Genomic DNA, 260,776 nt, shown 5'->3' with positions numbered 1-260,776 from the left:
ATGTCCCACTAATTACTTTTGAAAGTCTTCAAAACCGGGTGAGTTGACCCTGCGGTTAGGGGTGCACAGTTGTGAGCTTGCATCTGGGAGATAGTGGGTTCGAACCTCCCTGTCGGCAGCCCTGAAGATGGTTTCCCATTTTTGCACTAGGCAAATGCTGGGGCTGTACCTTAATTAAGACCATGGTCACTTCCTTCCCACTCCTAGCTCTTTCCTATCCCATCGTCTCCATAAGACCTGTCTGTGTTGGTGCAACATAAAACAATTTGTAAAAAAAAAAAAAAAAACAGAAGAACCAAACCGTTTTTGGAGTTGCTGAGGTGCTGGAATCACTTACTTGAGAATTACACTTGACACAAATTCAGCATTTCCTCGGGCATCAGAATCATTAGATAGCGACAGCACCAAAAAAGTATGTGAATATTTCAACGTGCCCTTAAAGACTCATTTTATTACATTTGTATTGTATTCTTTTAAGTCCCAGTAAATCTACTGACATGAGGCTGATGTATTTGAGCACCTTCAAATACCACCGGACCGACCCAGGATCGAACTTGCCAAGTTGGGATCAGAAGATCAGTGCCTCAACTGCCTGAGCCACTCACCCCGACAAAGACATTTTGAGACAACTGAGGGAAGATGTGAGGTGAAAACAGCCTGACATGTGGAACAACAGGGACTGGTTACTACATCATAACAATGCACCCGCTCATTGTGAAGGATTTCCTGATAAGGACATCATTATCAATGTTTTACACGCCCCCTCTCCCATTCACTTGATTGCCCTTCCAGCGTGACTTCTATCTCTTCCCTAAAATGAAACTTTAGTTGAAAGGGCAGCATTTTTGACTCCATTGAAGAGATCCAAGCAAAATCACAGGAGGTGCTGAACACACCAAAACAGGAAGACTTCGTGTATGCTTCCAAAATGCGGAACATCACTTTATTCAAGCCCAGGATTACTAATTTGAAGGTGATGGTAGGAACGAAGCGTAAATGTGTGTTAATGTTATTATGAGCAAACTGTCGGAAGTTCTGGGTAGCACCTTATACCTCAAACTCTGACAAGTTGTTCCAAAGTTGTTAATAATTTTATATGGGAATAGCTAGTGAAAGCCTGATCACTCACTCCCCAGGTGTAGTGTAGTGTCTGTAACAATTTAAACATTTTAAAATACTTTTTCATCACCAACAAGCAAGGGGTTTGGATACAATCCCTACTACTGCCTTCTCTTTCGGTATTCCAGCAAAACCCTTGTCTGGATGGGGGTGGTACAGTAGCCTGACTTTCAACTTTCTTATCCAACTTCTCTTGGTCAACATTTGTTCTTTCCAAACTCCTACAGTATTAGGATTGCAAGGCCTAGGGAGTCTTTCACTTTCATGTCCTTCATGACCATTCTCTTTCTACCTTCATTCTATGAAGATTGGACCTCTTCCATTCTTTCCTCTGATTAGTGTTAAGAGAGGATGGTTGCCCAGTTGTTCTTTGTCTTAAAATAACAATTACCCCCCACTAATTCCATTGTGTGGCTTTTTATTGTCACAGCCTAGATCTTTCTTCACCTATTGTTGCTATCTTAGTTGAAAAGGATATGAGTAAGATGCTAAGAACATTCAATAATCCTTAGAAAAATCCTTAGAAAAAAATCATGATAGTAGACAAAAAGAAGCCTACAGGTAAAAAAATCTTAAAATTAAATAATACACCAATAGAACAACTCACAGAATTCTCCTATTTGGATAGTGTAATTACCTCTAATAACAGGTCCCTTTCGGAAACCAAGAAAAGAATAGCGGTAGCAAAACAAGCCTTCTAAAATAAGAAAAACTTATTGCTAAACAACCATCTCAGTTTGGAGACCAGAATATAATTTCTCAAGACCTTTGTTTGGAGTGTGCTACTGTATGGATGTGAAACCTGGACTTTAGGGAACAAGAAAGAAACAAAACTTGAGGCTGTAGAAATGTGGTTTTGGAAAATAATTACAAAAACAAGTTGGATGGATTTAAAAAAAATCTTGTTTTAAAGAACGTAAAGGAGGACCAATGTTTATTAAATACAATAAAGAAGAGGAAAACAAAGTTTCTTAGACACGTACTGAAACGTGACTCTCTTCTCCAAACCCTCCCTGAACATGAAGTACTGGGGACGACAAAGGATGTCATACATCAGGAACTCCATCAGTGAACTGGCATGTGGTTCATATAGCAACATGAAGAGGCTAGCAGAAGATTGCCAGATGTAAGGCATTGCCTTTAGTAGATGATGATGATGATTGTTGGTAGGTGGGAAGTGGCGCTTTGGAAATATGTTCGGAGATTTATGCTGGGAATTTTCTTTATTATCAAGATACTTCACAATATGACCAAAGTAGTAGACAAGATATCTGAATTAGTAAAACACATTCCTTTTTTTATGTTGTACATGAAGAAGTGTTTATTCATGTTCTTCGGTAGTCATTTACCGGCTTTACTCATCGTTATGTTGCAGAACTGTGTAGGTGGAGAGTACCTAATAGTGACACCGGATATCGGACTGTTCTACCCCAGTGTGGACTTTCTAAGGATAGAGGTGTGTAAGGCAGCCGTGTCACAGGGAGAGGGGGTCCTCCCTGTTGTCATCAACTGCTCCAACTTCAAAGGAGTTGACTACACTACAGCTAAGGTGAGGCCATGGCATCTCTGTTGCCTAAGAATTTATTTTGTTTATTACAACATTTTGAGTACATCTATACTGATTACTGAAGCTTCCTTTACCTTCTTTATTTGTTTTGCAAGAAGGACATAAAATATAGACTAATCCATATTAGGAATCAAGTGATGACATCCCAACTGACATCAATGCATAAGGATGAGGTGCAGGCTGTCAAGGATTGTAGTACATGGATAATTATGGAATATTATTAGATTTAAATTGGCAGAAAAGAGCAAAAAGTCCACAGATGTCTTCCCTTGATATTTCAGCAATTACAGGCAATTTTAATTTATGCTACCTTGTAGTGGAAAAATAATAATCCATTTCAGTAATTAGTTTTAACTACATTTCTATCATTTCAGTTAACGAGTTGAAATTAGGATGTACCTAAGTGCAGTTTAGAATTGTAGTGTAGTTATTACATGGTAGGTATCTTGCTTGCTTTATTGTCACATTAGCATATGGTATTTCATTCCTTTGTTTATTTTAAATTCTCATAACATATTATTATAATTATCTTTGTTGATTTGTCATAATATTTCATAGTTTTGTGAAGAAGATTCATGAGACTGGTTGAAGAATAAAAGTGTATGCATTATGGGTGTGATCAGCCAGTAAAGAGTGTGAGGGAAGAGTAGAGAGTTTGAGGAAGATAATTATGCTTCTAACAGAGGACAGGTAGATCTTTCTGAAACAATGTACAGAGTACAATAGGAAGGCAAGAGGAATGGAGGGGGGGGGGGAGGGGAGGAAGGGAGCAGTTGTGGAAGACAGGGGGGCTAATGTTTTAAGGGGGAGGAAATTAAAGGTCAAGGGCTCTAATAATGGGAAGAGTTCAGAAGAGATATTGGTGAGGAATTAGTAAAAGTCACTGATGGTAGAACGTACTTCCTCCTCCCTTTTCTTCCTCTCATGGTCGTGTTTGACTTCCCACTTTCTATTCTCTACTCTACATTTCCCTTTCCTACCTTTCCTCTCTTCTGTAACACCTCCCTGATCCTCATCTTCCCTAATTACATTATACACATTAGTAAAATTATGCAGTTGTTTAATAGAAGGCAGTTTGGGTATAGAAAAAGTTATTCCAGTGAGGTTCCACTTGTAGGATTGTAGTATGACACAGCAGATATTTCAGATTCAGGAGGCCAAATACACTGTATCTTTATTGACCTCTCCAAGGCTTTTGACACAGTAGATCATTTAAGAATATTGACAAATATGAGAGCTATTGGACAAGGCAAAAATTGACTGCATAAGTGGCAACATTTCTAGAAAATAGAGCTTAGAGAAGTAGAGTCGGTAAAGCATTATCTGATCCCGTAATGATTAATAGGGGGGTTCCACAAGACAGTATTATTGGACCTTTATGATTTCTTATATATAAACGATATGAGTAATGAACTAGAATTACTGATAAAGCTTTTTGTGGATGATGTTTTACTGTATAGAGTAATAAATTATTCTCTTACATGACAAGACATCTACAACAGGATCCCGGGATAATCCTGACACAGGAGAAAGTTTTAACATTTCACTTTCCTTCACCGTCATTCTTGTGTGCTCTCAACCCCTAATGTCAAACTTAGCACTGGCCAGTAACTTTCTCGACATCTATAAGTTGGGTGAGCTCCCTTCAGTTTCCATTGAAGTCACACAGTTATTCACATTCAGGGAGGAGATTAATTTTCTTGTAGTATTTGGAAAATTAAAACTGTTCTTCAAATAAGGTTCCAAAACAGCTCCAAGTAACAATTATTCACTAATTTCCACCATTAATCCTATTACTGTAATCCATCAGATTTGTTAGGGATGTGTTTTGGCTCATATTGCTGTCAGCCAGTCACCAAGAATACAAGTGGAGACATGAACATGTCTCCACTCTTAAAAATAAATTAACATCATGTCATACTGGCGGACTCAAGATTCTACATTCGTTATTGTACTATAATTATAATTGATAGGAGATTTTCCAGCTGGGTTTAGGACCCCTTTACTGCTAAAACCAGGAGCACTGACTCTGGGGGTGCTACAGTGCTCAAGCATTCCCAAAACTTTTGTGGGGGTGTTCAGCATCCCCCACAAACTGGGAGAACAAAGATAAAAAAAAAGGAGGTAATAACAGAAGAAAGAGAGAGACAGAAAGAAAGAAATAAAGGAAAGAAAAATAAGGGAATGTTAATTTTTCATTTTCGTTCTTAACCCTAGCAATACCAAAGTCTTTTTATCCTGTGCATTACCAACGGCGGGGTCTGCAGAGCCCACTAAGAAATTTGTGTTTGTACTTAATTCTCAATCATAAGTGAGGTATATGCATATTTTATTTACTTAATTAGATCTGATTCATCCAAAAACTCATCATTCCAGGGGTAGTTACTGCAGATCACTTCAACTATCTCCGTTCTTACATGTACATAAGAACATTCTTACTCCACCCTGAGAAGATTAAAAACTTACCTGCACAGTACCATGATGGAAGGAAATTGAACAACATTGCAATTATGCATGTTCATAATCAAGAAATAAAAAATAAACTGGACCTTGAAACTGTGGCAAAAATTTTTCCTCAAACGATCGACTGTTCATAAGAACACTCTTTATGAGTGGGAATTAAAGATTTTAAATTTTTCTTTATGAGTGGGAATTAAAGATTTTAAATTTCATATGTAAGACTGAAGACTTTCAGTTTCTCTTTTATTATTATTGTTATACTAACAATAACTGCCAGATTTGAGACCATTTACTTTTCTTAACTCAGCTTGGTATCATTCTATTAGAAAACTAGGCTATTACATTTTTATTGCCGTACAATTTTAGGTACAATTTGTATTTATCTTCCATTTAAATCACATATATAAAATGTAAAATCTGTTACCTTTTCATAAAACACACCTTAACCTTTTATGTGGATTTATGTGGACTTTTGTTTTTACCGGTAGTCATTCATTATTGTTGAAAAAGCACCTAATAAAACAATAGGCCAGGTCATGTTTGCCAACAAGTATTACTCATTCAAAAACATCTAAAACTGCATGTTCATGAGGGTTAAATTTTTACTTTTTCTGGGCCCTTCTCCCTCTATCCTTTTTCTTTTTTTTGGACTATGAGTTAGAGCAGGGATGGCGAACCTTTTCCAACTAGTGTGCCATTTTAGGTCTGGATTATTATTCTCAACTGTTTACTGTGCCACTTGTTATTTTCGTTTGTAATGGATACAACCTCCGCCCCTACTAACCACCGCCACCACCAACTTCCATCCCTAATTCCAAATTGTGTTTCATAATATGATATTACATATACAGTATATATTGTAAAATACCAAATACATGTGATTGCATGCTTCATGATCGTATTTTGCGAAAAATACTTAGTAGCTTTGTCATTTATGTTAGGTTCATAACTTGTCTTCACAACGTTCACTGTAGAAAATATCTGCTTGCAGGCGTATGATGACCCAAACAAAGTAAGTAGCGCTGTAGCGAGTTTCTTTTGTGGGAGACTGTTCCACTGTTCAAGTATTAAGTTCTCCGGCTTCTGGGGAGAGTATTCACCACCCACAGCACATCCGATTTTCACTAATGCTTCGTCAAGTTGTACGAACTTTTTCACCCATACATGCTTTCTTAAAATTCAGTCAACTCCATTTCTAAACTGTCAATATCTAACCACTCAAAAAAAAAAAAAAATCATTTGTGCAATATGAGGTTTTGAAATAAAGTGCGATACTTTCTCCATATCTCAATATTGGGATAATTTCTTGGCAACTATTTGTCTTACAAAATTCACAACAATAAACAGTTACTTACTAAGGAAAAACTACGCGATGCTGGCAACCACACACAAGCCAAACTTCACTAATTCACTTGATATGGGTGAGCGAATGGCTCGTCGGCTGCATCTGACATTTATTTCACTTGACTTCCGGACCTGTGGGTGTTGCAGTGTTGGCATAATGCACGTTCGAATGGAACTAGAATTTAGATATTCGGTATTTATTTCTTAAACCTGAAACACTATGACTATACGATGGATGAGATATGTATAGTCTAGAGTACAAAACGTACATAAAAATGTTAAGATGGTCATGTGGTGTGCCACCGAAATCGTGTTCGCGTGTCACCTAATGACACGCGTGGCATAGGTTCGCCATCCCTGAGTTAGAGCATTCCCACTAATTTTAAAAACCTGGCACCTCTGGTTAAAACCAAATACATTTAGACAGTTTAATGAGGATTTTTGTATGTATGTATGTTCAGTCCTCAGCCCTGAGGCTGGTTGGATCCTCCACAGCTCCGCCATAAGCTGTCATAGATGGCCTAGGCATCTCTGAATAGACGTACTAGGGAAACGAGGATTGAGGTTGTTTCCCGTTGCTTTCCTCACTGAGCCAGAAGTTGCCATTACATATCAGTCTGCCGAGCCCACTGAAATGCATGCACCAATCGACCCTATGAGCAACATTTTCACATCATTCATAGCAGGGACTGGTTGCATAAGGAATGGCATTACTAGCATCACTCATACCTCAGTCACTTTCATATTTTCAAAGCCAAGGGTAAGACAGAGACAGATCAATGAAAGTAACGAAATTGCTCTAGCCTATACCAGAAGACATATTGCAATGTAAACACTAGGTCTTGCCAGCAAAGGCATTGAAGATTTTTACATAACTTTAATCATAAATCATTAACTTAAGGAAACAAAATACTATATAATACAAAAGAACATCATCAGGAGGACATAGTATTCAACTGCATGAAGAAGAAGGAAGTTAATAATAGTAACACACAATGTCTTTAGAATTTTTTAAAAATGCTATTCATTTCATTTTTAATTATGTCTAACGTCATTTTATATATAATTTATCTTCCCAAGCTGAAGATACCCCATACTTAAAGGACAAAACATGTAGTTGTGAACAAATAAATGTTTTCTTGATAAGACAAAATAATATATGTATTGAAAGGTGGAATTCTCTCAATTTTAATTGGAAATTATATTGCCTGACAGTTTTCTGAGAAATGCTTTCCACTGGTAGAAAAATCTTTAACAAGTGGTTGAATCATACCGGTTGTTCCAGGAGGAATTCTCATAACTTCAACAGTTTTATCATCTTTCTGATAGACAGAACTGTCATTATGTACAGGCCAATAGCACTGAACAATTTTCTGAGAATGGCAAGAAGGAATTTCAAATGAAGTATTGAAAATTCTTTCCCATTTTGTCAGATTTTGATACATCTATTAAAATATTTTTTTCAGTTAAACAGTCCCTTCTCATCTTGTAGTCCTAATTTTCCCTGAGATTCCTGAAAACAAATATAAAGAAGAAGAAACAGCGATCCACTCATACTGGAATGAGACATAGAATTCACTGACTACACTACTGATTCCATGCACTTGGCACGTATCTCTCTCTCAAAACCTATCTGATAATCATTATACACAGCCATTGCAGGGATAACAGCATGATTTGTCTTCACATTAGCTACAAATTTCTTTGTAGCATCAAACTCGGTTATGCATAGAAATCTCTGATGTTCATCTCATGTTCACCTCTGTCAGTTGTGGTGCATCTCTCATGTGCGGTTCAAAATCTTTCACAGTATTTCATTTCTAAACTTTTCCAAGTTTCATTTTGATCCACATTTCTTTCAGTGTATAATTCTTTCCTCTATTTGTAGTACAATTCTTCTTCTGATTTTATGAATCGGAAGTGCTTGTTTTATATTGTTGAGCTTTAAGCATTTTTTCCTAACTTCATTTCAACAATATTTCACAACTTTTGCTTGTCACTGAAAACAATATCAGGAAATGGTTTTTCTTTTTTCTTTTACATGGGATGAGAAAGTATTCTTGTTCCGGAATCTTATCAGACACCATTCTTCACTCTGCTCTTGCATTGCTTTATTGACAGTGTTGTTTGCTATAACTTCTAATGTTTCTGTGGTTTCTATTGAAATGGTGACATCGTTCGAACGACAGTCCAAGAAATTAACTAGTAAATCATACATACATACATACATACATACATACATACATACATACATACATACATACATACATGAGTGTTCTGGAGAATTAGGTGATTTTGGTTTCACATCATGTTCTCCTTATTTCCTCTTTGCAAGAACCAAAATGTTAATAGATTTCCACATTACTGTAGAGAATAAAACTCTAAAATCTGTGCAAACATGCTACAAAATCTAGGCCTATGTAAAAAGAAATTATAAGATATCCTAAAGTGTATTAGTTAGACTATGTTGGGTTCATGCGGTGTTGCTTCTGTACCGATGTGCTGTAAACATTGCTGTAGGCATTGTTCATCTGCTCTGTCAGGAGTTGGCATTTCTCCAGTGACCTGGCAATCCAGAATGTTGGCCTTCTTCAGCAAATTACAAAAAAATTATTCCTGGGTATATAAGCAGCTAAAATTGTGGCAGTGCATTTCGTTAAACATTTTCTTATGGCAGGGCAGGTTTCAGTATATGGGATCTGACCATTCTCTCATAAGTTGAGAACTCTTAGGCTCCTTTTAGTTACCTCTTATGGGAAAGATACTACTGCAGAGGCAGCTCTATGTTAAGATGCAAAAGGCGCTGCCTAGGGCATGGCAAATTTGGTACATTTTGTTTCAAGCCTACATAAATTTTCGTTGTACATGCAGAGTGTAAAGATTGATTTGAATGCATTATTTTTCCAGTAACATTTGCATAGCAGCACAGAATTTATTTGGTGTAAGGAATGTTGGTGACATTGTATTACCAGTAACCCTTGTGCAGGATCAAAATTTAATTGGAGCAAGAACTGTTGGCTGTGTTATATATGGAATCACACCTCTTACTATATGACCTTTTAAGAGAAAAGTCTTGCAGGAAGAGAATTGAAACCTTGTACTCTTCTCTTTACAGGCGGTTCAGATGCTGCTCAATGACTTTGAGAAGAGAAGGCAGGTTCTTGTCTTCTACAACCTGAAGCCAAATGATGTTGCGATTTTCCATGGAGCTAAAGTTGAAAATCTTCAGTATTGTAACTCAGAAGAGGAGTTGATCGACTTGCTTTTTGGTAAGACCAGATTACAAGATATATTTTTAAAACATATTTATTCATCACTATCAGTAAGACTAGGTGGTAACAGACCAAAGTAATTTTACATGAAGAGAAGTAGTTGTAATTGTGATATGCCAACCCTGTGGTGTATAGGTGATGTGCCTGCCTCTTACCCAAAGTGCTTGGGTTCAATTCTCACTAGTCCAACAGTTTTAATCCTGAGCTGGGGGTTGGAAAGGTGTTCATGCTGTCTCATCACTTCAAATGAGAAGCTGTCTGATGTGATGAATGAAGCCAAACAATTTGGCAAAGAAGTTGTGATGATTATTGCTTGAAGAGGAAGTACAACTGAGAAACCATCCTCTGTTAACACAAACCAGAGAGAAAACGAAAAAGGTGTGGAGGTAATGCCAGGTTCAGCTATGGATCTTTGGTTGCAATGCACATTTCGAAGGTAAGAGCCCTAAGTGTTGCCCTTTCTGTTGCTTCTTACAACAGGCAGGGAATACCATAGTGCATTCTACCACCCCCACCTACAGGGGAAATCTGCACCTGGTCAGGAGGTTGATATGACAGTGTAATAAAGGCACAGAGATAAATATTATTTCATGGTTGATGGAGAAAACTTCACAATAGTCCATATGAATATACACTGACTGACAGAGCAAATGCAACACCAAGAAGGAGTGGTCAGAACTTTATGCCAATTGCAGGGTAGACTGACGTCACTGAGGTATGCTCATGATGTGAAATGCGCCGCTGTGCTGCGCACGTAGCGAACGATAAATGGGACACGGCGTTGGCGAATGGCCCACTTCGTACCGTGATTTCTCAGCCGACAGTCATTGTAGAACGTGTTCTCGTGTGCCACAGGACACGTGTATAGCTAAGAATGCCAGGCCGCCGTCAATGGAGGCATTTCCAGCAGACAGACGACTTTACGAGGGGTATGGTGATCGGGCTGAGAAGGGCAGGTTGGTCGCTTCGTCAAATCGCAGCCGATACCCATAGGGATGTGTCCACGGTGCAGCACCTGTGGCGAAGATGGTTGGCGCAGGGACATGTAGCACGTGCGAGGGGTCCAGGCGCAGCCCGAGTGACGTCAGCACGCAAGGATCGGCGCATCCGCCGCCAAGCGGTGGCAGCCCCGCACGCCACGTCAACCGCCATTCTTCAGCATGTGCAAGACACCCTGGCTGTTCCAATATCGACCAGAACAATTTCCCGTCAATTGGTTGAAGGAGGCCTGCACTCCCGGCGTCCGCTCAGAAGACTACCATTGACTCCACAGCATAGACGTGCACGCCTGGCATGGTGCCGGGCTAGAGCGACTTGGATGAGGGAATGGCGGAACGTCGTGTTCTCCGATGAGTCACGCTTCTGTTCTGTCAGTGATAGTCACCGCAGACGAGTGTGGCGTCGGCGTGGAGAAAGGTCAAATCCGGCAGTAACTGTGGAGCGCCCTACCGCTAGACAACGCGGCATCATGGTTTGGGGCGCTATTGCGTATGATTCCACGTCATCTCTAGTGCGTATTCAAGGCACGTTAAATGCCCACCGCTACGTGCAGCATGTGCTGCGGCCGGTGGCACTCCCGTACCTTCAGGGGCTGCCCAATGCTCTGTTTCAGCAGGATAATGCCCGCTCACACACTGCTCGCATCTCCGAACAGGCTCTACAAGGTGTACAGATGCTTCCGTGGCCAGCGTACTCTCCGGATCTCTCACCAATCGAACACGTGTGGGATCTCATTGGACGCCGTTTGCAAACTCTGCCCCAGCCTCATACGGACGACCAACTGTGGCAAATGGTTGACAGAGAATGGAGAACCATCCCTCAGGACACCATCCGCACTCTTATTGACTCTGTACCTCGACGTGTTTCTGCGTGCATCGCCGCTCGTGGTGGTCCTACATCCTACTGAGTCGATGCCGTGCGCATTGTGTAACCTGCATATCGGTTTGAAATAAACATCAATTATTCGTCCGTGCCGTCTCTGTTTTTTCCCCAACTTTCATCCCTTTCGAACCACTCCTCCTTGGTGTTGCATTTGCTCTGTCAGTCAGTGTAAAACTGAACAATCATTAGAAAGTACTCACAGTACCTATGTTATTGTAGAGGAGTGTAGACCACAGTGAGACAGAAAAATTTTATTTTAGTATACTGATTTATTTTTCTACATATGAAAACATCTTTGTATCTGAAATATTACTTGATTTTTGCTTATCAATTTCATAACCTTAGAATTTCTAAAGCATCCAAACTTTTCTGTAATTTTCTGTAAAACAAAAATACATTATGATTATGCTGCAGTCATCTCCACAGTGAGACAGATGATGGTCCACACTGAGACACAATGACAAAATTTATTTTAACTGGTACGGTACACAAATTAACACTGAAATAATTAATGCCAGAAACACTACAGCACATTCAGTTTCCTAAAATTTACACAAAATTTGAGATATGACTTTTGTCTTTTTGTTTTGCCTTACGCAGAAGGAACCGGCAACAGTGATGTGATGTCTTTCACGGGGACTGAAGCAATATCTGCAACATCTGTAAAAAAAAAATGCTTATCATTTTTGCACTTTTTCTTAGGAATTTTAGTTCATAATCTCCATCATCTAAAGCTCGTACTACTTTCCGCATCTCAAATCTTGAGTGTTTCTCTGAAAACTTGACCAAAACAAAGTCACTTTATTTAGGTTTATGAGCAAGTTGATGAAATTTTAGCTCTATTTCTCCATTTTCTGATGAGCTGTCTAAATCAGAATAATAATAATAATCGTCCTTCAAAATTTCTGTAGCTGGGGCTGCCTTCTTGGATTTCAAGTTCCTTTGGCTGAACAAACCTTACTTGCACCTCCTTTTATTTTGGAGGGCTGCCTGGCTGAGGTGGTAAAAGCATGCTCAGTTCACCCAGAAGGACGTAGGTTTGAATCCCCATCAGTAATCGCTGAATCCCCCTATGGGAATCAACATCTATATCATCCCTGTCAGGTAGTCATAAAATTCAAGAAACGAGATTCCCACTTCCGGAGGTGCAAATGGCCCTGAGGTTCATTCAGCCTACTCCAAAAATGAGTACTAGGTTAATTCCTGGAAACAAAGGCGGCTGGGCGTAGAGCTAATTTCTCTACCCCATCAAGTGCCAAGGTTATGGATAGTGGAAGCCTTTACCTTCCACCCCTCCAAGGACCTGCATGGCCTGTATGGAGATGACTTGGCTTTGCTTTTGCTTCCTTTTATTTTGGGACTGAAAAGCAAGTTTATTTTTTCCTAGGGTGTCTGTTGGAATGAAAGATCTCCCCTTTTCTTTCCTGGAAGTTGACTCTGCCTTCTCCTCAGCTTTCGGGTAGCTCCGTATGTCTTTTGGGCTGATATAAGCAGGTTCCAAGCAACTTGGTTTATAAATGCTCATGCTCATTGTCTCATTGGAACCTAGTGCTTTATCACCAATAATATGTCAGCTACTTCCTGTAGTAAGACCTCAAGAAACTCACTTCAGGCGACGATACAACTTTAGAAAGGCTAATTGGTCTAAGTTTTCCGAAATGTTGGATGAGAAAGTTCAGACTATCCCAGCTGTACCTTAAGGATATGAACGTTTTGTTGATGTTTGAGAATCTATGCTCTCGGACATGTATTCCAAGAGCAAAACCAAGAATGGTAAAGCTGCTGGCCTTGACGACATAAGAGTTGAGCAAATGAAGAACTTTGGTCCAGCCACAAAGCACTGGCTAATAGAGCTGATGAACAACTGCATCCAATCATGCAAGATCCCAAAATTATGCAGGAAAGCCAGAATTATAGCTATTCGCAAGCCAGGCAAGGATCCAAATGATCCAAAGAGTTATCAGCCTATCTCGCTCCTTTGTCATCTGTACAAGATCCTTGAGAGACTCATACTCCATAGGTTAATGGAGAAGTTAGAGGCAATCATCATACCTCAGCAAGCTGGATTCAGAACTGGGAAGAGCTGTACATCTCAAGTGTTGAAGCTAACGCAGCATATCGAAGATGGTTTAGAAAATAAACAGATCACTGGAGCTGTATTTGTTGACCTTGCAGCTGCATATGATACAGTCAACCATAAACGACTCCTTATAAAACTATACAATGCTACTAATGACTACCAGCTTACCTGCTTCATTAGGAACCTCCTTGAAAATAGAAGATTTTTTGTTGAATTTCAGGGGAAAAGAAGCAGGTAGAGATCACAGAGGAATGGATTACCTCAGGGAAGTGTGCTCTCTCTGTCATTGTTCAACATCAACACCAATGACCAGCCGCTACCCGAAGGAACACAGAGCTTTATCTATGCAGATGACTGTGCCATTACCACTCAAGACATCTGCTTTGACGCTATTGAGCAGAAATTATCTAATGCACTTTCTATGCTGTCTGCTTACTACAAGGAGAATCAGCTGAGACCGAACCCCAGTAAAACCCAGACTTGTGCCTTCTACCTCAAAAAGGCAAACAGAACTCTCAAAATCACTTGGGAAGGAACCACACTAGAACATTGCATCACACCAAAATATCTTGGAGTTACCCTGGATCGTGCTCTCACTTACAAGAAACACTGCTCGAACACCAAGCAAAAAGTGGCAGCCAGAAATAATATTATAAGGAAGATAACGGGTACTACCTGGGGGGTACATCCCAATACTGTGAGAACCTCTTCCATTGCTCTATGTTACTCTGCAGTGGAATATGCATCCCCAGTATGGTACAAGTCATATCACGTCAGGAAGGTAGATGTTGCTCTAAACGATACCTGTCGCATCATTACCGGCTGTCTAAAACCTACTCCATTGGACAAATTGTACAGTCTTGCTGGTATTGCCCCTCCTGATATCCGTCGAGAGGTTGCAGCAAAATACGAGAGGAAGAAGGCGGAAATATCTGAAGCTCACCCTCTGTATGGATACAGGCCAGTTACTCCAAGACTCAAATCAAGGAAAAGCTTCCTCAGAACAACAGAGGCTCTTAACAAGGCACCTCAGCAATCCCGAATTGATATGTGGCGCGCAAGTTTCACTCACTCCGAAGAATGGCTGACACCAAGTGAAGAATTACCACCTGTTCACATGGAGAAATGGAGTACCTGGAGATCACTGAACAAATTACGGGCAGGCATGACAAGATGTAAAAGCAACCTGCAGAAGTGGGGTTTCAACATCGAGTCCTCGTTGTGTGAGTGTGGTGCAATCCAGACGACGTCTCATTTGTTGCAGTGTAGTAGGTGCCCTAAAACATGCACAGTACAAGATCTACTTCAGGCAACAGAAAATGCACTGGATGTCACCAATTTCTGGGCAAAAGTAGTATAGACCTTTTCTTTTTGATAAGTGTGACTTTGCCTATAATGTATATAATTCAGTAAGAGTATATATGTATATGTATTTATAGTATTAATGCTCCTGACACGAAGGTTTGTTGCCTTCTTGAACACTGACTTCCCTATCTGTCACAGCACTCACCAGAAAATCTTGATCTGAAAATGCATGGGCATCAAAAGAAAAGATTCCTGTTTTGCAAAATCCAGACATGATGTTTGCTCATTGATGCACCTGGCCAATGAACCCTGAAACATCATTAATGGAAACAGTTTTTCCAGGATTTGTCTTCATCCACGAATCAACAGTGGCATTGTAGAATGACTTAAAGGACCCGAACACTGAAAGATCCAGTGGCTGGAGACAATTGCTGCAGTGAGGAGGGATTGTTAAAATGGTGACCCCATTTTCCTTGGTGATGTCAATTGCTTCAATTGTCCAATGGCAAACATGATTATCCATGTTTATAGGATTCAGAGGCTCATACTCTACCAATGATTCACAGAGGGAGTTTTCTTTTCTCACTCAATGTAACTTAAAAGCATTTCAGTCTGTCAAAAACACTAATTATAATATATATAACACTATTACACACTTGTAAAAAAACACTGTAAAACATAGAATGACATGTTTTGTTCTACAAGCACATCCTAGGATTCCATCAAATCACTTTAAATCATGCACATATATATCTGCAATATTGTTTAGGTTGCATAAACTTGTAAATAATTGTGAGTTGATGATAATGAACAGGAAATACCGTATTTCTCCAAATCCAAGACAACCCTGAATGCAAGACGACCCCAACTTATTCCTCCCAAAAAAAAAAAAAAAAAAAATCAGGCTTAAAATTTTGTGAAATCATAATTTTATGTATAACAAATTTCAATTTTTTTTTTTTGAGAAAATAATAAACACAAACAAGTATCATGTAAATCCTAATCTTACCTACTTCCTTAATCGTTTTCATTAGAGGAACCTGATATTGCCTTTGAAAGTTCAGGGAATTTCTCTTTGCGAACCCGCATTTGTATTGCATTCATGTTATGGCCATTCTAAACTTGCATTTTTCGCACACATATCTCACAATGTCTTTAAAGTGTCCTTCTTGTGGGCTACTGAATGCCTTTCTTGTACAGTACGCATTTTTTAACTACCTTTGTCTTCATGCTAACGCCGATCATTGGCTTTAGTTATGCCATATTTTCTTGCGGCTGCAGAATTATTCTTCATTTTTGCATGTTTAATAACTATTAACTTAAAACTGGCGTCATGGTATCGATGAGGACCCATTGAAAATTTGCCGGAAATATCTGTTCCACGTCTCGTCTCTATAATATGACGATCCATCACAAAAATATTCCTGTTGTCTATAAAACTGTTACTTTTACTAAGCATAAGGTACAACCGGCTACTGCTAGATGCACATCTTGCTTGCCGGCTTTGGTCGGCTTTAGTGGCCAGTGATCAACGAGCTTCAAGCAGACACTGAATGCCAACAAGTTTTGTGCGCCATAACACGGCCATTTCTCCCTTGAGTTTTTTTGCACACGTTCTTCACAATTTAATTTTCAGCTTCTTTAAATCTTCCTAGTTGTGGACCACTGATTGCATTTTTTGTATAGTATGAAATTTTCAGCTATCTTTGTCTTCACGCTAACGCTGAACATTGGCTTTAGTTTTGCCATACTTTCTTGGGGTTGTACAATTATTCTTAATTTCTGTGTGTTTAATAACCATTAACTTAAAGTTGACATCATAATATCAATGAGAACCCATTAAAAATTTGCCAGGAATACCTGTTCAACGTGTCTTTACAGTACAACAATTCATAACAAAAATATTCCTGCTGTCTGTAAATCTGTTACTTTTACTAAGCGTCAGGTACAGTAGATGCGTTATAACTCTGCCACTGAGTTGTCATGGCCTTTCTAGGAATTCGAAGGGTCGCATCCTTGCTATTCCAATTCAAATTGCATTTCCTGCGCAGCTGGGGCTCAGAAGTACATTATGGTCGACCTTGCAGTTAGCTCAAGAGAGTAATGTTTTGATTCCATTTTGTGGATTTGATAAACACTTTGTAGAGGCTAGTAGAATGTTATTCTCTTCACTATTTTCTGAGAACCAGTGATGTTACACGGAAGCACTATACAACTAGCTGCTGTGGCTAGCGATGTATAGGCTTAATAAAAGTGCAGGCGTTGAAAGTCAACGAGTTTTGTTCGCGCGGACGGGGTATGAAGGGAAGCAGCGTGGTTACCGTTGTAGCTGCCAGTGGTGTTCGTTACTCTTAGGTCGTGAATGCAAGATGACCCTTGATTTTTCACATGATATACTGAAAAAAGAAATGTTGTCTTGGACTCGGAGAAATACAGCAATAAAATATTATTATTATTATTATTATTATTATTATTATTATTATTATTATTATTATTATTATTATTATTATTATTATTATTATTATTAATATTATTATTGTATTGTATTGTATTTTATTTCGTCCAACTGATCATACAGTGATATGGGACACGTCAATAATCATATTTACAGTAACAAAGGATAAAACAGTAATATACATGCCATGATAAATAAAGAGAAATATACAATGTGGTAAAGAGGCACAGATTTAAAAAAAAAAAGTCATACATAAGTTAATTTTCAAGAGCTAAGTATTCTTCAATAGAATAAAAACAATGGTTAGAAACAAATTTGAATAATTCTTTCTTAAATTTTGAACATGGTTTTATCTGCTTAATGTAGTCTGGTGATTTATTAAATAAATGTACTCCTGCATAACTCAAACTTGATTCATATAGCTTAGTTTTGTGTGGTTCTATGTGCAGACTGTGTTTCTTTCTAGTATTATACCTATGTACATCAGAGTTTATGGTGTACCTGTTTACATTCTCCTTCATATATACAAGTGTATGGAAGATATAAAGGCTAGGCAATGGTAAAATAAAATAAAGTTTAAAGTATTTCTTGCAGCTTGTCCTACTGCCAACACCGGCCATTCCTCTAATTATTTTCTTTTGTAACTTAAAGATGAGTTCACTATATCGTGAATTCCCCCAGTAAATGATTCCATAGGTTAGTATGGGATGGACATATGCAAAATACATAATTTGGCAAGCCTTTAAATTAAAACTATTTTTCAAAGATATTATCATGAAATAAATTCTACTAAGCTTTTTCCCTATAAACTCTGTATGTTTACCCCAGGTTAATGATTCATCCATCCACAAGCCAAGAAACTTTGTTGATAATGAGTACTCAATTATGGTCTCTCCAAATGATATGGACTAACTTCCATATTTAAATTAATCTTATGGTGAAATCTAATCACAGAAGTTTTCTGTTTACTTAAAATTAATTTATTATCTTCAAGCCAGCTCAGGATATTACTCACTATATTGCCTGCCTTCAATTCTAACCCTTCAGAACTTTCATCAGCTACAAAAACAGTAATATCATCTGAAAACAAAGTTAATTGCACTCCTTGAATATCATCAACAATTTGGACGATATCATTAATAAAAACTAAAAATAATAATGGTCCTAAAACTGACCCCTGTGGAACACCATGATCTATGTTTCTGGCACAGGAATACACATTCTTAATTACATTTTTGCTCAAATCAGTACCGGTATATGATATTTCAACAATCTGTCTTCTATCCCCTAAAAATGATTTGAACCAGTCATAGGCCATTCCCCGAACTCCATACATGTATAACTTTTCTAAAAGCAAGCTGTGGTCAATTATATCAAAAGCTTTTGTTAAGTCCAAGAAAATACCTAAACATGCACCCTTCCCATCTAGTGTGTCATATATCCGTTCAATAAAGTTAATGAATGCTGTGGTAGTTGATCTATTTTTACGAAAGCCATTCTGGCAACCAGCTAATATATTATGCTTCTCTAAGAATGATAACAGTCTATCGTACATAATTCTTTCCAGTATTTTGGAGAATACAGAGGGGAGGCAGACAGGCCTATAGTTACCAGCATCTTCTTCACTACCCTTTTTATGTATCGGAACAACTTTGGTTACCTTGAATTTGTCTGGAAATTTACCAGTGGTTAGTGACAAATTTATCAAGTAACAGAGAGGCTTGATTATGTATTGGTAACAGCATTTAATAAGGTAGTTTGAATAACCATCTAAACCAGAAGACTTCTTTTTACCCATCTGTTTTATTATCTTATCTATCTCTTGCTCAGTCACAGCAGTAAGAAACATGGATGATACATTCCTGTGAACTGTATTCAAGTTTGTTCTTGTCACTGATGTTTGAAAATTTTCCGTTAACCTCAAAACTGCTTCTATAAAATAGTTACTAAATATTTCTGCAACTTCTTCTGGATCACTGACTTCTTTCCCTGCATTTGTAAGAGTAATATTATTTTTTAATGGAACTGGAGTACCTTTCTCCCTTTTTATAATGTTCCACATACATTTAGACCTGTTTTTAGAATTTTTTAGCTCATTCTCATTATGCAATCTTTTGGCAGCCTTCAAAACTTCTTGGTATATGTTCTTATATTTCTTATAATAATCCTTCAATTCAGATGAGGTGTTACTCCCTTTCACACATTTGCTTAAAAACCTTAATCGTCTACTTGAATTTCTAATTCCTGTTGTAATCCACCCATTCCTATAATTCTTTACAATTACCCTTTTGACTGGTATTGCCACTTGATAATAATAATCGAACAAACCCAAAAACTCACTGAAGGCCTCATTAGTTGAGTTATTTCTATATACACTCTCCCAACTTTCCTTGGCCAATAACTGGTTAAAATATGAAATATTTTCCTTGTTGCACATTCTAGTTTCCCTGTAAATTACATTGTTATTTTTTAAATTATGGTTTCCTATTACCCTAAAATTTAGATGCACAATTTGAGCAAAATGATCTGAAAAACCTGTATCATAAACTTCTATTTCATAGTTCCACATTTCCTCATTCAATACAACTTGATCTACTGCTGACTTTGTATCCCCAGATATTCTAGTTGGTTGATTTACAACTGCCTTTAGACCGTACAAGGAAAACAACATTTCTAGCCTTTGCTTATCTCGCCCACCATTATTCCCTAAAAAATCTACATTGAAGTCACCCATGATTATTACATTTTTGTTATGATTCTGTAGGTCATCTAAAATAATTTCAATATTATTATAAAAAGTTTCAACATTACTAGAAGGATTTCTATAAATGCATATAAGTATTAACTTATAATCCACTAGTTCAACAAAGTTATTATTATTATTATTATTATTATTATTATTATTATTATTATTATTATTATTATGTGTGTATGGACCCAATGGATCACGCAAAGCTCTAACGATTCTGTTTTCTGAGTTGCCAAACAGCTCTCATCCTTTCTCCGTGGATCCTTTTTCGTTCTTCTGTCCACTTTGCTCCAGTCTTCTTTTTCACTTCGTTCTCTGGTTGCACTTTCCATCCATTAATTTTTTTCCTATAAAGGTTTCTGTCCGCGGTGTCATTTGGGTTTATCTGGGCTTTTTCCAGATCCTTCTTCACTTCTAGTACCCATGGAATATTTTTTAGATGTTCTATGTAGGTGAGAATCTTGTGTGTCAGTCTACTTGCCGGCAATCTGTGGACGTGCCCATAGAATTTCAGACGTCTTTTGCGGATGTCTGCTGCAATGTTGGAATGCTCTTCTGTCTCTCTGCGTAACCTCAGTCTATATCCATCTTCTGTTTTTCGGGGACCGAGAATTTTCCTCAGGATTCTCCTTTCTTCTTTTAAAATATTTTCTAGGTCACCTTTCCCGTTTAGTGTAAGGGTCTCACTGGCATATAATACTTCGGGCTTTATTACTGTATTATAGTGTCTGATCTTTGCAAGGCGGGACAAGCACTTTTTATTGTATATGTTGTGAACCCTACCGTAGGCTTTCCGAAATTTTTGTAGGCGAATTTTCTGGGCAACCTTCTCGCCTCCCGTTGGTTCAAGTATTTCTCCCAAGTACTTGAAGTGTGGTACTCGGTTGATTTGCCCATGTGTCGTGTTCAAAGTTTGAATGTCAAGTTTTGAGCAGAAGAACTTGGTCTTTTCAAAGGAAATTTGTAGGCCAACCTTTCCAGCACATTCGCTAAGGGTTTCAATTTGTTTAACGGCTGTGAATACATCATCTGTAAGTATGGCCAGGTCATCTGCAAAAGCGAGGCATGATATCTCAATACCGTCTTTGGGTCGTCCTAGTCGTATGGGGCGCCAGTATCCCATGTCTTTCAATACCTTTTCCCACTCGCGGATGACTTTGTCTAGGACGAGGTTGAAAAGAAGCGGAGATAAGCCGTCACCTTGTCGGACGCCAGTTTTAATCGGGAATGGTTCAGAGATCTCCCCCATGAATTTAACTTTGGAGATAGTGTCAGTGAGTGTTGCCTTGATGAGGTTGAGGGTCTTGGAATCAAGCCCCAGTTCCTCAAGAATAACGAAGAGAGACTGTCGATCAACCGAGTCATACGCTTTCCTGAAGTCAACAAAAATGCAGATGACCGGTTTGTTCCTCAGTGCTTTGTATTTAAGTGTTGCCTTCAAGTTGAATATTTGTTCTGCACACGAGCGACCAGGGCGGAAGCCTGCTTGATATTCGCCAATACTTTGTTCAAGTTGTTCTTGCGTTCTCTTCAAAAGGCAAGCTGAAAGAATTCTGTAAGTCACTTGGAGAAGAGAAATGCCCCTGTAATTATTATTATTATTATTATTATTATTATTATTATTATTATTATTATTATTATTATTATTATTATTATTCTAAGCTGCTAATCAATCATCTGTGACCAACTCTCCAATAACAGAGTCATTATCTTCAACATTCGCCCTCATTCCCCTACTTCCCCTCCCCTCTCCACAGAACAGAGTTCACTACATACAGAACTTCCCCTCACCCCCTACTTAGCTACCAGTACCAAACAAGGACACTGACCGCAGTCCAAAACCAGTTGCTGAAGGTAACGGACGATTGATTAGCAGCTTAGATACGGTAAGTAGAAAAAAAATCTATAAGTTAATAAGGTGAGAGTTGAGGAACAGTACAATCAATATTTGTTATTTTTTGTTCAGAATATCACTAACTCACAATCATTGAAAAGTTTATGCAATGTAAAGAATGTCGTACATAGATATGCATGATTTAAAGTGATTTGATAGAATCTGAGGATGTTCTTGTAAAATGAAACATGTCATTCTTTGTTCAGTACTGTGTATTTTTTTGCAAGTATGTTATAATTAGAGCCTTGAAGTTCAGGAATTTATTTTGGCTAAAATAGGCAGGCAAATAAGCACTTAAAATTTAGGAAATAGGCAGTAAAATAATGAAAATAGACATTTATAATGACAAAAATGGGCACTAAAATAATAAAAATAATTCAATGCATTTTACTACTTAATCTTACATCCTCCTGTGGGTGGGGTTGATAGAATAACATCAATGGTATACCCTGCCTGTTGTAACAGGTGACTAAAAGGGGAACCAGGGGCTCTCAACTTGGGAGTATGGATTGGAGACCATGGTTCCCCTAGCTGAGTCTGGAGTTGCTTCCACTTACTTGTGTCAGGTTCCTCGCTCTTATTTTTCATACCCAAACTCCCTTGTTCAACCCCTGTTCTTTTTCAACCCCGAAGGTATTAAGTTTTCGAGGTTTACGGAGTTTTTCATTTTTACGCCCTCCATGGCCCTTCCCTTTCTTTTGCCGATATCTTAATTTCTTGAAATGTCAGACCTCTTCCATTTTCCTCTTGATTACTGTTAACAGAAGTTGGTTACCAAGTTGTTGTTCCTCTTAAAACAATAACCACCACCACTTAATCTTACGTAGCAGGAATGGGACCTGACAGCCCTCTCGACCATTTGGCTTGTGGAGTGAGTTTTCAGTATAGATTTGTTTAATATTAAAATATAGTTTGCTTAAATGTTATTTTTTATCTATTAAGTTAAAATGAAATTGTAATTGTCTTCTTTACAGTATATTGGAATCATATTTTTTTTCTTTCTATTGATTAATTTTGATATATAATATACCCTTTAAATTCTTAGGGTTATGGGTGCAAAAATAACAACAGAAAATATCCATAACAACTCAAAAGGAGGCAAGAAAGGCATTAAACTACCATATAGAAAACGGAAGCTAAAATAGGCACACACAAAAAAAAAAAGGCAAAATAACTGGTCCTACCATTCCCAAACGTATGGAAACATGTTTGTCTCTATTTGACACTTCAGTATAAACACCCAAATAAAAAAAAGCATTTCGCCTAACTTCCGGGCTTTAGTTATAATGTTATATGGTAGGAGTAGTGTGCTTGTATGTTACTTGGAGGACCCGTGTTGATTCCCAGCCAGGTCAGGGATTTTTACCTGGATATGAGGGCTGGTTCAAAGTCCACTCAGCCTACATGATCACAATTGAGGAGCTGTCTGATGGTGAGATGGCGACTCCAGTCTAGAAAGCCAAGAATAACGACTGAGAGGATTCGTTGTGCCGACCACAAGACACCTCATAATCTGCAGGCCTTTGGACTGAGCAGTGGTCGCTTGGTAGGCCGTGGCCCTTTAGGGCTGTTGTACTATGGTGTTTGGTTTAGGTTATAGTGTTATATGTGTTATACAGTAATTAGTGTTTTCGACAGACTGGAAAGCTTTCAAGTTACATTAACTAAGTCGACAGTGGAAGATATGGCTCCCTTCTTAACAAATTTACTCACTCAGTCAATTAGTACCACTACTTTTATTCATATCTAATAGGTATGCTCAGTCCCAGTTTTGCCTTTCCTTCTTTCTTCCTTGCTTTCTTATTAATAACTTCCTGTTATTGTCTTGATAAATAATTTTCATTTCCGTATTTATATTATCTGCTTCAGAACAATCTTAAAAGGATGTTCCACCAAATCAACACTTGTTATGTACTGAACTAGTTTTATTACACTACAGGACCAGTTTCCATATTTTTAAGGTAGTTCCTGCTATTGATTGCAATTGTCCTTACAGAGTGTCATGTTCATTTCTGGGATGGACCAGACACACATCATGCTTTTATATAGATTGGTTGCAAAAAGTACAGATATACAATTAAAGAAAGAAAGAAAGAAAGAAAGAAAGAAAGAAAGAAAGAAAGAAAGAAAGAAAGAAAAAGAAAACAAGAAAGAAGTATCATCCATAGAAAAAATGAAGAATTCTTTCTAGGGACTATAAACAGTCTCCAACAAACTAACTCTAATTTACTAAACATACACATTCCCATTTTTTTAAACATCTTGACTATCATTACATCACGAAAAAACACATTGTGGAAAAGGGGACTCAAGGAACTTCTTAGGTTGTGGACAAACATGCGTCTAAGGAAGTGAAGTTGCGTGATGCACTTGATGGCTATAGACAGTAGGCAAATGTTGAATAAATAAAATATGAACTTATTAACCATTGAAAAATTACCTGCAGCCAAGTTTGAAGAATAAGGATATGAATTTTCAATGTTTTCAGGAAAGGAAATACAAATAGTTGATGGAATGTGTGAAATTCTGAAAAATTATGTAGCAGACTCTATAAAAAGTGACATACCTCTAGATAATTGAACTAACCGAACCACAGCAAGATGATGGTCAGAGTGACTATTCAGAGGATGAATTATCAATAACAGAGAGAAGAATCCAGTATTCCACAGCAATCAGTATCTCTGTATGCTCCATTTCCAGTGAAAAAGCACAGAGATATCTACACGGTTAATAGGGGAACTATAGTTGTATAACATGAAGGAATTTTTTGGCCAGGAAAACACATTCCGAGACAAAATGAAGAAAGTGAACAAATGTAAATTTCAAGATTTCTTACAGCACAGCATGAGATTCAACCCCTTTCTGATATTAATTCCCTCTGTATAAAAACATGATGCATGAACTTTCACGTAACTTTGATAATGAACAGTTGGCTGATAATCTTCATCAGCAAAGTAACATCCTCAAACTACAATTGCTAGCATACCAACACTTCCTCTCATCACGATTTAAGCACTAACATCAGTATGCACGGGATTAGCAGCAAGAAACAACGCCAAAACCATCTTCTTATAGTCCATGAAGGCCCTTGGAGGAGTGGAAGGTAAAGGTGGTATAGAGTGGTCAGCTATATGCTGTAAGAACCAAGACCATTTTCAAAACACAACTGAATACTGCTTCAAGAATTTGGCCACAGTTATTGCATATGGATGGTGGAAAGAGATGTTATGCTTTACACACTTTTTTTTTTTGAAACTGCAGTCTATGTCCCTGATAAATCACATTTGCAGATGTCTAATCAACACAATGAAACATAAATCCAGGTAAGAACTTCCATTACTTTTCATTAGCAAAAATAGTTTTACTTCTGTCCAGTGAGTAAAAGTAATCTGATTACTCGTAACAATTACACTCTTAGTCATTTCTAGTTGTAAACGTTACTTATTTAGAAAAAGTACGTAATTTTTACTTGTAATTTGCTTCTTGAAATAAAACTGTAATCGTTACTTTTTAGTACTTTCTTACCTCTTCTGTACTTCCAAAGACTTTATTCTTATACTAACAATGTTCTTAAAATTAAACACAGGTATTCCTTCATGTGTCCTGTATGGCATTGCAGTAAATGCAGAGATGTTCTCCCTCTCAAAGAGATTGAGACTTAGCAAAGAGGTACCAATGATGTAGATGTTAGGCCCCTTCATATAACCAGCATCATCATTTAGCAATATAAATTTTAAGAACCAACTTTTTTTTTGTACAATTTGTTTTATGTCACACCAACACAGATAGGTCTTATGCTGACGATGGGATGGGAATGGCCTAGGAGTGGGAAGGAAACAGCCATGTTCTTAATTAAGGTACAGCCCCAGCATTATTTGCCTGGTGTGAAAATGGGAAACCATGGAAAACTATCTTCAGGGCTGCTGACATTGGGGATCGAACCCACTGTTTCCCGGATGCAAGCTCACAGCGGCGTGCCCCTAACTGCACGGCTATCTCGCCTGGTACCAAGTATTTTATTTGTAAAGTAAATGGCAAATTATTTGAAACCCTTCAAGTCATTAACTAAAATAAAAATTATGTGAAAAGATCCTTTTGAAAGTTCCAAGATATAATGTTTTGTCTCGCCTGTTGATGGTAGCCACTTAATGTCTCTACAATAAAAATCCACACAAAATGAATAATACATTTTCCTTGCCAATTATGGTACTGTTACAGCCCCATGCAAAAAACCAAAAGATATCAGTAAATTCCTTAAGAATAGCGTTCTGTAAAATAATTGTATTTTTACTGATTACTTGCTGAAAAACTAATTTATAGTTGCAATTGAGTAAATTATTTCTTAGGTAACCTACCATTCAGCCCAATTACTTTTTTTCTTGTACTCTTCTCATCACTGCTCCTGTCATACCATTATTTCATCATCATCATCATCATCATCATCATCATCGACCATCTCCAGTTGCCCAGGTATGGTATACGAGCCCCTCCATCTTTGTCCATGAACCACTGTTCTCTCATAATCTTCTCCCAATCGTGTCCTCTCTCCTTGACATCTTTCTTCACCAAATCAGTCCATTTTGCTCTGGGTCTGCCCACTGATCTTTTTCCTTTTACTTCTCTTCCATATTCTCTTCTTGCAGTCCTGGTTGCACTCATCATTCTAACATGGCCAAAACACTTCAGTCCTGCTTTCTGGATCCTCTGTAGTAGGGAGTCTCCTATTCTCAACTCCTCTCGGAGTTTTTCATTCCTGAACTTGTCCTTCCTGGTCTTCTGTATCATGGTGCGTATAGTCATTTCTGCAGCTTGTAGTTTTGAGTTGTCTTGTAAAATTGCTTGCAAAATATGAGGTGGGCAGTTAAATTTGAAGGTTGTCTTTTTATTCTATACTACCCAAGTACTTAAACATTCGAACACTGTCCAGTTTGGTGTCATTTATTCTGATTTGTGGTTTGTTATCTCCCCTCTGTAACTTCATCACCACCCTCTTAGCCTTGTTGATATTTAAATCATATCTCTTAAATTCTTGAATCAATTTCTGCAGCTTTTCCTCCACATCATTTTCAGTTTCATCCCTGATCACCGTGTCGTCTGCAAAGATGAAAGCTTGCAAGTCCTGCTGCTCCTTCCTTTTTAGTGCCTTTGTTATGGCACTGCCTTGCTGTACACCTCTCTTTGTTTCAAAAAATTTGGACAGCCTGCAACACACTTGCACACAGCTTCTGGTTTTATCATACAGCATCTTCACTTTTGCAATAAGACTGTCACAAACTATTTTATTTTTATATCCTAATTGCAGTGCAGTAAGTTTTTTAAAATCTGCCCAGTCATCAGATGAGAAATGGACTGAAAATGTGTATAATATAATATGGTACCTTGTTTGTTTGGTGGAGAAACGTAAAGAACTAATATTGCTCACATGACTATAAAGAATTCTGTCTTGATTTGTAACTTTTATCTCTCATATTATGTTTAATTATTTCAGGGGAGAAGCTAGACCTGGCAAGATCAGAGACATTACCTCTGCTAGGAAGGGCACTTCAGAGTCAGAAACCAGTGCTGGACACTAGTGAGAAGAAAACTCCTGCTGCTGTTGAGGAACATTCAGTCATTAGCATTGAGAAAACAGAGACATAAACTTAGTTTGCACTGTATAATATCATATCATGACATTTTATTTATTAAATAAATATCTGAGATCTAATTATTTCATTCTCATTTACTAGCATAAAAATGCCAATTGAATGTCAGTAGTAGTGACTTGTACAGCATTTGCTGACAAAGAAAAACTGGGAGAAAACTGCAGCCAGTATTTGTGATGTAGGTGTTGGCATTGAAACTCTCTTGGTTCTATTTCTGACACACAAGTCTATGCAGGATTTGCTGCATATAGGGACATCCTGTAGCAGATATATCAGTACACTGATTTTTATAATAAATTTTATTTGGTATAGGTAACTCCGCAAGTTTGTAACAACGAAAGCTTCAAACGACAACGTGTAGTTACTTCATGCCATTTTAACAGGGCGCTGACACGTACTGCTTGAAACTGGCAATTCTCCCACTCTAGTGCAAGCGGCATCAATACCAGCTGCCACACAGTACCTAGTGGAAGACCTCGGAAATTAGATGATCATTTAGGGAGGTCAGCAATCCTGTAAAAATTCTATTTTTCTGAGAACCTTCAGACTGTATACTTAAAAAGAAGGGGTGGCTCATTGAAATGAGTTCAGCCTTCTCACAATTTTTGTTCCAGTGAACAACTAATCAAATAACATACAGAAATTTGATCAGATAAAAGTTAAAATTGTCAAAGACCCAGGAGTGGGGGAGATGGGTGTGGTGTTCCTTGGCAAGAAGACTCTTTAACAATCTCAGAAAACAGAAGCCATGAGTTTCTGTGATGATGCAGTTTGTTTAAATTTGTGCAGTTCTTTTGGAAAGTTTGAATAATGTCATTCCAGTGACAGCCATTTTCTTTCAGGGTTTTGCACAAAACCGTTGTTTCATTTCCTGTAATGATTTGCTCAATGAACTCATTGCCATAATGTTAATAATGCTTCAAGAAAGTCAATGAAGGACCCATTCATTCACCTTTGTCATCTTGTTAGCATCTGTGGTACCGAGCTTGAACAGAGTTTGCAGTACTGCAAATGATCAGTGCTAATTTTGAACACCGAGCTCGATAGCTGCAGTGCGGCAGTATCCAGTAATCGGGAGAAGATAGTGGGTTCGAGCCCCACTGTCGGCAGCCCTGAAGATGGTTTTCCATGGTTTCCCATTTTCACACCAGGCAAATGCCGGGGCTGTACCTTAATCAAGGCCATGGCCGCTTCCTTCCAATTCCTAGGCCTTTCCTATACCATCATCGCCGTAAGACATATCTGTGTCGGTGCGACGTAAAACAAATAGCAAAAAAAAATTTTTTTAATTTGAACACAGTTGTAAGAGTTACTTCTGGACATTGTGCATGCAACTCACTAGTCATAAAGTGCAAATTGTTCTGAATGATGTGGTCAACCTTTCGTTCCAGTTAATCAGTGATGACACATCATGAACAATATTACTCTACCATTTTTTAACTCTGTTCACATTGGGTTCCTCCTTCTCCATAGACTGTAAGAAATCTCCAATAAATGTCAATAGGTCTAATGTTTTCAGCATTCAAAAAAAATCATAAAATGATCAAACTTCACAGTCGGCTCGATTATCAGTATATATGTTCATTTTTAAAGATTGCTACATTCAACAACTGAATACGTGTCAATAACTGCTGCACTAGGCAAATGTCTACATCATACTCAACACGGCTCATATGAAACAGGCTGCAACAATCCAACAGTGCAGTCCGTATGCATAAACGTTCTTTATTTTTCATTGCCCAGTTTTTTTTAACTTAACTGTTACGGAGTTTTCCGTGGTAGTTAGAGGTGAAAGAAGGTGCTGGGGTGAACAGGTCTCAACTTACGAAATTAAAGTTAAGATAAAATTTAACAAGGTTATATTTTCTTTGCAAAATCAAGAAATAACAAGAATGACCGGTACATAGTAGCATAGCAACCAATGAAAAATGTACAATTACCGAGGTTACAGGATTTGGGCATCGAGACCCAGACTTACAATCCTTGAGCAATAAGCCCAACTTTACTCGAATATACAAGATTCAACAAAAGGGGGGGAAAACCCCTATCATGCCCGGGAGCACTTACTCCCAATTACACCGTAAAGCCTCCTCGAGGCACACGGAAACAATTTTTTTTTGGAAGAGCAACCCGCTCTCAAAGTTCCAGCCTATCAAAGGCCACACCAAACTCCACATTCAAGCTGTCCTGCAAGGACATACACACAGGGGTAAAAAAATACCCAACCTACTGAGGCCTATCAAATGAAGAAACAGGACAATTACATGGCCTCCAAAATACCAACTTGAGAGGAGGCGAAACTGCACTCCAAATACACCTTATTAAAACCTACTTGGCACTAGACCGCTAATGCAAGGGCTAATCCCATACTAAAGAGGTGACTTATATAAGAAAACGATTTACATTACATTAGAAGGGAAAAAAACGGTTGTGAAAATAAGTTCACCTCAAAGCAATATGAGTGGGAGCTCAAGACGGTTAAGCACTCTCTATCCCAATATGTAGTTACAGAGGCAGAATTTAAATCGAGAGTCTTTTGCATTTTAGAGGAAAGTTACATGGTAAAAGGTTTCGAACCCGCCCCGATGGTTAAACTGCTGAGCTGGCAAGCAAATAAGTTATAAAACGGCCATTACCTGGTGGTTGAACTGCTGCCCGAAGAAAGAGACGCTTCCCGCCCCCTGCTACATAATTTACACAATGATAGGTGTTACTGAAGTGGCGCAGAGACCCGAAAATCAGCAGTTTATATACCCTCACAGAACATTCGAGACCTTTCATGAATGAGAACACCTGCCCACAAGCCTTTTATTGGACGACCAAAAGATTACATGTCAGAACTGAAGAAGAAAACCAGGATTGGTGGAAAATTAATTACATAAATTTGCTATTGGCCAATTTCAAAACTGGCGGAAAGAAAGGATTAACATTGCCAACTTAAACAATGGCTAAAAGAAATTTAATAAAGAACAAACTTATGCATACTAAAATTCTTCAAAGAAAAGTTCCTTCCCTTTGCACTAGGGTGCACAATAGTAGTTCTTAAGTGGTGCCATCTAGGAGAGAATGTTCACACTTCTTGCTACAGAGAAAACAAATATGAATCGAAAAAGACACAGTTCAGAACACTTCAAAATTTATAGTAATGACATCTTCTGATAAACTTGAGAATTAACCCAGTAGTTAAAGTTCAGGCTTCCTCCAGTAGAGGAGTTTCAACTGGCGCAAAGTTTGAATTAGCGGCGTGGAGGTGTACCACCCGGTACAGACCTCCCCCCCCCCCCCCCAAAAGTCCTTCCAAGGGGTGACACATAAGAACATCAAATTTGTTTGAAAACAAGGTCCAAGTTATGATGTTGATATAGACATTAATTGCAGAAGAGAAAAAAAAATTCTTAAATGATTGGATCCAGATTCAAAGTTCTTTGTAGTAACTTTTGAAGTAATGTCTTTACGCTTGTAGAAGTTGAATTCAGAAGGAAAAACTTTTAATTCTTGAAAGTGAAGAAAAATTTTCTAAGTCCACTAAATATTGCAGTTGAATTCAAAAATGTAGTAATTGTTGATATTAAATGTCCATGTAGCTGATTAAGTAAATTCAATGTTGATTAAGTTTGACGGCCAGACCAGCCGCCGCTGCTTGTGTCCAAAGGAGGCCGCTCGGACCCTTCAAGTACCCTGAGATACCGCTCGCCCGCACTATGAGAGGAGTAGTAGTGGTAGTGAAGCACGCCGCACCCGCGGCGAATGTTTACAGGCCGCGGGCAGGTCGCAGGTTGTGCGCCGCACATCAGCCTTGGCTGGGAGGAGGGCTCCGGCTCGCCGTACACTGGTTGGCCTCACTGGAGAGGGGCGGGCCCATACCCCACCTCAGTGGCGGTACGGCGCCGAGCTGCTGCGGGGGCACTGAAACATTAAGATCTCGGCGGCAGAATTTGTTGGACCATAATGATTTTAGGGTACAGGTTTTGTGGTAGAACTGAGGGGCCAGCGGTGTGGAAATATTTATTTCATTCCAATTAGCCACAGTTTTATGTGAGCAGGAGACGGGAGCATGGTAATGGCCATGGCAAGGACAGGATGGCAGTTTAACTGGTCGGGGAAGGTGTACAATAAATGCTTAAATACAAAGAACCTGACTCCAGGGGCAGAAGGCCTCAAAATGAAACCAAAAAAATATAACGTTCCGAATAAATGTTAAAGCAAATATAAAATCAGCTACATTAGCGCGGAAGTTACACAGGTTTCACCTGCGACAGGTGAACCCTAAATATCCTCTCGGTGGCTGGATTGCTTAACAATAAGGTAACGGGTGTAAGGAAATTGAGAATAATACACGGCCCCTGAAATCTGGGGGCAAGCTTGCCTGCGGGAACAAAATTCTTGACCATCACCTGGTCGCCTACCTTCAGATTGGTGGGTCTCCGTCCACGATCATATCTTTCCCTAACCTTTTCATGAGACACTTTAAGATTGGCTTTAGCCTTCTTCCAAAGATCTTTAATATTATCAGGATATATTGTCTCAGGTAGAATGTCACTCAGAGACCAAAGGTTAGAGAGCGGCGTGTTTGGAACAAATTTGAACATCAACGAAGCTGGAGTGAACTTGTGTGATTCATGAACAGCCGAATTCAAGGCGAAAGCTAACCAATGCAGGGACGTGTCCCACCTGGAATGATTTTCATGATGATAGGCAATCAGCGCCGACCTCAGATTACGATTGACTCTTTCGGCAAGAGATGGTTTGGGGATAATAAGCAGAAGTAGTCACATGAGATATGGACAGATCGAAACAGAATTTACAAAATAGATTGGATGTGAAAGCCTTAGCATTGTCAGACACAATATATTGACACGCACCAAAAGAAGCAAAGATAGAATTTAAACAAGTAATGGTGGACTGAGCGGTAGCCACCTTAGTCGAGAATAACCAAGCAAATCTTGTAAAACCATCTACGCATACAAGGATGAACTTGTTGGCATTCCCCTTTGACTGGGGGAAGGATCCTACGTAATCAATATACAGGCGTTCCATTGGGCGCGACGCTTGATGAGAAGACAAAAGGCCTACCTTAGTGGACATGGTTGGTTTACTAAGCAAACAAGATTTACAAGCCTTTACTAGTTCACGGATATCACCGTCCATGCCTTTCCAGATGAACATTTCACGAATCTTTTCACGGGATTTAAAGATGCCTAAATGCCCCCCCCCCCAGTGGGGTCTCATGATTGTACTTGAAAATCATAGGTACAAGAACAGCTGGAACGACAACTTTCATCATCTTATCATGCCTCGAAGGGCAACATAAAACACCATTCCTCAGTACATAAGGGACAATATGTTCCCGTTAAGATGGCATTAACCTCAGATAGCATGGACTCGGGAGGTGATGAACTATCGACCGATTCATGGGTCGCGACGTCATTGGAAAACATACGGCTGAGTCCGTCTGCGACAACATTTTCAGAACCTCTGATATGCCTAACGTCAAATTGGAAGGCAGAAATTCGGATGGCCCACCGGGCTATACGACCAGTACGACGCGGCCTACCTAAGACCCAGCTTAAGGCTTGGTTATCAGTCTGCAAGTCGAATTTGATGTGTTCCAAATAGAGACGGAACTTTTCTAAGGCAAATAAAACTGCCAAACCTTCAAGCTCATAGATGGAATACTTTGCTTCTTGAGCCGATAGGGTCCTAGAGGCATAGGCGATGGGTCGCCTCCCCAGTTCAGTCTCTTGAAGAAGGACTGCAGCTACCGCCGCCGACGACGCGTCGGTTTGGACGATGAATTTCTTTGAGAAATCTGGCATAGCAAGGACAGGGGCAATACAAAGAGCTAATTTCAGGTCTTCAAAAGCGGCTTGTTGAGAAGGTCCCCACTCGAATTTGATGCCTTTCCTACGAAGAAGGTTCAAGGGCGCCGCTCTATTAGTGAAATTAGGAATAAACTTCCTGAAGAAATTCACCATACCAATGAATCTGGCAATACCTTTGATGTCCTTGGGAGGCTTGAAATCACGGATGGCCTGTGTTCTAGAGTGATCGACTGCGACACCATCAGGCGAGACAATATGCCCTAGGAATGACATAGAGGGTTTAGCGAAGGCGACCTTGGACAATTTCACAGTTAACCCAGCTTTACGAAGGCGATTGAGAACTTCTCGCAGATGATCTAGGTGTTCTTCGAATGTTTCCGAAAATACGACGACATCATCCAGATAGTGGTACAAGTACTCAAATTTGATGTCGGAGAATACCCTATCTAGCAGCCTCGTAAGCACAGCTGCTCCGATGGGGAGCCCGAAAGGCACGCGGTTGTATTCATACAAATTCCAGTCCGTGGCAAACGCTGTAAGATGTTTGGATTCTTCAGCCAGAAGAATTTGATTATAGGCCTGATTTAGATCCAAGATGGTAAAGAACTTAGCTTTACGAAACCATGAAAAACAAGAATGAAGGTCAGGAAGGGGCACAGATTGTAACACCACCTTCCGATTGAGAGCCCTATAATCAATGACAGGCCTGAAGCCACCTTGGGGTTTCGGGACTAGAAAAATAGGCGAAGAACACGCCGACTTAGAGGGCCTAATAATACCATCCTTTAACATTTGATCGATGATTTCTTTCAATGCCTTCAGGAATCGGACAGGAATCGAATCGAATCCGTGACCTCAATTTTGTATTCAATAAGGTCAGTAACACCAAGAGTATCAGAGAACACCTCTGGAAACGACTGACATAACTTACGAATACTATCAGCCTGCTCCTCAGGTAGATGTCTAAGATCTAACAACATCTCATCCTGGGTAGGCGAAATAGATGAACATGATACAGAACTACACTTTAGCAAAGGGATTTTACTATTAGGAGCAAATTTGAATGTGCACGACCTGCACTGAAGATCGAGCACCAGACCAGTATGGGACATGAAGTCGGCTCCCAATATAATGGGGCAAGACAAGTGCTTTGCCACAAACAATCTAACTTTCCAAGTAAATTTAGAAATACGAATTTTGACATTTAAGGAGCCTAAAATTTCTAATGGAGATGAATTAGCCAAAACATATTGAACTGACGATGAGCAATAGTCAGGAAGTTTACACGCGGTTTTCAGTTTGGAATACCATTCAGCCGAAATAATAGAACAAACACTGCCTGAATCTAAAAGAGCAGTTATAGGCTCATTATTCACCTCAATTTTAAGAAAAGGTACAGGTGCGGGGGTATCCGCCGCAATCCTAAGACATTCTTTAGGGCCTTCAAATGATAGATTAGAAGACTGACATTTCCCCGATCTTTCGACATGTTTACTTGGTGCTGAGCCTCGGAAAGATGGGTTTACCAACTCAGCCGAAGCCCCTAGTCACTTATTATTATTGGCATTGGTGAAAGTTGCGCCCGAAGTTGAGCAGGAGGGGGTGCTATTCGAATTTGGGCAATTCTTGGCGATATGGGAAAATGCGCCGCATTTAAAGCAGCCTTGCGATGACCCTGTTCCATTCCTTGTTCCACTAGATTTAATTGATGGACACTTGTTCTGAAGATGGTCAGGGGACCCACAAGCATAACATTTACGGACAGTGATGGTTCGGCGAGATGGAGGCCGAAAACTACTAGAGGATGGAGGGGGTTCTTTCGCGACACGCAAGGTATCGGCGTATCTAACTCCTTACAAGTCAAACAAGCTCCAGTTTTAATATCACCCCTTCTCAAGAAAAAAGAAGATCCGTTTCATATTATTTTTAGTTTTGAACATTTTAAGTTAACCAGAACTGCCAAGTTAAAACACATTCAATTTAAATTTATATTTTCAATCTTGACCAACCTACAATCAGTTCAAATCTCCACTTATTGTTGACGACACATCCTGTCACCAGACACGATACGTCAAGCACTTAATATGATATAGGGGTCACATAAACCCCGATTTGCAATCCTCTTCACCGAAAAGAAGATCCATTTTAGTTTTGGACATTTTCCATATTAAATAGATTAGGACCAAAAAACTTTACTGTATTGACTTATGTTTGTATATATTGTATATAATGTATATGTTGTATATAGTGTATATATTAGTATGTTTATATTAGTTAAAAAGGTCCCAAACCTTGACCTAAAGGTTGTTTACAGGCTGAAGATGCCCAAAATAATGGGTGAAACATGTACCTGACCAAATGAGTCTACATAAAATCATGTAGATAATAACCACATTAAACGTGGAAAGTATTGAATAGGTGGTTTTTTATTTAATTATCCTTGATATCTATGCCATAGCCTCTAATTCGGCAAACATTTGAGGACACGACGCAAAGCACAAATATGACCTGTATGATGGAGAAGTACCTTCCACTATAGCCTGAACAATCTGGTCTTCAGGAAAATGAAGAGCAAACACCCTAGTATAGAACTTAATATCTTGGGTGAAATCTGCCAAGTTTTCATCCAACCGCTGTACTCGATAATAGTACTTCTGAATAAGTGAGGACCTTGCCCTAGCCGGAATGAAGTTAGCTAGCAAGTGGGCGTGGAAGTCTTCAATAGATGATTGTTCGGCAATGGCTCTTACTATTTTGTCTGAGAGGACACCAATGGAATTGGGGTAAATTATCTGCAAAATTTGACACGGAGAAAGAGAGAAAACGAGGGCATGATCCTGAAACTCAACCAAAAACCTTAAGAATGAAATTACGTCACTGGTAGAGTTAACCGAAAACTTAGAAATACCTCTGAGCAACATTGCTAATGGATGAGGCAAACTACTCAATCCTGGTGACATAGTAGGTAGAGGTTTAAGTGGCGAGGAAGCTAATTCAGAACGTGCGTTATTCAACGAGGTACGGCGTTCAGACTCGTTGTCCAATGGGGCAGAGATTTGTTGCGCTCCAACAGTTTTCCTATTGACTTCTCCCTTAGGAGACTTCCTCGCTACCTACATTCGCCGTAGAGGTTTGATCAGTTTTGGGAGGATCTTCCCCAGTTAACAATTGGGTCACCTTACTAGACAATTCGGAAAGATTTTCAAGAACAACACTAGCTTCCTTCCTTTGAATGTCATTCAACTTCAGAGACAATAGATCGTTAACTCTGTTAGAAAAATGAAATAACCTTGCTTGCACACGTTTAATTTGGTTAGGAGATGGGTCATTTTCTTCAAAAAAGATAATTACGGATGCCAGCTCAGTAGTGTTGTCAGTGATCGTGGAGAGAGAGTCGTCAATTTCTTTCTCTCCCAAAGTGGGGATGGAAATGGGCAAATCAAGGGACTCTCTAAGCTTATTGGTGTCTATCGCAACCGTGCCTCCAGATTGCACATTTCTAACTGTTAATTCATAGATCAACTCCTCCTTGCGCAAACAGTTGAGATGGAGGACATCGCGAGGGCCGGGCATGATGACCAAATTTTAACAATTTTGAAAAATGACAAGGAAAAGTCCAGCGACAGAGAAAATTGTTAGAGTTCAAGAGCAAAGCAATGTGTAGCCGTCAAAAGGGGCTAATTTGAGACCCATTCAACCACGCTCTGCTACCACTTGTTACGGAGTTTTCCGTGGTAGTTAGAGGTGAAAGAAGGTGCTGGGGTGAAAAGGTCTCAACTTACGAAATTAAAGTTAAGATAAAATTTAACAAGGTTATATTTTCTTTGCAAAATCAAGAAATAACAAGAATGACAGGTACATAGTAGCATAGCAACCAATGAAAAATGTACAATTACCGAGGTTACAGGATTTGGGCGTCGAGACCCAGACTTACAATCCTTGAGCAATAAGCCCAACTTTACTCGAATATACAAGATTCAACAAAAGGGGGGGAAAACCCCTATCATGCCCGGGAGCACTTACTCCCAATTACACCGTAAAGCCTCCTCGAGGCACACGGAAACAATTTTTTTTTGGAAGAGCAACCCGCTCTCAAAGTTCCAGCCTATCAAAGGCCACACCAAACTCCACATTCAAGCTGTCCTGCAAGGACATACACACAGGGGTAAAAAAATACCCAACCTACTGAGGCCTATTAAATGAAGAAACAGGACAATTACATGGCCTCCAAAATACCAACTTGAGAGGAGGCGAAACTGCACTCCAAATACACCTTATTAAAACCTACTTGGCACTAGGCCGCTAATGCAAGGGCTAATCCCATACTAAAAAGGTGACTTATATAAGAAAACGATTTACATTACATTAGAAGGGATAAGACAGTTGTGAAAATAAGTTCACCTCAAAGCAATATGAGTGGGAGCTCGAGAGGGTTAAGCACTCTCTATCCCAATATGTAGTTACAGAGGCAGAATTTAAATCGAGAGTCTTTTACATTTTAGAGGAAAGTTACATGGTAAAAGGTTTTGAACCCGCCCCGATGGTTAAACTGCTGAGCTGGCAAGCAAATAAGTTATAAAACGGCCATTACCTGGTGGTTGAACTGCTGCCCGAAGAAAGAGACGCTTCCCGCCCCCTGCTACATAATTTAGACAATGATAGGTGTTACTGTAGTGGCGTGGAGACCCGAAAATCAGCAGTTTATATACCCTCGCAGAACATTCGAGACCTTTCATGAATGAGAACACCCGCCCACAAGCCTTTTATTGGACGACCAAAAGATTACATGTCAGAACTGAAGAAGAAAACCAGGATTGGTGGAAAATTAATTACATAAATTTGCTATTGGCCAATTTCAAAACTGGCGGAAAGAAAGGATTAACATTGCCAACTTAAACAATGGCTAAAAGAAATTTAATAAAGAACAAACTTATGCATACTAAAATTCTTCAAAGAAAAGTTCCTTCCCTTTGCACTAGGGTGCACAATAGTAGTTCTTAAGTGGTGCCATCTAGGAGAGAATGTTCACACTTCTTGCTACAGAGAAAACAAATATGAATCGAAAAAGACACAGTTCAGAACACTTCAAAATTTATAGTAATGACATCTTCTGATAAACTTGAGAATTAACCCAGTAGTTAAAGTTCAGGCTTCCTCCAGTAGAGGAGTTTCAACTGGCGCAAAGTTTGAATTAGTGGCGTGGAGGTGTACCACCCGGTACATTAACAATAAAAGCTTGTGAGGCACCACATATTCAGCGGATAATGTTGTTACTGATAAGAACTTTGAAAATGATGTAATTTATGTGTTTGTTCATTTGTAATGTCTCCATCACATGTGATCCATATTACCTTGTCATTCATGGCAGCCTGTTAATACAGGAGGTTGGTTTTGGTTTTAAAAAATAATAAACCTGTATATAGAAGGGAGGTTTATACCAACACCCTACATTATTTGTATTTACTTTTCATTTACTGAGGGGAGCAATAGGTAATATGTGAGTGAGCTACTTTTAAAATCCTTATATACATCCCTTGAAGAATAATCAAAGAGCCCCCTCTGTGGATCAGCAGTCCAGTGTCAGCTTATGGATCCAAAGATCTAGCAGAGATTGTTGGTAGCAACAGTAGCAGTGATTGGGAGTTAAAAGTGTGGAGGCAAAAGAAAATGTACAGACAACAAACAGTACCAGGTTTGTGGGATATAGCGGACGTCAGGGAGGGGGGTTATATACCTAAAAGAAACCAGCTACAAAATGGTAACTTATTTGATGCTCTGTGAGTGAATTTTGAGAGAGAGGTAAAGGTTGACAGTTTACCAACTTAAGTGCGGTAATAAGAGCTTTTCGAGATTTTGATTCAATGCTACACAATAAAACTCATCAAAGGAACAGGAACAGTATTACACATTTATTACAATTAAAAAGAAGTATGGCAAGATTATACAATTAAAATCATTTAACATTTGACTAAGAAACTAACAGACACTAAAGAGACTACTAGACTGACGAAGGGTGGCAAGCGGGAGAATCATACCTCAAAGTCCCTGACCTTGGCAAAAAACATACCCCTGATACCCTTCATCAGAGTACATGCAAAATCTGGACTACTTGTTGTGGCACTATAGAAATCAGTTAGCCAGACAAACGACATTTTGTGTGTATTTTCGCTAATAATTTTGTTAATAATAATTAAAGAAAATAAAGAACAGAATTAGCTGATAAGACAACATGGCTTGTACAAGTTGCTTTTTTTTTTTTTTAATTAATCCTCAATTCCTAGTTTTATAAGGCTAAAAAGTAATGAAATTGTAATATTTTCTCCATAAAGTGGTGGTAGTGGTGGTGGGGGGAGCGACTGTGGATCCCAAGATCAGGGGTTCAAACCTGGCTGAGGTAATTGGAATTTTGAAGGGTGGGAAAAAAGTCCATGTAAAAGATTTTGGTGACACATTTGGTGTTTACCTGACAAAATTAATTAAAACTCTGTCTTAGATCACACAGTGGAGATCTGGTAGAGTGAAACGGAGCATCAAAATTGATCTGCAGGCAGCCTAGATGGTATCAAATTAAGATCCTTGCACAGAGTAGCTGAGGCCATACAGTTGTTGTGGTTGTTGTCAACAAAGATAGATTTATATACACACAATATTCTTATCAGGCCTCTTAAAACTATAAATTTATTTTCCATTGAATTAGCATATTCTACAACAGCAACAGTTCATTATAAGACAGAGTTTTTTGTTTAGAATTTGCTTTACATCGCACCGACACAGATAGATCTTATGGCGACGATGAGATTGGAAAGGCCTAAGAGTGGGAAGGAATCGGCCGTTGCCTTGATACGGTACAGCCCCAGCATTTGCTTGGTGTAAAAATGGGAAACCACGGAAAACCACCATCAGGGCTGCCGACAGTGAGGTTCGAGCCCACTATCTCCCGGATGCAAGCTCACAGCTGCGCACCCCTAACCGCACGGCCAACTCGCCCGGTACAAGATACAGTTAAGTAATCACACTGAATGTTTCTATTCTTACCTGAGCATTTGAGCAAGCAACAGAGGTAGGGAAGTTTTTGTCAGATGTATGGTGCATCAGTCTTAACAAAGGACAATCATTATAGCATGATATGGCTTTTGTGGTTTCTTGCTGCTGAAGCTATTTTTAAGTTGCAAAGTATTGTTTTGAAAGCACATATGCCATAGGTCACAATGTAATCTGTAATATATGAGTTGCAGTCAGCAAACAGTATGGCTAAACTTAGTTTTTTCATCACAGAATCAGTTCTCCTCTATGGCTAGGAAGCATTTTAAAAATAAATTCAACGAACTAAAATTCTATATTAATCAATGTTTGTGCTGCATTCTTAATATGCAGGGGCCAGATGTGATATATATATTGAAGAACTATGGAATGAAAAACCAATCAACAGCCAAGCATTGTACAGATCAAAGCAAGGAAATTGTGGTGATGATGGTGGTTGTTGTTGTGTTAAGAGAGGAAATACAGCTTCTAATATTACTAATCAGAGAGAAAATAGAAGAGTAACATCACTTCAAACAATGAAGATATCGGCAACATGAAGGGAAGGGCATGAAAATAAAAGATATCCTAGACCATACAAGCCTAATACTGATGGACCAGGTGAGTTGGCCGTGCGGTTAGGGGTGCGCAGCTGTGAGCTTACATCCAGGAGATAGTGGGTTCGAACCCCACTGTCGGCAGCTCTGAAGGTGGTTTTCTGTGATTTCCCATTTTCACACCAGGCAAATGGTAGGGGTGTAACTTAATTAAGGTGATGGCCATTTCCTTCCCACTCCTAGGCCTTTCCTATCCCATCATCGCCATAAGACCTATTTGTGTCGGTGCGACGTGAAATAAATTGTGAAATAATACTGTTTGGGTTGGAAGTGAACAAGTGTTGACCAAGGAAGGTTGGATAGGAAAGATGAAAGTGAGGAATCTGGCACAAGTAAGTGGAAGCAATGCCATGCTCAGCTAGGGTTTTGAGGTCACTGGCCCACGCTCCCAAGCTGACAAACCATGGGGTCCCCTTTCAGTTGCCTCATACAACAGACAGGGGATTGTGTGTATGAATTCTTCTACTGCCCCCACCCCCAGGGCAAAGAGAGATTGGTACTGGATCAGATACAAATAGAGGAAAATGGATGGAGTTGTTAAGAAGGTGTTGTTGAATTGGAACCGTTAGAATGCCAGGAAGAGGGATTTTTTTTTTCAAGAAGAAGAGCTAGGACAAAAGTATAGTGAAGAGAAGAGGCTGGTCAGGTACTGTGTCAGGTCCAGAGGAAATGATAGGAAGTGTAATCCTTTAAGCTCATATGTCAGGTATATTTTGACATCATGTTCTTCTGTTGTGCCCATATGTCAGAACTCTCCCGACATATTTATTCAATAAATCAATCAATCAATCAATCAATCAATCAATCAATCAATCAATCAATCAATCAATCAATCAATCAATCAATGATATGCATTTAAGGCTGTTGCCAAGGTGGCAAATTCTGCTTAGTCTTTTCTTAAATTATTTCCAGGAACTTGGAAATTTATTGAAAATTCCCTTTCATAAATTATTCCAATTCCTAATTCCTCTTCTTATAAATGAATATTTGCCCCAATTCGTCCTCTTAAATATTAATTTTATCTTTCCTACCTATGAAAACACAACTGAAGCTTATTTGCCTACTAATGTCATTCCACACCATCTTTCTACTGACAGGTTGAAACATACTGCTAATAATAATTTCATATGACTATTGCTAGCCGGGCGCCTTTTTGGAGGATCTTGTACCCATCACCTAAGTCTTTTTATTATGACCGTTTCCATTTTGTTTCCTGGACAGAGGTGAAATTGATTTGGCAGTTTCTCAGGGTCTCTACCAGCTTGTAGCTTCTTCCAGTGAATGTTCCAATATTAATGATGGTTGGTCCTAGACAGGGGACTCCCTTATTTAGCTCACTCCATCCCTGAGTGGGTAATCCTTTTAAAATATAGGATTTTTTATTGACAATGTGAATCGTGATTAGGACAATCAAAATATACCTATAAATATTTGTTCTATGGTCAATCGTTTAAGAGTTACAGATGCTCAAAAGTTGTACTGGAATTATTGGTAATAGCCCTATCTGGTAGTATTCTTGTTCTCTCGGATGAAACAGTGGGTCTTATCATGCAGATGCTTGTAAGTAATACCATTGATCACCATAAGATGCCGGCAATAGTGCTTAAAAACCCACCAAAAGTCCTGTGGCACACCCCACTTCGAGTAGCTACAGCCATGTTTATTTACCAGCAGTGATGCATTACTCTACAAAATGTGTCAGCTACCGAACAGCGTATTTTTGAGTGTTCTTGGTAATCGTGCACAACATTGTCAATGAGAGAACTTACATCATGAAAGACAGAATTCCCAACTCCAAAATTATTACAATAGTATCCACCTAAAAGTATAAACGTATAACACATAAACGATTAAACATAGGAAAGTTTTGTGTTGTTCTGCAGGCTCAAAAACTTTTCACATTTTTGGAAACACTGTACTTATTATATTGGTTTTTCAATTATGGTACGGCATGAAAAAATGGAAGATACTGTATCTAAGTATGATTTATATCAACATTTACAATTGTGAGCTATATGTATGTCTACTTCATTACATATTCCCTGTTTTTTAATAAATTGGGAGTGTCCAACTCATGTTCGGCTTGCTTGGTGTAGGTCTTTCTCTTTGAAGCAAGTGGGTGACCTGTACATCTTGGTATGAGATGATGATAATGATGATGAAGTAGGGAGAGTATGAAAGCCGATGTCAGTACATGGCCTGCTCCAGTAGAACAAAGGGTCTGCTCATATCTTAATCTGATGTACAAGTCTACAATAGCATCAGATGAACATTGTGGAGAGGTTTGGAATTGAATCCAGGCTTTTGGCACACAATCTAGTGATTAGAAATTGTATACCACTACTCCTTTTACCCTGCCGACCAACATTCTGATCGTGATTTTTTTTCGATAACATGACTCAAACCGGGTAACCATGGTTTCAGACCATAAAGACTTGACAACTTAATGATAATGTCCAACAAACAGGCCTCACAATTTGTTAATATGCAGGGATGAGCAAGTGACAAGACCGGAAAAAATGTGGTATGGTTCAGGGTATATCTCCTTCAGTTTGGCCGTTAAGGTCATTCATGCCAAGCAGTTTGATACTCACAACTTTGCACTGTTATAACAACAGGCAGACAAATAATTTGGTCACTGTGTTTAGTAGTAATCTCTTACTGATGGCACTGTTACATTAGATATGTTTATGACTAAGAAATCATGGTTTAACACTTTGGAAGCATTAAGTTATAAGATATTTAATATATGTTATCAAGAATTACTGCTTGTTTACATCTGGGGCTCTGTCACCACGTACAATAGTGTGCTAAATCTAACTGCTCAATCAGTCAGTCGGTCAGTCTTTTGTGATACAGTGATTCCTCTCATTCTAACGTGGAATGATCAGCACACATTCCATTCTGAATTCATGCTATTGCTTCTGCATTTGTAACAATCGCAAATTCTTCTCCAAAATTACTCTCGTCCTATTGGTAACACAAAACTTATGCGATGACTGTAATCTAGTCCAATGATATAGTTGCTCTGTCCTCTACCAACTGCAACAAAAAAAGGACTAGTGTTTTCACGCCCAGGTGCAATCTTAGTTTAACATTTCTTTTGATGTAGAATATGCATCTATAGTTTCGGAACTATACTTGAGCCAGTGAGCATTACAAAATTGTGAAAGTTTAAAAATTAAAACAATTTCTAGACAACATGGAAGATGAGAATATTCAATATCTCATTTTGTGTATCTAGCAACAAGAGTGTAACCTTGGTATGGTGTCATCAAGTGATGCAATATTTCTGCCATCTTGAGGTACAAAAATCACCATGGCATGCAGCTAATGATCACTGTAGCTCTGAACTCTAGCATAATAGCATGTTGTTCGAGGTGTCGCTAGATTCATCTCAATGGCTTCTACACTTATAGCAAAATAAAATAAAATAATAATAATAAAAACATAGTGAACAAATGAGAAAATTGTGGTTTGAGAAATGTATTTCTTCCATAAAATGTCACTATAAATGGATAATAAATGGTTCCTAAATGATCAAACACCCTTTAGATAGAATATAATGGCCTCTCAGAATTACAAGTCCAAAATCACCAACGTCGAGCCTCAAAAGACTTATCGAGAACCTGTGGCGTATGCTGGGATCAAGATGTGGGCTACCACTAGACTTAAGTTACCCCTTTTCGATGGTTGATTTAGTGAACATCAGGCCTTCAGCATTTTGAGCTGCAGCCGGTAGCCAATGGAGTAGCTTGCAGTGTTGTTAAGGCTGCTTCACAAGCTACTGCCCTGGCCTCTGCTAGTGCCAATGCTCAACGCCTGATTTGTGAAGATGGTAACCTAAGGTTTACCAAATTAAAGTCCAGCTTTGTGGCTAAATGGTTAGAATGCTTACCTTTGGTCCGATGGCCCCAGTTCAATTTTCAGAATCAACCCCCTCATACTGTTAATTGCCCTTGCTTGGGGATTGGGTGTTTATGACATCTTTGCCATTCATTTTATCCCCATTAGGACACCACCAAGCCTATACAGATGCCATGCACCATTTTTATAATAATAATAATAATAATAATAATAATAATAATAATAATAATAATAATAATAATAATAATAATAATAATAATAATAATAATAATAAAATGTTGAATTTTACAGCGGTCATACCTATCGTTCACTGGTTAATTAGCTTCCTCGGGAGATGTGTCCGACCCACGATCACAGGTTCTAATCCAACCAACAAGAGAGAACACTAAATCTGAAAGATCGCATTACATTTTAGCATATCTACCAATTTACCATGGGCGGTGCGTGATATTGTTACAGTGTTGCACAACACCCAATAATTATACACTTCGTCACCTTTTGCTAATTTTTAGTTTAATAAACCTAACATATATTCTAAAATGTGTTAAAATCAACTATCTTTGATCGTTCGGTGCACTAATGCTTCGTGATATACCAATAAACGCTGCTGGCTTCGAATCAAACTCAGGGGGTTTGCTTTCCTACGGCAACTCCCAAGCGGCAAATGCTGGGGCTGTACCTTAATTAAGGCCAGGGCCGCTTCCTTCCCACTCCTAGCCCTTTCCTGTCCCATTGTCGCTGTAAGACCTATCTGTGTCGGTGCGACGCAAAAAAAAAAAAAAAAAAAAAAGTGCAACACCTAGCTTCAGATACCACTAGCCGCCACTGCAATTTACCTATAAAAATAAAACTATATTACTCCTATAATAGCAGCCCTGCAGTGTCTTCCTGTAAGGATGTAGAAGTAAACAGGAATGGTATACCAGCACTCTTGTTATCTATGAGTATGAGGTGAGCAAGTATATACGATGAGTAATGCTGGGGCTGTACCTTAATTAAGGCCAGGGCAGCTTCCTTCCCACTCCTAGCCCTTTCCTGTCCCATCGCCCGTATCGGTTCTTGGGTGTTGCACAGGACCAGCAAACCCCCTATCGAGTAGCAACTCCAAATGTCCCTGTTAGATTACACCACCCTGCGGAGATTACTTCATGTCTGCTTTCTCTCCTCGTGCAACGGTAAATTCTTTCCCACGCTACTAGGGTACGCCATACCAGTTCACCCACAATATTACCAACATTTCGTATCAGTAAAAAACAGGGCAAATTTTCAATTCAAAACAAGTAAGAATAACTGTAGTTATATTTTATAATTAACCTTATGTCCTGTGTTTTAATTGCCGAATGTATTTCAGTTGTAATAGGAATGTAGTTCATTACTCAACAATAATAGAGTTTCTTGTTACTTCTGTAAGCTTCTCATATAAATATGTGACATTAAAAAATTTGGTGCACCGAGTTCGATAGCTGCAGTCGCTTAAGTGCGGCCAGTATCCAGTATTCGGGAGATAGTAGGTTCGAACCCCACCGTCGGCAGGCCTGAAAATGGTTTTCCGTAGTTTCCCATTTTCACACCAGGCAAATGCTGGGACTGTACCTTAATTAAGGCCAGGGCCGCTTCCTTCCCACTCCTAGCCCTTTCCTGTCCCATCGTCGCCGTAAGACTTATCTGTGTCGGTGCGACGTAAAACAACTAGCAAAAAAATAAAAATAAAAATAAAAATGGTGCAACACCTAGCTTCAGATACCACTAGCCGCCACTGCAATTTACCTATAAAAATAAAACTATATTACTCCTATAATAGCAGCCCTGCAGTGTCTTCCTGTAAGGATGTAGAAGTAAACAGGAATGGTATACCAGCACTCTTGTTATCTATGAGTATGAGATGAGCAAGTATATACGATGAGTAACGCATGGTTGATAGCAGTGGCGATCTGACAGACCGAAGCCTAGCACACGTATCCGTTTGGTCCCCGCTTCTATCCAATATACAGCAGCAAGCCGCGCGGGGCGAGTCTGTGGAGATGGTAACCTAAGGTTTAGCAAATTAAAGTCGGGCTTTGTGGCTAAATGGTTAAAATGCTTGCCTTTGGTCCGATGGCCCCGGTTCAATTTTCAGAATCTGGGCTGCAATATCAGTCTCCGATGCCTTACTCTCAGAAATACGTGCGGCTTTTTTTCTCGGTGCTTTTAAGTGTTATAAATGGAAGAATGTATCAGATGCTTACATGATAATGTGTTTTAGACTAGAGGTGGGGACGGAGCGAGTAATACCGATGAGTAATCCGGTTGTAGCGGTAGAGCGCACCACCGATCCCCTCCGTTTACAACTGCGAGTACTCGCGGAGGACCTGAGCACAGTGTAGCGCACAACACACGTACGAAAGAACCTGTATTCAATCTGTGTGTTTCGAATATACGTATATATTTCCTACACTTGTTATGTTTTGTAGATAATGTAAAGTCTGTTAGATTATATTTGTGGTGTTAGTGTGATATTTAAACATATTCGTAGATAGTAGTTATATTTTTAGAATATTTAAAGGAATTTAAAGAAATGTTTACAGAACGTTGTTCCACAAATGCCACGAAAACCGTCGGATGCCTGGAAGTTTTTTGACATCACTGATAATAGGAAACACGCAAAATGCAAGTTTTGTGGCCGCACATACGCGACGGGTGGTGGCACATCAAATATAATATAATATAATATAATATAATATAATATAATATAATATAATATAATATAATATAATATAATATAATATAATATAATATAATATAATATAATATAATAAGTGTATTTATAGAAGCATTCTACTGATAGCTGTTTGGCATTGGGACGTGTAGTAGTATGTTGTCAGATATGTTTTGTAATCACATTTGCAAAGAAGGACATTCCAGTCAACGTTCATTTACGTAATTACTTTTGTCATCCTGTACATGAAATTATGTCAGTGTTTTTCATTATATTCTGATAAGATTCTTTATATTCAGGTTATTCTTCTCATGAACAGTGTACCGTATCACATGAACTTACGAAATAATTGTTAATACATTACTTTTCTGTTAACTTCCAATCCCCTTGTATACAAACCCTTTCGGTAAGTGTGCGCTATACTTTGTTTCACTATTTGAATTAGTTAACTATACGAGTTACTAACATTTATTCCACATACTAGCTCCTACTCCCTAGCAGTTACGTATATAACAATTATAGTAAATATATATGCAGTTATTTACAGTTGTTACGTTGTGAGAGAAGGGGATTAATAGGGGGATGCAATATCTTCGCAGTGCCATACCTATAACGTGTTTAAACGTCCCGCGTCAGGACATTCACTCGGTAGTTCACTCGGTACTACCGGGTGATGACGTCACAACAACTGCTCCGCTCCGCTCCGCTCCGTCCCCAGCACTATTTTAGACTTCCATCATTCTCAATTGAGGTTTGGGCTTCACTGATAGCCTTGATAGCCCTCAGTAGAGGTGTGACAAATGGTTATTTTTGTGTAACCGCTACATCTGCCACTGCTATAATAAAGTAACTGTGAAAAGTAACAGTGAAAATAACGTCCACCGTCCACCTTTTACCGGTCACACATTGGTGTTCTGTGCGGTCACAGCCTGATCACGGCTTCAAGCTTGTCCCCGTTTAACGGCCAACGTTACTCACCTTTTACTGGTCGCAGCCGGGGCCTGTTCCACGAACGAACTTTGCAACTTTTCAACTTTGCACTTTTCACTTTTCAAATTTTGCAAAGTGCAAAGTCTTTCTGTTCCACCATGGTCTAGGTTGTACTTTTCAATTTTTTCGCAAAGTGAAAAGTCTTTGCGAATGAGTGATACGATCGAGTTTATTCCATGAGCAAACTGTATAAGTTAGGCCTAATACTCGACGATTTTAATGCTTTACTTTTCGCGGCGAATTTGACGGTATAATTGTCGTACAGTTTACGTTTTTATCATGGGAAAAAAGTTTATTACAAGTAGCTGGCTGTGCTGGAAGTTGTCAAGGAGAAACGTGACATACTTTTTCGACAACTTTAAAGATAACCTCTCAAATTATGACACATGAATATTAACGAGAGTAGGCTGCCGTCAACACATTCACACACAGAAGGAAATTCACCCTTCATTAGAAATGGATTATCAGGCCAACGTACTGTTAGGAAATATTACATTTACCTATAACATCTACGACTTTGGTAACAGTTCGCAAATAATTGTTTTGATGTCCCATGCATTGGTGTTACACCGTGCAGCTGGGCACCATTTACTAACCAATGTAAGCATATAAGAATTTGTTCTTTTCCGGAAAGGGATTGACTTCTTTTTGTTACATGTTTCAATAAATGTCCGATCATTTCAAGAATATAATGAGCCTGTGTTGGGGTAATACGAAATCACTCGCGAAAGTCCGTCGAAGTGAGGTTATGAAAATTAATCTCGTCTTTGTACGTTCTCTTATTGGATTCTTCATCACTGTCCTCACTTGATGCTAATAAAAGCTCACGTCGTAACGTGTTTATATCACTAAACCAAATTCTACGCCGAGAAACTAGTGTACATACTTGTTAATTAACATATGAAAAGGGAATCATCTCTTTGCAAGATTTATGAAAACTTTTCACTTCATTTCTTTGCACTTTGCATTTCTGTACCAATGGAGGAACATAACAGGCTTGAAAAGTGAAAAGATTCCTAACTTTTCACTTTTCACTTTTCACTTTGCAAGTTAAATCTGAAAAGTGATGGTGGAACAAAATCTGAACTGAAAAGTGCAAAGTGCAAAGTGAAAAGTTGCAAAGTTCGTTCGTGGAATAGGCCCCTCAGGTCACGGCTTCAAGCTTGTCCCCTTACAGCTGTGTTGCAAATTGCCATTCATTCACTCACACATGCGCTCACGCATCACTACACACACTGTTGAACAGCAAAACACGCATTCCTATTTGCTATAAAGTTATCAAGAGGCAGACAGTGGATGAATTGAGAAGACAACATAGCATCTTTTCCTGAAACCTAGAGGAGTGAGTTTGACATTGCCCCAGTTAAGGATAGAAGAAAAGAAAACATGATGATCTGTCTGCCAAACCTGGCACAAACCGGTACAAGAGGATCGTGTAAGTAAAATGACGAACCGGCAATGTGTTATTTTGTTATAATGAATTGTGTGAAACGAATTAATAAAAACTTCAGTGGGTGAAGAGACGTTATCACGTTCGTTTCGTTCATGACAAATCTGAAATTTTTATTATACTTGTTACGAATATTCAAACTGTTGCGCTTGTTGTGTTCAACGGTATAGTGGGCAACGCGCCCGCCTGTCACCCGGTGGTACCGGAATCGATTCCCGGCGGGGTCAGACTTTTTAATCATAATTATTAATATCCCTGGACTGGGGACTGGGTGTTTGTGTCGTCCTTAATGTTCATTTTCTTACATTCAACTAAATACAGTAGAGACAATACACGACACTTACGGATTTCGCCTTGCTAAAATGGGAGACAATTCGACGGTGGCGCTCCTAGTGACTTGACCTGAACAAATCGCGCTAAATTCAAATATCAATGGAAATGTATATACGGAAATGGATAAATAAATTACGTCTAGAAAGACAGTGGTATTGAAATATTAATTTCGAAGTTGCTAAAGCAATTCTGGATAAATGAATGAAGAATTATTTAAAAGGTTATTATTCAAAGACTGAAATTAGACATATAAACAAGGTGTGAAATGGACTGCTGTGACATGGCTTGATCTTTCATTTATGCATTACTTTTTCAGCTTTAGCATACCTGCCTGAAATCTTACGGTTGGATTTGTCTTTTTTCCTCATTTAAAAACAATGTATCATCGCATTAAGACATTTGTCACCGGGCGAGTTGGCCGTGCGCGTAGAGGCGCGCGGCTGTGAAGCTTGCATCCGGGAGATAGTAGGTTCGAATCCCACTATCGGCAGCCCTGAAAATGGTTTTCCGTGGTTTCCCATTTTCACACCAGGCAAATGCTGGGGCTGTACCTTAATTAAGGCCACGGCCGCTTCCTTCCAACTCCTAGGCCTTTCCTATCCCATCGTCGCCATAAGACCTATCTGTGTCGGTGCGACGTAAAGCCCATAACAAAAAAAAAAAAAGACATTTGTCAATAAAAATATCGGCACATTCCTTACACATATGATGCAATGAATTAACATTTTATAGCTGGACAATTTTTCCTCTTAACATGAAGCCTACTAACAGAAAGAAAATCTATAAAATCCCGGCTTTAATCTGAGAAGAGCGATAAAAGAAAGAAAAGTTTGAAAATGTTGTCGATAGTGATGCTTTGAGGAATATTTACGTACAATTAGAGTAAAAATGTAACATACCCTTGGCTGTATAGTCGAGGATTTTTAAAGTCGCTGGCCTGGAAATGATCTGAACAGATCTTATAATTCTTATACAAGCGTAACGTCCCTTCTTTCTTGTACACTTTATCCAAATCGCTTCTGTGACATTTCAAAACCCACAGATCACACCTACAACAACACATCGGTATTGAAGGTTAACTGCTGCACTATACAATAAAATATGCGTATTATATTTTAAGCCCGTTAAAACATGGGTCGAGCAGGTCAGAAGATTATGAAGTACTATAAAAATCTCTATCACTGGAAGAATATATATGCAAACACAATATTACTTACATGTTCTTGTCACGAGGGAACCTGAAGAACGACCGCGCATTTTTCTCTACTTCGTAATTACTGCAGCCAAACACAGCACATACCTTTCCCCTCATGTTGAGAGGAGATATCAAGGAATGACACACGCTACTATTTAATTATGTCAACTCACTGAAAACGCATAAATAACACCAAAAACTTCACACAAAAATACACGTGCTCTTATGACAGAATCAGTACCGTTCAGGTCTATCCGCTAGAGTGAGCTCCAATAGCTGTCCCTCGATATCTCGCTCAGTGTCGTGTATTGTCTCTACTGTATTTGATTCAACATATTACACTACCGCCATTACAAGTACACGCAGATTCCTCACATATGGCGCCAGTAGGGGCAAAAGATCTTAATAGGTCGACGCCCCGAATAAAAAGCATTTAAAAAATTGTAACTGTATTTGGGGGAACCTGTAATTGTCACAACAATGTGTAAATAAACAATGGATACTCTATATCTATCTAATTAATTACTGGATGAAAGAAAATACAAAGTACGTACACTAACCTAATATTAAGAAAAAGTGAGCGTCATATTTTTGATGCATATTCATAAAGGCGGGATTCCACTGATGCAACATTTGGGCGACATGGAGCATGCGGCTGGCAACAAATGTTGCCCTTTGTAGCATGCGGCTTGTTGTCAGTCGGGCACAAAAGATGTGGTACGCTACATGTGTTGCCGTGTGTAGCATGCGTCACTTGTGGAGACTTGTCGCCAACTACAAACGTTATTCCATCAAGGCAACCAAGACAACAGTTCCTCACTCGACTTTGACCGGCTGGTGACAGCTATATTTCCTTGTTTCGAATTTCTCAACCCATCATCTCACGAATCATCACGGAAATGTGCATGGCGCGGAGTGATCTAAGCTGATAAGGCATGGAGCCCTTGGCAAACAAACCACGTCGGAATTTTCAATATGCGAAAGCCATTAGTGATGATTTTTTTTAATATTGTCAGATGAAGGTCGTGTACCATTACAGAATCTGTATGCCTAGAGGTACGGGAAGATTTAGAAACTTATTGTTCACTGGAATTTAATGATATTTTAAAATTTAAAATGTATTAGTTTTAAGCAAATACAGTAGAGACAATACACGACACTTACGGATTTCGCCTTGCTAAAATGCGAGACAATTCGACGGTGTCGCTCCTAGTGACTTGACCTGAACAAATCGCGCTAAATTCAAATATCAATGGAAATGTATATACGGAAATGGATAAATAAATTGCGTCTAGAAAGAAAGTGGTATTGAGATATTAACTTCGAAGTTGCTAAGGCAATTCTGGATAAATGAATGAAGAATTATTTAAAAGGTTATTATTCAAAGACTGAAATTAGACATATAAACAAGGTGTGAAATGGACTGCTGTGAAATGGCTTGATCTTTCATTTATGCATTACTTTTTTAGCTTTAGCATACCTGCCTGAAATCTTACGGTTGGATTTGTCTTTTATCCTCATTTAAAAACAATGTATCATCACATTAAGACATTTGTCAATAAAAATACCGGCACATTCCTTACACATATGATGCAATGAATTAATATTTAATAGCTGGACAATTTTCCCCTTAACATGAAGCCTACTAACAGAAAGAAAATCTATAAAATCCCGGCTTTAATCTGAGAAGAGGGATAAAAGAAAGAAAAGTTTGAAAATATTGTCGATAGTGATGCTTTGAGGAATATTTATGTACAATTAGAGTAAAAATGTAACATACCCTTGGCTGTATAGTCGAGGATTTTTAAAGTCGCTGGCCTGGAAATGATCTGAACAGATCTTATAATTCTTATACAAGCGTAACGTCCCTTCTTTCTTGTACACTTTATCCAAATCGCTTCTGTGACATTTCAAAACCCACAGATCACACCTACAACAACACATCGGTATTGAAGGTTAACTGCTGCACTATACAATAAAATATGCGTGTTATATTTTAAGCCCGTTAAAACATGGGTCGAGCAGGTCAGAAGATTATGAAGTACTATAAAAATCTCTGTCACTGGAAGAATATATATGCAAACACAATATTACTTACATGTTCTTGTCACGAGGGAACCTGAAGAACGAGCGCGCATTTTTCTCTACTTCGTAATTACTGCAGCCAAACACAGCACATACCTTTCCCCTCATGTTGAGAGGAGATATCAAGGAATGACACACGCTACTATTTAATTATGTCAACTCACTGAAAACGCATAAATAACACCAAAAACTTCACACAAAAATACACGTGCTCTTATGACAGAATCAGTACCGTTCAGGTCTATCCGCTAGAGTGAGCTCCAATAGCTGTCCCTCGATATCTCGCTCAGTGTCGTGTATTGTCTCTACTGTATTTGTTTTAAGCAGAATATCCTAACCCTATTTTGATTATTTTACCCCCTTATAGTTCACATTTCTAATACAGTTATACTAGGCTAATGAAAGATAACTCGTAGCAACTATGACAATAAGTAGACAAAAATACCATGGCACTACAGCCCTTGAAGGACCTTGGCCTACCAAGCGACCGCTGCTCAGCCCGAAGGCCTGCCGATTACGAGGTGTCGTGTGGTCAGCACGACGAATCCTCTCGGTCGTTATTCTTGAATTTCTAGACCGGGGCCGCTACCCGGTATCTCACCGTCAGATAGCTCCTCAATTCTAATCACGCAGGCTGAGTGGACCTCGAACCAGCCCTCAGGCCCAAGTAAAAAACCCCTGACCTGGCCGGGAATCGAGCCCGTGGCCTCCGGGTAAGAGGCAGGCACGCTACCCCTGCACCACGGGGCCAGCAATAAGTAGACATAGTGAGAAAGAAAAAGACTATGATGAAACAATGTTGGAAGACTGCGTAATTAGAGTAGCGACGAAGAATATCCGAATAAAAAGTAGATTAATTGTTGTGTGTTAACAGTGTAGAAAAGGGAACCATTTGTTGTTATGCTATTAAACGACGTGTTTACGAGAAATCCATAGGCATGGAAATGCCATGATGTACTGATATGTAGAATTTATTATTATTATTATTATTATTATTATTATTATTATTATTATTATTATTATTATTATTATTATTATTATTATTATTATTATTATTATTATTATTATTGTACAATAATGTTATTGGCTTCAAGTCCCACTAACTACTTTTACGGGTTTCTGAGTCGCCGAGGTGCCGGAATTTAGTGCAGCAGGCGTTATTTTACGTGCCAGTAAATCTACCGACACGAGGCTGACGTAGGTCTACTAGAACACCTTCAAATACCACCGGACTGAGTTAGAATCGAACCTGCCAAGTTTATTATTGTTGTTGTTGTAGTTAGTACTATGATGTCATTAAATTCTATTTTAATAGTTATCTCTAATTTATTTATTTCTAATGCAAACTATTGCCAGTACTAATAAGGATAAAACCAGGAACTGAATAATAATAATAATAATAATAATAATAATAATAATAATAATAATAATAATAATAATAATAATAATAATAATAATAATAATAATAATAATAATAATGGCTTTACGTCCCACTATCTACTTTTACGGTTTTCGAAGATGCCGAGGTGCCGCAATTTAGGCCCGCAGGAATTCCTTTAAGTGCCACCGACACGAGGCTGACGTATTTGAGCACCTTCAAATACCACCGGACTGAGCCAGGATCGAACCTGCCAAGTTGGGGTCAGAAGACCAGCGCCTCAACCGTCTGAGCCACTCAGCCCGCTGGGCATTGAATAAATCACAATTTTATTTGCAAAACTTCATAAGCAGTTAACTTATTTCATTTATTAGAGGAAAACATTAGCATAAAATCAATTCATCTCACGTTCCTCATTGTAACCTGACGTTTGGAGCATCGATATCAAGAAGAAAGGTAAGTAGATTATACGAGAACCACAGATTTCCTCTCAATGGAGAAGCAACACCAGTTTTTATTTTCTGAATATTTTATGCTCTCGGTGGAAAGCTGAACGCATTTTTAAAATTTTCTTGAGTTCATGGACACTGCAGTCATATTTTTCTGGGGGCCGTTTTGACATATGCTTTCTTTTCTACTGTTTTTTATAATCGCTCAATGTTACATTCCGCAATTCCGGAGCATTGTAATAATCCCCAATTAAATTCGCAGTGTTTTCAATAGCTCACTTCATCTTGTCGCACGGAAATTGTAGCACCGATCCACACACTGTTGGATCCCGGGCGACACTGTGCGACAAGCATATTTTTGAGGCATGCGACACCAGAGAGTGTTCGACAGATGGCAACATGTCTCATGCCACACAGCCGCACGCTACATGTCGTGCCGTGTTTCTTCAATTGAAAGTCGACTGCAGCATGCTTCACTGTCGCATGCTCCATGTCGCCCAAATGTTGCCTCAGTGGAATCCCGCCTTAAGACAAAAAGCGCTCTGATGGACTATAGCTAATTTCATGATTTTAAATGAAACTTATATACACTGTAGGCAACACTTCACAGGCTTGAATTTGCGTTCAAAAAGACCAATTGCTCGACTTTTTGAGGACTAAGTCGGGTGCGTCTGTCATTAATTATCAGTCCCGTTTTAGAAAAAATTCGTTCACAAGGAACCGACGTGGCAACAACATTGAACCTTTCTTTGACGATTTTGGAGAGGGTCGGATAGACGTGCTGGTATTTCTTCCAACAGATTAAGGGGTTTTCCGACCTCGGCAATAGGCGTTCATCTAAATAACGCTGTACTTCTACTATTGCCCCCGATAACGATGTGCCCCGAGGTTGGACAGTAGCAACCATCGCATCGAACTCCTCCCAAACCGAAATCGCATTGGAGGCGGAACTTTCACTCACAGTAGTATTGATCTTTTCTTGAACATTCACTAACACTTGTTGACTGGTCAGTTCTTTCATAACGAGCTCAATGGCATGCTTTTTTATGGAGTCAGCAGCACTGGAACTCGAAAATGGAATGAGCTTGAAGCGCGGATCCAAAAAAGTGCACAGCGCCAAAGTTTTGCTCCATTCCAAATTCGGAAACCGTGTTCTAATTCCATTGTCTAAGGAATCAATCACATTCCGCACTGTGGGGTGAAAGTCTTCTTTCACAAGTTTGTTACATACTGCAGACAGTCCCCGAATGAGCACTATAACCTGACTTGCGGTGATGTAGTTTTCGGCACTCAATTTCGAAGAGACTTCTTCAAACGGTTTCAAAACCTTTGGCAATTCGCCGCAGATTCGCCATTCCTCTGTCGAAATTGGAGGAAGCGAAACATTACTGAAAGCCACTGTGCTTTTTATGGCGTCTTCAAGCAGTGACAGCCATTCGAACATGAACAACGTAGAGTTCCACCTAGTCGGCATATCCTGAAGCACTTTTTTAGGATTTGGAACTCCTGAATCTTTTTGGAATTTTAACAGTTTCTGGGTTGCTTGATTAGACCTCTTGAAGAATGTCACCACTGCTTTGAATTTATCGTGCATTTCGTTAATGCCCTTAAGCGCATCTTGCACAATTAAATTCAATGTATGGGCGACACATCCTAAATGTTTTCACTTGAGTTCTGTTGTCACGGCATTTTTGACGTTTGGTGCATTATCTGTGACAACAACTAACACTTTATCAGTCAAATTGAATTCATCTGTAATTTTTTATCTCGTGTGCAAGGTTGGCACTGGTGTGAGATACGTCAATTAGTGAGCACCCCAAGACAGTGGCGTATACTGAGGGCTACCAAGGCTATCAGTGAAGCCCAAACCTCAAATGCGAGCGATGGAAATCTAAAGCACATTATATTGTAAGCATCTGACACATTGTTCCATTTGCAAACCTTGAAAGCAATGAGGAAACACGTCGCACGTATTTCCGAGAACAAGGCTTCGGAGACTGATATTGCAGCCCAGACTCTCGTCCCTTCCCATTGACTCGCCTCACGCGGTTTGCTGCTGTCTACCTACAGGTGCGGGGACCGGCGGAGGATAGCTGTGCTAGGCTTCGGTCCGTCAGATCGCCACTGCTAACTATCACCATGCGTTACTCATCGTATATACTTCCTCACCTCATCCTTCTGTCTTAAATATATAGATAACGGAGTGCTGGTATTTCACTTCCGTTTACTTCTACATCCTTGTAGGAAGACACTGCAGGGCTGCTGTTATAATAGTAATATAGTTTTCTTTTTATTGGTAGATCTGCTAAAATGAAACGCAATCTTTCGGGTTTAGTGTTCTGTTTTGTTGGTTGGAATCGAACCCGTGATCATGGGTCGGACACCACCATTGATCTTCCGAGTAAGATAATTAACCATTGAACGATGGGTACGACGGCTGTAAAATTCAACATTGTTATTTAACGATGATAATAATAATAATAATAATAGTAATAATAATAATAATAATAATAATAATAATAATAATAATAATAATAATGGTGCGTGGCATCTACATAGTCTTGGTGGTGACCTAATAAGGATAAAATGAATGGCGAAGACGTCATAAACACCCAGTTCCCAAGCCAGGGGAATTAACAGTATGAGGGGGTTGATTCTGAAAATTGAACCGGGGCCGTCGGACCAAAGGCAAGCATTCTATCCATTTAGCCTCAAAGCTAGACTTCAATTTGCTAAACCTTAGGCTACCAACTCGATTGATCAGGTGTTGAGTATTGGCGGTGGCGGAGGCCAGAGCAGTAGCTTGTGAAGCAGCCTTGACAACACAGCGGGCAGCCCAAAATGCTTAAGGCTTGATGTTCCCTAAACCAACTATCGTAAAGGGGTAGCCTAAGTCTTTTCTATTTTTTTTTTTTTTTTGCTAGTTGCTTTACGCCGCACCGACACAGATAGGTCTTATGGCGACGATGGGAGAGGGAAGGGCTAGGAGTGGGAAGGAAGCGGCCGTGGCCTTAATTAAGGTACAGCCCCAGCATTTGCCTGGTGTGAAAATGGGAAACCAAGGAAAACCATTTTCAGGGCAGCCGACAGTGGGGTTCGAACCTACTATCTCCCGAATACTGGATACTGGCCGCACTTAAGCTACTGCAGCTATCGAGCTCGGTAGCCTGAGTCTAGTGGTAGCCCACGACTTGATACCAGCATACGCCACTGCCTCAAGAGTACGGATTCCAAGTCGAAATCGTCTGTTATGTAGTGTGCTGTAACTGCCATGTAACCCTCAAGAGCATTAGAACTCCAGCAATCTGTTGTTAGAGAAACACTTGACACAGTATTCAGTATTTCATGAACTCTATTGACGCACTGTTCATATGCTGCTGGTAGCATTGCATTACAAAACACCTTCCTGTTTGGTAGCTCATACGATGGATTCAGCGCTTTCACGAACTGCACAAAACCTTTATCTTCAACTATAGAAAAAGGCTGGAAGTCCAATCTGAACAATCCCAGTAGATGCCTGTCTATAGATTTCTTCATGGAGCTGCTAACTGTCTTTGGGATATATGTTGCTATACTGGTTTGTTTTTTTACCGGTATGTCAGATATTCTAGAAGATGACGCAACAGGACCAGGAGCCATCGCAGATGATGTTGACGCCACAGGAGCAGATTCAGTAATAATCGTATATGGTAAAAATGGATCTGCAATATTTTGATGTCGAACTGGTTCCAGGCCGACAGGGTCATTTTCTTGCACAGTGGGCCTACTTGGTCTGTCGTGTTGCAAATTGACAGTTGGGTGTATGCGTTCAATGTGTTTTCTTAAATTGGTAGTTGTGGACTTGTACGAACATTTTTTACCACATATATCACACTTTGCAAAGTTGCTATCAATTGAAGTGAAATAATTCCACAAAGAACTGGTCTTCACGCGTTTACTCATTTCCAACAAGTGTCTGCTGCCTACACGTAACAATGACACTGCGCAGGAAGAGAGAGCAGTACTCATTTACATTAGTCATTCTTTTTATCGTAACAGAAATTATATCTAATATTACTTTGAAAGGAATTGAGGACAGTGGGAAAGTTCTATCAAAGTGAAATAGTATTACAAAATGCATTTTATCTACGTTCATTCTATAATATCAGTATGGAAAGTTAGCATAATAATTTATTTATGGTACAAGAAAAATTATACGGGTGAAACTTATAATAATATTATAATGTAGGTAGCATTGCACGATTCTGAGTCAGCGATAACCCCCGAACAGTTGAATGTGTCATAACAGTTTACACTTTAGTTAGCACTACCAGATGGCAGCAGAAACTTAAAACAATCTCCTACGAAAGCGCTCTCACTTGGAAGACATGCGTACTATCTGAAGGTCACATTCTGTGTCTGTAAGCTGCTACTAGTGACAGGTCCCCACTTCCTAGTTACTGTTTTCACTAGTACGTTTTTCTGTTGTCGTTGCTCGATAACTTGTTATTTCTCGTCCTCGTTACATTTGTAACAGTGACAGACATGTAACTATTTTTCAGCCATCTCTAGCCCTCAGTATACGCCACTGTCGAGAATGTTTCAAGCTTAAAGTGGCCGAGCATCACGAGACGAGTTTCACGCTATTGAAGTCCCAACCCAGCACAATTATTGTCCCAGTGAAGGAAAATTATTTTGAACTTATGGTCTTGAAGGTACAGTAGAACCTCGATTGTACGTTCCCGGAAACTACGTTTTCCTGTATTATTCGCTCAAGTTACGTGGTCCCTCGAGCATTCTAATTAAATCACGTTGTAAAAATGCCGCATTTCTCGTTTCTCGAAGAAACTTTTTCCCGGATCAACCGTCCAGAAATTTCAGTCCCATCAACGCTAAATCCTCGATCACGCGTTTTCAAGAAACTGTACCCTTACGAAAGGACGGCTACGGCATAGGCTATTTACGTCCCGTCATTTCGGTGATTTGAGGAAGTACTGTACTGGAAAAGCGATCGGGGGTGAACTTGTATAAGGGATCATCTTACCATCGCATTCGGATACGGTAGTATTGTTTAGAGAACCCTCGGAAATCATAAAGTAGAGGAGAGTGCCCACAGCAATTGAAAGGAGACAGAGCGTATTTCGACAGCTCTATTTGAAGACGGAACGAGTTTCGTCAAATGTTCGTTCTTGCAAAACGTCTACATTATGTCCAGGGTGAGATCAAACATTGCATTGTTGGATGCGCTTGAGAACGGCTGGCTGTTGAGAGAGCTCTTGCATTATTGTAGTAATAAAGTTGTTAAAACCTATTGAAATAGCTTATTTTTTGTATTTGTGATTCATTTAGTGCTATTTATATAGTGGTGTTTAGTGCTTGTTGGTAGAAATTGGGAGTAGTGATATTTATTTAAATTTTATAACAAGTAATTCAGTTGGTCTTCAGTAGATTACGTTTTCTAGGTTAAGTAGGCTAGCTAGGTGTATCTTGTTTCTAATTTAGGTTTAGGAAATACTTTAGGTAATAACATTATCTTTAAAAATATTTGTGAATATCTGTAGGTTCGTTGGTATAATACTTACAAAGGCATATTATCATAAGGAATAGTACCGTAACTTCCGCCGAAATTTCTCCAGTATATCGTATAGATATCCGTCCAAACTATCGCGAAGGTAATAATTTAAGTACTACATTATAAAACACGATACGCCTGTAAATTTCCATTTAAAAAGTAATTAAAGAGATTACACAGTAATAGTTAACAGTCGTTGTATTGTTATTGATTATTGTCGCTCCTCATATTCAAATATTGCATTGTTGGCTACAGTCGTGAACAAAGGGAGTAGTGTAGTCAAGTAAATATAAATAAAAATCAGCTGATCTTGTATTCCAATCATTTGTACTTCTGAGTAGGTAGTTAAAGTATCCGTAATTTATATTTCGCTCCCTCGATCTTTCAGTATTTATGAGCGGTTAGCTAATAATAATAAAGTTCATATATCCCAGTAATTGCAGTTCAAGTCCCTGGAGTAGTAGGAGTAGTTTTGATAGAAATATTTGAGAAATTATTGTAGACAACCTTGTATTTTTCAGTAGGCCTAATTAAGGACACTTTTATTCTCCGTCCTGTGGAGTAGGGAAAATAATAGTAATCCACCAGCTGTAATAATTACATAACCACATTTCAGTAGAATTGTAGTGAAGATAAGGTATAATATATTAGATAGTATCTTGCCAGTTATATTCGTGTTTTTCTTCGTGTACGGCAATCCTTTCGATACTTAAGCATTTAACCAAACGCAGTGTAGTGTAGTGTAGATACATTGTAGTATAGATACAGTACATTTAGATAGTGCCGTATCTTGCCTGCTATATTCGTGTGTTATCTTTCGTGTGTATCTATTAGACCTTAATACTAATAATAATTTGTCTAAGCATTTAGCTCCGTTGGTAATCTTTGAGTACAGTAGTTCTTGCAAAAAAATTTTCTGTTGTGCTTAGTAGTGACATATGGTACCGGTATCGTAATTAGGATACGTCTGAAAGTAGTTTAAAAATTACTGTAGTGTACTGTACAGTAGTATACGAGTAATATCGTATTAGAATTTAGTGTGCTTATTTTATTATTGTAAAATATTTGTGTAGTACTGGTGTAGTAGAGGTATCCGTAGAAACTCTTACTAAATACTGTTGTAATTAGGATAGGCTTAATTGCAGTTTGGAATTGTGTAGTTCTTGTGTATTACTTTCGATATTCAGTAATTAACAGCAGTTTTTGTCCTGTTAGGGGTTGTAGGATAAAAAATAGAGCACGGCTAAGTAGTGTTGTAGTCTTGTAGTCGTATATTAATTACCTTATTGTTGTGTGATCTTTGAGTACTATCCCAGACAATATATCCCTCCGTTCATTTATTTTTTGCAAATAAGTTATTTTATTTTTAATTTCATTTTTTTCGTAAAGAATGGGTAAGGAGCGCGAGTGTACGAACTGCGGGTGTGGCGAGGCATTGAGAGGTAGGAGGGAGGAGTTGGAAAGTTTGAGGGAGATAATTAGGATTCTCACAGAAGACAGGAAGGAAGAAAGGACTCCCTCAAACAATGTACAGGTTACAGTAGGTGTACAAGAGGGAGGGGAAGGCAAGGGGGTGGTTGTAGAAGACAGGTGGTCTAATGCTCTAAGGGGAAGGAGATTGCAGGCTAAGGGCTCTATTCAGGATCAGAATTCGGGACAGGTGTCTGTGCGAAATCGGTACGAGTCACTCCAGGTAGAACAACAGAGGGAAGATGAGGGACAGGGAACTGTTGGTGAGATGTGTGGAAGGAGGAGGTAGGGAAAAGGCAGGAAAGGGAAATGTAGAGTAGAGGATGGGAAAAAACAGCTGGAACAGGGTCATGGGAAGGAGAAAAGGGAGGAGGAAGTAGCTTCTGCAGCTATCAGGAAAGATAGGGCTGACCAGGAGGGGAGGGGAGCAAATGGGGTGGGAAGGGTTGAGGCTCTGGTCATGGGGGATTCCATCGTTAGACACGCGGGGAAAGTGTGTGGAGAAAAGCGGACCAGGGTAGAATGTTATCCAGGAATTAGGTTGAGGCAGATGTTGAGGAAAGTAGAAGAGAGGGAGGAGGGGAAGGAGAAGGTGGTAGTGTTTCACGTTGGTACCAACAACGTAAGGCAAGCTGATATAAGTACCAACATAGTTGGAGATGTGTGGGATCTTGTAATTACAGCACGGGTAAAGTTTAAGAAAGCGGAAATTGTTATTAGTGGAATACTGTGTAGGAGGGATACTGACTGGAGGGTGATTGGGGATTTAATGAGACTATGGAGTGGGTATGTAGGAAACTGGGAGTGAAATTTCTAGATCCTAATGGGTGGGTAGGAGATAGGGATCTGCGCTCGGATGGCCTTCATTTAAACCGCAGTGGTACGTTTAACTTAGGAAATTTGTTTGGAAGGGTAATAGGGAGGTACATTCAGGGAAACGGGATGGCCTAGGGAGCAGTGATAAGGGAACAGTTAACAGGAAATCAAGTAGGGATGACATAAAATGGTTAGTGTTGAACTGTAGAAGTATTGTAAAGAAAGGAATAGAATTAAGTAATTTAATAGATATATATTTACCAGATATTGTAATAGGAGTTGAATCATGGCTGAGAAATGATATAATGGATGCAGAAATTTTCTCACGGTACTGGAGTGTGTATCGTAGAGATAGGATAGGAATGGTGGGAGGGGGAGTGTTCATTCTAGTCAAAGAAGAATTTGTAAGCTACGAAAAAGTTAAAGATGAGACGCATGAAATTCTAGGTGTAAGGCTCATTTCTAAAGATAATAGACAACTTGATATGTTTGGAGTGTACAGATCGGGAAAGGGTAGCACTGACGCGAATTCCGAATTATTTGATAGGATAGTCGGCTATGTGGGAAACGACGTGGAAAGAAATGTGATTGTAGTGGGAGATCTGAATTTGCCAGATGTCAACTGGGAATGAAATGCAAACGACAGGAATCATGACCAACAAATGGCAAATAAGTTAATATGGGAAGGACAGCTGATTCAGAAAGTGATGGAACCAACCAGAGGGAAAATATCCTGGATGTGGTGCTGATAGAACCAGATGAGCTCTATAGGGAAACTGGAGTAATAGATGGTATTAGTGATCATGAAGCTGTTTTTGTAGTAGTTAAAAATAAATGTGATAGAAAGGAAGGTCTTAAAAATAGGACTATTAGGCAGTACCATATGGCTGATAAAGCAAGCATGAGGCAGTTTCTAAAAAGTAACTATGATCGGTGGAAAACGGTAAATAAAAATGTAAACAGACTCTGGGTGGGTTTAAAGAAATTGTTGAGGAATGCGAAAACAGGTTTGTACCTTTAAGGGGGGTAAGGAATGGTAAAGACTCACCTTATTATAATAGAGAAATAAAGAGACTAAGAAGGAGGTGCAGACTGGAAAGAAATAGAGTTAGAAATGGCTGTGGAAGTAAGGAGAAATTGAAGGAACTTACTAGAAAATTGAATCTAGCAAAGGAGGCAGCTAAGGATAACATGATGGCAAGCATAATTGGCAGTCATACAAATTTTAGTGAAAAATGGAAGGGTATGTATAGGTATTTTAAGGCAGAAACATGTTCCATGTTGGACATTCCAGGAATAATTAATGAACAAGGGGAGTGTGTATATGAGGATCTTCAAAAGGCAGAAGTATTCAGTCAGCAGTATGTAAAGATTGTTGGTTACAAGGATAATTTCGAGATAGATGATGATGATGCTTGTTGTTTTAAGGGGCCTAACATCGAAGGTCATCGGCCCCTAATTTCGAGATAGAGGAGGAGTCTCAGGCCAAACAAGTAATAAAATTTACGTATGATAACAATGACATTTACAATAAGTTACAAAAGTTGAAAACTAGAAATGCGGCTGGAATTGATCAGATTTCTGGGGATATACTAAAGACAATGGGTTGGGATATAGTACCATATCTAAAGTACTTATTTGATTATTGTTTAGTCGGAGGAGCTATACCAGACGAATGGAGAGTTGCTGTAGTAGCCCCTGTGTATAAAGGAAAGGGTGATAGACAGAAAGCTGAAAATTACAGGCCAGTAAGTTTGACATGCATTGTATGTAAGCTTTGGGAAGGCATTCTTTCTGATTATATTAGACATGTTTGTGAAATTAATAACTAGTTCGATAGAAGGCAATTCGGTTTTAGGAAAGGTTATTCCGCTGCAGCTCAACATATAGGATTCCAGCAAGATATAGCAGATATCTTGGATTCTGGAGGTCAAATGGACTGTATCGCGATTGACCTGTCTAAAGCATTTGATAGGGTGGATCATGGGAGACTACAGGCACAAATGAGTGCAATTGGACTAGACAAAAGAGTGACTGAATGGGTTGCTATATTTCTAGAAAATAGATCTCAGAGAATTAGAGTAGGTGAAGCTTTATCTGACCCTGTAATGATTAAGAGGGGAATTCCTCAAGGCAGTATTATTGGACCTTTATGTTTTCTTATATATATAAATGATATGAGTAAAGGAGTGGAATCGCAGGTAAGGATGTAAAGGAGAGGGCATATAAGTCTCTGGTAAGACCCCAACTAGAGTATGGTTCCAGTGTATGGGACCCTCACCAGGATTACCTGATTCAAGAACTGGAAGAATCCAAAGAAAAGCAGCTCGATTTGTTCTGGGTGATTTCCGACAAAAGAGTAGCGTTACAAATATGTTGTAAAGTTTGGGTTGGGAAGAATTGAGAGAAAGAAGAAAAGCTGCTCGACTAAGTGGTATGTTCCGAGCTGTCAGCGGAGAGATGGCGTGGAATGACATTAGTAGACGAATAATTTTGTATGGCGTTTATAAAAGTAGGAAAGATCACAATATGAAGATAAAGTTGGAATTCAAGAGGACAAACTGGGGCAAATATTCATTTATAGGAAGGGGAGTTAGGGATTGGAATAACTTACCAAGGGAGACGTTCAATGTTTGTTTGTCCAGCCCTTGTCCCGTTTCCCTACGGGGTCGGGTATGAGGTGAGATGAATTTGTCGTGGCGGTTTTTTATGACCGGATGCCCTTCCTGACGTCAACCTCATCAGAGGAGTTAATGAGAGATGAAATGAATGACGTGATATATGATAGTAGGGAGAGGGTGAAACCCGGTGCCGGCACATAGCCTACTCCTGTCGAATAGCACCAAGGGGTCTGCTCAAGGCTTAACGTCCCCATCCGACGGACGAATCACCATCAACAGCGTCATATGCCCTCACTCCATATGAGCACTGCGGAGAGGTTTGGAATTTAATCCAGGCTTTTGGCACGCAATCTAGTGATTAGAAATTGTATACCACCACCTCCCCTACCCTGCCGGCCAACATTCTGATGGTGAAAATTTTTTCGACCAACGGGACTCGAACCGGCTAACCTCGGTGTTTTAGACTTCAGCGCCTTAACGATCATGGCCACCAGGGATAGTGAAAATCTGGAGAAGTGTATCATGGAAGACAGAACTGTCGGCACAAGACCACGAGGAAGGACATCGAGCAGGTGGATTGATCAAGTTCTGCGTACCACTGGTCTGAAACTTCAACAGGCTTTAAGAGAAGCTCAACATCGTAGAAGTTGGCGCTGCTTAATCAAGAATATCGTGTGAAGTCAAATGGAGTAACGACGTTCAGCAATTTTTTCAATCAATCAATACTGATCTGCATTTAGGTCAGTCGCCCAGGTGGCAGATTCCCTATCTGTTGTTTTCCTAACCTTCTCTTAAATGATTGCAAAGAAATTGGAAATTTATTGAACATCTCCCTAGGTAAGTTATTCCAATCCCTAACTCCCCTTCCTATAAACGAATATTTGCCCCAATTTGTCCTCTTGAATTCCAACTGTATCTTCATATTGTGATCTTTCCTACTTTTAGAGACACCATCCAAACTTATTCGTCTCCTGATGTCCTCCCACGCCATCTCTCCACTGACAGCTCATCATGTTATACGGTACCGGTACCTTACTCTATTAAATGAGAAATCCGAAAATATTTCTTTTCGTGGAAGGATGTTCCGTTTAATAACCAACATATTCGATAAAACAATATTAATAAAAGAAAGACAAAACAAATAGACGTTAGTAGTGACTGAACATTAAATTGACCTAAAGAAAACAATTCTAATCTCTGCCTCTTGTTAATGTTCCATTTTACATCATCATGTTCTTGTTATAACAGATTGGTCGCAAAATATCATGTGTTTAGTTTCGGAGGTCCTTATTACTAGATTAGTTTTGTTCAGCCATGATGTCAGTATGTCCAGATCTTTTTGCATATAATCCATAATCTTTTGTTGGCAGTTATTGTCATAAAATACACATACTGTATATCATTCGCAAACAGGAATATTTATCCGTAAACTCGGGCTTAGAGACTGGGTGCTTGTGTATGTTCCAACACTATCCTCTTCATATTCGACAACATACCACACTAGAAATCACCACAGAAACAAGCAATAGTGATTACATCCATCCATACATGATTTTTGCTATTTGTTTAACGTCGCGCTAACACATCGAAGGTGTTCGGCGACGGAATGGTGGGAGATTGGGAAGATAGTGGCCGTGGCCTTCATGAAGGTACAGCCCCAGCATTTGTATGGTGTGGAAATGGGAAAGAACGGAAAACCATATTCAGGGCTGCCAACAGTGGTGTTCGAACCCACTATCTCCCGAATGCAAGCCCACAGCTGCGCGACCCTAACCGCACGGCCACTAGCTCGGCCAATACATGATTGTCATCGAGAAGGGCATCCGGCCGTTAAACAGGGCCAAATCCTCATGTGTTACGCAGTTCCCACCCTCAACACCACAGTTGTGGAAAGAGCGGTTGAAAAACGAGGAAGGTAATGATAATTAACAGTAATAACACTGTATTAGCAAAATTGATAAAAGCAAATAAAACGTTTAAAATACAGCGGATATCTACCAGTAATAACCGAACCGGGGCACATCACGTGGATCGAACCACGGATGGTCGGTGATTGAGTCCTTAATACAATTACTCCGGGACCAGGATAACTGCTGTTTTTCACCGAGTGAGAGTAACATTTTCTGAAACTACCGTATAGGGCTATTGTGTAGTGATTCTAATATTTAATTCCTCATTGCGGGGATCAAAGCGTAGCCATCATAAAAAAGCACTATACACAAAAACCCGGGGACCACGGCAGTTGCTTGTTTTCACCAGTAATGAGCAGCAGGTTTTCGTTATTATTTCTATTAGTAGCACGAGTAGCATAGTATATTATGTTAACGTATATTCATCATCATAAGTCGTGTAACTCATTGCAGGTTCCAAGAAGGACATTCCAGGAATAATTAATGAACAAGGGGAGTGTGTATGTGAGGATCTTCAGAAGGCAGAAGTATTCAGTCAGCAGTATGTAAAGATTGTTGGTTACAAGGATAATGTCCTGATAGAGGAGGAGATAATGCTAAAGAAGTATTAAAATTTACATATGATAACAATGACATTTACAATAAGATACAAAAGATGAAAACTAAAAAAGCAGCTGGAATTGGTAAGATTTCTGGGGATATACTAAAGACAATGGGTTGGGATATAGTACCATATCTGAAGTACTTATTTGATTATTGTTTGATCGAAGGAGCTATATCAGATGAATGAAGAGTTGCTATAGTAGCCCCTGTGTATAAAGGAAAGGGTGATAGACAGAAAGCTGAAAATTACAGGCCAGTAAGTTTGACGTGCATTGTATGTAAGCTTTGGGAAGTCATTCTTTCTGATTATTTGGACATGTTTGCGAAATTAATAACTGGTTCGATAGAAGGCAGTTCGGTTTTAGGAAAGGTTATTCCACTGAAGCTCAACTTGTAGGATTCCAGCAAGATATAGCAGTTATCTTGGATTCAGGAGGTCAAATGGACTGTATTGCGATTGACCTGTCTAAAGCATTTGATAGGGTGGATTATGGGAGACTACAGGCAAAAATGAGTGCAATTGGACTTGACAAAAGAGTGACTGAATGGGTTGCTATATTTCTAGAAAATAGATATCAGAAAATTAGAGTAGGCGAAGCTTTATCTGACTCTGTAATAATTAAGAGGGGAATTCCTCAAGGCAGTATTATTGGACCTTTATGTTTTCTTATATATATAAATGATATGAGTAAAGGAGTGGAATCAGAGGTAAGGCTTTTTGTGGATGATGTTATTCTGGATAGAGTAATAAATAAGTTACCAGATTGTGAGCAACTGCAACGTGACCTCGATAATGTTGTGAGATGGACAGCGGGCAATGGTATGTTGATAAACGGGCTTAAAATTCAGGTTGTGAGTTTCACAAATAGGAAAAGTCCTATGAGTTTTAATTACTGCGATGATAGGGCGAAAGTTGCTTTTGGGGATCATTGTAAGTATCTAGGTGTTAATATAAGGAAAGGTCTTCATAGGGGTAATCACATAAATATGATTGTAAATAAAGGGTACAGATCTCTGCACATGGTTATGAGGGTATTTAGGGGTTGTATTAAGGATGTAAAGGAGAGGGCATATAAGTCTCTGGTAAGACCCCAACTAGAGTATGGTTCCAGTGTATGGGACCCTCACCAGGATTACCTGAGTCAAGAACTGGAAAAAATTCAAAGAAAAGCAGCTCGATTTGTTCTGGGTGATTTCCGAGAAAAGAGTAGCGTTACAAAAATGTTGCAAAGTTTGGGTTGGGAAGAATTGAGAGAAAGAAGAAAAGCTGCTCGACTAAGTGGTATGTTCCGAGCTATCAGCGGAGAGATGGCGTGGAATGACATTATTAGAAGAATAAGTTTGAGTGGCGTTTATAAAAGTAGGAAAGATCACAATATGAAGATAAAGTTGGAATTCAAGAGAACAAAGTGGGGCAAATATTCTTTTATAGGAAGAGGAATTAGGGGTTGGAATAACTTACCTAGGGAGATGTTCAATAAATTTCCAATTTCTTTGAAATCATGTAGGAAAAGGCTAGAAAAACAACAGATAGGGAATCTGCCACCTGGGCGACTGTCCTAAATGCAGATCAGTATTGATTGATTGAAAAAATTGCTGAACGTCGTTACTCCATTTGACTTCACACGATATTCTTGATTAAGCAGCGCCAACTTCTACGATGTTGAGCTTCTCTTAAAGCCTGCTGAAGTTTCAGACCAGTGGTACGCAGAACTTGATCAATCCACCTGCTCGATGTCCTTCCTCGTGGTCTTGTGCCGACAGTTCTGTCTTCCATGATACACTTCTCCAGATTTTCACTATCCCTTCTTACAATATGTCTGAAGAATTGGACGATTCTCCTCATGACGTGAGAAGAGGGACGTTCGGAGATATTCAGTTCTTGAATACTAGATGCATTCGTTTTTCTTCCCGTCCAAGGTACACGGAGAATCCTTATCAAACAATACACATCTGAAAGGCGTCGATAAGGTGCTTATCTCTTGCCTTGAGGGTCCAGGTCTCGGAAACCTGGAGAAGACAGAGAGCACAAGATAATCAACTAGTCTAATCTCTGTACTGTTTGTTATTGCTCTGCTCTGCTATATTTTTGTGAGTTTGCTCATGTCAACGCGCCCGAAGGTGATACGTCTCCCAACATCTTTGTCAGAACTTCCGGTATCACAGATGGTCGACCCAAAGTATATAAAATCCTTTACCATTTCCAGTTCCCTTAGTGACCTGCCAGCTGGATCTGAGCCGCTCTGTCAATTACCATTAGTTTGGGCTTGCTCAGGTTGATATCTAGGTCATATTCTGAACTTTCATTTTTACCCTTGCTAGTAATTCTGCAATTTCATCTTCACTGCTGGCAAGGAGAGTGGTGTCATCAGCAAAGCGTAGGTTACTGATTTTTCGTCCACCAATTGATATGCCTCCAGTCCAGACATTGAGGGCATTCTTCATTACATATGGAGCTAGGTAATACAACTTTGTTTACCCATCGCTTAACTAATCATCTTTTTTCTCTATCTTCTGCGTGTATTAATATTATATACATACCGATAAGTCATATATTTAAAAGTACAGTACATCTCTATTGTGACGTGGCAGTTATTAAACATGTACTGAAAACAGTAAGGTGGCAGTGAGAGTTTAGAAATACAGTATACACAATAACGTGAGAGGTGCAGTTAATAAAATACTAACAGTAAGCCCTCACAGAGCACTGAGATCGGGAAAGATAAAAATTAACACACACTGCGCAAATACAATGACACCCAGAAGAAAACAATAAATTGTAACACAGTGTCACTACACCCCAAGCAGTAAACGAATAGTTGAACAGACGGAAACAGTACATACACGGTGAAGCAATAAATCAACTTGCCTCAAAGGGGTAAATATGTGGAGGCCGAGCTCATTAGTGGATCTTTGGAAACGCGATCACTATTTCTCAAAAGTATCAGAAATAATATAAATTAATTTAGAGAATAGTTCGGAACCGTTATCATGAAAGGTTAAGACCTGAATTAGAAATAGTAACAATGTCCTTCTAATAACCAACAATTAATTTGTACCTTTTTAGAATTAATAAATCAAAGAAGAAGAAAGGAACTGATTATTTTACAATAAGAACAAATGACAGAGATAAATGGAGAAAATGAAACTAATACCGGTACTTCAGTACGGTTTTAACAAATGGAGAGAGTATATAAAATTTTCCAGGGAGCAGAACCTAGAAACAGATGCCCTCAAAAAATAATATTTCACAGGAGAATCAACAGTACAATGGGACTCAAATAGAGACGATTCCAAATTCAATTCACTTAGAAGTGAAGAATAAATTAACTGAATAAATTCCGGAGGGCAATCTTAACCCGTTCGGTGGGCGATGCGGCGAGATCCGCGGCTGCAAGTCGGTTGCTCGGCGGGGAACGCGGATATATCCGCCGATTCAAATTACATTTTTTTTCTCAGTTGTCTGCCTGCAGATGATTATTTCCTTGTCAGCAGCGTATTCTGGATGAGTCTGCTCTCTGATGGGAATTTTTTCAACTATATTCTACCGACACCAATGTGGCATCCACGAGTTTCAACTCATTTTCAACATAAAGAACGCAGCTTAAGCCCGGGCAAGAACGTCCTAAGGCCTAATAGCTGCGCGCTGAAGCTTTAGCTCATCGCCTAATCGTCCCTGGGATGTAATAATATTGCTGTAGAAGGGATTTCTAGAGATTATGATACTGAACAGACCTCTCTGATGACATTTTAGAACTGTGGCCTGATTTATTATCCCCAGTCTTGATTTCGTCCTTCACGACTGGGGTGCGTGTTAACCGCGAGTTACACAACATTTATTTTCGTACGCATCCGTAATACAGGCTAATTTCATGATTTCCGTCCAAACTGCAGAGACCATGGTTCTATTCGATCCTTTTTACATTTTTTCCGCTAAAATGTCTAAAAGTAATTACCGGCCCCCACCGTTAGAGGAAGACGATTTACGGATCATGATAAACGAAATGTTGGAATTTAGTGGGGAGAATAGTGATATTAGTGAAGTAAGTTCTGCCGAAGGGGAATTAGTTAAGTGACAGGAACATACCTGGAATAAGTACTGTAGGCTCGAATGTACAGGGTTCGGGCTCAGCTGATGCGAATGTTCAGCAGTCGCAGAAGATTCCAGTTCAAGTAGCGATTATGACATTGACAGTGGTGACGATAATACTGATTACAATTCAACCAGTGCAAGTTCTTCGTCAACTTATACTGAAAATGTACAAAGAAGGTCCCGCTTTGATCCAAAATTCCATCGTGATGTAAAGGGAAAGTTTTTACGAAGAACAAAACTGAGCGAAATATTTTAATAACATTTTTATGACGATATATGCCAGAAGATAGTTGAACAGACAAAGGATTCCCAGCAGAAAATCACACATAAAACCCAGTTTAGTAAGATAAAACGAATGAGTCGAGGTCAAGACTGGGTCCGAACAAATAAAGACGAAATAAAGCTTCTTATCGCCATACTCTTGCCACAGGGTATTGTACAGAAACCTAAATTAGGACACTATATTTCTCGCATTTGCTTGTTCGCTACGCCTATTTTCTATGAGCTGATGACACAGAAGAGATTATTTTCTCGCCGGACGGAGTGGCTCAGATGGTTGAGGCGCTGGCCGGCCTTCGACCCCAACTTGGCAGGTTCGATTCTGTCTCAGGCCGGTGGTATTTGAAGGTGCCCAAGTACGTCGGCCTCTAGTCAGTAGATTTACTGACATACAAAAGAACTCCTGCGGGACTAAATTCCGGCACCTCAGCGTCTCCGGAAACCCTAAAAGTAGTTAGTGGGACGTAAAGCCAATAACATTATTATTATTATTATTATTATTATTATTATTATTATTATTATTATTATTATTATTATTATTATTATTATTATTATTATTATTATTATTATTATTATTATTATTGTACCGGGCGGTACACCTAATTCAAATATTGCGCCAGTTGAAACTCCTCTACAGGAGAAAGCCTGAACTTTAACAAACTGAATTAACTCAACGGTTTTTCGGAAGATGTCACTACTGTAAATTTGGTAATTTTGAAGTGTTCTGAACTGTGTCTATTTCGATTTGTGTTTGTTTGCTCCGTATCAAGAAGTTGGGACATTCTCTAACAGATGTCTCTACCAAAAACTATGATAACGCACTCTGGTGTAAAGGAATGGATTCTCCTGAAGAAATATGATATTCCTAAGTTTTATTTTTACTAAATTTTGTTCTGTGGTTTGTGGGTTGGCAATATAAATCCTTTCTTTCCGCCCGTTTTGAATGTAACTAATCGGGAATTTACTTAATTAATTTTCCACTAATAAGGTGTTTCTTCCTCGTCTTGTGTATTAGTTTTTGTTCTTATCTAATAAAAGTGAAAGGGTGTGTCTACTCATTCCTGAAAGGTCTCGAATCTTTCACGAGGGTATAAAAACTGCTCATTTTCTGGCCTCGGTGCCACTTCAGTAACATCTCTCTTAGTGTGTGAATAGGTAGCAGGGGGCGGGAAGCGCCTCTTTCTTCAAGCAGTAGTTCTTCTACAAGGTAATGGCCTGTTAACACCTTCATTTCTTGCTAGCTCAGCAGTTTAACTCTCGGGGAGGGTTCGAAACCTTTAGTATGTAACCTACCTTTTTAAAATGTTCATTCTTTTCTGTCTATGTAAAATCTATACATTATAAATCTGTAAAGCGGGGTTAGAGAGTGATTCACCCTCTCGAACTCCCCTTCATTTTTGAAAAAGAGGTGACTAGGTTTTCATAACCATTCTTCTCTTCTTTAATGTAGTAAAGTTTTCTCATACGTGTCACCTCCCTAGCTTGGGATTAGCCCCTGTATGATCGGCCTAGCGCCATATAGGTTTTGGACAAAAATTTGGTGTAGGAGTGCAAGTTATCGCCTCCATTCAATTTTGTATTTTGGGCCATTTACTTAACCCGTTTTGTTTTCCTTCCTGCGAAGGCCCAGTAGATTGGGTATTAGATACCCCTGTTTCACTGTATGTGTGCCTTGAGAGCAGTTAATGTAAAGTCAGTGTATGGCCTCTTAAATAGGCTTGAAGACTTTGAGAGCGCATCTGCTCTTTCTTGTGTGTGAAACGTGCTTCTAGGAGGCTCAACATGGTAATTGGGAGCAAGTGCTCCTTTGGCATGATTTGGATTTTCTGCCCCTTTGTGTGAACTGGGTACATTGGTAAAGTTGGGCTCATAGCTCAAAGATTGTAATTGTGGGGCTAGAAGCCCAGATCTTGTATTATCCCCTAACACTTATAATTTCTTGGTACCTGATTTTGGCTTGTTGTTGACTTGTTAAGTTTTCAAATTCTATGTCACCACTGTTAAGTTTTGAAAATATAACCTTTGTTAAAGTTTTAAATTAACTTTAATTTTGTAGTTGAGACCTATTCCAGCCCGCACCTTCTTTCACCTCTAACTACCACGGATATCTCCGTAACAATTATTATTATTATTATTATTATTATTATTATTATTATTATTATTATTATTATTATTATTATTATTATTATTATTATTATTATTATTATTATTATTATTATTATTATTATTATTATTATTATTATTATTATATTTTCCTCCACAGCTTTTTACATATCTCTGACAATGAGGTGAATAATGGGCAAATTCCTCCCAAAATAAACAAGAAAAGTTCAGTACCGGTATTTGACGAACTGTTAGCAACTTTTCGGAAGCTTATACCCCTGATGGCAAAGTGTCAATTGATGAGAACCTGTTGCTATGGAAAGGGTGGCTAGGTTGGAAGTTTACATACCAAGAAAACGATGGCGTTTCAGAAAGGAATCATATAAATTATGCGATGCCGAGACAGATTATACACTGCTGTTTGTAGAAAGTGAAACACCAAGGCTGAGAGCTGTGATCACAATGCAATTTATTCCACATATTAGGGACATGGCAAGACACAAGTGATTACAATTACAGAACTGTACATGTACGGTGACCGTGGAAATTCAGTACGGCGTAGCGCCACAACGCGCTGCAATCAGAGCCACTAGACATCGTGGCATGAAATCAAAGAGCACCTGAATATGCTGCTGGGGAATACTCTGCCACGCGATTTGTAGGCGCGTCCATAAATCATCAACAGTGGCTGCAGGAGGACCTGAACGAACAAGGTGCCGAACGGCCATATCCCAGACATGTTCAGTGGGTGACATATCCGGTGAACGGGCAGGTCAGGGGAGCAGTGGTATCCGTCGTTCTTCGAAGAAGGCTTGCACATTCCTCGCCACATGCGGCCGGGCATTGTCCTGCTGGAATATGGCGTCTGGAACGGCCTGCAGGAGGGGCAATTCCTCGGGCTGTCAAACCTCCCTGATGTAGCGATAGCTGTTCAGATTGCCCTCAAGATGTAGGAGGCGAGATCGCATGTTATAGGCAATTGCGCCCCAAAACATCACACTTGGCGTTTGTCCGCTGTGCCGCTCAACAATACAGTCAATACAACAATTGCAGTCTATGGCGTTGGTCGATGCTGGTCAATGGAAGCCGGCGCAATGGCATGCGTGCTACAAGTCCGGCCCTCAGAAGACGGCATCGAACCGTCGATGCAGACATGCCCACACCCGTTGCAGTGCTTCAGCATCGAGCCAACACCGTGGACAAAGCTGTTCTGTCCGTTACGGCCAAGCGGATAGATGGCGGTCACCTCGCGCTGTGGTCACATTATGTCGTCCAGTACCCTGTCGGCGCTGTGTAAAGCCCTCTTCTTTCCACTGGTTCCACATACGCCTCACCGTTGAAGCAGCGTACCCTGTACGAGCCGCAATATCACGGTACGACAGACCCATCTCCCGGAGCCCTATCATTCTGCCCCGTTCGAACGCACTCACATGCTGATATTCCCTTCTGTGATGTCGATGAGTCATAGTGGCACTTACGTACACGTTTCCACTTCGTGTGACGGCTCCGCACTGACTGAGCGTTGCGTAACACTGCCCTAACCGGTCACACACAGAAGGGCACTGCTGAGCCTACGTGCACGCCATTTCTCTGCAATTTTAAAAACTTATTATGGTTCCACTGTTCTACACGTCCTCTAATTTTGGCGTGTTTCAGACCATTGCTTCTGAGTGTTTCACTTTCTACAAACAGCAGTGTATAACATGATCTGCTTCCGTGTGTATCATAATGAACAGCTGTAAAAGACTTAACACTATGAAGACTGTAAATATTGTAAATATTACCTGTATTATAGTGTAGTATAGTCCGTGTGAGTCACTTATGAATTGTAGGTAGGCTACAAAAACTTGATCCCTCGAAAGCGCTAACCAACATAACAGAAAATTTCTTGAGTATTATAATTTATTCCACTGTAAACTTTGTAAATCTTCAATTTACATATACGGAAACATTTATTTCCAGGCAGAGATTGTTAGTAAACTGCCTAAAATATTCAGGTAAAAGTTACTGTATAAACGAAAACCAAAGCTTTGCTATTGGAAGAAGCAACCTCGATATCACTGTGTGAAAGCACTTAATACGTTCTTGCACAAAGTATTAAAAAATTAAAATAATAGAATTTTCCAACAATTAAATACATTTTATTCAAGTACATATTTTTCTTAGTGCCCTCCAATACTGCATTATAGTCTAAGATTGCTTTAATCAAGTAATTAAATATTTTTCAATCAGGGAAATCGCTCCCCACCTGGGAATGAGCCGGTATGTACCGAGGTCCCCGCTTAAGGGGTTAAATAAAATATAATGAACCTACCAACGAAGTAGGAGGAATTCTCACAATCAAACGTGGAGCAAGGTGGAGAAATTATTACCACTAACAGTTTATGACCAAGGTCAAGTCAAGGAGGAATAACTCCTTAATCCAATTAATTTCTAATTAAAATACCGGAAAACCAGACAATGAATCACATCACCAATCATCCGATAAAGTAGTAATATAGTAAGGTGGACTAAATATCACCACCAACACTTCTAGACAAAGGTCAAGTCAAGTCATCTGCTACGTTTTTCGTCTCAGTCGACATCAGTATCAAGTCTCAGTTCGCAAAACACAAACATTATCTCAATAAAGATCATCAAGACGACGAGAAAAATAAAATCACACAATGAAAACATATGACAAATCACCATAATAACAAATATGAGTTTCATTGGAGGTTGATGTTGCTCACGTCCGTAGGTTTAAGCTCAAAATACCCTGCACGCGACCCCTGGGTGGTGCTAAGCGAGCAACAATATATTTCGAAGCCAGTCTATCACTGCGATTTCCTAGCAATTAAATGCAATGACATATCAAACAGGTCACAACATCTCTTTTAAGAGCTCCCTAACAAGAAACATTGAACCAACCATTCGGCACCTCCAGCTAAATGTCGAAAGTATCAGCAAAGCAAAGTGTGACTATCTATCTAAACTTTTATTGGGCAACAATATTGATATTGTCGCCATTCAGGAAACGCATGTTTCTAATGCAGATCAGTTTCGAAGCAGAGGTCGTATCCCTGGTTATACTGCTCTTGGAGTGACATATCACGATGTGTATGGAATAGCCACCTACACCCGTAACAACATAAATGAGGCCTCGGTTATTTCTGAAAATACGGATGGAAATGTGCATACAGTCGTCACACAGTTACATGGCATTACTATAACAGATATCTATAAACCATCTAACATTCCCTGGCCTGAACATGTCTTACATATTGCAAAGCATCCTGCAATTTATGCTTTTTGCTAGTTGATTTACGTCGCACCGACACGGATAGGTTTTATGGCGACGATGGGACAGGGAAGGGCTAGGAATTGGAAGGAAGCGGTCGTGGCTTTTGTACCGGTCGGTAGACCTCTACGCCGCATATTTGAATTTTACGTCTTAAAGTACTCCTTTACAGGAGAAACTCTGAACTTTAACAACTGTATCAATTTATAAGTTTCTCAGAAGATATCTCTCCCGGAAATTTTGTGATTACGAAGTTGTCAGTACTGTGTGGATTTCAACGTATTTTGTTTTCTATTAATCAAGAAGTGTGGACATTCTCTTATAGATGTCTCTACTGTAAAACTGGGATCATGCACCCTGGTGCGAAGTGAATGAACTTTCTTGAAGTAATCTTGTATTCAGAAGTTTTTGTCTTTACTAAATTTTGTTCATTCATTTGTGGGTTGGCAATATTAATCTTTCTTTTCGCCAGTTTTGAACTTAGCCAATCAGTAATTTCTGCAATTAATTTCCAACCAATCCCAGGTTTCTTCTTCTATTTTGATGTGTAACGTTTAGCCAGCCAATAAAGTTGAGTGGGTGTGTCTTAATTATTCATGAAAGGTCCCGAATCTTCCCTGAGTGTATACAAACTGCTGATTTTTACTGCTCCTGGCCACTCGAACAACATCTAGCCTAGTGTATGGAAGTGTAGCAGGAGGCGGGAAGCGCCTCTTTCATCCGGCAGCAGCTCTTCACCAAGGTAATGGCCACTTAACTTCTTTATTTCTCGCTAGCTCAGCAGTCTAAACCGCGGGGAAGGTCCGAAACCTTTACTATGTAACCTATATTGTAACATGTAATTTGCCGTCGCTTTTGTAAAAATTTCATCTATCTTTAACTGTAAATCGGGGATAGAGAGTGCCTTACCCTCTTGAGCTCCCCTCCATTTTTGGTTTGAGGTGACTACGTTTTGTAACTGTTTCTTCCCTTTTGTAATGTCTTAAAGTTTCCTCATACGAGTCACCTCCCTAGCTTGGGAATAGCCTCTGTGTCATCGGCCTAGTGCCTCTTAGGTTTTAAAATGTGTATTTAGGAGTGCTAATTCACGCCTCCTTTCCTTTCTTCCATTTAGGGCCATTTAAATTAACCTATTATTTTTCTTTTTCTTTTAAGGCCCTGTAGGCTTGGTACGAGATACCCCTGTTTAATTCTTGTAAGTTGGGCCTTGATGGCAAGTGATTGTAAAGTCTGGTATTGCATTTAATAGGCTTGAAAAATTGAGAGCGGGTCAGCTCTTTCTTTGTTTGAAAAGTGCCTCTGGGAGGCTTGAGGTTAAAAGTTGAGAGCAAGTGCTCCTTGAATGAAGGGGTTTTCTGCCCTTTGGACAAATGAGTGTACCTTGGTAAAGTTGGGCTAGTAGCTCAAGGATTGTGTAACTGGGGATCGAAGCCCAGAACTATTAAGGACCCCGAAACTCGGGCTTTCGTTTGTAAAAATTATACCTTGTACCTGATTAGTGGATAGTGGTTGAGTTGTTGTTATCTGTTTAAATTCTATGTAAAATTTGTTAAGTTTTTCTATTTACGAAAGTATAACCTTTATTGAAATTTTAATTCATCTTTCTACCTTGTAGTTAGACCCATTCCAGCCCGCACCATCTTTCACCTCTGCCTTCCACGGGTAACCCCGTAACAGCCTTAATTAAGGTGGGGGATTTTTACAGACACCATAAACTCTGGAAGTACCCCAAAAATGATGAAAATGGTAGAATGCTCGTGAAATGGGCAGAGGAAAATGACTTTCATTATTTAATTTTTGATGCTAAAGACAAGGGCACATTCAGATCAGCTGCATGGAACAAAGATAAAAATCCAAACCTCTGTTTTGTATGCTCTAGGCCTAATAAAAGTGGTTTTCCTGAAAACATGACGTGAAAAGTGATTGGTGAATTTCCACATAGCCAACATAAGCCCATCCTAATTGAAATTGGTTTCACAAATCACGTAATTAGATCAAGGCCATATTCTCGTTGGAATTGTCGTAAATCTGATTGGACCAATTTCACAGCAGAACTTGATAAGTGCATGCGACGGATTCCTCCTAAATGTAACAACTATTGGCGTTTTGCTGGTGCAGTTATAGGAACAGCTAATAAGTTCATTCCAAGAGGTTACCGCAAAGAATATACCTCTGAATGGAATGAAGAAAGTGAAGCACTATATCAAGACTTTCAACGATGTGGAGATCCTAACACAGCAACCGAGCTTCTCTCCAGGCTGGACTCATCTCGAAGGCATAATTGGTTAGAAACAGTTGAGAGGATAGATTTTACTCGCTCTAGTAGAGAAGCTTGGATTCTTCTCAGAAAATATTTTTTGCTAGATGCTTTACGTCGCACCGACATAGATAGGTCTTATGGCGACGATGGGACAGGAAAGGGCTAGGAGCGGGAAGGAAGCGGCCGTGGCCTTAATTAAGGTACAGTCCCAGCATTTGCCTGCTGTGAAAATGGGAAACAACGGAAAACCATTTTCAGGGCTGCCGACAGTGGGGTTTGAACCTACCATCTCCCGAATACTGGATACTGGCCGCACTTAAGCGACTGCAGCTAGCGAGCTCGGTCTCAGAAAATAAGGAGGAAGCCCACCAGTATGCAGAGAACAGGCTGAAGTTACATCAGATCAAATTGCCTCTCACATCACTGTAATGTCACGAGTTCAATGTGACAAGATACAAACCAAATATATTAGACGGCAACTTCAAGTCTTGAAGTCAACAGCATCTCAGTCTTCAGAATATGCAAATCCCTTCACAGTATCTGAAATTGATACAGCACTGAAAGATCTAAAGCCATTTAAAACTCCTGGCTTCGATGGAATTCATCCCAAGTTCTTGATCAATCTGGGACAAAATGCGAAGAAATGGCTGGCAACATTTTCACAGGCACTTTACTAACTGGACACTTGCCATTGGAGTTCAAAAAGTCTAAGATAATTGCAATATTAAAACCTGGCAAACCCAACAACAAGGCAGAAAATAATCGCCCCATAGCCCTCCTTAGCTGTTGCTACAAACTTTTTGAATGACTCATATTTAACAGAATAAGCAGTGCCATTTTACAGCACATTCCCATGGATCAGGCAGGCTTCAGACCAGATCGCAGCTGATGTGATCAAGTTTTGGCACTTACAACATTCATAGAAATAGGGTTCCAAAGATAATTGAAAACATCTGTTGCTTTTGTTGATCTCGCTGCTGCGTTTGATACTGTGTGGAGGGAAGGTATGGTCTATAAACTTCTCCGGGTCATACCATGCAGAATGATAGCAAGACTTATTAACAATATGCTGAGTGATAGGAGGCTTCAGGTTATAATCGAGAACAATGTGAGCAAGGAGAGGAAGCTTAAAAATGGTTTGCCTCCAGGATCAGTCCCATCGCCACTCTTGTTCAGCTTATGTATATCTGATCTTTCTGAAGTTACATCACGGAAATTCTACTACGCTGATGATATCGCATTAGCTGTGCAAGACAAAGAACTGGAGAAAATTGAAGAGAAGTTAACAAGGGATTTATCCATTTTGGAAACTTACTTCAGGAACTTACTTCAGCATCAATAAAACGGAGTTGTCTTGTTTCCATGTAAACAATCACTTAGCAAATCCTAAATTGAACGTTAGTTTCTATGGCAGGACACTTCACCACAACTGGAACCCAAAATATCTTTGAGTAACCTTGGATCGAACACTAACCTACAAGCAAGATCTGCTGAACACTGCACAGAAACTGAAAACACTTAACAATATCATTCATAAGCCTTGTGGAACTACGTGGGGCAAGCATTTTACGGTCTTCAGCTTTAGGCTTGGTGTATTCAAGTGCTGAGTACTGTGCTCCAGTATTAATGAACCGTCATCACATAATACTTATTGATACTGAATTGAATTTTGCCATGCTCATAATAACTGGCACAATTCGATCTACGCCAACTCATTGATTCCCACTTTTATCTGGAATAATGTCATCTGATTTACGCAGATCCACCGTTCTCATCAAGGAACAAAATCTTAAGGAACCCCAATCTACCTGTACATGAAGATCTACGAACTATAATCCAAAACAGATTACGTTCACGCCATCCAACTTTACGTAACGCCTCAGACATGGTTGCTAGAGGCTACAACCCAAGTACAGAGTGGAAAAGACGGTGGGAAGTAGCAACGGAGAAACACCTGCAATGTTCTTGAATGCCAAACTTCCAAATGGATTCCACCTACCACGTAAAACATGGTCTGCCTTGAACAGAATAAGAACAGGCCATGGCAGATGCAGAGACATGTTGTTTAAATGGAGCATTTTGCCGACACCCGCGTGTGACTGCGGAGCTGCACGACAAACCATGCACCATATTGTCAGAGAGTGTGAAACACGGACATACACATGCAGCAAAGTGGATTTTCTGATGGCAACTCCAGAAGCATAACAGTGGGTCAATGATCTTGGCATTCAGTTGTAAGGAGTCTTTTCTTGTTCATTGTTTTCTTGTATGTAAATATGTATATAATTTATTTTTGTACTAAACTTGATTGTATTGGCCATACGCAAAATAAGTAAATAAATTAGTTTCATTTTTCTCAATACATAATTACCGACAATTCGTGATTACGTAAGTTACACACCAAGGTGAATGAAACAGAACTACAGAGGGGTATACCTAAAATGTTAGTCTTCTTCTTTTTCTTCACGGGGGGTGACGAAGCCCGCTCCCTACGCGTGGCAATCGACACAATCTACATTGCCTCCGACATGCTATTAATTTCTAAGTAGGAAAGAGTTAGCAGGGAAGAGTGGGAAAGGTACTACAGGAGTACCTGCCTGTTTGCACGTTAGACGCATTACCAGGCAAGGTTTGTGTTGGTAAGGTGGTATTGAGACGTGGTATTAAGGGTCAAGGAAAATCAGATAGGCAGAAAAGAGAAAGAGCCTACATGTAAAACCTGACAAATTTTGATAGCACATGCAAAGGATGTGGTTTCTTGATAGGTCCAGGTGTTTGGGTTAGTTGAGAAAAAGGTATCGTGCACCAGCCATGAACCATAATCTCGCTATTCCAGTAGTCAGGGGATCAGTCCGTCTTGGAACTGCCGTGATCTCGCCGGTTGCGAAGCCATGCGTCAAGTACCACTAGGGCCCGCCGCACAGTGCCACCTCCTTGGGTTCCTTCGTACCCAGTCTCCGATCCAGGAGAATGAGGCCAAGCCCGCTTGGGCGGGGGGCTCCTGGATGGCGGTGGGTCATGACGCCGGAGCTCCTTCCTCTCTGCGTGCACCATGGGCCGAAACACAGGGAAACTGTGTTGAGAGGTCGGGTGGCCCCCCGCGCAGTTGGCGCACACCGGCGCCAGTTTACTTGCTGCGCAGGCCATACAGTGGTGATCACTCCCACAACGGTTGCAACTCACTAAGAGCCCACACCTCTCCTGACGGTGGCCCCACCTCAAACAGAGGAAACACTGCAAGAGCTGCAGAGGGGGACGTTTCCGTCTCACCTGATTGCCGATACCCGCTGAGGTCCTCTCCTGATTGGTTCCTCGCTCGACTGCTGTCCTGGGAGCAGTCTCGGTCTGCGGCTGGGTGGCCCTCTCCTGTTGGGCCGGCGACGTCTTCTTCTTCCCGGTGCGGTGGCGGCGCCTGCTTCCTGGCTGAAGGGGTCTCTTCTCGGCTGGGGAAGGGGCCTTGTCCTGGTGGTCCTCCTCCGGGCCTAGTGACCCTGGGGTAGCGGGTGGTTCCGCTGCAGTGCCGGTTTCTCCCTCCTCCTGGATGGCGGTGGCGCAGTCGTTGCAGGCACCTGATTGCGTTCCCTGTCCTTTGGGGCGCACATCGTAGTCTGCAACATGACAGACTCGCTTGCAGTCTGGGCCTGTGTAGCAGCCTCTGAACGCCAGGGGGCGTCTTCCTCTACTGCTGTGCTGCCGTCCGCCATCTGGAGCGTCTTCCTTGATTGCGCCTTGGTGGTAGACCCTTCGTGGCAGGCCTTGGTCTGCGTCCATCTCGCAGAGGTGGTTCTTGGAGGAGCGGTCTGCGTCCACTTCGCAGTGCCGAGCCGCTCAACTTGAATCACACATTTGCGGCGCCAAGGGGCGGCATGATTCACCTCCGTGGTCGCGTCGCTGGTGTCCGTCGTGGACGGGAGGACTAAGTCCATATTAACCGCCTTATTCCTCGTCCATTGGTTCCTCCTGGCCGTCTGGTGGCGGCGGTGCTGGTAATGGCTCTCCATCGGTAGGCGTCGAACATCCGTGGTGCGTCATCTCTCCCTGGTAGACGGATAACCTGGTATGTCTGAGAGAGTTCCCTCGCGATATTATCCTGTGGTCCCTGATTATTAAGCCTCCGGGCAGGAAGCTCTCGACGTGTTGCGTAGGGATGATCCTGGCTCCCTTAGACATGGGGTGGCGCATCATGTGCAGTACCATATCTCGCTGCGTGGCTGCGTCTCCCCCGGCCTGTCGTACACGAGGAGAGTCTGGTCCACCGTGGTTGCCGAGCTCTGTCGGAACACGAAGCCGTCAGGGGGGTCACACCCGTCCCTGAAGGCGTACGGCTTGGTTTCGTTGTTCATCGTAGTCGTCCTGTTGTCGGCCGTAGTCCATTCGTCCGCCGCAATCCAGATGTCCGCCGCAGTCATCCTGGTCCTCCTGAAAATAAAACTCCTGAAAGAGAAACCGAGCACTGATAAGTGCTACAGCTCAGACAAAGCTCTTTCGTACGTGTACCAACAAGTACAGCTGCCTGACTAGTACTGGGAAAGTCCAGATCGCCTGGCGAGGAGAGGTGAATCAGCGGGAAGCACATACGTTTCCTCGCTACGACTGTCAAGCTGGTCCTCATGTTAGTCTTCGGAGCAGAGAGGCATTTTTAAGGTTATCGGCCACCGGCAATTAAAAACGACAAGGTAAAGTAATAGAATTTAGGAAAATGCCCAATAACGTACCTTAAAAAGATAATCCTACACGAATAGTACGTATCTGACATATCAGGTAGGAGTAATCAGAAACATACAGCAATAATAACTACACGTTGGAAAAATACGAACGGATACAGAATTACAAATGGAAGAACACAAGTTGATAACCTTCATAACAGAAGGGCAGAGACAAGATTACTGACCGAAATAAATTTAACCGAAACTAGAAGAATAATGGGATTTAAAAAAAAGTCAGTAATAAACTAATGATAAAATTTACCATTCAAAAGCACGATCAGAAAGTTGAAGAAATAGAAATAAAATAGGCACGTACCAAACTTCCCTCCCAAAAGGGATAGGAACCGGTATAAACCCGATAATATATGGAGTCTATATGACGCGTGTGTATATCACGAAATCCAGACGTATACCAAAGAGAATGGGTAGACTGTCAAAATGGCTACTCCAACAGAGCTCAAGTCCATCCAATCGTTGCCTACGAGATATACAGTACAAGGCCGGGAAGTGGACCGATAGAAATGCGGGTCGCAAGTAGTTTTACAAACGTCCGCTAGAGGTCTCGACATCGTGCTATGCTGCTCGCGCGAAATACATTCAATTAATAGTACATGTTGGTTTCTAAAGACGTAAAAATCTACAAATAATAAAGTTAGGACCACCTAAATGTGATTTCGAGTGATTGTATGTAAAGTAAAGCACATTTAAGTGGTATATTTTTTTGCTAGTTGTTTTACGTCGCACCGACACAGATAGGTCTTACGGCGACGATGGGACAGGAAAGGGCTAGGAGTAGGAATGAAGCGGCCGTGGCCTTAATTAAGGTACAGCCCCAGCATTTGCCTGGTGTGAAAATGGGAAACCACGGAAAACCATTTTCAGGGCTGCCGACAGTGGGTAAGTGGTATTTGGAATACTTTAGACGAAGTCAAGTGCAATAAATAATAAAAGTAATACATTAAAATGACTTACCATGATTAGTGCTCGTCTCACTCACATTTTTAAGATCTTCCAACTTAAAGGCTTTGTCCTGAAGTTCTTTTCCAAGTCATGAGCAAGTGTAATTGTATGAGCTTCATTGTCGAGTATTGCTTTTAAAAGTTTTGTAATGAGAGTTGCAGTCAGTACTCTCTGATCACACTCGTCAATGCTTCAATGAACTTTAGAACAACAAAAACGTTAGGTTTTTAAACTAAATTCGTATTTCCCAGATAACGTAACGAGTGACGCGTAAAATTCAACACATTTTGCAGGAAGTAAACAATGTTTTGAGGGTTAGCGTAATGCTTCACGATCTTCCATCCTAATAAGGCACATCAATGGACTGTCAGTAGTGGCCGAGGATATCTATCTCAAGCATGATTCCCAGTTGGAATTTTCTTCCGCAACTCGAACAAGATAACCACATATCATGGCCAAGGAAGACAACTCCAGACTGACAGGTTTTTCTGAAAAGGCATCTTATCATTCTTAATATAAATAGCATCGAAAATAATATAAAACTACCGGGCGAATTGGCCGTGCGGTTAGGAGCGCGCAGCTGTGAGCTTGCATCTGGGAGATAGTGGGTTCGAATCCTACTGTCGGCAGCCCTGAAGTTGGTTTTCCGTGGTTTCCCATTTTCATACCAGGCAAATGCTTGGGCTGTACCTTAACTAAGGCCACGGTCGATTACTTCCCACTGTTAGCCCTTTCCTATGCCATCGTCAACATAAGACCTATCTGTGTCGGTGCGACGTAAAACCAATAGCAAAAAAGACTTCCAGATACTTTTTGGCCTATTAAAAATAGTGCATCTGAAAGAAAACAGAACAATCGCGAACACTAATCTGAGGGTAAAATGAACGTATTCGACACTTCAAAAAATGAAGATATAGGCCAAAGGAAGACAGGGGCCACGTGAAAGTGAAAGACTCCCTAGGCCTGGGGAACCTAATACCGTGGGGGCGGGAAAAACAAGAGTTGACCAAGAGGAGTTGGATAGGATAGATGCAAGTGAGAAGCCTAACACAAGTAAGTTGAAGCAATGCCAGGACTCAGCTAAGGGGCCGTGGTCGCTAACCGACGCTCCAACGTTTAGAGCCCCTGTAGCCCCTTTTAGTCGCCTCTTACGACAGGCTGGGGATACCGTGGGTTTTATTCTACCGCCCCCACCCACAGGGTGATTTTTAATGAGGGATGTTATTCTAGTTTTCTTTTTCCATTCGGAAAGCCAACATAGGCCTAATTCGCGTCTTTTGATGCAGTAGTCGGAGGCAGTGAAGTGATCTAATGAATCTGTAACCCATCAACTGAAGTCTCAATATTTAAAATGTAAATTACAGACTCTGGATGACGTCCCAGGCGACCAAAGCGAACCTAATTTGCACCCCCTTCCCCCCGTCTGGACGTTGCAATTATTCACTTCTCCTTTATAACTGGATCGGCTGGAAATGATTGAAAACTCCAATTGTTCTCTTTTTTTGACGAATTGGACTTACAGTACGATATATCATATTTTATAGATTAAATGAAATTTACTTGCAGTTCATTTGAACACTAACAATAAGTAAAATCTATAAGTAAACGTATTAAAAACACTTTACTCCATATGTTGATACACTACAGCTCATGCAAACTATAGCACGATGTCGAGACATCTGGCGGCGGTACTGCGAACCTGGTTGGGGACGGCTTTTATGCTCAGAACTAGCGCACACTTCCTGGCCTTGTATATCTAAATGGACATCTCCTGTTGGAGGGCAGCAGCTCCAACCGTACCATGTAGTAGAACATGAAGAAGGATTTCATTAGTGGTACTACACTGGATGTGAGAAGCGCAGCTGTAAAAGCCTCCACGGTTTTCACTCTGCGGCACAGAAAGGAAAAGGAAGTCCTACTGAGCTATCTTTCCAAATCTTTCAATATGATTATGGTTACAGGTACTAAAGAAACGGCCCTCAGTCCGGGGCACCCCTTAAGTCGGGAGAGGGTGCTAAGAATCCCCCCGAGGTCAAGTATTGATAAGTTTCAAATTTATAACAAAAGAATAAGAATCGCCACATGGAATGTGCGAAGTCTATATATGGCTGGGAAACTTGCAAACGTTGAATCAGAAATGCAACGCTTGGAAATCAAGATTTTGGGCCTTAGTGAAATTCGATGGCCTGGATCAGGAACACAAAAATCTAATCATGGAGTTCTGTATTACTCTGGTGGTAACGATCCTCAACATCAATATGGAGTGGCTGTGCTCCTCTCGTCTGATCTGGTGAAGTCTGTCATCGATTTCATTCCATTTGGAGAGCGTGTCATGTTTCTTAAACTACAAACTTCCCATCGTCCCATGAATATTAACCAAGCCTATGCTCCAACCGGCGATAAGGATGACGAATTAGTCGAAGAATTCTATTCCATTCTAGAGGAGGCAATATCCCTTACAAAGAAAGGGGATGTAACTCTTGTCCTTGGTGATTTCAATGCTAAGATAGGTATCGGTGCAGAGGATGAAATTGATGGACAATATGGCCTTGGTAAGAGAAATGCCAGAGGTGATCGTCTCGTTCAGTTTTGTTCAGAACAACAGTTCTCTGTTATTAATACCTTTTTCAAGCTACATCCCCGGCGCTTGTATACATCGACGTCTCCTGCAGATTGTGAAGGTCATATTGTAAGGAATCAGATAGACTTCATTCTCATCAAAAGACATCTGAGAAGATACGTGAAAGCTGTCAAAACCTACCGTGGGGCGGATGTTAACAGCGACCATAATCCCGTCGTAATGGACTTAACACTTCATCGTTTTGTCAAGAACATACGCTCTAACAGACCTAAGCGCATCGATACAAAGAGCCTTGAAACCCCGTATTTCGAGCTCAAACAACCTTGAAGCTCGAAGAACGTATGAATACAATAAACAACTTGGAAACAGAGGATATTGAATCACAATGGACTGCACTAAAGAACATACTCACTGATAATCAAGAGCATGATATAGGACATTCGAACAGTTCAAAAAACAGCCATGGATGACAGAAGATATTCTACAGCTTATGGACCAAAGACGGAAAGTGAAACATGTAAATAAAGTCCAATACCAAGAACTAAACAAGACAGTGCGGAGGAAGTGTAGGGAAGCAAAAGAACTATGTCTCGTGGAGAGATGCTGAGAAATAGTACTTCTCCAAGAGAAACATGACTTGTTTAATCTCCACAAGAAGATCAATGAACTTGTAGGGAAATGTCACAGGCCATGTAAAGCTATAGTGAGGGATGCCAATGACACCATTTTGGTAGGAGTCGAAGACAAGTTGAAGTGTTGGAAAGAATATGTTGAAAAACTATTTAGCGATGAAAGGCCAGACAAACCACCTTTTATTGGCGAAGGCAGCGAAACAAGACCAAATATAACCCAAGAGGAAGTACTGTATGCAATCAAACTCCAGAAGAATGGAAAAGCTGTAGGTCCGGACAAGATTCATGCAGAAACTCTCAAACTCATTGCTGAAGGCCATGGCAGAGGAATAGAGCTGCTAACTACATTATTCAACGCAATATATAAATCTATTAGAATTCCATCTGACTGGCTAAGATCTACTTTTGTCACCATACCTAAAAAGGCTAGTGCATCACATTGTGATGATTATCGTATGATCAGCCTAATGTCGCATGTGCTAAAGGTATTTCTGCGTATCATCCACACTCGAATCTACCTCAAATGCGAACGCCAAGTTGGACATACTCAGTCTGGCTTTAGGAATGGACTGCGTACTCGTGAGGCTCTTTTCTCCTTGAATGTTTTGACCCAGAGATGCCTAGATATGAATGTAGATGTGCACGCTTGTTCCATCGATTACCGAAATGCATTTGATTGCGTATCTCATGCAAAACTTGTTGAGATTTTAAAATCTACTGGTGTGGATGTTGGTGATCTTCGTATCATTTCCCATCTGTACTGGAATCAAACGGCAGAGGTCAAAGTAGAAGGAACTACTATTGAGGACATAGCTATACGAAGAGGTGTCCGCCAGGGATGTGTCCTCTCCCCACTCCTTTTCAACATCTACTCTTAAGCTGTGTTCAGAGAGGCTATGGAAGATGTTAATCTAGGTATCAAGATCAATGGCTTTGTTATTAATAACATCCGATTTGCTGATGACACTATTGTGTTAGCCAGCAACCCTAGTGATCTTCAAATCATTATAAACAACATCGTGAGGACTAGTGAAACCTACGGTTTATCCTTGAATATTAACAAGACCAAGCTGATTGTATTCTCAAAAACACCAAAACAGGCCTCCCTTTACATCAACAACAACATTGTCCAACAAGTATCTTCTATCAAATACCTTGGAACTCTAGTGAACCAGCGTTGTCATTCAAAATGCGAAATCTTATCCAGGATTAGACAAGCAAAAAATATATTCAATACCATGAGGACCTTATTCACCAGCCAAGAACTCAACCTCCAGCTCAGAGTTCGAATGCTACGTTGTTATGTATTTCCTGTCCTTCTGTATGGTTTCGAAGGGTGGACGCTTAGCCCTTTATTAGAGAAACGTATCGAATCTTTTGAAATGTACTTATACAGAAGAATACTCCGAATATCTTGGGTAGAAAAGAAGACAAATGAAGAAGTCCTCAACATCTTGAACAAGAAGAAAGACCTTCTCATAACCATCAAGGAGCGTAAGGTGAGCTACCTCGGGCACATCATGAGAGGTGAACGATACGAAATTCTCCGACTGATCATTCAAGGGAAGATTGATGGGAAAAGATCTGTGGGAAGACGGAGAAATTCCTGGCTGAAAGACCTGCGGCGGTGGTATGGACATACGTCGATAGAAATATTCCGTGCTGCCATTTCGCGTGTAATCATAATCAATTGGATCGCCAACGTTCGGAGGGAGACGGCGTCATAAGAAGAAGATATCTCGTAGGCAACGATCCAGTCTCCCGTTAGTAATAGGCCGATTGGTGGGGGTATACACCAATCAGGTACATTCCACAACACAGGGTCATAGTTCCCTAGTAGCAGTGATCGTGTGCAGTTGAGTGGACAGTCACTGTGACGAGGTAGCGTGGACGGTATTGAATAGTGATTCTACGAGTGTAATTCGTAAACTATGGGGGAGCAAAGTGGTGGCGAGGAGTCTCCGGATCCTTCAACCCTCACAGTTGCTCGGGAAGAAACAGTTCAAATGGAACATGATGCGGATGATAGTTCAAGCGAGAATAGCGGTACATTGAGTAATTCTAATACAACAGATGCGTGTGTGAATAATGAGACTGGTGATACGGTTTCGAAGACTGAGACGCAGGAACTTTACCCTAGTACTCATTATGGACCCTTCATTATTTTTGTGGAGTCCACGGCATCAGGCAATGTTGGTAACATGCACCCCATGACCCTGGGTAGAATTTTCTGTGAGAAAAACATTCCAGGAATTAAATCCGTGGCCCGAAAGGGTCGAAATAGTGTACAAATAGAATTTGTATATGCCGTGCAGGCGAATTCATTCTTGAGACACCCTTTATTAGTTGAGCTTAAGCTCCGGGCATATATACCAAGCTCTAATGTATTGCGTGTAGGAGTTATCAGGGGAGTAGAGAAGACGTTAAATGAGGCTACTATATTAAAACACTTAAAGTCTACAGCAGCCATAAAATCGGTACGGCGTTTGAACCGTAGAATTGTTAACGAGGAAGGAACTAAGTATGTCCCCACGGGATCAATAAAAGTGGTTTTTCGGACGCAGAAACTTCCACAGTATGTGTCATTATATCAGGTACATTTAGAGGTGGAGCCATATGTTTTTGCTCCCATCCTCTGTAAAAAATGCCAACGGTACGGTCACGTTGATAAACATTGCAGGGCAACAAGTCCAAGGTGTGGGAAATGTGCATTGCACCATACTACGGCAAACTGTACAGAAACTTTCCTGCAATGTGTGCATTGTCGCGGCACCCATTTAACTGGAGCCGTTGACTGTCCAGCTCACCAACAGCAAGTCTGTATCAAAAAGATCATGAGCAATCAGAACTTATCTTTCAAGGACGCTGTACAGAAAGTTCAACCTATTGAATATAATGTTGTGGACAATTCCCAAAATTTTCCCCCTTTAACTGGGGAGGAGCCGATTCATACACAGGAGAACCCCCGTAAGAGAAAATTTACACAAGTAATTTTAAAATCACCTAGACCAGTACCAGCTCCAGGATATGATCGGGATGGTTATTATAATTTGGTTAGAGAGATTCCCCGTACGGAGATGGGTGCTTCACGAGTTACAACTTTTTCCAATGGCGCAAGCCGGAGGATGGAGGCATCTTTGGAAGAGCCTGCTGCCACTAGTAGCGCACCAATGGCGCAACCGCTTTCATCATTTCATAGGCAAAGAGAACATCTCCAAAGTAGTCTTTATCAATCTATTCATCAATTGGTGCAATTGTTGGGTGATCACCCAGTGTTAGCTCATAATGTATACCAGTTAAGGGACAAGGTTTGCAGTTTCATTCAATTCTATGATCAGAATCACTCAATGGAACTCTAGAAGTCTCATGAACAAACGTCATGAGCTATTTAAATTAATTCAGGAAACAGTACCTCACTTTTTATCCATACAAGAAACTTGGTTTGATCTTGCAACTCGCATCACGTATCCTAATTATAAAGTTTTACGTAATGATGGCCCCGGTTATGGTGGGGTTGCCTTTTTGGTGCACTCTTCAGTGACATATAGAATTTATTCGAATATTCAGGCCATACCCCATACATATGTGATAGGATTATATTATATGCATATTTTACTTGTGAAAATCTATTGTCCTCCTGACGTTTCCATTAATGAGAGACAATGGGATCAATTTTTTCATCAATTTACTACAGAACCATATGTTTTTATATTTGGAGATTTTAATATTCACCATACAGTGTGGGGAGGAAATTTGGATACACCTTAAGGTATGCAGTTCCTTAATGCAGTAAATAACCATTCGCTTGCTATTTTGAATGATGGCTCTCCTACGCGATTGACTGCGCCTTCTGCACCTCCTAGCGCAGTAGATTTAACATTGTGTAGGCGAAGTATGGTGTCTATCACTACATGGCATACTTTAAGTGATACTTATTCCAGTGATCATTTCCCCATTGCTATTTCTTATGGTATAGGCAGACCTATTTCTCCACCGAAGCATACAGTTCACAATAACATGGTTCGTTCCTTGAGGAGATTTAAACAGCACATATATACGTCTTACATTGAGGATGAGTTACAAAAAATACCGGACAATATTTTTTCATATCAAACTTTACTTCAGATTTTCGCATATTATATTAATCTTCACCACCCCATCATTGCCACACCTCCATTATCTTCTAGGAAACCTATGAATGTTAAATGGTGGGATGCGGAATGTCATTTATTGATTCAAACCCGCAAGGTGCTTTTCCGACAATATAGGCAGCACGCCGCATCTGAAAATTATTTCCGGCTCAAACGACACATAGCACAGACTCGCAGAATTTTCCATAAAAACGTCGTGTCGCTTGGAAGGAGTTTATATCGTCCTTCACGCGTCAGGTTCCAATTGCAGCCTTGTGGAATGCCATTAGGGCAATCACAAGAGTTTCGCAACACTCCCCTGCCATGACCATCCCAGGTCAGGTCTTATCCGATTTTCTTGTTCGAGAGACGCCAGATTATGTCGTACCACAGTATGTTCATTAACAAGACCCACAAGACGCACGTTTTTCCGTATTGTTACAACCATGCGATTATCAGGAATTAGAGGCAGTTCTACAATCGTGCTCGAATTCATCCCCCGGTCCAGATAATGTATCATATCAAATGCTTAAATTATTACCTCTTAGAGCAAAGAAGGTATTATTAAATATGTACAATGATATTTTTCGCAATTACAGTACCCCAGTTAGTTGGAATGAATTTTTTCTGATTCCTATTCTTAAAAATAAGCAATTACCCACTGAAGCTAATAATTATCGCGGTATAGTACTAGGTTCGCGCCTCCGTAAAGTCTTTTTAAAGATCTTACTTCGAAGAATTATATGAGTATTAGAATACTATAACTTGACGCCTCGATATCAATATGCCTTTTTTAAGGGACGTAGTACATATGATGCATTTAATAGTTTTGTTATAGACTTGTTATTAGCTCGTCACAGAAAATATAGTACCATAGCGGTTTTCCTTGATATACAGCGGGCTTATGATTCCGTACCTTTCAATATATAATGGGAAAAGCTTGCGACTCTTAAGATTCCTGAGGGATTTATTATCATTCTCAGACAACTTCTTACATATAGATCACTGAGATTTAAATCGACACATTATACAATCCAACCCCGGCAGGTAAGTAGTGGGTTGCCGCAGGGCGATATTCTGAGTGGTATTCTTTTCGCTCTTTTTATGAAGGACTTCGAAACGGTAATTCTCCGTCATGCTCGTATACAGGCGTATGCTGACGATTTTTTGCTTTATTATACACATGAGAATTTACAGCTCTGTAGGCAACATATTATTTACACACTTCACGAAGCCAGAACATGGTTAGAAGCCCATGGGTTAAATCTTTCTATAGCGAAATGTCGAGCGATGATATTTACACATCACCGAACCTGTGACCGATCACCACTTTCCTTTGATCAGTATGAAATCCCCGTAGTTAGTCACCATAAATATCTTGGGTTATTTATCGATCAGAAACTTACATGGAAACAACAATTTTTATATTTGCGTTCGAAAAGCGAACGGCATATTCAGGTAATACAAGCTGTAACACGTAGGCAATGGGGTGCAGATCCAGTTGTGGCGCTAACCTTGTATAAAACCACTATTAGAGCGATAATGGACTACGGATCACATATTTTTGACTTAGCATCATATACGAACTTATATACTCTTAACATCTGTCAATATAAAGCAATACGCTCATGTATTGGAGCTTTAAAGTCCACACCTACAAATGCATTTTTGGTAGAATCCTGCGAAGCTCCCTTACATGTACGTAGAAAAATACTTGCTACCCAATATTTACTCAAGAAATTTTCTCTGACAAGTCATCCTTTAATTCCGAAGTTACAGTTACTCTCGGAGTATTATTCCTTACGGCGTCATGGTTTGCGACGGTTTCCAGTTCTGTATCATGCTTTTACCACATTGAAGTCAAAACAGTATACATTAATACACAGTGTTAACTTAATGCCCTATACCTTACCCTATCAGGTTTCTTATTATAAGCCTCAGATAATATGGCCTACACGTAGTAGCTCTACTAACGTGATTTGTTTGCAGGAGACCGAGATTCGTCCTGTTAAAAGAGTGAAACTTTCCAGTATCCCACAAAGCATCAACATTTTTACAGATGGGGCCAAGAATATTACTGGAGTTGGGGTCGCTTATTATATACCTTATCTAAATGTTAAAAAACAATATGGTTTACCTAGTGATTTTTCGATTTTTACTGCGGAGCTATTCGCTATACAGCAAGCTTTACTTTTTGTTCAGCGTCAGGGATATACGCGGGTTACGATCTATACGGATTCGCTGAGTGCATTACAGTCGTTGGTCTCGTACGCGTTATCCTATAATTGGTATGTATACAATATCAAGAGTCTCCTCTATATGCTTGACAATTTCGGTATTTATATAACATTAGTATGGGTACCAGGACATGTGGGTATCTTAGGATATGAAAAAGTAGATTGTCTTGCAAAACAAGCTTCTCGTCTCCCTGTTCCGAATACTAACAATATTGTTCCTTCTTCTGACTATGTAGTTGTTATCCGACAAGCTGGTCGTCAAGAATGGCAGAATTACTGGCGACAGACTGCACAAGTCAAAGGTAACTTTTATTATCATTTACAACCAACAATTCCGGTTAAACCGTGGTTTATGCGAGGATCATATTCTAGACGTCATATTTTCAACATCATTCGGTTAAGGTTTAATCATGCCCTTACCCCACAACATAGATCTCGTTTCCATTTAACGCAGGATACAAACTGTTCGTGTGGTGCAAATATTATTAATGGCGACCCCAACCATATCTTATTTGAATGTTCTTTATATGACAACCCCCGTAAAACATGTATGACTAATCTCAAGCGACTCAAGCAGGTATTTCCAACCAGTGTTTCTTGTTTGCTCTGTAATCCTACCGTCGAGATTATTAGAGTTCTAAATTTGTTTCTGGATGAAGCCAATATCGTGTTATAATTCTGTCCGCTATATATGGTGAGATGTTCTCATGTTTTTAGATGGTTCCATTTGAGTGATTCTTCATATCATTAGTGTATTCCTTGAGAGTGCATTTTCGGATTATCAGAACGTGTGACACTATAGAAGAAGTGTGATTGCAAGAACGGAAGTTGCTCGTATGGGATCAGTGTGCTGTAGCAAAATAGGGTTATTATGTGATATAGTGCAAATAGTGTTTGTGTAATCTACTTGCAAGATCAAACATAAATTATTGAACAGAAGTTTTCATTTATACTAGTGCTATTACATAAGTAAGGGAGTATTGACTGGGTGAAATGTCGTAGACACAGCCCATAAGCATCAGCAAGCAAGCAAGCACCAGGGGGGTGACACTTCATAGGGAGCGTCCGAAGCAGTTCTGAGATGGGCCAATCGATCTCCGCCAACTAATGAAAACTAAAATTCTCTTTTAGAGGGTTAATTTAGAAGGCAGAGGTTGGCATTACACATTCAGTTGCGTGGTACAGCAAATTCAAAACACAACACCGTTATCGTTGCGCGCAAAGGGACCTTGGTCGTACGATATGTAATAGTGCTTGTTAGACGAAAATTTGTTGAGATTCTTTCGCATTGAACGAGATTTTTGATCCAGTTTTTTGAGAGTATGGTGTGGAATTATAATTATGCGCGTTCTTAGTGTGAAGAAATAGTATTATGATCATGAACGTACTTCACATTGAAGTTGCTAGTAAACGTCTGTGTGATTGTGCTTCTTACCTGCTGTTTGGAATAAATAAATTCAAAATATAAACTGTGTGCATTATGCTGTGTTTTACTTTCATCCTTTCCTTCTCATGTTTCCATTCCCATACATAAAAGTCGTGTGAAGGGTTCAACGAACGAGCGAAAGAATGACGTTATGTTAGATCGTGATTTATTCAAGTATGGGCTTTTGGGGTTTTATATGAATTGCATTAACATTTTCAGTAATCAATGTTGCATTTATCACTTAATAGATGTAAATTTACATTAAAATACGAATGGTGAAACAACGATACAAGCTAGCGTTATAACAGTATTGCCAACATACAAATACGGTAATTGCAATTTACTTTTCAAGTAAAAGACACGAGAGAAGCTTTAGATACAACTTTCCTACCGAAATACAATCATTATCTCTATCACAATTAAAATTTTAACAAAGTAACAACTATCATCATCGTTTTTACTACGAGGTACTATCGTGGGATTTATTTCCTTATGTTGGCAGAGAGAAAGTGGCCACTGTAGCTTCCATGACCTGTTTTCTCAGCCACCTTTATTATACAGGAGTGACGGATATATTTCTCTTATATGATCCTTGGCAAGCACAACACAGGGCTAACAGAGAAAGATCTGTATAGCTCTGCTAACATATTAAGGTTGACATGACATCCTGTAGTTCCAATTTTAAATTAACATTATACTATGTATAGTTTGATGATACTGCGTTATATATTCTGATATGTAAAACCATGCAACCTGGAATATGGTAATGTTTATTTTTATAATATATATATATAGGCTAACTTTACAGTCTTCACATACATCATTCAAGACAATGACTGTACTTTTTTATGTCACATATATTATAACATAAATGTTATTATAGGCCTAGCTACCTACATAGAATTTCTAACTTCTTCAATAATTGTGACTCGTAGGCCTATACCACGTATGGGCCTACATCTAAATTTTGCCGTCTTACGTCAGGTAGTCAGTCTGAATATAACAAATAATACTGATAGGCTTATATACACACAGCATAAGAAAAATAAATAACTTCTTGAAACAATGAGTTACCGGTAGTCTATTCTTTATTGAAATAATAAGAATATCACTCCTAACAGCTGTTCGAATACTTGGCTAAAACATGGCGGCTGGTGTGGACTCGGCCACACCGTACATGTAGAGTCACTGTTGTCTGATGCATTCTGTTACATCCACGCTTCAAATCTTCTTTGGTTTTGAGCCCCCGCCTTAATTTGGGCATTTGAGTCTGTCTCCCCTTTTAAATCTACTATTATTCGTAGTCATGTGCTACCATACTATTCTGTGGCATACGACGTGATTCAATATACTCCTACTATTATTCATTCTAAAGAATCTTCTTTTGCTATACTTCCTTACCGGCTTTCATTTTATCCTCTACATTCTAAAAAAGTTCGCATTTCATCCACTAATGCCTGTCCCAATGTTTATACTGATGGATCCAAAAATTCTTGTGGTGTCGGAGCTGCTTTTTATTACGAACAGACTCAGTATGCTGAATTGTTTCATTTATCGTCCCACTTTTCTATTTTTTCTGCTGAACTCCTTGCCATACGACAAACATTACTGTACATCAAAAATTCATCCATACAATCTGTTAATATATTCACTGACTCTCTCTCCGTGCTCCAAACACTAAAATCTAACAAGTTTACGCTGAACTGGTATGTGTATAATGTCAAACACATCCTCTTCAATTTACACCAATTAGGTGTCCAAATAACCCTCATTTGGATACCTGCACATAAGAACATACCAGGCAATGAACGAGCCGATCGCTTAGCGAAAGAGGCTTCCCTATTATCTACAACCCCAGCTACATTTTCTGTTCCAGCCACAGACTTCATATCTCTCCTCAAATCACAACAACGACAAATATGGCAAAACACATGGACAACATCTGCATGTCAGAAGGGCAAATTCTATCATAGTCTCCAACCCATATTACCTACTACTTTCTGGTATCAACACGCCACCTACACTCGTCGTCATATCATCATTATCATACGTCTTCGCTTTAATCATTCCCTCACACCTCTATATAAATTTCGATTTCGCTTACAACCGCATCCCCTATGTCATTGTGGATCTCTAGATGCTGATATCAATCATCTCTTTTTTCAATGCCCATTGTACAACTCTCCTCACCGATGCCTGTACTCCAGCTTAATACAATACAATTATCCACTCCCCTCGTCAATTGCATGTCTCGTATACAAGCCCTCTCCCACAATCATACGTATCTTAAATCAGTTCTTAGATCACTCTAATTTACAACTCTAACCCCACTTCCCCACAATACATTGACACTACTTACATATTTTATCATATTCTCATGTGCCTCCCGCCCTCCCTAACGCCTCCTCTTCAACCAAGACACATAGCTACCGTTTATTCTCATCTCCCCCTCCACCGATCGCGTGTACATTTTCATTGATGTTCACATCAACACACTGTCGCCCCTCTTCATCTTTTGTTTACGATTTCACTGACACTTTGCGCTCTCTACATCCCCCATATACGTTGCTCAGATATTTCTTTCCATCTGTCCAAAGTCCTACACTCTCACATATATCCACCCCTCCGTCGTTCCACTGTCCTCTCCTGCTTATCCCTTATATGTTGGCCTGGTGTGTATGTTTTGTAGAAGTCGCTGAGACGGCCACTCTAGCGTGAAGATTAGTATACCTTGGGTGGCGTGCACCAACCAAGATTAAGTTCTACTTCTGTAGTAAAGTACTCTTGAAGTCAGCATTCGGCGACTTTCATACGAGAGTAGATTACTTCCGAAGTATTTTAGTCCTCTCAGATACTCCTGGACTAAATTACTACAAGAGTAAAATGTTGAAGAGCACCATCTTGTAGTATATTACTAAAGAAGTAAATAACGTACGAATATAGGTTAGAATTTACTCTCACGTCGTGCATGGAGTAAGCTAAGTTTAGACTTGTTGACTAATGATAATATCGTGCCGTATATGAGAGGAAAGACGTTTCAAACGTGTTTATGGATTACTTTATATTATATTATATTGACGATCTCGACGCAGTAAACGATGGGAAATGTAATAGTGCGTAGGCCTACAGTGCGTGAAAGGCGATAGCCGTGTAATGTGAACACGGCGAGTTTCAGGAACGTTTTTGGTCTTAGGAAGGAATCCTTTACTTTCCTTCTAAATCTACTTGGAGATCACTTACAGCTGAATTCTTCTCTTAATTTTGTTGTAACTCTAAAATTACAGTTGCTGTGTGCCCTACGAGTGTTTCGTACCGGAACATTTCAGTATGGTACAGTTGCCGGTGATCTAATTAACGTTTACCGCACAACTGCTAGCCGTATCTTTCATCGCGTAGTTAAAGCAGTAGTTGAGGCTAAGAGGGAGGTACGCCTGCAAATGATGTTCGTTCGGAAAATAAAAGGATATTCTTCACGTTCGCAGGTTTCCACACGTCGTGGGTGCAATTGACTGTGACTGCGCACATATTCCCATTTATTGCCCTCTCGGTGACAACGGTGAACTTTTCAGAAATCGGAAGAGGTTTTTTTTTCAATTTGCTTAACGTCGCACCGGCACAGATAGGTCTTATGGCAACGATAGGGCAGGAAAGGCCTAGGGATTGGGAAGCGACCGTGGCCTTAAGGTAGGGCCTACAGACCCAGCATTTGCCTGGTGTGAAAATGGGAAAATTTCGCTGTGGATGTAGGCCATCTGTATGAAGAAACCGCCATCAGTTTTAATTTTTCCCGCGTGTCCATGACTTTCTGCTTTGCTTTTAAGTTCTTCTACAGAATCTTAACTTGCTTTTCACTGCGTTTTCCATCACTCGAAGCATTGAATTCTTTCGCCACGACTTTCCATGAATTTCCTTTCTTATCCAGCATCTTTATGTTGTGTTTCTTACACCTTATATCCTTTGCATAGATCGTCATTATCTCTTTTAACAAGCATTTATCTTTTTCGCTTACGTTTTTCTCCCGTTTCCTATCGCACATAACCTTATCAATTTGGATTTCTTTAAAGAAGATACACGAACACAGCACTACTCCGCGAGTAACGAACGCTACTTCTGTAGTAGTAACTAAAAGAGTAAATTGTACTTCAACTCTCCGACGTTACTTCCGGAGTAAATAACTCTCGTAGTAATTTACTTCTGTAGTATGGACTTCTTTAATAAACGCTACTTCCGTAGTAATTTACTCCAAGATAGTGCACGCCACCCCTAGTCTTGTATACATATTTCCTCACTCTCAGTTGTCTAGGTGATACGTCTTTTCCTGAACTACTTCAAGTGTTTTGAACCCATTTTGTGAGTCCGCTGCATGGTCTACTTCCCTCAATCTTCAAGTACTTCGTACTCAGAAAACATTGTAAACTGCATTGCTGTACTACTTTATTAGAATTGTGTGCGCGTGTAGAACTTGTACAACTATAATACAGTATTGTGTCTGGGTAAAATAACGAGCCCATATCAACTTCACGAACAGAACAGAACTTCTTTGGTTTCATCCGTAGAATTTTGCGCCAGATTGCGTTTGACCACGTTCGACAGCACAACAACACTATTTACAAGGAGTAAAGCGATGGTCTGTCGGCGAAAAATGTGCACCAGTATTTCATGACTTATAACTTTCCTTACAATTTAAAAGAGTTATGTTGTAGAACATTATAATCTGTGATATTTATAATGAGCGATGATGATGATGACGACCCAGTTGTCGAAGAGGTAAATACACATTTATTCCTAACAGTGCTGTCGTATCTCACTAGACAACGTGGGCGACTATAAGATATTTAACTGAATAATTTTGTTGCAAGCTGTTAAAATGTGTTCTTGGTCCTGTTTGCTATTTTTTAACTCGATATTTTTTGCTGAATGAATTTTCAAAGGTTTATTTATCATTCATTTGTTGGAAGAATTATATTTTTGTTACCTTAACCTAATAATGTACTTCTGGTTACATCATTCGTAATACCGTCCTGCCGTTATTTAGCTTACGGTATACTATTTGGGGCCAATTTACATTAACTTTTCTAGTATAGAAACGATGAAATTATACGTGTGGCGGCGTGTCATAATAAAGTCTAACCTATCTTAGTCAATATGGTTTTCTTTTAGTACATTTCTCATTTATTATTCCTTCATTGATTTGTCCTTTAGGGGCTTTTATTTCAACCTTTTTACCAGTTTTCTGTTAATGAACATAATTTTTTAGTTCACACTTTGTGCAGTGGGTTCCCCGTGTGGGTGTGGTAAAATAACACCCATGGTATCCTCTGCCTGTCGTAAGAGGCGAGTAAAAGGGGCCCCAAGGACTCTCAACTTCAGAGTGTGGTTTTGCGACCACGGGGCTCATAGCTGTGTCCTGGCATTACTTCCATTTATGATAGGCTCCTCACTTTCATCTATTCTATCCGACCTCCCTTGGTCTTGTTCTTTTCTGACCCCGACGCTGTTGGAGCATTCGAGGCTAGGGAGTCTTTCATTTTAATGTGCTTCATGGCCCTTGTCTTTCTTTGGCCGGTATTTTCATTTTTTGAAGTGTTGGATCCCTTCCATTTTTCCCTCCTCTGATTGGCGTTATATAGAGGATGGTTGCCTATTTGTACTTCTTCTTAAAACACTAATCACCAGCACCACTCCTGAAGTGGGTTTTTTCTGTTCTAAATTTCCTTCATCCCCTTATTTAGAAAAATAGTGAGCTTGTACACTGGGTTTTTTAGTGTTATCTCCAGAATTAACATTTTAAATGTCTTGGGTGTGATTCTTTGCCGTATCCTGCGACATAACAGGCACTGGAACAGTGTTCATTCTGCCATGTGAAGACATTTAGTGACATGTCAATTATAACTGCTGGAATGCCGTCTTTTCATCATTGGGGGGGTGTATTGTAATGATTTCATGAATCCGTCTTCTCCAAATGTGTCTTTGGTTAGCTTTGTTGATCATTTGGAAACTAAGTCTATTGTGATTTACAGTAGGCACAATCCATTGCATGAGAAGGCAACTCCTTGTACACGACTCTTCCTATGGACCCACAAAAACTTGTTTTCCGAAAGATGGCCAAAAAATATCTGAGCTTATTTTTGTATCTTGGTGGACAGTCGGGCTGAAATTCTGAGTTCATTCACTCAGTGCACTAGTGTCACTAGTGCAATTGGCAGGAATGCAAACAAACGTGCAATTATTGCATGTAAATTATGAATTTCCTTGTCATGTCCTACTGAAAGGAACTCTTGGTTGTAGTGGGCTGTAATGGTAGTGCTATTAAAACAACGTGCGTGTTCTGACAGCTCCCAGCATGGTAGTAAGGGATGGCAGTTACTATGGCAACCAGTACATGCCTCCCATTTAAGCCAATCCCAGCTAGATAAGCTCTGTCTTAAAGCTCCGTGAGGAGGCCGGTCCAAGTTCCACGTTGCCAGTTGGTACACCGTAGCCATTGTGGCCGGGTTATATAACAGTGTCTGCTTTAAGTAATATCATTACCTTTATAATGTGTTTTTGAAATCAGCTAAATATTTATGGTGCTATTGTGTTCGTGTTAATAAGTGCTAATAATAGACTAATGTATCGTTATCAAGACTAGCATATTAGTGCAGTGTAAATTTTAGATAGTATAATATTCATAAAATGTAATTCCAGATTTTTCTCAAAAATTGGTAATGCAATTTTTCCAGTTCTAGCATTAAGTCAGCAAAATTGGAAAATGCCTCGAAAAGTTAATATTTGAATTGAAGTACAACAGGTGTTACCAGCACCCTTTGAAATTATGATACTGTTTATTATTTTTGGTTTCTTAAAATAACAATTATACATCATCCATCTTCTTTGCTTCTTTCTCATTAAGGTGGACGGTTGGAATTTTGGACGAAGATTGTGAGATTTTAGAAATTAAATTGCGACCTGGGGTTAGAATACCTAAGATTTTGTTTTTGCTTCGGATTTCAATAGAAAGTGGTCCCTTAACTAATGTCGTAAGTTTAAAGGCACTCAAAACGACAAGGTTAAAGATGAAATTTCACCTGTAATAACTCAAGTTTCAATCATAGCTGGCATCTTAAATTGTGCCGATGCTTATGACAGGGTCCGAACGATTTCCCTTCTATATGTATACAAAAAAACACCTAAGTATTTCTCCCATCCTCACCCAGATTTGAACCCAGAATATTGAGCACGCCAGTCAAAGTGCCATACTTCTGCTGAAATGTACCTAAAATGAATAGACTGATAAAAGCTTGTGAGGGAAGGGAATTATGAGTATGTCTTACGATATTTGAGCTTATCAAATTATTGCTGAGCCACCTTGTAATAATAGAATCAATATTTAATGTTATTCTAACGCTCTCATGATCCCTGTACATGGATATTATTTTCCGCAGCGCCTAGCATGGATTGAGAGGCTTTCATTGTAGTTGTAGTAACTCCAGCCGGATCATATGGCAACACAGCGCCCCTACTCCTTTACTCGGCACCATGTGCTATGAGCTGTCAGAACACGCACATTGTTTTAATAGGACTATAGGCATCAGTATTTTTATGTAGTAGGACCTATGTATGTGTCTTCCTTAATGATCGAATTAATGTCCGACTCGTTGGCTGAACGGTAAGCGCACTGGCCTTCGGTTCAGAGGGTCCCGGGTTCGATTCCCGGCCAGGTCGGGGATTTTAACCTTAATTGGTTAATTCCAATGGCACGGGGGCTGGGTGTATATGTTGTCTTCATCATCATTTCATCCTCATCACGACGCGCAGGTCGCCTACGGGCGTCACATAGAAAGACCTGCACCTGGTTAGCCGAACCCGTCCTGGGATATCCTGGCACTAAAAGCCATATGACATTTCATTTTCATCGAATTAATTAGTTTAGAGGAGGAAATTGTCTTGCATATTTGGTAAAATTATATAACAGGAAGTGCCAACATAAGTTAAATTACATTTTTCAGAAGGTTTTATAAGTAATAATTACCATAAATCATGCAAACTGTTTCCACACCATGCGCATCAGTAACAGCCATCATTGGCTCAGAGATTGAAATCCAGGAACAGTTTTCTACGAATATCTCAGGAACTCATCGGATCAGCTAAAAGAATAAGACAACTACTATGGAAAACAAGGTCTCCCAACATCCCTGGACAGATAGCAATAGCTGAATGCTTACAACATGGCTACAAAGAGAACTGAACAACATGGAAATCTTTGAATAAGTTGAAATCAGGTGTGGGCATATCTAAAGTGACCTTAGTGAGATAGGGTTACAGCGATGCTAACAAGATCAAGTGTGCTCACAGGAGATCGGATAATGAATGAAGAGATACTGAATCGAATTGGTGAGAGGAGATCTTAAGACATCTGGAATGATAGGACACATCTTAAGACACTTGGGACTTGTTCAGTTAGTTTTTAAGGGAAGTGTAGGAAGGTGGAGGTAGACTGAGTTATGTATATGACAAGCAGATTAGAGCAGATATAGTAGTTGAGTAGAAATGAAAAGATTAGTGCAGGATAGGGTGGCATGGAGAGCTGCATCAAACCAGTCTATGGACTGATGACTCAACATTATTATTATTATTATTATTATTATTATTATTTGCTGGAACAATTCTTATTTTCTGCGGTAAAGTTGACACCTCATGTCCACATGTTTCTGACATAAGGAAGTAGAAATTAATGAAATCTTTTGGACTGAGTGTCAGAAGAGAGATGTGTTCATTGCGATGTCCAGGAACCCACCATCTGACCCCCAAAAGTACATTTACTTTTATAACCTAATAAAGAGCATTACACGCCATTTTCCATTGCTGAAGTAGCTTCTTGCATTCCTATTTGCCTACGTAAAGTGGCATGTGACATTCAGAATAATGAAATTCTGTTACCAACCCCGGCAGAATAAAGCCACAACTGATTGAAACATGTGAATGAAACAATTTAGAATAAAGAACAATAATGTTAAATGAAACTTACCTTAATGTAGTGTTGGGTACAGCACAGCCACCGTGTTAAGGAACTAGTGCACATGGCTGTTTAAGACGAAGGAGCTCTTGAACAGGGATTCGGCAAGAAAATTTGAGGAAAAGTTATTTTCTCCTACCCTAACCTATCCAGACCAATGATCATGTCCGGACCCTACCCTAATAACTCCAAACCAGTGGTCTTGTTCAGGGCCTACCCTAACTAGTCCAGACCAGTAGTGTTTCCACAGGAAACTAGAGGCCTAATGCTGCTTCGTGGTTCTAACGTGGGGGGCTTACACCCCATGAGCTCTATAGAGAAACCGAAGTAATAGATGGTATTAGTGATCACGAAGCTGTTTTTGTCGTATTTAAAAATAAATGTGAAAGAAAGGAAGGTATAAAAATTAGGACTATTAGGCAGTACCATATGGCTGATAAAACAGGCATGAGGGATGATGATCACTGGAAAATGGTAAATAAAAATGTAAACAGACTCTGGGATGGGTTTAAAGCAATTGTTGAGGAATGTGAAAATAGGTTTGTACCTTTAAAGGTGGTAAGGAATGGTAAAGATCCACTATATTATAACAGAGAAGTAAAGAGACTAAGAAGGAGGTGCAGGTTGGAACGAAAGAGTTAGAAATGGTTATGGAAGTAAGGAGAAATTGAAGGAACTTACTAGGAAATTGAATCTGGCAAAGAAGTCAGCTAAGGATAACATAATGGTAAGCATAATTGGTGGTCATACAAATTTTAGTGAAAAATGGAAGGGTATATATAGGTACTACAAGGCAGAAACGGGTTCAAAGAAGGACATTTCAGGAATCATTAATGAACAAGGGGAGTGTGTATGCGAGGATCATCAAAAGGCAGAAGTATTCAGTCAGCAATATGTAAAGATTGTTGGTTACAAGGATAATGTCCAGATAGGGGATGTGAGTAATACTAAAGAAGTATTAAAATTTGCCTATGATAACAATGATATTTACAGTAAGATATAAAAGTTGAAAACTAGAAAAGCAGCTGGAATTAAGATTTCTGGGGATATACTAAAGGCAGTGGGTTGGGATAAAATACCATATCTGAAATACTTATTTGATTATTGTTTGCTTGAAGGAGCTATACCAAATGAATGGAGAGTTGCTATAGTAGCCCCTGTGTATAAAGGAAAGGGTGATAGACATAAAGCTGAAAATTACAGGCCAGTCATTTTTGACATGCATTGCATGTAAGCTTTGGGAAGGCTTTCTTTCTGATTATATTAGACATGTTTGCGAAATTAATTACTGGTTTGACAGAAGGCAGTTTGGGTTTAGGAAAGGTTATTCCACTGAAGCTCAGCTTGTAGGATTTCAGCAAGATGTAGCAGATATCCTGGATTCAGGAGGCCAAATGGACTGTATTGCGATTGACCTATCTAAGGCATTTGATAGGGTAGATCATGGAAGACTACTGGCAAAATGAGTGCTATTGGACTAGAAAAAAGAGTGACTGAATGGGTGGCTATATTTCTAGAAAATAGAACTCAGAGAATTAGAGTAGGCAAAGCTTTATCTGACCCTGTAATTATTAAGAGGGGAATTCCTCAAGGCAATATTATTGGACCTTTATGTTTTCTTATATATATCAAAGTGTAAAGAAGTGGAATAAGAGATAAGGCTGTTTGCAGATGATGTTATTTTGTACAGAGTAATAAATAAATTACAAGATTGTGAGCGGCTGCAGGGTGACCTCGATAGTGTTGTGAGATGGACGGTGGGCAATGGTATGATGATAAACGGGGTTAGTTGTGAGTTTCACAAATAGGAAAAGTCCTCTCGGTTTTAATTACTGTGTTGATAGGGTGAAAGTTCCTTTTGGGGATCATTGTAAGTACCTAGGTGTTAATATGAGACAAGACCCTCATTGGGGTAACAGAGGTGCTAACTATTACGGATTGTCCGTAATTATTACGGAAAAGCTCACATTATCATGAAAACATTTTCGACGGAAACAAAAGAAAAGGAAAAATGTTGAGTCCTTTCGAGCCTTTCTCGTAAATCGACTTTATTTCAATGGTTGTGAGTTGGCAATGATACTTATTCGATCGTGACTTCCTTTTGCTACCCATAAGCGTTGTAAAATTCATTGTGAATGAAGGAGCTGAGGAGCTACTCTTCTCCACTACAAATCCTTCAGTAATGTTGTATTTGCTGTGTTAAGTGTACCTGACAGTTGACAGAAAAATTGAGAAAGAATTGAGGCCTACATCAAGCACATCTGCGCTGGTATCGCTTATTGTTCAGAAAATGAAAATGTCATCACAGTCGGAAAGATGCTTCAAGAAAAACTACACGGAAAAGCAGCTGCTGTGTGAGAAACAAGCTACAAGGAATGTTTTATCACAGAACCAACAGGTTGCGTGCAAATATTATTGTGTAATATGATATAATTTTGGATGGATTGCTAGAGGGAAGGGCAAAAGGGGTGTCGTTATCAAGAAGGAAGGCGTATGCTTTGGACTTGAAATTTTTCTCGAGGGTGAAGGGCGATTACTGAAAATCCACTTCAAAGTTGGCACCTCTGGGGTAATCACATAAATGTTATTGTTAATAAAGGATACAGATTTCTGCATATGGTTATGAGGGTATTTAGGGGTTGTAGTAAGGATGTACAGGAGAGGGCATATAAGTCTCTGGTAAGACCCCAACTAGAATATGGTTGCAGTGTATGGGACCCTCACCAGGATTACTTGAATCAAGAACTGGAAAAAATCCAAAGAAAAGCAGCTCTGGGTGATTTCCGACAAAGGAGTACCGTTACAAAAATGTTGCAAAGTTTGGGCTGGGAAGACTTGGGAGAAAGGAGACGAGCTGCTCGATTAAGTGGTATGTTCTAAGCTGTCAGTGGAGAGATGGCGTGGGAGGACATCGGTAGACGAATAAGTTTGAGTGGTGTCTTTAAAAGTAGGAAAGATCACAATATGAAGATAAAGTTAGAATTCAAGAGGACAAATTGGGGGAAGTATTCATTTATAAGAAGGGGAGTTAGGGATTGGAATAACTTACCAAGGGAAATGTTCAATAATTTTCCAAATTATTTGCGATCAGTTAAGAAAAGGCTAGGAAAACAACAGATAAGGATCTGCCACCTGGGCGAATGCTCTAAATGCAGATCAGTAGTGATTGATTTATATATTGATATCAGAATTCTTTTCACTCCAGTGTGGAGCATAGGGCACATGTTAGGGCTCTCCATCTGACCCTGTCCGTTGCCTTCTTCTTGATGTTAGTCCAGGTGTATGCAATGGCTGTCACCTCTGCTTCAATGGTCCAGCGCCAGGTCGTCCTCGATCTACCTCTCCGCCTGACTCCTTGAGGGTTCATTCCAGCATCTGCTTTAGAGTATTTTGTGGGCCTCTTCTCAAAGTATGTCTGATCCATCTCCTTTTATGACTACCTCAGCTTTCCGTTGTTAGGTGCGCTGCAATCTTAAGTGGAGATAACTTCTGGTCAGCGTACTCCCACTATAGTCCTCAAGCATTTATTGATGAAGGTTTGGATTCTTTTTGTAATCTCTACTGTCACCTTCCACATCTCGCAGCCATAAAATAGAACTGATTTCACGTTTGAATTAAAGATTCTAAGCTTTGTCTTCAATAACGTTTCCTAAGATCTCCACACTGGTTGCAGCTGCGCGAAGGCTCCTTTTGCCTTTTTGATCCTATTTACAACATCCTCTGTCGCCCCTCCATTCTTGGAAACAGTACTTTCCAGGTAGCAAAAGCTTTCCACCTGCTCAATCTCTTCTCCTTACACAGCCAATACATTATTGTTTTTGCTGTTCAGTCTAAGCTCTTTAGTCTTAGCTGTGTTAATTTTTAATCCTACTCTCTGAGCTTCTATCATCCACAAAATCCAAATCCTCCAGGCAGTCAGAGTCCATTGTATACCTCTCCTTTTGTGTTGAGTCACCTTCTTCATGACCCCATTTAACGTCAGAAAAAACAGCATTGTTGAGAGCGGACATTCCTTCCTTACTCCAGAATATATATTAAATGGTTCTGAGAGGTTGCCATCATGTTTCACTTGGCAAGTATATTCTCTACATCATCTTCATGATACTGATGATCTTTGAAGGTACTCCGTAGTTCTGCATTGCTTTCCAGATGGCTTCTCGCTGCACTCTGTCAAAGGCTCTTTCAAAGTCGACAAAAGCCAGATATAGTGGAGACCAGTATTCCATGGATTGCTCGATAATAATCCTCAAGGTGTTCATTTGATCCTTGCTTGATCTGCTTTCTTTGAAACCAGCTGTTCTCTCCTGAGCTTACTATCTATTGGCCCTTGAAGACGGTTGAGAACAACTCTTGAGAATACTTTACTAGGTACTGACAAAAGTGTGATGCCATGTCAGTTACTGCATTTCATCAGGTCTTCTTTCTTTAGCAACTTGATAAGGATTGCCTTCCTCCAATCTTCTGGGGTGGTTTCTGTGTTCCAAAATTCTTGGAACAATGGTAGTAACATCTGTCGTTACTTCATAGTCTGCCTTGAGCATTTCTGCCACCACATTATCCACACCAGGTGCTTTGTTAGTCTTACAACTTTGAAGAGCTTTGATAATTTCACTCTTGCTGGGAGGTTGAGTATTGATTTGCAATGCAGGTATTTCCTGTTGGTCAAATTCCTCCTGCTCTTGTTCCTGTTGATGGTCCAAGGTGCTGTTGAATACTTCACTGAAATTTTCCCTCCATCACTTCAACTGTTCCTTGCTATTAGTCAACTGCTCATCTTCTTTCGACTTCACTGGGTTACGTTCACTAAAATGTTTCCGGGACAGCTGTTTAGTGATACTCTACAGCTCTTTCGAGTCGCCCTTTTCTGCTGCCTTTTGAGCCCTTTCTGTAAGCTGTTTCACCTGATTTCTTCTATCAGCTCTTGCGCATCTCTTCATTTGCCGTTGAACTTTTTTATACCTTTCCCTGAGGCGTTGTTTCTCTTTGTTTCTGCATTGGTTAATCAATGCTTTCACTGCTCTTCTCTCTTCAATCTTCTGCCATGTATGGTCAGATATCCATGGCTTCCTTCTGATTTCTTGAAATCCTAACACTTTCTCACTCGTAAGAACGTTTTCTTGATTTTCCTCCACCCTTTCTCTACGTGTGTATTACCCTCTTCTCCTTTTTGATCTCCACCTGACGTACTGGTTTTTCAACTCCAGCACAAATTCTTTTCTGATGCCCTTGTTTTGCATTTTTCTTATATCGAATCTTCCCTGACTGCGTTTTGCATCCTGATGGCTTGTGGCAGTAATCTTCGCCCGTACTTCAGCTGTTACAAGGTGGTGATCGCTTCCACAGTCGGCTCCTCTTCTGTTCAGGACATCAAGAAGGGAACGCCTCCACATCTAATTGCAAAATGGTCGATTTGATTTTTTTGTCTTGCCATCTGGTGAGACCCATGTAATTTTATGGTGGTAGAGTTTGTGTGGGAACAATAACCTCCAATAACCAACCTGTTATTTAAGCACATTTCGATAAAACACTCACCGTTGTCATTTTAAACCCCAACGTCATTTTTTCCCCCATTACTGTATGTATTTCTTGTATACTGTATGTATGTACTGTATGTATTTCTTGCTCGGGTCTTGAATTGTGTTGTAATGATCCAATCTAATAGGCTTCTCCTTGCTTCTCTTGTCAGTAGTATACCCACTCCATTTTCATAGTCTTCTTCTTCCTTCCCCGATTACAAAAGAGGCTTGCCGTCTCTCAGCCTGTATTCTCCGAAACCATTCCACCTTGTTTCGCTCAATTCAGGTATCACCATCTTATATCGTTCCATCTTCCTGGGGAATTGTTCCAATTTCCCTGACTCGAACATCGTTCTTACTTTCCAAATGCCCACTCTTGTCCTTGTTTTCAAGCCAACGGTCATCAATGAGCTATTCCTTCGGTTTTCTCTTTTATGTGTTTCAGTAACTGTGCAAAATTTTTCTAGGGTGGGGTTGTTAGCCGTACGCCCAACCCCCAACCTGGAGGACCAGGTCATTTGATTTTGGGGTTTCTGTCCCCACGGCTAAAGAGCCTGACCTACCCCCGATTTGGTATCAAGGTTGTCTCCTCTAGAAGGCCCCAGGGGCTCTGAACTTTGGAGCGTGGGTTGGCGACCACGGGGCCCTCAGCTGAGTCCTGGCATTGCTTCCACTTACTTGTGCCAGGCTCCTCACTTTCACCTATCCTATCCGACCTCTCTTGGTCAACTCTTGTTCTTTTCCGACCCCAACGCTATTAGGTTTGCGAGGGCTAGGGAGTCTTTCATTTTCACGCCCTTCGTGGCCCTTCTCTTACTTTGGTCGATATCTTCATTTTTCGAAGTGTCGGATCCCTACCATTTCTTCCCTCTGATTAGTGTTATATAGAAGATGGTTGCCTAGTTGTACTTCCTCTTAAAACAATAATCACCACCACCACCACCTCTCCTCTAGAAGAGCTGATTTCACCATGTCTGAGCCTCTTCTGCCCACTACCAGGATGGCAGCCGCTCTATTTGGGAACCGCCACTGCCTCTTGGGTTGCCTCTTCCTGCGTTTCCACTGTACTAATGGACTCCATCTCTGCATTCGACACCATTGAGGTCTTCACTGTAAACCCGGCAAGGGCCCTTCACAAGATACTATTACCCGGGACAGGTGAACCAAGGTTTTTTAACGAGGTGTTACTCCTCCCCTTCCTCCTTTCTCATACGGGCTTTGGACCATCGGTGGCAGAGTTAAGAACAACAATACCGCCAGCGTAAACATAAATCAATGAGAACTATGAACATGGGACATGTTTCACCCCTTTTAAAGGGCATCATCAGCCTTATTGCCTCAATAACAAAACAGGTACCTGTTTAGTTATGGCATAATAGGAGATAAGGGCAAACAGGAAAACAAGAAAGGGCAAGGAATACATTCATACAACAATGATGTTATTGGTTTCATGTCACATAAAGCATCACAGTTTTCAAAGACACCAAGGTGACAAAATTTAGTCCTGCAGAAGTTATTTTAGGTGCCAGTAAATCTGACATGAGGCTGATGCATCTGAGCACCTTCAAATATCACCAGACTGAGCCGAGATTGAACCCACGAACTTGAGTTCAGAAGCCAATGCTCTATCATTCGAGCTACCCAGCCCAGTTATCTTCATGCACTGTACTCTAAACAGACAGGCTCTCTCCTTATAAATCCCAGTTCTTCTACATCCATTCCTTCTCGGCCTCCTAAGAGCACATTTTTGTTTCTATTTAAAGGACATGGACTAATTTCACACCTTCATACACCGTTTACTTCAAACAGACAGAAACAGAAACGATCTCGTCGAGGGATGAGACAAAATGGATGTAGAAGGATTGGGATTGATGAGGAGAGATCCTACCTACAAGGGGCGTACAATATATAATGCAACACATTTTATTTCTCAGCCAATTTTGTTTTTTTTTAAATGAATTTTTGTTTAGGACATCTTTGAAATTCCCGCTTCGTCTCGTACAGTTTCATTAATTTCCAATACGTGGAGCGCTATAACTAGCCTTAACTAGACTTCAAAATGGCGTCTGTAATGGAGGTGCGTACCAAACAGAGAGCAGTTACCGAGTTTCTTTTGGTGGAAAGTGAGGGCATCACAGTTATTCATAGGCACTTGCAGAATTTGTACGGAAACCTGACAGTGAACAAAAGCACAGTGAGCCCTCTCCACAAAACACACCTCACAAGCCTGCAAACCCGACAGGAGATCACAAAACTTCAGTGGACTGTTCTTCATTCACCCTACAGCCCGGATCATACGCCTTTTGTCTTCCATCTGTTTGGCTAGATAAAAGATGCACTTCGCGGAAAGCACTACATAGATCCATACATCAACCTGCTGAATATTGTTATTCAGATGCCATGTCTGGTTAGTGGCTATATTTCTTCCATGATTTAGAATGCTAGGATTGTGTTTCAAACCACTTCTGTTCTTTTGTTGTTAGATTCCTGTGTACCTGTCTAAAACACTTCTCAACAAGCTGTATGTTTACCAGTATCCAGTCCGACCTCGTCACCTCAGCTACGATGATGAGGATGTTCTTAAGGTGAGTCTGATCTTATTCATAGGATTTAATAAAGACTGATCTTAGCACTGAAAATATTTCTTTCACTGCTAAAGTGTCCACAATCTGGGTTCATTTTTCCTGTTCTATTAAGTTTTGGAAATTTTCATCTGCTCAAAAAAAAAAAAGAGGTTAATGAAAACTATCATTAAATATTAAAATCTGCTAGTTTTAAACCTATTTTAAATAATTTCATGTCTTTTGTGAGTGAACTGAAATGTGTTAAGTCCAGTAAAGTCTTGTAGGTTGAACAACATTGACTTGTTTTGTAGTGTGATAGTAGTACACTGACTGGTAAAAGAAGTGGGTCATTTCAAATTTTTTAAAATATGCAACATCTGTATACATGAAACGTAGTTTTTTATTGAACACTCAACAACACATTACATTGGCTGTGCGCTGTGTATAGTATTTTCATCATCAAAGGTCACTTTTTAAGTTGTTTTTACAAAAGTTCAATCAACTTCACTGACATAGCTTAATTCACAATCTTGCAACTGAACGGTCTGTTTACTGATCACTTTCCTTACACTGGTAATGTGTGTTTCCACCCATGGCAACAAATGACATACTCCATGTGTCATGGCGTGCTACCCACAAGGTCCTGGATCATTTCTTGAGGGATGCTTTTCTCCAATAGGGCTGGTCTAATTTAATTCAGGTTGTCAAAATTTTGATGCCGGATGTTTTGCCCAAGCATTGAAATGTGTTAAGCCCATAGGTGATAAATGGGATTAAGGTATGGGCTACATGCTGGCCAGTGCAGGGTTTGTCTCTTAGCATCGCAAAGGAATTCTGGCTCACAACTACCCATATGGGGTAGGTGTTGCCGTGTATCAGTCTGAAGTTTTTGCCGACCAATCGTGAAAGGGGATTACGTGCTCTGTTATCCATGCAGTGTTTCGGTGTGCATTCAGTAATGACATAACGCCTCATAGCTAATGCCACCCTAAACCATGACGAAGATACCTCCAATGGGGATCCTTTCAGAGATATTGCAGGATGAATGTCGATCCCTAGTTCTTCTCCATATTCTTTCTATACCATCAGGTGACTGGAGGCAAAATCATGACTTATTAACACCAGTTAATTTAATAAACTTCATGAAAATTGTTGCTTAGATGTAATTACAACATATATTTCAATCAGAACTTGTTTCGACGACCTTCTGCGTCCTCATCAGCTGATATCAGTTTATGGAAAAATCGACAATCATATAAGTTTATCTACTTCAAATTGATCACAATTTAAAACCATATTAACAACAAAAAGACTCAGAGCACCCACAGAGTCAAAAAAACCTCTACATACAATAGTTTAGTAGAATGGGCTTTTAGGATCCCCATGACAAAAGCTAATTTGAATAAAGAACTTAACATAATCCGTTCAGTGGCTAAGGCTATTGGTTTTAGTGAATGCTTTATTGTCCGTATCATCAAGTTTAGGTACCGTTTACAAACCACTTTGCTCAAAGACAAACCTAATCAAAAGGCGTTTGCAATATTTACGTATAATTTTTTTTTTGCTAGGGGCTTTACGTCGCACCGACACAGATAGGTCTTATAGCGACGATGCGATAGGAAAGGCCTAGGAGTTGGAAGGAAGCGGCCGTGGCCTTAATTAAGGTACAGCCCCAGCATTTGCCTGGTGTGAAAATGGGAAACCACGGAAAACCATCTTCAGGGCTGCCGACAGTCGGATTCGAACCTACTGTCTCCTGGATGCAAGCTCGATGAAACTTTATAAAATTAGATATGCAGAACATACTTATGCCATAAAATATAATAGGTTTTCCACGGTAGGCCAGCGTATACACGATCTAAAGCATAAATTCACATCTATAGAACAGGACATTGAGGTCTTGGAGAACTTAGGAAAAGGAAATTTGCTGGATGTTGCGAAGGGTTGTTATATACACTTAGAACAGTATTTTAATCCAAACCTTAATTTAAATGAGATTTCTGAAAAATCAAATGTTCTATTTGACTTCCTTACTGCGTTTTTTAAAAACGTACATATCCCAGCAAATAGGTCGGTGTTTCATATTATGCGTAATAGCTTTGCTAGTTGCTTCTTACGACCACGCTCTCCAGAGCTCCAACAAATTCCCGTTCCTCAGTTGCTCCTCCCACTTTCCCCTACTTCCCCTCTTCAGTCCCGTCCAACCTTGGGCACTTGATTAGTATCACAACACCTGCTTGCTGTGCTTCATTGCGCTTCGCATGGACAGCGATCTTTTGAGGTGAGTCGCGTAAAAACGATTGCGTTATAAGACGTAATTTTATTTCTTGCCTCTTTTTTTCTTCTTCTAGTTGCTTTACATCGCACCGACACAGATAGGTCTTACGGCGATGACGGGACGGAAGGGCTAGGAGTGGCAAGGAAGCGGCCATGGCCTTAATTAAGGTACAGCCCCAGCATTTGCCTGGTGTGAAAATGGAAAACCACGGAAAACTTTTTTCAGGGCTGCCGACAGTGGGGTTCGAACCTACTATCTCCCGAATACTGGATACTGGCCGCACTTAAGCGACTGCAGCTATCGAGCTCAGTCTTGCCTCTTCAGTGAAGTGATAGTTTATTACATTCTATTATTACAGGTCCACATTGAACTGGGAACGTTGTCCTTAATAACATCTCAAAGGACTCGTGGCTCGTTTCCACCTCACTGGGATTGCTCCATTAAAGGGACACTGTAGTTTTTATTGAATCATTTCTACTACGATTTTACGTCAAGTTTCAAAAAGCGCGATAAATTAAGCACAAAGAACTTCAAGACTATTTTATTTTTAAGTTGTTGTTCTTTTAAATCCATGTTATTTCATAAGTGAGCAAACCGGTTTGCATACGTTTTTATCATTATATGGCTTAAGACTCGCAAGTCTTGGACTTGTAGAAAATGTAACAATATTTTAACACAGTTTCATGTTTTTAATATGGTTTTAAATTGTGATCAATTTGAAGTAGATAAACTTATATGATTGTTGATTTTTCCACAAACTTATATCAGCTGATGATGACGCAGAGCGGCGTCAAAACTAGTTCTGATTGAAATATATGTTGTAATTACAGCTAAGCAACAATTTTTATGTATTGAATGAGGTGGACCCAAATTATAATAAAAAGTTCTTATTAACACCACACCATTAACCATTGTTCTACAGTCCAGATCCAGTATTGACGCGTGGATTCTAATCACGCTGCTCATTGCAGGGGAGTAAGCTGCACACCAGTGGTGGGTCCTCTTGCCTCAAATTTGCTTAGTCTTACTGCCTTCCGATTTACAGCAATATTTCTTATTGCCTTGTAACAGTTTCTGGCCTGAAACACAGTAGTGTGGCGATCTTGCAAGAAAGACCAGGAATCTGTATTGCAACAGCATGATTCATGTCGTCTCTGCATGGAATTTTCTCTGAGCATGATGGACACTTCCAAATGATGTACCAATCGCATTAGCGTCATAATGAATGCTTCATGCATTGTCGATTAACGCGACAGCTCTCTCAACGTCTTCTCGACTGTGAAAGAAATACTGAAGAAATTTTGTTTCTTGTAATGAAAATTACACTGTATATTGATAATCTATTGACATCTCCTGCTCTGGTATCACAAAAGCTTAAACTTTAAAGGGTTCCATTACCAGTGAATACAGTAAAATCAGTGCCTAGAATTTAGGGTTGAAAACTGCTCGTGGAGTGGCATTTAGGAATCTCATCTCTAAAATTGTTGACTATATATTCCTTACAATAATAATTATTAAATTAATGTCATAATGGTCCACCTTTTTGAATACTATAATATGCAATATTATTGTGATCACAATTCAATACGGATCAAAACCATGTTTATATCCTGTGATATATTTCTTAGTTCATATAATCTCCCTAAATAGAAGCAGTCTCTGTATATTAGTGTTTGTTCCCAGTTCAGTTTTTACAAAGTGATCCACGTTTTTTTGACAGTCAGTGTGTTAAGAGGATTGACTAGTCAAGTAATCTATTGGATATTTAATAGTCTTGCATCAAGCCAGAACACCAGGAGGTTCGTTTGGAGATTGGGATCAACACCCATAGTCCTAATTATGACACAAGCAAAGGCGAGCAGATAGCATTGAATGTGGATGGTTCAGGAGCTACCAGGAAGAAATCGGAAGATCGTCACTTCGAAAGGTGAGAATGATAATACATTTTAAAACGTTGGTTAGGGTAACCTTTAAGGTATAGTGAGTGCTGCTGGTGTAGTGATGTTGGAGTTTTGGATAAAAAATTTTAGTTGGATATGTCTAAGAGAATCCAGCAAGGACACTTGAAGCAATTACTGTAGATATCTCTTATTTATGTGGTTAAAAGTTTTCCAACTATGGCTACTGTACATAGTAAAAGGTGTTCTCCATCCCACTGGAGTTGGATAGGAGTCAACCATTCTCAAATATTCTTGCAATCATCTTCCGAGTATTGGGCCAAGTGTCCCGTTTCAGTCTTGCATTTTCTCTTTGTCACTTCATCGGATGTCCTGTAGATTTGCACGCTTTGAAATGTAACATCTCGTGCGAGATACTAAAGCCATCATTTTGCAACTCTAACGTAATGAAGCAACTCGTCTTCCAGCTCAGAAAACTTGCAGGTGTTCGGCCCTCTGAATGCCTTACGTGTTCGGTTGGTGGTTTCTAGTGCAGCTTTCTGTTTACGGCAGTAGCGAACATTAAACTTGGTCACACTGAATTCTCGACCGGCAGGTCTGTTACCATGTTCTTCAGTATATTTTGTCATTGGAGTTTAAACTCAGCTGTATAACTCCCACGTTTCTCCACAACTTAAAGATTGACCTACACAAGAAGACTTAACAGAGAAACAGCAATGAAACATGAAGACAGAATACTGGTACTTGTCAACAATACAACAGATGCACAATTCTTAATACTGTGATCACTTGACTGCCTGGACAGGGAAGCACTCCTAGTTCACATGATCAGCTCTGCTAGATGGGTAGCGATAAGCATGTTGACAAAGACAGAAGAGTGAGAGGGATGGCTGAGTGTGACTGACTGGCTAGGAATGCGGCCTTGGGGCAGGGTTTTACGAATAAGGTATTTTTGTTACAACAGCTAGCCTCAACCGTTCTGCAGTTACAAAGAAATGCAGCTTCCTCTTGTACTGTCACATACAAAGTACTGTGACAGCAATTGGTTCAGTCCTGATATTTAATGTTGGCATGTCCACGGAATACCCAAACTTTGTCGTGTATGGTACTGTATGTCTTTATGACGTCAGAAACTAATGCGAGTTATGTGTGGGGGATTTTTTCCCTGCAATTGCAAATGTTGGCGAGATATATGCGGTGGCGAGTATACAGTATATTGCGTGTTATTTCGTTCTTGAAGTCCTTTCCAATATTCGTTGCGATGGATTGGAGTAATTTCTGCTAGGTTTGCAAATGATATGCAGCTTGATGTGCAGTACAATGGTGATCCCTGTCGATAACAATTTTTTTTCACCTATTGTTATGATACTGATTTGGGGTTGGTGGCGAGATACTCCACTCCTCGCATACCCACTGGATCACCCCCTTCTTTAATTCACAAACTGGACCACTTCAGGTCCATGGATGTGTCCAAACTGGATGGCCCCTTTTTGCAGCTCCTTTACTTTTAACTTTCGACCAATTTAATGGGCAACGATGATTCTTTTAGTCCAGTCTTCGGGTAGTTTTTCTTCTGTACAAATGGCATTTAGGACTGTAAACAACCATTGCATTCTTGCACTCCAGCAGCCTTGGTGATGTCAGTGCTCATCTCATCTATGCCTGTTGCCTTGGCTTTACTCATGTTCTTTAGGCTGTTTTCCACTTCACTCCATTCTTAAAGAACTCCAAAACACCCAACCTCTCAAGTTAACTGTACGGGACTCAGGACATAGATTGCTGCTGCTTGTCAGTCCATATTACTGTCAGGTTTACTATCAAAGAGTTTCCATTGGAGAATTGGAACAAGGAAATTACTACCATTTAAAAAAAAAATCTTTGTAATATACATTCATTATGACCTATTTGTTTCAAATTTGTTAGATATATTGACTTTTCATATTCTTCTTGTACCATATCCTCATCGGATGTCAGCTGTCATCAGGACGATCTGATTCTTGTTCTCAGCAACTCGAAAAATAGTTGATGAACTGAGCCCATAACATTCTTGTTGATTCCATAGCCAAGATATTCTCTTTTTTACCCTACTTCTCCATCCTTCAATCTTACAGTGTAGGTTAAGCTGAAGAAGTCCGTACATGTTTATCATTTTGAATAATATGACCAAAGTGCTCAAGTTTATTTTTGATGTTGTGCATAACCTCTGGCTCTTTGTTTTTGTCAACTCATGATATTCTGAGCATGCATCTCAAAGGATCAAAGTTTCTTTTTTGTTGGTGGTCTCTGTTAAGTTTTAAGTCTCAACATCATAAAGTAAGACAGAGAATACATAACACTGAAGTGAACTGAGACCAAGATTAATCTTTTAGTCCCTTTTGCAGATGAGTTTGCTCATTCTCTTGAGTGTAGTTCTTGCTTGTTCAGTCTGGGACATATTTTAACAGCATTGTTCCAGCTGTGATAAAGTACACATCCAAGGTATTTAAAATGTTTTAACATTTTTTTTTAGGGCTCATCATAGTCTCCATAAAACTTTTTGATATCAACATCAGCCCCATCATATGTGGGAGCATATGCATTTGCTTGAAACACCTTAAAGTATAGTACTGTAAATTGTTAGAAAGGCCTTTTATTTTAATATTGTCAGCTAAACCGGCCATTTTCTTATACGGCCAAGATCTGCTGCCGAGCATGTTCCACTGTATGGCCCAATTATAACATTGCATTTTGGTAAAAGAATTTTCTGCATTACTTTTGATGTTAAGGAATTAAAAAGCAAGACGCATTTTATCAGTCTGTCAGAAGTTAAGTGTGTTATGTTAGTTCATGTCTGAAAAAACTTTTTTGTCTTTTCCCATAAACTACATTTTTCAAATGGTTTTCCCTCATAATTTGTAAACTATGTGGCATATCTTAACAATTTTTTTCTTCTATTCTTAAGTATAATATCTAGAAATCTGGCAGAATCATGTGCCTAGGATTGATATTTGTTTGGACATAAATGATCTGCATGGAAAAATTGACCAAAATATGTTACATTAAAGCAATACAAAATTAAATTAGTAATTTTCAAAATATATTTCTACAAGGAGTCAGTTTTATAGACTTTGTGACTTTAAACAGCACAATTAGAAAGTCGAATTCAAACATGTTAATAAATGATCCAGCTAATGATGAATATAGACTCTTAAAGAGTTGCCATTTTTATTAGTTTCAATGAATTTGATAATACCAATGCCAGTTCTGAAATATGATTCTCTTGTAAACTTATTTTTCATTTAGAAATTTTCAATGCTGTTCATGTAGTAGGGGCTGAGGTGAAATGCCAATGCCCATAAAATTGTAAATAGTTGATATCTGAAGGTTGAAGGTATGGTGTATCACTACGTAAAATATCTACAGAATCTGTTGTTGGAGGAATGATACCCACAATAACATTAGAGATCAAGGCATAGAGAGACATCATTCATCCAAATTATTGGGTTCATTTTGTATGGTATAAACTGGAAAATCATCATCTTCTTCATTTCCCGTTTCCAGACTCCCGGGTCAGGTTGTGAATCAAGGACCTCCATCGCTGCCTGTCTCTCCACCACTCTTCTCCTTTTTTAAGTACATCTTCTGGTTTTCCTCCCTCTTCTCTATGCACTACCACACTGAACCGTCCACCTCTTTAGGAGTCTTCCTCGTGGTCTCTTTCCTGTTAACTTCTCTGAAAAAGTTTCTTTTTTTTGCAGTCTCTTCTCCCATTCTCATCATTAGGCCATACCACTTTAACTTTGTTGTTTCTATCCTGTCTTGAAGTTTCAAGATTCCTGTCCTTTTCCTTATCTCTTCATTTCTAATTCTGTCCATTCTGGTCTTGCCCTCAATACCTCTTAGGAATTTCATCTCTGCTGCCTGTATTCTACTCTCCTCTTGTTTTGTTGTAATCCACGATCCAGCTGCATAGATTAATATGGGTTCATAATAGGTTGAATATAATACTTTCTTACATTTCTTCTGGACACCTTGGTTCCACAAAATACCCCTTACACTCTGGTAGAAGCTGTGTGCTTGTTGTATTCTTTTCCCAATTTCCTCGGTTATCTTTTCATCTTCTGTGATCACACTTCGCAAGTACTTGAAAATTTTAACTTCCAGAATTTTACCATTCAGTTTTATCTTTCCTCTTCCTTCCTTCTTTCCTTCCTTCCTTCCTTCCTTCCCCTTGTCATCACTATTGTTTTACTTTTCTCTGTGTTTACTTTCATCCAAATTTTTCTATTTCTTGATTCCATACATTTACTTGTTTTTGCACTTCCGTTTCATGCTTACCCCATATCACTATATCATCTGCAAACATGGCTTTTGTTGCCTGTCTTCCCAATCTGTTTAATGTTCTTATGAATTTCATCCATGACTATGATGAATAGTATGGGGGATAGTACACTTCCCTGTCAGAGACCATTTTCAACTTTAAACTATTTTGTTTTTCCTATACTAGTCTTCTCACTACTAACACAATTTTTGTACATAGCTTTCATCATTTGCACTTCCACTCTGTTAACTTATACTCTCTCAATTATCTTAGCTACACGGGCAATAAGGGTGATCCCTCTGTAGTTATTACATTCCTTTTTTATCACCTTTTTATATATCGGGATAATTAAACCCTTTCCCACTCTTCTGGGATTTCTTTCTTCCTCCAGATTATTCTAAATAATCTATACAGCCACTGTAGCCCTATTGGTCCTGCTGCTTTTATCATTTCCGTAGTTACCTCATCCACTCCTGCTGCTTTACCGCTCTTCATCTTTTGTATGGCTCCCTCTATTTCTAACATCGATATCCCCTTTTCTTGTTTTTCTTTCCCCATTGTTTCTTCTTGCTCCTACTCATCTGCCAGTTCACTGTACGTTATTTAATATTTAGCAATTCTGAGAAGTATTCTTCCCATCATTTTAGTATGTCATCTCTTTGTGTCACTATCTGCCCTGTTTCAGATTTTACAAATTTTATATCTTTCCTATTTCATAAACTATTCTTCAGCAAACCATACAAAACCTTTTTACTTCCCTTTATATCCTCCTGAAACTTTCCCAGCTCTTTCGTTTCTCTTCGTGTACTATTTACATACCTTTTTGGCTTCTTTATATTTCTGCCAAATCTCTGTACTATTGCTGCCTATCAACTTCCTCCAAGCCATTTGTTTCTCTTTAACTGCTTCCTTTACCCTGCTGTTCCACCAAGGAGTCTCCTTTTCAGTCTCCTTTTCCTTTTTCCTCTCTGATAGTCTTCCACAGGTGTTTTGCAAACTTTACAAATCCATTTCTAAAACATGTCCACTCCTCTTCCACACTGTTCACATCATCTTGGGAAATTTCTTTCTTCAGATCCTCTTGAAACTTTTCTCTTATTTCTTTCTCTTTTAACTTCCATTCCTTTATTTTTCTTTTGCTTTTTCCTATTAACGTTATTTTACTAGGTCTTAATTTGGCTACAACCACTTTATGGTCTCCTTTGAAATTGCTCTTGGCATTGCTATCGCATCTTCCAGTTGTCTACATTTCTCCTTCTCCACCAGAATGAGATCAATCATTGTCTTTGTCTTTCTATCTCCCCGACCATATCTAGTTATTTTTTGTGATTTTTTTTTTTTTTAAACCACGTATTGCCAACAATTAATCCATTCCTTCTACAAAAAATCTATTACCAAATCTCCTTCTTGGTTTCCATAATAACTATAGGGGCCAATTATTATCTCTTCTTTTCCCTGTCTGTCTGTTCCAACATGTGCATTCATGTCTCCCATTATTACAACCTCTTAGTCTTCATTACAACTTTCCAGTTCTTTTAGAAACTCTTCTAAACATTCATCTGCATTCCCCGATTGGGGTGCATAAACCTGTATAAAATCCTTGATTCCACTCTCAAGTCCAACTTTAATTATCCTGTCATTGATCTGGTCAATTTTGTCCACATATTGCGCTAGGTCTTCTCTTAATATAACACCAACACCATTTGTTGCCATCTTTCCTCCACTCCAATATAATCTACACCCTTTCTTCAATTCTTTTTTACCTTTCCCCTTCCATTTTGTTTCACTTATTCCCATCATTGCTACGTCTTCCTTTTCCATATACTCAGTTCTTCTACCTTGCCATTCAAAGTCATGACATTGATGATACCGATTCTTGTGATATCTGGTAGCCCACTTCTCACAGTTCCCCCAGAGCACCAGGAACTGCGCGTCGCTTCAGGGTGATGCCCTAGCATTTTCCGAGACCTCGAATCACTCGCACTCATTTTATAGGCTGTTTGTACGATGGGTTCGCCACTCCCAAAGGCATTTTATTACCTTCTGCCAGGTTCAAATTAGGCCACCTTTAACATGGAGTCAGACGCCTTTCGTTGCCGCTCCTCTGGAGTACAGACGCTACGGGTTTGCCTCTTCCACCATCTCCACCGTACCGAAGTCCACCTTCTCTGCTGTAGATGCCATTGAGATCTTCAGTCGTAACCCTGAGCTGGGACCCATACCAGATGTTACACACTGGGTAAGTGTGCTCTGGGACTCACATAGGCAGGGGCGCCACTCCCTGGGTAGGGCTGCCTCTGAAGAGGGTCCCTGCCTGCTACCAGTTGATTTAAACTGGAAAATACGTAATGGAAATGTTTAAAACTACTGTTAGTGCTATTCATTTTCTTTTGCAGTACTTGCATGGATAAGCAAATTCTGGAGTCGACTCGTGCTGTCACTGATGCTAGCAGATATGCTGTGGGTATTTTACATGACAAAGAGTTTCACCTTACTCCAGTGCAGGGTATAGTACACCTACGGCCTTCATTCAGCTATCTCGACAAGTCTGATAAACGAGCTAAGGAATTGGCCAAGGAAATGGGTGAAGGTAAGTTTATCTCTCTCGTAAATGTTTTCCATGCTGGAGAAGTTCAGAATAGCACAGAACAAAAATGCATTTCTTTTGTAAGTAGTGCAGGTGGGAAAAGTAGCTTTTTCTGTTCTCAAATACTGAAATTGCACCCTATTTAACAAGTCTTGTGCATATTTCCTAATCCTGGCTGCAACACACTTATCGTGTTTACCTGTGTGTAATGTAAATTCAAGTCCTGAGTGCAGATATCAAGGACAGCCAAGGAATGTAACATGACGTGAAAGGCATTGCCAAGTATGGCGAAAGTACTGCATCCACCTGTTCCATATTGAGATAGAATGCATACCAGGAGGAAATTAATACCTTGAACCTCCAATTCTTAGAGAAGAGCTAGAATGTGCAGTGAAGGAAAACTGCGCATTTGAAAAATCCCCTGCTCTGATGGAATCGCTGCTGAAATGGTGAAGAACATGGTTGAACTCAACATTGAAGTCTTCACAAGCTGTACTGAAAGGTCTTGTTTTCTGCGACCTAGCTAGAACAGTGGTGCCACTCCATATTTATATTAGTATTCAACAAAGGGCTCCACTCTTGACTTTGAAAATTACAGAACAATAGCTCTCTTTTCCAGTGCCAGCAAAGTAATGCTCACGATACTGAACGAGAGGCTCAAGACCTTTCTCCTCCCAAAATACTAGATAATCAGACTGGGTTTGTTCCACAAAAAGGAACTTTTGAGCAAATTCTTCTCCTCTGGCTGTTTGTGGAGAGGACCAGACACTGAACTCTCAGGATGTACAGTCGCTCAAAAAAAGAATGAGCGTATGGTGTTTTATAAATTCCTCACAGGTACAATTTCATCAGAACAATTAAATCTTTAGATGTAATGTTTGTTGTGGGTATCCACAGGGTTTGTATCTACATGGCAGGTGAATTGTATTTTGATAATAATTAAAAATTAAATCTGGATGAAATATTAAATGCAAGGAACATACAATTCCATGTGGTTTTTTTTAGTGACTGTACATGTGTTATGTTAAATACAAAATAGCGGGACAATGAAACACCTGCTGCCCTTTGACTTGACTATGGTACAAATCCATGATATCCTCTCAGATGTCTTTTCAACTATTGCTGGTGTGAGGCAGGGCTGCATTCTTTCTTCTCTTATTCAGCATCTACAGTGAACACGCCATGAAGAAGGTACTCGAAGACCAGAAGAGTGGCATTGTAGTTGGGGGCAGACAAATGAGTAATCACAAAGCAAACACAACATGTTCTTCTGTATGTTCTTCAAATCAGCACCATGAAAACCAAACTGATGATTGTAGATTGCTGTAATACTCTACCTGACATCACAAGAGTTGTTAACTACAAAATGGTCAGCCGCTTTAAGCACCTTGGATCTGTTGTCACTAACACCGGGGACTGAAACCTGACATATGCAGGCACATCATATTGGAGGCGAGTTTGACAGCACAGCGAACTTGTATATGGAATGACACCTCCATCACTGGAGGAACAAATCTTATGCTGATGCGGGCACTCATCTTTCCCATTGCTACCTATGCGGCAAAAATCTGGACCTTAAAGATGTTAGACCACCTCGGGATAGACTCTTTGTAGACTTGTTGCTGCTTCAGAAGAATATTGCTAATACCTTGCATGGCACATTGAACCAACGAGTTGATCCTGAAGCAGCTCAGCATCAAAATAAAGTTATCAAGATGTATAAATCAGCGATCAGCAACACCTGCTAGGTTCTTTGGTCACATTGTCAAAAGACCCAGGGGACTGGAGAAGACTGTCATTGAGGGGAAAGTGTTTAGCCAGAGACCCAGAGGACATGCTCCATTGATATGGTTGATCAGTTTTTTCTTAATAACTCTTAGGTTATAAATTAAGTGAGAGTTCAGATACTACAAAATACTCAGATACTCAAAATCCTAACTGGAAAGAACTTGTAATAAAAAGGGGTTTGCTGTATGTTGCCACTACATCCTTACAGAAGGCTAGAATAAGAGAGAGAATGTTTCATAGACTGGTTGCCATAAATTTCAAAGCCTTGGAAAAAGGAATTCTTCAATTGGTTGTAGTAGTAGTGCAGTATTGTATGGATGTATCCTACAGCATCAACATACTTCTCCAGTATTAATGGCAAATGCAGGTTCACACACCCACTGAACTTCATAAATCTAGCAAAAATTTTTTTTTTTTGCAAGTTATCTACTTTACAAGATATTAGAATCATTCCGTATTGACGGTTTTTCACTTTACAAAGGTGAAAAATGAGAGTATCCTCCTAATTCAATACAATAAATATTCCGTCATTAGACGGAGTAAACAAATTTAAACATGTTTCGGCTCGTTTGAGCCATCTTCAGTGAAAAATGAGGGGAGTTTGAAATAATTTACATAATATAAGTTGAAAAAATGCTAAAAGACATAATGAAGGAGCAAATGGAAAAACAAACAAAAGAGAGCCTAGACGAAAACAAAATTAGCAACAAATATACAATATTTACATCAATATGCGGAGCAAAAAACAACTCACTGCGACAAAATTCATTGAAAAGGTGTTAATTTAAAATAATAATTGAAACAAAAACTGTGTTAACCTAAGAAAACAAAGGAATAAAAAAACAAATGATGCAGATGGAAATGAACAATAGTAGCACATGGTGAGGTTGTGGACCGTCAATGAAGTTTAGCCAGGCCATTTGAGAGGACAACCACCTGCTAAACACCATTAGAACTTCATTGACGGTTTCCACTAGATCACTTACAGTTTACTGTGCATCTGTCTTCTACCTAACACAGCTTCTCAATTTTATATTGCGGCCCTTCCGACCCTTTATAATAAGGCAAGACACCAGGGGCCTATTCCACAAAAGTATGGTCTTGTACATTACAAGTTACTAGTGTGGGTTCTTGTAATGTATGGAGTTGTACATTTCTGTTCCACAAAAGATTGATAGTCTCTTGTATATTACCAGTGAATTGTTACAAGTTTTACAAGTGACAACATATCAATAAACATACTACGTCATAGCATGAATCAGCTGTTTATCTTCGTATTCCATTCGTTGAATTAGGTTATGCTTGCCTCATTTATCGTAATATCGTATTTTACTGTAACTTATGCAGCAAAGATTGAAAGAACTAATATTCCTGTGAATTTTTTAATGCTACGATGTTATTTATCAGTTTATTTCTTTGATGATAGGAAATTACTCCGTTATTATCACCCATTCTGTTCTTCCGCGATCCTCGCGTATGTTCTACGAGAGTCTAACATACCTACCTTGGTCTGTCATTAGGAATCAGATGCCGCTAATACCGATATTCGGCCGCCAAACTTAATTGTTACGAAATTGCAAACTGCATGAATTGTTAAAATGATGTCAAGAGACACAAAGTTATTCATTTTGAAGGAAATAGAAGGTAGGAAAGATATTTGTTTCGGTGGATTCAGCGAGAGTCTGAAAAAACAAGACAAAATAAATGGTTGGATGGAATGGAAATATTTGACTTGGGAAAAGCTCATTGAGCTTTTGAGGGGAAAAGTTGGACGTATGTAAGAGATATTCTGCTCATTAATGATTCCAGGAATGTCCTTCTTGGAATATGTTTTTTTCAGTATTTTCAGGCCAACAGACAATTTGAGGAAATTTTATATCATTTATTGCAGCTACCACAGACCGAAGATTTTGCCATCTCAAGCCAATGTAATGTTGTTAGTAAATGTTGTTTAGCAGAGAGAGATTTATTTCTGTTCGTAGGATATTTTAAGCTATAGCCAATATCTATCAAAAGTTCTTCCACTTGTACTGTGCTTAACCTAAAACGTTCATTTTATTCAAATACAGTGTTAAACTGGAAGTTTATTCTTTCCCTGTACAGACGATAGTTTTCATTTTCATCACCATCACTATCACTACTGCTAGACCACATATTTATCAAAATGTATCCAAAATAAGCGTATTTAAATAGCACTAGTACATTTATATATTATTGTCCTTTCACTGGTAGAGAATTCTTCTCAATTCGCTAGTAAGTTACAAGTACTAGTACTTTTGTGGAACACGCCTATAAAAATTCACTAGTAATTTGTAAGTATGGAGTAGTAAAGTACAACTGTAGAAAATTCTTTTGTGGAACAGAAACTCTGGTATTTGTACAAGTTACTAGAGAATTTACTTGTAATGTACAAGACCATACTTTTGTGGAACAGGCCCCAGCCAACATTATGAAACAATAATCAAGAAAGGGACCGCTAGTTGGGGAAGATATTGAGAATGCTGCTGTTTCTAAAGCTTTAAATTTCATTGGTGTTTTTTTCCTTGTCACAGGCTTTTCGCCTGCACGTTATGTCAGGCTTGGTTTCTCAAAAATGTTTGCTCCCGCTCCCCTCCTGACCAATTTAATGTGATGGGTTTTCTACAAGGATGATTTTCGACAGTGATTTCAACCTGTTTTTGTTATTGTTACTAAACAATATTTTGTAAACTATGAGGTCCACAACCTCACCATGTGCTACTATTGTTCATTTCCATCTGCATCATTTGTTTTTTCATTCCTTTGTTTTCTTAGGTTAACACAGTTTTTGTTTCAATTATTATTTTAAATTAACACCTTTTCACTGAATTTTGTTGCAGTGAGTTGTTTTTTTCTCCGCATATTGATGTAAATATTGTATATTTGTTGCTAATTTTGTTTCCGTCTAGGCTCTCTTTTGTTTGTTTTTCCATTTGCTCCTTCATTATGTTTTTTAGCATTTTTTCAAATTATATTATGTAAATTATTTCAAACTCCCCTCATTTTTCACTGAAGATGGCTCAAACGAACCGAAACATGTTTGAATTTGTTTACTCCGTCTAATGATGGAATATTTATTGTATTGAATTAGGAGGATACTCTCATTTTTCACCTTTGTGAGCTTCTGTTCTGTTTATGCAGTAGTTATTAAATTATTATCCATGTTTCACCTCCATACAGTAACAATTGTGGTTGCTTCTTCAGGAGATACTGGGTTCGAACTCCATTGTCAGCAGACCTGAAGAAGTTTTCTGTGGTTTCCGAGTTTCACGCTAGGCGGATGTACTCTAATTAAGGCCACGGTCGTTTTCTTCCCTCTCCTAGCCCTTTTCTATCCCATTGTTGCCTATAGGTTTTGGTGCGACATAAAAAAAGTGTAAAGGTTCAGCATGTAGGTAAATTTTAAAAATATTTCTTGATAGTGGAAATGGTAGATAATACTTAAAAATTTGGTAATATCTTAATACACTACCTTCTTGTATCCACCCTCACTTGTAATGTTTTAAGTTTGTATCAGTTTGTATCTTTAGCTTGGGTTACTGTGTGTTTCAGGTGGTGATCAGTCAGATGAGGAGGAGGAAGCAAAACAAGTGACTGTCAAGTTCGCCCGTCAGGAGAACGACAGAATAAAGAGGGCGCGGGAACGTTCTTTCGGCTATTTGAGCAAAAAGAGTGCAGAGGAGCCATGGTATCATACTCAGTACCACAACTCGCAGAGCAACAGGGCGGAGGTGTGTGAAATTCATGAATAATAATAATAATGGTACTGGTTTTACATATTCATAGGTTATAAACTTCATGGTTCTGATCTGTATTGAATTGTAAGTACAATATAATTATTAAATTAATGTAGTAATGGTCCATCTTTCAATACTATAATATGTAATATTCTAAATTACATGAATTAATTAGGGACTAGTTTCGGCCGGGGCTGGCCAATTTCAGCCTTAATGCAAAACATCTAATAACTAAACAAATGTACATGCACACAATTGACATAAAACAAATGAAACAAATATATACAAATTGACATTTAAAAACTGGGATGAAATTATGATTAAATTTGAAAATAAACTAGGTTCCAACTTCTTGAGTATGCTCATCATTGAGAATATTTCAAGTATTAATTTAAATAGAACATCTAATCATTAATAATTCAATAGTAAATGGGAACTGGTAAAAGTTGATCCCGTAGTTCATCACCAAATCTATTTGAGTGGTGTTAGTCATATGTAAGCCATTGGACACCGCTGTAAATAACCACTAGCTGATGGAGAACTGTTTTTTTCTATTTGTTTTACGTCGCACCGACACAGATAGGTCTTTTGGCGACGATGGGATAGGAAAGGCCTAGGAAGTGGAGGGAAGCGGCCGTGGCCTTAATTAAGGTACAGCCCTGGCATTTGCCTGGTGTGAAAATGGGAAACTACGGAAAACCATCTTCAGGGCTGCCGACAGTGGGGCTCGAACCCACTATCTCCCGATTACTGGATACTGGCCGCACTTAAGCGACTGCAGCTAATCGAGCTCGGTGATGGAGAACTGTTAGATGTTGTTTCATCATCAATCAACGTAATAAAAAGAGATGCTCTCATGGTGCTTGTTAAATCATACTGAAATGTTGTTGGACATTGTCAGGACAGCACATGAAGATGTGGTTAACAGTTCCTTCAGGAACTTCCCCTCCCCCTCCTTCCTTTTAAATTTGAATCTCACAACAGTTAGTCTGAAGCACACACAACGATAGGCCATACACCTCAAGCTGTGTTGAGAGTTAAGTCTCATATAACCTATGCCATCTAACTAATACATTCTCTCAATCAATTCATTAATTTAATTTTATCTCATTTATTCAGGTTAACTTCATGGACACCGCAATGAATTGCAAATTTTATACCAGACACAATGTATCTGTATTAACCACATCTTCATGTGCCGTCCTGACAATGTCCAACAACATTTCAGCATGATTTAACAAGCACCACGAGAGCATCTCATTTTATTACATTGATTGATGATGAAGCAACATCTAACAGTTCTCCGTCAGCTAGTGGTTATTTACAGCGGTGTCCAATGGCTTACATATGACTAACACCACTCAAATAGATTTGGTGACGAACTACGGGATCAACTTTTACCAGTTCCCATTTACTATTGAATTATCAATGATTAGATGTTCTGTGTATATAAATTGATACTTGAAATATTCTCAATGATGAGCATACTCAAGAAGTTGGAATCTAGTTTATTTTCAAATTTAATCATAATTTCATCCCAGTTTTTTAATGTCAATTTGTATACATTTGTTTAATTTGTTTTATGTCAATTGTGCGCATGTAAATTTGTTTAGTTATTAGATGTTTTGCATTAAGGCTGAAGTTGGCCAGCCCCGGCCAAAACTAGTCATTAATTAATTAATTAATTAATGTAGTTTAGAATATTACATATTATAGTATTGAAAGGTGGACCATTACTACATTAATTTAACCCATTAGTGCCTGAATTAATTTTTTTCTGAGATTTGCTTACTTACTGTGTTTTGCCGCATGTTTGAGACCAAAATAAACTAATAAAACAAGTTTCAGAATTTTGGAATCGCTAGGTCATAAGATATTTGACGTTGCCATATGGTAACGCTAGGCGCTTGCACTACCTATTTTTAAACAATGAGTTTTGAAAGTCGAATTTAGGTTGCAAAGTGGTTTTTTTTTTTTTTTTTTTTTTTTCGTTTTCGTGCAATAACAATGTTGAAATATCTTAGCATTATTTATTGTAAGAATATGGAATATCAGTATTTATTCACATCACGGTAAAAAAAATAGAATTATTGGACAAAGGAGAAAATATTTGTTTACAGTATATAGACACATATGTACAGTTCATTGCCTGTCAAAATAAAACATTCACTGGAACAATAGAATAAAATAAAAAATACGAAGAAGAAGAAGAAGAATCAAAGAACTTCAGATGCAGTTACAAACTATTAGTCTATACTTTCGGAGGCATATAAAAGCCCACCCTCAGTACTTGCGCGTTAGCCACAGAGTTAGAGAATGACAATCTTTCACTGTCTTCATATCATCCTGTGTGTCCCAATAAGAACGCTTGGAGGGCAACCTATTATATCCAGAAATGAAAAGTATGGCGACAGAGCAACGAATTTCATCAGAAGTTATTTGTGGGTCCGTACAATTTAAAAACACCCCATACATTTTAGACTCTCGAACTAAATGTTCGATCAGCTGGTTATCTGTAAACAATTAAAAAATGTCAACAACAGTCATGGATTTTCACTTGCTATAACTAGGCTCCGGAAATGTCAACAGTCGCCCAATATTGAAATCAGCCCCATCAGTCTATCTTGGTTTTTTTATTTGATTTATTATTTCCTCTATCAGTTATCCGCTCTTTTGCAGCATCGGGTATTGAAACAGATCTTGCATCAGTAGACAGAAAAGGCACTCCGTCCTCTGGTAACACACCTTCACCATCGTAACTAATCCCGATTCTTTCATTATTTACAAGCTTCATTTCAGCACTGACACATAACTTTCGAGAGAGAGATTATCAACAAGCCCACCATCATCTTCATCAGCAGGAGCCCTCATCTGCAAGTACATTTACATAGTGCGGTTCCACAAAAATATCACCATCGAGATCTTCAGTCAGTAGCATATCCAGTGCTTCTAAAAGGGAAAATCCCTTCCTGAAATGAAGATGTATGAATCAGTATAAAGTATCATGATCTGACAGCTGCAGCTATTTTACTGAGTATAAGCGCCTAGCGTTGCCATATGGCAACGCTAATGATTCAACAAGCACTACTACGGCATTGTGCGCCCGTACTGTTTCAAATGCTTAAAACATATATAATGAAGTGTGCACAACACTACTGTAAACATAATCCAATGACAGCACTTATACATTTTATATCCTTCTTACGTGAAGCCGGCAGCCATTTCGCAGTAATCTTAAAATAACCAAGAGTCCACCAGTCTTTATGTCACAACAATAGATTTTAAAACGAAATAAAAATGATTGCTAGATTCTACAAACCCTTCTCTAACTGTCAGATGACACTACAATCTTCCAGATTATTTCTTGTTGCCTACAGCATTAAAAGAAAAAGGTGCGAAAATCGTTGCCATATGGCAACGCTAGGCGCTAATGGGTTAATAATTATATTGTACTACTTAAACGGTTTTCGGAGGTACCTGAAATTCATGAAATTTTGCTGAACCCTTCCAGTACGTGCAAATTCAATCCTATACTCTACTGCTTTCCTGGAGGAGCTCACAAGGTAAAAATTGATACTTCGTGACAAGATTTTTCTAACGTTATAAGTAAGTGGAAATTAATGAAATCTTACTGGGAATGCGTCTCAGAGGAGAGATGTGTTCGTTGCGATGTCCAGGAACTCACCATTCCGCCCCCAGAATTATATTTACTTTTATAACCTAATGAAGGGCATTACACGCCATTTTCATTGCTGAAGTAGCTCCTTGCATTGCTATTGGCCAACATAAAGTGGCATGTGATCTCATTCCCGTCAATTATGATAATCATATTCCATTACCAACTCCAGCACAATAAAAGCACAAGTAAATGTAACATGTTAAGGAAACAATGTACAATACAGAACAGCAATAATGTTATATGAAACTTGCCTTGATGTGGAGGTGGGTGGAGCGTTGCTGCAGCCTTCAGGAATTCTTGTACCCGGACGTTTAAAGGGAACGAAGTATCTTGGCCAGACCCTACCCTAACCAGTCCAGACCAATGGTGTTTCCACAGGAAACTAGAGGTCTAAAGCTGTTTCGTGGCTCTAACCTGGGGCTTACGGCACAAGACCTCCTTTGCTTATCCCTGTATCACAGGTCTTGTCCAGGTACTATCTTAACAGTCTGCATTTCAAGAATCAGTCCAGATATTTGGTGTAACAATAATCACCACCACCACCTATCACTTCCTCAGGCACCACCAGTTAGTTCCTCAGTAGAGAGGTTTTCAGCATCGTGCACCACATTTCAACATTCTTCATGAGAAGTAAACAAATGACAGTCGTTCAGTTCGTACGTCCAAAGAAACTATAGTTGTTCTGTGCGTGTGAAAGTCTTGTCTCGAGGGAGCAAGTATTAATGTCAGAGCAACAGGGGGGAGGTGTGTGAAATTAATAATAATAATAATAACAGTACTGGTTTTACATCCCACTAACTACTTAAACGGTTTATGTAGCTGCCTGAAATTCATGAAATTTTGCTGAAAAATATTTAATAACTGAACCCTTCCAGGACTTGCAAATTCAATCCTATACTTTATTGCTTTCCTGGAGGAGCTCACAAATGTCCAAGCCAACTAGCATTGTATTGAATTGAAGATAAAGATTGATTTGATAAAAGTGTATTGACAAGGTGGATTCAAGCTTTTACTATATTAAATATAGTTTTTAATTGGTTTGGACAAGTCAGTACAGGAATAAATACAGCACGTATTATGATTAAGTTTATCAGCCTAAATTAGGCATCGCTCTGAATATCCAAACTTAAATCTATTAGGACCTGGTCAGTGATATAGAGGAGGATAAAATGTTAATACAGGCAGCAGAAGTGATATTTCTGAGAAGTTTACTGTAGAAAACTAGGGGGGAGAGAGGGAGAGTGCAAAATGAAGAGACAGGCCTACAGAAAGAAAGGTTGAGTGTTAAAATAGTGAAAAATAGACTGAGAGTTTGGACATACTAAACATATGAATGAGTGGGTGTCAGAAAAGTGATGAGATTGTAAAAGAACGGCTGATGAATATGCAGCACAATGGATGAAACTGGTTAGGAACAGCATGAAAACAATGGGACCAGTACTAGAATCTCAGAGATAACTTCGGTGGAGTCAATTTTATTTATAATTCATTATTCAGAGATTGAGTAATGGGAAGAAACAATCAAATGACAAATTGAGACATATGTAGAAAGATATGGACAACTAATAGGCAACAGAAATGAGAGGGATCTCCAGAAACAAGGATAAACATGAAAACACTAAAGAGAAAGGACAGGCTCTACATCTTCATACGCTGCTGTCTTCAAATAGATGAGCTCTGTCATCATTCACAATTCATATACTGTATAACTTTGAAATTAGTTCTTCAGTCTGTTGAACATGTAATAAAACTAGAAAATACCTGAAAAAGAATCAATTTAAATAATAACAGTATATCTGAAAAAATAACATTTAATCTTTTTCAGGTACAGTTGAATCCCGTTAGTACTTTCCTTAGTACCACATTTTCCCATTAAAGTCCTGGTCCCAAAGCATTAAATTTTATGTAAAATATTGCTTTAGCCATTTTCGCGCTCCTGCTTACTACATTCAAATTTTGATGTTCTTCATTCAATATTTTGGCCCGTCCTTGCGCATTTGTCAGTCTAGTTGGACATGGAGCCATTGACATTTGCGCATGTTAGTGATGCAGTGTGTGTTAGGGTGAGAGAGAGTGCTTAATTACCCTTACAGACAGCTGGCATCATGCATTTCATGTTGTAATCATTGGAACGTGTCCTGGAGCATTGACTGACTTGTTTCATGTCACACGTGTTCGGTTTTCTCTGCTAGCTTTTGGAAACGAATCTAGAGAACGGCCGCGGTCTACCTTCACATTGCTTCATATTGTACAGTATTAGAACAATTGGCATTCAAGTGCTGTTTAATGCATCGTCTCGTTGAATTCTGTTGTGGTAGTCTTCACGTCTAATATCGTGCAGACATTGGTATTGCTCATTAAGTACTATGAGGTTTGATTTCTGTTCCACTCCAACAGTATGAATCTTCCTGTAACCATTAACAACATTAAAGCAGCGTCGGTTCAGATTGTGTCACTTAGGCTGAGGTTAAATGATTGCCCAAGTTTGGCACGGTAGCTGTTGATGCTCAGCTCAGTTTAGCAGCGAGTGTGCTCCCTGTAGTATAATCTTTTCATTCATTTATCTGGGCATTATTTACATGTTATGCAATGGCGAGGGAGAAAGTGAGGTGAATAACAAACGGTGAAAAACTACAAATCCTTCAAGAAGTGGATCGCAATCCAAATATGAAGCGTGTGGATGTGGAACGGAAGTTAAACGTTCCTCCGTCAACTTTAAATACAATTGTTAGCAAATGTAAACTGTTTGAAACTGCTTTGGAGGAAGGGAAAAGTGCTCAAAGAAAACGTAATCACCAGGGTTAGTTTCCAGAATTAGAAGAAGCTGTTGTAAAGTGGTTTGTGCAAGTGTGACCTTCGAACGCGTTGGTAGATGGTACTGTGGTTCGATCTCAGGCAACACTTATTGTACAGAAAATGGGACTTGATGATTTTAAAGTATCCAATGGCTGGATTGACAGATTCAAAAATTGACACGACCTATTTTATAGATGTGTGCGAGCCGAAGCTGCTGCCCTGGATAATGACACTACACTGTGTGAAATTATTGAAACATGGAAAATTGCAACACTTCCTGCAATTTTGAAAGACTATACTCCTGATGATAATTTTAATGCAGATGAAATGGGGCTGTTTTTTCATCTACTTCGAGATAAAGGGCGTTGAAGTTGGCATGTTGTACTTCAATCATTATTGAAATTCCTCTTCCTTGTACTGTGATAGACGAATATGTTCAGAATAGTAATTTTCACTTTGAAATTGTGTTTGTAAATTTGTAAATATGCATATTTGTGTGTGTGTTAATACTTCTTGCAATCTTATGCTGATGTGTCTTATTTACCACAGTGTATTCAAAACGCCATGACAAGCAATTTGTGATTAAACAGTATGATTTTACTCCCAACTGTTGTGTGCAATTTCACAAATTATGCCTCCTTTTAACAAATTTGCCATAAAACGCTAAATTTGAGAAGTATAGGTGCTACAAAATGCTAAAATTGAAAATCAAAACGCTAAATGTCTTATTTTTTAAATGCTATTAACCATGAACTCTAATAATCGTATACGATAATATTAAAATATTAGGTTTGTGTTAAGGAGAAGTTTCGATACCTTCCTGAAAGCCCAGTTACCATACAGTGCCCTGAAGAAAGTGCCGAAAACCTGTTTGGCAATATAATCGAAAAAAGTAAAGTGCGAACATCTGACGAAACTTGTTCCGTCTTCAAGTAGAGCTGTCGGAATTTGCTGTCTCTCCTTACAGAGATTCTCTAAACAGTACCACCTGAACGTGACGCTAAGATGGTCCCTTATGCAAGTTCACCACCGATCGCTTTTCCAGTACGTTCTTGCTCTAATTATCGCAGTGATGGGGTGTTAACGCCAAAATCCGTAAGTATGCCATAGTCGTCCTTTTGTGAGATACAGTTTATTGAAAAATGCTTGATGGAGGATTTAGCGTTGATGAGACTGAAATTTCTGGACGGTTGATCCGGGAAATAGTTTCTTTGAGGCATAGACAATGCAGGATTTTTACGTATTTTAATTATGATGTTCGCGGGACCACATAATTTGAACGCATAATAGGGGAAAACACAGTTTCCGGGATTTAATAATCGAGGTTCCACTGTACTACCACGTGGCTTCTTGAAAGGTTTTGCTGCTAGATAACCAGCAAAAGCGATCATAAAGCCGGTATAAAATAATAATCGTATGGCCTCAGCTACCGTGTGCACACATTTCAATTTGACACCGTCTGGCTGTCTGCTCGTCAATTTCGACGTTCCGTTTTACTCTAGACCCACTAGATGGCAGACCGAATAAACCAGAACTCTCTTGGGCGTCTATGGCTGAGATTTAATTAATTTTGTCGGGTAAACACCAAATGTGTCACCAGAGATCTTTTACATGCCGACATCGTACGACATGGAGTGTCGAATGGACTTTTTTCCGCCCTTCAAAAATCTGACTACCTCTGCCGGGTTTGAACCCGCCATCTTGGGATCCCGAGGCCGACACTACCACTGATCCACAGAGGCAGCTATAAAGGTGGTGAACATGAAGAAATATGCCAGTGAATTACAGGAAGAGACTTCTACGGCTTGGAACGAGTGTATACATGCAGTATAGGAATACAATGCATATACCACGTTTATTAGTAAGAAAAATATTCAAAGCTTATACGAGGTTTATTCAATGTATAGCTATACACATGTTAAACAACTGTATAATGATTTTTTTTATTAGTAAGACTATTAGAATTAAAGTTCATATATTGTCAATCATTTTTACGTTATTTATTCACCCTGTCAGTTCCTGACAAACCTATGTTTATGTTGTAACTGTAGTAGTGCATGTAACTAATTCTTAAGGTTGGCAATTTCACACGTTTTCTTAAAAACAATTTACGTGTTGTAAATACAGTATAGAATTTTTTGTAGTACGTTTTCCTGCTTTTGACGTCCAATTTTTTCAGTTCTTTCGAAAATGTACTAACGAAGTCTCACTGTAAACAGAACTGCTGCTATGACAAGGGAGGATTACGGGAGACAGACCTTGAACTGAGTACGCACGCTGTAGGGTGTACCTTGTTGTATTTATACTGACACGTGAAGAAAAACAGATTGAAAATAGTGAAACTCTGTTAAGAAGTTTTTCAAGGGACCACAAAAAAAAAAGCTTCTTAAGCAGGAATCTTCTTAAAAGGGGTAATGCCCAAAAACTTATTCTGTACTTTGACATACATGTGAAACATACAGCCAACAGATTTCCTTGTTTGTGAACAATACCGAAATAGGCCAATATATAAGAGCTGGTAAAAGAAAACCACAATATAAATACAGTATTAGATTATCATGACATGTATTTTTAGAGATAAAGTAATACTGTAATTGAACACACTGTATTATAAAAATTCTTGATACGAGAAGGGAACGGTTATATAAAACATTGCACAAGAGATAAAAGAAATACTAAGAACATTAAAATGGTAGATGGTGACCTACATTATGTAAATTCCATACTGCATTAGACATTAAATACATTTCCAAACACAAAAAGTCTAGGCTCCTACTTAGAAAAGAAATTGTCCAGGGTTGACTGCTTTTAGGTTTTTACTGCTTTCTTGAAATATAAACCACTGAGCTGGATAGCTGCAGTCATTTAAATGCGGCCAGTATACAGTATTCGGGAGATATTGGGTTCAAACCCCACTGTCGGCAGCCCTGAAGATGTTTTTTTTTTGTGGTTTCCCATTTTCACATAAGGCAAATGCTGGGGCTGTACCTTAATTAAGGTCATGGCCACTTCCTTCCCATTCCTAGCCCTTTCCTGTCCCATCGTCGCCGTAAGACCTATCTGTGTCGGTGCGACGTAAAGCAACTTGTAAAAGAAACACTATAAACCTCTCCATTTCCCACATTGCCTTCCATGTGTTCCGAGGCCCACTGACTGAACCTTCCATAAACCGCCTCAGTTTTTCACACCCCCCGACATCTGCTTCAAGTTAACGGCAGCAGACGGGACATCGGCAACTTATTCTTAGAGATTCTTAGAACCTATTCATAGGCCTATATCGCCCCTGCATTCCTACTAGTTGTCACGGCCACGGGCGTAGTTTCTGGCTGCTTCGCAAGTACCGCATGGACAAGCCGATATTGAGTTTATTTTCCTGCTTTAATCCTCTTCATGCTAAAGGTAATGAAGAAAAGAAAAGCAGGTTCGAAGTTGCAGAAATGAGTGCATGTGAAAGTATTGGGGTATTACGCGCGAGTGATAAAGGCGCAGTAGCAACACTAGCACATCTAAACGTAAACAGTTTCTTTCCCCGCGAGAATTTTATTTCATGTCTCTTCATCCTTGTGCTACGTTCTAATAATGCGATGTAATAATTACGAGTGACACGATAATATAATGCTTAGCTCGTATAAAGGTAAAAATAAAAATAACTTTCAATTTTATGCCAACGCGTGGTATCGCAATGCCTCTGAGTGCGTGTATCAGGCCCCCTCTCACCAACACCCAGCTGGTTATCAGCATTCGTTCAACTTCGTAGACGATCGGGATCTTTTGGCTAGCTGTTTGGCGGCATAATATGTATCAGCTGGCAAGTCGGCTGTTTCCTGCATAGAGTCGGGATGTTTCTTTGTTTCGTAATAGTTTATTCACCTAACTAATAATGGACTCAGAAAATCTTATCAGTTTAGTTCCAAAACGTAATTTCCTCTATGACAAGACCCATAAGCATTATTGCAACAACAACGTAAGAGAGAATGTCTGGAAGGAAATAAGCAAGGGAATGAAAACTCAAACAGGTTAAAATATTCAATTTCGTCGTAGATTAGGCCTATACGGTACTTTATTTCACAATTATTGTTGAACTTATTTCAGAATCATATTATCGTTTTGGAGTCCATATACAGTACAGTATGTCAGTACGATAATTGACATGGCTTGGAATGTACAGTATTTACCATGAACAATTTTGTAAGTGGCATTCCCTATGGTTGTCGTTCATGTATTCCTAACAAACAGTACGGTAATGCATAAGAAGCTGCTGTGTTGTGGACAAATACATTTTTCGGTTTTTAATTAATGTTGATTCTACCTCGATTAATGACTTCACCCTGCCGCGGCACGCAACTTACTGCATTAATGTTTTATCAAACCATCCACTGCATGCTTTGCGTTTCCCGCATAGAATCCCATTAGATTCTATTCTGCTTGATGTAAACGGTGGAGTGGAAATTACGACTCATGGGTTCAATCCAATTCCACAAGGTGAGAGCGAGCATCTGGCGTTGGTGTTGTCATATCATAGCGTGACGTCATATGGCCTTGGCAAGCCTGGAGAGGCTCCATGACAGGCGCAAACGGTCTAACACAGGGTTCAACTTGCACGGGGACCATGAGCTGCTTTGAGCGGACGTTTTCTATCTCAAGGGGCTCTAAAATTTGAACTGTTTAACCAGGAAATATATTTACAACAGAACACTTTAAGCGGGATAAATATACATATATCTTATTGCAACCGATCAAGGGACCAAGAATATCACACTTCTTAGGCGGGAAAACATCTTATGCGGGAACTTCTTAACCGAGTTTCACTGTATAAGCAGGGATTATTTTTCTCCTATGGTTCCCTATAAAAGTATTAGGCTGTGTTATATACACGAGTAATTACAGTAACATAAATGTTGCGTACACCATGCAATCTTAGTGCCAAATGGGTTCATGTGGTACTTCATGAAATACCTTTTTTGAGCTCTTCAAATATTTTGTGGATCTTCTTTAGGGAGATATTAAGTGTTGGTTTATATTATATGGTAGTCCCAGAAATTCAGCGTGCAATTGTAATACTGTATTTACTCGCATATTAGACCCCTTTTCTTCCCACTTTTACAGCCAAAAATAATAAAGGGGGGTCCAATATGCGATAACCTCAAAATTTTGTGCAGTGAACACATGATTTCTAGGTTATAAAGAGCTATAAATTGTACGTGTAAACATTCTATACTATTATTTAACAGACTTTGAATGTATTTAAGTTATACTGGCTATTTTTGTTGGAAGGCAGTATTTCTAAACGTAAAAAGAAAAAATGGTGAACACGACTTTCAGGCTTACGGTACATATAAAAGTTCGTTTTAGTTACTCATATCACGTCATTCGTTACATCTCATTAATTCCTCTGGTGAGGTTGATGTCAGGAAGGGCATGCGGCCATAAAAACTCGCCACGAAGATTCGTCTCACTTCATACACGATCCCGTAGAAGAAAGGGATAAGGGTATCGTGTTATCATATAATTAATTATTGATACAAGAGAACTTAATAGCCAGTCGTTTGTCTCTGTCAGTTGAGCAGTAGGCCTACCACCACGTGGACCTTGCGGAGTGATACGAAATATTTGTTTATGCCTACGTTACTCTTTCGATGGAAGGAATTTTAGTCCATTTCATTTTTTCAAAATGAGCCTTCTAAAAATGAGGGTGCGGGCATTATTCGACGGCGGGGATTATTCGGGCAAGTTACGAGTTACGAGATATTAAACGACCACTTTGTTAATGATCTCGCCTGCTGTATAAATAGCAACAACCGCAAGTATTTCTCAACTAAAGTAAACTTGTTTCCTCATCCCGAGGTGGTACAGCTCCTTTTAGACATACCCCCAGTGGAGGGGAGTTACATGTACCGCTTTTGCCGCATATCAACCTTCCTGCCATTCGTAAATCTCTGGCAGTATGGTACTGGGTATCGAAGTCTGACCCCCGAAAACAGCAACAAATTGTGGTAACCATTATGCTGGCAGACCTTATTAACTACAAAACACAGACATATAGCATGACTGATGCATGCTTGCAATGCACGGGTTGGACACGAAGCTAGGCCTATTCATCTATTTGTGCAATGTCATCAGAGCTGCAGTAGACCTATGCTACAGAGACAGACATTTCTTAACTACGAAACACAGATGTAACGCATGGATTCGACGTTTTTTTATTGCGAAGGTTGTACGGACGAAACTATTCACAAATTTGTGCGATGTCAACAGAGCTGCAATAAGACTTGTACCCGCTTTGAAGTGGAATCGTCATCGTTCTCTGACGAATTACGTTGGGGGGGGGGGGGGGGGTTATAGGCAAGATTTTTTTTTTCATTTTCATCTGAAAAAGCCAGGGGGTGTCTAATACTCGAGTAAATACGGTACATTTGACTCTAAAAGTATTCTTTAGCTCCTTTCACTGTTGGCAGCACATTTTTACGATTCTCTGCATGTGTCTGGAACTGCATTTCTTTGTTCCAGAGAGAAAGAGGCAAGCTGTATTGTTCCCAGCAGGACGAGAGGCCCTCAGAACTGACTCTCAACAAAGAGCAGTATATGGATGTGCTAATCACTCAGCATGCAGATGTTGCTTCCTCCTCAAATATCATCCCTCTTAGTCGGCTTAGATTGCTTCCCCTACTTGATCAAGTGAAACAGCTGCTTGTGGAAGGTAAGTCCTCTCTGCTTAGTAACACACACCTCTTAAGAATTCTTAGCAGATTGAAACCTAATCAGCATGTTTCCACTTTGCTTTCCTGGTTAGTATCTTAAATCTGTCGTATTACATAATGTTGAAAGAATCTTATCACACACAACTCTCTGTTTAGCATACTCACAACTTCAATTACAGTAATAGTTCATAAATTGAGTAATATGTCAGATGATAACTTGCACCTTGATGTCCTGCTCTACTATTAAAAGCATTATCACCACTAAAGTCGCACTGAAGCTGAATTATTGTAGATGGTTTCTGGTATTAAAAAAGTATACCGTATTTGCTCGCATATAACTTGCCACCGCGTATATCTCGCACCCACCCCATTTTTAACATTTGAAATTTCAGGAAAAAATTCCTTGCACATAACGTACATTAATTTCTTATGTTATCATAAAGACATATGGTACATACACAAATTAAATTTTGGGTACTCCGTGGATGTGCCTACATTCAATATTGGGACTGAACCCATTGCTGTTACGGTACTTTGTAAGTGACAGTACAAGAAGAAGGTGCATTTCTTTCTAACTGCAGAATGGCTGAGGCTGGCTGTTGTAACAAGAAACACCTAACTCGCAAACCCCCACCCCTAGGCCGCATTCCTAGCCAGTCAGTCACACTCGGCCATCCCTCTCCATCTTCTGTCTTTGTCAATATGCTTATCGCTACCCGTCCAGCAGAGCTGATTACATGAACTGGGAGTGTTTCCCTGTCCAGGCAGTCAAGTGATCACGGTATTAGGTGTCGTGTATCTGTTGTATTGTCAACAGGTACCAGTATTCTGTCTTCATGTTTTAATGTTGTTTCTCAGTTAAGTTTTTTCGTGTAGGACGATCTTTAAGTTATGGAGAAACGTGCAAGTTATACAGCTGGGTTTAAACTCGGTGATAAAATATGCTGAAGAACATAGTAACAGAGCTGCTGGACGAGAATTCAGTGTGGCTTAAGTTTAATGTTCGCTACTGGCATAAACAGGAAGCTGCACTAGGAACCACCATCCGAACACATAAGCCATTCAGAGGCCTGTAAACTGGTTTCCGGAGCTGGAAGACTAATTGCTTTATTATATTACAGAGTTACAAAATGATGGCTTTAGTATCTCGCACAGGATGATACATTTCAAAGCGCATGTAATTAGTCTTTCTACTGTATATCACTGTTGGACAGTTTTTATTCATGTATTCAGTAGTATGTTTTCTTGCTTAACACGTTCTTTTTTGTTGTCCACTGTAGAAACTTCTTAACAAGGTTTTACTGTATATGTTAAATGTCATAAAAGAACACTAAAATTACACTATTCATAAACACATCGAAAGTTCAACAGTAAATTTTAGAAATAGTCCAACCCATATGGTGGTAAGGTTTACACAGATTTTTTTAAAGAAACATTTTAAGTTTACTTCAACAGCAGTACTCAACAACATAATTGAATTTTGCAACAGAACCAAGGATTTTGAATTAGAGGAAAGTAACACAAAGTAACATAAAGGACATGTATTCAAACACAACGATTTCTAAAACAATAGATAGGAATCCATGTGATTATGAGGAGGAAGTGGAAGATTTGCCTCAGTGTTCAATCGAGTTTGACTCTTGTGCAGGCAACAAACATGGCACGTAGTCTTCAGGATTTTCTTCTGTCACGAAGTGATGCGCCAGAATCTGTGTTAAATTCAAGTGCGGAAATTCTCCAGAATGATTTGAGGTGGATGTGCTGCACATCTATCCATTAGAAGAAAGATCTTCTTGTGTTTTTCATTTTAATGTCCAGTTCCAACCACTGTTCCATTAGAAGCATAGTCATTCAAGAATTTCTGTTGGACTCATATTCCGTAGGTTTTGCTTTCGCACCCTTAAAACACCTCGGATTCTTCGATTTTTCTGTCACAAGTGGAGGAAGTTTGTCAGATCCATCTGCATTGGTGGCGAGAAGTACTGTTACACAAATTTTACGTTCCTTCCCTCCATGGCACGAGTCACCTTTTTCAGCTAATGTTTTATTAGGAAGGAGATTGTAGAATAGGCCGGTCTCATCACAATTGTAATCCGACTCGTTGGCTGAATGGTCAGCGTACTGGCCTTCGGTTCAGAGGATCCCGGGTTCGATTCCCGGCCGGGTGGGGAATTTTAACCTTCATTGGTTAATTCCAATGGCCCGGGGGCTGGTTGTTTGTGCTGTCCCCAACATCCCTGCAACTCACACACCACACATAACACTACCCTCCACCACAATAACACGCAGTTACCTACACATGGCAGATGCCGCCCACCCTGATTGGAGGGTCTGCCTTACAAGGGCTGCACTTGGCTAGAAATAGCCACACGAAATTATCACAATTGTAGATGTTTGGAGGCTGATAATCGCTTACGATACCCAGCAGAACCTCTTCTTTCCAGTGTTGCACCGTGACGACGTCCACAGCTTTTGAGTCACCGCAAATTGTTCTCCCTCTGATTCCATGACGATCTTTAAATCCTTGAAACCATCCTGATGAAGCCTTGAAGTCAGCAGTGATACTCATCGTTTTAGCTAAATCTATTGCCTTTGCCTTTAACATGTTGCCACTAATTGGTAGAGCTGCAGCCCGCTTTTTGCTGGAACCATGTGAAAAGTGCTTTCTCCAAATCTACGTACCTTCCTTCTTGTTGATGGCTGCGCTTTGCTGATTTTGAACCCAGTTTTAAGAACTCATCCAAAATAGTGTTTCTTTTACTGATGACTGTACATAGCGTGGTATAAGCAATCCCTAAGTCTGAAGAAATTTCAGGTTTTGTTTTGTGTGGATTAGCGTCCACTTCTCATATAAATTTTACTTTTCCGTATAGGGTATAACTTCCTTTTTCTGTTCTCCATGGCTAACCAAAAGCAACTGAATGACAAAACCACTGTTCAACAGTAAACACCAGATACCGGCACCGTGGACATTTTACTTCTCCGTTGTTCCCACAAAAGAAATTCTGATATTTAAACAAATTTACGGTATTTTATTTTGTTTCCGCGCCGAAACCGCCCACTTTGCTTGTAAAGTGTCTTAATCTTTAGCAGCATTGTGAAGGTCAAAAACGATGAAGGTGGAGGAGGAGCGAGATGGAGAGCGAAGGGGACTTGTTCGGTTGGCCTTTCTTAAGTCGCCAAGTAAGGGTCAACAGTGTCACTCGGCGAAACTCTTTGTGTTATGTTTCAGCATTTAAAGATAAAAATTTCATAATGTTCCGTATTGAAATGTATCACAATGAAATTAAAATAATAAATAAGGTAGTTCAACCTATTCAATAAATACAAAATGTTTTGTTACATTCGTATTTAATTATCCCGGATTGGGGTCGAAACCGGTACCGCTTCCACTTATAATTAAATAGGAATGTAACAATACATTTTGTGTTTATTTGTATTTAATAGGTTGAACTACCTTATTTATTAATTTAATTCTGTTTCAGCATCAAAACCCGACCGCTCTACTTCCGCCTACGCCGACAAAGAGGAAACTTTGTAAACACAGTAGTTTCTTTTAAAAAAGCACGTGATCATTACAATTACTATGCAAAACTCAGTTATATTTCGCTGACACTTGCTACGTATAACAGCGAATTACGTGTAAACAGATTACGTATAAACAAGGTTTAATTAACACGCTTTTAAATTACATTTTGCCGGGACCTAAAGGAAATTACATACAAATACGAATTACGCAGAACCGAGTTATGTATAAAGCAGGTTTTACTGTATTTTAAAAATTATGTTTGTTGAGTTCCTAATTCGTGTCTATACAATCAGATTGGTATTTTAATTCACCCTCTGTGGGTTGTTTTGATAATGACTGTCAAGATCTGAACTTGTGATTGAAAATCTATTCACTATTTTATTCCCCTTTTTACTCTTATTTAAGCATAATGTTATATTTTGTGTAATGTATATGTTTGTATGTATACACCTATGCTTATTTCTCACATTTTGGCTGAAGATGACTAAATAGCGTTGAAACTAGCCCCCTTTTAACACAATGCTGTCCGCTCACGTATCAATACGTGTTTCCAAGCACGGTGCTCTGCGGCCACTCGTGTATGAATACGTGTTTGTGCAAGTCTGTCTTCTGATGCCATCTAACGGTTATTGAGGAACTATTTGGAGATTTACGTTGATGTGCCTAAATGGTAGAAAATCGCTTCTTTTAGTACTGGTTTTGCCCGTTTTAGTGCGTCAGTGGCATTTGTTTTTGCCTTTGAATATCTTCCGTGTATCCATCAACGCTAGTAAACAAAAATAGCAGCGCCGGTAAACAAAAACAGTGGACTGACTCCTGGTGATACTATACATGAATTATACGCTGAAAATTTGTCATATGTTTCCCGTGATTGTGAGGAGAGTGAAGATGAATTGTCTAATGATAATTCTAGTGCTAGTGTCATGCATTTATGTGGAAGTGATGCGTTGAATGACACGTTTATTGCACCATGCGAGCAATGACCTGATGCTTCAGATAGCAAAGATGGTCTAGATGTAAGTACTGTTGATAATATTCTCCTTATTTCTGGGATTGAGTGGCCTAACAGGATATTATACTGTTTTTGGAGTCTTTCTCGTGGACGCCTGGCGTTAATCCTTCGCCAAGTGAACCTGAAAATATAGATTGTGATGTCAAGTTGTTCATTTGTAATGATTTGTTGGCGTATATGGTGGAGGAATCAAACAGTTATCATTACCAAAATGAACCGAAATATAAAATCTCACCAAAAACTTTAAAGTTAACAGATATAACTGTGAATGAACCTAAAATTATTCAATTATGATACCCTGCAATAACTCCATGTCCCTGCCAAAAACTTCCGGCCACAGGGGCCAGTTATACATCAGATGGGCCGGACAGCAATGTGATAACATTTATTTGTATTGAAAAGGTGGACCCTTTAAGTTACCTCTCTTACAGCTATTAAACACTCGGAAATGTATAATAATTTTGCAGCTGCAAGGAAATACGACATAGGCCTAACTAAAGCCAATATTTGGTGTTACCGCAAAGAAAAAGATAGCTTAAAAATGCGTAGTGTACAAAAAATGCATTCAGTGGCCCGCAAGAAGGACGCTTTAAAGAAGTTGAAATGAAATTGTGAGGTATGTGCACAAAAATGCAAGGGTGGAATTGCCATACCGCGGTGCAGTAAACTAGTTCATTGACTTTGAGTCCACGATTAAGTCTATACCTCACTAGCCGCTGAAGTTGTTCGAATCCGGCAAGCGAGACGCGCGTGTAGCGGCAGCCAGTTATATCTGATGCTGAGCGAAAGTAACAGTTTTATAGTAAGCAAGAATATTTTCCTGGTGGATCGTCGTATTGTAGAGACGTGTGGAATATGTATTACCGGCAAATTTTCACCGAGTTCTCTTCGATATTATGATGCCAATTTTCAGTTAACGGTTATTAAACCTGCTGAAATAAAGCATAATTGTACAGTCGCAAAAAAAAAATACAGCATAACTAAAGCCAATGTTCGGCGTCTACAAGTAGTCTAAGAATGCGTACTGAATAAGAAAGACATTCATATGATTTTACAAAGCACTTTTTAAGCCTGATTAACATGTTTTTAAGGGAAAAGTGGGTGTCGTCTTGGATTCAGAAAAATACGGTGATAGGTTTTTTTTCAGAATTAAACGTACACTTTCACGTAGTATCGGATTTCGAAAAATAACAAGTAAGCCGTAGTGTGGATATTATTTTATTACATGTAACTAATCTCATTGTTAGACCCATATTGAACTACTGTATGCTATGATATACTAACAATTTGTTGGTTATTTTGATCCACCTTTTCAATACAAATTACAGTTTGTGTTGATAAGTTGTAATGTTACACTAATTTACCGGGACATGTTTCGCTTTTATTCACAAGCATCATCGGCCTATACAATTGCCTCAAGGTTTGTCATATTTGGATTGTTGTTACAAATTTCATTACATTGAATGTAAATCTAATTTCAGTGATAACAATATTTAAAACACAAGAATAATATACACATTAAAAATTATGACAATATGATTTGCAATGTTAAAATGGAGTAACTCTTAATTCTAAAACACATTGACGTCCAAAATACAGTTTTTACAATTTGAAAATTTGGTTAAAAATTGTTTGCAATGTTAAAATAAAATTGATTCAACTATGATTTGGCATTAAAATTTGAGTCATAAATATAAATATTGGATGTTAATATGTAGGAGCCATAGTTTCTGAAGTGCGTTGGTTTCTAGAATACAGTAACATTTCAGTATTGAGAATTTTAGTTAAGAATTGTGCTCTCTAATAATGTTATTTAAAAAGACTGTAATTTTGCATTATGCATGATTAGTCATGATGATAATCTAGAATTGAAGTCTTGGGTTCGTTGGAAAATGGCTTCTAGATTTGATGCGGCTTGCTGCTGCAGTTTGGCAATTTGATCAGAGGAAGTATTGACATATTTAATTCTTGTTTGTAGCGAACAGACTCTCCGTTGGAAGTTGATTGTTTTGATGTAAGTTATGGTTAAAAGTGGCTTCAATCCAAATTTTGAGTATCTGATTATGTTTCTTTCGATTTATAGAATGGAAGAAGCATCTGGAACAAATGGAAATGAACTTAAGTAATATTGTGTGTGTGTGTTGTGTTTGTAATGTGAGTGTTGATGTTGCATTATCACTTACCCCTTTGTCTGCTGCTACAGAATCTTGTGGACCTTATTGCGTTACTGTGACTATTGTCTGTTGTGGCTCTACTCCTTGTGTTGTACGTATGAAAGAGCTGTTGTGAAGGGCGGGTAGGGGGTTGAGGGGAAGAGATGTTGGGCGGGGCATTTGCTATTGATGTGCTATGTGGTAGGGAATTCTTATCTGTTGTCGAGGTGGGGGTAGAGGACGATCCTGCAGGCGGGGCGTTAAGCTTTGGCGTGTTATGTGGAGGGGGACTTTTTTGCGTTGCCGAAATGGTTTCAGTTGTCAGTGTATTTAGATTGAATATTTTAAAGAATTTGCTTTTATCTGATTTGAGATTTCGTAATAATGTTGGCAACTGCTCTATTAACAGACTTTTTATTTCGACCGCGTATTTCAAGTTTTTTCCTTTATTAAAGTATTGATCCAAATAAATATATATGTTTTCGAATTCTGTCATTAGCTTCCCCTTTTCGATTCTTTTGATTATTGTAAGGTCATTGAGGTGTAATGATGGCCGGTTTCTTTCATATGATTACTCATTGCGGAGTATTTGTGTTTTAAGGCGTTAAAGTGTTCCATGTATCTGGTTAGGAAACTGCGTCCAGTTTGGCCAACATATGAAGATTTACACTGTGCACATGTTAGTCTGTATATTCCGGAGCCTTGAAATTTGTTATTGTAGGCATTTACTGTGTTATGGTTAAAAAATAAGTTTTTGTTAGTGTTATATGTTTTAAAGGCTATTTGCATATCTCGTTTTTTGAGTGGGTTTGCTATTTGGTGAATCTTTGAACTGGTGTAAGTGAAGGTTGCGTATTTGTATTTTTTAGTCTTTTCCGGTGTGAGGTTTGTGGCTATTTTGAGCTTTACTTTGTTGATGATTCGATTTACTATGTCTGCTTTATATCCATTGGCTAGTGCTAGTTCTTTTATAAAATTTATTTCTTTTGTAAAATTCGCGGGTGATAAGGGTATTTTGTAGGCTCTGTAGACCATACTGAAAAAGGTTGCTTGTAATTTGTATTGAAAAGGTGGATCAAAATAACCAACAAATTGTTAGTGTGGATATTATCCGCGAAAACACAAGTTTTGAACAAACTGATTGCCGTTTCATACTGATTTTAATGTGCAGGGGGGGTTTTCCCGACTTACAAAAATCGGATACAGCGACAATCCGCTATAGCGAGTATATTGTTTGCCAGTATTAATTCTTGCTATAACGTTCTACTGTATTTAAAGCTGTCCACAATTTTCAGACTCTTGACTTCCAATTTTCAGTGCCCTTTCCTTGCCTTTCCCCTGGGGGGAGCCTGTTAACCCCTAGAGAGCACTTCCCCTGGTGGCGGATAGGGGGACCCTACAATTCAGTAGGGTTGGTTGAAATACCCAATACAACCCACGGAACAACAGGTAGCCTAGTTCCTGGGGGCTTTAAAATACTGGGACACCCTCTCTCCAGGGATCACAAATATGGAGGGTCCAAGCCCAGGGTATGGGTGAAGAACCCGACGACATCAGCGGCGGAGAAGGTGGCAGAAGAGCGAAACTTGTAGCGTCTGTACTCCAGAGGAGCGGCTATAGAAGGCGCCTGTACTTCATTGGAGCGGTCTAGAATAACACCTGGCACTAGGTATAAAATGCCTTTGTGAGTGGCGACCCATCGTAATAATAGCCTATATATGATATGGTAATAGTAAATCAGCCTCGGAAAAACCCCCATACACATTAAAATCGGTATGAAATGGCAATCAATTTGTTCAAAACTTGCGTTTTCGCGTATGATATCCACACAACGGCTTGTTTATTATATTTCGAAATCCTATACTACGTGAAAGTGTACGTTAAATTTCATCCAAGACGACCCTGAATGTAATACGATCAAGCTTAAAAAGTACTTTGTAAAATCATATGTACTTTACAGTACGCATTTTTAGATTATCTTTGTCTTCACGCCAGCACCGAACATTGGCTTTAGTTATGCTGTATTTTTTTGCGGCTGCACAATTATTCTTTATTTATGCAGGTCTAATAACCATTAATATCAAAGAGAACCCGTTGAAAATTTGCCGGCAATATCTAATTCACACGTCTCTACAATACGACGATCCATTGGGAAAATATTCTTGCTGTCTATAAAACTGTTACTTTTACTCAGCGTCAGCTACAACCGGCTGCTACCCGCACGTCTCGCTTGCTGGGTTCGGCCAACTTCAGCGGCTAGCGATGTATAGGCCTAATCGTGGACTTTGAAGGTCAACGAACGAGTTTACTGCACTGTGGTATGGCCGTTCCGCCCTTGCGGTTTTCATGCACATACCTCACAATTTCATCTTCGACTTCTTTAAAGCATCCTTGTTGTGAGCCACTGAATGCATTTTTTAGCTATCTTTGTCTTCAGACTAGTGCCAAAAATTGGCTTTTAGTTAGTCCTATGCTGTATTTTCTAGCGGCTACACAATTATTCTACTTCCGAGTGTTTAACCCATTGAACTGCAATTTTTCTTGAAAATAAATATACATTGATTCTGATTTAATCTAGCTTAAAAGAGAACACTTTTGCTACAGCAAGTTAACACACTGAAACACAGTTCACTTCTAACAATAGTTAACACAGTGTGGTAGATCTTAAAACACTCTTATACATCTCTAATACACCGCATATTATTTGGTACATTGTATGTTGGTGTCCACTTCCAGTCTTCTAGGTTATGCACACGTTCACCTACGTCCCTGTCTTCATTTTCTCCAATAATGTCACCTAATTCTTCGGAGAACTACTAGTGCTAACGTCACTGGAAGGTAATTCAGTATAACTTTAATCGGAAAAACTGTCGCTGACATCGCTTTCCTCCAAAAAACGTAATATTCAAGCTTCATCCGACTCGGCCATGGCACTGATTTTACCTTCACTAAAGCTTTATGTGGCAATTTACTCTCTCATATTTAGACTCTTTGGCTGCGAAATATATAGCTGAAATACAATTACCAACATCTCGTAGACATGTTGGGATTGCAAGGAAATATTAATATGTATCCATGGAAACATCAACAAAAGCAATAAAGAAAGTGGACGGAAATAACCATTGACTTAACGTTTGCATTATATTACCAATATAATGGTCCGTTATTGGACATTATAAACTTTCCAGCTAACTCATTCCTGGTTGCCTGCGTTTCGCCCTCGTGTGCTAAGTTGGGCTCATCAGTTGGTACTTAGCACACCTACCAAGACGCAAGGCTAGTGCATACCGTGGAGGCCACTGCATAGGCCACCTGAAGCCACCAGCAGTGCCAGTGCACTACGAGAGACAATGTCTCACTTCCAAAAATTCCAAATATTTCATGTTCCCTATGAGAATCAAGATCTGTATCATTTGCATTATATTATCGACGAGAACCTGTTGAAAATTTGCCGGCAATACCTCTTCCACATATCTTTACAATATGAGCATCCATCATGAAAATATTCCTGCTGTCTATAAAACTTAATTTTACTAAGCGTCAGGTACAGTAGACACATTATAAATCTGCCACTGAGCCATAGCCTTTCTAAGAATTCGAAGGCTCACCTGTTTTGATGCCATTCTGCAGATTTGAGAAACGTTTTGTAGAGTCTAATAGAACGTCATTCTCTCTTCACTATTTCCGGAGATCCATTGGTGTTACACAGAGGCACTGTTCAACTGGTTGCCTGGCTAGCAATGTATAATAAAGAAAGAGGTGGTCGTTTATTGTCAATGTGTATATTGTGCGCACGGAGGGGGTGGTGAAAAGCAGCAGCGTGGTAACTGTGGTAGTTGCCAGTGGTGTTCATTATTATTAGGCTGTTAGGCCGCGAATGCAAGACAACCCGTGATTTTTCACATGATATTTTGAGAAAAAAAGTCCTCTTGAATTAGGAGAAATATGGTATCACTCCAGAGGCTTCTGTGCCAAACATTTCAGTTTTCTTCTTCAAATGGCGCCTGCTAACCTAACGGTATATGTATCATGACAACATTTCAAATGCATGTAGAGGAATGATAACCTCCTCACTAAGAATTTAAGTAGAAGCAAGAAAATATAAACTCTCCTCTGAAATCAGTGATGTACTCTGCCATATCTTGAGGTGTATCACATTTTTACTTAATTTCCGTATATAATATTAAAATTAAGAAATCGTTTACTTCATTTATTTTTAAAGAGTTAACAACTGCTGTCGGCCACGTTATTTACGTATTTATTACGAAAACGTGTTATCCTCTTTCATTTAGAATATTCTTTAGGGAACAGCAATCGGTGGTTATTACTAATCAACCCCAACATCGCCTTTGAATGTTGACGAGAGAGCTTGCAAATGCACATAGTGAGAAAAACTATACCGTACCAAAGATGATCGATTGCATTTTGTGGCAAACGTTTGAGTTTTCTTATTCAAACAGTGTCACACATCCTAATTTAACCGTACTATACACATGATGAAAACATACTCAAGCACTAGTAGAGAAATGATAAGTTTCTCGCTATAAATTTACATGATAATAGCCTTACCGTAATTTAACCAGACAAGAGAAAATATAAACAAACCTCTGAAATCAATGATGCTCTCTGCCATATTTTGAGGTGTATCCCGTCCTTAATTGCAGTATTTAGTATTAAAATAAAAATATTGTTTGTAAGCCTTTATTTTAACAAGTTAACAACTGTTATCAGACACGTTATTTACGTATTTGTTACGAAAATATGTTCTCTTTCATTTCAAATTTTCTTTACGGAACGGCAGTCGATGGTTATTACTAATGACTTTTGACGTTGCCTTCGAATGGCGAGAGAGCTCACTAGTGGACATAGCAAGGAAACGATACCGAAGGTGATCGATCGTACGCAACATAATTGCTGGAGTGCATAAATATCAGTAACGGAAAAAATTATGCGCGCTTAATTGCTCGTAATAACTGATATGTCAGTGATAGGGATCTCGCTGTAACCGAAGGATAATACACAGTGTAATAGAGGAATTTTGAAGGGGCAGACAAAAATTGTCGTTAGAACGGGATTTTCGTTATATGCCATACTCGCTATAGTGGACTTCTACTGTATTTGGGATTATATGGTAATTAATATAGTCCTTAACAAATTGTTGACGTTTCATTACTGTACCTATAATAAAGTCTTCTTCCTAGCCTTTTCCCCAATTTATTGGGGTCGGAACTTGATGTGAATTCAGTCTAGTTCTACGGTCAGGTGCCTTTCCTGGTACTAATCCTATATGGAAGGCTGTATTTATTATTGCATGTATCTGTGGTGATTAGTAGTATTGTGTGTTGTATGTAAATGAAGATGTGCACCAACTGTAGTCTATCAGCTTCATTGTCCATATTGATAGTTTGAGCATACAAGTATAAAGGATGAGAATTTTCCACCTAATCAATACTTTATTATACAAAGTGTCTAAAATCTTTCAATCACATTAAAACACAGTACCGGTTTCGACTTCAAGAACTGTTACATGTAACAAATATCATTTTTGGTCCGTATTGATGGTATTTGATTGAAATAATAACATTAAGTTATTTATTAGACCACCTAATCAATACAAAATCGATTTTCGTTATATGCCATACTCGCTATAGTGGACTTCTACTGTATTTGGGATTATATGGTAATTAATATTGTCAATTTTGTATTGATTAGGTGGTCTAATAAATAACTTAATGTTATTATTTCAATTCAAGAACTGTACCGTGTTGTATATATTTTTACAATACAGCCTTATATTTTATTGGAATATGTGGCATTCATGTTTAGTCTAAGTAATGTTTTACATTGTATATTCGTTATTGAATAAGCAGGTTCATCAGCAGCTGATGATGACCTAATTAACAGGTCAAAACCGGTACTGTGTTTCAATGTGATTGAAAGATTTTAGACACTTTATTATATAAAGTATTGATTAGGTGGTAAACTGTCATCCTTTTTACTTGTGGTGTGCACCAAGACGACCAAAAAACCCATTCTCCAAACTGGAGATAATTAATCATATGCAATTAAAATCCTTGGCCAGGCCGTGAATCAAACTCAAAGTCCTTTGAACCAAAGGCCAGTTCGCTGACAATTCAGGCAAGGAACAAGACTTTACCAATCATAAATACTCCATATAGTTACGATCCTCCTGTGTAGAATGTTAGTTCTCATAGTTTATGAAAATGAAAACCTTCAACCTGTTTTCCAGTCATTGACCGGGTCAAGGATGTAATGAATGAAACATGTATAGGCTGTTATTACAATGGGGTCGCCACTCCCAAGGTGATTTGTTAATGAGTGATAAATGCTATGAAATGTAATGGAGAGTCTTGCTGGAATGAAAGATGACAGGGAAAACCGGAGTATCCAGAGGAAAACCTATCCCGCCTCCGCTTTGTCCAGCACAAATCTCGCATGGAGTGACCGGGATTTGAACCACTGTATTCAGCGGTGAGAGGCAGACGCGCTGCCGCTTGAGCCACGGAGGCTCCCTGTTCTCATAGTTTAGTTGAACGTAATTTAGTTCTCTGCATGGACGTGTATACTTTTCTATTATGTGCCCATACAACTGTCAGCCCTGTTATAGCCCCTTTTGTATTTCCCAGAAAGAATGAGTGAGCCAGGCTGGACACATGCCAGCTGGCTTGAGAGCATGAGATGGCCTCTGCTTGTATTGTGCTTTTCATTTGGTGTCTATGGACTTTGGAGTGCAAAACAAGAATGTTTGTATTCTGGTCACACTCTGAATATTTCTAGTGCTTCATCACTGGGGATCAGCAGGGTCACCACGAAACAAGGAGTAGCGAGGAGTGTCAAGAGTATCGTCGTGTTGGAGCAGTTGTTGTCATTGAGTGTATTGGAGTCTTGTGATGGAGTTATGTTTAATTGTTGTCTTTGAGGAAAGTTGAAAGTATTGTCATGTTGGAATAGTGTTAGCATTTGTCATCATTACTTAGTAGTTGGTGTAGAGTTGTAGAGTGATATGTGTTCAGTGAGTGGAGCACTCAAGTGAATTGATTGTGCGCTTTTTCAGGCTTGTCTGGAGTTGAGCCAAGTTTACAGCAGTCATGTGTTGTAATAGTCAATAGACTTGTGTTCGAACCTGTGTGCATGGAGGTTGTATGTAAAGTGACAGTGGTGCATCTCAAGTGAAAGTTAAGAGCTGTCAATGAAGATTACGGAAGGGTCGCCCGTTCCAGGTAGATACCAGCCACCTGGAGACCTACTGTGAGGATAAGAGACTTTTGTAAATAGCCAGTATAGTTGGGGACAAAACATGACGACCTCAGTTCTTGGAAGCGACCTGGAAGCCAGCTGTAAATTCCACCCTACACCCTGCTGAGTTAATGAGCTCCATGTGATCCTTGCTTGGTATGGAGAGGTTGCCAAACCACTCTCTTCAGTCTTGACTCTTTCTTCAGGCCGAGTGCAGTGCAGTGACCTAGTGAGCATTATTAATAGTAAGATACGAAATAACTGATATTTGTAATATTCATAACTTATCAGTTTATCGCAAGAGCAGTAATATGTCGGTATTCTTCCGGCCGTGGGTAAATCAAGAATCACCGTGTAACGAAGCGAAATTAAACCAGCTGTCTGGACCTTCTTCTTCTTCTTCTTCTTCTTCTTCATCCTCACCAAGAACTCCAACTAAAAGTGACGAAAATGTGATTGGCAGAGGTGTTGAATTTCAAAAACAAACCGTGAATTGGTGAGGAACATTAACAATTTCTTACGAGGTGTTTTAGGAAATGGCGGTGTTATAACTGGTAAAAATTTAAATAATTTAGCATCGGAAGCGACAGGAATCTGTGTTACTACGGTAAAGAGAAGATACTACGACGCTTAGAAGGACCATCTGTAATAGTTATGGATAATGCCTCCTACCACAGCCGTGTATTTAACCCCAGACACAATCAATCCTGTAAAAAAAAAAAAAAAAAAAAAAAAAAAAAAAAAAAAAAAAAAAAAAAAAAAAGATCAAATCCTTCAGTATATGATTGATTGATTAAAATATTCTTGTCCCTCATCCTGTTCATATAAGTAGTATGTTGTAGACCAATTGGCAGCCAGTTATGGACACAGTCTTGTGCATACCGCCATACCACTGCATTTTAATCCCATTGAGATGCTGACACCTGAAAAGTGGAGAAATTACATCAGCCACGTGGAGAAAATAGAAAATAGCTACAAGAACATTCAGTCCATTGTTGACAATGAGAAGATTTGTATACAACCAACAGATTCTTTTGGTTCTGAGGAGGAAGACGACGACGAGGATTAAGGTCAAATTTTAATAATAAAAAACAAGAAAATAGATTAATGGTTAATCTTTATGTACCGGTATATGATGATACTGGATTTAAAATGTTAAACTAGTAGTATTTCTTGTAATATTTTCTTTCCATGGAATTGCTTTCTGTACTCTTGTTGTAGTGGTGGTGGTTTGGGTGGTGGTGGTGGTGGTAGTAGTAGTAGTAGTAGTAGTAGTTGGGTAAATATATTTTAACTTTACTTTATTATCACACTAATGTAAGTGACCATTTCCACCTGTTCCCAACTGCGATGTATTTGTTGATAATAATAATAATAATAATAATAATAATAATAACTAGCTTCCTCAGAAAAGCTACGTCGAAAGCTACCAATACGTCGAATTAAATGTATTTTTCCCTTTTACAAATATTTATGGACCCCCCATAGCACTACAGCCCTTGAAGGGCCTTGGCGTACCAAGCGACCGCTGCTCAGCCCGAATGCCTGCAAATTACGAGGTGTCGTATGGTCAGCACGGCGAATCCTCTCGGCCGTTTTTCTTGGCTTTCTAGACCGGGGCCGCTATCTCACTGTCAGACACCTCCTCATTTCTAATCACGTAGGCTGAGTGGATCTCGAACCAGCCCTCAGGTCCAGGTAAAAATCCCTGGCCTGACCGGAAATTGAACCGGGGGCCTCCGGGGAGTGGGAATTAACGCCTTAAATGGTATTGATTTCCCTTAACTATCAGAGGCTACCGTCTGGGCCACGGAGGAGCCAATAATTATACTAATGATGAATAGTTAATAATAATAATAATTCAGTTGTCTCTTCATTTAGTATGAATACAATATTATTTTCACTTTTAAAATTGTTTACATTACAAACTGTGCAGCCTATTGGTGGGATAAAATTAGGTAATTTTTGAACATTCATTCTGTTAACAATTATATGATAATAGCAACAACAGCTGCAGGGAATTATATTATTATTATTATTATTATTATTATTATTATTATTATTATTATTATTATTATTATTTATTATGTGCGTATGGACCCAGTGGATCACGCAAAGCTCTAACGATTCTGTTTTCTGAGTTGCCAAACAGCTCTCATCCTTTCTCCGTGGATCCTTTTTCGTTCTTCTGTCCACTTTGCTCCAGTCTTCTTTTTCACTTCGTTCTCTGGTTGCACTTTCCATCCATTAATTTTTTTCCTATAAAGGTTTCTGTCCGCGGTGTCATTTGGGTTTATCTGGGCTGAACGGTCATTGTACTGGCCTTTGGTTCAGAGGGTCCCGGGTTCGATTCCCGGCCGGGTCGGGGATTTTAACCTTAATTGGTTAATTCCAGTGGCACGGGGGCTGAGTGTACGTGTTGTCTTCATCACCATTCATCCTCATCACGATGCGCAGGTCGCCTACGGGAGTCAAATAGAAAGACCTGCACCTGACGACCCGAATTCGTCCTGGGATATCCCGGCACTAAAAGCCATACGACATTTCATTTTTCATTATTATTATTATTATTATTATTATTATTATTATTATTATTATTAATGTGGCTATTTCAGCCTTATAATGTTCCGGCATTTACGTGAAATGGAAAACTACAGAAATCATTTCAAGAACAGCCAGTAGGATTTGAACCCACGACACTTCCCGACTTCGGGTTACTAGCCCATTGCACTATCACTGAGCTAGTCCAGTTTATGGGTCGTTTAAGTTTGCTTTTTAGTATTCAGGGGCCGGCCTTCGTTACCTCATAACCTACTTTAGATCGCCATAGTACAATATTAACATAATTACATATTAACATAATTAACATATTAACATAATTTTTTCCCGAGCTACAATAATAATAATAATAATAATAATAATTCATTTTACATCGAAATGACAAATAGATTCCATAAACAGGTTTTATTCCTGCTCTGGCTCGTTTGGTGCTAATGAGGTAGACGATTTGCTAACTCTGACTACGGCAGATGTAGTAAATCCTATTAGCCCCTAGTAGATATCGGGTTGCCGCTGGAGGGTAGTGGTGTGAGGCGAGGTCATCATGTTTTGTCCACAACTATAATAGGTGAAGTGTTGCCATTCATTTTCAAGTATATTTGTGTGTACATGCACGCTAATGGGTCATCCTAGATTAAACTTCGATCAACAAAACAGGCAGTAACAGTATCATTCATTTGTTCCCACTTTCATTGTGCATGTATTAACTCTATTTGGCTTGGCTGGAATTCTCATTTGAATAAAGACCAATAATAAACAACAAGGTTGGGGACACTGTGGACTGATTGCAGAAACGATGATTAGTTAGACAATGTCTACCTAAACAACGTCTAAGTCAATCACTATCTTCCATTGTTTAAACAATCTTCAGCCGGTGTTTAGTTAGTTTCAGTATTGGTTCGAAAATGGAAATAGAAGTATCTTCTGTGCAACTCTTGCTTGTCGCAACCATTGAAATTCATCAATGTGTGAGCCAAACATTAGTCAGCTGTCATCTTCCTACACATTACTCAAATATGGCTAAGCATGAGCATGACTTGCCCACAGATAAGAATATCTCTTTTGATAAAAATAAAATCTTGTAATATTATCGACACTAAAGCGACGTTCGAAACACACCATCGGTAGCCCTGAAGATTATTTTGCGTAGTTTCCCCATTTTTACATCAGTCAAATACCGGGACTGTTATTATGGCCACACTTCCACCATTGTCCGGTCCCAAGTCCGGAATGGGAAAGGACGAGGGTTAGCTGGCTTAGCAACCAGCTGTAAAAACAGCTAACACCAAGTGTCGAGTGGTGGTAAATAACTCGACCCCCCATAGGGGCCAACGGCTTCAGGCGGATGATCCCCTTCAACTCATATCCAATGGCGATGGAGTAAGGATGGTGGAGGCAGGTTTTCGGGTGAAACTGGAAGCCTGTAGTTCAGACCTGTACGTTGGCAGCAGATGTGTGATGGTCGTCTTTCTGAAACCTTATGACTACTCAGGAATTTGGTCCTGCATCTGTGTTTGGGCAGGCCTATTTAGGATCACCGCTGCCCACCCTGAATGGGGAAGGCCCTAGAAAACGTGGGCTAAACATCAGTAGTCACACTCTCAGCTGGCTGGGAGGCCGCACCCAGCGGGTCCCTTATGCGGTCGAAAAACGAAGATTACCAAAACTTTGATTATAGGAACCTGGAATGTTTGAACCCTACTTGGTTTGAAAGTCAATAACGGACCTGAGAGAAGAACAGCGCTTGTCACCCATGAGCTTGGACGAATGAACATTGATATTGCTGCCTTAAGTGCAACCAGACTGTCCAGCGAAGGTAAACTTACAGAGTTCAGCTCAGGCTGGAAGGGAAAAGATGAGGGAGAGCACTGCATTTGTGGTGTGGGATTCGCTGTGAAGACCACATTAGTGAATGATTATTAGCAAACTCCAACCGCTGTCAGTGAAAGAATTATGACTCTCCAAATCCCACTCTTTGGGCCAAATCTATGACACTCATCTCCGTATATGCTCCCACCTTGAATGCTGATGTAGAAGCTAAAGACCAATTCTACAACGTGCTGAGCACTACCTTCACCAAAGTATCACCAAGAGACAAACTCTTACTACTTGGCGATTTCAGCGCCAGAGTTGGTAAAGATCACCAATTATGGGGCAGTGTGATGGGGAAACATGGACATGGCTCCTTGGTTTATGTGCTGAACATGAACTCTTCATTACCAATACTCAGTTCCGGCTGCCTAATTGCTACAAGACCATTTGGATGCATCCTCGCTCAAAGCACTGGCACAACCATGACTATATCATCACCAGGCAATGTGATAAAAAAGATGTCCTTGTTCCAAAGACTGCAAGAAACATCAATGACTGCTGGAAAGATCATAAGCCCTGTTTTTGCCGGTTGAGAATCTCAATCTGTCACAAACCAAAAAGATCCATTCATAACCTGCCCAGAAAGAAATTCGATACTTGTAAACTTCAAATTGAATCCATTGCTACAGATTACAGAAATACAATCTCAAACAAACTGGCTAGTCATCCAGTCAGCAGTGATAGTACAAATCGTGCATGGGCCACGCTTCAGAAGGTCATCACTAAGTCAGTTGAGGAAACAATTGTTTTTTGAGGGAATAAAGACAGGACTGGTTTGATGAAAATAATGAAGAAATTAAATGTCTGATCAATGCCAAACGGGAAGCCCATCTTCAAGATCCTTCTTCCAATGTGAAGAAGAAATCACATTTCTTGGAACTTAAAGGACAATGTGATCGCCTGCATGTGATCACTTTGGTCTTGCCATTAATGCGAAAAACCGAAGGTACTTCCACAACCTGCCCCAGGATTAACTCTTCCTGAGTTCAGTATATCTCCATCTTAGGCACAACACTGAAACAGGTTGATCACTTTTCATATCTTGGAAGCATCTTGTCTAAACGGTGTGCCTGCGAACAAGACGTTGATAAAAGAATTGGGGCTGCTCATGCAGCATTCGGACGGTTAATACTCAGAGTCTTTATGAATAAGGACCTAAAACTGCATACCAAACTCATGGTGTACAAAGCTGTTATTTCCACACTGCTGTATGGCTGTGAAACTTAGACACTATCACCGTGATATCAAAAACGCTTGAGCGCTTCCACCAACAGAAAATTAGATTCATCTTGAATATTAAGTGGGAGGACTATGTGACCAACACGGCAGTTCTTGACAAAGTGCAGCTAAATAGCATTGAGGCAATGATCATTGCTCATCAACTGAGATGGTTAGGCCATGTTCACTGCATGGGTGATTCCAGGCTTCCCCGCCAAATTCTTTGTGGTGAACTTTAGTCTGGCAGTAGACCTCATGGAGCCCCTCTTAAGTGTTTTAAGGACCAGCTGAAAAACATCATGAAGACATCTGGTATAGATATACAGACATGGGAATAATGTGCTGTGGACCATTCACTGTGGCAGAACACTACATCCACCACTGTCAACTTGTTTGAAAGAGAATGCCGCAGACATCGAGAGGCCAAGCAACAAGCAAGAAAACTCCGTCGATTACAACCTCGCTCTCCTCCATCCATTCAGTGTGATTTGTGTGGGCGTATGTTTTATGCCAGGATTGGTCCATCTAGTCATCGCAAACACATCCATAAACTGGGTTGAACTGGTCAATGTATGCAGGAAGATGTACTCAGATAGAGTTACAGCCGACGACGACGATGATTATGGCTACAGCTCTTCCTTCCCAGTCCTTGCCTTTTCCTATCCCATCATCGCCATAAGACCTGTCTGTGTCGGTGCGATGTAAAGCAAAGCTATTTGTAAAAATAAAATAAAAACATAATCCAGAAATATACCTGAATTAATGCGACAATTTTCCACAAAGGAAACCCCCCTCACGCACACACACACAATGTACCTTTTTGTTTCACAATTACGTGTGCTTACTTGGCAGTAAATGTAAGAACAGAATCCCTTCCGGTTGATGCATGTGACAGCCCTCTGACGATCGGGATAAATAATTCTTATATAGATGTAGTCGAAGTGACCTATAATTCCAGGGAAATTATTCCAAATATAATAAAATATATCAGTTGCCAAGAATTGTAGTCAAGTTGACAGTTACCAGACTGTCCCTTGTGTCATATGTTTCATAGTACATAACCTCTAATTGTGATTCACTCCTAAGATTTGAGGCTAAACGGTGTTCTCGGCAGTGTTTAAACATGGCCGGTTGAACATCGGTTTTAGACAGTGTCTAAGTGATAAATAACTTCTTTGCAATGCGACAACCCTACTTAGATATTGTTTAACCGTAAACATTGTGTAAATACCTTTTCTGCAATCGGCCCTAATCTGTATATTGGGCTTGCCTATTCTTCTGCTATTCTGCAAAATATGTACTGATTATATGGGAAATAATAAATATTTTGTTCCTAACAATTGTCAGTAGTGTTTGGAGAGAATCCTTTGCTTTTTTTTTTGGTTGCATTCACTTCTTTACCATTTCATATTGGATTATTTGGTGTCCCACAAAGTATATGTCGTGTAGATGTAGTCAGAGCAGTATAAGTAAGTTTTTAAATTTAGATTCCTTCCTATAATCGTTGGCTTTTAGAGAGATAAAGAATACCATTCTTACTTGTTAAGTGAAAGAACTTATAAAATTACATTTATGTTCTATGATCATTAACCCATTGAAAATATGTTATTACCTGTAGACACAACAGTGACTGTACATTGTGGGTTGAATTGTGGTTCCTGAAGATCGCTAATGTAGTAATCACAGAGTTGTTTTCTCATAATTACTCTGCAGACATTTTTTTTATTTGTTGGTGGTCCTTTTGTGTTGCAGCCAAATTACTCCCATTCTCTCAGTTGTTATCACTGGTTGGTCACGGGCAGGACGCGGTGAATGTGTTAAGGACTGTCCAGCAAGTGGCAGTGCTTGTTCGAGGTAATTGGGTTGTGCGCAGTGATATTCTCTACCCAAAGGACTCAGTCAGCGAAATGTGTGGAATCCCTGCAGAGTTGATGTGCCGAGCGAGAGACTATATTGTGAGTGTACTACACTATCTTTTATAAAATAAGTTTACTTAGGAACTTAGTCTTAAGGAGAACAGAGAAAAAGTAACTGCGTGTGGTGTCAGACCATTCTGTTATTTTGACCCTTGATATCCCCTCGTATAAATCACACTTGAATCAGGCTTTTATTTATTTATTTAATTTATTTATTTATTTGTTTATTTATGTATTTATTTATTAATTTATTTTTTTTATTTATTTATTTTTTTATTTATTTATTTATTTATTTATTTAATTAATTGATTGATTCATTTATCCAATCTGGTCCAAATTGGGTTTGCTTAAGGACACAAATTAATGAGAGGATTTTTTTTTCTTTTTACAGTGAAACCTCTGTTATCCATTCCTGGAAACTACATTTTCCCAAATTACTAGTTTAAATGAGGTCCCGCAAGCATCCTAATTGTTCATGTGGTAAAAATCCTGCGTTATAGTTCCTTTAAGAAACTATTTCCCGGATCAACAGTCCAGAAATTTCAGTCCCATCAACGCTAAATCCTTGATCAAGTATTTTTCACGAAAGGACGGTTTCGGCATTCCTATGGATCTTGGTGTTAATGTCCCGTCACTATGATAATTAGAGCAAGTACTGTACTAGAAAACAAACTTGCATAAAGGACCATCTTAGCATTGCATTTGGCCGATATTGTTTAGGGAATCCTCGGAAATCATAAAGCAGAGAGTGCCCACAACAATTAGGAGACAGTCCATTTCAAAAGTTCTACTTGAAGATGGAACAAGTTTCATCAAATGTTCCTATTTGTAAAACATCTGCACATTATGCCTAGTGTTAATGTTTATTTTTTTTACTTTTTTCGATTATATCATTGAAGGTTTTCAGCAATTCCCTCAGGGCACTGTATAGTCACTGGGCTTTCAGACAGAAATCGAAATTGCTCCTCCTTAACATGAATCAAGTATTTTAATATTGACATGATATTGTAAAGAGAACTGTGCTCTGCAAAACGTTAAGAATTTCACTTTATTTTCTTGACACGGCATAAGCCCAAAACCCTTTACAATATCATGTCTATAAGTACGAGCCGTGAAAGCATTAATGGCAATATTTTAATATTATCGGATATGATTATTTTCTCAAGACCAGAACAGATGTTGCACCTTACATAAAACCGTTGGAGGTCTTGGGATTGCCTATTTCTGTTTTGGTCCTAATATAAGATGGAGTATTGTATGTTTACGTTTTTGTGTTAAGATGTCATAAAAGTTGCAGTAGTTTTATTTGCACAGCATAACATTTTAAAAGTTTGTATCATTTTCCACACATACTGGCTTGTGCAATGAGCACGCTTTCCAGTTGAGCTCAAGGTCATGAATAATGGAAATTTCTTGAGTTTTGATGACACTTTTTTCTCTTTCTTATTTGATTGGTGATGGGCAGAATTGGACATAAAGCGTTTGCGGACTTTTGAGAATCTATACATCCGAAATCATATTCTCGAGTTCAACATAACCTTTAAAAGTCGATGTAGTCCTAATTTGCACAGTACAAGATTTCCTGTAAACTTACTACAAACTGTACACTGGTGACCAAATTACAATGGAAGATTAAAAAAAAACAAGCGATTTGCCATCATGTTGGATGCTTTTGTATCTAATGTGCTTTATTTTATTAGAGTAGAATTTAAGAATTATTTGTGGTTGATTGTTGTTTGGCTTGGCGTTATTAGATTTTTCGATGATTTTGGCTGATCAGGTTTGCTGACCTCGTAAGAAGTTTTCATGGGAACTGATGAAGTTTCCCCTTGTAAAACTGAATGTAAGTATTAGGATCCTTAACTCATGTAATTAATGTTTAAAGCCAGCCCCTCCCCACCGAGCTCGATAGCTGCAGTCGCTTAAGTGCGGCCAGTATCCAGTATTCGGGAGATAGTGGGTTCGAACCCCACTGTCGGCAGCCCTGAAGATGGTTTACCGTGGTTTCCCATTTTCACACCAGACAAATGCTGGGGCTGTACCTTAATTAAGGCCACAGCCGTTTCCTTCCGGCTCCTAGCCCTTTCCTGTCCCATCGTCGCAATAAGACCTATCTGTTTACTTATAGTTATGAATTTCATTGGTTCCGTATTGAAGTGGGATTACAGTAAAATGAAATACCTTCAAGGTCCACCTATTCAATACAAAGACGTTTTAATGTGATGGTGGTTGAAATTGGAGTTTTTTTTTTCTTTTATGAGTTTGGTTTTAGGCTGGTACGTATATTTGTTTATTATTTGTTCTATAAACGGCCTGTTGTACCCATTGAACTTGGCAATTGCCCTTATGGTATTAAGTTCGTTATTAAGATCTTTCTCCTCCATGGGTATGGCAAAAGCTCGATATACCATGCTATTGTATGCTGCACGTTTGTGCATTATGGGATGTATGGAGTCTTTGTTGATAGTGTTAGCAGTTTGTGTAGGTTTCCTGTATATTTTGTAAGACAGGTCAGATGTATTTCTAATAATGGTTATCTCTTGAAAATTAATTGCTTTATTGATTTCTGACTCTAGTGTGAATTTAATGTATAGGTCAATACTATTCAAGTCTTCACTTACAATAACGACGTCCACAAAATCACCAACCTTTTCCGGAAACACAATGAAAGAATTTTATTTAAAACTAACAATAGAACTTCCAAAATTTTACACAACTTTATCAATTTTATCAATCAATACCCCAGTATCTACTCCAAATCTGGATTATATAGACTAAAATGTAACGAATGCAGCAGCTCTTTTACATAGGACAAACAGGACGCAACTTTATGATTAGATATTCAGAACACGTCAACGCGATGAAACACAATAAGTTCTCCGCCATGGGTATACATATGCACGACACTAATCACAAATTTACAGACATTGAACAAGATATGGAAGTTCTTCAAACAGTAAACAAGGGACCCATAATGAATATTATTGAAAGTTGTTACATCAGCTGCGATCAATACTTCAACCCCAATTATAATTTAAATGAAATTTACGAGAAACCCAATATCCTTTTCAATCTTTTAATCGATTGGCTTAAAAATACTAAACTATCGAAAAACAGTTTGATTTTCCAAGTAATCCGGAATACACACTCCAGTCAATTACCCCCACTACCCCATCCTTCCGCCCCACCTTAGTTCCATCCCCCTGCAGGTGTTCCGCCTCCTTCCTTCCCCTCGCCTCCTTTACCGCTGCCCAAACACTTCGTCCGGCTCCGTCTGTGTAACAACATGTTTAACGTGCTGCTCAAGTTGAATCAATCATCATTCAATGGTACTTATGATTCTAGTAACTTCCATACATCGCTTCCAACGTCTAACTTGGCTATTTTCTCCATGATGTTGATTCATTTGAAGCTTACGTTCTTGGCCAAACAATGAACCTCTTCATAGACTTTTAATACTCTACTAAGAGGAGCATTGGCCAGCAGCTCACATGTTATGTTTTGCTGTCCAAATTGTAAGGTTTTCCCTCTGGAACACTTCCTGAGCATATGAGGGAGAGTTTCGTATATGCTGTACTGTCTGTAGTGGTGTGTGCTGGTGGAACATCCAGGAAGAGAATGTACAGGTGAGACCATAGCATTCATTTTAAAAATGTCCCTCCATTCAGAGTTAGAAAGGCCTTCCCTCTTCACTACCCAAATGTTAGTGATAAACGTAACGAGTTAATAGGCGAGATTAATTTTTACTCCAGGAATCATGGAGGACTGCATGTACACAGATTAGAGTTTCCTCTTCAGCATTGTTGAAGAACTTGGAGAAATTTTCTCTCAGTTAAAGTTTACTCTGTACCAGTACCTTTCTGTAGTTAAAATGACTACATACAGTGAATTGTGTATTGGGCTGAACACTTCAAGTATCTTGTCAAAGAGCTGTACTTCAGAACAGGATGTGGAAAACGGGCTTCGTTCTGCCCATGTGGCCTTTGGCCGACTATCACATAGAGTCTTCAGAAATAAAAACCTCACAATTTGCACAAAACTAATGGTGTACCAGGCTGTAGTCATCTCTACACTTCTCTATGGCTGCAAAATGTGGACCTTATACTGCCGTCACATCAAAAGGCTGGAGCACAAAAACTGCGTTCCATCATGAACATCAAGTGGGTAAACTGTCTCTAATGTTGAAGTTCTCAAGTAAGCATGTGCTAAGAGTGTAGAAGCATTGGTCGTTGGCCATCGCCTCAGATAGGCAGGACATGTGCACGATTAACACCAGATTACCGTGCCAGATCCTCTATGGTGAACTTTGCTCCAGTTCAAGACCACGGTGTGCTCACCTGAGACGTACAATTAAGAGATGAAAGTGTATGATTTTCCACCTGTTCAGTACAAATTCAAATGTGATATACATTGAAATGTCACATTTTATTCATAAATATTAGGGACCGGTTTCGGCATATTTATGCCATCATCAGCCTAATATGCCGAAACCGGTCCCTAATATTTATGAATAAAATGTGACATTTCAATGTATATCACATTTGAATTTGTATTGAACAGGTGGAAAATCATATACTTTCATCTCTTAATTGTAAGTCTTTTTTCAATACGGACCAGTTATGAAGTTTTTAACATTAAACACCCGAGACGTTTCAAAGACCAACTGAAACAAACCTTAAAGATGGCAGAAATAAACCCACAAACCTGGGAAACACTTGCCAAAGACTGTTTACTTTGGCGGCAAAGTGTCTGTGCCTCAGTTCAACACTTCGAAGAAGGAACGTTGCAGGCATGAAGATATTAAGTGACAGGAACACAAACTTCGCCAAACCCAGCCAAGATCTCCCCCGTTCCTCAGCTACGCAATGTGTGGACGTATTTTATACGCAAGAATTGGCTTGTACAGTCACCGGAAGGTTAAACATATACTGCTGTGAATTGAAGTGAGCTATTAGCCGGGAAATCTGTAAACTCTGAAACAAGTAATTGCCGACGATGACAGTGAGTTTGTATTGGGCTGAACACTTAAAGTACTAAATTTTCATCAATATAAGTTACCTCTTATTAACTTTTCCTTTTATGATCAGTGGTAATTTCTTATGGTAGTATTTAATCCAATCGCTCTTTCACTCGTATTTTTGTTTAGTAGTTTAGGTCAGTCTTTTTACGTAAATCTTATGTCATATCATCTGTTGATAATCAAGGATCGAAGAAATGCATTAAAAATTATCTATTTGGATAAAAATATGACTGCATGTTACTTCTTTGCTAACAAATACAGGGTCTCTCATGATATTATTTAATACCAAACGCACGGTGTTTGTACTCTGCGCTGCAGGAGCTGCCTCAGCCGAACTTATGTCGCGCTCAGCCACCCTACTTCAAGCTTATATACAATCTTATATGAAATCTTACCTTATAAAAGATGTTGGAAGTGTCATCCTTCCTGGGAAGGCATTGTATCTGGTAACCACATTCTGGCTGACGCGAGTGAGTTTTGCCACTGTAATGTTTCTGATTTCATTCGTAATGTTTTCTTTTAGTTCCTCCAATGTGTGAGGATTTGTTCAATACATTTTTTCTTTCAGTTTACCCCACAAGTAAAAATAAGACAGTTAGATCTGGAGAACAAGGGGGAAATAGACCAGCACTGATCACTCTGTCTACATACTCTTCCATGATGGTAAAAAGGGAATTTTCTGCTGTATGAGCAGGGGCTGTATCTTGTTGAAACCACCCACACGATTTTTCTTCTTCCGTTAATGGATGGAAGAACTGTCAAAATATCTTAGTACATCTCGGCATTTAGTGCCGTCTAGGAAAAAAGTAGGCCCAGTTATTCGTCTTGCACTAACAGCACACCAAACACCAATCTTCCTATCATAATGAGGAATCTTATAAACACTATCAGGATTTTCTGCACACCATTAGCAAGATTTACGACTTTTAACTTGACCATTAAGATGAAACCAGAACTTTTACATACAAAAATACGGTGTTGCAATGAAAACTGTCTCACCCTGTTTACAGCTGAGATTCTGACTGGCAATTGATGCTTGCCAGTTCGAACACGTGCAGGCTGCTTGCAAGGTCAAGAAATATGCGTGCGCGTCCCATTCTGGAGCTTATGTATCGGAGAGTAAAAATTCTGCTTCGACGGTCTTAGTTCATATGAGAGACCGTGTATGGCACTGCAATATTTTTAATTACTTTTATTTGAACTACTTCCTCAACTTAAAGGCTGCCTGCCAGACAGAGCATATTTTTTAAAGTACAAGTTTTACATAAATTTGCACATAAAACTGACATTTTGGTCTTATACATATAATAGATATTTGAATTTAAAATATTAGATGTCAGACCTTGGAACTACATTAGTGATGGCATAGAATGAAAGTACTGCTCAAGGTGCTCAGCTTTATTCAGACACTTGCTCAAAAACCTGGAATGTTTTCTGGTGTGGAGAGAGAGATATTACAGAGCAACATTATTCTCTCTGTTCACACCTCTGAACAACTCCAGCCTTCATCATTTTATGTTGTGTGAACATGTATCCATGATAGATTAAGATTGGCTATAGAATTATTTAACACACAATAAATTTTCTTTCTCTGGTAATATATAAAAAGTAAATTTGTTGGGTAGGCAACCCGCTCATCAGAATTATGTGTTTTACATAGCTTCCCCTGATATTCGTAATCAGCTTAGTTTCACCCATGTGTTGTAAAGTGCGTGCTGTCCGGTTTGGTCGTCATACCATGGTTACTCGAAGCATTATAGGTTAGTTGCAACGCGATTTTACTTATTTTCCAGTCTCGAACAGCATGACGTGACATAAATGGCAGAAAGCATAAAATGTCGTAAACGTAAATTTGAAGATTTTAATACATTGCAAACATAGGGAATCTGAGGGGGCCAACAAAAATGTTGTAAATGCCGGGAAAATGTCAAAGCGGGATAATTCTGTATTCTCTTTGGAAGGAGTGACAGCTGATTTACAAACAGCATGGTGTCATCCAGCTTTACTGCAGGATCTAATAACATTTTGATGTAGAATGGGAAAATAATTGTGACGATGTTTCTGATGTAATAAATACAACCCTTGATCATAATTTGATGTTAGTTAACTTCCAGATAGCTAAATAACATTGTGCAACGTATGCTTCAATTAGGAAACTAAAAAATGAGTGTGCTAATAAACCAAGGGTCTTACTAATAAAAAGTCCTTATACCGTTGTTTAACTCTTGTTTAGTTATACAGTGAATAAACCCTGTATAAGCGTTTTACATTTTTCTTACTAATAAACGAGGTATACGCATTGTATTACTACACAGCACGTATACACTCGTTCCAAGGAGTAGGAATCTTTTCCTGCAGTTCACTGACGTATTTCGCACGTTCACCGCCTTTATGATCGCTTCTGCTGGTTATCTACGAGCAAAACTTTCCGGAAAGTCGCACAGTAGCACGGCATATCGAAAAGGCAGTGGCAGCACTAAGTGAGACAGCTGGAAATTCGCTTATATTGATATCAACATTTCTTCAGCTTGCTTGTGTAATGATCGCCAAAAAAAAAAGAAATGGAATGGCTTAAGAAAAGATCAATAGCTCTTAACTGGGATAGTACGGAAAACGTAAGCAATTGTAATTCAATCGGCGGATTGAAAAGGGTACACATTCCAAAATCCTTCCTTTTCAGGAGAAAGGAAAACCTGTTTTGTAGCTAAACGAAAGGTTAGATCAAAAAAGTTTCTATTAGGCATTTATACATCACATTTCTACGTATTCAACTACAAAGTATGGAAATCATATTACGTACGGTTTTCAAGTTATACCATTTTTTATGTCAAGGAATATGTCCCTTTTTATACTCAAATTTGAGAAAGATCTAAGATCTTTGTAGAGGCAGATAATGTATAATAAACTCGCAATTTAAAGTCTATTAAACAGTAACACCTTATTACACAAACATACGCCCAACCATAATTTCTTTTATAGTTAATTCATTGTCATTCCGTGAGACAGCTGGAAATTGACTTATATTGATATCAACATTTCTTCAGCTTGCTTGTGTAATGGACGCTAAAAAAAGAAATGGAAAAGCTTAAGAAAATATCAAAAGCTCCTAACTGGGGTAGTTCGGAAAACGTAAGCAATTGTAATTGAACCGGCGAGTTGAAAAGGGTACACATTCCAAAATCCTTACTTTTCAGGAGAAAGGAAAACCTGTTTTGTAGCTAAACGAAAGGTTAGATCAAAAAAGTTTCTATTAGGCATTTATACATCACATTTCTACGTATTCAACTACAAAGTATGGAAATCATATTACGTATGGTTTTCAAGTTATGCCACTTTTTATCTCGAGGAATATGTCCCCTTGTATACGGTAGGTACTCAATTAAGAAAGATCTTTGTAGGGGCAGATAGTGTATAATAAACTCGCAATATCAAAGGTCTATTAAGCTGTAACATATTTTTACACAAAAATACGCCCAACCATTATTTCTTTTATAGTTATTCATTGTCATTCCGTCTCTTTAAAGTGTTTTACTTTACGAAGATGTCTAGCTTCCATAACCTCTGAATGGTGTACGGTACCGTATGTCTTCTATGTTTAAAATATCGTGAAGATCATCAACGTTATCGTCATTCTTTCAACGTGTGTTCAATGTTAAATGGATAAGTCGAATATTTTACAACGATTATATTACTGTCGACAATAAATACCACGAAAATAAACTGCTCGCTCGTTTCTTTTTTTCCGCTACACGCTGCTATACAACGCTTATACAAGGGTCCTGGACTGTATAAGCAATTCAGTGAATAACTATAACAGATGTATACACAGGAGGCTTATACACGGTTTATTAGTAACGAATTTCGCGTAAACGGTGTATAAACCTTGTATAAAAGTTATACACCGTTTATTAGTAAGACGGCAAGAATAATTGCATTCAGGCTATGTCGGGATATAAAAATGAGTTTTGAAATATTTTGCATGCTATGAATGTTGAAATGTGATTTCATGCTTAGTTTTTTGTTGTTATAATGGAAGCCATTTCCTTTTCAGTTTCAACTTAGTTAATCTAGGGCCGGTTCTACCATCTGCTGGTAAAGTGGCTGGCAGCTGCCCGGGAGGTAAACTACCTGGGGGTGTAAAGCAGCTGGTACTATGCGTTGCGTGCAACCACCTCCGCGCAAGCACTGGGTAGCTACCAGGAGCTAGACACCGATATACGGAGTTGGCTAGACTGATTTTCAGCGACTTCTCGCTTTCGAGTGTGCTGCTATCTATCGTCAGATGTATGAAGCTCATTTCGATTGTCTTATTTTCCTGTGCTTGCATCTGTTGATTATCTTCAAAAAGCGTAATAAGGGGAGTCTTAAGAGTTATGGACAACTATTTATGTCAGGCTTTCGTAATTTTAATCTATGAGCTTTAAAATCAATACCTAATTGGGATTAAAATCTCGAGATTACATTTTCTTATGCCAGTTATAACCTGTCATGTCAGGCAGCGTTTTTGGAAAGTATTCTCGTAGTAGATTGGTCAAATCGCTCGCTGCGTAATAGAAGGTACGCAGGTTTTCATCGTATTTCTAATTTACATTAACAAATATTTTAGTTCCCTGCCGTTGTTCATAACTCTTTCACGCGCTTCCATATACGTATATACACCTAACATCTTCTTTACGGACTTAATGCCTTTGAGCATTCTATCTGCAGGCTTCTGTGAATTGATTAAGTATCTCCACGATGCTCTATTTGCACCTAGCTCTGTGACCTCGTTTAGTTCCACATGCTTCCATTTATTTATAATGCATTTCATTCTAATGTTTATGAAGATAAAGTTGGAAGGTACCGTACTGTTAAAGAACTAATCGGGGTAAATATCCATCATAGGAAGTGGAATTAGGGAATGGAATAGTTTCCAATTTCTTCTAAATAATTTACAAGAAGACCATGTAAACAACTGATAGGGAACCTGCTACCTGGGCGACAGTCCTATACGGTATGCTATATTAATCGTATCATCACTATCTATAAGTAGCACACATATAAAGCATTTTCCTAGTAGACATAATCTGTGAGCTTGCATCCGGGAGATAGTAGGTTCGAATCCCACTATCGGCAGCCCTGAAGATGGTTTTCCGTGGTTTCCCATTTTCACACCAGGCAAATGCTGGGGCTGTACCTTAATTAAGGCCACGGCCGCTTCCTTCCAACTCCTAGGCCTTTCCTATCCCATCGTCGCCATAAGACCTATCTGTGTCGGTGCGACGTAAAGCCCCTAGCAAAAAAAAAAAAAAAGTAGACATAATATTGTGATTAAACATTTCAATGAAATATGTTATTAACAAAAGAACGTATGAAAAGAGGCATACAGATTAATACAACGCTAATAATGAGGAAAAAAAGATTCGTCATAATGAAGACTCGAACCTGAAAACCTCGTATTATGAACTGAGCGCGTTAGCCACTACGCTACGAGGTACCTTGAGGTAATATGGCTACATAGTAACAAGTTATACCTGGAGTTTGAAAACTGAAAAAAGTATAACGTTAAATCTCATTTGAAATTATTTCCAAATAGGTTTCGATTTTATATCCTTTTAGAGTTTATTTTTGAAAGCTTGACGTGTAAAATGTGTTCCCTACGCTATCAATGCGAGAGGCTGGTGTAACCGTTGCAACTCTAAGGAAGCATTAATGTTCAAAATCCTGCAATACAATATCGATCACTGTTACAGTATAATGCTTTTTTTCAGTATACTAAGCTAATTTCAGTTGTATGTCACCAGAAATACAGCTAATAATGTTCAGCTCTCAAAACTTGCCCGGCAGTTAAAGTCTTATCGGGTCCTCGAAGTGGCCAATAAATTACGCGCCGGGTAATGACGATTTATGCTGCCGATATCGCTACCTGGGAGTGGTCGAACGGAAACAGCCTTTTACGCAGAGGGCAAATTACGCGCTACTTTACCGGTAGGTGGTAGAACCGGCCCCTAGTTGGACCTGAGTTATACGTATTTCAAGGTGAAGAGCACAGTAGCTTTTGTCTTATGGTAATCCCTGAATAGGGAAAACGTATAGTCCGTTCTCAAGCAATAAAAATAAAATAAGAAGAATTACTTATAAATAAGGTTTAGATATTATGCCATATAATTATTGAAATAATTTTCACTATTTTCAGGAATAAGAAGTTAGCAATGTAATTTTTACTGATTCTTTTAATATATCAGGTTTGAAACATTATTAATCACTGTAGTTGATTTTGCACTCAAAATTTTTAAAATATGTGTCTGAAAGAGTGTTTCTTTTACTAATGACTGTGCAAAATGTAGTATAAGCTGTTCCTAAAATTCCAGCCATTTCAGTTTTAATTTTATGCGGATTGCCCACTTATCATATAAATTTTATTTTCTTGTCCTGTGTAACTTTCCTTCTTTCTGTTCTCCATGGCCGACTGCTAGTAACTTACAATTTCTGCTGATAGACCCTCAGTTTTTAGTAATCAATACGGCAAATATCAGCTGTCTGCATCATTTTAATGAGTCTCATTTAAATAACTTGACCGAGCTCGATAGCTGCAGTCGCTTAAGTGCGGCCAGTCTCCAGTATTCGGGAGATAGTAGGTTCGAACCCCACTGTTGGCAGCCCTGAAAATGGTTTTCCGTGGTTTCTCATTTTCACACCAGGTAAATGCTGGGCCGCTTCCTTCCCACTCCTAGCCCTTCCCTGTCCCATCGTCGCCATAAGACCTACCTGTGTCGGTGCGACATAAAGCAACTAGCAAAAAAAAACTTGATTACAGTTGGTAAGGAAAAGTGCCCTGCGTGCCAGACATGTCTTGTAATCTTTATACTGTAGCTTTATGCTGCGTGGTCAGTTCCCACGACCTTTGCTATACCATCACACCCTACTGATATCGGCAACTAAAGTCCCGTCACCAACAATGCCGACTCTAACGCTTGCATTTTTATCTCACTTGTATTTTGGCATCAGGAAATTCCTATATCTACGGCGTTATTTGAACTCTGTTACGTACGTATCAACTGTATTCCACGAATGGGTGTCTGGCTCATAATATTTCTCTTTTCGTTAAATGCCACGCGGTTACTTCCCAAGACCTTCATTACATTACCACACCACATTCCTCTGAGATCTGCAGCTAAGTCTCACTGCCAACAAAGCTTACTCTAATGCATCACATTATTTACTTGCCTGTGTTTTGATCAACGGAAGTAGTGTTGGTGACATCATTTTAACTTTGTTACATACAAATAAACTGTATTTAACGAAAATTAATGTGTATAACACCAAATTGTGTTTAAATGGGTTATATACAAATGAGGTTTAATTAACATAATTTAAGTTGTGTCGGGACCTACAGAAATGTACGTATAAAATGGAATTATGCTGATCTAAGTTACGTATAAATCATTCTCAATTGTATGTCATTTTGAAGTTTTTCAGTCCTTCTAAACTCGTGCAAGATCAATAAAACTAGATAATAAATGAAAAAGAAAACATTTCATTAAAAACAAGACTATATGTTTCATTCTTGAAAGAACAAATTTCATATTCTGTCAAATCACACTTTTTAAGTTTTAAAAAAATGTTTAGTTGGAATTGATTAATTGTAAACTTTATAGATGTGGAAATGTTTGAACTTGTCTCAATGATGCACTCGTATTTTGCTTCCTCTTTCCTCAGCTGTTCAGTGTGGACTGCCTGGCATCACGCCAGCTGGCTTGTTATACCAATATAATGGTCCGTTATTGGACATTATAAATTTTCCAGCTAACTCATTCTTGGTTGCCTGCGTTTCGCCCTCGTGTGCTAAGTTAGGCTCATCAGCTTGGACTTAGCACACTACCGAAGACGCAAGGCTAGTGCATACCATGGAGGCCACTGCATAGGCAACTTGAAGCCACCAGCAGTGCCAATGCACTATGAGAGCTATGTCTCATTTCCAAAAATTGATGCCTGCCTGGCCATCAGATAATACAGATGTTGATTTCCAAAGGGATATTTGTCCCAAATGAGTAAATGTATAATACAAATGAGTTAGCTATTACACTAGGTCGAAGACGGTAGAGAAGGAAATAAACAAGTAAACTCCGTAACCAGAATAAATTGGACAGGGGTCACACCAAATGTGCCAATCTTTTAAAGATTTAGAATAAATTTACACAACGAACAATTAAATAGGGGTCGTACTTCAAACTATCCGTCTAAGTGAAATACTGAACAAATTCGACCATAGTTAGCATAAATTCTTCTAGCTGACAATAAGAATGATCTAAAAAAATGAAGGACAACACATAATCAAGACAAGTGAACTGTGCATTGAGTGAAACACAGCTGAAACTAATGAAGAACGAATGTAGTGCCATAGAAGGAAGTTTTATGTTAAGAAATAGTTTTTTAATTTGTACATCTAATTTTAACATCCCCCTTCCCCCCCCACCCCCCTCACCCTCCCTCACCATTAAGTGTTCTTTACCAAAAATTTTAATTATCAAATATTTTTATATTCTTTCGCCTAAGCTATAAGATAAGCAGCTGATGATGATTGCCAAGTAGTTGAAACATGTCCTGCAGTTTTTTTAATGACATAATTTAGCCTAAGGTTAAATAATAAAAGTATCGATCAGGTGGAAAAGTTTTTATATAATTCTTATTTGATTACAATATCAATGCGGAATGAAGTGGATAGTATGTAAAAACTTTCCGTTATGTCGTCCTCTGGGTGGCATCACCATTTTCCATGGAAATGTTCTTATAGTTTGTTTTTATTTGTATATTAACTTTTTTGGAAAGTGAAGTAAATTAATAAAATATAAAATATAAATGGAGCAGGAATTACTGTGTTTTACTGATATGCGACTTATAGAGTGAATAGTATGGATATTATAGGTGTGTGTGAGATCATTGAGGGCCGGGCTGAGTGGCTCAAACGGTTTAGGTGCTGACCTTCTTACCCCAACTTGGCAGGTTCGATCCTGGCTCAGTCCTGTGGTATTTGAAGGTGATCAAATACGTCTGCCTCGTGTCTGTAGATTTACTGGCACATAAAAGAACTCATGTGGGACTAAATTCCGGCACCTCGGCGTCTCTGAAAAGCATAAAAGTAGTTAGTGGGAAGTAAAGCCAATAACATTATTATTATTATTATTATTATTATCATTATTATTATTATTGACTGTTGAGATTATTCTGGTTGGATTATTTTCACTAAGTGTAGTTCTTTTGTCTCCTTTATATTTAATGATTTTCTATTCTTTTCGACCTGACCTGACGCCAGTGACCACACTGGACACATGAGGAAAGAGGAAGCCTAATAGGAGGGCACCCTTGAAATCAGTCGCACAGTTTCACATTTATTAAGTAGTTGTACAATGGACTATCAAGTGTTTTTATACTAGTTAATTATATTTATCAGTTCCTTTAAGCAATAATTAAAAGTGTGCTTTGATAGAATCTGATGTTCTTTCAAGAAACATAACATGTCATTGTGGTTTTAATGAAATGTTATGTTTTTCAGATATACTGTATTCTGTTATTAATTACGTTTTCTTTTTCAGGTATTTCCTAATTAATCTTGCATTAGATTTGACATACTGAAAAACTTCATAATTATATGTGTGAGAACGCTTAGTTTTTTTCACTTCTTATAGGCAGTAAGTTGTCTTTTGCCATAGCCCCCCCCCCCCCCCCCCCTTTTTTTTTTCTTTTTCTATAGAATGTAGTAGTTGGCTAATAGTTTTACAGATTTTCAAGATAACACAGATTAGTGGAATATTGCTTTTCTGTCAGTTATTAACTGTTTATTGTTTTCAGTTAGAGTAGAGTTCTGAAACATTCCATTTCTTGATTACAAAAACAAAAGACAGATTTTTAGAAGAAAAAGTTCCAAAACAAGAATTTTTAAAATCTACTTGACACTAATTACAGATATGACAACTCTCCTGATTTAAGTGGGAGACTCCTGAATTTTCGTCCTTCTTCCCACTCTCCTGATAGCTGAGATTGATCTCCTGATTTTGAGAGGAGGTATAGTATTCTTGTATTGTTTGAAAATCTCACACTTTTTCTCAGTTCTGTCTATATCTGGAGAGAATTAATTGATGTTAGGTGAGGAATGGTAGGGTACTCTTAAATGATAGACTAGTGCTCACCATTTTATTGAATCAGACAATTTTTAGCACACTTACAAAGATCAAAGCTTTTTGAAAATAATTTGTAAAAACTTTTAATCTTAAAATATGTTTAGTAAGTCAAGTGCTTTGAGCAGAAATTTAGTTCAGTGTTTCAACTACAAGGTTGAATATCATCATTTGGTTAGCAGACATTTCGTCCAACCAGTGGGACATTATATCCAGATAAACTTTGTTGGGACATTTTATCCACATAAATTTTGTCCATTCAGTTTTGTCCAGGGATGTTCATCTAGAGTTTTCTGTCCTTCAATATATATTTCGTCCAAACCAATTTTGTCCAGGAATTTCTGTCCAAAGTTTATTGTTCTATTTATTTTTGTCCACACTGTATCCATATATTGCAATAATAAATTTTCTGTAGAATTTGGCATTTTACAATTATTATTTACTGTTCATTGAGATATTACTCTTCTTATACCTCACTGTATGATTGTCTCCTTTGAACGGTGTTTTTAAGTGGCGTAAAGTGGCATCTGGTAATGTGAACATGGTTATGTCTACTCCCAAGAAAGTAAGTGTAAAACTTGATGTTAAGTGCGATAAATGCCGTAAAACAGTTAAAAACGGCATCCTGTGTAAATTGTGCTATCGTTGGTGGCATTTTAAGTGCGGGCAGAGGCCCAGGGAGGAAAAAATGAATGCAATTGAAGACTGGTTTTGTGATCAGTGCGTTGCGAATGTTATCGGTGATGGCGGCTCGAAATCTAAAGATATAGAGTATAAAAATGCGTTGGAAGTTATAAATATTTTGAGAAATGATATTGAGGATCTTAAAGCTGAAAATGACACACTTAAGGATATGATTAATGTGATGGAGAGTAAGTATTTGAACTGTGGATTAGAGTAAAATTATTGTGTCCACCTTTCAATACAAATATATATTTTTAATGGTTAAATTCTACATGAATGAAACATGTATTATGTAGAATTTAACCATATTTGTATTGAAAAGGTGGACACAAATAATTTTAATCTTGAAAGAGTTTACTTATTGTATCTTCAATACGGAAAGAGCTCGAGTTGGATTTGAATTATGAACCTGTGTGACCTTAAACAATTAGGCCTAAAAACTGTAGGCGATGGGAATCGGTGCCGGAAAAATATGCGGGCTTCAGAAAGCAAGTGGTACTTGTGAATCTGTAGATAACAGCTTTGAAGTAAATTTGTTGGAACTTTGAAGTGAAAGTAACAAGAATCTTGTAAAACAAAGTTGCAAAACCTCGCAGAAATCTGTGAAGATAAGATGTTTTGCCAATAGTCAGGGGAGGAATATTTCTACAGAACTAATTAGAAACAGTAACCATAATGTTTTTGCTGTGATTAAGCCTGGTGCAAATTTTAATGACATAACCTCGGAAAGTCAAAAATACTGTAAACATGTAGGAGCTACGGGGGTTGCTGTTTATCTAGCAGGGACTAACAACGTGGGAAGAAATAATGCAAGAGGAATTATCTCTTCCCTCAGATCAACACTACAGGAGTTGCATCACACCAACGTTGTGGTATTTTCGGCTCCTCATAGACACGATCTTCTGACATGGTCTTGTGTTAACAAGGAGGTAAACAAGGTTAATGAAGAAATTTTGAAAATATGTAGGCACTTCAAGAATGTAAAATATGTAGATGTAAGTAATTTAGGAAGATGATTTTACACCTGGCATGGTCTGCATCTAAATAGGTTGGGAAAAAGGTATGTTGTAAATAGTGCAATAGAGTTTGCTAATGCAATTCAAGATGTAGAATGTAAAACTTCTCCCATTCCTCTAAAAAATTAGACAGAGTGACCGATGTAGATCAGTCGATCTGTGTTAGAGTCAAGGAATGATTAATACTTACGGCTGTCTAGGCCTATACAGTTTTGATACTTTTAAGAGTGTATAGGACGAATAGTGTTAATGTGCAAGGTAGACAGACTAAGGTTCTCATCAGTTCAATAAAATCAGTGAACCTGTAGAAACAAAACTAGAAATGATCATGGTCAACATAGTTATTTTTCACATTAACTTTCAGTCAATTAGAAATAAACTGGATGAATTAGATGTACTGTAATACTCAATAAAAGGCCTACTGATATTTTGTGTGTAAATGAGCACTGGCTGACTAGAGATGAGACCAATCTATATGTATACCTCATGATTTTCAATTAGGAAGTATTTTTACTAGAGACTTCCCACTTGCTCATGGTGGAGCTATAATATATGTTAAGAAATCACTTAAATTTGAAGTAAAAATATTTTTTCCTTTTGCATTAATAATCTATGTGAATCAGTAGCTGTTAGATTGTGTAAATATGATTTTGTTGTGGTATCTATGTATCGTGCCCCTAACACCAAAGTAAAATTATTTATATCACAGTTTGAGAAGTTGATTTCTTATTTAACTTGTAAATATGATCAAAAGATTGCTATAGCTGGTGATTTCAATATAAATATCTTAGACGTATCACAAAATACTCAAAACTTACTTAATATGTTAAGATTGCATGACTTATATTGTACACATGCTGAACCCACAAGAAATAATGCATGCCTAGATAATGTTGTAACCAATGCATATAAATAATTTTACAAATATTCATTTCTAGGACAAGATGTATTGTCAGACCATGGTGGTATTTGGGTTGAATTTGAAGTTAGCTGTAAGAGAAGAGTTTTTGAGTCATCAAAATAATTAAAATGCATCAGATGTTTCATATCAATTAAAGGGGTAAATGAATTCCAAGACAAATTAATAAGAACAGACTGCACTAGCCTTTATGCTTTGAGTGATGTCTACTTTGCTTTTCTTATTTCATTAACATAATTATATTTTAATTCATCTTTCCCTGAAAAAGTTGTAATTATTAAGGCCAACAGCTCTAAACCAAGAAATAGAGTTAAAAACTGGTTTACGCCTGATTTGGGTAAAATGATATTACAATAATTTAGAGGATAAAGAAACTACTACAGGAAATTATATAAAAAACATATACATGAGGCTAAACTTGCAGGAAATGACAGGTATATCCAAAGTGCGAACAATAAATGCAAAGCTGCATGGTCCGTCATAAGAAGTGCTAGTCAAACTTTAAATAACAAAGATGTGATTCCTGTAGAACCTGATGAGTGTAATAGGTATTTTATCAATGCACATGAAAGCACATGTGATCAGGATAATAGCATTTCATCAGATGGGGATGCAAGTAAACATAATTTCTTAGACTGGTTTCATAACTTTGATCTTCCCTCAAAAATATTGAATAATGGTTTTAGGTGGGTGGAAGTAACTCTGCGAACAATCAGAAGTATTGTTATAAATTTGAATTTGTCTAGTACCTAAGACATTTATGGTCCCTCCAACAATACAATCAAAGCAGTTATTGACATGATATTGATGCCATTGACATTTTTAATAAATTTAATGTTTAGACAGGGTGATTTTCTTGAGTGTTTAAGGATGTCTAAAGTGTTACCTATCTTTAAAAAGGGAGATAGAATGTGCCCATCAAATTACCGCCCTATAACAATAGTACCCATTCTGAGCAAAATTATTGAATCCCGTATATTCATACAGCTCGAGTACTTTTACAAAAATAATTTGCTGTACAACAAACAGTTTGGATTTAGAAAGGGTCATTCAACGATAAAAGCAGTTGAATGTGTCATCAAGGACATATTAAATCATTTTGAGAATAAAACAGTCACAGGTGCTACATTAATTGACCTGACAGAAGCTTTTGATTGTTTATCGCATAATTCATGAGCTCAATTATTATGGAGTAAGGGGCCATGAATTGAAATTAATGGCATCCTATCTTCTTCAAAGGAAACAGATGGTGGTAATAAGTGATAAAAAAATTTGATATGGAAACTGTTAAAGCAGGTGTCCCACAAGCGTCTATTTTGGGACCTTTCCCGTTTTTGGTCTATATCACTGACCTAGCATGTAATGTTCCCTACACATCAGTTCTGTATGCTGATGATACAACTTTCCTAAATAGTAATGTTGATATCACAACACTACGAAACCAAGTCAACACATCTGTTAAAATTGCTGAAAACTGGTTTCATCACAATCAATTAACTATTAATATCACTAAAACAGAAAATACCCTATTTACCTTGGATCACACTGTAAATAATGACTGACGTAATTCTGTTAAATTATTAGGCCTACATGTAGATACAAGACTTACCAGGGAAACACATACATCAGAACTCTGTAAGAGATTAGCCGGGATGTGATATCTGTTGCAGAAACTGAAAACCTGCATCAGTCGGGACATGCTACTTGCATCCTATCATGCTTTGTTTCACCTTCATTTACTGTATGGTATCAGGTTATGGGGCAATAGTCTTAAATGAAATAATGTATTTATTTGGCAGAAAAAGGCAGTCAGTCTAATTGCTGGATTAGAATTTAGAGACTCCTATAAAACTTCCTTTGCGAGCCTAAAAATAATGACAGTTCCCTGTTTATATACAGTATTCTTACAAATGTTATGCATGTAAGAGAGAATCTTTCCGAATTTAAAGAGAGATCTACAGTTTACATGCACGACACAAGATACAAGAATGATCTGGATACTCCTCTCACTCCAGGCTTAGTAAAAGCACAAACAGCCACTGTTATCAATAGCTTAAGATTTACAATAAGCTTCCACTAGCAATTCGAACATTAGACAAAAGTGCATTTAACAGGATACTGTCACAATTTTGAAGGAACAAGGCATAGTGTAGAAGAGTATCTAGAATGTGGTATTTCAAAAACTGACCTAATATAGGTAGCTAAAATAATTTTTCTAATGACTCAGGCATTGGATCGCACTGTAAATAATGACTGCCATAATTCTGTTAAATTATTAGGCCTACATGTAGATACAACACTTACCTGGGAAATACACACATCAGAACTCCGTAAGAGATTAGCCCAGGTGTGGTATTTGCTGCTTGTCTTGAAATATCTGTTGAAATTTCCATACTGATGGGTGATGCACAACCATCATTGTCTGAAATTTACTATGCTAACCCTCAACGGTTTTCTTTGTTCACTGTTGAGAGCTGAATTGTAACAATTAATTATGTCCAGGTTCCGCCTAGTCAATAAAATCCCGAATGTATTATTATTTAAACTATCATTTGCTTACATACACACAACTACCACCAAAGGGTAGCAAGGGTCCACCTATTCAATACTATTAGCTTGTATATTGATATTGATCAATTGCCAATACGGACCATAATGAAATTCATAACTTATGATTTCACAAAACTAGGCGGAACCTGGACATAATTAACTGTTATAATTAAGTCAATGCGGACCATTAGTTAGTTGACCATCATGGTCAAGTTAATAGAAACTGAATTGTAGACATTCCACGTTTCAGGTGGGAACCTCGGCTGTAGTGCTTTCATTCTTTCACGTGCAGCCATGCGCCTAACATGCACTTTCTCCGTATTATAGTATATAACTTCGTTTAGTTCATCTCTTACAATGTTTATCATTTATGTGCAATATCATTTAAAGGTGTATATGGGAGACCAAATAGTAATGGTAACTGTCTTGTTTCTCTTGCTATTGTTGTATAAGCCCTTTTTAAACTCTCTGGTACAATTTTTCTCCAAATACTGTGTGGAAAAATGATACAAGCATCCCTTTTTCTGCACTCTTGGGAATGGAATCCTCTCACATTTGCAAGCTCAAAGTCTTTCATTGATATCACCAGATTTATAGTGATATTACCGGGCGAGTTGGCCGTGCGCGTAGAGGCGCGTGGCTGTGAGCTAGCATCCGGGAGTAGGTTCGAATCCCACTATCGGCAGCCCTGAAGATGGTTTTCCGTGGTTTCCCATTTTCACACCAGGCACATGCTGGGGCTGTACCTTAAGTAAGGCCACGGCCGCTTCCTTCCAACTCCTAGGCCTTTCCTATCCCATCGTCGCCATAAGACCTATCTGTGTCGGTGCGACGTAAAGCCCTTAGCAAAAAAAAATATAGTGATATTGGCTTGTAATGCATGCGTGCACTTTAATGACATCATAAATAATTCTCTAGATGTACTAAAGTTTTCTTGGGGGTTAAAGCATTAACAAAGGGTTTAATAAGTCCCATGAAAAGACTATGGACTGTGAACAACTGGCTGAATTGTCTGGGTGACGTCTTAAATATATGGTCACTGAAGATCATTACACTGGCACCTAAATATCTTAAAACAGCGAGCTCGATAGCTGCAGTCGCTTAAGTGCGGCCAGTATCCAGCAATCGGGAGATAGTGGGTTCGAACCCCACTGTCAGCAGCCCTGAAGATGGTTTGCCGTGGTTTCCCATTTTCACACCAGGCCACTTCCTTCCCATTCCTAGGCCTTTCCCATCCCATCGTCACCATAATACATATCTGTGTTGGTGCGACGTAAAACAACTAGCAAAAAAAAAAATCTTAAATTTTCCGATTTTGAGAACTCTAAAATTCTGTTTTTGCCATCTACACCTGAATTGTATGATACTGTTTAATAATCACACATTGCTCATCATGCAGTTTTGAATACACTATGGAAAATAAGACAAACATCAACATAAGACTGCAAGAAGTATTAATGCACACACGAATATGCATATTTACAAATTTACAATTTCAAAGTTGAAAATGCTATTCTGAACATATTCGTTTATCACAGTAGAACAGACCTACATGGAAGAGGAATTTCAAAGATGATTGAAGTACAACATGCCAATTGTTTGAATGGTGCCCTCCTTCATTCGAGACCACCTATCACTTACAATCATGTTGTACTTGCTTAAAAAAAACCTCTCTAATTGACACTGTTCGTAGGGGCCCAAATGCACTGCAGTGCTGCCAAGACAAAGGAATTAAAGTGTAACCTAAATGCCATCAATATTTGAAGAGTATCATTGTTTTTATCCATTTTAATGTTCTGCAGCATCTGTTGGTGATATGCCTCGCAGCCCTGGACAAATTGATCAACAGTGACATTTCTAAAAAATGGTAACTTATGCTTCAAAGACAAAAGTGATTTGGATTCCAGAGCACGGTTTTGCCCTGCAACTGTAGAATTAGGTAAATTACACACTTCGTTGAAAAACACGTTAGTATCACTGTGCTTCTAGAGCTTAGTTATGCACTTAAGCATACACTGCTTAAATTGCCCTTTAATATCCTATTTCTTCGTATTGTTTCTGCAACTCTCCATCAGGCAACTTGTTTCCAATTGAAACCATCCATCAGCACACTTCTTCAATTCTCCACAAATAGTGGAAAGATCATCCCACAACTTGTGAGAATACGGGTAGGACGATCCCTCCAATACTGTGATTGCTGCATTAATTTTCATAGATGTCTGGGAAACAAACTTTATCTGAACTGTCAGCAAGGAAAGCATATCCTGATCTCTAAACATGTCTGGCTCCCTGGCTAAATGGTTAGCATGCTGGCCTTTGGTCACAGGGGTCCCGGATTCGATTCCCAGCAGGGTCGGGAATTTTAACCATAATTGGTTAATTCCCCTGACACTGGGACTGGGTGTATGTGCCATCTATGTGCCGTCTTCATCGTCATCACGATGCGCAGGTCGCCTACGGGAGTCAAATTGAAATACCTGCACCAGGCCTCTCCAGAGGTCACACGCCATTAATTAATCTCTAAACATATCCAACACTGAATGGCCACTACTATTTAGGGAATTCTCATCAAGATAGCTAAAGAATTCTACCAAGGGTGCGAAGTACTCGTCAAGATACTGGAATGAGTGAAACCAAATTGGTCAACTGTGACAGTTTCTTGAGAATAACATCCCCCACAAGATGTAACTTCTGTGCAAAGCATTGGAAGTGAAGAAGAAAGCATTGGAAGTGAAGAAGATGGTCTCCAGTTATCGTCTGTAAACATGTATCCATGTATGTGGCAGAGTCTGACACTAAACCCAGCGTGTTTTCATAATCAATATTATAGTCTTTGAGAGAATCAATGATGGCTCGGCTGTTGTCCTGTTGGCAGCATCGTCCTGAATAGAACAGGAAAGACATATCTGCCTCAGTTGTCCGACATCTCATCTGCGATTACTGCAATGGGCTTCCTGTCCAATGCAGCGTACACCTCTGCCCTTGCTGAATCTCCACAACGTGGAACATAATCTCTGCTAAGGGTTACTACCTTGAGTCAGATCTCCTGATCCTGGGACGTACGTGTGAAGCCAGTAAAATTTCTTTTTACAAAGCTTGGTAAAGCTAAAGGTTTCACCTATTCAATACATTATCATAATGGTCTGTTTAGAATATCACATATTTAACTTATTGTAAAATACATCTTTGGGACTGGTTTCGGCAATCCACTATGCCATCATCAGCCATTGGAAGTTAATAGCAAGGAACATTCAAAAAAGTAAAAATATGCTTTAAAATCAGTACAGAATGTATGTTTGGCATACTTTTAACTGCAAGTCCTATACTACATGAAAAACATTAAAAATAGCTAGATAACATTGACCCATTGTACTATACAAATAACATGTCTTTTTTGAAAAAATACAGTATTATTTGGTTCGTCTAAAATTGTTTTGTATATAATTGAAAGAGTCTATGATTTGGTATAGCTTATGTACAAGAAATTTATATGAAATTGATAAGTGATTCTACAAAGCATTTGCCATTTTAAACCACAGTTTTTTTAAACAGGAAGTCTTATTCTACATGAAAGACATTAAAAATGGCTAGATAACATTGACCCATTGTATTATACAAGTCTTTTTAAAAATACAGTATTATTTGGTGCGTCTAAAATTATTTTTTAGGTGATTGAAAGTCTATAAATTTGGTGTAGTTGATGTACAGGAAGTTCATATAAAATTGATAAATAATTATACAAAACATCTGCCATTATTAAAGCACAGTTTTTTTGTTCCTCGTGATATGCGATTTATACAGTTTGATAATATATACAGGTTCTTCTTTCTTAAAAGTTATTGTCAAAACAGTCTGTTTGACTAATGTAAGGAGTAGCAGATTTCTGATATGTTTAGTCTTATTTTAGTATTTGAACCTTGCTTTGTAATATTTTTTCAAGATAAATAACTGTATGGCTGAGGCCGAAACTATGGTTGAGATCTTGAATATTATTTTATATGCCAGGTGGAAGTGGGCAGTAATTAGTATTAATCTCGAACCAGCACGGACCTAAAAAGGAAATTGTAAATTGAGAACTCAAGAAGAAATAATAATGCTCTCCAAAGGACCTAATCATAATTGGCCTAATTACAATACCGCCAACAAGGCTAAACAACTAATTATCGAAACAGAAGCAGCTATCAGTAAAATGCCTAGTCATTCAAAATGAAGTTAGGTATGAAGCTAAAAAACAAATTAAAAATATCTTCAGCACACCAACTATAGATTTTAATACAACGCAGCTTGAAGACAGAAAAAAGATCTGTCAAAACTTAAAATCAAAAATTCAAATGTTATCATCACCAAAGCAGATAAAGGCAATGCCACTGTTGTTTTAGACCAAACAGATTACATTACAAAAACACAAAACTTTTTTACAGACAAAACCTTCAAAATCATAGATAAAAATCCAACGCAATCTATTCAAAGACAACTTAGACAAATTCTTAAAAATACAACATGCCTCTTTACTGACAGTGAAAAGAACAAATTAATCAATATGAACCCTGGTCTACCAACAGTAAAAGCACAACCTAAAATACACAAAAACCTTGTTCCCATATGCCCTATAATAAACTTCAGACCTAGCCCTTTGTACAAAACAGCGCAGTTCATACAACAATTTCTAAGTAAGCATTACACATTTCAAGCCAACAAATCAATTAAAAACACTTCAGAACTAATTAAACAACTAGAAAATTTCAAATTACGGGCACATCATACCATGCATTCATTCGATATCACCAATATGTACGCCAACATCAAACCTGAAAAAGTTATACCAATCGTTCTAAAGAAAATTTGCGTGCTCACAGCCAACTTAGTCAACTTGAAATAGACGATTTCATACTAATCTTGAAGTTCCTAACTAATAATATTTCATTTTCAACAAAGTAATCTATAAACAGGACGGACTGGCCATGGGTTCACCGGTATCAGGTATTTTAGCTGACATTTATATAGATTTTCTGGAACACACTAAAATTATAAATAATAAGACATTCAATAATATAGCCTTATGGGCCAGGTTTGTAGATGATACATTTATAATAATGGATCAACGTACTACCGATGCCCCTTCCACCTTAATAGACCTCAACAACATCGACAATGATATCAAATTTACAATAGAATTCGAAAGTAATAAAACCCTAAATTTTTTAGATCTAACCATTACGAGGCGCCCATCCTCTTTTGAATACAAAATCTACAGAAAACTGACACACACAGCCATGACCATCAAACATGACTCTGAACATCCTCCTAGTCATAAAAGAGCTACATACAATAATTTAATACAGAGAGCATTTAATGTACCCATGTCCAATATAGAACGTAAAAAAGAACTTAACACTATACGCAAGATCGCATCTTACAATGGCTACAACAAATGTTTTATAGAACGCATACTTTATAAATTTAAACACCAACCCAAGACTAAATTACAAAAAAGAAACACCCAAAACAAAAACATATGCTACTTTCACCTTTAACTCTGACATCTTCCGATTAACCAATATTTTTTAAAAAAGAAATGTCAATATTGCCATCAAAACTAACAATAGAAATTTAAGATATTTTCTACAACTCCAAATCGGTTAATGTACAAAACCCATTTGATAGATCAGGTGTATATAGGTTTCATTGCAATGACTGTACCAGTGTTTACCTTGGGCAGACTGGGAGATCATTTAATATCAGATACAATGAACATGTCAATGCCATAAAATATAGAAAATTTTCGGCAATAGGCCAGTACATACAGGAATACAAACATAATTTTTATGGTATCAACAAGGACTTGGACATCATCGAAACAATAAATAAAGGCCCACTCCTAGACCTAACGGAGCAATGTTACATTACCCTAGATCAATATTACAATCCCAATTACAATCTAAATGATATGTCGGAAAAACCTACAATTTTATTTGACATGCTTATTTCATTGATTAACAGTTTAAAAATTCCGAATCAGTACATAAAATATTACGTAGCGCGCTAGCTTACTATCCCCGACAAAGCCCATGCCCCCCTGACACACAGATACACGTGACCGCAACCTCTCCTACTTCCCTTTCCCCTGCCTTACAGCTGAGCCAGCCTCCTGGCGTTTGACATTCAGCATTTGTTCCTCACTTTCTCTACGCGCCGCTACATTCAACCTGAGGTGAGTTTCATATCTTCAATTCTTTCCTATAGTACCGCGTTTCATTCTCAATAACTCGTACTCAATTTACAATTTCCTTTTTAGGTCCGTGCTGGTTCGAGATTAATACTAATTACTGCCCACTTCCACCTGGCATATAAAATAATATTCAAGATCTCAACCATAGTTTCGGCCTCAGCCATACAGTTATTTATCTTGAAAAAATATTACGATGCAAGGTTCAAATACTAAAATAAGACTAAACATATCTGAAATCTCAATTAAATTAGAATCTAGCGGGTTCCAACTTTTCAATACTAAATACAATGTTGTTGGATGGTATTTACAACATTATTTATTACAGAACATGTTTCGGTGTTCAACTTTTGACACCATCATCAGCTGTTCAGAAAGTGCGAAAAAACTTGGCAATCTAAACATTAAACAACATATTGTCATACGTAACTCCTTAATATACATATATACAAACAAGAGGGGCTTGTTACATATTAGAGTTTTAATATAGCATAATTTACTGTAGATGTTTTAGGATTTAACTAGTGCAATATTCTATTGTTTGTATATATGTTTATTAAGGAGTTACGTATGACAATATGTTGTTTAATGTTTAGATTGCCAAGTTTTTTCGCACTTTCTGAACAGCTGATGATGGTGTCAAAAGTTGAACACCGAAACATGTTCTGTAATAAATAATGTTGTAAATACCATCCAACAACATTGTATTTAGTATTGAAAAGGTGGAACCCGCTAGATTCTAATTTAATTGTGATCTCAGTTCAATACGGACCAAAAGATGAAGTTCCTTACGTTTAATATCAGAAATCTGCTACTCCTTACATTAGTCAAACATAGACTGTTTTGTCAATAACTTTTAAGAAAGAAGAACCTGTATATATTATCAAACAGTATAAGCCGCATATCACGAGGAACCAAAAAACTGTGCTTTAATAATGGCAGATGTTTTGTATAATTATTTATCAATTTTATATGAACTTCCTGTACATCAACTACACCAAATTTATAGACTTTCTCAATCACCTAAAAAATAATTTTAGACGCACCAAATAATACTGTATTTTTAAAAAGACTTGTATAATACAATGGGTCAATGTTATCTAGCCATTTTTAATGTCTTTCATGTAGAATAAGACTTGCTGTTTAAAAAACTGTGGTTTAAAATGGCAAATGCTTTGTAGAATCACTTATCAATTTCATATAAATTTCTTGTACATAAGCTATACCAAATCATAGACTCTTTCAATTATATACAAAACAATTTTAGACGAACCAAATAATACTGTATTTTTTCAAAAAAGATATGTTATTTGTATAGTACAATGGGTCAATGTTATCTAGCTATTTTTAATGTTTTTCATGTAGAATAGGACTTGCAGTTAAAAGTATGCCAAACATACATTCTGTACTGATTTTAAAGCATATTTTTACTTTTTTGAATGTTCCTTGCTATTAACTTCCAATGGCTGATGATGGCATATTGGATGGCCGAAACCGGTCCCAAAGATGTATTTTACAATAAGTTAAATAAATATGTGATGTTCTAAACAGACCATTATGATAATGTATTGAATAGGTGGAACCTTTAGCTTTACCAAGCTTTGTAAAATCTTGAGTCAATACGGACAAAAAATGAAGTTTTTAATACTAAAAACAGTAAAATTTCGTTAAACATGCTAATAATAATGAAGTTTAGAGGTAAGGACAAATACTAAAATATTTGGTGTAATGCTGGCCTAGCGAATCATTGAACAAGTTTTGAAGCTTTTCCCTATATACTTCCATTTATGTACATGAAAACAAGCAATTATTTTACATGCTAGATGGTCTATTAAATTGTAACATTTTAAAATAACATCTATCCATGTATATATATATATATATATATATATATATATATATATATATATATATATATATATATTTGGGTTGAAAATTTGAATAACCTAACCTAAAATTCCACGTGAACTCATCATACTAGGAAACATGCATCCACGTGGATTTTGGTCGAAAGTTTAAGAGACCTAACCTAAAATTCAAGAAGGCCGTATAGCAGTCATAATACTTAAAAATAACCATCCACGTGGTTCTTTTCTTTGGGGGGTGGGGTAGTGGATATAGGCTAGTCTATGAATATTTAGTTAGGCTATACCACTCAGGATGGTGTAAATGTATTTTAAATATAAATACCTTGAAACCTCGTTAGTACATTCCTCATTAACACTTTTCCCACTTAGCACGTCGCAAATTTGAAGTCCCGATGCCCATCGTATTAAATCTGTATAAAAAGTACCTCTCTTAACACGTCATGATTTTTCGCCTTTACCGCTTAGTATGATGATATATTCTGCAGACCTGAAAATGTTCTTTCTTCCCTTGTGTACAGAATATGATTACCAACAGAGATAAGAGCCCTCGCCACAGGTCGGCCTGAGAAAGTTGCGCGATAAGAGGAAATGACCTTGAATTCTCGAACACTGAGTATATTGCGCCTTCGAGGGGCAAGCTGTTAGCTTAGCTAAAGTTGAGTTTTGTGTCATTGATTGGCAGCAAAGACTTTACACTAGAACAAGACAGGACAGTGCTAAGTTAAAGCACAGTAATAGATTTCACTGCGGCTAGGAGTGCTGAATTCAGTTTTCACTTTTTTTTTTTCTTTTTCAAAGCTGTCCTGTTGTCATACATGGCTTATGTCTGGGAGTCATCCATAATAATGTGTCACTGAAGTTACTGCCACAAAATGTGTAACGGAAGTGTAACTCTCAACCGTGCAGCCATTGGTGTATGGTCATGACCGAGAGACATATCTATGATCATTTGATATTCTTAAAGGGTAAAGCGGTTTATTTTTTGTTCTATGTTCTTTTTTCTATGGAAAGGTCTTTGTTGTCAGTGAGATTGTTAAATAACCCAGTGCACTTGATTGTGCTTGTAGCCTATTTCACATTCCAATCAAAAGTTATAAATTTATTTATTCAAAATTATTCTTTCCAACTTCGGAAACTTTCCTTCACGCACTTGTTTTCCTTTTTCCGTTTCTATTTTGCTTATACGCATTTTCAATTTTGTCTCGGTTGCCCACAGTGGTGTTCAAAGTAGAAGGTGCTAGTTCTAACGTTTGCGCCAACTCTACGCGCTTAAGATGTGAATTCTTTACTTCTTGAAGGATTTTAATTTTTTCTGCACTAGTGAGTGATTTCACGACCCTTTTCTTATCCATAGCTAGGCTATCGCAAAACTGATACCGTATGTACCACGCTACTGAACTTCTCACGATTATCCTGTTAGTCCGTAAGTAGGCTGTCACGCAACAAATAATCACCTCACTTCTTTTTACCCCTCAACACAATAAATTGAAGGTAATGCCAGTAACTGTTCTCGTGATAAGATGATTTAAATCCGTGTGGTACGACTGAAGTTAGAATAAGTCTACAGTGCAGCAATAGCAGATCTTCGACAGGTCATTTGTAGGTGCCATTAAGTAATAAGGCTTCCATATACTGTAGGTCTATCCCATTAAAAATTTATGCAAAGATGCAGGCAATTGTAAAGCGGTGTAGCATTCATACAAAAACACAAACTGCTATTGACAGTTGTCACGTTTTTATTATACACGGGCGAGTTGTCCAAACCAATGCCGAGTACTGCCGAAGTTTCGTGTTCAAGATGGCGGCCAAAGGCGCGTAATCGCGTGTGGCGAGTATAACCTCGCAAGAAATTCACGCTCGGACAAAGTGACCAGAAAACTGGTGAGAAACCTAAACCTTCAACTGACATTTCATTATACAATTATTGTTTTAGGAAGAAAGTGATCTGCTATAATATGTAGGTACTGTAGCTTCGTAGCAAAAGAATGTCATACCTGTTCTTCCATGTTTTTCACATCTTTTAATAGTCTCTTGTTACTTTAACATTCTCCAGTAGAGGATTATTGATATTTGTTCTCTCAACTTTTTCACACTTTTTAGTGCTCTCCTTTATCTCCTGAAACACTACACACACAATGTAAAATGTACTAATGTGTAAAGTGATACCATCTCCCTGTTGGATAGTTTTTAATGGAATATCGATAGTACGTTTTCCCGCTAAACACAATTTTTTTCGTTGTCCTCAGCATAAATATACTAACAAGGTTTCACTGTAACACCCAAAAATATATCTAAAATTGGCACTTACTTTTCAAGGTAGTCTCGGAAAGCAGGATGATCCAGTTTGTGGCTGGGGATATTAGTCTGCAGGTACATCTTCACAGTATCCTCAATGAACCTTTGTTTCTTGTTTTTTGCTCTTTTTGCCTTTCTATCCATTTCTGCTATTGTGGTTTGACGCTTGACGCCACACTGTTCACGTGCTGGTGGGGGAAAAAATTGCTGCTTTTAGCATATGGTTTCTGCTCTTGAAATGTTTATCCAAAACATCTTTCTTCTTCCATTCAAGTCTTTGATTGCAAAGTCGGCCCATCAATATATCTGTATCGCTTACATAAGAATGCTCCGATATGTAACTCTCGGCACGCTGTTTGATCGTCACATCGCTTCTACTCATGGCTACCAGACAATAAATCGCTACCGTACTTTCAAACAGAACTACTACTCAACACCTGCGTCAAGAATAACCGATTGTGATCAAGGTTCAACACAAAGTGAATGAACGCTTGTGCTTGAAAATATATTAAACTGTTTGATTGGTTGTTCTTGGCACTGCTCTTTGGCCGTTGAAAGATATTCCACACACTGAAAGATTTAAGGTGCTGTAATAGTTCTTTCCCGTAAAATAAATAACATATATATTATTTTTAAGAAAAATGCATTGTTTTGAAAAAGATATCTTTATTTCGCATAAAATTGAGAATTTTACATCTATTTCACATAAATTGTATAATTTCACATTTTGAACCAATTTTGCACTTTATCGCTAATTTGAAATCGCTAAAACCACTTGTAGGGGTTATATAAGATGAAGGAACATACACTGACAAAGTTTCAAAATAGTTTGCATTTATCACAAATGCTAAAAACCACACTATTTATCAAACTTACTTCTTGCCTATAACAACTTATGGCCTTGGAACTTGTATCAACACAGGCAGAGATAAAAGTAGACTCCAAGCTGCAGAAAAGAAATTCCTCCGGACATTGCTACAAAAAACTAGGAGAGATTAAATTCCGCAACGAGAGGATTCTCTAAGATATTCAAATGTGATACCATAATCAGATCAAGATTGAAATGGTATGGCCATGTAATGAGAATGGATTCTTACTTAGTAGCTAAGGAATGGTTGGAGAAAACCTTAGATGGCAAGAGACCTAGAGGCAGACCTTGAAGGAGATGGATCGAACAAGTCAAACAAGATCTAGAACATAGGGTAGTGAATTGGAACCAAGTACAGGAAGAAGAATGGTACCTGAATCGACTGAAGTGGTGAGTGCTCATACACCGCACCTGGGAAACTGGAGACGGTTAACTGATGGTGATGATAATGACAATAAAAAGGCCTATAGCCTCAAACATTTTTGTAATGTATGTGATGAATTACAATTTTCACTATTAAATTTTAAGAGGTGCTTTAGAAGCATTTCTAGTATAATACAGAGTTAAGGTGGATAAGCTGTGGCTTGTGGTTACTGGGGTTTAAATTTTGTGGTAAACTCACCAACAATCCAATCATGCTTACTGGGAATAATATCAGTTAGGTTATTTATTTGAAGACATACTGTACATCTATTTGGTAGATACATTTACATTGTTGTTTTACTTTAATCTTGGATAGTAAATATCTATGCCCCCACTTGATATGAAACTCCCTCGCCATGGAGAGGCTAGCTACTATCATCGGACACCTGATAAGTTTTAAATACTATTTTCAAATTCAGTGAACAGGGAAATTCAAACAACACAACACTGTGCAAAATCAAGCAGTCAACTTGTTGAATTATGTAAATGTATTATTTTTTGCTGAATGAATAACAGAGATTTTTACATTTTAAGAAATGGAAATACTGTCATTCCCATCCAAGGAATTGTAAATTGTAGCTTGTGTGCTTAAATCATGTACCTTTGTAAATTGTAGAACAAAAATTATAAAGTGTTAGTTTTCTGTGAATATAATAATATAAGAAAATAAAACTGACTGTGTATGTGTATTACTTAGTAGCTAAGGAATGGTTGGAGAAAACCTTAGATGGCAAGAGACCTAGAGGCAGACCTTGAAGGAGATGGATCGAACAAGTCAAACAAGATCTAGAAGATAGGGTAGTGAATTGGAACCAGAATCAAACAGATTATCTTGAAGAGGCCGGTTTTCTTGCCGTTATAGCGTATCTTTCTTAAATACTGTACCCCATTCAGCATTTTGCTGAGTAGTGGAGGAGAGCTTCGTAATGACAATCTAATGTCACCATTCTTTCTGCAAAGTGTGTTCACTCTCTCACTTCACTGTGACGTATGCTTGCTATGTAAATTGCTTGCATTTACGTCAAGCCAGCCCGGCTGCGCTGGGCTAGCCTCAACGGGTGCCCAGCTGAGCTCCTCTATTCTACAAGTTATGGTGGATTAACAGGTCTGTTTGTCTCATCAACACTTTTCAATGGGTACATCCAGAAAGCTCTGTATGAGGTTAAGGAGAAACTGTGTCAGAGGGGAGGGATTATGATCCAAGGAGAGAAAATAATTGCCATAATAGCATAGAGGGAGGGGGAGTTGAAGGCAGTATTGGAAGTAATGGTCGGTATCTAAGTACAACGTGAAAATGAAAGCGGGCAAGACAAAAAAAATGCGCATGGTGAGCAGACATCCTACTGAAGCTGAAGTAACTCTGTGTGGGAAAAATCTCTGTCAAGATATTCCTGGATTAATATAATTATTGGAAAGGTCTTGGGTTAAGTGAGATAAAAAGCCCTTGTAGAATTTGCTGGTGTGGATAAAGTCAATATTTTACCAGAAAGAAAATGTATGTTGTTATCTCACTTTTCAGCTGTGCATGTTCACACAACACCAGTTCCTTGTGCGGAGCCAGATCTGTGATGCTGTCAAGCTCCCTGGAGAAGAAATCAAATTGCTCCTGTCACAGATTGCCAGGTTACGGGTCAAGAAGGGCTGGGAGCTACTCCTGCCGTATGATGCTGACTTTATTGCCAGGTGATTTATTTAATATGGTACTCAGAGACAGAAATCAGAAAATTAATTACAGTTGCATAAGGAGAAGATTGACTTACCCAGCAGAAGATACTCTTCCTTATTCAGCTTGATTTATGGTATGGTAAACAGTACAGCACATTTGCTGTGGTTTTCTTGCAGGTAATGAAACACTCAATGGGAGTGATGATATTTTATTAATGAAAATGTTGAGAACTTTTCTATAGATTCTGCATGACCAAGTGGTAGAGCACCAACTTTCAGGCATGTTTGGTCCTGGCTGAGTCTAGTTGTATTTGAAGGTGCTCAAATATGCAAGCCTCGTGTCGGTATATTTACTAGCACATAAAAGTATTCCTGTGGGACAATATTTCTGTAAAAATAGTTATTGGGATGCTAAACCAATAACATTAGTATTATTCTACATAAAATATGTTTGAAAATCCAAGGACACTACTCTCCTATGTTTAACTGCTTAGTAGGGATCTGAAAATTTCACATTCGCTATATCCATGAATTTTGACATGGAATTAATCAAAATTGGCTTGTTATAACATGGAGGTTGCATAAAACTAGTTACGTTTATTTAAAAGTTAGCTAATGTTGATTATAAATGTAAACTTCGAAATAAATCCTATACTTATGTTCTTTTTAAATGTGCTGTTTCATATACAAATGACAAAGAACCTGTTTGGACAGTAAAATAATTAAATATTTCATATATAATTTAGTCTGACACTAAAATGTGCTTGCCATGAGACACAAAATAATATACAAGTGATTTACATGCTTTTGTAATGAATTTCAAGCCATAGGTTCTTAGTGAAATTTTCAGTGCTGTGATGTCTGTACAGATGTTTTCTGATGATTGCTACTGAAATTTTTTTATAATAGTTGTTACAATCTGATCTTGACAGTTTTGTTCCCCCTAAGGCCGGGTCTCCGCTGATTAACATTTAAGAACAGACAGTCCTATCTTAGTTTTTCATCTACATGAACAACTAAACATTTTGTGGCCAATATATTTTCAATTTCATTTGCATTTAATACAAGATTATAATTTTTAACAGTTTTGTCTTGGTAGTCAGAAGCCTTGAATTCCATAAATTGAGTAATTTTTAAATTCAGTGATTGTGTTAGGTAATTTGGTTTTGCTGAACTATGATTCTGAACTTTGATTCTAATCTAGACAAGACTTCATTTGTTGTCATTTTTGTAGATATATGGTCAGGTGAATGTTGCTGCTGGTCCTATTCATGTAGCAGCCAAATTAACTTCTAAGATTTCAAGTTTGGGTTACATAGCCAAGAGGTTGGATACTGAAACTCCTCACGTAGAGTAAGGAGCTCAACCAGTTCACTTGCTTGATCCTTCATAAATTCTTTATTTGAACAAAAATCTATTCAAGTTGTCATAATATCACAGATGTTGATCTCTGTCTTATCTGTTAACTTGATACAAATCGCCTGTTCTCAAAAGCGGCTACCTAAATATGACTAGAAGACAGCCTGAAACAAGTGACAGAAAGAGCTTCTCTTCCTTTGAATCCCCTTGCTGCAGCTTTTAGAATAATTATTTATGTGTATGATATATATATTTTTTTTTTCTAGTGATTTTATGTCGCACTGACACAGATAGGTCTTATGGCAACGGTGGGATAGGAAAGGGCTAGGAGTTGGAAGGAAGCGGCCGTGGCCTTAATTAAGGTACAACTCCAGCATTTGCCTGGTGTGAAAATGGGAAACCACAGAAAACCATCTTCAGGGCTGCCGACATTGGGATTCGAACCCACTATCTCCCGGATGCAAGCTCTCATTACAAGTAATGAAAATCATTTTATTTTCCGTATTGAAAGAATCTCAATAATAATATAAGAGAATTTATTGGACTCCAACCTATTCAATACATTACAGGATGTTAACATTTTTAGTTAAACATCGTTAAAATGGAGACATGTTTCGCCCTCCATGTGGGGCATCATCAGTCATATCAAAGCACCTCAAAATTAAACCAGATGTCTGGTTGGAAACCAAAATCAAAATCGGTAAAATTTCAAAAGATATTTTATTCTTAAAAGAATGTTTAAGATTAGGTCTGGTGCCAAATTTCTTAAAATCAACTTAAAGGAAAAACATTCCAACACTCAAATCTAAAGACGTTCAAAATAAAGTCAACACCATCTGGCTTAGAAATGAAATTAAACTAATGTATAGAAATAAATCCCTACTAAACTTGCAGCTTTACCGGGAACATTTGATCACTGCTCAATCATTATCACCTCTCGAATGGAGCTCATACCAAAGACACATTGCACGTAAATTGCAGAACATATTAGACAAAAAACAAAAAACCTTAGACCACAAGTTGACATATCTATTAGAAGAGAAACCTAAATCCATAAACCAAAACAAAAATAGAGAAACTTTCACCCCCTCATGGAAAAACACTCCAACCACTATCAATTTATCTAACACCACATTTTCGGATAATGAAATCAATTTCTTTGACCAAGGCCTAAAATATAATTGGCCTAGTCCAAATAAAGCCGAGGACATAATTACCACAATAGCCGAAGTTGAATCCAACATAAATAAACAAATTCCCTTCGACAGACAAAATGACGTGAGATATGAGATAAAAAAGAAATTACCCACCCTTGTAAAAGAAGTTTCCAACATCAATAATTTCACCGTTCTCAAACAAACCCACGAATTAAGAAAAAAGGTAGACACCAATAATGTTATAGTAACGAAAGCCGACAAAGGCAGTACCGTAATCCTAATGAATAAACACAACTACATCCAAAAAACGGAGGATTTCTTTTCCGATAATTCTTACTCAATAATTTCAAAAGATCCTATCTTAAAAACTCAGCATAATTTAAAAACACTCCTAAAAAATTCACCTTTTTTATTTAATGAACACGAACATCAAAAACTCATCAACATGAATCCCAAATTACCCACTGCCAAAAATACATAAAAATGACGTTCCCATTCGAACCATCATAAATAGCCGAAACAGCCCAATGTACAAAACTTCTCAGTTCCTCCAAAAATTCCTTAAGAAACACTTCACATTTCACAATAAACACTCTATTAAAAACTCAATAGAATTATGCGAAACTTTAAATAAATTTAATTTGCAGCCTAACCACATAATGTGCTCATTTGACATTACCAATATGTTCTCGAACATTCCCGCTAAAAAAACTATCGAAATCATACGAACTAATCTTTCTAAACACAGCACCTTAAGTCAGTTAGAAATAGAAGAATGCTTACAATTACTAACTTTCGTCCTTCATAACAATTATTTTACGTTCAATAATAAGATATACAAACAAGGTCTAGCCATGGGTGATCCCATTTCGGGAATACTCGCCGAAATTTATATGGACAACCTCGAAAATAGTAAAATAACAAACAGCATTAATGGTTTGTGTCTTTGGCTACGCTATGTCGATGACACACTAGCAATAATAGACAAAAGCTGCAACAATAGTGAAGACATACTAACTTACTTAAACAGCCTTGATAATTGCATCAAGTTTACTAAAGGAGATGAGGACAATAATTTCATCAATTTTTTAGACATTACAATCACCAGGACCTTAAACAATTTCGATTTCCAGATTCACAGAAAACCTTCATTCACTCCCACAACCATAAAACAAAATTCTCTTCACCCACAATCGCACAAACAAGCCTCGTTTTACAGTTTAGTGTACAGAGCGTTAAAAATTCCCATGTCAACCGTCAATTTAAAAAAAGAAATAAGTACCATAAAAGAAATAGCTGTTTTCAATGGATACAATCCCTCAATCATACAGAAAATAATCAATAAAGTGAAATTGAAATTGGCCATGAACCTCTCCCCAATAGAAATTAATAAGCCTAAATATGCATCTTTCACCTACATTAACCCCATTATACATCAAATCGCTACCCCTTTAAAAAAACAAGATATTAGGGTAGCCTATAAGACCCATAATTCTAATCAAAAGCTATTTTTCAACCACAATAAGATAAACTCGGACAACAATAAATTTTTGGGCTCTGGCATTTATAGACTGAAATGTGCTGAATGTAACAGTTCATACATCGGTCAAACTGGTCGAAGCTTTGCAATTAGATATGCAGAACATTTCAATGCCCAAAAGCACAATAAACACTCAGCCATGAGCATCCATATGAAAGACACCGGACATAGTTTTACCACAATCGAACAGGATCTCCAAATTTTAAAAAGACGAGATAAAGGCAGGCTCATGACCGAGTTCGAAAATTTATACATTTTTTTGGACCAAAAATATAATAAGAATAAAAATTTAAATGATCCAATAGACAACCGAAGCCCTCTTTACGAACAATTAATATTTTCGCTCAATAGTTTAAATCTGAAAGACAAAAGACTTGTTAACGTCCTCAAAACAAGCTCTCCAAGCACCCCCACTAAGCCGCTCAACTCATCACGCCCCTATTCTCCCTCCAATACACACAACTCCTCCCCAAGCGCCAATCACATACCCACAGCCCCGCCTTCTCAAATCCACTCCCCTCCTCTAAGACGTCACACGTACAACACGAGGAGCAGGACATTAGCGACAGCCAGTGCTCCACAAACCTCCTAGCAATTAGGTAACAGCTCAACAGCTTTCAAGATTTCCCTCACATGTAGGACAGCTCAAACACCGATTGCACTGCACAACATTTTCGACCATTGCCCATTCAACCAACAACTGACTTTCCCACATTTCAACAACAAAATATACGCAAACCTTTAGTCAACTAGGAAGAACCTAATGATGTTTTTAACTATCTTCATTTGAAGCCGGTGTTGTTTTAACTCTGTCTTAGCACAACCTCATTTTATAATCAACAAAAGCTGTTCACTTGCACTGTGCACTCCATTCATATAGAGAGTGACCAACGGAGTTGACTACCTCTTGAATCCTAGGGCGAATTATTTTGGTTGGAGCCAAATTACAAATAGACAAATTGGAATGTTTTACCTCATAAATTTTAACAATTATAAATAAGTGTACAGTAATTATAAATTGTGTTTTATTTTGCCAACATTTGTATATACTACGTAGAACTACTCAATATCATATAGACTTTGATTACTTTCATTTTTATACTGTGCATATGATGGCCTCATTTTAATATTAAGAAACCACTAGCGTATTTTACTGTGTGTAACTAGTCTATTGTTATTTCGTCTAGGATAGGACTTTGTACGTGTTTTTTAATGTATTCTTTCTTACATATTATGTTCATAATTTCCAACCAGACGTCTGGTTTAATTTTGAGGTGCTTTGATATGACTGATGATGCCCCACATGGAGGGCGAAACATGTCTCCATTTTAACGATGTTTAACTAAAAATGTTAACATCGTGTAATGTATTGAATAGGTTGGAGTCCAATAAATTCTCTTATATTATTATTGCAAGCTCTCAGCCGCGCGCCCCTAACCGCACAGTCAACTCGCCTGGTTGTATGATATCTAGCATTAAAAAAGGCTGACTTCACTATTCCTACTATGGTGTCATGTAGTTTTGCAGTGTCTCTAGAATAGCATTTTAAGACTGCAGCAATAAACAGCTTTTTTTCCCAAATGATTCTGTTATTTTATTAAAAGGACATTTATTTTCTTCCTGATTAGTGATTCCATTCTCAGTTTCTAATAATTGTATGCTATTTCTAGGAAAAAAAAATAGATTTCTTTGTAGAACTACACAGGCCTTTATTCGTTGTCATCAGTGGTTATTGCTTGTTTCCGAATTGACGTATTTTCTAACAGTCTTTTCCACGCTCGGAGTTTATGAATTTCTAAGTATTTTAGACCAGTCATTGCATAAAACATGTGGCTGCACTAATTGCTTTAATGGGTTTGGGAAGTTTAGGTTGTGTTTTTTGTAGTCTTTGTGCTTGTTACTTGATCTTTTTGTTTTTGCAGCATCGTTGTTCAAACTGACTGATAGCTGCCATGCTATATTGGTGCCAAAACAAAGCAATCTTTTACAAGTGCCTATCTGGTTTGAGGGCGTACATTAGTCACAGTCGTGATTTGTTCGACTTGGTATTTATAGCGCCTTTGGATCTTTTGCTAGTGTCAAGCTCACACTAAAGAATTTGATGAGGAAACCTGATATCACTTGTACGGTGAGCCATGCACAACCCAGCTGAGCCAATAACCATTAATGGAGGCTCGTACACAGTTAAGATGTGCCTTCTAAAACAGCAATAATGGTGACAAAGTCTTCCCACTTGATATTCATGATAGATCCAAGTTTCTGCTGTTGAAATTGCTCCAATTTTTTTATGTCTCAGCTATCCATAGTCCGTGTTTTGCTTCTATAAAATATTACCGAGATAAGGATTGGAATACCATAAGTTTATTTACTATTAGATCTTTATTCTTAACACATTGACAACGGGCTCTGAACGGAGGCTGCTACCCCATGTAGACCAGATACTTCAAGCTTCCAAGAAAGAAATTACACTGCTGCACTTGAACTATTGCAACTCGAAAAGTATTCAAGATATCGACCTCAAACTTGGAACATGTAACTCACTACATTGCTTTGCAGTCTGCTCGTTGGGATACTTTTCAAAGCAGTACTGTTTGTGACTCAATATAATAGTCTTTCTAAGCACAGTATATGAATGCCGTGTTTGTGCCATTCATGTACTCATTGTTTACAAGTATGCAAGGATTTTTCTTTACGGCTTCTCCCCGTTTAGTGTTAGCCGTTAATCATTAGAAATATCTAATTCACTGTCACTTGGTACGTATTATAACCAGTCTGTACATAATTAACCACAATTATCGGTAGCCATCGGCAACTGAATACGCCGCGCCATGTTGGCATCCGCAGTGGAGCTTCAGGGAATAGCTCTACATCTTATAAATCTCATATTTTGTCCCGCATTGGCTCAACACAATCAAGGTTATGTTACAAGGAGATTCCCACCTTCCAATACTGTCAGTTTCTTATACTAGTTTAATATTTACATAACATAATCCAGCTTATTCTCTGAATATAATATTAAATAGAACATGTTTCTTTCCAGTTATGGAACATCTTCAGCTAAAAGATTTAACAAAAATTGACAAGACAAATAAAACATTTGTGATGATTATGATAATGATGATGATAGGATAAAATGTTTGTTCATGTTGGGTTAAAAATTCCCAACAAGTCAACGTCCAAGTTAACAAATGAAATAGACGTAAGGGGTCTTCTTTTAAGGCTGGAGAAGTATGTGCTTGTTGAATCTTGAAGGTAAAATTAAGAATATAAAAGATTTTCTTTTTTTTTTTTTTTCTTGGGAACTCTTCAAAGCAACCGTAGTTGAAGTTGAATTTAAAGTTTGACTGACTGTTAAATTAAGTCTGAAACAAGAAAGAAATTTAAGTAAGAAGGGTGGTATTTTAAAGGAGAAAACCTTGTGAGAATATATATTAGTGAGGTGTATAAGGATACGTGAAATTATTTACCACATAGTCGGTCGTGTTATGTTTTGCGTCCTCCCTTACACAGTGTTGTCAGCTGACTGAGTTTGTATGTGTGTGAGGAGCTTGTGGTAGGGGAGGGGAGTGGAAGGAGAAGTAAGGGAAGTAGGGGGAATGCTGTGTAGTGTGGAGGTAACGGAGTGGAAGCGTATTGGATGTTTTTTCGGACCCTTTTTGATGGCTTTCCTAGATAAATCCAATTTGGCAGCCTCTTCTAACTATATTGATATCTGTTATTGCATTAATATTCTGGCTAGGGTTGCTTCTGATCTATCTCAATATAAATATTTTCCAAAATATTAATTAACATTTATTTAACGTTCGTAAAATGGTTAAATCTTTTTCTATTGTAGTAAAATTTTGTTTCCATTCAGTCCTGTAGACTCATGGCAAAAGGTATTTCCTATATTTCTCAGCATTAACATGTTCCTGTTATCTTACTAAGAAGTTCCGTCCTGTTTGCCCAATGTAAGAATTGGCACAATTTGTACACTTATGTTTATATTTCCCCGAATTTGAATATCTATTATTATTTGCAATGCTTTGGTAATTGAAAATTAAACGTTGATTATTGTTGATGGTGCGAAAGGCTATATTGAAATTAAGTCTCTTAAAATATTGGTAATCGGTAAATGTTTGAGGGTAGCAAAGTTTTTTTTTTTTTATGCTCCTTTTTCAGCTGTGTTTGAGGTTTACTCTTTATTTTATTTATTAATCTATCTATTGCCCCCATCATGCCGGGCTCAGCTCGCCGGAGAGCGAGGGTCTCAGTGGTGGACCGTTCGCTATCGGCTGTGCAGAAAATTTTTAAAGGCAGGGATAGATGAAGGACTAGCGACAAATGAAAGGAGACTAAATTAGGTTTACACATTTATTAAAACTGACACTCTTTTAAATAAAACAATTAAATTCACAAAATCTGGGTTTGATTCTTGAAAATATCTTCTCTTCGTGCTATCATTTATGAGGGATCTCGCTCAAATTAAAGTTCAACGACTGTTCGTTTCTGTAATAATAAATATAGGAATCATTAATTTACTGAAAAATTGATTGAAAAACAAAATAATATCTGATATCATTCTCCTATAATGATAATCAAATTGTTTAAATCAAAATAGTCCATCTGGATTTCGCTTATTTTTACAAGAAAATGATTATTTTCTCTTCCTTATTTAAATTATTGAAAATTATTTAATTCATCCATTTATGGTTAGCAAGTCTTCCTTAGACTTTCCCCTTAACAATTACTTCATTTTTATAATTATTAATTGAATAAACGTCTTGTAATAAATTTTTACTTGAACTTATATCAACCTAAATTTTACTCAATTTTATGCAGAAAGTGATTGTACAATAACTAATAATTAAATCTCGTGACATCAGTCCACGGACGTTGCCTTCTCTTATTCACTTTAACTTAGTGAATTAGGCCCTAATCTACCTTAAATTACAATAAAATCTTCTAAAGATTCAAAATTGATCCAATCACGGACACGCGAAATAATACAAATCGGACAAAAATTTGACGCACATAGTGGAGAATATCGTCACAAAATCATACAAGAAATATTCAAAAACACAGAATAGGATCAAATCACACATCACACATTCACACATGGGTACACGGCATTATTATAATACTATTTACACGAACACTAACCCATTATTATTAAATTCAGGATTTACTGCAAATTAGGGAAATCATTCTCTAGATGACACTATCACGCACATCCCAGGTATCAATTTAGAATGTGATGGAATTAAGGTTATCACTTATACGTAGAAATTAACTATACAACGATGTTCAAGGAATATTTTAAACAGAAATCATCCCAATTAAGCAAGTAGAATAACTACAACACAGGTCAAAATATTAGAATACGCGCTTACGGTACATGAGTTGCGGCATTTATTTTTATTCACCTATAATGTCGTGGCTCTCGATTACTCTGCACTGAAGTTCGAAGAAATCATGTCCAGTGACACATCTCTTCCCAAAATTGACTCTAATGGATGCATAAATTATTACTCAAAATATAATGTCCATCTGCAAGTCATACTCAAATTTATAGCGCAGAAAACATACATAATTCGTCATTACTCCGTCCGGAGAATTGCCATGTCCCAGGCTTACTTTACATAAAGTGAGCACACGATAATACTTTCCAAGAATAACTAACATTAAACCCATGACCTTATTAAATCATTTTAGCCCGTAATTAGGTTTAATTATTTTTACTCATTATTATTATTATTATTATATTCCTGACCGTGCATAATCTCACTCGCAAAGCTGTCGTATGAAGTTATTCGGATGACTCTAAACAAACTCGAACCCACAAACATGTCGTACGATCGTAGAATGAAATTCTACACTAAGAAAAACACTAGAACACTGTCCTAATTTGTCTCAATTAATTTTCAAATTATTTCAAAACCAATCAAAATTAACGCGGGGTTCATTTAATTTTTTATTTCTCCTGCCTTCTAAATTCTTAGGACAGTTGAGGTCTCTCTCGATGACATACACTCATTTCTAACTAATAGAACAAATACACACTCATTCCAGAGCACTAACTACCTCTCACCAAAGAAAGAAGAATGAAAAGTCTAACTACTGCAAAACTAACAGAAATCTAAATGAATAAGGTAAGGCTACGTTTACAAACATTTTACAAAGATAGAAAGAAATTGAATTCTTAAAGAATACTCATGTGGCTGGTGTGAACTGGATTCTGGCTGATGACCTAGCACGTGGTCACATCACCTTCCATCGAACGAAGTCTCGCCCATGTCCGACGCCTTACATGTTTAGTGACTCATGGAGGAGCTGAAGATACACAGGAACTTGTAGTATTCTTCGCGGAACTGGATAACCATCTTGCAGTGAACTCGAACCATGGACCTTCCTTCTTCCAAGTTCTCGTAGAAAGCTGAAACTAACAAAAGTCTTAGCAATAGCCCAGGATACACACACACGATGCTTTATAATTTGGATGTAGACACTTATCTTAGGATAACCCTAAATAAAATCGTAGCTAAATTTTCCGAGTGTCTGAATTGCTGTTTATACAGTCCTCGATGCCTTCTCTAATGTAAAGTCTTCCAGTGAAGCAAACGACGTCCAGTCTCTTCCGTAGCTGCAGTCAGAGTAATGCTCAAATTTAGCGTCCCGAAGTACAAAAGCCTCTATAAAATTTTCCTCTGGAATTACCATTAATTTCCTATCCTAAGACGTAGGTGTGTCCCTTAATTACATCTAATTGGTGGATTTGTTGCATTCCTGTGAAGATTGTCATTTTTATTGGCTGCTCCAGTTTCACGTCACTTGACTTTCCATTTATTGATCGATTGAGATCAGGCTGCTCGCCGGGTCACGTGGTACGCACACATGTGTTTGAAGGCCACATAACAGGAATTTCACCCTGCTTCCTCGTTCTCTTGGTAGGTCGGGAAAAACCGGTCCGCAAGTGGCTGGCTCGCACTAGCACGGAAGTACAGAATCTCACCCTCTTGGCGATTAAATAATGTTCCAACACGCTGATGAAATAAATAATTTTCCTTTTACTAAATTATTACCACTTTTGAAGGGGACACTATGTAGTGTTTTGTGTATTTGTTGCTTATCACTATTTTGTAAATGAGATTAATTTCTTTTTGGAAATCCTTTTTGGACAAAGGGATGTTAAAGGCTCTATTTAACATGCTTAAAAAGGAACTCCTTTTATGTGCTTCAGGATGGTGTGACTCTTTTCGTATGGTATTTATGGTTTGGGTCGGTTTTCTAAAGATTGAAAAGGATAAATTTTCTTCTTTTCTTTCAACGGTTAGATCCAGGAAATTTAGTTTTTTATTGTTCTCAGTTTCTAATATGAATTTTATGAAAGGGCCTAAACTATTAATTTGATCTAATAAATTAGCGCTGCTATTGATCTGTTCATCAATAATTGCAAAAAAGTCATCAAAAAACCTTAGCCAGATGATAATACCTTTTCCTTCATTTAAAATTTTATGTTTTTCTAAATGATCCATGTATATTTCAGCAAGGATACCTGATGCTGGGGATCCCATTGGGAGACCTCTCTGTTGGTATACTGTGTTATTGAAGGAGAAATAATTATTGTTAAGGGTAAATTCTAGGAGTAGCATAAATTCTATACCGAGCTCGATAGCCGCAGTCGCTTAAGTGCGGCCAGTATCTAGTATTCGGGAGATAGTAGGTTCGAACCCTACTGTCGGCAGCCCTGAAGATGGTTTTCCGTGGTTTCCCATTTCCACACCAGGCAAATGCTAATATTAAATGCTGGGGCTGTACCTTAATTAAGGCCACGGCCGCTTCCTTCCCACTCCCTGCCCTTCCCTGTCCCATCATCGCCATAAGACCTATCTGTGTCGGTGCGACGTAAAACAACTAGCAAAACAAAAACAAAATTCTTCTATTTCATGATTACTAAGTTTCTTGTGTGTCCTTAAGTTGTTCTTAACCCTCAACTGGTATCATACGTCTGTGAGACGGTTGAAAATTTTCCCAAGGCCATCACCTCTCCTATCCTCAGCCTACTGCTTTCTTCCCTTGTGTACCTCTCAGTTGGAATGTTGTTTCCCTGCAGGGAAGGTGATGTAACGCTCGCTTTGTTTCACCTTGAGTAAGTGCGTATTAAACTTATCGCGCCGTCTGACAGACGTATGATACCAGTTCCGTGACTATTGTTCGCGAATGACGTTATTCAGTATTGAGTGTTTATTAAGATAATGGCTAGGCTTCATTTTATGAAGACACTTGCCAAGTCACTGGTCTACCCTCAGATGCATTGGAAGCTTACTGAGGTGAAGAAAATTCCACGTGAACTGACATTCTGCATGAGGAGGATTCATCGGATTGATGACGAACAAGAGGAACCTGAATTCTTCGAGGTTCGTAAAACGTGCTACTTTTGTGATCCTCAACTGAAAAGAAGAACGAAGTACCAGTGCCAGAAGTGCGGAAAACCGATCTGCTTGGAGTGCGCCAAAAAACTATATCCTGTGATAAGGAAAATTGTGCTTTCTAACAAACAGTGATTTTTAACCTTAAAATTTAAATTTGTTTCGAGTTTTCCAGTAATTTTATGTTTTGTTTGTATGGTCTTTGTATAATACTGATATATCAGCGAAATAATCGTAATAATATTATTTTCTAGATTTTTAAGAAAAGCGGAAGCGTCCACATTTTTGGGGCATCGTTCTAATATTTTTTAATTTTTTTCTGGGTTTGTAATTTTTTTTCTTCTACTTTTTGCACTGACATGTTTGCAAACATATATTTAAAGGAATTCAGTTGAATAAATAACAAACAATTAAGAACAAATTGTTTCATTTAAAAGTAAATATCTGGAGTCTGAGAGACGTATGATACCAGTTGAGGGTTAATTATGTCTAGGGTTTCCTTTGTAGGAATGGTAGAATACATATTACTAACGTCGAATGAGTTCAAGGTGAAAGATATCTTTAGTTTAGTGTTCTCAATAATTTTTCAAAATTCTATTGCATTTCTAATTGTATTCTACTTTGGAAAGTATAGTGTTTTTTTTTTAAAAGGAAATTATTGATAAATTTAGAGGTTTTCTAGGTAGGGCTGTTTTTGAAGTTAATAATTGGTCTTATAGGTGTGTCGGGTTTGAGTATCTTAGGTTAAGCTCTTGCTGTAGGCAGTCTTGGGTTCATATTAACTAAGCCTGATATTTCGTTGTCATTAAGGATAAAACTAATGTTTTTGGGTATTTGTTTCAGTTTTCTTTGGACAGAGTTAGTAGGGTCTTTTTTGATTTTTGTGAAAGTATTATCTGGAAAAAAAAAAGCTTCGGTTTTTTCTACGTACTCTTTCTTGTGCATTATGAAATGGCGTATGGCTTTTAGTTCTGGGAGTGTCTGAAGACATGTTCAGCTCGCCAGATGCAGGTCTTTTGATTTGACACCCATGGGTGACCTGCACATCTTGAGGATGAAGTGATGATGAAGGCAACACATACACCCAGCCCCAACGAAATTAACCAATGATGGTTAAAATTCTCTACCCTGCCGGGAATCGAGCCCGGGACTGCTGTGACCAAAGGCCAGTACGTTAACCGTTTAGCCATGGAACCGGGCATAATAACTGACACATTACCTTTATCTGCCTATGTGATTATAATGTCATTTATTTTTTGTTTTGAGCCTTTAAGGTCTTTAGAAGGTAAATGGGTCATATTATCTTTCTGATCTTTAAATAATACTTGAAGCTTCTTTTTAATTTCGAATTTAATTTCAGGTTATTGATCTACTGGGAGTTAACTCGTTCTACTTCAGCAATGGTTGTTATATATTGCTTTTGGTTATATGGACTAGACCAATTATGTTTGGGTCCTTTACTAATGATCTGTAAACTCATTGTCCTCAAAAACATCATCAGTTAGATTCTTGGTTGGAGGATGAAGGTAAAAGGTTAGGTTGGGTTTGGTATTAATGGGGGATTCTTTTGACTGATTTATACTTTTTTGATTTGGAGTAAGATTGTGAAGTTTTTTGTTCAAGGTTTCTTGTTTCTTATCTAAGATGTTTTAAATTTGGTATTACCATATCTCAAAGAGGAATCCCATTCAATAGGGGCCATAAGGGTAGAAAAGAGTTTAGAAAAGGCTTTTTTCTGTATAGGAACTTAATTTCATTTTTGATCCATAAGTTGTTAGTTTTTTCTTGAGTAGCTGTATGCCATTTAGTTGTACAGGGTTTACTCTGTACTGATTTTAGAAATTTAGGAGTGAGTTTTTGATATAAAAAGTTGATGTCTTTGCCAATTTTTGACACTTTAAACTTTACGTTCAAAAAGGTGTTTGATCACTTTTTTGCCTGGTTGGCTAAATTACAGCGTATAAATCTCGTATTTTGTTCTGTATTGGCTCAACATAACTAAGGTTATGTTATAAGGAGATTCCCATCTTCCACCTTTTTCTATGTACTCTTTCTTGTGCATAATAACTGACACATTACCTTTATCTGCCTTTGTGATTATAAGGTCGTAGTCATTTTTTTTTTTTTTTTTTTAAGCCTTTAAGGTGTTTAGCAGGTAATTCTTTTATCTTATCATTATCATAATCATCACAAGTGTTTTATTTGTCTTGTCAATTTTTGTTAAATCTTTTAGTTGAAGATGTTGCATAATTGGAACGAAACATGTTCTATTTAATATTATATTCAGCGATTAAGCTGGGTTATGTTATGTAAATAATAAACTAGCTATAAGAAACTGACAAGTATCGGAAGGTGGGAATCTCCTTGTAACATAACCTTAGATAGCTCTACATATCCAACATTATTTTGTTAAATACATGAAGGTTTAAAGAAAGAAAGATGCAGCGTTAATTCATATTCCATGACTACATCGTTTTAGAACTCCTCATCTCGCCCACAATTTCATAATTAATCAAGGAAATACAAGGTGCATAAAAGCGAGAATTCTCGTAGCCCATCATCTACTCTCGGTTGTCCCCTACTGTCAGCTGAGAAACTACAAGAATTCTCGGTGCTCATCACCTATGTGGCATATCAGATAATGAATCTACATATAAATGTTGAAATATTTTGTCATCACGTAGGGCACGTTGCCATAGGCGTGCCATTTCGTACAATGATTCTCAGCTTGTAAGAACACTCGTATATATATGTTTTCATGGCTACAGAGATCGTACAATTAAAAAAATACATCGACACTAAAATCTACAATCCCTCTACTCCATGACATGATTGAAAGTGGTTAAAAACATAGCGAACAGATACCACAACAAGCTAAAAAACGATGCCCATCCGTAAAAATGCGGATATCTCCAGGGCTGGTCGTCAATGTGTTAAAAACTCATTGTAATATTGGCAGCTCGGAATCTGTTGCTCCATGCTGTTTGCATAATTTCATCGCTTAGACACGATGCTTACAAAGTTATGAAAAGTGATCAGCCGGTTACAATGTTATGCTAGAGATTGTGATATTGAACTCTGGGAGTATTATCGCTGGAGTAAATTACACATGTATTTTGGTTTTCTGAGCACTGCAACTTTTTGATGACTACTGATAAATAAAATCATGAATAAAAATATATAAATAAAATTACTCAAAAACTTAATAAAATTAATAAGCATAATTAACCGAAATGTCCGTAGTATGGGCGCCAGAGTTCACCAGATTGGATCCCTCGAATTTAGATAAGAGCATGATAAACTTTATATCCCAGGGCGTGTACATAATGCTGCTTACTGGTACATCTGCTGCAAGCCTTACCTAACCTCCTGAAAACGACTAATTAGGTAGGAACTGCACCTAGGTTCATCAATAACACTGATTCTAAAATAGCTAACTATATTCTGAACAAATTCCGTGCATGAGCACCTCATCAACATACAATATTATACATATAATACACACATAAAATATTGCTGGAAGACTCCATATTTACAACAACAACAATAATGAAATCGTGGGAAAACGAAAGCGAGAACTAAGCTACCATTTGTAGATAGTCCGATGAACAATGTACATGTATGAAGATAAATACCCTTCACTGTCTCTATATCAATTCGACTTACCGATTCTCATAATCGGCAGTTATCACATCACACAGATACTGTACCTTGTACTACTGTGTTCACATATTTTAACACTTGTTGTAAAGATATATACACACGTCTGTCGATCCTCAACATAAATTATGGAAAGTCTGAGATAGCTTTCACCAACATATAATGCTAGGCCGCCACAAGTGCTACAATACTTAATGCGCAAGCACTCTCCACAATCAGCTACTTTCCACGAACATAACAAGACTACGCTCCACGAACGTTTGAAGTCCAGTCCATTGCAGCCGTGTCACTCCAGTATCGTGTATCAGCACCACTTCCTTCCTGTACAGTGCGTCAGTTGTAGTTCTCTTATACAGTGTCACTGGTTGTAGTTATCTTCCTTCTCGTTCCTTTACAATCACCCTGGTTGCCGCCGTATGATCAACCTTTATAGACATCAACATCCCCCTCCTCTCAGATGATACGTCTGGATTGGTGCTTGCCAGCCAGTCATGAGTGAACCTCTTGTCAAGACATGCCCTGAACTTCTCCTTTCTCCCAAGAGATAAACAAACACTCGGGAGTTTTACAGGAATCATCGAATTTCCCTGGTACAACAACAAGCTCATCTCATCAGGCTGGGATATATACATGACTCATTGAATATCCCGACACAAGTACATCACAACAAACACTGGGGTATCCACATGACTCAACCAAATTACCAGAGTTATTAAAGCAATATTTTCCCACTCGTGGAAAACAAATTACTCATACCTACATATGTGGATATCTTCCAGCTTACCAATATAAATGGCAAAATATACAAATGAAATACTGATAATAATAATGATGATAATAATAATAATAATAATAATAATAATAATAATAATAATAATAATAATAATAATAAATCGAATACTGACAATAATATCTCTAACTTCTACATATAATTCGGGGGTGTGATATATGTACTATCACATAACGCCCCCTTGGTGAATCGATGATATCACATATTATGATTCACCATAAAACAGAACTTCATACATAACTGAACACTTAATTTACTGTAATAATGATATATACATTGCGTCTACTGCATTGTATTCGCACACACAAAATACAATTTGTCCAAACAATAATAATAATATGGCTATATACACACAACTCTGATTGTTTCATATACCATTGAATACAATCCCTTCTTACTACAGTACACTTAACTCAAAATTGATAATATATACATCCAAGGTGCAGATCCTATCTCTTATATCTGCGAAGGCTATAGATATAAATGTCACAAGAACCTTGTCGTCAGAGGTTTGAAACTGGTAAGCACACTTGCCTATTCTGCTGTCCACAGTATACGTACCCTAATATAAATGAAAAGAACTATACAAAAACTTAACATCAGCATCGATAAGCGAGGAATGCGTACCGTAATAAAATCCGAACACATCTCTAATACAATCTATCTCACACACAAACATTCATCCCATCGAGTCACACAAGATTCATACAAGCTTTCATTCAGAACATTCGTAACAAAGAAATCCCTATTTCTGAAATATTTGCGAATCTTACTACGTTTACTCTTCCACAAGACCATAATTAATGCAAGTAAACAGATCACATACTTTTTCACACATTCCACATCGAAATCATACAACACGTCATTCAAATCGTTCACACATCTCTCAGAATTAAATAAAACATTACGCACTCGCTTGGATAGACTTTCTTTCATTTCACGCACATATCCATTCTCACTTTCCTTAAACATTCCCAACACACGCACATAGTCTCTGACACAAAAATTTCTCACAAAATCTTCAAATCCTGAATCACCATACAATTTACCACCCTTCCGATGAATGCCCTTAAGCACAAAACTTGACGTACAATTCGCTTCAAACAACCCTTCACGAACAACGGTCATAGTTAACACACACTTATCACACATATGTACTTCAGTTACCTCATTCACACCACACTTAGCACACGTACCATCACTCACGCTCACCCTACTACTGAAATCATCACCATAATTCACTTCGAGATCAGAATCATTACTACTTAATGCCATAACAATCAATCCATCTTCACCACATTCCATACCGGCTCCTACTCGCACTACCTTCATGCCAACAACACTGCTACTCTCTACTCTCTTACTAGAAGTTTCATTAATCTCAGAGTCACCATTTTCACACATAATGGACCTAACTTTACTCTCCTCACGTACACTTAAATCAACAAAAACATCCTTATGATGTATACTCCGTAAACACTCTTCACTCACAAAACAACCTTCATCAACTTCACAAAAAACTTCACTTTCAATTTCAGAAACTTCCACAAGATTATCGATCGCAACACCGCTATTACCATCACCACTAGCACAAAGTAAGACCTCCGACACATCATTCTTACTTTCATCACGCCCCCTATTCTGAAAATCTCTCTGATAAATGATTTCACTCTCTACTTTATCAAATGCCTCCCTTAACACTTTACCTCTCTCATAAATCTTACTGGACACACCAACATACATATTATCGATTTTACTAGACAGTTGAACATGCTGACTATCAATCTTACTGTTAACAACATTTAATTTATCCTTGAACTCCTTACTGAACTGATTAAGTAACGATTGAAGCATACTAAGAGTTAAAGTCGCCCCTTGATCTCCTACATGTTGAGTCTGGGACGGGTTACTAGATTCCTCACCTATCGTTGCCAACTGATCTTCACTACTATTAGCCATTTCGCTACTCTCACTTAAATTCGACAGACTCAATGTGGTGGAATTCTTTTGACTTCTCCTTTCCTGATTCTTAGTACTAGCAACTTTAACGACCTCTCTATTTCTCAATTGTATAATACTCGACTCGCTAAAACATTTCTTCATACTCCAAAATACACATGAAACACTTCACTGACATAGCTTTCTGAATTCCAACCACACCTGACAAGTGCACCTATGCTTATAAGCCTAACAGATGTACCAATCATTCAGCCACACGTTGGGAAGCCAATTGTAACTTTTTGACGATAATAATAAATAAAATCATGAATAAAAATATATAAATAAAATTACTCAAAAACTTAATAAAATTAATAAGCATAATTAACCGAAATGTCCGTAGTATGGGCGCCAGAATTCACCAGATTGGATCCCTCGAATTTAGATAAGAGCATGATAAACTTTATATCCCAGGGCGTGTACATAATGCTGCGTACTGGTACATCTGCTGCAGGCCGTACCTAACCTCCTGAAAACGACTAATTAGGTAGGAACTGCACCTAGGTTCATCAATAACACTGATTCTAAAATAGCTAACTATATTCTGAACAAATTCCGTGCATGAGCACCTCATCAACATACAACATTATACATATAATACACACATAAAATATTGCTGGAAGTCTCCATTTTTACAACAACAACAAAAATAATGAAAATCGTGGGAAAGCGAAAGCGAGACCTAAGCTACCATTTGTAGATAGTCCGATGAACAATGTACATGTATGAAGATAAATACCCTTCACTGTCTCTATATCAATTCGACTTACCGATTCTCATAATTGGCTGTTATCACATCACACAGATACTGTACCTTGTACTACTGTGTTCACATATTTTAACACTTGTTGTAAAGATATATACACACGTCTGTCGATCCTCAACATAAATTATGGAAAGTCTGAGATAGCTTTCACCAACATATAATGCTAGGCCGCCACAAGTGCTACAATACTTAATGCGCAAGCACTCTCCACATTCAGTCACTTTCCACGAACATAACAAGACTACGCTCCACGAACGTTTGAAGTCCAGTCCATTGCAGCCGTGTCACTCCAGTATCGTGTATCAGCACCACTTCCTTCCTGTACAGTGCGTCAGTTGTAGTTCTCTTATACAGTGTCACTGGTTGTAGTTATCTTCCTTCTCGTTCCTTTACAATCACCCCGGTTGCCGCCGTATGATCAACCTTTATAGACATCAACATCCCTCTCCTCTCAGATGATATGTCTGGATTGGTGCTTGCCAGCCAATCATGAGTGAACCTCTTGTCAAGACATGCCCTGAACTTCTCCTTTCTCCCAAGAGATAAACAAACGCTCGGGAGTTTTACATGAATCATCGAATTTCCCTGGTACAACAACAAGCTCATCTCATCAGGCTGGGATATATACTGTCCGCACACTTTATCTCGATGCATTTGTGTACGGGGTGAGGAGTAAGGAGCGAGCTGTCCCGGTATCGATAGTGCTGCCTGGTGCTGCCAACTGAATGAAAATGAAATCTGAATTGAATCGAGAATATGATCTATCGATATGAAATTTCTAAACCGTTATCATCTTAAGCCAACAACTATGTCACATACACATTATATAACATTATAAAACATATCTCTCGATGCAAATCTTGTTCCTAGCATGAATTCTATACTTTGACTTTGATGTGTAAACAACAACAGTACTAGTACGTAAAGTTTACGCCAGATGTCGCACAATGATGCTTAAGCGATTCATAGTTTGTGTTGCAAAGGTTGCCAGTATGAATCTCGAAGATCGCCGAGGTCGACCGATTCAGCACTAGGATGTAAATGCACCAAGATAAAGTGTGCGGACAGTACATGACTCATTGAATATCCCGACACAAGTACATCACAACAAACACTGGGGTATCCACATGACTCAACCAAATTACCAGAGTTATTAAAGCAATGTTTTCCCACTCGTGCAAAACAAATTACTCATACCTACATATGTGGATATCTTCCAGCTTACCAATATAAATGGCAAAATATACAAATGAAATACTGATAATAATAATGATGATAATAATAATAATAATAATAAATCGAATACTGACAACAATATCTCTACCGGGCGAGTTGGCCGTGCGCGTAGAGGCGTGCGGCTGTGAGCTTGCATCCGGGAGATAGTAGGTTCGAATCCCACTATCGGTAGCCCTGAAAATGGTTTTCCGTGGTTTCCCATTTTCACACCAGGGAAATGCTGGGGCTGTACCTTAATTAAGGCCACGGCCGCTTCCTTCCAACTCCTAGGCCTTTCCTATCCCATTGTTGCCATAAGACCTATCTGTGTCGGCGCGACGTAAAGCCCCTAGCAAAAAAAAAGTAATAATAATATCTCTAACTTCTACATATAATTCGGGGGTGTGATATATGTACTATCACAGCATTGATGGTTACAAATCGTTGGGTATAAAAGCAGGCGATGCAATGTCATCAGCATACAGCAGTCAGTTATCCTGGAAACATTGGTTAACCTTTACTAGCGATCACGCCAAGTTGCAGATTCGCACACTGAAGTGATGTCCATGCCTAGATTGTTTGAAGATGTCATCTCGTAGATCATAGCGGCAAAATGACGGCAAAGACACCACCCTGTTGCAATTGAGAAACCTATTGCTGAAATAAGCTCCGTCTGTGGAGCAGTTAGTGTTGACATCCAAATCGCAAGTCCTGGCAGGCATGATCAGATTTTTGAAGGATGGGAAATGCCCCTTCCTTCATCAATTCATGATGTACAATGTTGGCATCTAAGGAATCTTTGGTAACAAATTTGGTGTTACCAAACTCAGCCATACATTACCCTTTAGAGTTCTAGTTTCTTTGTCATCTGGTAAAAAGAAGAAGAAGAAAAAAGAGAGGAACATTGAAATTGACACTTACACAACCGAAATTCCTTCACATGGTAGCCGCGATCATAATGAAGAAAAAACGAATCTTCTATTTCTTTCACATCTTATGACTGCCAGGAAACAGGGTTATATGACTGCTAGTGATGAGAAATCTTGGAAGGAAGACAGGAGGACAATGGGTCCACGAAATTCATCAAGATCTCAAAGCAGCTGGACTCGAGATAGTAGATGCAGAGACTGAAATTAACACCCTGCTTACGACTCACAATTTTCAGCAGAAATGAAACATAGGAGGGCTCTGGAGATTCCAGACAAATGAAAAAGTATTGGGCAGTAAACAGTACAACTTTCAAAGAGAAAGTGAACGTGGAACGACTCAAGTGGTCCAAGGTGGCCAATAAATGTAAAAATATATATTATTATTGTTATTATTATTATTATTATTATTATTATTATTATTATTATTATTATTATTATATTATATTATATTATATTCATACACTTCTCCACAGGAAATATGGGTAGTAATGGGGCACGGGATGCACCAAGTGCCTTACATAATTAAACTATTTACACATTATAATACAAACGTTGATGTACAGGTATATACAAAACTGTAGATCACGGGATCTTCATTCTTGCGAGAGGAATGATCGCACAATGTTGCATGTTGACAGGAGGACAGAATGTTGCATAATTTTGTAGATGTTCGGTGGAAGACCCAGTTCTCGCAGACTCTTGTGAAGTGTGTGTGGAATGAGGCCGTTGACTGACAGAATCACAGGAACTATTCGTACCAGTTTCATCTTCCAGATCCTCTTTATCTCTTCTGCAAGTTCTTTGTACTTGGAGATTTTTTCACTGTACTTCCTGTCAATGTTGGTGTCATTGGGGATAGCGATGTCAATAATGAAAGTCGTCCCAGTTTTCTTGTTTACCAGTATTATTATTATATTATTATATTATTATTATATTATTATTATATTATATTATATTATATTATATTATTATTATTATTATTATTATTATTATTATTATTATTATTGTTATTGTTGTTGTTATGATTGCTGAACTTATCTGTTTTCCTGTATATACCCAGCATTAACTTTTATGATACATAATTTTGTGGGTATTTTTGATCTGACAGAAATGAATGCAATTTACGCTTTGCCAGCTTTTCATAGTCTTCTTAGTTTCTTTTTCTTCTGCTTCTTGCCCAATAGTTGTTCATCCTCAATGATTGTGCATGTCTCCGGTCCTCTGACCATGCTGATTGTTTGGGTTTCCTTTCTTGTTCCTTAAATCCCCGTGTTTGATGTTTTGTTTTCCCTTTCGATCTTGTAGATTTGGCGATCCTAATTCAGTGAAGTCTTTCTCTAATAATTTGTACCACTTTGGCCTAGTGGCCTTGTTTTGTAGAAATGTGTAAATTTGATGTGAAAGTCTGTTAGGACTCATTCGTTCCAAATGCCCTGCAAATTGGGTTTATCGCATTCGAATTGCATCTGTAATTTTGGAAGTGTCCTTGTATATTTCACTGTTAGGTTTAGGGTAATGAGTTCCGTTTGATTCTTGGTCCTAAGATTTTTCTCATGATTATTCGTTCTTTAATTTATAATTGTTCCTTTAATCCCTTTTTTGTAGGTTGAGAGTTTCCACAGTGTAGAGTGCTTCTGGTTTAACTATTGTATTGTAATGTCATATGTTATTGTTCCATGAAAGACATTGTTCATTGTAAACCGTTTTTGTTAGTTGGAAAACAGTTTCCGTCTTTTGAATTATTGAAGTTATGGATTTCCTTTCGTTACAATTTTCTGTAATCCATTCACCTAGGTACTTGAAGTCATTCACCCTTGAGATTTTGTTAGTGCCAATGATAAGTTCTTGTGGTGCATTTTTGATGTCGGTCATTAGTTTTTTCGTATTATATTTGAAGTCCGATTTTTGCTGCTTATTCTTGTAGAATATCAAGTTGCTTTTGTGCATCTGGTATGTTTTTGGCTATAAGTGCCATATCATCAGCAAAGGCTAGACCACTATTTTTATACCTTTATTCTTAGGTCCTAAATGGTGAGATGGTGCACCTGCTTTGCTCCATTCTCTGACAACCTTTTCAAGAGCACAATTGAAATGTAATAGAGATACCCCATCCCCTTGTTACACTCCTGTGTTTATTTGAAATTCCTGACTATATTCACCCATAAACTTTACTTTAGCTGTAGTTTCGGTAAGCGTTTCCTTGATAATATTTCTTGTTGTTTGATCTACGTCTAAATTCTGATAAAAACATTAAGGAGTGATTCTTGATCTATACTGTCATATGCTTTCTTGAAATCAACGAATGTGGTCAGTTTTTGTTTGCTGTGGTACAGAAGCATGCTATTGTATTCTTTAAATTAAGAATTTGCTAAGCACACGACCTTTTTCTAAATCCAGCTTGGTATTCGCCTGATTCTTGGTCTATTTGATGCTTTGCATGGTTCAGGATGATGATTTAAAGAATTTTATAGGTAACCTGAAGGAGAGAGATTCCCCGATAATTATTTGGATCACCGAGCTCGATAGCTGCAGTCGCTTAAGTGCGGTCATTGTCCAGTATTCGGGAGATAGTGGGTTTGAACCCCACTGTCAGCAGCCCTGAAGATGGTTTTCCGTGGTTTCCCACGGCCGCTTCCTTCCCAGTCCCAGCCCTTTCCTGTCCCATCGTCGCCATAAGACCTATCTGTGTTGGTGCGACGTAAAGCCAATAGCAAAAACAAAAAAATTGATCAGTCTTACTTCCTTTTTTAATGTATTGGGTGTATGACCACTGTTTTCCAATCTGTAAGGATTTTTTGGGTTTGCCATATTGTCGACATAATTTCATAAAGTTTCATGATAACATTTTCTCCTGTATTTTTCCATGGTTCTGCCACTATTTGGTCTTGCCCTGAAACCTTGTTGTTTTTCAGTGATTTAATTACTTCCTTAATTTCCTGGACATTTGATGGGGTTGACATCTGGGTTACTTTGGGGAAAGTTGAACATAAACTTCTCCCGCGGTTTTTCACAATTAACGAATTTAGAAACGTATGTTGCCAGGATTTCACAATTAGCACTGTTAGTGTTGGCGATTTCTCCATGTTCATTGGCAAAATGGAGTGGCGGTAGTGAATATTTGGTTAACTGCTGTTTAAAAGTTCTGTAATAATTTCATGAATTATGTTTCTTAAAGACTTCTATAGTTTGCAGTTTTGTATCTTCACTTTGTTTTAGAATTTTCTTATAGATTTTGTTACTGTAGAGATTTCTACAAACAGCAGAAAACAACACTACTAACAAGGACCAGAAAACAGGCTTGGTGGACAGACAAATGTGATTCAGTTTTTCTGTTGCTATCTTAAAGTTTTCATTACCTTTAATGTGTTCTATGTCATACTTTTGTTGAGGAGCTCAGTTTGTAAATTTTCTTTTTCCTGGAATCATGTAGATTGAGAATTTAATAGGATAATGATCAGAGTCCAAGTCTAGTCTTTTTAGGACTTTGAGTTTCATTATTTCTGTTGTATTAGTGCGGAAGATTAGGATGTGGTCCAGTTGATATTCACCTAATAAAGTTTTAGGTGAGTCCGAAGTCTTAGTTTTGGAGGGGTTTTTTCTTGAAGAAAATTGATTTTAAAAATAAGTCATGACTTATGCACATCTCAATAAGTCACATGCCATTCCTATTGGTTTGTTTATGACCAGACCATTTACCAACCCAGTATCTATACTTCTTTTCTTTACTGATTTGGGCATTGAAATCTCCCATGAGTTCTTTAACATGATGCGTTGGAACTTTTTGCATTGCTACACGTGGACCCTGACATGTGGACTCTCTGGCAACAAGCTTAAATGAGCGGAATTGCACCACATATCCGGCCTCTCATGTAACTTCACTCCATCTTCATACCTTCTCTCTCACTCTTAGTGTTAATTCTTTCAGGAACCATTTATTTGTTATTGCAAAATTCCTGCTTTTTTCCTTTCTATTTCCCAGCATTGAGGAATGTCCTCAGTCCCACTGTTATTATTGTTAGGAGGGAGATTAGTTCACTGTAGACCTTTTCTGCTTTAATATCCCACAACATTGATGCTGTTCCTTGGTAATTTCTTACTAAAAATATATTTTTTTAAACTTTTTGCTGTGTCTCTGTCTGGGAGGATGTAAACTAGTCTCTTATTTTCTTTATCTGGAAAATTAACACTCTCAGAAATAACAACCTCACTACAAAACATCCTATGCACATATCGCATAACATATAGAATATAGGACTACTTCTGTTTAAATGAGTTTTTTTATGTAAGGCAGCTTTTGCCATCATATCACTTCCTGTATCAACTTTCTATCATTTTCAATATTCCATGCCAATGATATGAGCCGTTTGGGTTCAGTATATAGATGTATGTATGTATGTATGTATGATCAATTTTGTGTTATGTTGTGACAGGTTTCCTGAAGTGGCCCACCGGCAGCAGAAGATCTGGGAGACTAAACTGAAACAGTTCAGTGAAGTGTTTCCCTGCGAACAGTCTGCTGTGACAGTCAACAGAGTGCACAGTGACTCGGACAGTGAGAGCAGTGTGAAATATAACCATTGCAGTGTTTCCAAAAGAACTAACCCCGTTAGCATAAAAGTTGAACCAATGGATGAACCTCTGAACACTCCTATCAAAGTCGAACCAATGGACACATGACCCTTGCTTACTGTACGGTCTCTGTGATCCTGCATGTAGCGACTACTGAGCTTCTCCATAGCAATGCGTACTGGGTGTAGGTATTTGAATTGAAGTTATCTCAGTGTGGCAGAATATTCATTTTCACTGAGTGTCATTAAGTAGTATGTTGTTTACAACACATTGATTGTAACAATCATTGTATTTCAACATTGAGGAAGTACTGCTAATAACAATTCAGTGTGCTTCCTGAAGGCTCCTTCAGGAAAATTATAATTAGAACCCAGCCTTTTATGCAATAATTGGCTAGAATGCAAAGTTATTTAGGCAAGTAACATGAACTCTTAACCCTTTTGCTCTCAGGCTATTTTCACCAGTCAAGCCCAAAACACTCACGCTATTTTTCATGATTATGCATGTTAAAATGTAAAAAATTGCCGTATAAAGAAATCTCCAGTTACAAAATTGAAAGAATCACAGTAGTACACTATTTAATATCGTTTTAGGAAAAAAATATCCCAAAATTGTTCATGGCATATTTTACTACAAAATAAATTTTGAAATTTGAAAATATATTACAAAAAATAAAAATCGGTTTTCAACTACTTAAAAAGTAATATGTTCTTTAGTGATATTGTTGTTCAGTCATTCTGAAAATAAGAGCATTTAATTCTGTATAATATGATATAATTTTGTATTCTTATTTAGTCATGAGTTATAGCACCTGACGTAAAGAACTGTGCACATACCTTCCGGAGTCAGCATTTGTGTTTTGGAAAACATTCTCCTATCATCAGTACCTGTAAAATCCGAATCACTCTTCTTCTTTATCTGCAGCTTTTCCCACATCTATGGGGTCGCGGGTGCAAACTGTGTCGCACATGTGGATTTGGCTCGTGTTTTATGGCCGGATGCCCTTGCTGACGCCAACCCTATATGGTGGGGAGGTAATCACTATCGCGTGTTACCGTGGTAGTTTGTAGTGTAGTGTGTTGTCTGAATATGAAGAAGAAAGTGTTGGGACAAACACAAACACACAGGCCCCCGGTCAGAAGAATTAATCAACGGCGATTAAAATTCCCGACCTGGCTGCGAATCAAACCCGGGCCCTCTGAACCGAAGGCCTTAACGCTGATCATTCAGCCAATGAATCGGACTGAAATACGAATCAATATCGGCTATAACATCACTGTCATCGTCTAAACCATCTAAATAATCCAAAACATGGGAATTATTTAGCCTAGAACTTGGCCCAGCCATGTAAGAAAATTAGGCCTACTCGTGGCATGAAAATCTAATAACACGAAACGTTAAACTAAAATTCACTTGAGAACACCGATAAATGTAGAATATAAACAAAATATAATAAACAATAATCTGTTATTAAAATGGAAACAATAAAACGAAGGAAAACACTTATTTTGAAGCTTAAATGAGACTGTACTCGCAAGCAACACACTTCAACTCGCCATGCGGTGAACATACGCAGTTTGATAACTTCATTTGTTCCAAACAGGTGAACTTAGTGTCTCTATATCTCGAGAAAATCCAAAAGCTACTATTGATGTCTTTTCCTGACATCTGGGAGTCCATTAAGGTACTTATACAGCCATCCGAACACAAAGCCGATAGATTGGCATGCTGAGTGTTTTAAGCAATACCACTCGAGCCGATAGATCGGCTCGCTGAGCGTATGAGAGTTAAAAGAAAAAGATGATGAAAGTTATATTAAACTGAATTGACCAAATAATCCTAAATAAATATAACATTCAGTCAGCCAGTCAATAGTATTTATTACATATTCATTCTGCATACATGTTTTACCCTATTTTAACGATTTCTACAGAGCATCACTTGGATTCTTCAGATTAACATATGTCTTTTATTAATTTATAGCACAACATAATTGTATACGATTTTTTTTTTTTTTTTTTTTTTTTTTTTTTTTTTTTTTTTTTTTTTTTTTTAAATCTAACGAATACTCTCAATTTGAACTCCACAAAGCGGCACCACTTTACAAGTTTCATATGAAAAAATGCAGTGAACAGACAGCTAAATATAACCTAGTACTAATAGTGTCTCTTATTGCTGACCTGTTTACAAGAATTCCAAAACTGACATTACCATTGCCATCTTCATACCTTCTCTCTCACTCTTTGTGTTAATCCTTTCAGGAACCATTTATTTGTTATTGCAAAATTCCTGCTTTTCCCTTTCTATTTCCCAGCATTGAGGAATGTCAGTCCCACTGGTATTATTGTTAGCAGGGAGATTAGTTCACTGTTGACCTTTTCTGCTTTAATATCCCACAACATTGATGCTGTTTCTTGGTAATTTCTTACAAAAAATATATTTTAAAAAAACTTTTTGCTTGTGTCTGTCTGGGAGGATGTAAACTAGTCTCTTATTTTCTTCATCTGGAAAATTAACACTCACACAAATAACAACCTCACTACAAAACATCCTATGCACATATCGCATAACATATAGAATATAGGACTACTTCTGTTTAAATGAGTTTGTTTATGTAAGGCAGCTTTTACCATCATATCACTTCTCGAAAATCTCAACTCAGCTGAACACCATTTTAAAATTTTGTTGCAACAGATTTCAAGTCCACACAGAAAACAAGCATTACTTTATGAAACTAGCATCCAGTTTCATGAAAAGGAATGGCTTCAGAAGACGGTCGGTGCTCAGGGATTGTACGACCGGAATTATATTACCATACTTTGCTAAAGTTCCTAATTTTACATAACAGACTCAGTAATTTCTTTGGCAGCTGTTTAAAATTGCAGGAATGTTCGTTTTTCTCCTATGAAGTATCCAAATGTTTTAGGGGTGCACGTACCTCCATATCTCCTGAAAAAGGCACTGATTATATATAGTAGAACCTTGATTATACGTTCCCGGAAAGTACGTTTTCCTGTAATATCCATTCAAATTACGTGGTCCCACGAGCATCGTAATTAAATCACATTATAAAAATCCCGCATTATCCGTTCCTTGAAAAAACGATTTCCCGTATCAGCCATTCAGAAATTTCAGTCCCATCAACGCTAAATCCTTGATCACGCGTTTTTCAAAAAACTGTATCTCACGAAAGGACGGCTACGGCATACTTGCGGATGTTGGTGTTAACGTCCAGTCATTGCGGCAATTTGAGGAAGCGGAAAAGCAATCGGCGGTGAACTTGCATAAGGGACCATCTTAGCATCGCATTCGGGTGGTATTGTTTAGAGAATTGAAATCGTAAAGCAGAGAGTGTCCACAACAATTGGAAGGAGACAGAGCGCATTTCGACAGCTGTGCTTGAAGACGGAAGAAGTTTCATCAAATGTTCGTACTTGCAAAGCGTCTACGTTAAATATTTCCAGGGTTAGATGTTTACTTTCTTTTTGTTTTTGTTTTTTCTGAGTGTATCGCTGAACAGGTTTTCGGCACTTCCCTCAAGGCACTGTATAGTCACTGAGCTTTCAGGCAGAAATCTAAACTGCTCCTCCTTAAGTAACACAAATTTAGTATTTTAATATTATCGTATACGATTACGTTATCGAGACCAGAACAGATGTTGCACCTTACATACATAAAGCCATGGGAAGTTTTGGGATTGCCTATTACTGTTTTGGTCCTAATGTAAGACTAGGAATTTCACATTATTGTGTTAAATGTTAAAACCGCAGGTGTTTTTTTTTTTTTTTTGCACGTTACATGTAAAAACCTTTGCATCATTTCACACTCATATCAACTTGAACAGCGGAGCGCGTTTTCCAACTGAGCTCAAGGTCGCGAATAACCATAAATTTGGAAGTTTTGATGATACTTTTTCTCTTTCCAATTTAATCGTGATTAGTGACGGACATAATTGAATGTAATGCATTCGAAAACTTGAGAATCGATACTTACATTCGAAACAATATTCTCGAGTTCAACATAACCTTTAAAAGTCGATGTAGGCCGTAGGCCTAATTTGCGTGGTACAAGATTTCCACAAACTGACTACGAACAGTATACCGGTGATCAAATTACAATAGAAGATTTAAAGAAAAAGGGATTTTGCCATCATGTTGGGTGCTTTTGTATTCAATGTGCTTTATTTTATTAGATTAGAGAATTAAAAATTACTTGTGGTCGATTGTTTGGCTTGATGTTATTAGGTTTTTCGAACAGTTTGGCCGATCAAAGTTGCTGAACTGAAAGAAGTTTTCAGAGGAAACCGATAAAGTTTCCCCGGTAAAACTGAATGTAAAGTTGCGAGACTTTTCAGTCGTGTACCGGCAATTAATGTTTGTAGCCGGCCCCACGGTCGAATTTGCCTGCCTCTCACACGGAGGACCCAGGTTCGATTCCCGGCCAGGTCAGGCATTTTTACCTGGATATGAGGGCTGGTTCCAGGTTCACTCATTCTACGATTACCTTTAATTGAGGCGCTATTTAATGGTGAGATGGCGACCCCGGTCTAGAGAGCCAGGAATAACGGCCGAGAGGATTCGTCACACTGATCATGCATCACCTCATAATTTGCAGGCGTTCGGACCGAGCAGCGGTCGCTTGGTAGGCGGAAGGCCCATTGGGGGTGTAGTTTGGTTTGGTTTAGGGGTGTTTATAAGATTTTAAGTATACATATTTCTTTTTTTGCGATGTTTAGCCAAATTATTTATGGTTCATTCATTCCCGGATTTTCCGTTTTCCCGTGTTGTACGTTTTTTTTACGGTGGTCCCTCCAAAAACGGAGAATCGAGGTTCCACTGTATTGATATAGCTTAGTCAACATATATAAAAACGCTGTATAATGAGGAGTTTCTCAAATTAAAAATTTAAAACAAAATTAAGAATGGAATTTTAAATTCTAATTTGTTTTAAAGATTTAATTTCATTATTCATTGTGCAGTGTTTTTGTACAGTATATCATGACTGGGCTTTATGAGTGTATATGTTGTTTTATATTCTTCTTCTTCATCCATTCCCTTTTCCAGATTCTCTTTGGGTAGGGTAGTGTACCAAAGTCTTCCACCTTACTTGGATCTTTCCACCATTCCTCTACTAGTACTTTATTGCTATCGACTCCTCTATTTGCAATACAGTCCACAACAGAGCTCCTCCATCTCATTCTAGGACGTCCCCTAGGCCTCTTTCCAGTCTCTGTATCCATGAATGTTCTCTTTGGTATTCTCTCTCCTGGCATTCTCATCATGTGTCCAAACCATTTTAGATTTTCTGTTACCTCTCGTCATGATCAAAGTCTTGATTTTCACAATACTAGTCTTCATTCCAAAATTTCTTATCTCCTCATTCCATAAATCAACTTGTGTCTGTACTTCCTCTTCATTATATCCCCAAACTACAATGTCATCAGCAAAGAGCATAGATGTTGTGTTATCATTGAATAATATTTATAAAGTTGTTCTTAAGAAATGAAAGAAATGCACTGTAGCACTCTTTAAAATAGTACAGAACATGTATCATGAATATGTAATAAATAATATTAACTGACTGATTGAATGTTGAAATGAAATGAAATGGCGTATGGCTTTTAGTGCTGGGAGTGTCCGAGGGCATGTTCGGCTCGCCAGATGCAGGTCTTTTGATTTTCCACCCATGGGCGCCTGCGCACGTCATGATGAGGATGAAATGATGATGAAGATGACAAATTCACCCAGCCCCCATGCTAGCGGAATTAACCAATTATGGTCAGAATTCCTGACCCTGCTGGGAATAGAACCCGGGACCCCTGTGATCAAAGGCCAGCACACTAACCATTGAGCCATGGTTTAGTAAAATAAATTTGGATCCTAACCTGTTGCTGCATAAAAGCCCAGGCTCTAGTTATCATCCCTAGAGCCAATAAGCGATCCTCTCCCAACAGCTGTGTTTTGTGATTACTTGCCTTCCCTGCTATAAATATAATTCCTCAATTTTTATATAAGTACTCTGTGTGGAAAACCTAGAGCAACGTAATGCAGATTAAGGAAACCGTAGAGAACTCTGTATGTTCCTTAAACTTGCATTATGTTTGTCCTGCTCTTGCTGTACTACGTGAATATCTGTTTTGTTGTGTGTTTTAACTTCATAAGAAATATGGTAATTTTCATATTTGAAATGATTTTCATCATTTTCAAATTGCACAAAAGGATAAAAAAATAACGATTAATTCATCATCGAAATAAGTTGACATTTAAAAACCTGTTATTTTTAAACGTAATAATTGTGATGATACTTTTCATGACAGCATCAATCCTGTGGAGCATAGAGTTCACAAGACATTGCAGATCTTCCTTTGACCCAAAATTGATATTAGCTTCAGTAAAATTAAATTTGTTGCTGGGATTTTTTAAACACTAAAGTTTTCAGCTTTTACCACAGATTTTCAGTTGGATTAAAGCCTAGGCTCTTCCCAGGCCACTTTAAAACCTTTATGTTCTTCTCCTCAAACTACTATATACACTTTTGGCAGTGTGGTATGGTGCATCTTTCTGTTGGAATATGTTGTCTTTATTAAGACTTAAGTCAGCAAGGGATAGCAGTATCTTCTTTTCCAGAATCTCATGTCTGCATTTATTGGCATTCCGGGTCCCTCTGTTGTAGCACCCCTCTTCATTTCTGGGCGTAGACCCTTAGATCATGACGGAAACAGGATATTTCGTAGGCACAGCGAGCTTCTTTTATTTATTTATTTATTTATTTATTTATTTATTTATTTATTTATTTATTTATTTATTTATTTTTCACATTGCCTTTGTTCAGAAATGACTTATTCCTCATTGATCTTGCTTTTAGATCCTAGGGAAATAATTTATTTCCAACTGTTCTAGCTGAATTATCAATTCCACTCTATTGTAGAATTTTCGGAATCTCTCTAGACGATTTCCCACAATCTCTTGGTGATAAGCTACAAAACTCCCTCAGATTCCTTTGATTTATGTACCAGTTATTGGAATTGGTTTGCACAATCTGGTACTTTGTATTTTTGGCAATCTCCTCGAACGTTTAGCCTTCATCACAGAGAGTGAGTGCGTTGCTTCTTTTAGATTATGACCAGTTCTTTATTTGAACTATTTTGTGAATATTTTAACTAAAATATTATTTGATGAAGCAGTAAACATGGTACTTGGGTGGAAACTTATCGTTTCTTCTTCATGAAGTGTCATATCTTCAGTGGACATTGTCGGTCAATCTAGTCCAGACCTTCCTACTAACAGCTGTTCGAAATAAGTCAGCTGATGAGGAATTAGACTACTGGCGCAGGTTTCCCAACCAGAAAATGCGTCGTCCCCCAGGGCCTCTTCTTCCATTTACTTTTCCTTGAAGTATGAGTTTTTGGAGGTGGTATTTCTCACTACGCATAATGTGGCTAAGGTATGCGATTTTCTTTTCTTGGATGGTCTTTATTACTTCTAATTGTTTGCTCAAATGCTGCATAACCACGTCATTCGTGATGCAACCAAGATATTCTGAGCATACGACGATAACACAAAAGCATTTAACCATGTCATTATTACAGCTGTGAGTACCCAAGCCTCCGCACCTTAATACAAAGTGGAAAAGACATAACACTTAAGGACTCGGGTTCTAATATGAATGTTTAATTTCAGATTGCATAATATTTTCTTCATCCGATAGAATGCTGCTCGTGCTTTAACAATTCAGATTTTTACTTCTTGATATTTGTACCATCTCTTGTTTAGTGAATAGCCTAAATAATCGGTCCTCTCCAATCTGGGAAGTTGCTTCCCATTGACGTAGATAGGATTAGATTTGTCACAGCTCTTATTAATGAACATCATTTTTGTTTTCAATGTGTTAAGATGCATTCCATATCATATCTTACTACTCAGTCAACTATTCTTTGCAGTCCTTCTGTACTATCGGCCAGTAGTACTGTGTCATCAGCATATCTGAAGTTAATAATTACCCCATTTATAGAAATGCCATCTCTACATCTTCCAGAGCCTCTGTGAACAATTCCTTGGAATAGATATTAAACAATAATGGAGACGGTATTCATTCTTGTTGAACTCCTATACAAACGTGAAATTATTTTCATGATTGGTTCTTTGTTTGTACTTTAGCTCATTTATTTCAATGAAGATTAGCAATAATTCTTACATCTTTGTCATCTTTGCTACATAATTAAAAGGCTTTTTCAAAGTCTACAAAACAAGCACAAACATTCTGGTTTATGTCTCTGCTTCCTTTTACCAATATATGAATACTAAATGAAGTCTCTCTAGTGCCAAAACCATTTCAAAAACCAGACTGGGTGTCTCCATTTCCTTCTTCTGATTTCCTGTATATGCGTTCATGGATCACTCTTAGGAATATCTTTAAAATATGGCTCATCAAGCAAATGGTTTGGTATTCCTAACATTTTTTAGCGTTATTTTTCTTCGGTATTGGTATAAACATTGACATCAGCCAATCATCTGGCATATTTCTTTGAATCATATATATCATTAAATGGGTCCTCTAAAACATCCATGTGGTCTTCATTGAATAGTTTTAGAATTTCAGCTTGTGTTTTGTCCAGACCAATGGCTTTGCCATTCTTTATTTGCCTTAATGCTTTATTTATTTCTTCACTTATACTGGGGGGACCCGTTGCACCATCGATCGTTCCTAATGTCTCTCTTTGTTCATCTTCAAACAGATCTGCTATGTCTTCTTTCCATCTTCATATTTTGTCTTCTACATTTAGTATAACGTTGCTTTCATGGTCTGTAAACACATTCAAGGGTCTTCCCTTCCATAGGCCCGCAGCATTTTTAATCTTTTATGTAGGTTGAATATATCATGCTTGTTAATTTCTTTGTTTCATTGCATTGTCCTGCTAACCAATTTTCCTTTGCCTCTTTAATTTTTCTCCTAATTGTGCAGTGAATCTGCTTATATTTTATTTCATCAATATTCTTACATTTTCTCCTTTCTTCCATGAGGTCTAGAATTTCATCTGATATCCACTTGTAGAATTTTTTCCCAAAGTTTGCTGTTAGCTTTTCTCTGGCTGTGGATAACAGTGATTCTCTTATAGGTTCCCATTTTCCTTTTAACACATTACTTGTTTCTTCTTTTATTCTGGCAAATTTGTTGTTCAAAATACTCCTTTCCTGCTCCATTGTTATGTGCTTAATTTTTTGTACATCAATTCTTCTTGATCTCATAAGCTTTATCATTTTCTTGAACTTGAGCTTTAGCATGGATAACAAGAGAATGTGATCGGATGAAATGTCTTATCATGGAACAACAAAATATGTACTCAGCACTCTTGAAATGCTGCTGGAACTCAGCAAGAGTACAAACATCAACAATTTCAGGCAATGGACAAGTGTTGATTATATGAAAGAATCAGCAGTGATTGATATCCATGTCATTGGGTAGTAAAATACATACACCAAACTAATGCTCCTCTTTTCCAGTTGTAATTATTTGTAAATAATTATCTTGATTACAGATCAAAATTAGCTTCTCAGTTACTAATGATTTTTAAAATTCTGTTCTGCTAATAAGTACACATGTTGTCATTATATAATGCAGCTGCTAAAGTTATCAGAACTTTGACCACCAGTGTAGTTCACATCTATGGTATGATGTAGAATTTGGTCTTCAGAAAGAGCACAGTATAACATTACTTTTAAAATAATGGGTTATTCAATTAAATCTGGTAAGACTTGTTATAAATATTCCTTTTATTTGGAAGTAACTTAGTGACCTTCTCACCAGGGGAGCAATAGGTTAAATCCCAGCCAATGCAAGGAAAATTTCCAGAATGGAAAGACATGTACCTCGGGTTTCAGTAACAAGTGAAAGTGGCAAACTTATGGCTTTTGCTGCAGTTTTTTTTTTTTTTTTTTAATTACTCGTTGCTCTAACACCTACTTATCTTACGTGTGCCAAAATGACTGCAGCGTAGCCAGATGGCCTACAGAATTTGGAATGGCATGTGGTCAGAGTTTGATTCTGATGTTCCTAAACCTTCTGTAATGGTAGCTTTTAGGTTAGCTGCCAATCATACCTCTACCGGTGAGTTCTTAAAAAAAAAATAATAATAATAAAAAAAAAACCTTATGGTGCTACAACCCTCATGGGCCTTGGGCTATCAACCAGCCACTTCTTAGCTTGAAGACCTGCAGATTGAGGTGATGTGTGGTCAGCGTGACGAATCCTCTTGGCAGTTAATCTTGGCTTTCTAGACCAGGTCCTCCATCTCACCATCAGATACAGTGAGTGTAAAAAGTTTTTGTACGATTCTGCATATTTTAGAAAATAATGAATTTTTCATACATTTATCTAGGTTTATGGATTGAAAAGACTAATTCATGTAGTATTCAAATACCTTTATTCATTCTATAAAAAATATGAAAAGAATGTCATAAACTTGTAAAAAAGTAAGAAACAAATAATATCTCTTTTGAGACCAACAAAAAGTATTCATACGACCCCTGTATTCTGTACATTTCTCCATCAGTCCGTGGAAATCAGTATTTTGTAGGGTTATCCCTGGGGGCTATGACAGCTTGGATGTGATTGGGTATTCATTTTACTAAATTAGCACAGTAGGAAGGAGGTGTTTTCTCCCATTCCTCCTTGAAACCATTTTGTAAATCTCTCTTGTTTGAAATGCATCTAGACCTAATTTTTGTTCCAAGGTAGTGCCATAAATGTTAAATTTGGTTTAGGTCAGGGGACTGGGGAGAGGTTTCCAACTGTTAGGGAGTGTTGTGCAACAACCAGAACTGTATTTCTACCTTTGTGTTTCGGATCATTGTCCTGTTGGAAAAGATAATCACTTCCCGGCCCATTGTATCAATACTGGCAGGTAAGTTTTGCTTCAGAATATTGATGTACGTTTGATGGTCCATCTTGCCTTCAGTGAAATGAAGATTTCACACTCCCTTAGTGCTCATACACCCCCACACCATCACTGAATCACCCCCATGTTTCACAGTAGGAATCAGGTTCTGCTGGTGTAGCTCGGTGTTCGGTTGCCGCCACACTTGGAGGGTTCCGTCTGACCCGATGTACTTGCTCTCATCAGCCCAGACAGACCTGTGTTTCCGTGCTCCGTAGCAAAGCATAGCGGTTTCAGACGATTAACCTTGCTGACATACAACTTCTTACGTCCCCGTTGCCCTTGGAAGTCCATTTGACAAAGAGTGTTGTGCACCGTCGACTCACTCACACTAGTACCTCGCCGTTCCAGCTCAGCAGCAGTTTTCGGGGCACTGCATCACAGATTTTTCTTCACTTCTCGGACAATGAAGCACCTGTTTGCCTGGGTCTGGGCCTGGGTACGTCCAGTTCTAGGCTTGTTACTGTAGCTTTTTGTCTCGGAAAAGCGGTTGATGATCGATTGCACAGTTTACTTAGGCCTCCTAACTGCTTCTGCGATCCTTGTCTGTGTTGTGAAGGCGGATGATGACTTTGTTCGCTGGGAGTAATTTCCAGACTCTTAGCCCCATTCTGACAATGTGTGAATGCACTCAAACAGTGTCCTGTGAACGTCTGTGTCGAAATGAATGAATGGGATATGTCCGAGCCACAGCAGCATGCACGTCATTATCAGGGAGTGGAGGGCTGATTTTACTTATGAAAACAGGGGTCGTACGAATACTTTTTTGAGGTCCTCAAACGAAAATGTATTGTCTGTGATTTTTTACAAGTTTATGACAATGTTTTGTTTTCATATTGTTTATGGAATGAATAAAGGTATTTTAATACGACATGAATGTTTTTTTTTTCAATCCATTTCATGATGATGATGATGATCATCATCTGTTTGCCCTTCCAGCGAGCCGGGTAGGGTGTTAGAAAACGAATGTCTTCCAAAGTTGCCTATTCAAAAAGATTTTGTTGTCCATGACAGATTCCCAGTTCCATCCTCTTCTCTCCACGTCTTCCCTCAGTTGGTCCATCCATCTTCATGGTCTTCCAAATAAGCTCATGGTAACCTTGTGCTATTCATTCGTTTAACATGCCTAAACCATTTATCTAGATGATCTAAGTCATTCCTCCATCAATTCATTTAGACCTAGGTTAGATCGGATCCCATCATTTTTCACGTGATCAAGTCATGTCTTTTGGAGGGCATTTCTAAGAAATTTCTTTTCACAGGCTTGAATCCTACTACCATCGTTTGATATTAGTGTGCAGGTTTCCAGAGAATATGTAAGGATGGGAATGAAATATGACTTGTACAGGGTCATTTTTGTTCTTTGTGGGACCTTCTCATACCATATTAGGTGTCTAACAATACTGTAAAAGTTAGAGCCTTTGGGTACTCTGGTTACTCTGGTTTGGTTACTCTGTTTGTGCTCCTCCTCCTCAATCCATAAATCTACCAAAACGTATGAAAAATTCATTATTTTCTAAAATATGTGTGGTCGTACGAATACATTTTACACTCACTGTAGCTCCTCATTTCTTCTCACATAGGCTGAGTGGACCTCAGAGGTGGGTTCTAAGGCTAATTAAATTTATCTGGGGGATGCAGGGTATACTACCCAAGTTCTCTAACATGCCACCAATTGTGACATGATTTTTGTTCACCATCCAGAATTGACTCCCTTGGCGAGGATCAAACTCTCAAATTTGGATCACGAGTTGGACACTTGATACCTGATCCACTGAGGCAGCAGGTTCTTAAAGCTGCTTTCATTCTATTTTCTCCTCCTCTTCCTCCTCATCATCTTCATTTTCCAATTCCATTTTCCCAGATGTGGTGTATAAGTGCTTGCCACTTCTTCCTGTCAAAGTATACTGTCTGTTCCTCTGTCCTCCCACTTGACATTCCTCTTGTTGACCTGCGATTTCCTTGTGTCTATCCATCGATTTTGGCCTCCCTGTTGACCTCTCCCCTTTCACACAGTCAAAGTAATTCCTGAAATGCATGGCAGTGTGAATGTACTGGCACAGATTGAGAAAGCAAGGAAAAGGATTGAACAGTAAGGCTCACCAGACCTCTAGGACATTCTCATTTACTATGAATTATATCAACATGCATTCTTTTCTGTCTCTCTTACTCGTAAAAGTAACCTTTGCAAGACCTCCATTCATTGAGAAGATACATCTCTTACACTGTCACCACGATTGCACCTAAATAGTCATCTTACACTTTCAATATAAATTCTGGTAGTCCTACATTGACTTCCCCAACACTCAACTCAAAAATGTGGTAACAAGTTTCTGTAAAGCTACTGATGAATGTTTCTCTGTTAAAATATTTAGCATTACGTTTAAAGCATTAACCACTAGCTCACTTTGTATTACGAGTGACTTGTAGACACCCTGTTAGTACCAAGCGTCTTCTCCAGGCCAGCAATGACATTCTCATGATTCTTCTCCAGTCTGTTGCTTATTTAAGGTACTCATACTTGTTAGTCCTTTGGAATATTTCCAAAGTTTCCTAGTACAGCTGGAATGTTGTCTTCAAGAATGCCATTCTATTCTACACTTCACTTGTTGCATGTTCCCAAGGTCTTCACATTTTGCTTCACAAATACATACGTTAAACATGTACAGTTACATCTTTGACTGTAGGAACTTGCAGAAGACATGTGGCAGAAATACTACCTCTGTTCAGCTTGCTGAAGACATCTGATCAGTTGAATATTTATTTATAGACACCCAAGGTCATTGTTGTTGATAGAATGGTACTTATGCTGGCCTGTCTTTCATGTTAGAGGTTAACGATATAAACTAACTTCACCTCTTTTCCTACTCTCTCATCCTATGAGACACTTTGAAGTTGATGCTCATGTCTGGGAAAACATCTGTGTTTAACAACAGGTAACTGACCCTTTTCTTTTTTTAAATTCTCTTCTCCTCCTCATACTCCATAGATCATTTAGGTTTCAACATTGAACATTCCCATTCTATCTCTATCCTCCACCAATGAAAGTTTCAGTGTAAATTATGAATTTTTTTATTGCCTCAGTAGCTATTAATGCTCTGCAGAACTGGGGTAAGAATTTTGTCCGTTAAGAATTCTTTTAAAAGCCAGTAAGTCTAGAGACACGAAGCTGCCACTTAAGCACTCTTAAATCATTCGTAATTAGGAAATCCGGTTCTGGTTACAGAGATGCACGATCTGTGGAGAACCTGTTGCTTCTCTGTTTAGATGAATTTTGCCATGGTGTGGAGTTTAAAAGTGTTAATATTTTTACCTTGCTCTGACAATGTATGTGATATATTTTGCTAGGAAGGAATAGTATTGAAACTTAAGATTTTTATGAATTGTTAGTATTTATTATATCTGTGTTATGCTGTCAGGTAGTTATAGATACCAAGGCCTCCTTTATTTTCTCTGGCCCTGAGTGCTCAGACTCTACATTACAGTGTTTTTCTTTTATGGTGGTGCAGGCTTTCACAATTGATGTCAACTGACAAGCGTCAATCTTTTTCTGGAATATTAGGCCACGTTGGCATTTTAAATATGTTTACAGTATGCTTGTGTTACACGCTAGGTGGTGATAGCACCATTGATTTGCATCTATCAGATTAGTGTTTTGAGGAGCTGTGTAGTGTGACTCAGTGTATTCATTCTTTTGCTGTTTGGCAGCAAGCAATGGTTGCCAAACTCTGCTAATCTGTAGCCCTCTTCTTTTCTGTTGAAACATTTGATGTGTTTCATTATCTCCACACCTTCATGGTAGAGACAAGCATGATACTAGTGGGTGGTATCTAGAACCATGGTTTCCTCAAATTTCCCCTTCACGATCGAGGAAAGAGCGAGCATGCTTTGCCACTGCAAATTTTTCCATTTGGATGAGACTACCATGTTGCTCAGGTTCTCTCAGCCTGGCGTTAATGCTGTGTGTGTGGTGGTCCTGATATAAACGTCCCTGCTCCAATAGCGAATATGGTCGGCCTACACACCTACTCTGGAGAGAGTGTAGTTCAAACATCAACATATTTAACATGTCAACACAGCCTAATATCCTGGAAAACATTAAAGTTTAGTTTTCTTGTGTATGTGGGAAGAGTGCAGTGTAGAATGATAAAAGTGCCTTATGCTGGCATATGTAGGCTATGAATTGTGATTACTTCTTGGATCTGCTATTAACTGAGCCACAAAATATACTAAACTGATGGTTGTCAAAAATTGTGAAAGTAAATTATTGATCACTTCAGTCCATCAGCTGGCTAGCATTGTCGGTCATTACTTGGCACCTTGCTGGGTGAAGTTATTGGCAGAACTAGAAATCATAGCCAGGGCTACTTGAAGAGATGTCATTAGAGTCATGTACACATATTAACATAAATTTGAAACTTCTTTTAAGAATTTTGGCTAGAGAATGACATTGTTTTTGTGTACAATGGCAAGCATTGTGATCTAGGAGTTGTGCTTGCCAGCCTTTTATTCAGAGTTCCGGGGTTCATTCCTCACCAATGCAAGGCTTTTTATTCTGGACTGAGGGCTGGATCAACTAAGGAGCTGTCCGATACTTGGTTTCAAAAGCCAATCAGTACAGCTGAGGATGTCGTCACGCTGGCCTTGTGACACTCTTGTATCTGCAGGCTGTTTGGGTGGACAGTAGTCATCTTTGCAAATCAAGGCCCTTGATGGGCTGTATGAAGGATAAGATATTTTGATAATTAAAAAATATTATGGGATTCTGACTGATATTTATTGTTCAAGGTGTAGTTCATTCTTTCACTCAGATGTTTTAATTGGTCCAGTGATTTTGATGTTACAATATTTTTAGGTATTACCTGTTTAATGTGAGCAGTCTTGCTTTACAGAGTATATATGGTCTGTAAAATATTCTTGGATCATTCCTGGCCTAATAAGCATTTTCCTTGTACATATGCCTGCATTATAATGTATATATGTATTCAAAGATGTATTAGTGATGTAAATATCACTTAATATTACAAAAGTTCTTTTTTCATCTGTTCTTTGGAAGTTCCAGTAGCTGTTGCTGTATAATTTCTGTACTTGATGTATTGAATTTTCTGAGAACGTCTATCAACAGGATATTGTTGGAGATTGACATTGTTACTTAAAGGCATCTCTTGTCAAAATGATCTGGATTTGTGGTTATTGGAAGCTCAGTAGAACTACAAATTATGAACAATTTCGCTCAGCTATCTTTTTTATGTTTTGTAAATTTCTGGTGATCAAAGATAGATTTCTTCCATCATTGTCAGAATTGAGTTAACTAGTGTTGCTGATTGAGGTGGTACTTGTAATCTCTCTTTCTTTGAAGATGTTCGACTGGAAGAAAATCTACTTTTGACATTGGAATATTGATCACAACTTACCTGTAATAAATATACTGTATCTCTTACCGACATATAATTGCCCCCAGAAGACTGGCAGCTAATGCAGTACCTTGCTCCAATTAAAATTAACAGCAGTAGTTCTATACTCAGCTGGAGGCACTTAAATGTTGGTACATTTCCCGCAGATTGCATTGATTCCAACGATGACTTGAAGGTTTCAAGTCTTGGTGTCCTATGCACCAGGAAGCTGTATTCTTTTATTTATTGTACTTTAAGTTGATGAATAATGTTCTGTGGAAGCCAATCGATGTAATATATTCATATATATGGGTAAATACAGTGACCCAGTATTCCATGGACTAGAAATTGTAGCTCTTTATTCTAATATCTTTTCAACTTCTTCCTAGTGTTACCCTGGCCTGTTATATTTACTGGCATATTTTACATAATTTTCAGTCAAAATCACATTAATAAGAGTAAAAAAATATGAAAATAAGTAGAGATAATAATGGTTGCCAAATACAACTTGATGGACGACACGTTACAACAGTACGTGATTCAAGTACCTTAGGAGCGTGGTCTCAAATGAGGGTGGAGCAGGGTAAGAAGTACTTAACACGGTGTGGCCAGTGGGTCTAAATTCTATAATCTTGTACGTCCCCTGATATGAAACAAGAAGGCACCCCTGCGAACCAAGATGTCGTCATATAAATCGTAATCATAGGATACAAACTTCATGGTTTTGATTCGTATTTAATTGTGATCTTATAAATTGTATCTTATTCCCATACTCATGTATTGCCTAGAAACTTGCACGTTACGGACTGGAGATTTCAATAAACTGCAGGCATGTGAAATGAAATTTCTTTATGCCGTGCAGAAAACACAGCAAGATCATGTGATAAATGAAGATATACAATATTAAATAGAAGGAAGGATTCACCTTTTCAATACTCTGTTATTAGGTTGAGCCAAATAGGAGTTACAACCTGTTCATTTAGGACTGGTTTCAACACATTTGAAGTGTCATCATCAGCCAATTAGCAAAGCAGTGCAAAAATTAAATCATAAAGTTCTAAAAACACACAACACAACGATCACTGTCAAAAAAAGTATGTAGAATAATTAACACTATTTCATGTCGAAGCAATTCCAGTTGATGTTCATAACACAATGATCACAGTCAAAAAGAGTAAAAAGTTCAACACTATTTCGTGCTGAAACAATTCTAGTTGAAGTTCATAAGCAGGTCTTGTACAAACTTGTTGTGCTGCATTCATATATGAAGGCATATTAAAGGTCAATAACGAGTTAAAGGACTTGTTCTAAGATGAAAACTTGAAGGATAACTCGTTATGAAATTGAACTTGTGATGTGCAGTTATGTATAGTTGTTGCTATTCAGGGACTTCTAAGCATTTGTTTTATCGGCCGAAGAGTGGAATGCGATGTAATTGAAGTCTTACGAATACAGTGTAGGACTTAGGGCCTGTACTACGACTGTCTGGTAAACAGCCAGATACATAGGCTGCAGTTTTGCAAACTAGAAGTTAAATATATTCTTGCGTACAACCAACAGATTTTAACGATGGTATTGTAATGCGGAAGATGTAGTAACATTTTTATTGGGTTGGTTAATAAGGTTACTGTAAATATAGTAAAATTTAGCGCTGTGGTATACGTGTTCCCTGGTGTTTTTGTTTGTTTAGCTCTATTCCTTTTGAAATTGTATTATTAGAATCCAATATCAGACTCTTATTAGGCTATAATGTGGAAGTTCAGGTTAAAAACAGAATTAGGACTGAAATCTATACATATGAAGAAATGTTAAAATTAATTAACTGTTTAACGAAACTGAAACTGTTATAGAAAATAAGGTAAGGTAAGGGTTATTCTGCCCGAAGGCAGGTCCGAACCTCCGCAGAGGTGTTCCTGAGCCGGAGTTTACGTACGGTAGGGTGGCCATTTCCTTTCCGCTCCTCCATTCCCTTACCCCCCCACCAACAGCGCATGGCAACCCATCCAACTCCTGACCACGCCCAATGTTGCTTAACTTCGGAGATCTCACGGGATCTGGTGTTTCAACACGGCTACGGCCGTTATAGAAAATAAAAAGACTGAAAATGTAACCTGAATGCAAAAGTTAAGATTCAGGTTATGTATCTTTTTTGTCTAGTACTATTTACGAGGTTGCACGTTACGGCAAAAGTAAAGATTATATTCATAATTAATGCCACTGATCCAGCGTAGGATCATTAATTTTATTATTAATTCAATTTATTGTTTGCTCATTGAATAAGTAGTTAGTTTCTTTTCAATACAATGTGAGAATAGTAACTGGCAAGCATTTACTGTATCTCACTTAGTGTAAATACGTAGTAGCAAGTTGTTATGAAGTCAAGGAAATATAACCTCCTTAACATCCTCATTCGACGGACGAATTGCCATGAACAACGTCATACACCTTTACTCCATATGTGCGTCGCGGATAGATTTGGAATAGAACCCACCCTTTTGACATGCATTCTAATGATTAGGAAATGTGTACTATCACCTCTAGTACCCTACCGACTAACATTTAGAAGTTTTTTAAAAAAGTTAGACTATTGAGACTCGAACCCACAAAGAACTGCATAGCGCCAAATGATGATGCCCTAACGACCACGGCTACCCACAAAGCTTCATTTGCTTGTGTGCGCAACAACTTGGTAGCTTGGGAAATCTCTAAGAATTCTGTGATAGCTGGACAGGAAGCATGACATACTTTATAAATATATACATAGATTACATTGTAACAACTTACTTTCGTATAGCATCATGCAGATGTAGATTTATCTTGATGTGTAGCCATCTTGATTCTTACAGCAGCGTCCCTGAAGTCCCAGATAAGAGCGTTAACTGCCTCTACAACTTCGGCATAGCTAGCCTCGAGAATATTCTCCCAGATTGCACGTAAATGAAAGTAGTAGTGCGTGTTTTCAATCAAACTTGCAGATAAATGTGCACACTGCCACATAAATTTAAACCGCACTTTTATCTGGCTGTCATAGTACAGGCACTTAATTTCAATAATTCGAAGTGGATATATAAAAATAATTTAAATCATTATATATGAATAGAACCAAATATTTTTATTTCACACAACATGTTACTATGCTCCTAATACCAGACAGGACACTCATTAGGACTCAGAGGCAAAACTAGCGGATTACAAACGTCAGGGAAAGGTAATCAAACTGTATAACAATTTTAATCAGTGTGCGGGTTGCCTATCCAATGGCATGTGAAGATTATGATGCGTTTCTTAAAACAAATTTATATTTTATTCAGTTATGGAGCACATCATTATGTAGAATTAATTTTGGGTAAATAAAATACAAATTAAAGCCATTTTCCTATGTAATATTATAAGCGATGCAGATATTCAGTACAGCAGGGAGATCACTGAAAGAAGAAATCATTGCAAACTGCTTTAAAAAAGATGGAGTGGTTTATGCAGAAGACATCACAGCAAGTGAACTGTTGGAGGATGCAGAAACAGAGGAAATCTGGAAGCGTTTGAAAAGTTGGATGTGCCAGTAAGTGTAAATCTTGCAGACTATATCAATGTAGACTGTGTTGTGTTAGTGCAAAAGGCAATCACTGATGATGAAATTCTGGCAGACATTATGAGTAATAGGAATCCGTGTGATGATGTGGTGGAAGAGGAAGATGTCCCTCAAAGTGCACGACAGAGTTTGACTCTCGTGCAGGCAATAAACATGGCACATAGTCTTCAATATTTTCTTCTGTCACGAAGTGATGTGCCAAAATCTGTCTTAAATTCATGTACTGTTGTGTCTTTAATGAATTAAACTTTCAACCTATTAGGTTGTGTTCCGTACATATAGTGCATGTTGAAGAGATGTCAAGTACAGAACAAAAATGGCCAACTGGACACCAGTGGAATCCGAACCCATGTCAACAAAATGGGAAGTGATTTGCAAGAGGAAGAGGGGAAGACCGCTTCCAATGCTTCCAGAAGAACGCTTTGATAGGAAACAACATTTCATGTTGTATGTAAACAGTAAAAGAAAATAAACAATTTACTATTGTAGAAATGTTCTGGAAAATCATTCTTGCACCCTGTGGATTGTTTAGAAGCTTGTCATAGTACAAAAATTCTGTAAATATACTTGTGTGTAATTAGCTTTCGATTCAGTCCACATTATTTCATGTATTTGTGTAATGACCAAGGAATTGAAACCAACTTACATTTTTCTTCTTTATACACCCACGGTATCTCCTGCCTGTTGTAAGAGGCGACTAAAAGGGGCGACCAAGGGATGATCAAATTAGAACCACGATACTACTTGTGATTAGTACTGGGAACAGCATGGGTCGCTTCTACTTGTGCGTAGTACCACTATGTTAGGTACACAATAGGTTTGTGATTAGTAGCAACAATGTGTGCTCAGGATGCGCAGTACCTGTGATTCGTACCACTATGTGAGCGACACCATGGGTGAGCAACACCATGGTTCTGCCTTGCCTATGCTTAGTACCCACTATGTAAGGAACACCACAGTATAGTGCGAGTTCCTGTGGTTAGTCCACTTACGTGAAGAACACCATAGGTTTGCATTGCCTGTGTAGGTTTGCGTTGCCTGTAAATAGCTACATTCAAAATTGTTAGGTATGGGGATCCACCTATTCAATACAAGAAATAGTGATAATTATAAAGTCATCACATATTCATTTTTATTTGGGACCGGTTTTGGCAATAGGGTATGCCATCATCAGCCTAGGAAGTAAGACAAAGACATTGGAAATACAGTACATTACATTTCTTAAAATTAATATCAATACTTTTTAACTGTGAGCTTGCATCCGGGAGATAGTGGGTTCGAATCCCACTGTCGGCAGCCCTGAAGATGGTTTTCCGTGGTTTCCCATTTTCACACCAGGCAAATGCTGGGGCTGTACCTTACTTAAGGCCACGGCCGCTTCCTTCCCACTCCTAGCCCTTTCCTGTCCCATCGTCCCCATAAGACCTATCTGTGTCGGTGCAACGTAAAGCAACTAGCAAAAAATTTAAAAAATTAAAAAAAAAAACCCTTTTGAAATCTTATTGAAAGCGACTGTACTCAATACTCTCCTGCTGACTTGCTAGGCCTAATGCATAAGAGGATTTTCTTTCAGGGTTTACTCCCTTAGCCTTTGAGGATGCCTTCCTTGTCCTACAAGGCAGTAGGTTCCATCTGTACATCCCAGAAGGATGGGTTGCCTCTTCCGCTATCTCCACCATACCGAAGTCCATCTTCTCCGCCGTAAATGCCGTTGAGGTCTTCCCAGGGCAAGGGCCCTCCATATTTATGACCCCTGGAGAGAGGGTGTCCCGGTATTTTAAAACCCCCAGGAATTGGGCTACCTGTTGGTCTGCGGGTTGTATTGGTTATTTCAACCAGCCCTACAAACTGTAGGGGCCCCCTATCTGCCACCTGGGGACGTGCTCTGTAGGGGTCAGGTTCCCCTGGTTACTTATTGGAAGTTAACCCCACCCACAAGGAGTGAGGTTATTGTTGAACCAATTTTGGAAGAAGAGCAGTATGGTTTCAGATCAGGAAGGTCAACCAGAGATGCCAACTATTACGATTCAATCGTAATAATTACGAATTACCCATCATAATTACGCCTTTACGAATCACACACCACAAATTACGATTTTTTGTTGATTTTTAAATCTAAGTGTATGAAGTGTTCAAAAGGTTACACAAGGAATTCCTTTACAGCTTGAATTCTCAGAATATTATTTTTGGATTTCTCAGTAATCATTTATACCCCTTTCATGTCCCTCGTTTATGAATATTTTGAATTTTCACGCGCCGAACGCTGTGTGTACTTCCAGTATTGAAAAAATAGCCGCCTGTGAAGTTGTATATCTTGCGGAGTTTTTGTCTTTGTTCGTCACATGATCAGTATGCAAGTATTTTTGTCTTCGTTTTGGCGGCAAAGTGGTGACAAACTCCGTTTCATTGTGAATACTGTGTGCGTGACTGTTGAAGTATTTATGCGATGTAAAACAACTTTAAAAAAAAAAGTATTCATTGCGATTTTGGTTGCCATACGTACATATATTGCTCTTCTAGGATATATGCTATTCGTGTGTTACGAAATGCGAAAGGTGGAAATAATGAAGCGATTTCTTGTGCAGGAAAATACGTGTGATGACGTTAGCGTGATTAGTGGCGCAAGTAATAAACCAAAAGTAGTTCAAAAATTTAGGGAAGAATACTTGAAAGAAGGGCCCTTTTTTACTGCGCTCTCAACATCTCATTCACACGTGTTTTGTAGTGTGTGTAACCCCGATATTTCAGATGTGCATGAGGAGGAACAAGACTGAATTCCGTGCTAATATGAACAGAGAACTGTTAAGTGCTCTGTTAGTGCAAAGGTTGCACATGATATCAAAAGAAAAAGCATGTCACCAGTGTACGTCAGGTAGGAGTCATACACTCTTTATATGCCAGTCTTTGAATATGTTACACCTGGTTGAAATGTATGTTGTTCATTGATATTTCAGTGATATGTAAGTTAGTAAGATCTCGAAAAAAATATCGACGTGCGCCGCGCAGTCCCCCCCCCCCACGTGCCCTAACGGCTGTATTACGAATTGCCTTTCTTGAAAGTTGGCATCTCTGGGTCAACTACAGACCTTATATTTGTAATTAGGATGCTAATGGAAAAATACTGGAGAAGAACAACCCTTTATTTCTAATATTTTTGGACATTGAGAAAGCATACGATAGTGTACCAAGGGAAAGAATTTGGCAATGCATGAAAGAACTTCAAGTGCGAGACAGCCTCATAGACAAAGTGAAAATGTTGTATAGTGGGAAGAGAAGTTGTATTCAAGTAGGATGTGGTTTGTCAGGCTGGTTTGAAACAAAGAGAGGAGTGCAGCAGGGCAGCTCATTGTCACCACTTCTGTTTATTATTATGATGGATGTAGTAATGAAATCTATTAAAAGGAAAGAACATGGAAATATCAAAGCCTTCACATTTGCAGATGATGATACGATCTGGAGTGACTCAGAAGAGGAATTGGGAGAGAGAATGCAAAGCTGGAATGAGGAGTTTAAGAAATACAGTTTAAACATCAGCAAGACCAAGACATTGGTGATGAAAGTGTATGAGGAAGAAGCAGAACCAGTAGTCATGTTAAATGAAGCCCAATTGGATAGCGTTCCAGTTTTCAAATACTTGGGTAGTATTCTATCAAATGACAACCTAGCAAAACATGAGGTGAACAATCGAATCAGTAAGGCAACAATTTTACCACCAGGTAAGACACCTGCTGTGGGATGAGCAAATACCCATGAAAATGAAAATGACATTGTACAAGTCCTATTATTCATCAATTCTTACATACAGTCTCGAAACCACAACACTGACCAACGGAGATAATTCCAAACTTCAGGCAGCTGAAATGAAATTCCTACGCACTATGATCCAGAAAACCAGGAAAGACAAGATTAGGAATGAGAAAATTAGAGAAGTAGGAATAGATGATTCTCACCTCAATAAGATTCAGATATCAAGACTGAAGTGGTTTGGTCACATGAAGAGGATGCCAGTAAACAGAACTGGAAGAAAGGAATTTGACAGAAAAGTAGAAGGAAGATGACCCGTGGGAAGGCCACGAAGGAAATGGATAGATTTAGTTAAGAACGATGTACTGCTGAGAGGTCATGATTGGGACAAGTTGGTGGAGGAAGAATGGTACAAGGACAGGATGAGATGGAGGAGGCTCATATACCACACCCAGGAAATTGGAGATGGTTTAGGATGATGATGATGACTCTTTAAAATGTACGTGCTTGAACTGAATTACTTTACATATGTACAAAAGGGTTTTTATCATTAAAATTAAATATAGAAAGGTGTACACCAAAATATTTGTACAGTTAACATTACAAAAGTGGAATGAGCTTTTTTTTTTCACACTGTAAGAACAATATGGGTCTTTAGCTACTTTGTAGTCATAATGGTATATGTGAAATTGAGTTTCTTATTTCAATATTAACATTTGTAGTCATTATATATAGGCTGATAGACTAGTTGCAACAACCAGTTGTTTACTTAAGGTTCCTCGTAGATGTTCACTAATTAATTTCTAATATATTCAACTTGGATATAGCAATGTGTGAAGTTTAAATAAATGTTTTATATTGCTAAAATATAGTATGGCTTCTGTGTCACAGGTTATTATATCCACAAAAATACAGAAATAAAAAGGATAAGTTCATTGTATAACTTGGTCTGCGAGTCCGCAGGTTGTTAGCAACTTTCCAGTTCTTGTGGTGTATGTAAAATTTGGTTTATTTATTTGAACATCTTGATTCAATTTTTAAACATTCGTAATCAATATAGATATGCCGATGAGCTAGTTGCTACAACCAGTTATTCAAGTGAAAGATGTTCCTCATAAATGTGTACTAATTAAAATTCCTGAGGCATTCAACTTGGACTTAACAATGTGTGGATTTTAAATTAAAATATATAGCTAGAGCCTAATAATATGACACAGTATCACAGGTTATTATATCCCTGAAAGTTCAGTAAGTAAAATGGGTAAGTTCATTATATCGGTTCATTTTTGTATGACCGTAAATAGCAACTTAAAAATTGTAAGTTAATATAGAACGGACAAGGTTTTGAGAGAGTAGTATTATCGAGTGGATCTTTTAAAACTCTGGAAGTATCTCGAGATAACTGGTTGTAGCAACTAGCTTATCAGCATATCTATATTGATTACAAATGTTAAAAAAATTACTCAAGATGTTCAAATAGATAAACCAAATTTTACATATACCACAAGAACTGGAAAGTTGTTCACAACCTGCGGACATGCAGGCCAAGCTATACAATGAACTTATCCTTTTTATTTACTGTATTTTTGTGGATACAATAACCTGTGACACAGAAGCCATACTATATTTTAGCCGTATAAGACATTTATTTAAACTTCACACATTGCTATATCCAAGTTGAATATATTAGAAATTAATTAGTGAACATCTACGAGGAACGAAGTAAACAACTGGTTGTTGTAACTAGTCTATCAGCCTATTTATAATGACTACAAATGTTAATATTGCACTAAGAAACTCAATTTCATATATACCATTATGACTACAAAGCTAACGACCCATATTGTTCTTACAGTGTGAAAGAAAAGCTCATTCCACTTTTGTAATTTTAACTGTACAAAAATTTTGGTGTACACCTTTCTATATATAATTTTAATGATAAAAACTTTTTGTACTTACGTAAAGTAATTCAGTTCAAGCACGTACATTTTAAAAAGTATTGATATTAATTTTAAGAAATGTAATTTACTCCATTCCCAATGTCTTTGTCTTACTTCCTAGGCTGATGATGGCATACCCTATTTTTGAAACTGGTCCCAAATAAAAATGAATGTGTGATGACTTTATAATTATCACTATTTTTTGTATTGAATCGGTGGATCCCCATGCCTAACAATTTTGAATGTGAATCTAGATTCAATACGGAACCTAAAAATGAAATTTTTTAACACTAGATGTAAATAACGATACAAAGTGCGAACCACCATAGGTCTTGTGTTACATGTGCGCATTACATTACCTGTGAGTAGTACCATAATGTGAGGAATACCGCGAGTCTACGCTACTTTTGATTAGTACTGCAACGTGACAAATACCATGGTTCTACTTTCCTACCGATAAGTACCATTAAGAGGGGCCGATGACCTGGATTTTGGACCCATTTAGACTACAAGCATCATCGATTCAGTATTGTGCTTTAGAAGCCGTCCCCTGGTCAGTAATACTATTGTTTAACGCTAGTTTCTGGGAATGTGGGGCATTGCGGGTCGGATCCACGGATTGTTTAAATTTCATATCCATCCATTCATTCTTCGTCCTCACGTTTTGAATTCTGGTCAGTGGAGGATTATGGATTTTTAATTGTCCTTACATTTCGTGCCACTAAGGGCCGATGACCTAGATGTTAGGCCCCTTTAAACAACAAGCATCATCATCATCAACAACCATTTTTCTGGCTATTTTTGTTCTTTAACATACAAGATAATACATTAAAGAATTTTATGCAGTGATTCAAGTGCATTCAAGTGAGTGGATGGGTCACCACCCAAAGCTCCTAGATGGTTTGTGGAGGTATAACACTTCATTGTGACGAAGACCTGGCTGGTGACAAAGGAGGACAAAAATTGATTATAGGCAATAGAAATAATGTATTTACTTACTACTGGGCGAGTTGGCCGTGCGATTAGGAGCGTGCAGCTGTGAGCTCGCACCCAGGAGATAGTGGGTTCGAACCCCACTGTCGGCAGCCCTGAAGATGGTTTTCCATGGTTTCCCATTTTCACACCAGGAAAATGCTGGGGCTGTATCTTAATTAAGGCAATGTTCGCATTCTTCCCATTCCTAGGCCTTTCTTGTCACATCGTCGCCATAAGACCTATCTGTGTCGATATGACGTAAAGCAACTAGCGAAAAAAAAAAAAAAAAAAAAGTATTTACTTACTTATACACCCTCACCTTTAACACCTCACTCACCTTAATTTTAGACTACTATTGGGGAAGAAAGTAATTGGAAAAAAAAAAGAAGAGGAATTTGGGAAAAAGTCTTAGGTGATCAGTCTGCAAGTGTAACATCTCAGTTCACGATAAAACCCACACTTCTGCACCACCTATGCATTGGCCTTGGCTACTCTCTCCCCCACCCTAGATATCTTGATGTTGTCCTAGCTTCCAAGCTCTACATCCTGTGCAGCCGCATTTAGTGTGCAATTAAGAAGCATCCATTACACAGGCAGGAGTAAAAATGAGCAAGTTTTACAGCATCCTTCAAGTTGATTGTGTTGAAATATGCTGCACAAAATGGAGTTAGAAAGGTGAGTCATAAACATGAAGTGCAGCGTCAAATTCCTTCCACGGTGTGAGAATAGGTAAATACAAAAATGTGGACATGAAATTCTGTATTGTTACAAAATATTTTGTGATTCAGGCAGTTGCCGCATGACAACATTACAACGCCATGCAGCCTTGAACTCCTCACGATGATGTGTGACTTTTAGTCATATGACCAGTCTGGACCAGTCAGATGTGATATTGCAGCAGGAGCTGATAAACAACTGTTTAAATGTGCTAATATTAAAGTATAGTTTTAAATATTGTGCCGGCCCCGTGGTGTAGGGGTAGCGTGCCTGCCTCTTACCCGGAGGCCCCGGGTTCGATTCCCGGCCAGGACAGGGATTTTTACCTGGACCTGAGGGCTGGTTCGAGGTCCACTCAGCCTCCGTGATTAGAATTGAGGAGCTATCTGACGGTGAGATAGCGGCCTCGGTCTAGAAAGCCAAGAATAACGGCCGAGAGGATTCGTTGTGCTGACCACACGACACCTCGTAATCTGCAGGCCTTCGGGCTGAGCAGCGGTCGCTTGGTAGGCCAAGGCCCTTCAAGGGCTGTAGTGCCATGGGGTTTGGTTTGGTTTGGTTTAAATATTGTAGGATTTAAACTCTTTTGTGTGTTGCTTTAAAGATGCTAATTGTACCTTTTTCTGCTTTTAAACCATGGCAACCTAACTTATATTATGCAAAATTTTCACCTATTAACCCTCCCCTATTTTTGAATTTGAAGAGAATAAAAGTGGGAGCATTAGAGCTGAGTAAATATGTTCTAGTCAGAATTGGGAAGTAACTGAGTAAGAGTAATCGGATTACTTGTAACGATTACATTCTTAGTAATTTTTATTTGTAATTATTATTTTTTACAAAAAGTAGTTTTTAATTGTTATTTACTTCTTGAAATAAAATTGAAATCGTTACATTCTAGTGGTCACTTGTTTAGTTTATTACAGCAGAACCAATTGCTTCACCAGTTTTAGATGAGGTACTTTATTACCTCTCCAGAACATCCAAAGATGTAAACCTTATCCTAACGATGTTCGTAAAATTAAACGCAGGTTATTTTTTTTTGTTTTGCTTGTGGTTTAACGTCACACTAACAGATTGAAGGTTTTTTGGCAACCCAAGGATGGAAAAGAGCTAGGATTGGGAAGGTAGTGGTCGTGGCCTTAATTAAGGTACAACCTGAGCATTTGCCTGGCTTGAAATTGGGAAACTGCGGTAAATCACCTTCAGAGCTGCTGACGGTGGAATTCAAACCCAGCATCTCCCAAATGCAAGCTCACAGCTATGCGACCCTAACCACACAGCCAACTCGCTTGGTACACAGGTATTCCTTCAAGTGCTGCTGTAGGGCGTCTTTTCAGTAAACGCAAAGATGTACGTACATTCCCCCAAAGAGGTCGAGGCTTAGCGATAAGAATTTTAAGAACCAATTATTTTATTTGTAAAGTAAATGGCAAATTATTTTAAATGCTTCAAGACATTAACTAAAATAAAAATGATGGGGAAAACTCATTTTGAAAGTTCCAAGCTTTAATGTTTAGTCTTGGCTAGTGATGAAAACCACTAATTAATGTCTCCGTATAAAGAAAAAAAAATGAAAAACACAAAATGAAGCAGTATCTTTTCCTTGCAAACTTTTGTATTGTTACAGCCGTGTGTGGAAAAAAAAGTCAGCGATTTCCTTTGAACTAATGTTCCGTAAAGTACGAGGGTAATCCTAAAAATAAGGTCTTCTATTTTTTTTTAATAAATAACTCTGTTAATGTGATTGTTGGTCACAATATTGTGAAGAGTGTTTCCCGCGCACGCCGCACTGAGGCACTCTGTCTTGGCTTGGCAGCTGTTGAGAATGGAGCTCCCATTGGATGTTACCGCCAAGTGTGAAGTGATACCAATATAAATGGTCCGTTATTGGACAAAATTTACTGAACCGATTGAAATCCATCGCCAATTGACGGAAGTGTATGGTGAGTCGTGCATGGATGTCAAAAATGTTCGTAAGTGGTGTAGAGAGTTTGCAGTCGGTTGGACTGAAATTCATGACGAACAAAGGAGTGGGAGACCATTCATTTCCGTCGATACAGTCGTGAAGGTTGAGCAAATCATGCGTGAAGATTGGCGGATCACCCTGCATGATCTCTGCACTTTGGTTCCTGAGGTTTCCTGAAGCGCCGCTCACAGAATTGTAACGGAAAAGTTGAAATACCGGAAGGTGTGTGCAAGATGGGTGCCACGCATGCTGACTGAAGACCACATGCAGCAACGAGTTGATTCCTCCCGCGCATTTCTTCAACGCTTTGCAGCCGAACAGAACAACTTTTTGGACTCAATTGTAATGGGTGACGAAACCTGGGCATTCCACTTTACACCTGAGACCAAGCAACAATCACGCCATTGGCGGTATCTATCTTTGCCAAAACTGCGGAAATCCATGCAAACACAGTCTGCCGGTAAAGTCATGACAACTGTGTTTTGGGATCGAAAAAGGGGTATTGTTGGTCGACTTTATGCCTGCTGGGACCACAATTAACGCTGACAGGTATTGTGAGACCCAGAAAAAAATCAGCCGGGCAATTCAGAAACGGGAAAGGGGAATGTTGAGCAAGGGCGAAAACATTCTCCATGACAACGCTCGCCCGCACGTCACCCAGCAAACCATTGCTCTCCTGCAACAGTTTCAGTGGAACATCATGACCCACCCACCCTATAGTCCCAACTTGGAGCCCAGTGACTATCACTTGTTCCTAAAGTTGAAAGAACATTTGGCTGGAAAGCGATTCAACACCGACGATGAGTTGAAAGATGATGTTCACAACTTTCTTGAACAGCATAGCAGCGAGCTGGTATGACATGGGCATACAAAAACTGTCACAGCGTCTACAAAAATGCATCGACCGAAATGGTGATTATGTAGAAAAATAGCAAAATGTTCAAGCTGTAAAATGATGGAAACCATTGTAGAAATAAACAGGTCTATATATTTATTTTAAAAAATAGGAAACATTTTTGGAATTACCTTTGTAAATGTAATTGTTTTACTGATTATTTATTGAAAAAGTAATTCGTAATTGAGTAAAATGTTTCTCAGATAACTGTAATTCAACCCAGTTCCCTGTTTTTGCACTCGTTCAATGACCGGTTATAGCAGAAAAGGCAAAGAAAGTAAGAAATAGAGGCATACATGGAAGGAAAGAAATGGAAAAGTGAAGTGATAAAACAGAAACGAAAAAAGTGAGATTTTAAATAGGTGAATGAAAAAGGAATGCCAAAACAAAATGTTGAGTTAGAAAAATGAAAGATGGGCAAAGCAAAACAGAGATTGCAATGGATGGAGGTGTCTAACAACGCAATTACTCCATTGCTGACAGAGGTCTTTTGAATTTCTTTTATGATGAGTTGTCACAGGAGCTTGCTTTTTCTCATGTCACACAATACAGAAACTGTTCTCCCTGCATATGAAGCTGTGTGGTTCTATGAACTTCTGTGAGTTGAGTCAGTATCCAGAATTAATTTTTCTGTATTCCAATTGCTTTTTGAATGATGTGCACAGAATGCTGAGAGAGATGTAACGAGGCAGGGAGGGCTCATGGCTGGTGCTCACACTTCTACAGTACCAAATATGCACGTTGGCTTCATCTTACTAATATATGCCTTAAGGAAACACCAGTTGATGTATTTAGTGTCAACACTCTTCTGTGTTACCCAAACTTGAGCCTCCCAGTTCAAAAGTGAAACACATTGCAGACTGCAGTGGATGTGCATGGCCTGCTGGTTTGCTGTGGCATACTATTATCAAATCGTTCATATGCCCTAGTGAAACAGTTAACTGACATTCACAACTTTTTAGGTGTGTGAACTGGAGAAGCATTATTATCTGCATATTGCAGTTCAGTTACATGTGTGATACTAGTAAGTCTTTCTGATCAGAGCGAGGCTGAGAGGCTCAGATGGTTGAGGTGCTGGCCTTCTGACCCCAACTTAGCAGTCCGGTGGTTTTTGAAGGCGCTCAGATACGTCAGCCTCATTTCGGTAGATTTCTGGCACATAAAAGAACTCCCAGGGGACAAACTTCCAGCACCTTGGCATCTCCGAAAACAGTCCAAAAACTAGTTAGGGGGACGTAAAAACAGTAACATTATTATATTATCTGTATCACCAGAGTCTGTCCCAATTAAATAACTTTCCATCAAGAATATACTTAAAGTTTCACACCTACGTTGTTCTCAGACGATGTCTCTTAGAGCATGGCCAAAGAGTGTTGGTGCAAGTACAGAGCCTTGCTTAAGCCCATTGGTGATGGGAAATTCTTTTGAAGTTTCATTTCAGTACAACACTTGTTCAAGCATATTATCATGGAGTGCCTGTATCAATCCAAAAGTGTTCTGGGCAGCTAAATTGCCTTAAAACCATCCACACTGCTTCTCTAGGCACTGTATGAAAGGTCTTTTCCAGATTGTAGAATACAAGAAACAAAGGCACTTTCCTGAAGTTGCATTGTACAGATCATATCAATAGTGCCTCTTCAGGGACAGAACCCGCATTGGGATCCAGGAAGTACCTTCTTAGTGACTATCTGCAGATGATTCAACAGAATTCTAGCACAAATATATTACCAGCTATGGAGAGCAGGGATATGCCATGGTAATTACCACAGATGTTTCGATCGCCTTTTATTATTATTATTTTTTTTTTTAAGATGGTGACAATGGTCAGCAGGGACATTGCAAGATTCCCATATTAGAAGGATCAGGGAGAAAAGCCTAGTTTTCAGAGATAAGCCTCCACTTCAGATTAACTCAAGGGGAATGTTGTCAGGTCCAAAAGCCTTTCTTGGTTTTAGATTATCAAGAGCCTTACTAAATTTTTGAAAAGTAGGGTAGACTGCCATTCAAGGTTGTGGAGAATGTTGTGGCACATGGAGAAAGTCTTCAGTAGCAGAAGAACTTCAGTTTAGGATCAGGATGAAACGTTCCTTCCAGTGGTTCAAGATGTCTGTCTGTCTGTCTGTAAAAATGATGGTAGTGTTGGCAGCTTTCAGGGTGCCAGGTGTTTTATTCCAGCATAAAAGTTCTGAGGTCTCTAAAACAAAGACACCTCCACAGCAAGCTTGTGGATCTGCCTTTACAAATGTCAGTATTTGTGTCTGAAGTATGTCTCTAGAATGAGTAGATCATTTCCTCTAACTAGGAAGTATTCTCTCTAGAAACTGTTCAGCGAAGAAGGATGAGTAGAACAGAATACGTGCTGCCCATATAGCTTTCAGACGTCTTACACACCAGGTCTTCCTGAATAAAGATCTAAGAATATATTTTATACAACATTGATGGTGTATCAGGCAGTTGTCATCTCAACCCTTCTCTATGGATGTGAAGCTTAGACTCTATATCATCATGATATTGAACCCTTGAACTTACCATTCCATCGTTGGTCGGCCACGGCTGCTACAGTAGAACAATCTAGAACTCTTGAATCATGGGTCGTTGCGGGAATAAATTCGGTCACGATCTTAACCAAACGATGGGGTTCAGAAGAGAGCCTAACTACTTGAAATGAGGAGCAAAATGTGCTTACTAACTTTTATTAAATTGAAATAGCACGATAACATTATTAATTTAATATGCATTCTTGAAATAAAAAATTATAAATTATTGATTTTTGAATGTTTCAAACACAGTCACATTACATAGCGTTGATTTGTTTCTTACAATATTGAAGAGTTGCTTCGGAGAAGTTAATATATTAGTGGACAGCGAAACTGAAAAAACTGAAAAAGGGAAGACCTGAAAACCGGGCACCTATTATTCCAAACGAGAACTGAGAGTTAATCCACACGATCCGTGGAAAATCTGACTTTCAACAAGTAGAATGCCTGATTTTCTCTCAATTAAGGTTATCCACCAGTCGAATACCCTTTACGGATACGGAACGCCCGCCGAATGGACCCTTAATCGAACCAAACTGACTATCAGTTGCTTTGGATAGGTTGCCAAATATTATGGGAAAGCATGGTATTCACTACGAGTTAACAGCATCATTCACAAATGAAATAAAATTCCACCATGTATTTGTCATTCATGACACTCTTAAGTGATAAGGTAATCCCGATGCTAAATGTGCATCACCCAAAACAGCTGTTCGGAAGGAACCAACAACAACATGATCCGTGAGGATCTTACGTTATGTCGTTCTAAAGGAACAAAACTGCGAAATGCAGGAAACACTTATTCATCATGCATTTAGAAGAAATGCCAAACACTGAAGTTAATTAAAAAGTGGAAAGTCACTTGAAAAGTATTATTATCGAACCGATTTTCAGGTTAGAAATGGTTTTGTTACGCTAAATAAAATTACCAGTCCACGTTAAAAATTACTACAACTTTAAGGAATTCTTTCCCTTGAAAAACAATGCTACCAGTACAGATCTATTTATTTATTGTCTGTCCCAACACACTACTATAAAGTGATTACTTAATTACTTCAACTATGAATAAAATGAAAGTACGACAAGATTGAAAATAAAATATTGTTACTGGCTGACGAATCGAAACCGCATTCGCAACTCAAGTCTCACACTAATACACTGAGTGTCAATATGCACACTATCAAACGAAACGGACGTCAAAACGATAAAACAATAAAGTCCGTAAAATAAATTAACATATCGAAGTCATTAAAGCTCAACACGCGCGGAGAATTACAGTAAAATATAATTAATCTAGATCAGGTTGATATCCAACATTTGGGCAACCCTCACTCACTAGCGGTCCCGTTATCTCAAGGAGAGCTACGCATTGACCCTCTTCATAAATCATATCATACTGTAGATGCTACCTTCGTCCAGGCCACTTCAACAAAAAAAAAAAAAAAAAAAAAAGAAACATCTAATCTGAGACTTGAGTGTGTACAGCTGCCATCCCAGACCTATCGTCGGGCTCACTTGAAATCTGTACATCCTAACACTAATCACTATGTACATGATACCTTCCAAATTCTATCGTCGGGCGTGAACTAGGACGTCTCATCATCAGTGACTCCAAGGATAACATGTGACGTCCTAAATCTATCGTCGGGCGTCAAAGTAGGTCGTACTACGCATCCCTTAACATATCAGGCGAACTAGCAATTTCAAACAACTCCGACATTCAATACTAAGTCTGGTCCAACTAACAACACACGACGGAACCGCGTCTCTTACTATCAAACGAATGCAAGTCGAAAAATACAGTAAGTCTCTACCTCGTTACAATACGTGAACTCAAAATAAATATCCGTGATGAACAAATCTCCACCTCAAACACAATCTCAGCCTGTGCACTGAAGTTTAGGGAAGCAATGATAATTCCCAACGCACGTTTACCATAGTGGATGCCTTCAAAATAATAATCATCACTACCGCATTCGAAACTCTCCAATCGCCTATCATCAATTCCAACATTTTATGTCAATGACCTATCCAGTGAACAAATTCAATACACCCCAACCATGGGTCCAAAATGCTCTTTTATCCTTGAGGTCGCATTATCTTACTATTCATACGGGCCTTAAGTAACAAATCGCTGGACGTTTACTACCAAGATTTTAACATTTTACTAGAGTCGTTTTCACTTGGGATCTTACTAGAAATCTACGGTGCTTCACACAGTAGTCATCTCAAATTTCGGATTGATAGCTGAAAACAATACAGCCTGCCTCAACACAGCCTGTTTCCTAAATACTTCCTCTTCAAAAAT

General features: G+C 38.5%; 2 protein-coding genes across 3 annotated transcripts in view; both read left to right on the top strand.

Annotated features, from left to right (window-relative positions):
• Positions 1-27,833, top strand: part of LOC136875976 (sodium-independent sulfate anion transporter) — a 136,610-nt gene extending 108,777 nt beyond the window's left edge. The window contains exons 10-12 of the mRNA XM_068228442.1: positions 2,495-2,668; positions 9,606-9,759; positions 27,615-27,833. Coding sequence (XP_068084543.1) covers positions 2,495-2,668; positions 9,606-9,759; positions 27,615-27,766 — 480 coding nt within the window. The 3' untranslated portion in view covers positions 27,767-27,833. The remainder of the gene's footprint in view (positions 1-2,494; positions 2,669-9,605; positions 9,760-27,614) is intronic.
• A 74,083-nt stretch (positions 27,834-101,916) lies between these two features.
• Positions 101,917-226,926, top strand: Polr3E (RNA polymerase III subunit E). Of its 2 annotated transcripts, XM_067149305.2 has the most exons (9): positions 101,917-102,097; positions 114,325-114,426; positions 118,456-118,610; positions 125,278-125,471; positions 130,827-131,005; positions 143,994-144,183; positions 165,537-165,739; positions 199,243-199,406; positions 225,641-226,926. In XM_067149305.2, exons 1-9 carry the CDS (start codon positions 102,059-102,061, stop codon positions 225,885-225,887), a joined length of 1,473 nt encoding a protein of 490 aa, XP_067005406.2. In that variant the 5' UTR covers positions 101,917-102,058; the 3' UTR covers positions 225,888-226,926. The 2 variants fall into 2 exon arrangements, with proteins under 2 accessions (XP_067005406.2, XP_067005407.2); XM_067149306.2 differs by lacking the exon at positions 199,243-199,406 and having other exon boundaries at positions 225,641-225,753.
• The last annotated feature ends 33,850 nt before the right edge of the window (positions 226,927-260,776 follow it).

Source organism: Anabrus simplex, chromosome 6 (genome assembly GCF_040414725.1).
Source record: "Anabrus simplex isolate iqAnaSimp1 chromosome 6, ASM4041472v1, whole genome shotgun sequence".
Taxonomy (NCBI): Eukaryota; Metazoa; Arthropoda; class Insecta; order Orthoptera; family Tettigoniidae; genus Anabrus; species Anabrus simplex.
This window is presented reverse-complemented; position numbering and strand designations above follow the sequence as displayed.

What these genes read in the sequence shown, in the direction of transcription:
- Polr3E (XM_067149305.2), top strand. Translation starts at nt 102,059, where the DNA reads ATGAGCGATGATGATGATGACGACCCAGTTGTCGAAGAG. An exon ending in ACGACCCAGTTGTCGAAGAG is followed by an intron (nt 102,098 to 114,324) that starts GTAAATACACAT and finishes TTTTGTTGTTAG; the next exon opens with ATTCCTGTGTACCTGTCTAA. An exon ending in GCCGAGCGAGAGACTATATT is followed by an intron (nt 165,740 to 199,242) that starts GTGAGTGTACTA and finishes CTCACTTTTCAG; the next exon opens with CTGTGCATGTTCACACAACA.